A 286,067-nucleotide genomic window follows, 5' to 3' on the forward strand; every position below is an offset into this window, starting at 1 on the left:
TCTACCACACTGAAAGAAATGCATCCCCGAGCTGCCCATGGTGGAGTACACTTATAATCCCAGCACTTAGGAGGAAGTGACTGGCAGATCTCTGAATTCAAAGCCAGCCTAGCCTACAGGGTTCTTGGACATCCAGGGCTACACAGAGAAACCCTGTCTCAAAACAAACAAACAAACAAACAAACAACAACAAAACAAAAAAAAAACAACCACAAGAACAAAAAAAGGCATCCCAAAATGCAGACTGTGAATTCTAATGAATTGCTTTACTGATAGCACCTCATGCCAAACTTATCTCCCGTACATTACATGTAGAGTCTTTGAAACCAAGGTAGGACAAAAAACAATCATTGGGATATTTGAACTAGAGATAAGAACTTGCTGTTGCCGAAGATGTGCTATAAATATAACAGCTGTAAGATTTAGGGGCACTTGATACCACGGCATGGCACGTACAAACCAACAGTCGCTATAAAAGTTTGTTTTCTTGCAATGTAATTAATATAGTGGCACATCCCCACTCCCCTTTTTTATAGTGTTGGGAATTGAGCCAATGCTCAAGATATGCACAGGAAGTTGATCACTAAAGCATAGCCCTAACCATGTCCACTTCTGATTTGTTCCCTTAAGTGATGGTTTTGGGAAAGCAGTCCATTTGAAAGTTTGAACAGTGTCTTTGCACGTCATTGACTTATCAAATAATTGCTTTCTAAGAGCCTACTATTTGCAAACACATAACCCCACTGCCTTATAAAACTACAGTTATAAACCTGTAGGAAAGCCTGAAAGTGAATCAGGTCCTCTTTGACCCATGCTTTCCCCCTTACATGTCTGAGTGACCCCGGTTACTCTGAATAAAGAGCATTATGACGCAAGCTTTGCAGAAACAAGTTCGTGTTGTCAGTTCCTATCTTGGGGCCTGGAAAGGAAACTGAAGGAAGAACACTAAGGACTGGACCTGGGGCTTGAGAAACATGAACGCTCTGACGTTAACATTTTGGGATGGTGGGGGTGTTAGTGCTATTAGGAAAATCCATCACTGACGATAGTAGGAAATGGTCTACCATTAAGCCACATTCTACCACAGATACTCTTTTCTTAATGACTTGGCCTCCTTATGATGCATTGGATAACCTAGAACTCACTGTGTAGACTGGGCTGGACCGGTGCTAAAAGCAAAGCTGTGCACCACAAAGCCATCTTTTGTCAATGTTTCTTTTTTTTATTCAATTTGCCAAGCTGTGACTGTTTATTAACTGACCAGATTATAAAAATACCACGGGCAATACCTTAGTTTATCTGTTTATCTGGTCTTCCCTGTTGCCAGCATTTCCACCTTCCACAAAGTGAGCTGTCTTTTTCTTCATTCCACCTCGTGGGGAAGATAGTTGGAAGGGCCACAGGAAGTTATTTGCTTCCTTGAAGCGTTTCCCAATTGTATAGATCTCATGAATTAGATCCTCCATGCAGATGATGCCAAATTTACCAAGAGATCGAGCAATAAGGAGTTATCTGTCAAGGCAATGCGCTTTTCATTGATTTTGCCATAGCCTTGCTTGTAGATGAGCTCATTTACTGACTTCAGGTTGGGGTATCCCCATGCAATGCACGGTTCCACAGTCTTCAGCGTGCTAACTGAAGCCTTGTTGAGCTTCGCAAAGGTGCCATGGAGGATCTGCCGAGGACGAAGCATCTGCAGCACATTGCGCACCTTTGGGCTTACTCCACTGATACCTCGGAGTCTGGTGACAAAGGCCAAGTCTGGTTCTGCGGGCATAGACGTTCCCAGCTCTCCTAGCCATGCGAATCTCAGTCCGGTACATCTGTCTGTACTCCTTGTGAGAGTGCTTTGCCTTCTCGTGGATGAGCTTCCTCCTTGCCTTTCTCAGTGTCTTCAGGGCAAACTTCTTCCTCAGGCGCTTCACCTTCAACTCTGTGAAATTCCTTCGCTTTTTCTCAAGGGTTTCTGGCTCAGCGGGAACCTTTTTCTTCTTAAGGGTTCCTGGCGCAGCGGCAACCTTCTTTTTCTTCTCTGGTACAGCCTCCATGGTTCCAGCCGGAAAAAGAGAGGTTGTCAATGCTTCTTACTGTCAGATGTCTTCATAGATTACTCCGCTTTGACCCCCACAACAGTTCTATGAAACCTGGTGCTATTTCTGTGTTTAAAACAGAAGAAGCAAGCTTAGATGATCAAGTGACTCGCTCAAATCCACACAGCATCTGGAATTTGAGTCCAGACACCAGCTTTCCTGTTAACGTTTTGAAAAGATTGCAAATGAGTAAAATGCTTGGGGTTCTTCAGTTGGCTCTGACAGGTGAGAACATATACATCTAAGCTCGGTGACACCCCTGAGAATCTCAGGACTGTCACAGGGAAAATAAATGTGGCCGGGTTGAAGTAGGAATGACCTCCATGTTCCCTTCAGTAGCACATTTCTTTATATGGGAAGAAGGCATGCGGGACCATTTCTGGAGCTGGGACATCCATGTAGACCCTCATCCTCCCTGCTCCACTTGAGGAACCAGATGAAGCCACCTGGCTTCCCAGAACCGTGCAGAAGGTGGTTCTTTAATCTCAGAGTCACGGTATGGCAGCACTGGCTGTTGGCTGTTGCTTTCCTGATGATCCAATCCCATCCCCGTGTTGGTGGCCTCAAGCTCCATCACTTGGGCTCGAGGAAAGCAGAGGGAGACAAATGCTTCAGCCTGTCTGAGGTTAGCTACACTCAACACTCCCTTCACACACACACACACACACACACACACACACACACACACACACACACACACAATTTAAAATAAAATACAGTTTTAAAAAAAAATGGTTTCAGAGCTGGGCAGTGGTGCTAATCCTAGCACTTGGAGTCAGAGGAAGGAAGTTCTCTATTTGAGGCCAGCTTTGTCTACAGAGTGAATTCCAGAACAGCCAGGGCTACACAGAGAAACCCTGGGTTTTTGTTTGTTTGTTTGTTTGTTTGTTTTGTTTTGTTGGTTTTTTTTTTTTTTAGCCAGGCATGGTGATATATGTCTTTAATTCCAGCACTCAGAGCGCAGAGGTACGTGGATCTTTTGAGTTCCAGGTTATACAGGTCTACATAGTGAGTTCTAGGCCAGTCAGTGATACACAGTGAGCCCTTGTCACAGGTTTTAAATAAATTATTGAAAAACAGTGGAACTGTTTGTTACGTGAAGAGGTTGGGGTCTTTTTTTGGCTGAGCTTCTTCCTTTTTTTTTTTCTTCCGTTTTTTTATTGGTTATTTTATTTGTTTACATTTCAAATGTTATGCCCCCTTCCCAGTTCCCCCCCCAACAAGCCCCTCCTTCTCCTCCCTGCCTCTCTGAGGGTGCTCCCCAACCTGCCCTGCCTCAGTGTTCTAGCATTCCCATGTCCTGAGTCATAGAGCCTCCATGGGAGGCTCCCCTCCCAGTGATGCCAGATAAGGCAATCTTCATGCTACATATCTAGCTGGAGCCATGGGTTCCCTCTTGTGTACTCTGGTTGGTGGTTTAGTCCCTGGGAGATTTGGGTGGGGGGGGTCTGGTTGGTTAATGGGGTTGCAAACCCCTTCAGCTCCTATAGTTCTTGCCTTAACTTCTCCGCACTCAAGTCAGATGTTTGGCTGCATACATCACTTCTGTATTGGTCAGGGTCTGGCAGAGCCTCTCAGGGGACAGATCTAGCAGGCTCCTGTCAGTAAGCACTTCTTGGTATCAGAAATAGTGTCTGGGTTTGGTGTCTGCAAATGGGATGGATCCTTAGGTGGGGCAGTCTAATTATGCTGTGGTATTGATTTTTTTTTCTGTTTTTCTTAACTGTTTAAGAATAAATGAAGATTTCCACAGCAGATGTTTTCAGAATGCGATATTGTGAAGCAATCGCTGACTCACTGTTTCTGAGTACATTTAAGTAGCGGAGTTGCAGTTTGTAGGTTTCCTTGTGTGCACATGGAAGACCTTGCATGCCACTGTTGCACAGGGGCCATACAAACTCTTAAATCATGAAAATGCTGGTATGTGTGCTGCTCAAGTAAGCACGTATTTTGTTTTCTGAGATGGCATCTCACTTTGTAACCCTGACTGGTCTAGAACTCACTACATAGAGTAGGTGGGCCTTGATCTTCCTCTTGCCTTTGTTTCCCATGTGCTGGGGTTATAGGTTACTATACCTGACTTGCAAAGGTATTTTTAACCAGGTCATGCCTTTCAACCAGGCCATGCCTTTATCCAATGTACGGCTTTACTAATGAGGAATATACAGTGGAGGCTCAGGAAGTAACTGTTTGAAAGGATTACAAAGATTAGGAGATGTGGCTTTATTGGAGGAAGTGTGTTACTGAGGGTGGGCTTTGAGGTTTCAGAAGCCCAATCAGTCAGTCTCTCTCTCTCTCTCTCTCTCTCTCTCTCTCTCTCTCTCTCTCTCTCTCCCTCTCTCCATCCAAAGCCCCTGCACCCCATATCCTGCTTGTGGATCAGGATGTATCTCTGAGGTATATGTCCTTCTCTAGCACCAAACCAGTTGTGCTGCCGTGCTTCCTGCCCTGATGACAATGGGCCAAGTTGAAACTGTGAGCAAGCCCGCAATTAAATGCCTTCTTTTATAAGAGCTGCCATGCCATGGTGTCTCTCCTCAGCAAGAGAACAGTGACTAAGACAGATCTATTTATGAAATTCTCTGTAAGCCTTTCATGTTAGATTTTGAAATAAATACTTCAGAAAATTCTACAAATGTAATTAAGAAGCAGGACAAAGAACATATATAACAATCTCAGTTTTGTTTTAAAAGGCAATATACATATATACATACCATAGGTGGGAGGTAATAAAATGTTAGCAGTAGTGAGTGTCTGTTATTTCCAAACAGAGGGGCAGTGATGGATGGGTTTATTTCATGAAACCATTTCCTATATTTCTGAATTTTTCTGTAACGAAGTTGAAGTACTAGTGCTTGAAGATAGAAGAAAAGTAATATTTTTAAAATCACCCCGTTACCAAGGTCCACAAGGAAACCAAGTCCACAGTGTCTATATTTACTCATTTTCATCTTCACTGTCAAAGGAAAGGAGGCTGCTATTTTTTATTTGTTTTTGTGAGTTCTTTCTAACTGGACTTTGCTTGTTTACATCATCTTCATTTGTTTTCTTCTTTTTGGAGCTTGCTGTTAGGCCCGAACACTTCTCATCTGAGGAACGTTTAACTGGTTTTCGATACATGATTCTTCCGTCAGCTGGAGGTGGTTCTTCATCTGTGACCAAAAAGAGAAATTGAAGCATTTTTTCTCATTATTTTGCTGTTAACAAAGAGTCAAACGGCAAGAGAATCTTATTCTGTACTTAACGATGTCCTTGAATCAATTTAGTCTGGTCTTCTTAGTGCTTTTAGTTATGCCCCACCCAACACATGCAGTCACTCAATAAAATCTCACTAAAGTTTTCCATAATTGTTAGTCCCCATCTGATTACAGTGAAGATAAAGAGGCCTGAATTTAGGGCTCGTGCATGCTAAGAAGGTGCTTTACTACTAAGCTTTATTCCCAGCTCATCAGGTTGTATTCTGAATTGTCTGGAACCACAGTATATCTCCATTAAACAATGTAACAGATGTCCAGGAATAATACAAGTACACTATGTAACACTGAATACTTTAAGCACTAATTAATTAATTACACAGATCACTGTTGACTGGTTGGCCTGTTTTAGTAACAGGACACTTTATACAGTGCACTAAGGTCGGTCTACTTATTGTCTATTGAGACACAGAGGTGAAATCACTTGCTCAAGGTTACACGTCTGGTACAAAAGCCAATGCTTGAACCAAAGGCTTTCTTCAAACAATTTTATTCAATTAAAAAAAAAAATCGGGGTTGGGGATTTAGCTCAGTGGTAGAGCACTTGCCTAGGAAGCGTAAGGCCCTGAGTTCGGTCCCCAGCTCCGAAAAAAAGAACCAAAAAAAAAAAAAAAAAATCAGGTTATTTTAGATCATACCTGCTTTGGCAGCCTTTATTTCTGCTTTAATTTTCATGACTTCTTCAGCTGTGAGGTCTCCCTTTTTTAAAACCACTACTTGAGGCTGTTCATCTTCTTTGTCGCTTTCATTGCCGTCCTCATCTGGAAGCTGAGGCTGGATTTTCTACAGAAAATGTAAATGTAATGTTTAGGTTGCTAATCTTCAACCAAACACCGTCACTGTGAGCAGCTGTGATTATTAAAGTAAAATGGGCTGGGCAGTGGTGGTGCATGCCTTTAATCCCAGCACTTGGGAGATAGAGGCAGGTCTCTGAGTTTGAGGCTAGCCTGGTCTTCAGAGTGAGTTCCAGAACAGCCAAGACTACAAAGAGAAACCCTGTGTTAAAAACAAAACAAACAAAACAAGAACAAAAGGAAAATGGGTAACTATCCTTAAAATGAATAGAAAATAAAATTTTAATTAGCTTCAAAGAATATATTTTCACTACACCAGAAAACAGATCTACTTGCCAATTACCCTGAAAAACTTCTCCAGTGGGATTCATTTCTATCTAGCTTATTCAGGGAGGTGCTAAATCATCTTGCTTCTTTTTTTTTTTTTTTTTTAAAGATTTATTCATTTTATTATATATAAGTACACTGTAGCTGTCTTCAGATACACCAGAAGAGGGCATCAGATCTCCTTACAGATGGTTGTCAGCCACCATGTGGTTGCTGGGAATTGAACTCAGGACCTCTGGAAGAGTAGTCGGGTGCTCTTAACCGCTGAGCCATCTCTCCAGCCCATCATCTTGCTTCTTTATTGGTAATTAATATTTTTCATTTCTGTCTTGTCTGGATTTGATCAAAAAAACAAAAAACAAAACAACAAAAAAAACCCAACAACCCCACCTCACCATCTAAGCCAAAGTAAAGAAGATAACAAGTAAATTACATTTTCCCCTACCTCTGCTCATTTAATAGACTAATGGCTTCAGCTTTGTAGACATCTTTGTTTGTTTTTCAATACAGGGTTTCTCTGTTTAGCTTTGATTGTCCTGCAACTCTATCTGTAGACCAGGCTGGTCTGGAAGTCAGAGATCTCCCTGCTTCTTCATCCTGAGATCTAGGATCCAAAGGCATGTGTCACCACTGCCCTGCAGATACCTTATCAGCTGCTTTTCAGGAACACACAAATAGTTATGTAAAAGGTTTTGTGTATAAACAATACTGTACATGATTGTTTAACTTTTGAAGTTTACCAAACAGAAACCCTGTACTCACTGTACAATTATATTTTATCAGCTAAATATATTTTTCTTAAAAAAAGATTTATTTATTATAGACAAGTACATTGTAGCTATCTTCAGACACACCTAAAGAAGGCATCAGATCTCATTACAGATGGTTGTGAGCCACCATGTGGTTGCTGGGATTTGAAGAGCAGTCACTGCTCTAAACCACCGAGCCATCACTCCAGCCCTAAATCAGAATTTACAAAAGCTAGGCTCCATAAAATTCCCTACTTTTTAACTGAAAAAGAAAAAGGTTTTGCATAAATACTTTGAGATAAATACAGAATTTATTTTTCAAGCTACTGTCTAATATTTAATTTTGGGCAGTCATCTTATGTGGAATACCCTGCATGATTTGGCCTTTGCCCACTACTATCCATATCACTTTCACACCTTCTAGAGTCTAGATGCTTAACTACGTTTGAGTACTTAACAGTCCACTATAAGCACATTCATATCTGCCTTCTTTGTCTCTCAAACTGTGTCTAGGAAGCCCCAGGCCATCTCTTCTTACTCACGTACCTAGCCCTCAAAACTAACGAGTCCCTAAAAGCGCTCCTGAAGATAACTGCATGTCTCTTGTGTGACATATGCATAGGTGGAGGCAGCAAGAACGACATTGTGTTTTCAATGTTATCTTTATTAGACAAACTCCTTTGAGAAGTATTGTTTCATTTTCCTATTTTGAGACGCACAGCCTGGAAAACAGCAGGAATTCTACTAGTCTAGGATGATTGCCCCAAAGACTCCAGATTCGAGAATCATTTAATCAAGTGCCTTCAGTCTCCTTATCGGAAAAAGGAGACGACGCTGTCAATCACCTTGCTCAGGTAAAGTGAGATCCGCAAGCGAGAAAGAAAGGGCAGGAAAGCTGTCTAGACCAGGTACTAAGGGATAGGTAGTTTTCAAGAACAGCAGTCTGCAGGTTAAGAACTCCCTGAGTGAGGGACCAGTCAGTTACACAGGCACCGAGGAGCCGGAAGTGGTTTGTAGACACAGGGTTTGATACCGGCGACTCCCGCGGGCTCACCTTGGTCTCTACGGTGGGCCCTTCCCTGTAGCCGACTCGCTCTTTGAAGCGGGACAGGAAGGCGGGCTCTGCGGGCCGCACATACGACACCTGGTTCCGCTTGCTCATGGTGATTCTGATAAACAGCACTCGCCACTCTTGGCGGGGTCCAAGGTGTCGGTCGCCCGCGCCGACTTCTGACGTGTACCATGTCCGTGACGTCATCCGAACACGCCCAAGAGGCGTGGTTCGTGGGCGGCGCCAAATTCAAATCTGCGGCCATCTTGGCGGGAGGATTCTGGCGGTCCTGGCGTAAGCGAATCTCGGTAGAGGTCGCCATGGCTCCTGGCTGCAAATGTAAGTTGCGAGCCTGCCTGGTGAGCCCATCGCCGCTGGCAGATGCCGGTGCTACGGGGCGTCACCCCTTAGGATGCCCCGCGAGGGCGATGGCGGCGCGCGTGGTGGGAACCTGAGTTCCTCACGGAGCGTGGGCCCACCCCCCCGCCCGCCTGGGCTACAGCCTACACCGGCGCGCTCTTCTCTGTGCTGTGGACCCTGCCTGCTGTTTTGTTTTCCTGCTGGCTTCCAATGTCCTGAGGACGACCCTTGCACTCTGCACTTGCTGCTTGATTACACATTTCTGACCTTCTTGAAGGGAAGGGATTTGTGTTCTCTTCGGTGGCCTAACCTCAGAGGAGGGAACTTTAAAGCGAATGGCAACGATCTCTTTACAGTAGTGTTCCCATTCTTCATCCAAGACTTCATGAATTCCTGAAACCAGAATTGTACCTTAGTACAGAAGCCTATAGATAACTGTGCGCTATAAATTAAGTATACAAAGGTTAGCTAATATACGGCAGTTATAGTAATATACAGTAATAGTTATTTGAAAGTGGTCTATGACATAGTGTCTTATTGCACTCGTCTTTACTTTATCCTATGGGATGCTATGGTGTCTACTTGCTGAGAGAAATGCTGTGGACCGTGGGACAGTTAGTATCCAAAAGTCACTTGAATACAAGCGTTGTAATGTAGCCACTTGGTCTGATAACAAAAGGCTGAGATTGTTCGGAGAGAGTAGTATTTATAGTGTCTATAAGGACCTGGCTAAAGAGAATTGTGTAGCATGAAGCTTCATCATGCCACTGAGAATAGAAGGCTGTTTAAGGCCAGCTTTTATATTGAGAGCTTGTTTCAAAAAAAAAAAAAATAGATTTAGAAATTGTTTCATTCTGAATTTTCTTTTTCTTTCTTTTTTCTTTTTTTCAGAGCTGGGGACCGAACCCAGGGCCTTGCGCTCGCTAGGCAAGCGCTCTACCGCTGAGCTAAATCCCCAACCCCCATTCTGAATTTTCTATTTACTTGTTTTAGACTGTGGTTGATGGCTGAGGAAAAAACATAAAAGAAGTGCAGATTATGAGTAGACTAATATATATATATTCTTAATCTGTTTTCATCCCAGAGACTAATCTCCCCACCTCCACTGTATATAAGTGCCCCCTCTTATATTGCCTAATACTATAAATTATCTTCTTATATTATTTTTAATTATTGTGTGTGTATGTGCATGTGTACGCGCATATGCACATGTATGTGTATATGTGTGTGCGGGTATGAGTGTTGCTTGTATGTAGGTGTACACACACATGGGCGAAGATACCCTTGGAGTGGTTGGATACTCTAGCGCTGGCATTATGGGTGATTATGAGCCTCTGAATATGGGTGCTGGCATCTGTTTTTGTTTGTTTGTTGTTAGGCTGATTATAAGATTTGAGAATAAAATGAGATGCTTGAGAAAATTGTGAAATTACACATTTGAATTTTACAATAGTGTTCATATTTGTACCTCTTTGTTAATTGCAATTTTTCTTGTCGTGGTGACTGTTGTGAAACTTTGTGTCTCTGGGCATCCATGATTAGCTGTATCTATTCTTGAAGCTCGTGTACATGGTACATATATTCTTTTTCTTGTCATGGTGACTGTTGTGAAACTTGGTGCCTGTGGCATCCATGATAGGCAGCAGCAACTGTCAGTGCTGTTTAGTGTTGCAGTAGGTAAGCATGTTACAGTTTGCTTTCCCTGAGATTGCCGTTTAGTTCTCTCTCTTTGAACTTGGGTTTCTAAGTTGAATTATCATGAATAATCGTGAATAGCAATAAACATGTTTTTAGGCAGTCACATAAATGACCTCAAAGTTGAGAAGAATTTACAGTGAATGTATACAGAGGATTTCCTTGCAGTATTACAATTTTATGATAGCCATATAGTAAGACTTTATATGTTAGTCAGCTTTGGGTCAGCAGGTAGTATAATGGAAGTGGCTGATGGTAGGACATATGAATCTAGAAGGCCTGCGTTCAAGTCCTAGAATTTCTCAATACATCTTTTCAGGTTTCAGTTGACCAGAACTTCCTACTTCTCTGAAATTTGTTTGCTTATTTTGTTTGTCTGTTGAGACAAGATCTCTCTGTGTAGTCCCTGACGTCTGGTACTTGGTTTACAAACCAGGCTGGCCTCTAATTCTGAGATCCTCCTTCTTCTGACTCTAAAGTGATGAGTTTTAAGGCATGCGCTGCACACAGCCCTCCTCCCTGAAATTCTTCACTGTTGGGGTGGAGGGCTAAATGTTTTCTTTCGTGTCTCTTTGTAACTCAACAAAACATGTACATATAGGCCTGTTTGTTGGGGTAGCATTTTGTATACTGTGAAGGTGTATCCTGTGTCTCCTTTCCTGCCTCGCTATAGGACATCAGCTCCTTTATTAAAACCAATCAGAGAATGCCTTAGGCAAGTGGGGAGGGACAAAGACACACTTTTACACAGCATACAAAAAGATTATCCCAACATCTTCCCCTTTAATATCTGATCACTTAAGGAGATCTCTGGAGATCCAGAGCTTGTTCTCTTCCTGCTCTTCTCCAGTTTTTGTCCCACAGACTCTAGCTGCATTTACTTTCCCAAACTCTGAACCATTTCTCCTCAACTCAGCCAGATAAGGAAGCTCTCTGTGGACTCTCCTACCTTCACTGTAGCTTGTGATCCAAGGGCTCACTGCCTTTGTTTCCTTCTCTTAGAATCGCTTTACTTTGTTGTCATCTGTTGTCCAGTGTTGAGAACTTGTTGTATATTTTTGGTCCAGTTTCCTAATTTATGACAAGTAAGTGACTGATGATTGAAATCAATTTGAAATTGAAATCAAATAGAAACCAAATTGAAATTGATTGAACTTCTGTTCATAAGGACAAGCCAAAACATGAGCTCAGCTTTTAGCTTTCATAACACAAGACTGTTATATAACACACACACACACACACACACACACACACACACACACACACACACACACACTGTTTTTTTCACCAGCTTGTGAAGAGTGCTGTAGGTGTGGGGTGGGGGTTTGGAGGGTTTGTCTGTTCTCTGCTGCTCAGGCGTTGGTTTAAGGTGAAAGTATAATCTCCAGAAATCAGGTTCTGTGTGACAGACATTTTGTTTTTAATTTTTGTGTAAGCAAAACGGAAACCTTATTATAGTCCTACTCTTGATCATCAGAGAGATTGTGTGCTCACTGTGGACCAGGCACTCCTTTAGGTATGCCTTATAAAGTGGAAGAACAATACTTACTATAATAGAAACAATAATAGGTTCTTTGAAGATGAACAGAGCCAAGACAGGGCACTGAGAAATACAGTGCATGAGGTGGGGTAGCAAAGAGGCTGGCAGTTCGTGTCTGTAGGCTCCACAATCCGCTCATCTGTACACAGGAAACATTTCAGACAAAATATATCCACCTGGGTAGAATATGCACAGAATTGTTTTCTTATCATTCTCTAAATAATAAAACTGCTTACTCGATAACATCTATACCATATTAGGTATTATAAGTAATCTGGAAATCTTTTAACGTATACAAGAGGATGTGTATGGAATGACAACCATTTTATATAAGGGAGTTAAACGTCCGTAGATTTGTTTGGTATCTGGAGACCTGAAGTAAACCTTCTGTTGGTAACAAGGGATTATACATGCTGCTACATAGTGTGGTTATGGAATGCCTTATTTAGAAGATATTCGAGAGCTGGAAAGGTTACTTTATTTGGTTAAGACACCTTCCATCAAGCCTGACTACCTGAGTTCCATGCCCAGGACCCACAAGGTAGAAAGAAAGAACAGACTCCTGTAACCTGTCCTCTGACCCTCTGTATACACACAAAATAAATGATTAGATAGATAAAATTAGAGAAAAATTTAATAGATTAAATTTTAAAAAATTATGTTTTTCCTTCATATATGTATGTGTATCTCTGTGTTGAAATGACTTGCTCCCTTTCTGAATGGATTTTCAGTTTTCTTCAGTAGATGTTTCTTTGTTTGCTCCTTGCCTTTTTAGAAGCATTTTTAGAGGTGTTATTCCCTGATGCCGGGTTCATCAGTTTCCAGACTGCGGTCACACTGCCACTCTAGAAGCTCATCTCTAACCTCTTTATTTTGCCCCTCTTTCTGCCTGCTAGGTTAACATAATTGATGGGGCTAGAGCAGTAAAGAAGGAGACTTGTAATAGCTCCCATAAAAAAATAATTGTTTATTCCATGGTGGTGGCAGTGGATTTTGAACCTAGAATTAAGTATTTACTGAAAGATTATATATGAAGAGTGAGGAAAAATGGAGTTGTGGCGGTGCCAGCCCTGGCGGGTCTTTTTTCTTGTTTGATTCTTCTTGAGACATCGGAGGGCGAGGAGCATAGGCTGGGGTAAGACTTGATATTAGGGTTGCTGTATAATAATAAAATGTTTTCCCATCTTAAATCTAAGTCATTTAGCTGTGGTAGCTAACCTGCCTGTCTGAGTTCTTCTGACAGGAGAAGCTGTTTAGCACTTCATCCTAAAACAGCAGGAGATTAAAAGTAAAGTAGCCTTTGATCCATCTCCACAGGAATTGGGAGGCTCTAACCCTCAGCCTGCTAATGAAGTCTCAGGAAGAAAACGTGACAGAAAAGTAACTTAGCAATTATTTTGAAGTTGTAAAAAATTTCCTATGAAAGTTCTCTAAGAAAAGGGAGAAAGGGGCTTGTACGAAAAAGGGGGATAAGGGCCTAAGAAAAAAGGGGATAAGCGGAATCTAAGAAAAGTGGCATAAGGAGAAAGCAGGAAAAGAGGGCCAAGAAGTGAGAGTGCGCTCTTTGTCCTCAGTACTTATACATCTTTCAGAATACATGATCACATGGTAAAACGTTCATCACAAATTTACACATAAATTCAAGTCATAAATAAGTTTACAACAGAGAATGTTTACATGCATATCCATTAGGAGTAATTATCTGGCTAAACATTCATCACCTGTTACCACTTTGCAAGTGAATGGAGAGTTAAAGTCATAACTTATGTGACCAAGGTATTAGTGAACTTTTGTATAGATAAACCCAATCGATATTTTATCTCTGTTCTAGCACCTGTGGTGAATCGTTAGTTCCCTTTCTATGACCTTTGGTTAATGGTTTTACAACCTCTTGGGATGTTCTCTAAGTTGCAGAATGCCTGCTTACTATCTCAAACCTATATCTCATAACACTGAAGACTGGCAGAGTTTGTAGTTTTGACATCAGAAAGGACTTAATAGTATTATTGAAAGAGCTTAATAATGACTATAAATTTAGGAATTCCTCTAGGGTCATCATTAAGGATTAAGAAATCTATTTATCTACATAACATCACTACAAGACATCTTCGTTGTTCTGCAGAGATCTGCTCAAGTAGACAGGCTAATACCTGGTGATGCTGTATATGTTTAATAATAAAAGGAAAAGCATATTAATAGCAGAAATCTTTCCTAAGATGCATTCTTCCTGGGCCTTGCCTACCAGAGCCAAATCCACCATAGATTATAAGCCAAGGTGGGCCATCTCAGGAAGATCACCTGCTAGCTATTAGCTTCTCCTATGGTGGCTCCTGACAGAGTTGCTTTTAGGACTAGAGCGATGGCTCTGACAGATCTAATGGGCTAGTGTTGGCCACCAGTCTCTAGTGTGCCAACTGAATAGACATGTGATAGTGAAAATCTAAGAAAGGACCTAATTCAATATGACCTTATAGGACCTCAAACAGGTCTGGTGACTCCCAAGTCTCAGTTTGCAGTCCTAACATTAAATTTAGCTTTCACTAGAGAGTAACAGGTACTTATAACCAAGTCAAAGTCTGGTTCCATCCATTGGCCCATCACTGTCTGAGTTCCATCCGGTCCTACAGGCTGTTCTGACCGTAGTTAGAATTCTGGAGTCTCTTTGGAGGCATAGAGCGTCAGATGTTCTTCCCTTTTCCCAGCATGAGACTCTCAGGAACATTTTAAGATTTTAGAGGATGGAGGGAAAGAGGAAGACCATTGTTCCAGTAATCTGATAGTAGAAGTGTCTGTAATTGTAGAGTAAGACTGGATTCTGTGGTTTTAGGCCTGAGAAACAAGAAAGATAGAGTTGTCATTTGCTGAAATGAAGAAGTTTCCGGGCACTTACATCTGTACCCTCTGCCTGTCTTTCTGTCTTCCAAAAGAAATTAAGAGAGTAGAATTTGGTAAAGAATACTAATATAAAAAAAAAAAGAATACTGATATATTTATAATTTGGCCAAGATATGTATTGTAAAGGAGAAGAGCCTAATTTTCTTCCCATTGTGCCTTGGCAGTATTGAGATTTATAGCTATGAGACTCAGAGCACAAGATATGTAGATTTAGCTGTGAGATAGTTTCATGGATCCTTTCCTTGTTGAGTAGATGGGACCTCAGGTTTCTCCCATTGTCTTTATTCCCACTTTCACAGGTTGTCTCCATTTTCACATTGTGAAGAGCACAGGTGTCCAGGATGTAGAACACTTCTGTTCTATAGCTCCAGCCATTCTGTCTCAGCATGGGATCATGGTTATAGTGGCATATTTACAATGGGAGAGAGGACTCGGGAAAAGCATATTAGTAGCAGGAGTCTTTCCAAAAGTGAATTTCTCCTGGGCCTTGCCTACCAGAGCAAAATCCATCGTAGATTATAATCCAAGACGGACCATCTCAGGATGGTCACCTGCTAATATTTAATAATAGTTTTGGATACATTGTTTGAAACATTACCTACCTAAAATCAACGTGGAGATTATTAAGTATGTAGTTTTAGTCCCAGGATTCTGGAGACAGAAGGATGAGTTTCTGTGAGTTTGTGGTCAATCAGAGCTAGTGAGACCCTGTCTAATTAATGAATCAACTTGGAAATCTTCAATATATACCTAGCATTTAAACTCGAGAGACCAAATATTGACACCAATATAATGGGCTGAAAGGATGGGGAGGAGAATTGAGACCAAGGCCTAGGTGTGGATATCAGGGAATTGAGAATGTTGAGAGGCAGTGGAAGCAACTAAAGAAATGGTTTCCATAATGAAGCTTTTTTTCCTTTTTTGGTCACCTAGCCTAGGACTTTGTACTCAGCACATAATGTAGTTATAATTACCTTTAAAGATCTTGTTTAAGAAATGGCACACAGAAGAAAGGTGATACAGATGGTAAAGAATTTACCCAGATCACAAAAGATATGCATAAGAATTCTTCAGATACACTGTAAGAAGTCAGCAGGTTAGCTCCCTAGACAAGTTTCTGAGAGGAGACCAAGGGATCTGAGAATGTTGAGGGGCAGTGGAAGCAACTAAAGAAATGGTTTCCATAATGAAGCTTTTTCCCCTTTGTTGGTCACCCCAGCCTAGGACTACAAGTTTTATAGTAGTTGAGGGGGAAGTGACTTAGTTTTGTGCCGTTTGTTTAGGATCCATATTGGAAGATGTGAGCAGGAATCTCACTGTCTTATCAACTAGTAAAATGTACAATATGAATACATTTTCTTAGGACTGGCCATTTGTTCTTGTACATTGTTAGTCATGAGCTGGCTCTAGATGTCTCTGTAAGATATGGTAAGTTACTGAGGTCAGGCTCCAAAGGCTTGTGGCCTGAGTGCTGTGGTGAGGATTTCTGCATTTATTTTTGTTCTTTTATTCTTTTTTTTTTTTTCTTTTTTTCCGGAGCTGGAGACTGAACCCAGGGCCTTGCGCTTGCTAGGCAAGTGCTCTACCGCTGAGCTAAATCCCCAACCCCTTGTCCTTTTATTCTTATAGATCTCTTATCTTTTTTTTTCTAGCTGAGTTACGGAATGTGACAAATTCTCATTCTAACCAGCCAAGGTAAGAAAGTCTTGCTGATGAGCATGGAAAAATTAGGATATAGTCTGCCTGCCTGCCTGCCTGCCTGTCTTCCTTCCTTCCTTCCTTCCTTCCTTCCTTCCTTCCTTCCTTCCTTCCTTCCTTCCTTCCTTCCTTCCTTCCTTCCTTTCTAAGAGAAACACCAAAAGAGGGCATCAGATCCCATTACAGATGGTTGTGAGTCACCATGTGGTTGCTGGGAATTGAACTTAGGACCTCTGGAAGAGCAGCAGTCAGTGGTCTTAACTGCTGAACCATCTCTAGCCCCCAATATAGTATTTCTAAGATAACTGTTTAGTATGGTCAGAGATGCTTATTTAAAAATTTTAGCTTGTATTCAACCAGCTAGAATTAGAGGAAAATCACATACTTCCCCATACCTTCCCAATTCCCAGTGAAGACATGGAGTGGAGTGGGAATTCTTTGCAGAGACTTGTAGTACTAGGAAGAGGGAAATGACAGAAAGCAGTGTGTGGAGCTCCTTGATTTATTTACAGTATAGGTTTGCGATGATATCTCCTAGGAAGTAAATCTGTACAGGTTGTGAGCTTTGTGACGACTTAAAAGGGGTAAATCAGTGGAGTAGGTCTGGTACTTGGACCCGTTATAGAAATGTCACAGGCGACTTGAAATTCTGGTTATTTTAAAGCTTCTTTCCCCAGGAAACTTACCTGTACTTTGTTTTGATCTTAGTAACGAAGGTGATGCCATCAAAGTTTTTGTGCGGATTCGCCCTGCTGAAGAGGGCGCTAGGTCAGCTGATGGAGAGCAGAACCTCTGCTTGTCTGTGCTCTCCCAGACTGCTCTCCGGCTGCACTCCAACCCAGACCCCAAGACCTTTGTATTCGATTATGTCGCAGGCATGGACACCACTCAGGTACTGGGCACTGAAAACTTGTTCTTCCAATTGAAATATATAATGTAGGGGTTCAATTTGTCACTTTTTAGTTTGGTAGATTTCAGGTAAGAAAGCTAAAACACTCCATGAATATTTTTAATCTAATTTTATTTAGGAATTGTCTTTGTTCTTCAAACTTTGTCCTAGAATCACACAGACCTGCTTTAATGTTTCTTTTTATACACACCAGTGAAGATAAATGAAGACTTCAGAAGCATCTAAACAATCACTAGTAGAGGACTTTGTCGTTTAAGGATTTAAGGAGACTCTGACTATGGGTCAGTGAAGATCGCTCAGTGGGTAAAGTCACCTGATGCATAGGTCTCACTAGCTGAGGTCAAACCCCAGAACCCACATAAAGGTTGGAAGAGAAAACTGACTCCCTACAGTTGTCTTCTGACCTCTGTCTCTGTGCCTGCCTCTATACATTCACAATTTTTAAAAAGATTACTATTATGTAAGTAATTGCTTCCTACTTAAGGCCTGTTTAATTAAGATCTAATACCACTGTCTAACAGAACTCTATGAATTGATGGAAATACTTAGTATTTGGCCTGCTTAAATAACCTCTGACCACTCGGTAATTTAAATTTAAACTAATTAAGACTAATTAAATTTAGGTTTGGTTCCTTGGGTGCATTAGCCATACATGACACTTAACATTTGTAATATGGCTAATATGTTGAATGAACGAAGTTAAAGAGTTGCGTGTTGTTAATGGTTACTGGATCAGACATCATAGGTCTTTATTTTTTTCCTTTGAAATAGGGTCTTATATATCTCAGACTAGCCTGCATTACACCGTGTAGCCGTAGATGATCTCAGACTTCAGATCTGCTTGCTTCTAAAACCAGAGTGCTGAGATGATAGTCATGTACCACAATGCCTGCCTGATATAGATATACCATGCTGGGGATTGAATCCAGGGCTTTGTGTACAAGGCAAGCACTCTGCTGAATGAACTCCATCCCCCAGCCCCTCACAGGCCTTTACTATACACATAAGATTTTTAGATCTTTTTTCTTTTCAGCTAGAAAATTGCTAGTCAATAGAAATATAAAATGAGTTACACTTATCATTTAAAAATATCTTTTTCATTTGTTTGTTTAGTTGGTTAGTTAGTTTTGAGACAGGGTTTTTCTGTGTGTAGTCCTGGCTGTCCTGGAACTTAGAGATCCTCCTGCCTCGGCCTCCCAAGTCCTGGGATTAAAGGTGTGTGTTACTACCACCTGGCTGAAACTGGACTCTTAGGGTTGCTGGAAATGACAATGGCAAATATGCTTCGATCAAGAAGAATCTAGTAATCTGTCCCTTCCTTCCACTCTGTTCTATCAAGACCCCAGTCATATTCAAGGTGGGTCTTCCCCCATTCAGTTGCATACACACATTCCATTCATCTCTGAAAGACAGGCAAAGTAGCCTGTGTCTGTAAGCCCAGCACTTAGAAGCCAAAGGCAGAAGGATTAAGGACAGCTTCAGCTACATAACCAGTTCCAGGAATACAAGTTACCCTATTCCAAAACCTAAAATATCTTAATAGACATGAAAGACCCCCGGAGTGGGGAGACCCTCACTCAAGTCTTGGGATGACGCGACCCCCCAAGAACTCACACAAGACCATCCTTGTTGTAATCACATGAGGTTTATTGATAGCAACCAATGCACTGGGGTCGGGACACGTATCCTACGCAGGAGCAATGGAGTTCGACCCCGAGAGACTGGGAGAAGAGGTATTTAAAGGGAGAAACCACAACCCGAGGGGCCAAGGATGGTGTCATTGGAAAGTGTGTAGAATAACAGTGAAAAATCACAAGGAAAAACTCTCTGTTCCCCAAGATTGTTTCCTAGGAGAAGCTGTCTCCTACTTCTCAGATTGTTTAACTTCATGGTCTGCTAGTTCCTAGGAGAAGTTGCTTCCTGCTTCTCAAGATTGTTCTCTAAGATTTATGGTCAGCTAGTTTCTGGCAGAAAGCTGTTGAGCTGGCCAGTGTAGTTACCCATTCTATAGCCCTAGGAGAGGCTTTTTGGAACATACAATTCTGGGGCCTAACCTGTTTTATCTTTTCTACTGCTCTAAACTTTGTGTCTAGGGGGGCAACTTTAAAACTTTTACCTTTTAGACACAGTGGGGGAGGCGGCGGGGGGGAGAAACCAGTAAAATGAATCATGGTCATACAAATTATTTAACTCCGCGTGTCCAAAATACCACTTTAATATGTAATTAATGTAAACTATTATTAAGATCTTTTTCCTTCTTGACTCTGTCTTCTAAATCTCCCATATAATTTACACTTATACAATATCTCTATTTAGACTAGTAATCTACATTAGGCTCTCAATAGCCACATGTAGCTTATGGACAGTGTAGATTTAAGAATTCTTTTGTTGTTCATAAATTGTGTCTACCTATGAGTGAAAATAAATAAAAATACTTTCAGTACAAGCTGGCGACAAAATAAGTGAAGAAAATAGAGAGCTGTGGAGTTTCTGCTAACATACTGAATATTTGTATATAATATATAAAGTTCTGTCTGAAATTTAGATGAATGCATTTAAATTTTTTTAGTTTGTTTTTTTTTTCCCCTTCGAGACAGGGTTTCTTTGTGTAGCCCTGGCTATCCTGGAACTCTCTTTGTAGACCAGGCTGCCCTTCCAAGTGCTGGGATTAAAGGTGTGTACCATCACACCTGGCTAGATTTATTTTATATGTATTGAGTGTTTTGCCTGCATGTATGTTTGCATGTGCATGTGCATGCCTGGTGTCCTTGGAAGTCAGAAGAGGTGTCAGATGCTCTGGAACTGGAGTTATGGGTGGTTGTGAATCACTGTGTCCGTTCTGGGAATCAAACCCAGGTCCTACACAAGAGCAATGAGTGCTCTTAATCACTGTGCTAACTCTTCAGCCCCACATGCATTACAAAAACCATTGCATTATTTATGTGTATGAGTGTTTTGCCTGCATATATGTTTGTGCACCACATGTGTACCTGGTACCTTATATGTGTACCTGGTACCTTCTAAGGCTAAGAGGGGGTATCAGATCCCTTAGAACTAGAGTTACAAACAGCTTTGAGTCTGCTATATGGGTTCTGAGATTCGAACTCGGGTCTTCTGGAAGAAGAGCAGCCAGCAGTGCTCCTAACCACTGAGCTATCTCCAGTCATCTGCCTGCATTTTTCCCCCCTGAGACAGTTATTATGTAACTCTTGCTATTCAGGAACTTATGATGTAGTCCAGGCTGGCCTTGAACTCCTGCCTGCCTCTGCCTTTCAAGTGCTGTAGTTAAAGGCATTTATCTCCACTTTTCTTTTCTTTTTTTTTTTAAGAGAATTTTTTTACTAAAAAAAAATTAAAATGACTGGGAGATAGCATAGGCATTAAGTATTAAGGACCCTCTCAATCCCTACATCCTATGAGTAAACAAAGCCAGGTTTGGTGGCCTACACTTGTAATCACAGTGGTCAAAAGACAGAGACAGGGATCACTGGGACTCACTAGTCAGCCCACCTAATCTACTTGTTAAGTAGACTTCATCTCAAAATCAAAACAAGTTAAAAAAAAAAAAAACAACAACAACCCTACACTGGATAGCATCTGAACAATAGCCCAGGTGTCATTTGTCATTTGCACCACCCGATACATATGTACACATACATATCTGTTCATATATATATATTCAAGAAATTAAAATACATTTGTAAACAATATCAATACTTTAAAAATAGTAAAGCTGTTACAGAAATTGATAAGGTTAAAACAATGAAGCTGACACTGTTAGGTTTCTCAGATGCTGTCAGGTGATCAGGTTTGTGACCTCTCCCTGGTCATGACGCTCCAAAGCAGCAGAGCCATGCTCTAAATCTGATCATACTGGGTATTAGTGGACCTAGTGATATTTGTAATTTTACCTTTTATCATCTTATATGGTTTAGCCAGTTTCCTGAATTAGATGCAACCTTTAAGTAATCATAGGTCTTAAAGTCTAAGCACTTAGTTTTTATTATATGAGATATAGGTTAGAAGTATTTTTATTTAACATGTTTGGTGCTTATGTTTATAGGAGTCTGTATTTTCAACAGTGGCTAAAAGCATTGTGGAGTCTTGCATGAGTGGTTACAACGGGACCATCTTTGCATAGTAAGTTGTTAACTCTCTTTATAAAAGTATATAGTTCTTGCATTAGTTCCTACTTGTTGCTGGTTTAATAAATCACCCAAACATAGTGGCATAAATAACGGATTTATTTTACAGTTCCCTAAAGGCAGCTTCAACTGAGTCTCACTGGGCTAAGATTAGGCTGTTACTGGAGATACATTCTTTCTGGAAGCTGTTGAGGGAAATACTTCCTTCCTTTCTAGCTCCTAGAGACCATTCGTCTTCCTTGGCTCAGAGCCCCTTTCTCTGTTTTCAAGCCAACAGTGCAGTAATCCAGTGCTATATTTTGTCCCTGCCATGTTCCATCTTTGATCTTTGAGGTTTCTCTGCCACTTTGACATATTCTGTCCTTTGTGTTTTGAGCATTGCCTTGCTTTATTAGGCTACATGACTTGCCAAGCTCTTACATTTTGTGTATCCTAGTTCTAGAATCATTAAACCCTGGATCCTTTTGTTGGGAAATAATAATGAGTAACCAAGGTCTGGTACGTGGATGTATTTATTACTATTGGAGAGCGACTGTTTGAGACTTTCATAGCAGAAAATATATATACGCACCCTTGTTGTATATACAGACCGTTTTGTCTGATGAACGATCTGGAAGTGTTTCTGTATCAGCTATTCATGTAGATATTATGCTAGCCCTGTGTTTATACTAATGTCTAGTATGAATCCAGTAACCACAGGGTTTATTTTAGTCTTTCTTCCTTATTTAGTTATCTTTGCTGTCTGCGATAAACCTTTTACTTTTTTTTTTTTTTTTTTTTTTTTTTTTCTCGGAGCTGGGGACCGAACTCAGGGCCTTGCACTTGCTAGGCAAGTGCTCTACCACTGAGCTAAATCTCCAACCAAACCTTTTACTTTTACTGTCTATTATCCACTTACTAACTTGGTCAACACCAGTATACATGTGAAGCAGTTTCAGAATTAAAATGTATCAGCGTGACAAACATATTAACTGTTAAGTATTTATATACAATTCCTTTTTTATATGTCTTTTAAGTATCATGAAGATTAGTCTGCAAGGATAAAGCTTTCAGACCATTCCAGCTTAGCGGGTTTCTAGACCCTGTTCTGAAGTGCATGGTGTCCTCAGGGGGCAACCAAAGGCAACAGCAATAAGATGTCTATTTTGGGAGTCTCTTGGACAGCACTGGCCAACAGCTCAAAAGAGGGATTCACTTGTCTGTTATTGGGATTTTTGTTGGATAGTCTTTGGCCCAGATGAGAAGTTTATTAAAATGTTATAGGTATGTGTGTGGTGCATATATATATGGCATTATTTGCCCTTTAAAAATAATTAATAGTATGATTCCTTATGCCTTTTCAGACATCCTATTGTTATTTTACTTTGTTCCCTCCTTCCATATTTACTTCCATCCCCCCCCCCACCCCAAGAGCCCATTTTCTTGATCTTTAGCCTGCTATTCCCCTCTCTGGCTCCCTAACTCCCTATCTTGACAGGGCCTGTTTTATTTTCCTGGTTTCTGCAGGGTATGTACTCACATCTAAAGGTTTGGAGCTAGGACCCTTTAAATGGTTCCTAAATGAGATAGAAAACTGTTCTATCATGAGTTCCTAAAGCAGCAAGAATTTTTTCCATAGATTATTTTGTATGATGAAATTCAAAATGATTTTGAAATTGCCACAGGTTATCTGCATGTCTTCAGAGCTATTTATTTATCTGTTTTCTAGTTACCTTTTTTTTTTTTTTTTTTTTTTTGGTCTTTTATTATTTTCTCCCTCCACCTCACCCCATCCCATCCCAGCTGAGGATCAAACCCAGGGCCTTGTGCTTGTTAGGCAAGCACTACTATTGAGCTAAATCCCTAGCCCCATTTATCTGTTTTCTTGTTCATTGATTGATTGATTGATTGATTGATTGGAAGCATCTCACTGTGCATCTCTGGCTATCCTGGAACTTGTCTTATCAACCAGGATAAACTCAGAGAACTCTGCTCGCCTCTGCCTCCCGAGTGCTGGGTTAAAGACATGCACCAGTGCACCACCATGTTCAGCTTTGTGGAGTATTTCATCTAAGGCACACTCATTAATGCATTCAGATTCCTTTTTATGTTTGTGGGTAGAACTCGGAGATAAATGAGTGATTTATTAGTTGGGTGGTCATACAGATCTCAGAGATTTACCTGTTTCTGCCTTATGCTGGGATTAAAGGCGTTTTCTACCCTTAAATCCCTTAAACTTATTTTAAAACAAAGACATTTTAATGTCTTTTCAAGGCAGAAAATTTCAAAATTACTACACTATTTAGCAAAAGTTAGAAACAGACCGAGTCCAGTTGATTCTGGTTGAATAAATTATATTCTAAGGTTTTGTATCCATAAAATACTGTTGTTGCTATTTATAAAAAAATGAGCCCGCCCACAACTTTAACCTCAGCACTCAGGAGGAAGAGGAGGCTAATGGTCTACAAAAAAATGAATTCTAGGACAGCCAGGACACAGAGAAACCCTGTCTCAAAAAACAAGCAAACAAACAAACAAAAAACCAAAAGGGCAGGTACCTGCTTCCTGACTGATATCTGAGGTGCAATTAAGGGAGAAGAAGGTTGCAGAGTACTCTGGAGGGGATCCTCCCGTTACATTCTAGCAGGCCATATTAAATTAGTATGGTAGTCTCAGTTTTATGTGTGAAAATAACACACACTTTTCTTTTTTCAGTGGGCAGACTGGCTCTGGGAAGACATTTACTATGATGGGTAAGTAAAGACCGGTGTCTGCCGTCTAAATGCACTTTCTATGGTGCCCACTTGGAACACGCTTTAGGGGAGGCATTATTTCTTTGTGTGATGTCCTCCTTCTACCAGCTTGTGAGTGCCTACACGGTCTATTTGTTACTCCTTATTATATCTATGTTCCTTGGCGCAATGCTGGCACAGATTCCTGGCTTATGACTTCCACCCTACCCCCCAAGACAGCAGATGATTGTTATCCTTGGGTTTTCTTGCTTGGAATGTCTAGAAGTGAAATTTTACAAAAAAAAAAAAAAAAATCTATCTAAAGTTATTTTCCTAATTGCTCCGCCTGCTTCCTTCCTTTCTTTTTTTGAAGGGGGATCGCGGGGTGTGGGAAGAGACAGGATCTCACTGTGTAGCCCTGGCTGTCCTGGGATTTGCTGTATAGACAGGTTTACCTTGAAGTCGTATTGCCCACCTCTACCTGCTCTGGACTGCTGGGGTTAATGGTGTGCAGCCCTTTGTCTACCTGCTCTGGATAGCTGGGTTAATGGTGTGCAGCCCTTTGTCTGCCTGCTCTGGATAGCTGGGGTTAATGGTGTGCAGCCCTTTGTCTGCCTGCTCTGGATAGCTGGGGTTAATGGTGTGCAGCCCTTTGTCTACCTGCTCTGGATAGCTGGGGTTAATGGTGTGCAGCCCTTTGTCTGCCTGCTCTGGATATCTTGGGTAGCTGGGGTTAATGGTGTGCAGCCCTTTGTCTACCTGCTCTGGATAGCTGGGTTAATGGTGTGCAGCCCTTTGTCTGCCTGCTCTGGATAGCTGGGGTTAATGGTGTGCAGCCCTTTGTCTGCCTGCTCTGGATAGCTGGGGTTAATGGTGTGCAGCCCTTTGTCTACCTGCTCTGGATAGCTGGGGTTAATGGTGTGCAGCCCTTTGTCTGCCTGCTCTGGATAGCTGGGGTTAATGGTGTGCAGCCCTTTGTCTACCTGCTCTGGATAGCTGGGTTAATGGTGCAGCCCTTGTCTGCCTGCTCTGGATAGTTGGGGTTAATGGTGCAGCCCTTGTCTACCTGCTCTGGATAGTTGGTTAATGGTGTGCAGCCCTTTGTCTGCCTGCTCTGGATAGCTTAGGTTAATGGTGTGCAGCCCTTGTTCAGCTGCTCTGGATAGTTGGGGTTAATGGGTGCAGTCCTTTGTCTAGCTGCTCGATAGCTGTTAATGGTGTGCAGCCCTTGTCTACCTGCTCTGGACTGTTGTTAATGGTGCAGCCCTTGTCTGCCTGCTCTGGATAGCTGGGGTTAATGGTGTGCAGCCCTTGTCTGCCTGCTCTGGATAGTTGTTAATGGTGTGCAGCCTTTGTTCTTAGCTGCTCGGATAGCTGGGGTTAATGGTGCAGCCCTTTGTCTACCTGCTCTGGATTTCTGCCATAATGGTGTGCAGCCCTTTGTCTACCTGCTCTGGATAGCTGGGGTTAATGGTGTGCAGCCCTTTGTCTACCTGCTCTGGACTGCTGGGTTAATGGTGTGCAGCCCTTTGTCTGCCTGCCTGGATAGTTGGGGTTAATGGTGTGCAGCCTTGTCTACCTGCTCTGGATAGCTGGGGTTAATGGTGTGCAGCCCTTTGTCTACCTGCTCTGGATTTCTGGGTTAATGGTGTGCAGCCCTTTGTCTACCTGCTCTGGATTTCTGCTAGCTGTCTGCCTGCTCTGGATAGCTGGGGTTAATGGTGTGCAGCCCTTTGTCTACCTGCTCTGGATAGCTGGGTTAATGGTGTGCAGCCCTTTGTCTGCCTGCTCTGGATAGCTGGGGTTAATGGTGTGCAGCCCTTTGTCTGCCTGCTCTGGATTTCTGGGTTAATGGTGTGCAGCCCTTTGTCTAGCTCCTCCTTTCTTTCCTTTCTGGGAGATTCCAAGAACACCACCCACCCCCACCTCCCTTTTCAAGATCTCATGTAGCCCAGGATGATGTCAAACTTGCTTTGTAGCCAAGGGTGAAGTTGAACTTCATCTTCCTGTCTCCAGCTCCCAAGTTCAAGGTTTATAGGTGTGCCCTCTGCACACAGGTGTCATTTTGTTTGTTTGTTTGTTTGTTTGTTTGTTTGAGACAGGGTTTCTCTGTATCTCTGGCTGTCCTAGAACTCCCTCTGTTGACTAGACTGGCTTTGAACTGAGAGATCCTCTGGTCTCTGCCTCCTGAGTGCTGGGATTTAAGGCTTGTGCTACTACAGCCTGGCTTAGCTTTTATCTTTAAAGTACAGTTTACAAGAGTATTCACAAACTTCTAAGTGCCTTGCTACAAAGCCTTTTCAGGATGACTGTAAGGTTTTTATTACTTCCCTATACCTTTCTTGTGTACATCAGTCTTCTGTTAGTTTCTTTGTTCTCTGGGGCATACTTAACTAATGTTTATATACCTTCTATATCACTTTGTTGGTTTATTCGAGAGTGGGTTACAGTGAACCCCAGGCTGACCTTGAACTTGCCGCAGTCCTTTTGCCTTGGTTGCTTGTGTCCAGGAATTACCAGTGCATATCACCACTCAGCTATACCTTATCTTTTCCTTTTTGTAACAGAGTCTTAGTGTGTTGCCCTAACTGGCCTCAAACTTGCAGTGATCCATCTGCCTGTGTCTGCTGAGTGCTGGGATTAAAGTGTTTGCTACCACACCACTTCCCACTTTTCTGTCTCTCTTAAAAACCCCAACAAAAGGAAAATAAAAACAAAAAACAAAAAACAACCCAAACAAAAGAAGTCCACCAAAAAAAAAAAAAAAAAAAAAAACCCATGCAATTCATTTTATATTAGCCAGCTATTCCTGGGCATAGGGCCTTCCCTGAAGTGTGGTGTATAATACCTAATACATTCCATTGGAGAAAACTGATTTTCTCATTGTCGTTATCAGTTGCAAATTGCTTCTTTGTTAAAGATGGGACTCTGTGTCCACTTCTCATTGCCAGGGCTCTGCTTGGCTTGAACCTGCTTTTCTAACTATGGATACCTCTCTAGTTGTCTGTAGGAAAAACAGATGTTAGGTCAGTTTACTCAGAATTCTTGTTAGGCAGGGAGCTTCTCAGAGGGTGCTTGTTGGCAGCTGGTGCAGCCCTTTGCATTTGACACCAGTGAGAATAGCAGCAGGGGGTGTGAAGAGCATTAGGCGGTGCTAACACAGCTGTTGTAGCCACTGGTCGTAGGATCCTTAGTTCTGCAAGTGAACAGCTTCTGTGTAGTCATAGGAAGTTGGGATTCCTTTGTCCTTGGCAAAAGTTGGTGTTGCAGCTTCCAAGTAGGCTTACATACTGGGATTCTTCAGGTCTTCTCAGATAACACACAAGACTTCACAAGGTGTGAGAATTTCTCCCTGTCAACTAGCAAATAATCATCAGCTATATGTTCCCTAATGTAATTCATTTCTCAGATCCTGTAGGTTTAAAGCATAGTGCCTAAGGCAGATTCTCTTCCCAATTGCAGGTACTAATTGTAAGCCTCAGTTTGTGGCCCATGTTGCAAAGCAATCAGCTATAGACTGGGTTCCCACAACCCTGTCCTTAGGTTTGATTAATTTGCTACAAATCAGTGGGGGTCCCGACCTCTTTGGGTCACATATCAGATATTTACAATTTGTAACAACAAAATTACAGTCATGAAGTAGCATCAAAATAATTTAATGGTTGAGGTCGCTACAACATGAGGAATTGAAATAAAGGACTTCAGCATTAGGGAGATTGAGAACCATGCTTCGGAGATTCACAGGACTCAGGGGAACTTGTTTACCATAAGGGCTTCTCCTGAAAGATTACAAATGAATAGCACGTGATAGTATTCTGTGGAACATGAAAAACGCCTGAAAACAGTTTAAAGGGGGAAGGACTTATTTTGGCCCCTGTTTTCAGGCTATGGGTGGCCAGCTCCATTTGGATGGCGAGACAAAAAATTCTGGCAGAGGTGGTAGAATATAGTTAGTGCTGATGGTGGCTAGGAATGGAGGCAGAATGCCTGTGCTGGTGGACCTTCTCCCCTGTTCCTCCATCTTCCGGGCCAAGCCTGTAGGATTATGCTGCCAACATCCAGGGCACCTTCTCTTGTGTATTTACTTGTCCCTGGCAGTGTCCTTGAAGACAAACCTAAAATGTGCTTTGCTTTACTACCTCCTAGGGCTTTTCTCTGTCCAAGCTGCCACAGTTGTCACACAGCCAGATGTGTGGAGTCTGGAAGAGAGGATCTTCTGTCTCTGTCTCATGTCACTCTGTGATGTGAGTGTGTTTGTTCACCATGGAAACACCCATGAGTTATATGTTATATTCAGCTCTCCACAAGTCCCATACCCCAGTCTTTTTTTCTTCTTCTTCTTTTTTTAACATTTATGGGTGTGTGTATGTGTGTGTGTGTGTGCTTACAGGTGCCAGAGGAGGGTACTGGATCCCCCTGGAGTTGAGGTTACAGGCAGTGTGGGCCACCTGATATGGGTGCTAGAAGCTCTGGTCCTCAGGAAAAAGTAATGTCTTAGGGTTACTATTGCTAATATTCATAACCAAAGGCATATTGGGGGTGGAAAGGGTTTAGTTGGCTTATATTTCCACATTACTGTTCATTATCAAAGGCAGGAATCTAGAGGCAGGAGCTGATGCAGAAGCCTGGGAGGAGTGCTGCTTACTGGCGTCCTCAAAGGGCTTTCTTATAGAACACTGGACCACCCACTTAGGGGTGGTTCTACCCACAGTGGGCTGAACCTTTCCAAATTAATCACTAAGAAAATGCCCTACAGGTTTGCTTGATCTTTTGGAGGCATTTTCTCAATTTAGGTTCTCCCTATCAGGTGACCCTAGCTTGTGTCAAGTTGATATAAAATCTAGCTAGCACAAAGAGCACAGGTATTCTTAACTGCTGACCCAATTGTTTTGTTGGGGTGTGTGTGGGGAGTGAAGCTTGTTTTGGGAATGGATGTAAAGCAGACTGTTGGTGATCAAATTTACCCTCAGGGTCTTCTCTCCTCGAGGTTGGACTAAGATCCCTTGAGCATGTGGCTATTTTCCTGGCATCCTCGTTCTGCCATTGTTTATGGACTTTCTAGTCATGGCTTCATTAGCATCATGCAATTTCAAATGGGCTTGTTATAACTAGTCTTCCTTCTTTATTGCTCTGAACTGTTCTAGAGCTGCTTCAGGAATCAGGGGCAGGCAAATTCCCGAGGAAAGGACATTCTTTCTTATCCCTCACTCAGGACATAACAAAGGATGCAGAACCTGTGAGCTAAGAACTGTGAGGATATATCAGTGTGTAATGTCATATCACAGGCCTGAAGTAGTATTCCTAACACTTCTCACATACTTCTCCTTTCCTACTTATAACAACATAGAGAGACCACTCTGCATTGCTGTCTGCTAGGAATCCATGATGCCATTACTCTGTGCTTCTTAATGGCATGGCTTCTGTTGCTGTAAAATTATAATGGATGCCACTCGTCCTGGTTCCTGCTAGTTCCCACTCCTGAGGATCTGCGTGTTCTAGCTATTTCTCTGTTACTGCTTTCACACACTGTCCTCTGGGTGGTTGTTACCATGCCTAAGACTCAGATAGCATTCTGTAGGGCTGTGCTAGCATGGCCCCACACCATGCTAGCCTCAAGCATTCTATAAACTAGCATGGCTTCCTGTCACTGACTCTGTTCACACTCCCAACACCCAGTGAAATCATTACTCAGCAAACTGGAACCCAACAGCCAAATTTATGTGTTAAATGCTCAACGTACAGTACATCCACACAATTAACTTACAACCAATTTATAAGATCTAATTTGCCCACCTAGACACACAAAGCCCTGTACACATCCATCCCTTAAGAATATTCATAACGGGGTTGGGGATTTAGCTCAAGGCCCTGGGTTCGGTCCCCAGCTTAAAAAAAAAAAAAAAAAGAAAAGAAAAGAATATTCATAACAACCTGTAAATGTGCAAAGAGGAATTTTTACATCCATGTTCCTCCATGTTCTCTCAGCGGCTTCTCCTGCTCAGTCTCCTTCTGTTCCAGTCTCCTCCTCTTCTCTCAAACTTTTCTCCTGCTTGTCCTTGTCCAATGACAGGCCTCGTTCTATCTTGTACCTGCCTTTACCTGTACAACATCCTACAGCTTTTACTGTCCAATTAAAAAGTAGTAGCAAATCCTCATTTTTAGCACTTAATGTGTGTTTGATGTATAATTATAGGTGCTTTATTTGCAGACTTTCAATTCTTCCCAACAACTCTCTAGTTATTGACATTGTTATTCCCATTTTGTAGTTGAAAATTCTGAAGCTTACAGCACGCACAGTGTGGATCTGTGGCTTAGAGGACAGACTAGTCTCTGTCTTATTTCTTTTGTTGTGAAGAGACTTGACCAAGGCAATTTATAAAATAAAGAGCTAATCAGGGCTTACAGTTTTAGAGGCTTAGTCCTTGACTGTCATGGCAGGGAGCATGGCAACAGGAGGACAAATATGGTGCTAGAGCAGTAGGCGAGAGCTTACATCTGATCTACAAGCAGGAGGCCTAGAGAGTGAGCAAACTGGGAATGGTGTGGGTTTTTGAAACTTCAAAGGCCATCCACACTACCACACTTCCTCTGACAAGCTCACATCTAATCCTTTCAAACAGTTCCATTAACTGCAGACCAAGCATTCAAACAAACTGGCCTGTGAGGGACCAGTCTCATTCAACCATCACAGTCTATGAAAACAAAAGTACAAAACAGAGCACAGTTATGTCGGTCTCTGACAGTAGAGACATGTTAAGCTTAGCGTGGGGGTGGAGTTATGTTAATTTATGTTAAGCTTAGCATTTTGGCTACCGTGGGCTTTCCCTTCAGTCTCACTGACAGACAGTTTTATTATTGTTCTTTCACAGGTGTAAATGTAACCTGCTTGAAACAACTAGGATGTTGATTATGCCATATATCATTTTATTCCTCTATAAACTGCCTTTTAATATTGCCATTTTGAAGGATTCTCAGAATAAAAGGTTTTTGTTTTATTCTTTTTTTCTCAGGACCATCGGACTCTGATAATTTTTCTCATAATCTAAGAGGAGTAATTCCACGAAGTTTCGAATATTTGTTTTCCTTAATTGATCGTGAAAAAGAAAAGGTAAAATTTACTGTAAAAACAGAATGTCGGGGAGGGGGTGCTGGAGAGATTGCTCAGCTGTAAAGAGCATCGGCTGTTCCTCCAGAGGACCTGCATTCTGTTCCCAGCACTCAAAAGGCAAAAGCAGCTCGCAGTTGTCTGTAACTCCTCCCATGCCAGGGCGTCTGATGTCCTCTTCTAACCTCTCTGGCACCAGGCACACACATGGCACACAGGCATACATGCAGCGTATAGAAGAGAGTGGAAGCATCTTGGACTCTCCAAGTACTTTATGAAAATGTATAGGAAAATCTCAACCAAGAAAAACAGAGTGTGGCGATTTAGATGAGAAATGTCTCAGGCATTTACATTCGTGGTCCCCACTTGGTTGCACTATCAGTGCACCCTTCTTCCTGCTTGTGTTTTGAGATTTGAGCCCTCAATTTCTGGTCTTAGCATCTTGTTCCTTTTCCTTAGCAACTGTTCCTTTCTACTATCATGGCCTCTAACCCTGTGGATTCATAAGCCCAGATAAATCTTTCCTTCTGTAAGTTGTCATGGCTGTGGGTTTTTATCAGCGCAGCAGTAAAGTAATACATAGAGATACACTGCAAGTCCCGTCCTCTCGCTGTGCTCACACTTAAAGGTGTCCGTAGTCCTCCTGATGGACAGTGTCGATGGACCCATCTCTGTTTGTTTGCAGAACTTGCGTGCACCTACCTCATTGTCATCTTGTCCGTGTGGGTTATGACTCCATTATCTAAGAACGCCATCTTTTCCCTCTCATTGGTCCCTAGGTTGGGCTATTCTCAGGATTGTATTTGTCTGGCTTGGCAGATTCTAGAGTTAAGAACCTGTAACTTTAATTTGTTCAAACCCTATTTTTTTTTTCTTTTTTCTATTTTTCGGAGCTGGGGACCGAACCCAGGGCCTTGCGTTTGCTAGGCAAGCGCTCTACCACTGAGCTAAATCCCCAACCTTCAAACCCTATTTTTAATGATGGTTCTTAAACGCTTTAACCTCCCTTGTAGCCCACCACCCACCAGAGGTACTGGAAAATAAGGAATACAGGGGAAGTGGACCTGTTTAGAAAGGTTCTTTGGAGCAACTCCCATCTGTATTGTCTAGAAATCAGTTCAGTTCATAAGTCAGCAGCAGCAGCTTGATCCACTCGCAAACACTTCACAGGTATCAGCAGTTCAGTTTGGTAGAGTTGGGTTTAGCAAACAGAAATCAGCAGCAGTGGCACTACCTAGCAGAGACAGCCAGGCCTCAGACTCAAGGGACGAGGACTAAAAGGAAGGCCAAGAGAAGTTCTGGGCCGTGCCTCCCTCAGCAAAGCAAAGATCTGCAAACACTCAAGACAGCCATTGCACAGCTAGCTCTATAAGCAAGCCTAGCTCAGCCTCCATTACTGTCTATCTGTTGAGTCCTATTTACACCTCCTAATATCATGTCTTCTCCACGGGTCTTGCCTCAGAACGTGGGTCTGTCTCATCTGCCATCACTCTCCCAATCATCCAGAGCCCGGGGAAGTGGCAAGAAACTGCAGCACACCACCACAAGTTTTTTGGTGTGTTTCTTTCTGTAGAGTCTAGAGAAATCAAGCTTAACTACGCAGTGTAAGGCAGACCAGTACATTTGTGTTGTTAGCAAAGAATACTTCATCACAAGTCCTTTCATGTGCTTGCTTTAGCAGAACATCCTCTGTCTGCTTCAGCTAAACATTCCTTCATGAGTCTGTCTTAGTCTTTCACCTGTGTCCACTTCAGGAAAACACTCCTTCATGTGTTTGCTCCAGCAAAACACCATCCAGTACAACTGACTATGCAAAGAACCCTTAAGTTTCCACCTCGAGAAGCCTTGTTCTTATGTGTTTTGTGTACTTGTGTATCGAGGAAATTGGTAAATAGCATCAGCTTAACCATTTACTCCTTTGCAGCAGTGTGCCAAACATTGCAGTTAGACTTAGTGTATGACAGTAAAATAACTTAAGTTAGTTCTATGTATTTCTGTGGCTAAAAGGTCTTTTTTAGAGTGGAACGGTGATGGTGCATGCCTTTAATCCCATGTGGAAGGCAGAGGCAGGAGGATCGATAAGTTCAAGGCCAGCCTGGTCTATAGAGAGAGTTCCAAGACAGCAAGGACTACACAAAAATTTTTTTTGAATATTGGGTTTTTTGTCAGCATATATGTCTGTGTACTATGGGCATATCTGGTACCCAAGGAGGCCAGAAGAGCATGCAAGATCCCCTGGGACTGGAGTTACAGATGTTTATGAGCCTCTATGTGTGCACAGAGACTCTTAGGAGGATCTGCTGAAGAAAAAGCAGTCGAGTGTTCTTAAGTACTAAGCTGCCTCTCCAGCCCGTGAGGTGATGTTTTTTTTTTTTAAAAAGTAAGGTTTTCTTTCGTTTAAATGTATGAGTGTTTTACCTGTACTTACATGCGTCGTCTGTGTGCAGTGCTTGTGGACATCAGAGGAGGGCAGTGAACTTGGCCTAGTGTTGTCAGTTCCTATGTGGGTGCTGAAAACCAAACCAAAGACTTTATAAGAGCTGCATGTGCTTTTACCCTCTGCGCTATCCCTCTAGCCCCAAATTTATAGTTTTTAGGATGAATTATTTTCATTATTTTAAAGAACATGAACCTTACTTCAAGTAAAACCTGTCTGGACCAATGATATGGTTCAGTCTATAAAGATGCTTGCCACCAAGCCTGACGACCTGATTTCGATCCCTCGGACCCAGATGGCAGAAGGTGACAACTGACTCCCAGAAGTTGTCCTCAGCTCTACACAGATATTTCATGTATGAGTATGTCTGTACTTATAGACACAATAGATAAATGTTAAAAGCCAAGACTTTATAAGGAAGTACAGTATGGAGAGCAGTGGAAACTTACTTGGATTGCTCTGTTCCCATTGCCATGAGCAGACTCTTTTGTACTCTCCAAACTGGACTCCTGGGGCTGCAGTGATCATATTAAAAGTTACAGAATGTTTTGGAATTGGTTTCTATATTATTTTCAGTGACTTTTCTATGTTTTACGTTATATTGAAGGACAGTAGGAAAGCACACCTGAAGTAGCTCACAGAAGACGAATGACTAAAAACAGTTGCTTTTCTTTTACAGGCTGGAGCTGGGAAGAGTTTCCTTTGTAAGTGCTCCTTCATTGAGGTCTACAATGAGCAGATATACGACCTGCTGGACTCTGCATCGGTCGGACTGTATTTAAGAGAGCACATAAAGAAGGGCGTCTTCGTGGTTGGTGCAGTGGAGCAGGTGGTGGCCTCAGCTGCTGAAGCCTACCAGGTGCCCGCCATCAAACACATTTGATGTTTAAGCAATAAGCGCGCAAGAAAGTGTCCTCACCTCAAGTCAAGATTGAGATCATAAAAGGTTTCATAAAAGCAAGGACAAACTTCTTGAGAACTAAAGAGAAAAAAATGTGGCAATAGTTTCTACATTTCTCCTTAGTTAATCTCCAATTTGGGGCTAGACTTGAGGGTTACATACCTGTGCTCTCAGCACTTGAGAGGGTGAGGCAGGACGAATTGAGTTTGAGACTAGCCTCGGCTACACAGTAACAGCCTATCTTATAAACAGATGAGTGGGAGGGTAGGGGGGTCTGGGCTGCTGATTTTGCAGTGCTTTATTGTAGCCTGTAGTTTTGTCTACAAGGAACACAAGGCTCTAAAGGCTCTACAAGGCTCTCTGTTCCTGGCTGGTCACACACATGCACCCGCCAGGAACTATCCCATGTCTGCCGATAAAAGACAAGTACACATTAGCTCTTTTTTTTTTTTTTTTTTTTTTTTTTTTTTTTTCGGAGCTGGGGACCAACCCAGGGCCTTGTGCTTGCTGGGCAAGTGCTCTACCACTGAGCTAAATCCCCAACCCTCATTAGCTCATTTTTAAACTGACTTGTTGGCTCAGTGGCTGGGCTCTTCTAAGCCTTCCAAGGCTTGCGTGCCCTTATTTTCACTCCTAGCTCAACGCTTCTAAATCTGCCCTCTACTTAGTTGCCTGGTTACCTTCTGTGAAGCCCATTGGTCTTGCTGCCCAATATGTTTTGGGGCCACTTTCCCTTCCCACCTACATTTGGAAGATCTCCCCTGTAGCTCCAAGTCTGGCCTGTCTCTCTCCCTCGGGTATCTTGATTCTGTTCTTCTCCCCAGCCTGTGGAATCTGGAAGTCCTGCCTCTTTTTTTCCACCCTGCCATTGGCCACTGGCATCTTTATTGATAGATCAAAAATTAATTATGGGCGAGGACCTTCAGCATCAGTAAACACAGATTCCTGATCAAAGCATCAGAACCGCCCCCTTACATTCGATGGTATTTATTGTAGTAACACAATCTGAAAGACATTCTAAGGAAGATAACGCATCAGCATCTGGTGCTCTGTGAGCTCCTTGTACAAGGCCCTCGTGAGAGCACTGATCTTTCTGTGTTTGCTTCCCTGTTGTGAGAGAGCAAATAAACACACTGAAGAAACATCTGAGAACATTCTGCTAGATTTTAGGACTCTGATATGGCCAATTGACATTTCAATTAAGGTCTTTTCCTTATATTCTTTTATGTGTATAGCTTTTTGCTTGCAGGTATATCTGTATGCCATCAGTGTATAGTGCCTCCAGAAACCAGAAGACAGCATTGGATTTTCTGGAACTGGAAATAAAGAAGGTTGTGAGCTGCCAAGTGGGTACTGGAAATTGAACCTAGGTTTTCTGGAAGAGCAGCCTGCTCAGTCATCTCTCTAGAACCTGTCTTAGGTTTTACTGCTGAGAACAGACACTATGACCAAGGCAGTTCTTATAAGGACAACATTTAATTGGGGCTGGCTTACAGATTCAGAGGTTCAGTCCATTATCATCAAGGTGGGATGATAGGGCATCCAGGCAGGCATGGTGCAGGGGCTGCTGAGAGTTCTACATCTTCATCTGAAGGCTGCTAGCAGAAGACTGGCTTCCACATGGTTAGGAGGAGGGTGTCGTTGTTAATCCCCACAGTGACACTTCCTCCAACAAGGCAACACCTACTCCAATGAGGCCACACCTCTTAATGCTACTCTCTGGGTCAAGCATATTCAAACCACCCCAGAACCTTAAATAAGTTTTATAACACAAAATTGAATTCTTAAAAAGTAATTCCATCTGCATATAAGTTGAGACAGGGTCTCTGTGTAGCTCTGGCTGTCCTGGTATTCTCTCTGTGTGTAGAGAGTACCATTCTGACCTGGAACTCATAGAACTCCATGTGCTTTGCCTCCTGAGTGCTAGGATTAAAGACAAAACCACCACAGTTGGCTGTAGTCGAGTCTGTTTATTTTATTTTATTATTTTAAGAGACCCTGTCCCATTAAGAAGTCCAGACTGGCCTAAACTCACTATGTAGCCCAACTAGGCTGGTTCCAAACTTGTATTCCTTTTGCCTCAGCCTCCTAAGTGCAAAAAATTTCAAATAGGTGTCACCACACCCACCCAAAAGCTGATTTTCACGGAATGTTTCTGTCAGATTAGTCACCTACCTTTTAAAATCAATAATGTTAAATTTTGTTAGATGCCATAGGTGGAATATCTCGTCAACACATTAGTTTGATAAAGTACTCAATAGAAGTTTTAGTGTTTTGTTTAATAGGTTTTTGTTTTGTTTTGTTTTGTTCGTTTGTTTTGTTTATTTGGTTTGTTTTGGGATTGGGGTTTTTTGTTGTTGTTGTTGTTGTTTTGTTTTTTGGGTTTTTTTTTTTTTGTTTTTTTTTGCTTTTCATGTCAGATTTTCTCTCTGTAACCCTGGCTGTCCTTGAACTTGCTTTGTTAACCGGGCTGGCTTGGAACTTACAGCAATCTGTCTGCTTCTGAATGGTTGTGTTTAAAGACATGCACCACCAGGCCTAGCTTTTCATGAAGTTCTTAAAGGTTAATAAGGGTCAACCTGTAATTTCCATTTGTCTTGTTCTCCTTGCCCAATTTACCTGCATCTGGGAATGGGTGTTTAGAATGAAATCTACTTAGACATTATGGTAGAACTAATCCTTTGTACTTCGTTGTAGTTTGGGAGATTTATGTGTATGTGCTAGGAATAAAACCCAGGACCTCTTTCACAGTCAGCAACTTTCAAACATCAGCCACTCCCTCTTCCCAAGACTTTTAACCATAAGATTCCTTAATAAAGCTATGCAAGTATTTTATTTCTTATTCAGGTCAATTTTGATAAATTATGTATTCCTAGCAAGTTTTCATTTTCCTTTCTTTTTTTTTTCAAGTATTTTAGCATGTAGTTATTCTTAGATGTCTATAATTTTTAAAGTTAGCATATAAAATGTTAGGTACTATAATGTTTTTTAAGAGTTAAATATTCAGGGTTGGGGATTTAGCTCAGTGGTAGAGCGCTTGCCTAGGAAGTGCAAGGCCCTGGGTTCGGTCCCCAGCTCTGAAAAAAAGAACCAAAAAAAAAAAGAGTTAAATATACAAATTTAATTGTTCAAAAATAAATGTTAGTTAAATGTTCAAAGAGTTAAGTAAGCAAATGTGGTTCCATTGCTTTTGGAATTTGTCCTGAGTTTGAGAAACATTTTTTAAGCTATGTAAATACATAAATGACTTCATATTAAAATATTTATTTTAATGGTATGAAAAGAAAGCATAAAGTACTGTTGAAAAGTATAAATAATTCAAGTAATATCAATTTTAGGGGACATTGATCAGTTGTATAGAGGTTACCTAGTAGTCAAAGGCCCTCTGTTCAATCTTCAATCAACACTGAGAAGTAATTTCAGTTTTATACTGTTTTCTTAGTAGTGTTTTCATACCTAGCATTGTAGCCTTTGAAGTAACTTTACTGGGCTCTCTGTGTTACCCTTACACATATTGTGAGTGTGTTCTCCAAGTTGTGTTTCTCAGGTCATCAGCATCACCTACAGGCCTGTTAGGAATCTTAGCTGAGGCTAAGGGTTGCAGTATACTTCTTTAGTCCCTGCACTGTGAGGAAGAGGCAGGTGGGTCTGTGAGTTGGAGGCCAGACTGGTCTAAACAGAGCTGCCAGCTAGTAGAGCTACATAGAGAGTCCTTGTCACAGCCATTACTACCCTTCCCCCTCTTAAGAAACCCCACAACTTTGCCTAGGACTTGACATTCCCAGCATCTCATGCCTCATTTCAATCCTCACAATGTTGAATCACAATATAAATTTCAGTAACATCCCAAGGTAGGAATATATATATTGAATTTAGATATTCTACCCTGTGAGGTCAGTGCCCACATGCTCTTTTGGTTCCAAGACAGGGGTTTCTCTGTAGCTCTGGGTATCCTAGAACTTACTTTGTAGATCAGGCCTTGTACTCGCAGAGATTTGCCTGCTTCTGCCTCTGCCTTCCAGTGCTGGGATTGAAGGCTTGCACCACTATGCCTTGCTCCCACACCTCTTTCTTAATTATTTATTTATTTACTTATTTACTTATTGTACATGAGTACACCGTAGCTGTCTTCAGACACACCAGAAGAGGGCATCAGATCCCATTACAGATGGTTGTGGGCCACTGTGTTATTGCTGGGGTTTGAACTCAGGATGTCTGGAAGAGCAGCCAGTGCTCTTAACCACTGAGATATCTCTCCAGCCCCATCACATGCTCATTTTTAAACAGAGAAGCAGAACATTTTTTATAGTCACACCTTGTAGATAGTAGAGTCAGAGTTTGAACTGTGGCTTGCCTAACTAAGAGCTTGTGATCTAAACCTTGATACATTTTCTTGTCTTAATGGAAAGGAAAAAAAATCTTTACAGGGAGAAAGTTGTCAAAACATTAGACTAAAGATGACTTGAGATTTCTTTTGGGTTTAGAATTTTATTATCTAAGCCAAAGAATGGGATTCACGTCTATAATCACAGTACTTGGGAGGTGTAAGCAGCAGGATCAAAGCCAGTTTGAATTATGTAGTGAGTTCCAGGCCAGCCTGGCATACTCTTGTCTCTTTTTGTGATGTGAAGAGGAAAAGAAGAACATTTTTTGATATTATTCTTTATAGTTCTACCAACTTTGGTACCTAAATATATACGTCTTAGAACTTGTGATTACAGAACTTCTCACAAAGCCAGATAACAATGGAAAGGCCGCTGTTCTATGTGGAAATTACTCTGTTGCAAAGGTGGATAATTACCTATGTGTTATTATTTTGTATTATTTTATGTTTGGAATTTGCCTTGGGTGCACCTGTCATGGCTTCCTGTAACAGTTTCCTTTTCCCAAAGGTCTTATCTAGAGGCTGGAGGAACAGGCGTGTAGCATCAACATCTATGAACAGAGAATCTTCCAGGTCTCATGCAGTCTTTACAATCACAATAGAATCAATGGAGAAGAGCAGTGAGGCTGTGAACATTCGGACCTCCTTACTCAACCTGGTGGACTTAGCAGGATCTGAGAGGCAAAAAGACACCCATGCAGAAGGGATGAGGTTGAAGGTAGGAATAAAATGATGTCCTTCTACTTAGTGCGAATTGTTACTGAGAAGTAGTGCCACACCAAGTACAGTGAAGACCTTAGAAGAAATGAGAATTGTTCCTACTAAGAAGGAGCAAAGATTTTATGAGATTATGGTAGTAAACATGAATGGGATAGAAGTCTATCCCTGTCAGGAGCAAAAGTGGTTACTTTCAGCCATGAGGGAACAAAGAAAGGATAATATGGAGTGGACTGTTGGGAGGTGTCTGTAGTAGTAGTTGTCTCATAGAAACCAGGGTTTGATTCTGGAGAGAGAAACAGAGAGCACCTGCCCTGCCAAGTGATATCTCAAGGTTTGTTGGGCCTTACCGAGCAGCTATGCTTTGAATATTTCAGTGTGCATCAGTAGATTGATCAGCTATAGAGCAAGAAAGCCCAGGTCAATTAGGACCAGGAGTGCCCGGCCACGTTTGTACTCCGCTTTCTATGCCCTGGAAAACATTGAAAAGTCTGGAGCATCATGTAGAAAGCCTATGTTATAAACACTGAGATCTATCAAGCTGCTGCTGCCAGGATCAGAGGGGAGAAGCTAACAAGAAAGGAGAACAGTCGTGTATAATACCTGAGCTATCAGCCGTGGGAAGGAAGTGCACTGAGATGTGCACTGTCAGTGTGTATCTCAGTGTCGACACTGGAATGTGTACAAGTTATGTAGTTGAGGAATGCGACCTGAGAGAGAAGAATCAGAAGTGGAAGAGAGATTTGAGCTGCTGAACTTACAGCCAGCAAAGGCTCATGTTTCTGCCAAGAAGGGAATGTGCTTATACAGGTTCTCCTTGACTTCTAGTGCTGTTACCTCCAAAGACATCTGGTTAAGCTGAAATATCGTAAATCAGAAGTGCATTCAGTATATCTAGCCTGCTAAATATTCCGGTCAGTAACGTCTCATGCTTTCTAGAGCCCCAGCTTGCTGTTGCTGACCAGTGGTGAGAGAGAGCATTATGCCACATTTGATTCAGATCAGACTTTTACAACACTCTGCAGTTAAAGTGTACATGAAATGGGAAGTGGGATAATTGAGTACGTTGTTGTAGCTTAGAAGTTTTCTTTTATTTTGCCTCTTCTTTGCTTTTCCATCCCAGGTTTTTGCCTTGCAACTTAAATTTAAGCTCAGAACATCAAACATTGACATTGCACCTATTTTTGCTTTCCCCTAATTCCTTAGGAGGCAGGTAACATAAACCGATCACTGAGCTGCCTGGGCCAAGTCATCACTGCCCTTGTTGATGTGGGCAATGGGAAACAGAGGCATGTCTGCTACCGGGACTCCAAACTTACCTTCTTACTTCGGGTAAAGCTGATCCCGGTGCCTGCCACCTTTGCATTGTGGTTATGGGGATAGTGGAAGAGTTTCTGGGTCTTTATTATTTTCTGAAAAAGATCTTAGTATTTACCATGTAAAAACATACACCATTGATGTCATTAAACAGGACTCCCTTGGTGGCAATGCCAAAACAGCCATAATTGCAAATGTTCATCCAGGATCCAGGTGTTTTGGGGAAACACTGTCAACACTTAATTTTGCTCAAAGAGCCAAGCTGATTAAAAACAAGGTAAAATATACTCTAGCATTATTTATTCATCTATTTCTTTGTTTGCTTGCTGTCTGTCTGCCTGTCTGCCTGTATGTCTGCCTGTATGCATGTATGTATGTATGTATGTATGTATGTATGTATGTATGTATGTATGTTAGGGCTATATATCACAGGGTAATCATAAATTTGGCAAACATCCTGCCTCAGCCTCCTGAGTATTGGGACTAAAGGCATGCACCACCATATCCTGTTCATCTTTTTCAACCTTGTGCATGTAATTTGAAACTCTAAGTTTGTCTTGTGGTTGTTATGGTTTTGCTGTTTGTTTTTAAAGCAGTTTTCCTTTTGTTGTTGGATGGGAGAGTAATAAGCTATACAAGCAGAGTTCGTGTGGTTTTTTTTGTGCATGCACATCAGTTTGCATACATGTGCCTGCCCTGAACCCATATGTGATATATATGGTAGCAAAGAATAATGCTGTGAACCTCACTTGATAATAATTAAATTTGCCTTTTCAGTTGTGTACTTCTCCGCATACTCCTCATTTTATTTTACATACAAGTCATCTCTTTAATAGTGGTTACACCTCGAGTCAAGCAGCTTTCCTGTAAAGTAGAAGTTGATAAACTACTCACTGCTTCTCGTCCATATGGTCCTTTTCAACATTCAGGTCTGCCTTTGCAGTAAGAAAGCAGTCCTAGACAGTGCAAACAATAGCATTTGCTGTGCTCACTATTAGCATTTTATCTAAGCTCCGCCCCACAGTTACCAGGCAACAGTCAGGTATGCCCAACTCACTATAAAAGGGGCTGCTTGCCTTCTTGCTTTCACTCTGTCCTCTCACCCCTTCCTCCTTTCTCCCCATTCCCCTCCTCCCTCTCTCCACGTGCTCATAGCCAGCCTCCACTCCTCTATTCTCTCTCTGCCTGTCTCTGTCTCTGCTACCCTTTCAACTCCCATCCCCATGCCCTGAGTAAACTATTCTCTACTATATTTTGCCTATGCACAACACTTACTGTCAAAAGACCAACAAGAGTTGGTTTCAGACAAACCAATTGTGCCATGCATTGGTAGATTAATTCTTGCTTTTCTAAGGGGAAAACTGGGCATCTTATACCCAATTCATCTAGCAGAATGAAGTAGACCATGCTGTTCCTCCTACTGGATAAGTAAGAAGAACATAGGTCTCATCTTTTCCTTATTTTTTTGGGTACCATCCACTGCTTACATGAATGTTAGCAATATGAAGAGGAAACATCAGGAGAGCTTCCTGACTTTGTCTTGACTCACCAGAAGGCTTTCAAGGGTAGAACCATGTTAATGATTGTACTTGTGATGTCACTGATATAATAGTTATATCAGAATGCCTCATAATGAGGCTGGCCATATGAATCAGAAGCAATTGGGAAGTACTTTTAAACATATGAACAACAAAACCAACATCTTTGCACTAGCTGCTCCCAGTGGTAAGTCCTGTTCAGCTTGTCATCCTGTCAGTGGGAAAGTGCTAACGTCTCCAGGCCTTGTTGAAAGATGATCTGTTAATCTTTCTGTCTTAGGGCAGGCTGAACCTAAGACAAGAACATAGAGGACTTGGGTTGTCACACAAGGTTTTTCCTTGCTGAAATAGTTGAGTAATTTACAGCTGGGGCCTCTGGTCTGCCTGGTGCTTAGCTGTTGTCATGTGTTATTACCCTTCAGTTTTATGAGTCTTTTTAAAAATATATAATTAATAAACTTTACCTTTTATTGTTTTGGTTTTTTGCTTGTTGTTGTTGTCGTTGTTTAGACACGATTTCTATGTGTAGCCTTGGTTATCCTTAGAGCTCTCTAGGTAGACCAGGCTGGCCACAAACTCACAGAGATCCACCTGTCTCTGCCTCCTGAGCACTGGGATTAAAGGCAAACATCACCACTACCCGGCAATAAACTACTTTTTTTTTTTTTTTTTTTTTTAAACATTTATTTATTATGTATACATCATACAGCTTTCTGCCTGCATGTACACCTGCAGGCCAGAAGAGGGCACCAGATCTGATTATAGATGGTTGTGAGCCACCACGTGGTTGCTGGGAATTGAAATCAGGACCTCTGGAAGAGCAGTCAGTGCTTAACCACTGAGCCATCTCTCCAGCCCCAATAAACTACTTTTAAAACAGCTTTAGATTTATAGCAAAATTGAACAAAAAGTATGGGATGCTTCCATATCACCCCTTTCCACATGTGCCATCCCTATTATCCAACATCCCACCCTGCAGGAACACATTTGGTGGTGGCTTTCTTTTTAAACTTTTTAGAGGTTGTTTTAAATAGGGCATCTTTAAGAAATGGAAGATACCATTTAGTCACCATGGAGATAGCATTTGTTTGAAACCATTTAAATAATATTACTTTAAGAAAGTGAAAATAACATTTATTATGTGACAGAACAGAAATGGACTCTGAAATCAGAAGCCATCTTGGAAAGGCTATGGCAAGCAAGTGAGTTTCCTGGAGATGGCCCACCATTTTGCATGGCTAGGATGGGTGCACTCTGAGATGCAAGGGCCTCAGAGACTTCATCCCAGGATTGCTTCTCTATGCCTTTCCTGTCACTGTTACATAGGCTAACGACTCCTGGGCATCAGCCCACCCTAGTGGGCAAATTTCCTGCAAAACAACATGAAGATGAACTTTCATGAATTAATGCTAGATTAATTAATTATAGCATTCATGATTTGCTTCATATAATTTTAAGAAGGAAGTTTAAGGAGATGTTCTTAGTTGTTTTTCCAGAATGATGTAATAAAAATCAAGAGTAGACTTTGTCCCCTTCTACAGAATAGCAAGGAAAGGCTGCATAATGAGGACTGAGCTTTCATAATTACACTAAGAAGAAAAATAGGCTTGGGACAGATTTGTGATTGATGAAAACATCCATTCTAGGTCAGGTCCAAGGATGAGGCCACAGGTGTGCACTATGATAAAGCAAGGCCATGTGCAACTGTTGCTTTGAACTTATAATGAGCTTACAGAATGAAACACTGCTTTGTACTCACTGTGGACATCCCCTTTTGTGTAACATTTCATCTACGAGGTAATATTATAAAGGAGTTTTGTCTAAGAAGGCATAAAAATGCCAGAGAGAAGTAAAATGTGGCTTTTGAGGCTCTGCAATGTGTACCAAATGTATATATGTATTTGTCTGTATGTATGTTGTATGTGTGTAGGTTTATGTGTATATAAGTATGCATGAACACTTGTGGAATTGATGAAATAGGTTGGGCCTGGCCAAAGTATGTGTGTGTGTGTGTGTGTGTGTGTGTATGTGTGTGTGTGTGTGTGTGTGTGTGTGTTTGCGTGCACCAGACTTACTTCATTTCTTCCTTTTCTTTTCTCTGTGGCTTACAAAATATTAATAAACTCCTAGCCTCTCACCTGGCCATCAAGGGGCCCTTGAGCCAGAGAGAAAAGGGTGCAGATAACCAAGCTTTTTTTCTTAATCCCCTGCTTCATTCAGAAGGAGTCGAATTGCCAAAAACCAGCAGCTTTTAGCCACAGAATAGCAAAGAGTTAAAGAAAGTAGAAATTGCCAAAGGTAAAGCAGCTTTGGCCACAATTGCCAACTCCATACCTCCTGTCAGCTGCTTTCCTCCGTTCCCGGATGCTGGGGTTGGCCCCGGGCTAGTCATGTTGGGAATTGTGGGGCAAGTGGACCATGCCACCAGACAGAAGAACTAGCAAGGTTGAAGCAGGTTTGGCAGCCTGGGAAATTTCAGAATAGAGAAGGGTAGCCGTGCAACTAGCTCCCTGCTGAGCTCTACCTGTCCTGGAACATGTAACCATGGTTCATCTCTGAGAAGACCATGACAGTTGGTCAGGTAGCATAAAAACCTGGAGTTCTCCATGCTAATGAGTTATCTAGATAGGATCCAAGTATTTAGCCAATGAGCTTCCCTTTTTGGGCATTCTTCCCTTCAAAAGGTATTTAATCCCTGGCTCACCCTGAGTAAGACTTATAGATTCACATCTGCCATAAAATAAAGCAGTTTGGACAAGCAAGGACCATCTCCTTCTTCAAGAATCAACAAGTGGGGAAGGCCTTTGTTGTAAAGAGCCATGCCTATCTTTCCTGGAGAAGGCCTTCTCTTCTTCAGCCCCTCAGTACTCTAGGCACTTAGTCAGAACCAAGCCAGATTCTGACCTGTTCAGGACTCAGCCATCCCCTTTCCTGCTTGGCATCCCAGATCTTGCTATTTCTTGCCCAGAAGTACACAGGCTGGGAACCCATATCATGGACTGTGTTCTGCCTCCCCGAGCAGCTTGCCAGTGGGGCTCTGGCACCTCGGCAATGAGGCAGGTTACATAGCCCGACAGGATCATGTCCTGCCCTGTTAGACCAAAGTTCTAACTTTGCAAGAAATAGCCTTGCAGAGGTATTTGGTTTCTTTGTTTGAAAGATAATGCGTGGTTCTTAAATGTCAGGATGATACACTCAAATCTGAAGGTGACCTGGCTTAAGATGGGGCTGATGGAATGGACAGGGTGAGTGGGAACCTGGTGAGGAGGAGAGTGCAGCTGTGCTGCTTGGGCTCTCACTGTTGTGTAGGCACAGAAGGAGCTCACTGCCCATTCCAGCATACTATATATTAGTGGCCATTTTGCTGATGGTGAGACTGATGTACAGCTTTGTTTTTATAATATGGTTTTCCACATTCCCACTCACTCCTAACCAAAAACAGCATTGTACAACTTGAAAGGTGGACTTTCAGTGCTTTATTAATTCTTATCCAGGCTGTGGTAAATGAAGACACCCAAGGAAATGTCAGCCAGCTACAGGCTGAAGTGAAGAGACTCAGAGAACAACTGTCTCAGTTTACGTCTGGGCAGCTGACACCAGGAAGCTCATTGGCCAGAGGTAGGTTGAGCTCACCACCCTTCCTCCTTGAAAAGACTTCATGGGAATCTTAGATATATGGTCAACATATGGTGCTGTTAGATATATAGTCAACATATGGTGCTGTTAGATATATAGTCAACATATAGTGAGGCTTTCCCAAATGCCTCACACCCTCTCTCCTTACTTCACAACTGTGGAAGAGGATAGTGCTTTGTCTGAATCAGATGGTATGGGAGGTGCATCGAGAAGGAGATTCACAATGATTTTCAGTAATTCATCCCCTAATAAGTGCTAGGAAGAAACATAAATTTCATTAGGTCACACCCAACATTCTACCTTAGCATAAAATCAACATATGTTCATGAGATAGAACAGGAAATGTTTCTTCAAAAATTGCTTGTAGGATTAATTTGAGAGCCATAAAACTTGAAAACAACAATGGAAAGCAAACAAACAAAAACAGAACTGGGGCTGGGAACATGTCTTGGTAGTAGGCATATTGCCTGGCCTATGTGAGACCCTAGGTGTGATTTGCAGTAATGTACAAAACCAAACCAACAAGCAGCAAACAGCAGGATGCATCATACTGAGCACAGTCTGCACACCTGACGCCCAGAACTCAGGAAGCTGGCACAAGACTGAGCATGAGACTAGCCTAGGTTACAAGATGAGTTCTAGGCCAGCCTAGAACTGTTAGACAGCCTAGTCTTTCTGTAGAGTGACTGAATGAGACACTGTCAATAAATAAGTTTTCATTAGATCTCCAGAGGCACACATGTGTCTCCTCCTTGTTCCTTATAGACTCATTTCTAGCTCTGGTGTCTCATGCTTATAAGTCCAGCATTTGGGAGGATTGGTACAGAGTCGCTATGAGTTTAAGGCCAACCTAGACTACACTTTTTAAAATAATGTATATGTTTTTATGTACATTGACGTTTTGACTGCATGTATGTCTGTGTGATGGTGTTGGATCCCCTGGAACAGGAATTACAGACAGTTGCCATGTTGGTGCTGGTAAGTGATCCTGGGTCCTTTGGAAGAGCAGTCAGTGCTCTTAACCACAGAGCCATCTCTCCATCCCCAACTACAGTTTTTAAAAACAAACCATTTCTGTTTCTTTCACCAAATATATTTGTGCTAAATAAATACAGAGAAACATCTTGTTTCAACCAATTTACTAAGTAAGTTAATGTGAAATTGCTAATCATTCATGAGATTCTGTTCCTTAGGATAGTTGGTAACAATAAAGACTTTTAAGTTTTGAAAAATTAACCTATTTCTCCCTTTTCCTTTTTAGATAAAGAGAAGGCTAATTACATGGAATATTTCCTGGAAGCAATGTTATTCTTTAAGAAATCTGAACAGGAAAAGAAGGTAGGAAATTGAATTAGGAAAGGGGATTCAGAACATCTAATATTTAGTGTTGTGGCTGATCTTCATTACCTCAATGAGGTAATGAAGTGTAGTAATAGGAGTATAAGGAAAAGGCTTCAAAAGTCTTGCCTTTGGGTTTAGACTTAGTACTCTCTGATGGGTTTGTGAGAGTTTAGGGAAGCTGAATAATTTTTCATGTTTAACTGAATCCTGAATTTCTTAAGTCTCTAGTAGAAAAAATTACCCAACTAGAAGACCTCACCCTCAAAAAGGAAAAATTTATTCAGTCTAATAAAATGATTGTGAAGTTCCGAGAGGACCAAATCATGCGTCTGGAGAGGCTCCAGAAGGAGGCTCGAGGAAGCTTCCTGCCGGAGGAGCAGGATCGCCTGCTGTCAGAACTGAGGGATGAGATCCAGACGCTTCGAGAGCAAGTGAGTGCTGTGTGCCTCTGTGTTTCTAAGAGGGAGCTTTAAAGTGTGACTAGTGTTCACTAGCTAACGTATGTACAGCGTGTTCACCAGTAACCCCTTCTGTAGTGCAGAGGAAGACGGCACTTTCAGTCAGCGCTGCATGATTTCTTTTCTCGTTCCCAAGTATTAAGCTGAAGACAAAAAGAAAGACCAGCAATTTGTACTCTGCCCGTGGACCTGTGCTCTGTAGCAGCTGTGGTTCTACCAGGCTCAGGGCAATAAAGCATTTGAAGTTCTTGGTTTTTTTTCTTTTTCCTAGAGAGAGTGAGTAGGTAACAGGTACCTAATTTGAAAACAAAAATAATCTTTTTTTTGTGTGTCCAGTATGTTTAATATATACCCAGTCAGTATTATATTATTATCAGGATAAATATTTTTATTTTGTATACTTTTGTGCATTTTGCTAGTTAATGTATTTTAGAGGGCAATTCAGTCTTAGTAGTCAGAAAATTTTCTATTCCCCCCCCCTTTTTAAAGATTTATTTATTTGTATTTAATATGTATAGGCATTTTGCTTATATGTATGTCTGTGCATGCCTGGTGCCCAAGGAAGCCAGTAGAGCGTTGGATCTCCTGGAACTGGAGTTACAGCTTTGTGGGTGCTGGGAGTTAAACCCAGGTTCTCTGAAAAAGCGGTCAGTGATCAGCAACTGCTGAGCCTTCTCTCCATCTCATCCATCTAAGAGTATTTTTGTAAACAAATGGCCACACATACACAGGCGCATACACATACTTTAAAAACCCAAAATGTAATGTTTACAGAGCTATACTCAAACTTGGGAGCAAGGAGATGATCTTCAATAGGTAAATAAACTACAGTGTTTTCATGCAGTGGTATGCTGTACATGTCTGTCTGTTTGTCTGTTCATCTGTCCGTCCATCCGTCCATCTGTCCGTACATCCATCATCCATCCATCCATCTATCTAATCTATTTTTCTGTGCTGAGAAGCAAACTCAGAGCCTTTTTCATGCTAGGTTCTTGCCGTGTCTCTGAGTTACTCCTCAATATGTTAATTTAGCCATTTCCTCGTGTAAAGAGTTACACGTTTCTGACTGACGGGGCTTCTGTCCTGTGTGACTTGGGTGGAAGTTGCAAGCAAGGCAGCGTGAACGTATTTGACCTACCCACCACTCCCAAGTCCCTTCTTATGGAGACTGTAGTAGAGTACAACCAGGACTGCTGTGCTCTAGGACTTCTGAATGCAGTGTGTAATTTCTCAATGTCACAGGTGGAGCACCATCCCAGACTCGCGAAGTATGCTATGGAGAATCATTCCCTCAGGGAAGAGAATAGAAAACTGAAATTATTAGCACCTGTGAAAAGAGCCCATGAACTCGATGCCCAGGCTATTGCTCGACTAGAACAGGCTTTTTCTGAAGTGTCTAGTACAGAGACAAATGACAAAGGTAAGAGATGATTGCTGTGAGAAGGAGCTGGAGCAATCACTTCATGCTTGAAAGCCTGGCTGCTCTTCCCGAGGACCCAAGTTCAATTCCCAGCACCCATGTCAGAGCTCCATTTTGATGAGGGGTCTGATGCTCTTTTCTGGCTTCCATGGGTGACAGGCTTACATGTGGTGCACAGACATACACGCAGAAAAAAATACCCATGCACATAAGACAAAAATAAATCTAAAGAATTAATCTGTAGGACAGGAAAGAGAATGTCAGTAAGGTGCTTGCATATGTAAGCATGAGGCCCTGAGTTTCTAGAACTCTCATTAAAAAGGTGGACTTGAACTTATAATCCCAGCACTGGGGAACTGGGGAGGCTTTGACAGGTTGATCCTGGGGTTCTCTGGCTGACCAGCCCAGTCTATTAGGAAAACTCTTAAGCCAGTCAGGTGGCTCCTAAGGAAAAACCCGAGGCTGGCTGCTGGCCTGCCTGTAACTCACGTACACACACAAATACACAGAGAAAGAGGAAAGAACATTTATATCAGGTGTGTACATGCCACACACCTGAAATCCAAGCACTTCGGAGGCTGAGGGATAGTCATTTTTTTGGGCTAACCTGGTCTATGAAATGAGACCCACTCCTACCTCAGAAAACAAACCAAAAATAAACAGAATCCAAAGCAGGACTAGCTAGGTGGTAAATGCAGCATGCTGTTCTCTCAGAGGACTTGAGTCTGGTTCCCCACACAAGATAGGTGGGCAGCTCACATCTGTTTTAGCTCCAGCTTCAAGGGATCCAACACTGCTGGCCTTTTTGGGCACCTGCACTCACACGCACACACCCATATACAGGCATACAAACATACATATAATTTTTAAAAATTAAAAAATTTCAGAGCCACCAAAACGAAAAAAACAAAAAAATACCAAGGAAGACAAAGAAGCATTTGCAGTGTCTCATAGTTAGCCTTCACCTGGTGGGTCGTTTACTGCAATTGAATGCACTTTTTTAATGAGATAAGTTATTTTTATTTTTTTATTTTATTTATATGAGTACACTGTAACTGTCTTCAATCACACCAGAAGAGGGCATCAGATCCTATTACAGATGGAATTGAACTCAGGACCTCTGGAAGAGCAGTCAGTATTCTTAACCACTGAGCCATCTCTCCATCCCTTTATGTTTTAAAATTAATTTACAAAGATTTTTTTTTCACATCACAAGATAATAAATTGTTCAGCTAATTGCTATACCAAGAAAAGACCTGATATTAATATATCTTTTTTGTTTTAGTGGTATCTTTTTTTTTATAAATGATTTATTCAGATATTTTTATATGTGATCTCAGTTTTTAGCCACATATAAGCTTTCCATTGCTGTGACAAAATCTGAAGAAAGAATCAACTTAGAGGGTGATTTGTTTGGGTTCAGGTTTCAGAGGACTTGGTCCACACTTGGCCAGCTCCATTACATTCATGTCTGTGATGAGCAGAACTTTATGTCAGGGACCACCAGAGCTACTGTGCTCATGGATCAGAAAGTGGGGAGAACAGTATATGGGACACACCCTCAGGGCCCATTCCTATGACTCACTTCTACTTCCCAACAGCCCATGAGCCTATAATTAAGCACAGGTCAGAGTCCTGTCACCTCGTCATCACCCATGCGAACAGTTCCACTACACATGATCCTTAGGGACATTTTAAATCCAAACCATAATGGGAATTTTCATGTTTAAAGTATAGGACATTAAAGCATAGTACGGACACTTAACTACTCAAACATAAATGAATGGCAGAGATGTTTGTCAGTTCAGTTAATGTCTGCAATGTGAGAGATGTCCATGGGTCAAATACAGGGTTCACCAGCGTTGGTTTCTGGTATTGTGGTTAGACTGCACATACTCTGTATCATACATTATTTCCATAATTATTATGTAAAAAGTGCCCTATTGGTACTAAGTCTAATGTTGGGGGTCAGTGTCGCAGTTACTGCTGTGAATTTACTGAGGTTAGGCAACAAGTTCCGTCTGCTCCCTTCCCAAGGCAGTGAGGATTCAGTGGTGTTCATCACACGCAGCCTCTATCTTCATTTCTTCCTCTTTCTTCTCTCTCTCTCTCTCTCTCTCTCTCTCTCTCTCTCTCTCTCTCTCTCTCTCTCTTTCTTTCTTCCTTTCTTCCTTTCTTCCTTTCTTCCTTTCTTCCTTTTCCTGAAGTTATACAAGACAGGGTCTCTGTGTAGCTTTGGCTGCCCTGGAACTCACAGAGATCTGCCTGCCTCTAAGGCCTGCACTACCACTGCCTGGCTCTTTGTTTCCTTTCAGTTAAGAAAATTCTAATGTTTATTCTGAATTGTTTGCTTCTTTGCTTTTTATTTTATTTCTTTTTGTGGTGCTAGGGATCAAACTGAAGGTTGGGTCTCTGATGCTAAGCATCCACTCTGCCACTGAGCTCTCCCCCATCCCTTCTCTTCCCTTTTATTTTTCCTGTCTATCTGTCTATCCCACCCATCTGTCCTTCCATCCATCTTTGCTTTATGATTTTTTTTTTAAAGACAGGATTTCTCTGTGTAGCCCTGGCTGTCCTGGAAGTCATTCTGTAGACCAGACTGGCCTTAGACTCAGAGAGATGCCTGCCTCTGCCTCTGCCTCTGCCTCTGAGTGCGGCTTTCATGTTTGTTTTTTTTTTTTTTTTTTCTGTTTTTTTTTTTGTCTTTCCTTTTACTTTTCCCTTTTTAAGCCTTTTTTACTATTATTCAGTTGTGAATTAGTAAAAAAAGATTCACAGTATTTAGGTGTAGAGAAACTCAAGACTTTATATGCATATCTAGGATTGTCCTCATTAATCAGTTTTTTCTTCAAAATCGTTGTTCACAGTGGCTACTAGCACTAGTTTTCACAAGTTCAGTTGTGCAAGTGTTCTCCATCTAGCACCAAGCATATTGCTTACTAGTCTCTGTTAGCTCTTCATCCTAGGGAACAGCATGTTTCCTTAAGTACAGTTTTCCATCCTGTGGCCTTTCCCTGCCCTCCCGTGTACACTGTCGCACGCCGTGTGGCCTTACATCTCTGGCACTTGCCCTCCAGTCCATTTTGTACTTACCATCATGCCTCAGATGGCACCTGGAGGAGAGCTGGGAAAGCCTCGAAGTTTCTGTCTTTCAAAGACTGCAGTGGTCTCCTTCTTATCAGGTCTGCAAGGACTTTCTCCCAAAGCAATAAAAGAACCAAGTTTCTTCACAAGCACCGAGAAGTTAAAAGTACAACTCCTGCAAATTCAGACAGAGCTGAATAATTCAAAGCAAGAGTATGAAGAGTTCAAAGAGTTAACTCGGTAAAGTACAAACACACATGCTCGCCTGATTCCTTAATATTTTAATGTTAATGATAGATAATGTGGCATGTTATTTTAAATATGAACCTTCCTAGCAACTAACTTCTTTTGTTCTATGGAAACATTTTTTTTTCTTGTTGTTTCACTGCGTATCTAACAGTAGATCATGCAGATGTTTTATCCAGGGCTCACTTGTTGAGTGTCAATTGAATTGCCAATTAAGTTCTCTTATTACCAATTTAAATCACAGTTACAGACTAAATCAAGATTCTTTTTAGAAATTAAGGATTTTTTTCTTTTTCTTTTTTTTTTTTTTTCCGGAGCTGGGGACCGAACCCAGGGCCTTGCGTTTGCTAGGCAAGCGCTCTACCACTGAGCTAAATCCCCAACCCCAGGATTTTTTAATACTCTTATTTGATGCTCCTTGTACTAAAGGATGAACTATATTGGTAGAATAACCAAGGTTATCCTAACCTGATGGCATATTAACTTGAATTTGAGCTCTTCAATTTACTAATTGAATTCCTTAAATCAGTCATCAATCTGTGAGCCCTGATTTATATGCCCAGAAAAATGAAGGTAATGATTTGGGGAGTATTTCTGACTCAAAAGCCAAGTTACCTGAGAACATAAACTGTAATGTACTTACAAATGTTTAATATTACTTACCACCTAAGGTACTAAGTTTTAACAATGTCTATTAGGAAGAAGCAGCTAGAATTAGAATCAGAGCTTCAGTCTTTGCAAAAAGCAAACCTCAATCTTGAAAACCTTTTGGAGGCAACAAAAGTCTGCAAACGCCAGGAAGTTTCTCAGCTGAATAAAATACACGCTGAGACCCTCAAGGTAGGTGTCTGGAGCTTCTGTTTAAATGGAGTAATCTGTTTTATTAATAGAAATTATTTCCAAACACAGATGGCAGAACACCTTAGTATTCTGATAGACCCCAGTGGGAGGAGTGATAAAACATTTGGGATCGAATTCTATTTTGTTATTAACTTTAGACAGTGTTTGCTAGCATCTGAACTTTTTCCTTTTCCTCCCCGTTTATTTTTTCTATTTTCTTTTTTTTCTTCTTTCTTTTCTTTGAGACAGGGTCTCATGATAGCCAAAGCTGTCCTCAAACTCACTCGGTAGCCTAGGCTGGCCTTGAACTCTTGATTTTTCTTGTTTCTACCCCTATGAGTACAAGGTGTGTGCCACTCTGTCTAGATTTGCAGTTCGCTTTTTGTAACATTTAAAGATGAGTCTTAAGCCAAGGATGTTGGACAGTCCTATAGTCAGATCTGTTTGAGTTGGAGGACATCCTCATTTGCAAATCAAGTTCCAGGATAGCCAGGGCTACTCTGAGAAACCCTATTCACAAAACAAAACAAAACAAAAACAAAACAAAAAACAAAAACAAAGCCCACCATACATACATAGATAAATAAACAAAGCCAAAGGTTGGTCCTAGTCTTTGTATATTGACTGGCATCTGAAGTGTTTGTTACTGTAAATCTTGTCACCTTACTTCCTTTGGGCCATGCTGCGATTGTGCCCAGAGCATCATACCTGCTTGGAATGCACTGAGCTGCATCCTCAACCTGGCTTTTATGTTTTGGATGACTTGGTGGCCTTTCATAGTTTCCAGGCTACCACTGCCTGTGAGGGGTTCTGTCGGAGACACTTGATCAAGTCTTGTGTTGGAGTGTCAGCTTTGAGCAAGTTGGGGAGCACTCTTCTGGCACTCTCTCTACTAATGTGCACCTTGAGTTCCTTACAGGTTTGAGCAGGTTTGAGCAAGTTGGGGAGCACTCTTCTGGCACTCTCTCTACTAATGTGCACCCTGAGTTCCTTACAGGTTTCTGTTTGTTTTTTCTTTTGTTTAAATTTGATTTATGTGTAAGTATTTTGTATGCATGTATCCCACATCTATGCAGTGCCCAAGGAGTACAAAAGAGGGCCTTGGAATCCTTGGAACTGGAGTTATAGATGGTTGTGAGTCACCATGTGGGAGCTGGGAGTCAAACCCTGTCCTCTGGAAGGGCAAGTACTCTAACTGCTGAGTTAAATGTTTGCCAGTATGATGAGTGAAAAATGGGATCTTGTTTAGGCCCTGCCATCCACCCTGCTGCTTCAAGTTCCATTTTTAAAAACCATATTAGAACTTTGCATGCAACTATATTGAACCAATAGGTTTATTTGGGCCTACGCTTTAAGAATATATCCTCTTGATAAGTTGATGAATAAAATTTAAATTTTTTCCTATTGATAAAATCCAGCTCTTTTGGGGTTGGGGATTTGGCTCGGGGGGAGAGCCCTTGCCTAGAAAGGGCAAGGCCCTGGGTTCAGTCCCCAACCCCAAAAAAAAAAAAAAAAAAAAAAAAAATCCAGCTCTTTTTTCCTTTGTACTAATGTTTCCTTCCACAATGATTGTTCTGCAGATAATTACTACTCCAACCAAGGCTTATCAGCTTTGTTCTAGACTAGTACCAAAGTCAAGCCCTGAGGTGGGGAGCTTCGGCTTCCTGCGCTCACAGAGTGCTCCAGATAATGATATATTGAATGAGCCAGTGCCACCTGAGATGAGTGAACAAGCTCTGGAGGCCATTTCTGAGGAGCTTCGAACTGTGCAGGTAATGCTTAAATTTTAGGGAAAAGATAATCTAACATTCATTTAAATAAAATTTGTTTACTATCTTAACTCCCTATAATTTTTAAGTTTGTATATATAGAGGTTTCTGACTTGTTTTTTTGTTTTTTTGTTTTTCTTTGTTTTTTTTTGTACAGTTTTTATTCTTGAGCAAATCATTCTTCATTTTCTGTGCTTTTCACTCCGTGTGAGAAATGACCAGTTTTCTACCAGTGTCACCTTTAGAACTGGTTTAAATGGCGTAGCATTGCACTGGCTAATGAAGTGATAACACCCAATAGGATTTTGTTATACAGATCAAATTTCAGGGAGGTTCTGATGTGTTTGAAGTAATCTGAGATTTGATTGTATTGGCATCCTACTAGTTTGTTAATTAAATGTTACCACGTTGTCCGGTATAACTTGGCATGGATATTCCAAGTCTCACTATGTTCTTATTCCAGGCCAGAGAGGCCGCTGTGATAAAATAACCCCATGCAGTGCTGAGGAAGCTTCTAAAGGTCCCTAGAGGGCTCAATGTTTAAATCTAATATTAAAAATTTTAAGGGCTCTGTAATTTCATATATATGTAAAATAATCTTCCCACTCCTATGTCCATCTCTTTCACTTTAATTTTTATTTATTTTTTATATTTTTCGTTTTGTTTCCCTGTATAGACCAAGCTGGGTTAGAACTCAGAGATCTGCCTGTCTCTGCCTCCCTAGTGCTGTTATTAAATGCATGCACCACCACGAGCAGCTCAGACTCTGTGATTTAATTCAGTATTGAATTTTAACTACTTCTCTCTTTGTGTTTGAATTTATCCGCTTCAATCAGACACAGTGTGATTTTGAAATGTAGGAATGATCGCTATAACTGTCTGACGATTCTGGCTCCAACTCCTTTGCTGTGTTTGAGTCTATACGGTTTTGAGTTTGTTTAGTTTGTCTCTTTAATAAAAAAGAAATGGGGCAGGAGAGTTCTCTCAGCAGTTCAGCTGCCTTTCTAGGGGGAACCTAGGTTCATTTCCAGTACCCACCCAGTGGCTTACAACTTTGTGTAACTCCAGTTGCAGGTGGCCTGACCCCTGTCCTGGATCCTGTGGGCACCAGGCATGCAGTTGGTACATGGATATATGTTCAAGCAAAAACACAATACCCATACATAAAATAAAACTGAACGTTGTTTTAAATGTAAAGGCCTTTTTGATGATTGCAATGTGTTTAATGCAGGAACAACTGAGTGTTCTTCAAGTCAAGGTGGATGAAGAAGAACATAAAAACCTGAAACTTCAACAGAATGTTGACAGACTAGAACACCATTCTACACAAATGCAGGAGGTGAGGGACAGAGCACAGCCTCAGAAAGTGTTGAAACCCTCAACATAAAGGCACTGTGAGATGAGGATATTTCTCCCTCAGAAGTCCTCCCACTCTTAAAGTTCTTTTCATTTTTCCTTAATAAATCTATGTGCACTCTGACTTCTTTTGTGCCCCCCCCCAAAAAAAAAAAAACCGTTGCCAGATGAAAATTCCCTTACTAAGCCCTAGTGAACTTTTTTTGTACTTCTCTGATAGTGGCACAGACATTCATTGTCTGAGTTCAGGACCACTAAGTAAGGTGTGCAAGTGGACTGTTTAGAAGTTACCAGAACGGTCTGTCCACACCCTCATACTGATCTCAGATTGTCATCTTCACTACAATTCTTAAACAACCACATTTGTCTTGTAATTGACCTTAAAACTAGACATTAAATACAAACACAAGTTAATGATCTGCATCATGTCTTAGCATACTTCTCTAGTGTGTTCACTTTTCCCAAAGCTGTTCTCATCAGAAAGAAGCGATTGGAGCAAACAACAGCAGGACTACCTCACACAGCTCAGCAACCTTGAGAAGCAGCTCCAGGATTCACAGACTAAGAATGACTGTGAGTTTGGACAATGGGGCACACTGTAGCGCAGTACCATTTGATCGTTTAAATTATTGGGTTTTGTTTGTTTTATTTTAACGGCTTGCTTGTTTTGGTTGTTGTTAGATAATTGGCCTTACATTTTCATGGGTAGTGTATTATAAATTCTTAAAGCAATTATTTTCTTCAAGATTGTTCACAAATAAATGTTATAAGTATTTACTGAAAGTTTATTTAAAAGTTGGGAAGATGGTTCTTTTGCCATACAAGTTTGAAGACCTGAATTCAGACCCTAGAGCCCACACAAAAAGCTGGGTGCGGTGTGACACACATCTGTTATCCCAGTGATATCAAGGTGGAAGACAACAGATCCCAGTTCACTAGACTAATCTAGCCTACTTAGTAAAGCGCTAGGCCAGTGAAAGACCTTGTCTCAAACAAACGTGTAATGCACTTGAGTAATTAGTTAGATCCAAGTTTCTGCTCTGACCTGCAAACACACATACATGAACAAGCATACCTAAACACACACACACACACACACACACACACACACACACACACACACACACAGTTTAAAGTCCTTTTAAAATGAAGTGTCTTTAATTTGAAAGCTGAGTTGCATTAATAGTGACAAAGTAAAGCATAAATTATTTATATACACTTCTGGGTATGGTTATCTTTCCTACTTTTATTTTAATATATTCTTGTCTTCATCAAAGCGTTTTCAGATAACCAGGTAATCCAGCATTCAGTAGGTGAAGCCAGGAGGTCCAACACTTCAAGGTCCTCCTTTGCCTGGGATGCATGAGATCCTATCTCCAAAGTATTTTCAGTAGTTCGTAGTAAAACTTGAAGTTACTTAATCTATTTTTTATTTAGAGTTTTCTTTTGAGACCGCAAGTGTTTAACCCTTTGTTGAAAAGTTCTGGTATATTACTAAAGCACTTCAACAGCTAAGAAAGAGCACACCCCTTCAAATGTGTTAATTTCTCAAGTTTTTCTTATAATAGTTTTGTTGCATATTCCACAGGAAAAAAATATTTTAAAACATCAAGTGACCTAAAGACTAGGAACAAATGTTAACTCTTCCTTTTTCTGCAGAAATGTTGGGACAGCTGCAGCATATGGTAGCACATACCTATAATCCCAGAACTCAGAAAGTAAGAGCAGGAAGGTGAGGAGGTTAGGGTTATCCTTGCTACATGGTAAGAATAAGGCCAGTCTGGGGCAAAAGAAATGTAGTTGCAACCATGACCTAAGGAGATGAAAAAAATAGAGAATTTAGTGTTTAGGTGATGTTTGTCCTTACAGTGGTACGGTTGATATTTATTTGCCTGCTTTATAAATGATACAGTGTCATTTAGTCTCATCTATTTGCTTCCTTTATACAAAGAACTTGTAAAGGGACCTGTTGAGACCTTGATTTCCTCTATTTTCTAGTTTTGAAATGTGAGGTACATGACCTGCGAATTGTTCTTAATTCTGCTGACAAAGAACTTTCTTTGGTGAAACTGGAGTATAGCACATTCAAAGAGAGTCAAGAGAAAGAACTAAGCCAGCTTTCTGAAAGACATGTGCAGGTGCAGCTTCAGCTGGACAATACCAGGTAGAGTTCTCTGTTGGTTCAAGGTGCCTCTTCGTTGTTCATAAACTCTGAAGTATTATAATCCCAACTCACACTGCATAAGCCATCTGTGATTTTATACCATTTGGCTTCACTATAAACGGTGTGTGTGTGTGCTTTTGTTTAGTTGGTTTTGTTTTTGTTTTTCTGAGACGTGTCCTCCTATGTAGCTTTGGCTGACCTGGAACCTGTTCTGCTCCCTGAGTGCTGGTATCTAAGACATGTGCCACCACACCTGATCAAATCCCATTGTGTTTTAATTTTCTTTGTTTGTGAGACTAGAACAGATCAAAAGTATAAGGAATCTACTGAGCTATGTGTTTTAAATGCCATCTTAATAGCAATGATCATCCTAGCCTTTAAAATATATTGGTCGAAATGTAATTATCATTTTTTATTAACAAAATTTAAGTGTCTTCAGTTTTCTGTAAGCTACTTACTGGGCTGCTTACTCTGACACTCGATGGCGGTTGATCCTTCTGAATGGTAGTGCACAGCCCTGTCATTTGTTTCTTACTGGTTTCTGCCTTCTTGACTACACTTTATACCATGAACACATACACATGTCCCCATCTCATCTCTTAGCAGCTGCCGCACTGCCCTCTGAATTGCTGCCTCTGTCCTCCTTCAGGTCGCACAGCATGTGGTTCTGCATCAGTTAGCTGTGTGTAAGCCATGGCTCAGAGCTGAGGTTGTCGGCTGATTCTTTGGATGACCGCTGGGTACCGCACGCGATGCAGTGTGCTGGGGAGAGGAGCAAGAAAGGGTGACTGAACAGGCAACTCGTAGTTCTTGCTGAGACTAAATGCTCTCTTGGTTAGAAAGAAGCCATGTTTTCTGTCTTAAAAAGATTCTCTAGAGCTAGACTTTGTTGTTAACAAAGTTCTTAACAGCTGGGTTTGAACCATTAACAATGCTTGAAAATTACAAGTTTCTATTGCCTAGCTAGAAAACACTACCAATTGTCAGTTAGCTGTTAAATTGCCAGTCAGTTAACTACATGAGCAAGGGTGTGGAAGAGATACTTGAGGCTAACACTTTCTTTTCTTCTGTTTCTTCTGATTTAGTGGTTCTCACATGGGTACCAAGGGCATTCCACACAAGACCATGAGAGCTCTCTGACAAATGTGATAGAAAAACTTGAATTTAAGAAAATCTGACTCAAAAAAGTTTATACTTTCCATTTCAAAATTTCTTCCTGGTAAAGATTAGAAAATGAAAAACTTCTTGAGAGCCAAGCCTGTCTACAGGATTCCTACGATAACTTACAAGAAGTAATGAAATTCGAAGTTGACCAACTTTCAAAAAACCTCCAAAACTGCAAACAAGAGAATGAAACTTTAAAGTCTGATCTGCATGTAAGTGAGGACCAGACAGTGTTGTAACTGGTGTTCCCTGGTATCTGCTTGCTGTCCTGTTCTCTTATTTGCTGTATCAACCATAGTGAACAGTGTTGTGGCTGCTATGTATCCTAAATCCGTGCTTCCTGTCACATCAAACCTAATAAATGGTTGTCTTTTAGAACTTGATGGAGCTTTTTGAGGCAGAAAAAGAGCGCAACAACAAATTGTCACTACAGTTTGAAGAAGATAAAGAAAACAGCTCTAAGTGAGTGCTGTTAGTTCTTCCTGTTCTCTAGAGTATTGTTCAGTACTACATTCTTTATCTTGCTTCGGGGGACTTTAGGGTCTTACTGTCTAGCATAGGCTGGCCTTAAACCCACCTTCCTCCGGTTGGGGTCTCCCATGTGTTAGAAATATAGGCATGAGCCTCTGTGTACAGCTTTTAACTTGTGCTTTTATTAACACCCTAGTTATTTTCATTTAGGGGTATAACTCAGTGATATAGCACTTTCCTAGTATACTTGAGGCCTGGCTTAAATCCCAGCACCACACATTTTTTTTATTTTAAAAAAAGGAATTATTTTCCTTTAAGTATTCTAATGTTGTAGAAGTGGCTGTGAAGAAGGACACTTCAGTTAAGAATATAACTAACTATTCTTTGTTTTTGTTGGTTTGGAGGGGTGTTTGGTTGGTTGGTCGGCTTGGTTTTGGTATAGTTTGGTTTTATTTTGTTTTGTTTTGTTTGGAGAAGTGTCTTAGTATACGATCCTGGCTGACCTAGAACTAACTAGTAGAGATCCACCCGCCTGCCACTGCACCCTGGGGCTAGGATGGGTGCATGCCACCACCCCAGGCCACTGACTGTCCTTTTGACTTTATGTCTGTCTGCTATCAATCCTTTTCTATTCTTTTTCCCCCAGACTCTCATTGTCTCATCCCTGTCTCTCAGTGAGTCTGTCAGTGACCTCATGATCACACTAGGGAGAATAGTTGGGTTTTGGTCACTGTTTATAGCATTCATTTGTGATTGTTTATGGCCCTGGTACACTGTTAAAGGTAGAGCATGCCACTACTTGAGATATAGGAATTCACATGTAGTCATGTCCAGTGAGCCCGGGTCTGTGCTGTGGGTGCTGGAATTCAGAGTGAGGCAGAGAATGAGACGTCCCTGTGGTCATGGGCTTTACAGTCCATCTCAGACAGAGGTAATAATAATGTGTGCTGTGTGCTAGGTTATCAAATACCAGACCCCAGAGAAAACACTTCCTCATTAAATACTTGTGAACATACAAGGTGAATACATTCACCTTTTTGATCTCCATGGGAATATGCTAACCCAAGATTTGCCTAATGGACTTCACTTAAATGACTTTGAGTCTGCATGTTCATTTCATGATTTCATTACTTCTTCTTTTCCAGAGAAATCTTAAAGGCTCTTGAAATTGTACGTCAGGAAAAACAGGAAGAGATGGCCAGATGTGAAAAGCAGGTCAGCTTCCTGTTTTGAATGTAGAGTTTGAAATTTGTAATTTTATTCCTGAAATCCAAACAAGAAAGTGTCACTAATGAAAGGCGTGTTGTTGTTGATATTGTAGTTGTTGTTGTTGTTGTTGTTGTTGTTGTTTTGCTTGTTGTTGTTGTTGCTGCTGCTGCTGCTGCTGCTAGGGTTCAAACTTAGGGTTCCTACCTCTGAGCTCTATCTTAGACCTTGTTTGTTAGTAAATTGTTCAGAAAGGATATCTGTGTAATCCTGGCTCACCTGGAGCTTTCTATGGAGACCAACCTGGTCTCCAGCTCTCAGCGTGCTGGGATTACTCACATGTGCCACTGTACCTGGCTACCCTTGGTTTTTTGAGGCAGGGTCATACTGTAGCTTCCCTGAAATTAACTACTACCCTGAAATTAGCTACTCTGTAGCTTTCCCTGATTTTAAGAGCCTCCAGGCCTTGCCTTCTAGGTGCTAGGATAGCATCTTACTAGTTCTGTTTTGTTTTTGTTTTTTTAAAATTTTTTTTGGTTTTGTTTTGTTTTGCTTGTTTTGGTTTTGTTTTTTTTTTTTTTTTTTTTTTTTTTTTTTTAAACTTGGTTTCTCTGTATAGCTTTGGCTATCCTGGAACTTACTCTGTAGGCCAGGATGGCCTCCAACTCAGAGACCCACCTGCTCTGCCTCCTAAGTGCTGGGATTAAAGTTGGGTGCCACCACTCCCACTCCCTGGCTTAAATTTTTTTTATTGTTCTCACTCACTCCCTCCCTCTCTTCCTCCGTGTGTGTGTGTGTGTGTGTGTGTGTGTGTGTGTGTGTGTGTGCGCGCGCGCGCTGATTCTATTATTTTTGACTATTTTCTAATTCCCGTGTGGCTGTAATGATATGTACTGGTGTTCAGTTGGTCAAGACCTCAGAACCCATTGTCCTTGTGGCGTTGTTATGGACTGGTGTTCAGTGCGGTTGTCAGCTTGGGTTTGTTGATTTAATGATGTGACTGTTTACTTTCCACCGTAGATGGCAAAGGTACAGGAACTAGAAGAAAGCTTGCTTGCTGCTGAAAATGTTGTCAGCTGTCTGGAGAAGTCTAGGGAGTCTGACAAGGTAGGTAGAGTTCCCAGTGTTCTTCTGTATTTGGTTCTTTATTTTTGTTGTGGTGCGTATTTAATATTAGGTCAGTGGTTTCTCTGTGTAGCCTGAGCTGGCTTTGAAATCGCAGTCCTTTTACCCAAGCTCCTGGGACACAGGTGTTTGTCATTGTACCTTCTTTACATCTCCTTGATAATGCCACGCAGGCCTTCCTGTCTTCTGCACCCTCTCCCTCCTGCAGGCTGACTTACAAACTGCCTGGTCCGTGTACATTTACGTCCTTTAAGGGCGCTGGAGAACGGGAATTCAATTAGGTCATTTGTTTCATAACCTCAACCACAAACTACTCTTGTCTCTCTGTTTTTCATTTGTTTGTTTGAGACATGGTCTCACTACATAGCACTGAATGGCTTGGAAATGACTATGTAGACCATGCTGGCCTCATTCAGAATGCCTCTTCGCCCCCCCCCCAGCACTGGGGTGAAAGGCGTGTGCTGCCACATCCACCTTTACTCTGTTCCTTTAGACAGCTTGTGTAACATGTCTTGAGTTTTTCAACTAGACTGCTATTACTCAGACCCCGTTTTACTGACTGTAAGTCGATAGTGTACAGTCTCAAATCCTTACTGTTGACTTTGCCAGGATAATAAAAGTGACTTTTCTGTCCATATATAAAAATAGTCTAACCCTGTCATCACAAGCACCAAGAATACTGAGGCAAGAACCTCAGTAGTTAAGAGGCCAGCCTGGGCTTTATAGAGATATGAAAGCTAGCCTGAGCTACATAGTAAAACCCTATGTCCAAGGGGGAAGAATTGTAAAAGGTGGAATGTCACATAATATTTTGCTAAAGTAAATCGACTTTCTTTGTTACCATTAGGAAACAGAAGTAGTTTGTATGTTAGCTACTTTCCTTCCTGATGTGACCAAATACCCAGAAAAAAAGTCTATAGTAGGAAAGACTTATTCTGACTCATGAAAGGCAAGGCCTGGCTTTATGTTGATAAGGAACTCTATAGCTGTTTATTTCATAACACCTAATAGGAAGCCCAGAGAGCTTTTGTAGAAATTGAAGGTGCCTGTAACCATAGTACCCACTTCCTCCAACTAGGCCTCATCTCCCAAGTGGTCCACAAGCCCCCAAGCACCACCAGCTGCTGGGAATCCGTGTTCAAATGCAAGAGTATAAGGAAAACTTTATTTAAACTGCAACAGTTCATCTGTTAAAATGATCTCCATAATGTCACTGGTTTTGCAGATAAATGTTTTTGTCCCTGTCAGGAACTTGTCACCAACCTCATGAATCAAATCCAGGAGTTAAGAACATCAGCTGGTGAAAAATCAGAAGCCATAGACACCCTGAAACAAGAGCTACAAGACATAAGTGTAAGTCCTGTCACAGATGCTGAACTGAGCTTAGCAGGGCACGGTTCACAGGTTCTTTGGGGGTCTGTTAGCCATCCCAGCAGGTAAGAGGATTGCATGTCGGAGTAGGTTTGACTGTAGAAGTTAACACCCAGAGGACTTCTGAGATGTGCAGTGTGCATGTTTCTGGACACGAGCATTTCTGTGCCAGGTCTTTTTGACCTGGAATAGTGTTCTTTGCACCATTCTGCAACCACTGATTAGAAATACATAAACAATTAAGGCTAAGAAGGCTCCTTATTTGCCTCAAGAAACAAATGCATGTTTTAGTTAAATTTGCAGATATTTATTACATGGAACTGTGTCCCTGATCTGAGACTCAATATCATTTTCTGAAATAGCTGTTGTTATTGATGCTTTGCCCTTTGCCTGGGCCAAGGTAAAGGTTTTTATCTGCATTAGTTCTGCTCCGAAGGGGCTTGCTTCAATCTGTATTTATCTTCACAGGCACACTGATGAGATGACAGAGTGGGATGGTTTTCTCTAACCCTGTGTGACTGCCCTGCTGCTCTTCACCATGTGCACTCGCTTATTCCTTCCCTAGCAAGGGTCTGTTGGGTTGCAGAGGTGGCTTAGTAGTTAGAGCAGTTGCTGTTCTTCCAAGGACCTGATGCATCCCCAACACTAAACATCTTATAACCACGTTTCTCCTGCTTCGTGCGTGTGTGCACACACACACACACACACACACACACACACACACACACAAATTCAAAAACAAGCAAAACAACAGCTGCCACCCTGAGGTGTTAGTGAATTAGCTTGTTAATATGGTGCTTGCCGTGGATCTAAGATCCTCTAAGTTGCTGTGGTGCCGATAAGCAGAACTCTAGCAGAAGCTCTCGTGCTGTGCCTCTGTTTTCTGCAGTGCAAATACACTGCTGCTGTGGCTGACAAAGAAGAGAGCAAGGAGTTGATCAGGAGACAGGAAGTGGATATCCTGGAACTGAAAGAAACTCTTAGGCTGAGAATTCTCTCAGAGGACATCGAGGTAGGTATTAACATGGCACTTTCTTTTTATTTATCTATTTCTCGTTTCATTCCCCCTCCTCCCCCTTTTTCTCTTTGAGACAAGCTCTCACTTCATTACCCAGACTGGTCTTGAACTCAAAGAATTCCTCTGCCTCTGGCTTTTTTTAAAGGAATAATTGACAACAAGAGGCTGACGAGATGATGTTAAGTCCTATTCACAAAAATAAAATGTATCGGAATCTTAAGGAGAAAATTTAGCAAGTATTAGGATATCAGAGAGATTCCAAGTGATATAAAGGAAAACTTGAAAGGGAAAGTACAGAATTACTGTAGACACAAAATCATGTAATTCCTATTCAAATCCAATTCTTAAAAATTGATGAAAGCCGAGTGTGGAGGCCCCTGCCTTTAACCCACTATTTGGGAAGCCAGAGCAAGTCTACCTGGAAGTTTCCTGTCAGCCAGAGTTACCCAGTGAGAACATAGAGAGAGAGGGGCATCCAGGTATAAATAAAAAGTGCATACCTACAAAAAACAAAACAAAACAACCCTATAAGTCAGCTGGGTGTGATGGTGCATGCCTTTAATCCCAGCACTACTTAGGGGGCAGAGACAGGTGGATCTCTGTGAGTTCGAGGCAGCCTGGGAGCTCACTGATTAGGCTGACTATTCAGCTCTTGAACCCAGGCATGCTCCTGTCTCTGCCTCCCCAGTGCTGTGTTTATAGGCACACCAGTATGCCCAGCCTTCATATGAGTGTTAAGAATTGAACTCCAGTCTTCATGTTGCACGAGTTTCCTTTCTGTTGCTGTGACCAAGCACTGATTGAAAACAACTTGGAGGAAGTTTCTATTTGTCTTACACTTCCAGATCACACTCCATTGTTGAGGGAAATCAGGGCAGAATATGAAGGAAGCAGACACCATAGAGGAATACTGCGTGACCCCTCAGTCCCTGGCTAACTAATAGGCTCATGATTAACTCTGCCATGCCTAGCGATGGTGCTACCCACAAACCAATCAAATCAAATCTAGGCAGTTCTTCAATTGAGGCTTTCTTCTTAGGTGACTCTATTTTGTACCAAGTTAACAAGATAACTAGGATACATGGTGGTATTTTATTGACTGAGCTATCTTTCTGGTATCTCGGGCCCTTATGTATGTATGTATGTATGTATGTATGTATGTATGTATCTATCTATCTATCTATCTATCTATCTATCTATCTATCTATCTATGTGGGAGATATATATATACATACACACACACACATATATATATATATTTGTGTAGGGTGGTGTGTATGTAGTACTCTTAAAGACCAGAAAAAGGCTTTGGATCTTCTAGAGCTGGATTTAAGGTAGTTAGGGATGCCCAGTGTGAATGTTGGGAACCAAACTTCAGTCCCCAGCAACAGCACTCTGTCAGTAGCTGATTGTATCTCTAGCCCTTGTATCATCATCTTGAAAATGGTGTCACATGTCCATATGAGATGGGAGGATGACCAGATTCTGCTCTGGCATGGTCACCAAAGTATTCGTATGCTGTGTAAGTAGAAATTGTATGTGCAGCCATTAGGATTTCTCTGCCACTTTGCACCACCTTATTCTCTGAGGTTTTGGTAGCCAGTGTCACGGTGAGCTGCTACTGCTCTTCTCTGAGTGCTGAGGCTAGAGACATCTTTAACGGCTATTTGCCTTCTAGGATATAAAAACCAGAGACAGACTAAGGATATAGTTCTGTAGATAAAGTGCATGCCGCATTAGCATGAAAGCCCATGCTTGGATCCTCATGTAGAAGCTGGGCTCAGCAGCCGAGGTCTAAAACAATGTAGCACTAGAGGGCAGAAGCAGACAGAGCCAGGGTGCTTGCTAGCCAGCCAGTCTAGCCAAAATGGTTTACTTCAGGTTCAGTGAACGATTTTGTCTTACTAAAAATAAGGTGAATGATAATAAAGATTCCTGACGTGACCTCTGACATCTGGACATGTCACATAGGTATGCACACACATACACACATGCATGTGTGCAAAATACCATAGTCATATAAGCTCATGAAACTCAACTATTGAGACAGTAGCTAAGATCTGCTTCTTGAGTGTTCTTCATGAGAAGATCAGCTCTAAAGTCCTGACTGAGAAGAGAGCTCTGCCTAACCTCAAAAGGAAACTGAGCCTGCTGAGTCACACCTGGACCTGCTACATACAAAGGAAAACACTTTAAATATTTAAATATTTCCTTTCCTAACTTTAAAATGTTGTAGTAATGTAGTAATGATTTGTGAATTGAATGACATGGTTAAGAAATATTTCCTCTGGAACATTATTCCCTGACAGAGGGATATGCTGTGTGAAGATCTGGCCCATGCCACTGAGCAGCTGAACATGCTCACAGAGGCCTCCAAAAAGCACTCTGGACTACTGCAGTCTGCCCAGGAAGAGCTGACCAGGAAGGAGGCTCTGATCCAGGAACTTCAGCACAAGGTGAGCAGCACCAGACACTCAGCCCACTCAGTAGCCACTCAGACACCAGCAAAGAATAGCACAATACGTTTCTGCTTTGACAAAGTTCTCCATATAGAAATAGAACAAATAGATCAATTAGGAACTTTGTCCTTCAACTATGGGTTGTGAAATTGGGTTTCCACATGTGAGTTTCACTTAGCCACTTCTCTTCCTGTCCTGACATATGTGTCCCTGACACATGACAGCATTGTCTGCAGTGAGGATATGGCTGAAAACAATAAGATATTAAGATAGAACAATAGCATGCTTCAAAGTAATGAATTGTGCACACATAGATATATAACATTTCAGAAACTTTTTTTTCTGTTGTTTTAGATAGGGTCTCATCATTTATCGTAGGTCAGCTTTGAGCTCATAATTCTCTTGTTTCCACCTCCCAGAGGACTGAGAGTACAGGTACATGTCTTTATATTCAGAATAAAACAATTTTCAATTTTATGAGGTTCATATTGATAGGTTTTGCTGGAATGGGTTGAAACATTCTTGTTATGTAGCCCTTAGCCATGGCTTGCCTGGTACTCAATAGGTAGCCCAGACTAGCTTGATACTCTAGAATTCAGGCTGTCCTCAAACTCATGGTAACCCTCCTACTTCAGCCCCCTGAATTCTGGGATTACAGTCATGGGGCTCCTCATCTGCCATAGTGTGTTGCTACAATATGTGCATATCTGTGTGTGTGTGTGTGTGTGTGTGTGTGTGTGTGTGTGTTTAAAATGATTAAATTAAGTTGGTTAACATATCCATGATCTACTGTATGATTTTGTGCTACAGTTTCAAATCTATTGTCATCATTTTGAACTATACTTTATATATTATTTTTGCGTATGCTCAAAATCTATTATTGCATTAGATCTCAAAACCTTGCTTTTGTTTGAACCCCTGTTCTGTTCTGACATCTCCCATCCAGGGCTCTTCAGCTCCCTAGTGTCTGGTAACCACTATTCTACATCACAACTCTGAGCTAGGCCATTGTGGATTCCACAGAGAAGCAACATCCTTGTCTTTCTTCACTTGGGTTCTATCAACTACATGGCATCTTCTAGGCTCATTCATTTTGTTGCAGATGACAGAGTTTGCTTGTCTCTCAGGCTGGCCAGTGTTCTTTTTACCTCAGCATTCCTCTTTTTGCATTTGCTGGTAGATACTTAGAGTTACTTTGTTCTTTGGCTATTGTGAACAAAGCTGTGGTTAAAATAGCAATGTAGCCCTCTCTTCAAGTGTCCTGTCTCAAACTGGGGAGATGGTTCAGTGTATCAAGCAGTTGCCAGGCAAGTATTTCTGATTTGCAGAACTCACATAATAGCCAGGGAGACATGGTGGCCTACTTATAATCCCAGTATGCAGTAAGCAGAAACGTGACCGCCCTGAGCAAAATGCCTAGCTGGAGCAGTGAACTGAGAAACTGCCTCAGCAGCAGTTGACCTCCACAGATCATATACATACATGGACACTCAGTCTCACACATAAGTAAGCCTACACACATGTGAACACTTATATATGCGCATGCACATACACACACACACACACACACACACACACACACACACACACACACACACACACACACACACACACAAACGTAATTTCATTTCCTTCAGATATAGACCAGAGCTGAAATTGCTGGCCTTATGGGAAGTTCTAGTTTGTTTTGGGGATGACCTCCCCATTTCCCATGAGTTTGCAGTGATTGGCTTACCAGGCACCGTGTAGTCTCTGCATGTCCTGATTAGAACATCTTTTTTATCTTAACAAGGACATAGTACTGTAATTTTGATTTGCTTTTCTCTGATGGTTGGCAATGGTGAAGCTTGTCTTTTCTAATTGGACTGTGTGTTCTGGATTATTTTCTAAACTATAACCTGTTATCTGTTGAATGTGCCCAGTTAAACCAGGAGAAGGAGGAAGTGGAGCAGAAGAAGAGTGAGTACAACTTGAAGATGAAGCAGCTGGAGCACGTGATGGGCTCTGCTCCTGAGTATCCACAGGTACGTGCCCGGACACTGCATTTCAGAATAAGTAGTTTTTCTTTCTTTCTTTCTTTCTTTTTTTTAATTTTTAAAATGTTTTAATTAAAATAGAATTACGTCACTTCCCCTTCTATTTCTTGACCCCAGCTCCTCTCAGTTACCCTCCCTCATACCTCCCATATCTCCCTTTTTTTTTTTTTTTAAACAATTTTTTATTGGACTTTTTTAATTTATATTTCAGCTCTTATCCCCTTTCCCGGTTTTCCATCCACAAACCCCTATCCCACCCCTCCCAACTTCTTTTGTGAGGGTGTTCCCCCACCCATCCACCTACCCCTTCCCCCCTTCCCACCTTCCCACCTCCCCACCCGGACATTCCCCTACACTTGAGGGTCCAGCCTCAGCAAGGTCAAGGGCTTCTCCTATTGGTTCCAAACAAGGCTATCCTCTGCTACATATGCAGCTGGAGCCATGGGTCAGTCCATGTGTACTCTTTGGACAGTGTTTTAGTCTCTGGAAGCTCTGGTTGGTTGCTATTGTTGTTCTCATGGTATTGCAGATCCCTTCAGCTCCTTCAATCCTTTCTCTAACTCCTCCAGTGGGGACCCCATTCTCAGTTCAATGGTTGGCTTCAAGCATCTGCCTCTGTATTTGTAAGGCTCTGGCCAAGCCTCTCAGGAGACAGCTATATCCAGTTCCTATCAGCATGCACTTCTTGGCATCAGCAATATTGTCTGGGTTTGGTGGCTGTATGTATATGGGCTGGATCCCTAGGTAGGGCAGGCTGTGAATGGCCATTCCTTCAGTGGCCATTTGGAATAAGCAGTTTTTCAAAAGAAGAAAAAATTGTAAATAATGGGGGGGGTTGCTTTTTGTTATTTTAAAAGAAAAGCTCTTCATTAGCATGCCCCTTGTCTGCTTTCTACTTAGTAAAGTCTTGCTTTATTTGGATAAGAATTAAAATAATGAGCTAAATGACCTTTGTCAGCATGCACCATACTCAGGGGGTTTGGCATTTATGAAAATGCATATTTTATCTGCTAAGTGTAAAGACAGAAAATGAAATCTTCATAGCATCATGTAGTCAAGTATTTGGATGCCGTGTGCCTTTATTTCAGAGTCCCAAAACACCACCCCATTTTCAAACTCATTTGGCAAAACTCTTGGAAACACAAGAACAAGAGATAGAAGACGGAAGGGCATCTAAGACGTCTTTGCAACAGCTCGTCACAAAGCTAAACGAAGACAGAGAAGTCAAAAACGCTGAAATCCTCAGGATGAAGGTGCATGACTCTCTTTTTCAGCAAACTTTATTAAAAGGCAACAGCTTCTTAACTGCTGCTGATCTGAACTCAAAAGGCCAGACCGTATCATTGGTAGAGAAGTCTTCCTCCCACCCTTGACCCCTTGCAGTCTAGTTTGTTGTCCCTGGGAGCTCCCAGTTTCCTTTCCTTCCCTTTAAAAGATTTTTCAGTGTATGCTGATATACTTTACTGAAGTCTACAACCCTTTCCCTGCCTTGTGGGTGAGGTTTACACATGGTTATATAATTTCCACAAACTGCATGTCATGGGCGAGGAAGAGGAGGCCTGATTCCTTGATTTTCACCTCATAGTATGTCCAATATCTGAATCTTTGCCAGCTTAATAACTACAATTGTCTCAGCACAGGTTTAATGAATGCTTGTGTTAGGTGAATGCATGCATATGCTTGTGGAGGCCAGAGGTCAACATCACATGTATTTATCACTTTCCATCCTACTCTTTAGGGAGGGTCTCAGAGCAGGCACTATATTGACTGAGCTGTCTTCTCAGGCCTTCAGTGCGGTTTGAGATTTAACTTTTTCTTTCTTTTCTCCTCTTCTGCCCTTTCCCTTGTCTTTTGTGATGTATGAGGGTCTGTATATGATGTAGTGTGTGTGTGTGTGTGTGTGTGTGTGTGTTCGTTCATTGTATGAGTGGGGACACATGTATCATAGAATGTGTGTGGAAGTTGAAGGACAACCATAGATGTCAGCCTTCACCTTGTATTTTGTTTGCTGCTGTGTGTGTCAGAGATTGGCTGATCTAAAAACTTATGGGGATTCTATTCCCCACCACCACTATAAAGAGAATAGGAACTATCAACATGTGCCCAGGTTTACGTGGATTCAAGGGATTCAAGCTCGGGTCCTCATGCTTAGTAGGCAAGTGTTTTACCCACTGAGCATCTCCCTAGCTGCCTTTTCCCTTACTGAGACAGGGTCTCACTAGGTAGCTATGTAGACCAGATCGGCTCTGCACTCACCGTCCTCCTTTCCTCGGCCTCCTGAGTGCTGGGTTAACATGGATATGCCACCATTCCTGGCTATAAAGTGAGGATCTAATTTAAGTGCACATTTTGGCATCAGTTTTTAATATGTTTAGCTCAATTGGAATTTATTAAATAGAATCAAATAATTGAAAGCAGTTACCAGAGATTTTCTATCCATTTTTTCTTTTAGAGGAACTTGGCTGAGTTATATTACATTAATAAACTGTTTCAGACACTGAACATGTTTGTGAGTCGCAATTCTACGACTTGTTAGTGCTTGTCACAAACTGTTTGATACAATAACACCTGTCGCTTAAAGAGGGACACAGAAAGGAAGACCTGTCTTGGTCACAGTCTTTTTTGTTGAGTGGTATGGGGCGACACAGGATCTCAGTTCATAGCCCTGGCTGTCCTGGAACTCACTATGTAGTCCAGGTTAGCCTCAAACTTACAGTTTTGCTTGCCTCTGCCTCCTAAGTATGGAATCAAAGGTGTGTGCCATTACACCCAGCTTCAGTCACAACCTTGAGAGGTAAAACAACACCCAGTCTAACCTGCCTTCTTAAAACCATGGTTATTGGGGGTTGGGGATTTGGCTCAGTGGTAAAGCGCTTGCCTAGGAAGTGCAAGGTCCTGGGTTCGGTCCCCAGCCCCGAAAAAAAGAAAGAAAAAACAAAACAAAACAAAACAAACAAACAAACAGAAAAACCCGTGGTTATTTGGTTATTCTCAGGATCAGTTGTGTGAAATGGAAAATCTGCGCCTGGAGTCTCAGCAGTTGAGAGAGAGAAATTGGCTCCTGCAGACTCAGCTGGATGATATGAAGAGGCAGAGGGAGAGCAGGTGAGTAAGAGCAGGGCCTCTGCCTGGACTGCTCTGCCTGCATGGACTTCAGTGAATGTGAAGGACATCCAGACGTAGGGCATCCCCGAGACCTGAGACGTGCAGTCTCATGGGGACGTGGGCTTTTTCTAGCATTGCAAGGTAAGACATTTACCACCTATCAGCTCAGTGACCTAAGCATTTGGAATATATTCAGGTTGTGAAATATTTAAACCAAACTACTTGCATTTTAAAGTTCTTTGTTTTGTTCATTCATTTGTTTGTTTTTGAGACCTCACTAAGTAGCTCTAGTGTTCTAGAACTCACTTTGTAGACCAGGCTGGCCTTGAACTCACAGAGATCCCCTCATGCTGGGACTAAACTGACACACCCCTACACCAGGCTTTTTGTTTTTTTTGTTACAGTTTTCTTGAGACAGGGTTTATAGGTGTAGCTTTGACTGTCCTAGCACTCACTCTGTAGACCAGGCTGGCCTCTAACTCAGGGATCCACCTGCTTCTGCTTCTGCTTCTGCTTCTGCTTCTGCCTCCCAAGTGCTGGGATCAAAGGTGTGCGCCACCACTGCCCAGCTATTTTTGTTTTTTAAGTAGGTAAATAAGATTTATGAAGACCTGCAGAAAAAGGGAGAGTATCCTACCAATATGATTCAGGGAAAGCAGCCTAGGCCGGCCAAGCCATCCTCAGTAAAAGCGAAGCAGACAGTGAGAAGCCCGGGTGCTGGTGTGTGTGTGTCTTTTGTTATCTTGTTAGTGTACAGTGTAGAGTGTTGATGTTATTCACTGACTTTTACAGTAGGATTAACAACAGAAATGACCACTTATAAACTTGGCATAATGATATGTGCCTGCCTGTACCCTACTCAAGTTGTAAAGGAAGATCAGTAGTTCAAAGTCATCTTTGGCTGCGTATCAAATTGAAGCCTAGCCTAGGCTATGTAAGACTGTCTCCAGCAACAAAAAAAAGCAGGCAGATAAATTGGACCAGAAAGAATTCCCTGGGATGGAACTCTTCTTCAATTTCACCACCCCCAGATTGGGTCCATGCTTTTAAAGATAATCTTAGAAGTCTAGAAACTGTCTAGACATACTCAGAAGCTGCCCTGAGACTTAAAGATTTATCTTATTTATATGAGTACACTGTTGTACCAGGAGAGGGCATTGGATCCCATTAAGATGGTTATAAGTTACCATGTGGTTGCTGAGAATTGAACTCAGGACCTCAGGAAGAGCATTCAGTGCTCCTAACCTCACGTGGGATTGTTAAAGGCAGTTCTGCTGACAACATGTTTCTTGTCACATCTTAGTCAAGCCACAGAACTGACTTAGAGGGACTGGAGGAAGTCATTTATAAGAAGCAACTCCCTCTAGGTCAGCGGTTCTCAACCTGTGGATTGTGACCCCTTTGGGGTGGCATATCAGATATCTTGAATATCAGATATTTACATTGTGATTCATAACAGCAAAATTACAGTTATAAAGTAGCAATGAAATAATTTTATGGTTAGGAATCACCACGCAGGGAACTGTGTTAAAGGGTCATAGCATTAGGAAGGTTGAGAAGCACTGTTCTAGGTGATTCTGATATCTGCAAGTCTACTCATCTATTTCCCATGAGCTCCACACCTTGCCAGTCTTATGAAGTTATATAACTTTCCCAAGTCATTTATTAAACCACAATTTAAAGTACTTTATTTTACTTCTTTTCAGGTTTGTGCAAACTATAACTCAATCTAGTTCACAAGCTGTTTTTAAATAACATTGTGTTGGTATATAGTTATTTTTGTTTTTGTTTTGTTTTGTTGTTTGATTTTTCCTTTTGAAACCATCTTACTGTGTAGCCTTGGGTGGCCTCAAACTAGTTATGTAGACCAAGCTGGCCTCAAACTCAGAGATACACATTCCTCTCCCTGCTGAGTACTGGAATCAACACTGTGTGCTACCAAGCCTGGCTTTCAGTCACCATGCTGAATGGTTGTAATGTTATGGCTAACAAGCTCTCAAATCCTTAATGTCTGGATCTTATTTTATGTATACAGGTGCTTTGTCCATATGTATATCCGTAACAGTTTGTGCCTGGTGCCAGTGTGCTGCTGGGGCAGTCATCAGACAGTGTCACATGGTTGTCTGCCACCGTGTAGATGTTGGTGATCAAACTCTTCCGGAGGAGTGGCAGATACTTTGGACTGCTGAGCCATCTTTCCAGCCCTACCGTCTGCATCTTGACGATTTTTTTTTTCCTTTCCCCTAAATGTGGCTCATTGCACACACTGTACTCCTTTTTTGACCCCGGGTGACTTTGACATTGTCAGTTGACCAGGCTACAGTTGTGAAAGAAGAGAGAAGCCCTGCTGTACTGTGCTAATTAAGCCTTATTTAATTGTCTACTGCTCATAGAAGAGATTCCTAGCAAAGCCCACATCACGCAGGCAGGTTCTCCTGTGAAGTCTTGCTGGCCACTGAGCTACATTTACTTTCTCAACCCAGGCAGCCTTGCAGAGATGCAGTGCAGTCCAGACTGTAGTCTCTTAATTTGTTGATAGAGCATTTATTTTCTGTGAAGGGATTTATATTTTCTGTGAAAGGAGTTCATGATGTTTATATACATGTGAAGCCAGAGTAGTCATCAGAAACTCCAAGCTAACAGTCTGGGAAACCCAATATAGGAGGAATCAGGTCCCAGAGAGCAGACTACCAGACTACCCTCTTGTAGCAGCTGACAGTCTGCTCTCCTTTGTTCACTGCTGAACTGCAAGTTGCCACTCTTAGCTAAGTTTCTCCACTAACTTTTCCACCAAGCTTTGGCTAGATTTCTGCACTGTGTTCTTTTTGCTTTTATAATGGTGTAAGTAAGAATCAGTCTGAGTTCTGGGTGGACCCTATTTATTCCATGTGTGGCCACACTGATCATGCACTAATCACCAGTGTTAGCTGCGCTGTAGCTACATATGATAAATGTTAAATTAATTCTTGAATATACTTGACGATGTTTCCCTGTCTACTTACTAATCCATGCAGCAATCAGAGTCATCCAGACAGCCAACAGCTGAAGAATGAATATGAAGAGGAGATTATCAGAGAGAGACTTGCTAAAGTATGGCTTTTTTTTTTTAACACAAATTTCTTCTGTGAGAATTGCTTTTATAAATAACATTCATGGCTGTTTATTATAGAAACTATATATTAACGTGTAATTGAGAAGTAAAAGTGTATCTGTCTGTAATTCCAGTACTTGGAAGACTAGCACAGAACAGTTGCCATGGTCTGTGGCTCTAACCATGGACAGAAGGGAGGATGTGTTTGTGTCTGTGCTGCCATTTCCCACATAAGTTGTCCACTTAGGACTTAGAAGTGGAGTGTCTTCTGTGCACCGTGCTGGAAACTTGTGAACCAGTAGCCTTTTGAATATACATATGGGACTCTGGAAATGGACATTGATTTGGTTTCATTAGCACAAAGGAAAACGGACTTGTTACTGTCATCTTTTTTAAAGTAAAAGTATTAAAGAATCTAACCATCCTTTTTTTTCTTTTTTATTATAGAATAAACTTATTGAAGAAATGCTAAAAATGAAAACAGAGTAAGTGTGCTATTTTATAGTTCAAATCCTTTTAAAAATATTTCCGACTTTACTATGGGGGAGCATATGCATGCCATGCCTAGGGTGTGGAGGTCTGAGGACAGATGTGAGGGCTGGTTCTCTTCCCCACCATGGGTTGCAGGGACCAGGCTCGTACAGCAAGTGCTGTACCCACAGAGCTATCTTGCCTGACCGTTTTTTTTTTTTTTTTAATATTATGTGTATTGGTGTTTTGCTTTGCTTATTTGTACACCATATATGTGCATGGTACCTACAGAGGCCAGAGGAAGTCATCAGATTCCCCTGGAACTGGCGTTACAGAGTTATGAACTCAGTGAAGGTGTAATTCTCCTCTAAAGGGAAAATACATCCATCCATCAGACAACTTTTTTCCTTCTGAGGTATATGGGAGTATAACTGATGTTTATCAAAGTATTTAAGATTTTAAAAGTTTTATTTGTGTGCATGTGTCTATGTATGGGTATGCAGGTATCTGCAGAGGCCAAAAACAGGACATCGGAGCCCTTCTAGCTACTCAGGCAGTTGTCACCTGCCTGCCCTTTATGGACTACTCAGCCATTTCTCTAGCACCAAAATTATTTTTCTTGATGCCACTTTCTCAACAGGGGTTTCCAGTAAAGTCACTCCAACAAACAAACAAAGCACACACACAACCTTCCGTTTATTGAGTTGCTGTGAGGACTTCTCCTCGTGACAATAAGAGCAGTTTAACGCTTCCAGCTAGTAGTGGTTAATCTGACATATAGGTGGCGAACTATCCAGCTAGTTTGTAGAACTATAGCACATTTAGATACATCCTTTGAGACCTGGTAGCTTTCTGTGTGGACGGTGTGTGGTGGCAGAAGTCCTTGGTGATGTGTGGTCCTTGAAGCATGAAGAGCTCACGTTGCACTGTGGGCACAAATACACACATTTTCTTAAATGCTGGGGACTGGATATCAAACTGCAGTAGTATAGGCAGAGAATACTTAACTTTATACGATAGGGGACTTGGTGATACCATCAGGAACTGAGGTGTTCCCCAGTATCTGATTTTTGGCTACATTATGCCCACTACAGTCCAACATCAAGTCTCCATAGGATGAGGGCAGCAGTAGCCAGTGGTGGATGAGGGCAGCTTTACCCCATGCTGCTTTTTTCCTCTTTTCTTTTCAAGGTCTCATTTTGTAGCCTTGGAATCCTGGGTGGCCTAAAGTTATTATGTAGACCAGACATCCTCAGGGCTTAGAAAACCAGTATCTGGGGGTTAGGGATTTAGCTCAGTGGTAGAGCGCTAAATCGACTGAGTTTCATAAACAAGAAGCCAAGTTGCCTTCATTTCTTTCTCTCTGCTTCAATACAGTACTGACAAAAAAAGAAGAAGAAGAAAGGTTTTATGTGGATTTATAGTTCCAGTTGATATATAGCCAATCTTGGTGGGGAAAGGCATGGTTCAAGAGTAGGAAGCTAAGTCTGCTATTGCATTTGTAGTCAGGGATCAGGAAGAAAACGGAAATGTGGCTGGGCAATAAAAATGGGTGGTGCACACCTTCGATCCCAGAGCTCAGGAGGCTGGTCTAAGACAGCGAGGGCTACACAGAGGAAGCCCTGCCTCAGACAGATCATGTGACCTCTGGGCGTGGGCCCAGAGTTATGACTTCCTCCAGGACGCTTCTGCTTCCTAAAGGCTCCACAGCCTCCAAAATGGTGCTAGTTAGCTAGGAGCCAAGTGAAAACACCTGAGCCCGAGGGAACTTTTCATATTCAAGCCACAGCACCTAACCCACAGCAAGGTAGGCAGAGGCGGCACATGAACTTTTTATCTCACCAAAGCAGACGTAGAACACTTGCCTGCATTATCTCCTTGGGTCCTCTGAGCATGCGCTGGAAACACATCCTAGACAGAGTTGGCCTGGGGGCAGGTTTAGATCTGAGCACCACCTCATTTCAGCAGTCGGTATTGCACTCTGTATACATTGTACCAGTGTTTCCAAATGGAAATCTTATAAAACTGAAACAGTTCCAAAACGTGGGTGAGATCCCACATTTTCTCATTGAGTTACATAAAATGGGTAAAGTGCACACCCGAGGAAAGGACTAATGTTCCATTGTTTGAGGACTAGGTTGTTTTTTTATTTTATTTTTTTATTTTTTTTCGGAGAGGACTAGGTTTTTAAAGCAGAAATGATTATTCTGAGGTCAGACACAATAAAGCCTACAGACTCTAATGATACCTTACTTCTATCTCCTCTTGGACAAACTAAGTTTTATACTAAAATTTTATGATGTTAGCCTGGGCTACAGAAGAGTCTGGCTCCAAATAAATAAAATGGTTTGATGAGTTTTTCTCAGGATGAAAGTTTTGACCTAACAAAGCAGTTATGTCTGATAGGCAGCACACTGTCCTCCATGCTGAGTGTGGAGCTCAGGGCCTGGGCCATGTCAGGAAAGCGTTCTGCCACTTCGGTCCACCCAGTTCCAGCCTGTGTTCTTTTGCCAACTATACAGGAGACCTGAAGATCAGTGATACTTTCAGATCAAAATTCTGTACTTAGAAGAAAAAAACCTAGTTAAGTTCTGTTTTATAATTCTATGTCCTTGAAATTCCATAAACTGATGCTTCTTCCAGTCTAGAGGAAGTCCAGAGTGCACTTGACAGCAAGGAGAAGTTCTGCCACAGAATGAGCGAGGAAGTTGAGCGAACCAGAACTTTGGAGTCCAGAGCATTTCAGGAAAAGGAGCAATTGCGGTCAAAGTTGGAAGAAATGTATGAAGAGAGAGAGAGAACTTGCCAGGTGTGTTAGGTTTTCCTTGTTATGTCGAAATCCTTAAGTAGAATAAGCACAAACCAGATCTCTGGTCTGGTGTGCAGACATGCACAGTGTGCAGAGACGCATGGTGCAGACATACATGTGTGGGGATGCATGGTGCAGACATACATGTGTGGAGATGCATGCCCACAGAAGCTTGACCACCACTTGATTGGTGCTTTTGAAAAGACATACATAATGTGGCCTTCCCATCCTTGGATTGACAGGAAATGGAAATGCTGAGAAAACAACTAGAGTTTCTTGCTGAGGAAAATGGGAAATTGATAGGTCATCAAAACCTACATCAGAAGATTCAATATGTAGTGCGACTGAAGAAGGAAAATATCAGGCTTGCTGAGGTAAAACTGAAACTGTTTAAATAGATGGTGGTTTTAAAGAGTTATTTTAGTAAACTGGTCACTGCTATTTCACTTTGGGTTTTATGAGACAGGGTTACACTCTGAAATCCAGTCTGAAACAGAACTCTCACAGCTGTCCTCTTGTCTCAGCCTTCCCAGTGGGTAGGATTCTAAGTGTGTGTGAGCTACCCAGTAATACTGTTAAAACGGGTTAAGTTCTCATAGACGCCAGATGTTTATTTAATATCAACCTATAAATAGAACATGTAGCTTTAATTTGAATACTTAATGAATTTAGTCAAGAAAATAACTATAACAATTAGATACTTAATTTCCTGTTGTTTTGTTGTTTTTTTTTTAATTACAGGAGACAGAAAAGTTGCGTGCTGAAAATGTATTTTTGAAAGAAAGGAAAAAAGAATGAATCCTAAGGATGCCCGCTGTCTTCCTACACATCACTTTGTTTAGATTGATTCTTTAAAGTGATACTGTGTTTGCTCACATGGTAGAACTGAACTAAGACCTCCATGATGAGTCATGGTGGGCAATGCTGAGCATTCCGATGGGCATTCTGCATGCAGACTCAGCAGGCTGTTACGTGGGCTAACAGTGCATTTCAGGTCATGTGTAAGTTCTGGAAGACCCTTAAAAGCCTATAGCTGAGGTCTCTCTGGTGAATTCTGGTCAGATCGTTTTCTCCTTAGATTCACCTTAGATAAAATCACTGTGAACCCAATGGCTCTTTCGTATTGAACTTGTTCATATGCGTTTGTTTGTTTGTTTGTTTGTTTGTTCTGTAACATGTTATCATGGCCATTTTCTACATGTCCAGTTTTTCCAATAAAATATTTTTTAAAGAAAGCGTGTATAAATATTTTGCCTTTGTGTGTGTACATGTAACACATGTGTGCCTAGTATTCTTTTGTCAGAAGAGGGTGTCAGATCTCCTAGAATTAGTTACTGATGGTTGTGATTCGCTATGCAGGTACTGAGAACCAAACCCAGGCCCTCTGCAAGAACAAGGGCTCTTAATCTCTTAGCTAACTCTCCAGCCCTAGTTTTGAGGTTTTTGAGCAGGAGCATAATAATCAAAGCCAAAGGAGAAGCGGGGTCTCATGTAATCCAGGTGTGCTTTTAAACAGACTGGGAAGGCAAAAATGCCCTTTAATATCTGATTCTCCTGCCTCTACCTCCACATCCTAGGATTTTATCTGTACACCATCACACCCAGGTTAGTCAGGTTTTGACATGGATACACAAATAATAACCTAGGTCAACCCCTAGCTTTCCTTGGTCTTAGTTTAGTTTAGAATCCCTAATTTTGGAAGTCACATAGCTAGACAATACACTGTTTCCCACTATTTCTCTACAGAGCATGCGTAAGATGTGTGAATAGTTGTCTACCTTACTCTGCCAGAACATAATTAAGGCCACTTCTGCTACTAGCACTGTATTACCTTTCTAGTCCCTGGAATGAAGTCTCTGACAGATGCAGCTTAGATTTGTCTTGGCTTCTCCCATCTGTTGTTGCCACACTCCATTATTAAGTGGAACAGCACAATGAATCCCCTTGAGTGTCAGTTTCCTTGTCTGGAAAGTGGGGTGGTTTATACCATATAGGACTAATTGGGATAATGTGTGCTTTCTATGTAAAATTTAATTTCGTGTATTATGTGCATCTGATAATGTGCAACATGATGTACATGTTATATGTGTGTAACATGTTTATGCATATATACATACGAGGGCAGGTCCTGTGAAGGCCAGAAAAGAATATCGGCTCCCCTGGAAGTATAAGGTTGGGAGGAGCTGTGGGAAGGTTGTGAGCTGCCTAACCATTAAGCAGTCTCTCTAGCCCCTGTAATCCATCCCTTTATTTCAGCCACAAAACCACCTGCATGTCAAGCAAGGTGGCATGTAAGAATGTCCATGAAAAAGTTCTCTAACGGAATAAAATGTTTCATCCAAGTCCCAAACATATCAATATAATTTGTATTTTATATATCTACAGAACAAGTTTTGCTTTGTAGCCCTGGCTATGTAGAGCTATGCAGATCAGGCTGTTTTCGAACTCGCAGAGATCCACTTGCCTCTGCTTTCCGAGGTGCCCTAACCAACACACCTGGCCCACTTTATACAGCACTGCTCTTCCCCCACCACAGCCCCCCCACCCCCAGCTGAGGACCGAACCCAGGGCCTTGCGTTTGCTAGGCAAGTGCTCTACCACTGAGCTAAATCCCCAACCCTACAGCACTGCTCTTTAAGGAAAAATTTTCCCCAACACATATCTATACACACTACTATTGACTGAATTCAGGATTTTTTTTTTTTTTTTTTTTTTAATGTATTGCGGAAGCACTGAGCTATATCCCCAACCCACATCTTTTTGAGATAGTCTCAAAAAGTCTGGCAGCTGGCCTCAAACTCAGTAATTCTGCCTCGGCCTCAGAAGTACTAACATTACAGGCGTGTGCCACCATGCCTGGCTGCTCAGCCCTCTTAAGTGAGTATCTCCCTAAGTTGCTGAGGATGACCATTAACTTGCAATCTTACTGCCTCAGCATCCTGAGTATCTGGAAAGACCGACAGTAGATGACACTTTATGGGTTGTTTGTTTGTTTTAGGGGTTTATTTGGGTTTTGTTGTTGTTGTTGTTGATTACTTTACATGAACTTAGAAGTGGTTCTGATGGTCCAGGCAGAATGAGTAATAAGCGTTATTCTCTTAGCAGTTTTCCCAAGCTATGTCCTGTCTAAGCGGCCGGTCTCCAGACCCATCCTCCTCCGTCCGCATCCACGAGGGAGCAGAGGTGCCTTGAACGTGCAGATTGGCTTCAGGATCAGCATTTTAGGTGCGCATCCATGTAAAGTGGCAGATATGGAGCTACAGACTGCCCCGCCTTCTCAGTCGCAGGTTTCCCCTGAATGCAGGGTTCTTCCTGGCAGGTTCGCCTCAGAGAAAATTCCCCTCCTCCCCAAGTTCACGTCACCAGCAGATTCCTCTCTTGGAGTAGGTGCCTCTCGGTTGCACGTCCCTTCAGTGGCGCAAGGTCCTCGCTAACAGATTCCCATCCCCCAAGGTTCGCCTGAGCCGCAGGCTCTCCTTAGTCTCCGGTTTGCATCAGCTGCAGGGTCTCGGCTCCAGATTCCCTTTATTCGTAGGCTCGCTTCGGTTCCGGATTCCCTGCTACGGCAGATTCGCCTCACCCGCCAGGCTCCGCCCTCGCCGGGCTCACGTCGGGTGGCGGTGTGCGTAGCAGTCGGCTGTGGCGGGCGCAGAGGACCTCATGGCGGCCCGGCCTCAGTCCTCGGGGGCCGCAGTGTCTGCGGCCGCTTACCCTGACTCACCCGTGGAGTTACCCGCCCGCCTACAGAAGGGCGCGATGCGGCGCCGCTTCTGGGGCGTGTTCAACTGTATGTGCGCCGGTGCGTTCGGGGCCCTGGCCGCCGCCGCCGCCAAGCTGGCCTTCGGGAGCCAGGTGCGGCCTGGGGCGCCACAAGGGGGCGGGGCCGGGAGGAGGGCGGGGCCGGGAGGAGGCCGCTCAACCTCGGTTTCCGCCTGCGCCCTTGCGGGACCACCTGGTTCTAGGTCCTGCCTACCCGGGGAAGGACCTCCAAGCCCACCTCTCAGTTTAAGCCCCCATGCCCTAGCCTTTTCCAGCATGTAACACCTAAGGTGAGATAACCGGTTGCCATCTCTTCCTGACCTTGGCAAGAGTTCTGACTGAGCGCCTGCTGGGGTGGGCCGGTGGTCGAGCCAGCTTCTGCAACGGAGAATTCGATCCTGACCTGGACAGGGTACTGCTTGATTAATAGATTTCTGGCGGGTTGGGGATTTAGCTCAGTGGTAGAGCGCTTGCCAAGCAAACGCAAGGCCCTGGGTTCGGTCCCCAGCTCCAAAAAAAAAAAAAAAAAAAAAAAGAAAACAGAAAAAAAATAGATTTCTGGCGACTTGCAGTCCTTTTGTGAAGTCATCCCTTCCCAGATGACTACTCAGCTACAAGACATTTGAGGACTTCGTAGAAGATAACCCTCTCCCCTGTCTGCAGGCAAATTCCACATTCTGTCAATCGGGGTCTGCATATGCTTTGTAGGAGACTTCTAAAGATCCCCCGGTCTTTCAAGGGTATGCCCATGGTGGTTGTAGCTGCAGCGACATTCTCTCCTGCAGGTGAATATTGGCTTATGTGTCTTAGGCATTATTGCCATGGCCAGCACCAATTCCCTGATGTGGACCTTCTTTAGCCGCGGGCTCAGTTTCTCTATGTCTTCGGCCATTGCGTCTGTCACAGTGACTTTTTCGAACATACTTTGCTCGGTGAGTAGCCTGGTAGGTGGGCTTGTTCTCAGGGTCCTGGGTGAGTTGTCCTTGGGAAACCCCTGCTTTTCCAGGCACTAGAAAGGACAGGAAGTAAAACAGGTTGGACTGGCTCCAGGCAAGAGACAGTTAAACATGGACAACTTAGGAATGAGACTTGTGTCACTCTGGGATAGCATCAGCTATCTGAAGTTCCTTGGCAAGAACTGGAACATTAGCTGTGGGGTTTAAGGGTCTGGTCTAGGGGTTGGGGATTTAGCTCAGTGGTAGAGCGCTTGCCTAGCAAGTGAAAGGCCCTGGGTTCGGTCCTCAGCTCCGGAAAAAAAAAAAAAAAAAAAAAGTCTGGTCAAGGGAACCCAGTTTTGAACTGGAAGACAGCCTAGCTTGGGTTTATGATAACTGGGGACTATGTCCTGGCCATAGCTGCTGGCCTCTTGAGCCTCAGTGCTCAATTGGAGTAACCTCTGACTTCCACAGAGGAGACAGAAATACATGGATTGATCATGGAGGTGGTTGCTGGATGTGAAGCACCAGACTGTTTTCTACTCCCCCTCAGGAAGAAGTCAGCCAAGGAATGGTGGACCCTACCAGGGTAGGCCAGGCCCCTTACAGCTGTCTCTCCCACAGGCCATCTTAGGCTACGTGCTGTATGGAGAGTGCCAGGAGATCTTGTGGTGGGGAGGGGTGTTCCTCATCCTCTGTGGGCTCACCCTGATCCACAGGAAGTTCCCACCGGACTGGAAGGAGAGCAAGCAGCAGTGATGACAGTAAATCCACTGTAAAGATAACCATGATACCCAGCCATGGGTCCGCAAGTAGGACTGCTTCCAGGGCAGCCTGGGAGTGCAGCCCTGTCAGCCACAGGGAGGTGCCAGACCAGACCCTGGCCTCTGACCACCTCACAGCTTGAAGGCTAAAGCATTAGCTCCTGTAAGGGGAAGATGACTACCACAGCATGAGGCCCAAGTCCTTCAGTATTGGTATAGGGCCTTGATTCTTATGCACCGGGGAGTCCTGGAAGACTTTGTGATCTTGGGTTGCACAGCAACTTGGCAGGTACCTGAAAAAAAAAAAAAAAAACAAACAAAACACGTGGTTAGAATCCTGCCACCTGACCAGGGTCCTTCATGTAGCCCAGCACTGACAGCTGGCAGGGCCTCCTGACAAAACAACAAACATGTATTGTGTCATGCCTTAGGTCATCTGTGATGCCTATGAATCCAAAGCAAAAGAAGGCAACTCGGGCTAATAAACACTTCCTTGTAAGTTAAAGCTGCTGGGTATGGAATTTGAATTCTTTCCCACTTGGAGGTAAGGGCCTGCAGCCAGGTAGCAGTGGAGTAATGCACACATATGGAGACTGTGTGCCCCCTGCTGATACCACCACCTTTGCTCTGATCCCCCCTGAGCCAGGACCTGCAAATGGAGATTTTCTCCATTCTCATGCTGAGGAAGCAGGATGCAGGTCTGCTGCTTCTGCTAACTGCCACCTAACCTCTCACACTCCCACCGTAGTTTCCCTCTTCACCTTGCCTCTGTTCCTACATACTGCAGTCACCACCAGACAGATGGTATGAGGAGGTTTGCAGCTCCGCAAGGTCTGGTTCCTCTGTGTGCTTTTGTGTTTGTTTTCTCTTCTACCCTGGACTCCTTTTTTTGCCCCACTTCCAGCAACAACCTCTGCTCCTAGTTCTGAATTCCTTTAATCTCTCTCGGGAGCAAGGGCAAAACTGTGATTCACAGCATCACAGTTGCTCAGCCCTCTTTGACATATTGAAACGTCTAGATCACTCCACGAGGAAGACGTTCTCAGGTGAAACCAAGTCTCAGGGGCTGGTGGAGCTAACACACAGCTAACGAGTTCTAGAACGACAGTCAGCCCAATCTGTCTTTCTCTAAGCCTCTTTCTTAGTCCTCATCACTCTCTCAACTCTCACATCAGCGAATCCAGGCCAAAAAGACTCAGTGGTAATGAAACTGTTTCAAATGGTAACAAGTCTCAAACCCCTCTTGCCCACTTCCTTGTCTGTGAGGGCTTCCTGTGCTCACATGGGCCAGGCACCAATCAAGACCAAGCATGAGAAGCTGGAGAGATGGCCCAGCAGTTAAAAACACTTGCTGTTTTTGCAGAGGACCTGGGTTCAATTTCTCACACCCACATGGTGGCTCCCAACCATCTGTAACTCACATTCTATCATGTCTGACGCCCTCTTCTGACCTCTCCTAGTACCAGGCACAAACATGGCACTCAACATATGTGCAGACAGATACACACATAAAATAAAACAAGACAAAACAAACAAAAAAGTGAATAAGAATTGAAGGTTGCTGAGAGGCACCGGTGGGGTCAGTCTGGACAAGCCATCATGCAGGTCAGAGGTCCATCTTGACCCAGGCACTGTTCTTGGGGGCCTCTGCCTATTCCTGGACCTGCAGAGTGCATAGAGGTGCTCGATATTGACTCCACAGATACGGAAAACCACAGGATCAAAACATTTTCCTACAGAGGATGAATCCTTTTTCGGAAAGCAGCATGGTATGCCTCTGGAATCACCGGAGAAGACTGGGAGAGAGCCTGCTTTTGTTGCAGAGAGCGGTTCTTTTGCAAAAAGAATAAGCTACAAGACAATGTTTGGCCTTCTGGTGTGCGTTCCAGATTATTACTTGAGTTTTTCTGTGTTTGCTTCAGAGCTGGAGATTGGACGTCAGGTTCCATAGCTTGTGGCCTTGATCAGGTGGTTACCACTTTATGTTCTTGTTTTTTTTATTTATTTTTATTATTTATTTATTTATTTATAATTTAAAGGGTGCAACCCGGTTTTTTGTTTGTTTGTTTTGGGTTTTTTTTTTTAGTATATCCACAACTATTCAATATTATATATTTCAACTATTATCATTAATTCCAGAACATTTTTTACTACTGGAAGAACATCATACACATGAGTGGTTACTCTCTGTGCCCCCACTCCAGTCCCTGAGACCACAGATGCTTCTGTTTGTATGAATTTGCTTAGTCTAGATATTTTATATAATTTTTTCACTTAAAATCCTGTTTCTAAGTTTTGGGGTTTTTTTATTTTAAGATTTATTTTATGGGAGCACACTGTAGCTGTCTTCAGACACACCAGAAGGGGGCATCAGACCCCATTACAGATGGTTGCGAGCCACCATGTGGTTGCTGACAATTGAACTCAGGACCTTTGGAAGAGAGTCAGTGCTCTCAACCACTGAGCCATCTCCCCAGCCCCATATTAACCTATTTTAACTTGGTCCCTTTTTTCTTATTTTTAAGACAGAGTATATTGTCCTTGCTAGCTTGGAACTTGCTGTATAGACATGCGTGACCCCAAACTCTTCACAGAGATCTGCCTGCACCCACCTCCTGAGGGCTAGGACTCCTGTTTAACTCTTTGAGGAACAACCATACTGTGCTGTAGCAGCCACACCATGTAATAGTCCAGCCATGCACATATGAGGGTCCCCTTCACTCATTTGGCAGACTGTTATGATCTACCCTTCTCAGCTTTTGTGTCAATCGTACACTAATTATGACATTATCATACATATAAAATACTTAGAACATTTGTTGCGTCCCCCCCCGCCTTTGTTCATCTTTTTATTATAGCCATTTTTTAGTTTCTTATCCAGTAGATGAAATACTCTGACAAAGTCAACCTGAGAAAGACCTGATTCTGGCTCACAGGTCAAGGACAAGGCCTGTCCATCACTCGGGAGTGGAAGCAGTTCGCCACATTGTATCCACAGCTAGAGAGAGAGCGATGGATGCTCAGCTCCCTTTCCTGAGGATTCCAGCCAGGGAATGGAGCCAACAAGTGATATCAGTCCCCAGCAGGCATTTGCAGAGACTTATGTCCCTGCTGACTCAAGAGGCTGTGGGGTTATTAACACTATCGCCGCCATCCTAGTGGTGTCTTCTGTGACTTTATTTACATTTCTATGGGGGAGAGACCACGTCAAACATCTTTTCTAGGCTCATCAGTCACTTGTGGTCTCACTATGTAGCTCAGCCAATCTCCCTGCCTTAGCCTGCCAAGGGCTGTACTTACGGGAACGAGCACTGTACCCGGCTGGGTTTGAGGGTCTGCATTAAACAGTGCTTTAGTGTCAGTCTCTTCAAGGTACTGGGGTGAGAGATGACTCCTACACAGGCCCTGTTTTCCTAGATGCTGACTTAGAAGAAACGCTGACAGCTTGGAATACTAGGCAGCCCTGAAGTGGGATTAGATTAGTAGAGGGCAGCAGAACTGAGATCCTCAAACCCAAACGCCCCTCCCACCACTCCCACACTCTGTATCTAAGCAGCCAAAAGCTGTGTGTGTGTGTGTGTGTGTGTGTGTGAGAGAGAGAGAGAGAGAGAGAGAGAGAGAGAGAGAGAGAGTCTGTGTGTCTGTGTGTATGTCCTGTCCAGAGTGTCCCACACCTAACCCTAACCCTTTCACTGCCCAGAGCTATTTGTGACCTCTACTCGCACACTATCCATTACCACCACCCAGTCCACACTTAGACCCATCCTGTACTGGCTTTTTTATGTCAACTTGACACAAGCTAGAGTCAGCCGAGAGGATGGAGCCTCAATTAAGAGTCTCCTTAAGAACAGGCTGTAAATCCTGGGGATGGCATAAACCTTTAATCCCAGCACTCGGGGGCGGGGAGGGGGTGGGTGGGCAGGTGGATCTCTGTGAGTTCCAGGACAGCCTAGTCGATATAATGAATCCCAGGACTTAAGCCTAACTAAAGACAAAGCCTTTAGTTCTAGATTCAAAAAGGAGAGCGGCCCATCTGGACCTAGGATCCCTGCCTGAGGACCTTCTAGGGGCCTCTCTTCTATTGAAAGCCTTTGACCGTCCCTAGAGAGTAAGGGAGGATAATCTCAGTGTCTACCCACTTCTCTTCACCAGCCCCTACCCCCTGCCACTCCCACACACTGTATCTAAGCAGCCAAAAGCTTAGAGACAGAGACAGAGACAGAGACAGGCAGAGAGAGTGAGTCTGTCTGTCTGTCTGTGTCTGCCTGTCTTGGCCTCCCCTCACTGAAGGAGCACTAGGATTTTTGCCGTGCTCAGATTTACATTTATGGGTTCTGGAACCTGAAGCTGGGTACTCACACCTGCCCAAGAAGCTACTCCCTCACAGCCTCCGCAAGATTGAAAACGACCTGAACAGTGAACTAAACCTCTCCTCCTGTGCACCAGGCTTTCAGTCTCAGCACCAAGAATGCTGTGTTCCCATAAAATTAATGCTCAAGTCTCAAAACACAAGGTTGGCTGTATTTAGAGACAGGATTTGCGGAGGTCAGGTTGCTGAGATCACAGGCAAGTGTTGTGCCCCGGAAGGTGTTTGGAGCCTCTAATTACAGCTCTTATTTGCATTTTCCTTACTGATAATTGTATCTGCTGTGGCTCTTCTAATCTCCTCTCCTGGGAATTGGCAAATCAATGAGGTTCCCCATTCCCTTTCAGGTTTTATTTTAATTGGTGCGGGTTTTATTTTAATTAGTGCCAGCTGTCCCTGGAGCTGGAGTTAAAGGTGGTTGTGAACTGCCTTGTGGGTACCAGGAATTAAACCTGGGTCCTTTGCAAGCACAGTACACGCTCTTAAATGCTGAACCATTTCTCCAATGCTTTATTAATTTTTTTATGTGCTTTGCCTTTCTAAAGGACGTATTTATTTACTATATATAAGTACACTGCAGCTGTCCTCAGACACACCAGAAGAAGGCATCAGATCTCATTATAGATGGTTGTGAGCCACTATGTGGGTGCTGGGAATTGAACTCAGGACCTCTGGAAGAGCAGTCAGTGCTCTTAACCACTGAGCCATCTTCACCAGCCTGTGGCTTGCCTTTTTCTTAGCAGTTTACATAACAGAAACAGGTCAAGATTGCTTGCAGCAGAGAATCATGGCTTCTTTAGCCGATGGGTCTGTCCTATTTCTTGGTTTTGTTTCAACAGTGCCAAGACTAAAATTCTACACTTGAAGTAGGTAGATTTTATTGGCTGTAAGGTATAGCTTTAACGAAAGCAGGGGTGGGCTCCATTAGAAGCTGTTTCATCTAAGATAGGCAGAGTCACATCTCTCAACACTCTCAAGTGAGATCAGCTCTGAAGAACAAGCCCTGAGAACTCCCTTGTGCCACTGGTCTGTGTGCAGAGTAGGGTGATCTTTTGGAAGCATTTTATTTATTTATTTATTTATTTATTTATTTATTTATTTATTTATTCATTCATTCATTCATTCATTCATTTACTCATTTATTTCTTTACTTTAAATATATGAGTGTTCCATCTGCATGTACACCTGCGTGTCAGAAGAGGGCATCGGATCTCATTACAGATGGTTGTGAGCCACCATGTGATTGATAGGAATTGAACCCAGGACCTCTGGAAGAGCAGCCAGTGCTCTTAACCACTGAGCTGTCTCTCCAGCTCAGAAACATTTTGTTTTGAAGCAGGGTTTGGCTATATTGTCTAGGCTGGCTTTGAACTTGTAGTCTTCCTGTCTTGTTTGCCTGAGTGTTGGAATTACAGGCAAACCGCAACAACATGCTTGAGTAAACCAATTCTGTAATGTGCTGTGTTCCTTTGTTTTGTTTATCCGTGAGGCAGATCAAACCTAGTCTTAATCATTCTAGGCAAGAACTCAGCAGTTGAGTTATATCCTATTTGGGAACATAATCTGGCAAAGCAAACTTGAGCCAGCAATTTCAGTCCTGGAAACGTTCACACGTAACAACAGTGTTTATTGCCACTGTTAACCATTAGAAAATTTTGAGATGATAGTAACAATAGAAGAAGAATAAGGAGAGATAGACTGGACACTAGATAGCAGTGAAAACGGAATGGGTTTGTGGATGAACAAATCTCAAAACTGTAATGTAGGGAGGGCTCCACGAGTAGTGTACTTGTTTCACAGATATGAGGACCTGAGTTCAGATCCCCAGAACCCACATAAAAGCCAGGCATGCTAGTTCAAGAATCCTTGGAAGTCTATAGGCCAGCTGCCCTATCATGTGCATCACAGTGCCAAAGAAACTCTACTTCAAATGTGGAAGATGAGGATGCAAGGCTGTTCTCTGACTACACACACACACACACACACACACACACACACACACACACACACACACACACATACACTGACATGAGCATGCCCACATACCTTATACACACACATATTATACACACACTATATCATACACACACATACACACATACACATATACTGACATGAGCATGCCCACATACCTTATACACACACACATTATACACACACTGTATCATACAAACACACACTATATCGCACACACACATTATACACACTGTATCATACAAACACACACTATATCACACACACACTGTATCCTACAAACACACTATATCGCACACACATTATACACACGCTGTATCATACACACACACTACATCACACACACTGTATCATACACACTATATCACACACATACTATATCACACACACACACATACACACACACTGACATGAGCATGCCCACATACATTATACACACACACATTATACACACTGTATCACACAAATACACACTATATCACACACACACATTATACACACTGTATCATACAAACACACACTATATCACACACATTATACACACGCTGTATCATACAAACACACACTATATCACACACACACACACTGACATGAGCATGCCCACATACATTATACACACATACATTATACACACACTGTGTCATACACACACTATATCCCACACACATTATACACACTGTATCACACAAACACACACTATATCCCACACACATTATACACACTGTATCACACAAACACACACTATATCCCACACACATTATACATACACACACACACAATACACACACTATAATGTCGAGTGAATAAATTGAGGACACTCTCAGTATACTACCCCTTACAAAGCATGAAAGACACAAGCAATGCTACTTATTTTAAAATACTCATGTGGATGCTGTTTTTAAATAAGCAAAGGAACTAGGAATATAGTTCACCCATAGAATGCTGACTAGCTGGCCCAAGGCTCTGCACTTAATCTCTAGTTCTTAGACAAAGGTAGATGAGATAGACAGACAGACGGTCAGACAGACAAACAGATACATGATAATCAGGCAGGCAAAGAAAGCCCTAAACTCAGAGCAGTGTTTACATTTTGACAAAGTGAGAGACGAGGAAGGGGACACAGACTGGGGCTTCAGTGTAGCCATAATGTTTTAGTTCCTGACCTTGAGAAGATAGGAATTTTATTCCGTGGGGGGGGGGGGTTATGAGCTTTTAAAGACAATGGCTTGCTGAAAAATTGGAATGGTGATTTTTAATATTATGAAACATGAAATTACCATTGCTGTTGTGGTTCAGATAGCAAACACACATTTTTTTTTTTTTTTTTTGCTAGCCCAGCTGTGCTCTGCCACAACCAAGAAGTATGGCAAATGAGACAAGTTTCGGTGATACATATACACTGCACAATGGGCTCCAGAGCTGAGCTAATCAGAATGGTTTACCTCAGAATTCTCTTCTTATGTTAGTGACTTTTAAAGACAGAGTCTCATGTAGCCTAGGGTGGCCCACTATATAGCGGAGGGTAACTCATGTAGTCCAGGCTGGCCACAGTCTCACTATATAGCTGAGGATGACCCCTGATCTTGCTGCCCCTACTTTCTAATTTCTGGGGTTGTAAGTGTGCTCCACTGTAACCATCCAGATGCTGCGTCCTGGGAAACCAGGCTCAGGGAGCTCACATTTCCCGATGTTCACCACCTGGCCACAGAAGGGAGAGAACTGTCCAGCTGCACTTCCTTGTCCCCTGGCCGGCCTCCAACAGCATCCTAAAAGGTCTTTGTACTCCAGACCCTTTTCCTTCAGCCCAGATCACCCTGCTGTACAGTCTCTCCCAGGTCAAGAAGTCAAGCCTCAGACCCACAGAAGGTACAGCAGGGGAAACCCCAGAGGAAAGCGGTTCCTCAGTGCACGGCTGTGACCCCCAGCATGGCCGATGGCGGAGAAATACCTAAGCAAACGTAAGGACTATCCTGGGCATGGAGCAGGGGCTGACTCTGAGATTACCATGTCCCAGCAGCTCTGCCACAATCGACTTGTCTGATTTTGTGGTTTATTAGAATCTTTTGTTTTCTCTTGTAACGTTGTCTATATACATACGAGCTGACTAGAGATAAGCAGAGGTTCAGATGTAAGAAGAGAAGATGTTGTTCATTGAGGTCCGCAGTACTGTTTACCAACTCCTCCCTGTCTCCACAGACATGGAGGTCAGAAGTCCTTCTTTATGATCCAGGGACAACATGTGGCGCCAGGGCAGCTCCTGTGGCTCTGGGACGGTAGCCAGGCCATGGCTGCTCCTTCGTCAGAACTGGGAGGTGGGGGCTGAGGTCTGGTAGGAGAACAGACATGGGTCCCCGAAGCAGCCCCTCCAGGCCTTCCTCCCAGGAGGACAGAACCTTGTGTTACGCAGCTCTAAGAGAAAAACCTGCCTTAGAAACTCTTACTCAGGTGTCCTCGGGCTCCTGCTCCTGTGTCCTTCCTGTGGGCCAGCTGAGCTCTGTACCCAGCCCTGGCCAGGCATACAACTGCCAGGGTCCTGTGAGCCAGGTCCTCAAACATCATCTTATGAACTCAGTCCCCTCTTCACATACTCAGTCCTGAGCAAGAACTCTGAACATAAGCCCAGCCGTGGGGTAAAGTCCAGTCCTGGCTGGCGGTCTCCTGTCAAAGTACATCTATTTTCCATCGCCCACGGCTCACCCGCAAGTTTCCAGCCCTTCCCTGCCAGCCCTTGCCTCTCTCCTCCAAGACCCCGCCTGGGTTGAGAAGGTCAGGCACCCACTTCCTAGGAAGCTGCGTTTAGAACCTTCTGTCTCTGGGGGGACCCATGCCTCACCACTTCCCTGAGAAGGACAAAGGGTGCGAAGATGGGCTGACAACCGCGCTTTGCCACCAGACCCTGGTACAGCGGGAACAGCAGTTGTGGAAGGTGAGAGCTTCTGCGACCTGTAACCAGCTGCTGCTGTTTTGTGACACTAAGCACGATGAGATGCCACATAGACAACGTCAGAGCCAGCTCAATGGGGGCAGAAGGAGGGGAGGATCCTGGCTGGATTCCTCAGATGACACCACACGTAGGGCTGACCCCAAGTCCGTTCTCTATGGATACATCTGCTCTCACCCTGGTACCCTGGGTTTCTGGCCCAAGAGATACTGGAGAAAGCGTGTGCTGTTCAGGCCCCTCTTTTGTGAAAGGAACTGCATACGCCAGTGGAGCACAGACCCTATGTTCCCTGGGTCAGGACCCTTTCCTTTCTGTTTCAAATGTTGAACAGCTTAGCTTTAGGTAATTCGTGCACATGGCACCTCATTCTGATGATTCGAGAAGAAATAGGAAAGTAAGTCTCTTGCTAATATCCTTGTCTTGGAATCAGGGTGTAAAACCTGCAGAGAGAACCTGCGTGGGCCGTTCCTTTGTCAGTGCGAGAGCAGTTAATGATGCGTCTCCACAGTTAAGATCTGCAGATGCGGCTCCTCCGTCTGTCGGTGCCAGAAAGATCTCTGATGCCCAGGGAGACAAGGGCCAGTGAGGACAAGTGCTGGTCTGTGGACTCTGTGACCCAGAAGGGAACTCAGTCCCTCAGACAACTTTGTAAGGACACAGCAGCAGTTACTAAAAGCTGGAGCGCAGGAGGTCTCAGGTCTTACTCCTGCTCTGGGGCTTTTTGCTGCTGTGCCAAAATAGCTTTTCACTAGAGTTAACATTGTTTAACAAGTTAACAGGTCTGAGGCCGGGGAGATCGCTCAGTGGGGAGAACGCATAGCTAACGTGAGGACCTAACTTCAGATCTCAAGAAACCACATAAGGCTGGGCACGGTGGCGCATATCTGTACCCTCAGAGTTGGAGAGGATGGAGACAGCACGCTCCCCAGAGTTTGCTGGCCAGCTAGTCTCAGTAAATGGTGGGCCCCAAGTTCAGTGAGAAACCTTGTCTCCAAATAATAATATAGTCAGGTTGGAGAGATGCTTGGCAGTTAATAACGCGTGCCCTTTGTTCTTGCAGAGGATCTGAATTTGGTTCCTACCACCCACACTCAGAGGCTCACGACCACCTATTACTCTAGTTCCAGGGAACCCTTTTATGGCATCCATGGTCGTCTACACATACATGTGTGCACGCGTGCACACACACACACACCCCAACAATAATAATACGTTTAAAAGGTGCATAATTTTAGAAAGCAACACCTGGCGTCAACTTCCAGCCCCCAGGTATATGTGCACAAGCAAGTCTAACATGTGCACACACATGCACACTTAAATGCACACATAAATACACACCAAGTGAACAAAAGACCTTACAGGTACCCCTAGGGAAGGCAAAAAATGGAAGTCCATGAGACAGATGACATGCCTGGGCCACATCTCCACAAGAAGGCCCATGGTTCTTCCTGCAGACACACTGTAAGGGATGAACTGCCTTTCCCTGCAGACTGAAAGGGAGGAACTGCTGCTCAACTGTGGGGAGAATGGCTGACTGCCTCATGAGGATACCAAAGCCTCCTGCACCTACATCCTCACTGCAGACCCAGAACACGTTGATGTGTGCCACTGGTGTAACGCTTACACACGCTCTCAGTGGACACGGCACATCTGCCGAAGTCGAAAGAGTGGTGATTGGTATTTGGGCACACTGGAAAAATCCTGGATCATGTGTGTGCATTATACGTTCAAAATATGAACAAAAATTAAAACATTAGCCGTCCTTTGTTTTAAAAAGTAATAATAAAACTGATAAAGTAAAGATCTTCCCAGCTTCTCTGGGGGGGGTCACAGGATCCTGGCTTTCGGCGACTTGTTCCTGGGGGTCACAGAAGATATATGGCGCCATTCTCTGTGTTCCTTCCTTGAAGTAGGCTCATCTTGTCTCCAGTATTTCCTCCTAGGGCTGATATGAAAGATGATTAAGGTTTTGTGTCTGATCGATATGGTCCCCAAGCCTCGCCCCTTGGCAGCCACTGCAGGGATACACCTAACCCAGGAGCATATAAAAAAGGGTCCACGTCCTGCTCTGAGAGTGACTCTGGCAGCGCCGCTGGCATCAGACTGGAGACTTGACAGGGCTGGAGAGAGGCAGCAGGACCATGGACTCCAGGAACAGTAAGTGGGTAGAACTTGCACAGTGGCCTCTCGGCCTCCTGGGTACCGGCTGTTCTCCAGCCCTCTGCTCCAGCTACTTGCCTCAAGGCATGGTGCCTGGGCCATTGTCCTCCTACCTAATCCATGGCTTATTCATTGGAGAAAACCAAACTTTCAGACACACAGGAATTTTGAAGTTCCCCCAAACACTTGAGAGAATAAGAAGAATGCCTGTCCATCCGCTTTTCCCTTGCACTCCCCCACGCTGGTCCCGTTTGGTTTTCCTGTGGGCCAGTTACTGCTCTCTGCAGTGCTGCACCGCACACCATGCAGCCTTGTTCTGGATGCAGAGCCAGGGGTCAGGCGAGGAATGACTGCTTTGGATTCTGCAAAGGGGTGCGGTCTGAGCGTCACTGAATGAAAAACATGACTTTCGTAGCTCCTAGGCCTCAGAGACTCTTCAGATGGTTGAGTGTTTGTCCTCATTCAAAGAAAGAATACAGCAGGGCCTGGGGCCTGGTAAAGGCTGTGTGTCTTTGGGGTTTCAGAGCCATAATAAAAAGACAAGTGTATGACAGTGCTTTGCAAGTGACTAAGGACAACTGTGCTGGCTTGTTTTACGTCAACCTGACACAGGCTGGATTCATCTGAAAGGAGGAAACCACAAGTGAGAAAATGTCCCTATCAGATCAGGCAGTAGGCAAGACCGTAGGGCATTTTCTTAATTAGTGATTAATGGGGAGAGCCCAGCCCGTTGTGGGTGGGGCTCTCCATCATCAGGCAGTCCTGGGGTCTATAAGAAATCAGGCTGAGCAAGCCTTGAGGAACAAGCCAGTAAATAGCAATCCTCCACAGCCTCTGCACCAGCTCCTGCCTCCAGGTTCCTGCTGGGTTTGAGTTCCTGCCTTGGTTTCCCTTAATAGATTATGACTGGGGATATGTAAACCAAATAAACCCTTTCCTCTGAAAGCTGCTTTGGTCATGGTGTTTCGTCACAGCAGTAGGAACCGTAACTAAGGGACGGGAGAGATAGCTCAGCGGTTAAGAGCACTGACTGCTCTTTCAGGGGACCCCAGCAACCACATGGTGGCTCACCACTGCCTGTGACTCCAGCTCCAGGGGATCAGACAACCCTCACAGATATATGTACAGGCAAAACACAAATACACACGAAATAAAAGAAATAAGTAAATCATGAAAGAGAAACCTTAACTGAAACAACTGGGGGAAAAGGTGGGGTTTCCTGGTCTAGCCAGCACGTTGAGGGGGAGAAACCCTCAGGAAAATGGCAAAAGACTACGAGCTCAGTGATGGCGCATTGTGAGGAGGGCCTAACACACTTGACATGTCCTCTCTGATGACTGGGGACTTTCAGAGTGGCGGGAGAATGAGTCATTTCCCTCGGGAGCAGCAACAACGAAATCATTAACAGTAACAAGTAATAACTGATCACTGCAAAAAAGAGCGCTCTCCCACCCCTGGCTCCGATCCCTTCTCCGTTGGCAGGCAGTAGAGGGTCTCAGCAGTTGTGTCTGCCATGGACAAACGCTTGCTTGTCACAGTAAGAGGAGGCTTCTCCTCCGGTTCTCTCAATCCTCTTTCTAGAGCTTTCCAGACACTTCTCTTCTCGGCACCCCAGTAGATTTTGTCCTCTAGGTGCTGCTGTCTTTGCGGATGGCGGCGTGTGCGAACTGCGGCTGCGTCTCTTCCAGAGCTCCTGCTCTTCCCGCGCGTTGGACCCTTTCACCCACCCTCTAACTCACTTCCGTGTTGACTCGCATTCCTGGAGATTGAGTTACATTTTCTGGATGACTATTCTCTTCCATCGTGTTCGCTGGGTTTTTAAGAGAGAGAGAAAGAGAGGGGGTGAGGGGGAGAGGGAGAGGGATGGGGAGAGGATTATTACGCACGTGTGGAAGTCAGGCAACTTATAGGAGTCTGTTCTCTCTGTCCACCGTGGGGGTCCAATGGGCCCTCAGGTTGAACTTCAGGTCATCAGCCTTGGCAGCAAGGCCCTTTACCCACTGAGCCATCTTGCCAGCTCTTCACTCTTTTTTGTTTTGTTTTGTTTTGTTTTTGACATTTTTATTTCTTTTATTTTCGTGTGTGCCTGGTGCCCATAGAAGGCAAAAGAGTACGTTGGATTCCCTGGAACTGGAGTTATAGACAGTTGTGAGTTGCCATGTGGGTGTAGGGAGTTAAACCCTGGTCTACAAGAGTAGTCAGAGCTCTTAACTGAGCTGTCTCTTCATCTCTCTTCACTGTATATTTAATTGCAAGAACTACTTTTGTTTTTAGAATTTATCTTAAATATGTCTGGTAAATATTCTTTAAGTTATTTTTGTTGTCGTTGTTGTTTTAAAACTTTTTATTTTATATGTATGGGTGTTTTCCCTGAATGTATGTCTCGGTATACCTGGTGCCCCAGGAGGCCAGAAGAGGGCATCTGATCCCCTAGGACTGGAATTACAGGTGGTTGTGAACGTCCATGTTGGTGTTGGGAATCGAACTGGAGTCCTTGGAAGAGTAAGAAGTGCTCTGAACCACTGAGCCATGTCTGTGACTCCTCCTTCCACAGCCTTTTTAAATTCCTTATGTTCCTAGTGGGTCTTGACTTAGATATGTCATAGTCCAAAGCCTCTAACATACTTTCTTTTGGAGTGGATATGGGGGTGGGACAATTTGAGAATCTATAGCCCTGGTCTGGAACTCACTTTGGTGACCCTCCTGAGGTTGGGGGTAGGGGGTGGGGATTACTACGTGAACTGCTATGCCTGCTTTAATCTTTGATTTCTTTGGAGAGAATAATTTGACCCTTTCTGTGGAAATCCTGTAAAACCCTGGCTGAAAATGAGTTCCTTTGATGAAGATTGACATTTTTTGCTCTAAATCAGTGACAACTCTTTGGCCTATGTGCCCAGGACAACAGTTTACACTCCCGATTTGAAGAGGTCCCAGCCCTCTCTCTGCAAGAAGAGGTAAGACTCGGAGAGCTTAAAAAATGTCTCTATTCCATGGAACTTCTGCGCCCACAGCAGAATTCTAGGTATGCCCGGTGGCAACAGCTGGCAGTGGAGCCTCAGAGGGTCCCTGAGCGTGGTGTCTTAGTTGGGACTTCTGTCTCTGTGACAAAATACCACGACTGAAAGCAGCTTAGGAAGAAAGGTGTTTATTTCAGCCTACAGCTCTCAGGACACACTCAGAGAAGTCAGTGCAGGGTCCTGGAGACAGGAGCTGATGCAGAGGCCATGGAGGGGTTCTACTTACCAGCCTGCTCCTTGTGGCTTATTCCTACTGCCTTCTAGCACCTAAGACCAGAAGCCCAGGGGAATCACTGCCCATGGTTAGTGGGGATCTCCCACATCAGCCTTGATCAGGAGAGCAACGTATGTAGGATTTGCTCACGCCCCTCTGAGCTTCAAAGGACTTGACAAATCTGCTTCTCTGTCTACCACCCATAGCATGCATGGTTTGTTCTAGGCTCAGGCCAGTTCCACTCCACAGCCACTGCTGTTTTGGGTGGCTCTCCCATGTGCTGACATCTCCAAAATGCTCTGGTGTCCAGTGCAACTGAGATGAACTTTCACCAATAGCCTCTCCTGGGCTCTCTTCATGGAGTCTAACTCTGCCAGCATGAGATGCAGCTTTCACCCCCTCTGGGCCACAGACCCTGTGTACTGACCCTGAGGAAATATCCCCAGGTTTGTTGACCTCAGTGATGCTGGCCTCTTCTTAATCTCTGATAGTCTCTTACCTCCAGCTAACCAACATCGATTATCCCAGTAAAACAAAAGTTTTACTTCACTGCTTCTGATCTCTGGTTAATCTTCAGCCCCAGGTGACCGGAACCATAGATTCTTAATTCTGAATATCAAATGGCCTCCACAGTATCTCTACTGCCTTCTAAAACTTTACAAGCCAGGCCTCCATCATCTGCAATTCTCTTGGCATTATCCCGCAAGTTCTTACAACAGCTCCTCAAGCTGTTTGGACACTCAACTGCTTTTCTAGCCCAAACCTCCAGTGTCCCCCCACAATGATTCCAGAAGCATGCTAATTAATCTCTGTTCCAGCAATGCCAAACTCCTGGTACCAATTTCTGTCTTTGTTATGGATTCTATGGCTGTGATAAAACACCATGACCACGAGCAATGTGTGGGGAGGAGGCTGCTTATTTTAGCTTACAACCCTCAGGTCACAGTCCTATCACACAGGGACGTCAGGGGCCATGGAGGAGTGCTGTTTAATTGACTTGCTTCCCATGGCATGCCCAGCCTGCCTTCTTATAAAACCTAGGACCACCAACCCAGGGACGTTACTATTCCCAGTGAGCTGAGACCTTTCGCATCAATTGTCAAAGAAAATTCAGGTTTCCCCATAAGCCAACATAGGGGGGGACATTTCTCAATTGAGGTTCAATCTTCCGAAAATGACTCTAATGTGTGTCAAATAGACATAAATAGCACACAGGATGTCAAATAGCTATACTCATGTCTGTTACTTCTTGTCACCAAAGGGAGAAAAGGCATGTGGTAATACCAGAAATTTGGTCAGTGGGGTCATACAATCTCTGTCCCATTATTCCCATGATCACAGTTACCTGTTAGAAAGCTCACTAGGGACCCAATGCCTTGAGCTTTTACTGGGGTTAGTCATGTAGCCACCACAGAGCATGTGGTAGATCTTAGACTTCTAGAAAGAAATCGTATATGTTTGTGCAAACTAGGTAATGTGCACCCTGGGGTTCTCTAGGAACAGAACCAATGTAATGAATGGATTCTAAAAGGGTATTTATCACATTGGCTTGCATAGTTCCACCACAGCTATCTTCACATTGGAGAGGTTGGAAACCCAATAGCCGCTCAGTTCAGGAGTCTAGATGCCTCATCATTCCAGGCTAGCACTTGACGTCTGGAGGATTCCCAGATGGCTGTTGGTTCTGTTGCCAGCCTAGAATGGTGGTGGCGGCAGCATAGATGAGTTTGTCAGCATGGCCTGAAAGTAAGCAGTTTTCCCTGGGGCCTGCTTCTATCTGGCTGCCATTGAAAGGTGCCGTCCACATTTAGAGTGGGTTTTCTCATCTCAAATAATACAATTTAAAAACCAACTTTACAGGTATGTAACATTATGACCAGCACATTATCTCTTAGTTGATTCCAGATCCAGTCAAGTTGACAATTAAGATTAACCTCATGACATCCAAGTCCCCAGAGGCCAACCTTACATGCAGGCCTTACCAAGGAACACAACTCCAGCCTGCTGGAGTGACTCTTTTTTATGGCCCATCTCCTGGGATCTTGGCCATGAATTCCACATAGCAAAATTGTCATCGGGAGGATCCTCAAGGATCCTCACCTGTACGACATACAGGGTTATCTGCTGTGCCTGCAGTGAGTCCCAAGTCCAGGAAGCAAACTTTATCAGCCATAGGAGTCTGTCTTGGAATGCCTCTCTCAGCTTACACAGGAACTTGAGGGATCAAAAGCAGCACAGCTCAACTCTGGCCAGTGAATGGAAACCTACCTGAGAGCCACCAGGGAGGACCCATCTTGACAGGGAGAAGGTACATGCTGAAGACAGCCCAGGGTCAAGTTCCTCTCTGGGCACAGAAACTGGGCAGTTCAAGTGTGTAGGGTTTTGTTTAGCATGTGGTTCCAGAGTGACTGCCAGAGTAGCCAGTCACAAAGTTCAGCACCACCTCGATGCAGACAACATTGAGGTCCAGTGAGCTACCAAGAGAACCTGGATGTTGTGGGTATAGTCTGCATCCCCTTTCCACAGAGCCCTGTCTCTAGGTTGCTTCTGCAAAGGAGCTCAACTGATTGAGGAAATGACAAGCCCTTTCTCTGTGTAGTCTCACCCTCAGAAGGCTGACCCCATGCATCAGCCCAAACAGAACCACTTGTGCATGGAGGGCTTCTGCCAACTGAGCCTGCCTCTCCTGGGAAATGTGCCATTGAAGACCAGATAGCTAGCTTTGTCTCATCTGTCTTCAAAAGCGTCCTTGTAAGACCCCATTTCCCTAGCAGCTAGAACAGTCAGCTGTGAGAGCCACGACCTTTTGCAGTGGAAGAAATTCAGCTCCCAGCTGTACCTCTGAAGGCTGCAGAACATTCATCCCATATGCTGGAAGCCCTTTGGAGCTGGAAAACCCCCGTACCTTGGGTCATTTCATCTCACCAGGCAACTGCAGTTTAACCCAGTACTTCCCAAGGGGTTCTGGATCCACAGAAGCAATGATTCTAGAGAGGCCACTTCTCATCACCTGGGTGGCTTAGTAATCCAGGCTCTCTTAGACATCTAGGACACTGCTGTCTTCCTTTAACAGTCACTGGGAGGCAGCCATTCTCCCACTTAACCTCAGGTCCATGTGATCCACCTGGTTCCCTCACATCAATTTGGAAGTGCATCTCAATAGGTTTGATAACTCAACTCTGCTTCTAAAATGTGTCATGGCAGCATGGCACATTGAAACTGAGAACTAAGCCTCCATCTAGTCCCAGCTGATACACGACAGCACAACTCCCACACCTAAGACTGGGGGATCACTGAGGGAGAGGGATTGTTAAGATTCTAAGAGCCAGAGGAGCAAAAGTTAGCTGTGAGGTTGGGTTTCCTAGACCCGTGAAGTCTCAGCAGTGTGACTGCCTAAACATGGCTTGAACAAGAATCCCATGAAGAGCCATGTCCATGTGGACAGAGAGAAGCTCACAAGGCCTCAACGACGTATGAAGAACTGCAGGCAACTAAGGAATGCTGGAGTGCAGGAGAAATAGTCTTCCCCAGGGAAGAGCACAGCTATTGTACCAACTGTTCAGCCCTGAAAATATAAACACATGAGTGACACACAGACAGACACACACACACAGATACACACACACACGCAGACACACACACAGACACACACATATAGGCACACACAGACACACAGAGACACACAGAGATACACAGACACACATCGACACACACACACACACAGACACACAAAAACACACACACAGACACACAGAGACACACACAAATACACAGACACACACAGACAGACAGACACACACAACACACACACACACACACACACACACACACACACACACACACACACACACAGACACACACAGACACACACACACACACACACACACACACACACACACACACACACACACACACACACACACACACTCACACACACAGACACACTCACACACACAGACACACCCACACACACAGACACACACACACACACACACACACACACACACACACACACACACACACACAGACACACACACACACACACACACACACACACACAGACACACACGCATACACTTACACACAGACACACAGACACAGACACACACTCACACACACAGACACACACTCACACACACAGACACACACTCACACACAGACACACACTCACACACACAGACTCACAGACACAGAGAGAGAGAGAGAGGGAGAGAGAGAGAGAAGAGAAGAGAAGAGAAGAGAGGAATCTATTTCCCTCATCAGTTGAGCTCCTTCGCAGAAGCAAACTAGAAAAGGGACTCAATGGAAAGAAGATGCTGATCCCCTCCACACTGCCCTGGGCATCCTCTTTACTGGACCATGGGAGCTCTTGAAGCTGTGTGGGTAAAAAGGCTGAGTCTGGCAACTTTATAGTCCACCATTCTCTTCGGGGTGTGAGCTCCCACCTCATGGCATTGGTCTCATTTGCAGCAGACCAACAGCTGGGCTGACAGAGATGGAGAATGAGCAAATGACCTCCACTTCCCGCTAGCATCCAGGAACCAGGCTACAGGCCTGGGAGGGTGAGCAGTAGGAACTCGACCTAACAACGACTGGTAGAAGTGCTTGGCAGGGCTCTGACTGCCATCTGTCAGCTTGGTCCTCCATGATCCTGTGAGGACAGTATGCGCACAGCCAATTTAAAGATAGGAGACTGTCTTAGAGTTTCTGCTGCCGTGAAGAGACGTTATGACCATGGCAACTCTTATGAATGAAAACATTTCGTTGGGGCTGGCTTATGGTTTCAGAGGTTTAGTTCATTATCGTCATGGTGGCATGTGGGCACACATGGTACTGGAGACAGAGCTGAGAGTTCTTTATCTTCATCCATGGGCAGCAGAAGCGACTGTGTGCAACACTGGGTATAGCTTGAGTATATGAGACTTCAAAGCCCACCGTCATAGTGACACACTTCCTTCAACAAGATTACACCTTCCAATCATGCGTGCCACTCCCTGTGGGCCAATCATTCAAACATATAATCCATTCCTATTCAAATCACCACAGACACCAAATCTCACATTATCATGGCCCCCGGGGATAGGCCAAAGATACCCCACTTCCCCTCCCTGAACTGTCTGAGTTAGGAGTCAACTTTGTGTCTTCCCGCTGTGTGCTAACAGTGCTTGTCGTTTACTCTGTGAACTTGGAGAAAAAGCTGAACGCTGCTGCCCACCACACGATTGAGTACCAAACTCAGAAGCTCGTGCTCAGGCGTGGACAGATATTCACCCTGAAGGTGATGCTAAACAGACCGCTCCAATCTCATGATGAACTGAAGCTGATATTCAATACTGGTGAGGCCCCAGACCCAGGAGCAGAATGGAGGGTGGGACCAAAGGTTTATAAGTGTGCAACAGCCAAGAGTGACTTCGATTCCTAAGCCTTAGCTTCCGCGTGCTGAGAATGGTCTGAGATCTGCATTAATCACTGTTGCTGAAGTTGGTAAAATCCTTGGCCAAGCAGTGGAGACAGCCAGGGAAAAGTTAGAGCAGACAGGCCAGTCAGTGAGGGAGCCGTGCTCGAGGGCTCTGGAACATGTCGTAGAGATGAACTGTGGGACCGTTTGCTGACACTGTAGCTCTGTGGGCTTGAGGTAAAGCATAATAAACCTGAGGGGTAAGGAGATCGCCTAGTCAGTGATGTGCCTGTTGCACACATATAAGGACCTGAGTGTGGGTCCCCAGAACCCATGTGAAAACCAAGAAGTACAGTGCGTATATGATGGATCTGTAGATAGGCTGATCCCTAGAACTCACTGACCAGCCAGCTTAGGGTAACCAGTGAGCTCCAAATTGACTGTGAGGGCTTGTTTCAAATAAAAAATATGGGGAATGACTAGGAAAACCCTCAATGTTGACCTCTGGCATACACACACACACACACACACACACACACACACACACATGTACACATACCCACACACTGCGTTTTGGCAGGAAAATCATTAGTTTAATGCATGTTGTAGTGACTATACTGGGTAGGGCCAAACAGTTTAACACAACAGATAGAGACATGCAAAGGGCCCTAGGGTTATAGGCAAGGAGATAGATGGGGTAACCTTGCCTAATTTGAGCAAACGTTGCAACCCAGATAGCCAAGGTGGAGGAAGACTACGGACCCTGTAAAGCAGAGGACAAACTATCAGTCAAGGGCTGCACAGCAGGAGCTAGGAAGGGGTGGCAGGCAAAGATGGCCGTCCTGGGGTTGGTGTCGAGACTCACTTTCCCATTGGTGTTTCCAGGACAGGACATGCCATTCTACACCGTGGAGCTTGATCCAATGGCATCCCACCGTTCCAACGGCTGGCAGGTGAAGATTGCTAAACAGTCCGGCGTAGAGGTGAGGACCGTAGTATCGGGGTACTATCTGGCGATTTTGAATAGTTCTCTGACTCAACTGAGAATCCATGCCTCTTGCTTACCCATAAGCACATGGTAACTCTGACTACCAGGTGGCTTACATAGCTTGTTCTCGTTTATATTCACTGGAGGAACTAAACAGAGGAAAATAAATATGAATAACTCATCAGAGCCAGCGTGGTCCATACCTTTATTTCTGGCACTCTCTGAATACAGAAGCAGGCAGATCTCTGTGAGTTGGTCAGCTCCGTTGATCTCAGCTCCGTTGGTCTGCAGAGTTCCAGGATAAACAGGGTTGTACAGACAGAACCAGACTCAAAGAGAGAGGGTAGAGGGAGGGAAGAGGGGAGACAGAGTCAGAGAGATAGACACGGGAGAGAGGGAAGGTGAGGAGAGATGGAGGGGAGGGAACCAAATGAGCCATCTCTCCAACCTGCTGCTTTTTTTTTTTTTTTCAAAAAACCAAATATGTGAACATCTATGTAGGGTCCTGTGCAGGTCAGGAAGCCTGACATTACCTATGGCGTGGAAGGTTGAACTTACTGTGTTGCTTGGTAATGAGTGATGTTGAGGGACACACGGGAAAGCTCTCACTAGCCCAGAGCTCTGCCACCTGAGTACTGGGGAGGGACTTTGTCCCAGCGTTCCTGTTGGTGCTCAGGAGCACTTTCTCATGCATGGATCGGACCCTAATCAAGACAGCCACATGTCACTATGGGTTGGGGGTGGAGGCTTAATCTCCTTGAGTATGTGTTGCTCATTTAATTCACACAACCACTGTGGACTGGCAAGGGAGTCAGCAAGTTTTTAAGCGAGGTAACCAGTGCACACAAGAAATAAAGAAAGTCACGCCATTCAGCTGTTAGAAGACAGAGCTGGTGTTGGAACTGGCGGCCATTGCTCCTAAAAGACATCTTCTAATAACAAGTATCCTGTAGATTTGGAAGGCCCTGGATTGTGTGTCAATGGTGGGAAAAAAAAATCCTTAGTGCTGCTGCTGTAGCACTGCGTATGTCTTACTTTCCTATCCAGCCACTGCTTACCCTAAAGCCCTGGACAGCAGTCTGGATGCCTTTGAAGACGCTTGGTGCTGCTGCAGGCGTAAACAGATCTAGGGCAGATCTAGGGCTTCCAGCCCGTAGGCAGGCGCTGTACTGCAAGTGGCACAAAGGCTCTATCGAGAACAGGGGCGGGTACCAGGCTCTTTTCATCACGGCCGGAGGATCTACCCTATGACCTGGGAGGCGGTACCGTCTGCATGCAGACAAAGCCTGGGAAGAACCTATGAGCTGTAGACCCAAGTTTATCTGTCACTTTGGGGGACTTGCTAGGCCTCCCTGCCTTGTGGGTTGCATCTGTCCACACTAGGGTAGCCCTGGTTGCTGGGCTGACCCTAGAGAGGATGACTTGTTGGGAGGCTTCAAAGGATTCAGAGCTGAGTCAGGGGAAAGGCGTCTACCATGTCTTGTGCCTCATGCAGGTTGTGCTGAATGTCATCAGTGCTGCCGACGCCGTGGTGGGGAGGTACACGATGAACGTGAACAAATTTGACGCTGGAGTGTTCTTCCTTCTCTTCAATCCGTGGTGCTCAGGTAACTCGGAGTGCAGCTCTGCCTTGGAACGTGTCCCCTTCACGTGCAGGTCCTGTGTGACTCCGAGAGACGTACCCATCTGTGCTTGCCTCCAGTTTGCGGTGCAGAGGGTCCTTGAGCCGTTCTTTTCTCTCTCGATGCTCTCCAACTAGCTGAAGGACATGACCAGGGAGTTAGGGCACTCGTTATTTCACTCAAGGATGCCTTTTATTTCAAATTTTTATTTTTTTAATTCTAAATTAATTTTTCTCAGTTCTTGTTAGTCCTCTGAGAGCTTTGTACAATCTGGTTTGATGATATTAACTTTCCTCCCCCAGCTTCCTCCAGATCCACACACACTCCTTCCCTACCCACTCAAATGTGTCCTCCCTTTTCTAAAAAAAATACACCCTCCTTGTTCCAGAAACCTTGGACCAGAGCACATGTCAAGCGGGTTCTACTCTGATCATTCTTCATACTTGCTCCACAGCCTTGTTTGTTTAACATCTAATACTTAAATTAGTCTGTGTCTGTGTGTGTGCATGTTTGCATGTGCCTGCATATGTGTGTGTGTGTGTGTGTGTGTGTGTGTGTGTGTGTGTGTGTGTGTGTGTGTGATGCTGGGAATGGAACTTGGGACCTCTCCAAGAACAAGTGCTCTTAACTGTGGTGCCATCTCTCCGGCCCCTGGCATCTTTCTTTATTAATGGTTTATGATTTATACTTAATGATCATTTTGCTCAGGTTCACGTTTCTCCACATTTTTCCAGTGAACGAGCCTTACACCTTGTTCACAGCCTGCCTCTGCCTCCCAAGTGCTGGGGTCACGGTATGACCCACTGCATCTGGGTCTTTGCATTTTCCATGTACAATGTATTGTTGTGACCCTTCCTGCTTCCTGTACCCATGCTCCCTACTTGTGTTGTTCCAACCCCATGGTATACCTGCCTCTATCTCAGGGGTGGCCAGTAACCCACATGTGTGTGTGGTCTTGCTCCAGATGACAGCGTCTTCATGGCTAGTGAGGAAGAACGAGCAGAGTACGTCCTTAACGATACCGGTTACATGTACATGGGTTTTGCCAAACAGATTAAAGAGAAGCCCTGGACCTTTGGTCAGGTAACATAGACTGTCTTCTTGTGCTGCACCAGGCATACCAGGAACAAACAAATACCAAGTAGAGGGGGAGGAACCACAGAATATAAACTGGAGGGGCAGGTTCCCTTAGTGACAACTCTGCAGTTAAGAATGTTCTGTTTTACATTATTGTGTGTGAGTGCACTGTTAGAGCTCTGAAGGGTAAAGTATTCGGGCAGTCTACAGCCAAGGAATACCACAAAATCACACCGCACAACAAACCTTCACACAAAAGATTACTGGGAGAGACAAGAGAGTGGCTGCCTCTGCTCTGGTAAGAAGCAACAGGGAACTGAGCAGGAGGACGGCTTTACACAGTTTCTTGGAAGCAAGTTTTTCAGGGTGGATATTTCCAGAGTAGAGATTGGTGGGATTTCAAGCAGAGCCCAGGGATTGGTGGAATTTTGAGCTCAGGGTTTGGTGGGTCTTCAAACTCAGAGACTGGTGGTTTTGGTAGGTTTCAGACCCTGCATTGGCCTCAGAACTTCTACCCCACACCCACGCATGCCACCGCATGTGTGTTGAGGTCAGGCCACTTTCAAGAGTCAATTCCCTCTCTCTGTGGGGTGGAGCCTGAGGATTGGATTCAGGGACCTTTGCCACTAAACTAACCTGCCTTCTCTACTTTTTGTTTTTAGTATTTTATGTGTATTTTTTTTTCTGTGTGTATGTCTGTGCACTATGTGCTTGCCTGGTCCCTGTGGAGGCCAGAAGAGGGCATTGGATCTCCTGGGACTGGCTGTGAGCCACTGTGTGGGTGCTGGGAATTGAACTCAGGTCTTTTGCCAGAGTAACAAGTGCTCTTAGCCACTGAGCCACTTCTCCAGCACCCTCCCCATTCATTTTTTATTACCAATACTAACCAGGTTGAGATAGTATTTCTTGTACACGGCTTGACAGCTTGCTTCATTTATCTAACTTAATTTACAAGGAGTTTCTCCCATGCATTAAAACCTCTTTGTATATTTTGTACATTTTATCAATGAGCCATCTCCCCAGTCCCTTGTTGGTCGTTTCAGTGTTTGTGCTCTGTGAGCCTTTAGGTGTCCTTAGCTGTTGTCTTGTGTCTGGTTGTTTAAATAGCTTCTACTGTGGAATGTGGAGGATCTTTGGGAGACTGTGAGCAGGTTCCTTTACTTGGTAGATGAGATACCCCTAAAAGGCAATGCAAACTAGTTGGGGTAGCTTCTTGTCTGACACCGAAGACTCTTGATATTTCTTTCTTTATCTCCATGACAGTTTGAGAAGTACATCTTGAACTGCTGCTTCCGATTGTTGACCCATTTGGAGCCCAAGGATATGCAGAGCCCAGTGCTTGTGTCCAGGGCCATTTGTACTATGGTATGTGTAGAGGCCGGGCTCTACATCCAGACTCCTGGAAGTCTATACTACTACTGTGGTCCATCAACAGCTGCTCAGCTAATTTAGCTTTCCCTGCTAATTCCATGGAGCACACAGGGAGTTATGGTTGAGCAGTCAGTCAAAACTATCAAGGAAGGTATGTCTGCCATTATCCTTCTGAGCACAGGTTTTCAAACTTGAGCTCAGAAGGCCAACTTTGGCACTTCTAAGTTGACCTTAGGAAAATGGCTTTTTCGATCTACGAGATCATGTAAATATTCGAGGTCTTCTCCCTCCTCCAAGTCTGGCCACAGCTGGGATGAACACTGTCGTGAGTGCACTGTGATAGAGACACACAGGACATGCTTGTCTCTCCACAGTGTCAGAACTTATTAAATAATAAATTCACAATCTATGTCAGCTACCTTAGCCCAACATACCAAGAAGTCCTGATTTGCCAGCAAGGCAAACATACATTCTTTTATTTCAGTCTTACTAATATTATTTCTTGGATTATACGTCACACAGCTAACATATCTACATGTATGGGTGTGTGTTTGTATGTTCGGATGGTTATCGAGTGATCACGAAAGGGTCAAAGAAGCTGCAGCAGAATCCGAGGCATTTGAAGAGACCTGAGAGGCAAAGGAAGCTGCCGAGAGATCTCTGCTCTGTGTGTGTGTGTGTGTGTGTTATAGAGAGACTGAGTCTGGCTATGTAGGCAGGCCTAGTCTTAAACTTGCTCTTTGGCCCTCTGGGTATCCTGCCTGCCATGGATGAACTCTAGGTTTGGGAAGGGTACAAATGCTAACACTGTTCTCTCCTGTGTCAGATGTGTGCTGCAAACAATTTTGGAGTGCTGGTGGGGAACTGGACAGGAGACTATAGCAATGGCACTGCCCCGTATGTGTGGGCCAGCAGTGTACCCATTCTCCAGCAGCACTACATCACCAGTATGCCTGTACGCTTTGGCCAGTGCTGGGTTTTCTCTGGAGTCCTGACCACAGGTAGGCTGCAGTTGGGGCCGGGGCTACTCAGTTCCCACAGAAGCTAACCATCATGCCCGGGGTCATTTCAGCACTGAGAGCAGTGGGCATCCCAGCTCGCAGCGTGACTAACTTTGAGTCAGCCCACGATACAGAAAAGAACCTCAGAGTAGACATCTACCTGGATGAATCGGGCAAGACAATTCCACATCTGACCAAAGACTCTGTCTGGTAGGCTCCCTCCAGCTGGTCTCTTCTGTTCCTCTGTTCTCCTATGGGCCTTGCAGCCTCTGTAGACTGGTTCAAGTTGTGAGCAGTATCAATTCCAGAAACCCACTTTGTATAGCTAGCCTCATAGTGTGACCCAGAAGTCCTGAGAAGTCTTGTTAAACATAAATATCCCTGGAGGCAAAGGCCAAGAATTGGTATTTACTTCTGGCCCCCAGCCCTAGGGACTGAGACAGGTCGTTGTGCCATCCTCTGAAGTAACTGGTATCCTCAGCTAGCAAGAGGCACTGTTGCACTCTCTGGCCCAGTGCACAAGCACCTCGCAGGCTGAAAAAGCAGGTATTGTGTGAGTCTATGTGTGTACGGAGGTAGGGGGCTGTTGGAGGTTGGGGAGGGTTGTGGCTTCTACCACTGTTCTTCAAACACTGTTGTGAAGGTCCAGTTCACATGCCAAGACTTTCACGTTGGCATTATATGTGGAAGACACCAAAGCCTGTTAACCAACATGGTAAACTGTCTTAAAACAAACAGCAAAATAACTGGGGGATGGCACATGTCTTTAAGCCCAGACTCGGGAGGCAGAGGCAGGAGGATCCCTGTGAGCTTGAGGCCAGCCTGGTCTACAAAGTGATTTCTAGGACACCCAGGACTACACAGAGAAACCCTGTCTTGAAAAACAAAACAAAACCAAGCAAACAAAAGCAAGAATATGGAATATTGTCCAGATACAAAATTATTCATCAATTAAGTCAGAATCCTGTTGAGTGGGGAAAAGAATTTACAGTTGTTTGCTTGCTTGCTCATTCATTCATTCAATCATTCATTCACGCATTCATCTGACAGAGGCTTAAAAAGTATCCTCTTGACTCTTTGGGTCTGAGGAGTTTCTCCCTACCGCCCACCTGCTCTAAGCTCTGCTTTCTACAAGGTACTCAGAATTGTCTTTGCCTCCATTGACAATGGTTCCCAACTCCTCAGAACAACCTTAGAGGGCTATGATGACAAGTTCTCTAATTACATGGCTGGCTCTGGTGGGGCTGTTTCCCCTACCACAGGAATTTCCATGTGTGGACAGATGCCTGGATGAAAAGACAGGATCTACCCCAGGGCCATGATGGTTGGCAGGTCCTGGATTCTACACCACAGGAAATCAGCGAAGGTGAGTTTGTATGGATTACAGGAGGAGCAGGGGACAGAGGCCATGTCTGGTCTGCTCTTCTGACTAGTCTGTACAGGTTCAAGTTGATGCTTACCCTCTCACTGAGCGCAGCCTTGTGAAGAGGGCACACGTGACAGTGAGCACAGGTGCTGATGGGAGGTACAGCTCACCTTCTCAAAGGCTTTAAAATTATATTTATTTATTTATTGGCTTGTGTGTATACACATGGGTCATGGTGTAGAGGTGGAGGTCAGAGGACAACCTGTGAGAGTCAGGCCTCTCCTGTCACATGGGTACCAGTGAGTGAATTAAGGATTCCAGGCTTAGCAGGTATCACCTGCCACTTGGCTGTTTTGATGGGCCACAGCTAATCTTTCAAAGCCTTGTTTGTGTATATCTGTGTTTTGCAAATCCAGGCTCAGGGAGGTGAAGTGAAATGGGGTTAGCAGCTGAAGGTTCCTGGGGCAGTTGAGCCCACGTTGGATGGAGTGGGAGTATCCCACCTTACTGTTTAACCTACTATCTTGTACTGGGTTGGTTGCAAGGAGCTGCTAAGACCTGGAGAGTTTCTGTGTAGATGAGGGATGGTCCGAGGCTGCCTGAAAAATCTGTGGAATTATTATAGAGTTAACATGCCTTACCAGTGAGAAACCGCCCTGCACACATAAAAGATTGACAAAGGGAAAAGCTCTTTAAGAATGTGTGATGGTTTCTGGGTGGTGGGGCACACACCTTTAATCACGGCACTCTGGAAGTAGAGGCAAGCAGGTCGCTTGTGAGTTCAAGCTTGGTCTACAGAATGAATTCCAGGAGAGCCAGGACTACATGGAGAAACTCTGAATCAAAGAATAAAACAACAAAAACAAAGAAACAAATGTGTGTGTGTGTGTGTGTGTGTGTGTGTGTATGTGTGAGACAGTGTCCACTAATGCACAGGAGGGAATCCGCCTCGAACAGACCATTTTTACAGCTTATGTAGGCCTTAAGCTTATACATACTCTGCCATCCTTAAATCTCTTTCTGGTCCCTGCCCTGGGTTACACTTTGAACAGCTGAAACTGAGACAGGAGACGTCAAGTTTGGCTACTTGGGCAGTTGGGAGATTTATATAGCATAGATATTGCCAGAATCATTTTTTTCGTACACCAGTGTTGTTCTTTTTTGAATAGTTGTTACCCAAGTTTATCTTGCCCACCTGCTAGAATTATGATCTTCCTAATAAGAGCACAGGGGACTTACAGGCAGGCCTAGACTTAATGATGGTTGTGACCCTGATCTGCCTCCTACAGGGGCCGTATTAGAGGATTGTTCCTTTATATGAGGATGGGCCTCATGGTCAGTTTTAAGTTAGGTTTTGATATCAGAAATGAGCCTAATCTGAGGTCAATGTTGGTGAACGAACATTAGCAGAAACCTAGTAACCCAAACTTCAATTTGGGTACAGAATTTTGGTTCCTACAGTTTCTAACAAGCCTTGTATGTTAACCTTCAGAGGCAGCACTTCTTCAGCTAAATTCTACTTTGTGTAATTTAATATTTCTTAAGCAACTTTATTAGTAAATCCTTCACAGCATCAACTTACTTTCTTTGTTTTAAAATTATTTATTTATTGTATATGAATATACCATAGCTGTCTTCAGACTCACTAGAAGATGGCATCAGATCCCATTACAGATGGTTGTGAGCCACCATGTGGTTGCCGGGAATTGAACTCAGGACCTTTGGAAGAGTGGTCAGTGCTCTTAACTGCTGAGCCATCTCTCCAGCCCAGCATTAACATTCTTACTTCAAGCTTCTCCTACATCAGAATCAAATCACCTTCATTAATTCATATTATTTATCTAAGGTTCTTCAAACAATCAATGACAACGAGGCCATGATTTTGAGAGAGAGCAAGGAGGTAGGGATGTAGGAACGTTTGTGGGAGAAAAGAGAAGGGAGAGATGTAATTATAATAATAATTATAATAAATATAATAATCTCAAACTCATTTTAAAAAGATTTTTGTTTTAGAGACAGTCTTGCTGTGTAAGACTCAGACTGGCCTGGAGCTCCCATTTGTCAGCTCTGCACCCTCAGTACTGGGGTCATGGGTCTGTCCTACCAGGCTCAACCAAGTTAGTCTGAATATTAAAAAACAAGCTACCTCATTGTGGTGGCATTTGTCTATAATCCCATCACTCAAGAGGGAAAAAAGGATCAGGAGTTCAGAGCCATTCTCAGCTAAATAGTGAGTTTGTCTCAAAAGCAAAACAAAATGAAACAAAACAATCCACAAAAATAAACTCAAACAAACAAGTTGCCCAGTGAATGGGAAGGCTTGAGATGATATCAAGTATTCAACCTTTTTGTGAACCTACATTTCATAAAAGAACTTCTCTACCCAGGCTGCCCCAGGCTCTCTACAATTCGGCTCCTCCATTCTTGCATCCCTATGGGACCTTGGCCTGTGCAGGACACAGGCAACCTTACAGTGGCCTCTGTCAGCCTTTCAAGGAGCAAAGTCATCATCTGGACCATCAGCTCCCAGATGATGGGAACCATGTGAATTGAGGATGGGTACCCAGATGCAGGAGGCACAGGTCCCCCAAAGACATCTAAATTACAACTTAAAATATTTTGGTGCCTGTATTCTTCCAGCCAGTATGTCCCAAAGGCTCCCCAAGACAAAATCACAGTGTCCTAAGTTCCCACTGGAGGCAGATAGGAACCTCCAGAGATCTGCTGTTCCTTATCTCCCCATGAGGAGGCAAGCTCACCACATCTTTTGCTGACAGATGCTCAGCAAGAGGCCTCACAGTCTCTTCTGGGGTCTCAGTAGTATTTGCCAAGGTGGAGACAGTAGACTTGGCAACTGGGCTGTACACAGCCTAGGGTTACTATCTCCCTGAGAGGCAGAAGCTCTATGTACAGGTGGAAAGGGCTTTAAAAGCCCACCACCAACTCACTTTGTAGCCAAGGTGACAGCAGAGAGTAGGGAGCCCTCTGTCACGTTAGAAACAGTAATTTTAGATTAGAAGCCCTGTTCTGCATCTTATCCTTCCCCCAATACACTGAATCACAGGGCTGGCTGCTGTTAAGAGGCCAGGGACTATTGAAGGTTAAATAGACAAAGGGCATGGCAAGGCCAGAGTACAAGAATATGGGAAATTAAACCGATCTGTAAAATGGAGAGCTGAAGGGTTTATGCTTACTAAGTTGTTAATGACAGCCAAGGAGACCTCTCTATTGTCAACACTTTAGAAGGCAGCTCCACTAGTTTAGATCAATAGCAATGGCTAGTAATGGTTCCCAGACAGTTATAGTGCTAAGTACTGTTGTGTACTACTTTGATGCTCATTGGATGCTTGATGATCAATGAGGTCAGTACCGCCTTTATCCCCAATATCCAGGAAGCAGAGGTATAGGCCATACAGTAGGCAGTGTGCTGGGATGAATGGAAACAGGGGCATGGCTCTGGGCCTGAGATTTCCTGAACATTTTAGTTCTAAGCTGGGATGTGTCCTTAATGGTTGTAAAGCAGTTCAGGCTGCCTGGGAAGTGCCAGTTGCCTCCATACTTGAGTGGAATTTCTTACTGTTACTGTGATGAATTTAGGGGTTGGGAGGCAGGTGGTCAAGGAGACCCTGGCAGTAATCCTCTCTTACTTCCCCACTCAGGACAGTTCCGCATTGGACCTTCACCGTTGTCTGCTATCCGCCAGGGAGCGGTCCAAACCATGTATGACACCACATTTGTGTTCACGGAGGTGAACGGTGACAAGTACATCTGGCTGGTGAAGCAGAACCAGGAAAGGGAGAAGAACGTCCTCATCGCCGTGGAGACTGCTAGCATCGGCAAGAACATCAGCACCAAGATGGTGGGCGAGAACAGGCGTCAAGATATTACCTTGCATTACAAGTTCCCAGAAGGTAGCTGTGTCATTACAGGCCAGTTCCAAGACCAGGACAGTCCTTGGTGGATGGCAGATCTGAGACCCAAAAGGAGCTGATGGCAGAAATCTGGGGCATCAACAGCCAAAGGTTCCTGTCACAACAACCCAACCACATGGTTTTTAGCAAGACTGTGACAGTACCAAAGGCAGTGTTAGATGAGGGTGACCATGTCCTGTGGGATGAGGGTGACCATGTCCTGTACGATGACTCAGTATGTTCACTCCAGGACGAGATGAGGTAGCCAGACATGGTGGTGCACACCTGGAAGTTAGGGGAAGAACATTGTGTTAAGTTTGAAGCCAGCCTTGTCTACACTATGATGCCCTATTTGAAACAAAAGCTGATCTCAGGTTGCCTGGGCAATCAACACACACCAGGCTGCAAACACATGGCACTTTCAGCTCCTGTGCACTTGCAGAGTCCTACAATGCTTCAGACACTATAGGCAGCAGACTCAGAGCTAGGGCTAGGGGTGTTCTTACTGGATTAATGTCACCCAGCTTAGAAGTGGCTGAGTTAGGAGGGTTTTGTTTTGTTTTGTTTTGTCTTTTTTTGAGACTAATCTCACTACGTAGTTCTGGCTGGCCTCAAACCTACTATATAAACTAAGCTGGCCTGGACTTAACAGAGAACTGCCTGCCTCTGCCTCCTGAGTGCTTGGATCAAAGGTGTTTGCACCATCCCTGGCCTAGGTTTTTTTTTTTTTTGTTGTTGTTGTTTTTAAGTTTTCTTTTAAAGTACTAGAGCAGAGTTTTATGAATGCTAGGCAAACGCTTTGCCAGCACCTGAGGGAGAGAGGAAAGGGGCCAGTATACTGTTGCTTTTTCCTTGTACTTTCCCCTTCTGCCCTTAAGACTAAGTAATTTCAATTAACCTATGTAAAAGTTAGCTCCAGTTCTTTCTCCCTCCCAGCCCCATGCTCCCAGAAGTAAGATTCAGACTCAAAATATATTTACAATACCTCTTCTTTGACTAGCTCATAACGTAAAATAACCCACTTACTCTAATCTGCATTTTGCCACGTGGCTGACTGCTTGTGCGCAGGTACCACATGCGTCTGTCACACTTTCTCAAACAAATCTCCTACCTGACACCATCCCAGAAGCCTTTCTGCCTCCCGGGTGTCCCACCTCCTATTTCCTGCCTAAGCTGTAGGCCATCACATTTTTTATGGACAAGTGCCACATCCATACAAACATAAGATATTCTCTCTACAAACCTAAGCTCACATTTTCTGATGGTTTCTTGTGCAGTCTCTAAGCTATTACTGACTTTAAAACTATTGCAAGTTCTTTATTGATAGTATCTACTTGGTAAGCTACTGTTTCTGTTCGTTCAGCTCTTTGAATATATTTACAATGGTTTTTGCACTTGTTTAATTTTGTGTGTGCACATATGTGTGGGTGAGCACATAGTGTACATGTGGAGGTCAGAGGACAACTTGTGGGACTCAGACCTTTCCTTCCACCATACGGGTCCTGGGGATTTAACTCAGGTCGCCAAACTTGTAGTAAGTGCCTTGACTGGCTGAGCCACATCCATAGTCCCTCTGATTATATTTTAAATAGATCGTGTAAAGTTTTTCTCTAGTAGGTTCCGAATCAGGCTTCCACAGGGGCTGATTTTCCTTGAAAGCTACAGGCTTGCTGGATACACTGTGACAGTCTGGAGACCAGACTGTGTTTGCTGTCTCTGCTGTGTGCTTGTACGTTGGTTCCCTGCAGCACCTCTGTGCAGCCCGTATTCATCATTCATAACCTCTGAACTTTTCTCCCATTTGCCTCATCATAAGCAGGGGACCGTCTGGGATAAAAAGTATACTTGCCTTGACCTAGGAGCTGTGTCCAGACGGAGGACACAGTGCTCTGCTTCATTCTCATTTGTACAGAGCCTCGAGATGACAGCTTACAACTTGGCTTTGTCTTTGTTCTTCCCTGGTTTTCTCTTTGGGGTTTTAAAACAGTTTTTTTTTTTAAATACACAAGGAAAGATAATGTTTGTTGTATGCTGAGTCTGGTCAAGTAAAGGTGAGCTCTGCAAATGGACATTTCCAGGGATCTGTCATCAAAGCCAAAGGACAATAAAGCCATTGTGGTGAGGTTGTGGGTCTGCTCCAAACCCACATACCACCAGGCAGGGAGGCTTCTGACTTCACTGTGACTAATCCTTCCTGTTTTCAGGGTGACTGAAGGTCTGGAAGGAGGGGAGAGAATGGGACTACCTCATGCCTTCTGAGTTCCTCCTGCCTCTCTTCCAGTTTTTTGAGATAAGGTCTCACTTTGTAGATGGATTGAAACTCATTATGTAGTCCAGGTTGGCTTAGAAGTCATGGCAATACTCCCGACTCAGGTTTCCCAAGTACTGGGATTAGAGGTCTGAGTCCCCATGCCTGGCTCAGTGGGCTTTTGTGATTAAATGGTCCTTCGGGTGATTTCAATAGTCCTGGGCAGGTTGAAGGAGAAATCACTCTTTCTAGTATTCCCACAGCTTTTAAGGATGAGCAAAGGTGTTCTGGTCTGTTTTGTTTTGTTCTGCCATTTCCACTTATTACAGGTTCCCAGCATGGGGCCTTGGGTGCTTGTAGTGTGAAACCTCAGCTCCTGGAGGCCTCCACAGTGCTAGCCAATGGGTGTCTTGGTTTTGCTTCTATTGCTGTGATAGAGACCATGATGAAAAGCAACTTGGGAAGGAAAGGGTTTGTTTGGCTCACGTATTCTGCCTCACAGTCCACTGACAGAAGCCAGGGCGGGAACTTAAGGCAGGAACTGAAGCAGAAGTCATGGAGGAACACTGCTGACTGGCTTGTTCCTCGTGTCTTACTCAAATTTTCTTATACAACACAGGTCCATCTTCCCAGGGGTGTTAGACCTACAGTGGGTTAGATCTTTCTAAATCAGTTATTAATTAAGAAAATGCCTCAGACTTGTCTTTGTACCAATCAAATGGCAGCATTTTAGCATTTTCTCAGTTGATGCCCCTTCTTCCCAGGTGACCATGGCTTGTGCTGTTGACCAAAAGAGAAAAAAAAAAAGAAAGAAAGAAAAAAGAAAATCTAACCAGAATGGGAAGGCTCTCTCAGACCCCAAGCATGTCTTCAGAAAATATTCTGTCTCTACAGGCAGCCCAGAGGAGAGGAAGGCCATGGAGAAGGCCTCTGGGAAACGTCCTGATGACAACTCTCGGACACTGAGCAACAGCCTTCACATATCTGTCCTCCAGAACTCTGTGGAGCTAGGGCATCCTATCAATTTGACCATCGTGTTGAAGAGGAAAACGGCCACACCACAGAATGTCAACATTTCATGCTCCCTTGACCTACAGACATACACAGGCAACAAGAAGACAAACCTGGGAGTCATCCAGAAGACCGTGCAGATTCAAGGCCAAGGTACAAGGATCAGGGGCAATGAGGCCTCAAGCCCCAGGGAGACTAGGATCCCACCACCTGATGTCTCTTTCTTCTCTGTGGGTCATTTGCATGCCTTAACTCTTTATGTGAGAACATAGCAATCATTGAGCACTTACATTTTGGTGGTGACAAGAAATCTAGGAACAGAAGAAAAACAGGCCAGGGATCTGGGGTCTAGCACATGATCACAAGTGAGGGTGCTAATGGTGTCATGAAATGCCTTGATGTGTCCCTTCTCATCAGTGGGCTGTGGCTCTTGTCAACGTGAGCAGGTCACCCTGAGAGTGGGGTCCCAGAATAGGCCTGGAGATCTCAGTTAATGACTAAATCCATTTGGTCCCTGAGTGCAGGCTTTCTAAAGAGAGGACAGGACTCCTCTGTGGTCAAGCAGCTCTAACCCCAGAGCTAATCTTGGCCAAGAACTCACCTCTCTTTCCTTCCCATTTTTTCACAGAATCAGAGGTGTCTCTCAGCATGGATTCCAGTCTCTACATCTATAAACTGGGCATGGTTGATGATGAGATGGTCATTAAAGGGTTCATCATTGCAGAAATTGTTGATTCTGGTGAACGGGTAGCCACTGATACGACCCTGTGTTTCCTGTACTCTGCCTTCTCTGTAGAGGTGAGCTGCCTGCAGTCCAGAAAGGGATCCTATCTGAAATCTGACCTTGGAGAGGGGCAGAGCTCAGGGCTTTTGTGGTCTCCTGGTTGACTGATCTTTGGGCCAATTGTATTCCTAAGGAAAATGGCACATCAGTTTTTTACATACAGGTATTTCTGAGAAGTGATGTGTCAAACAGTTTCTCTTTTCTCAACTTTTGGCTAAATGGGTTTAAACTTTTAAAAACAAGGAATACCTGTGCACAGTACAAAACTACAAAGATGCAGTTGACACAGTGAATAGTCTCTTCCCATCCTCCTCCTCAGATGCTCAGTTCCTCTTGCCAAAAGAGATCCATGCAATCGGCTTCTTGTGTATCAAAGAGTTTTGGATACACGTCCATGAAGTGCAAGGCTTGCCATGGGCCTACCCCGTGTGGAGTGAGATGATGAAGTGGGTGCCAGATTCGCTTGGGCTCTCTGATCAGTTTTCTCCCATGCATGCGGGAGTCAAAGGCAGCTTGCATAAGAGACTTTCATTATGTTTCTGATGACCTGTCAAATACAGTCATCCCAGAGCCCTCCCCTGGCGAGGGCTATTGTAGGGTTTGTCAAAGATGTCTACATCTCAGCAGGCGTACGTCCCATAGGAATGTCTCAGGCTGAGGACACAGCCCCCTTTTGGAGACCATGTTTTAACATTTCTGTAGCAGTGTGGTTGAGGGCTCAAGGCACTGAGTTATCTTTAGACATGGCTGGGTACTGACCTGGTCCCCACTCAGGGAAGCAGAGTGTGCATACTTCACAGAATTCACTCTACTTGGAAGCAGTTCCAGTGTACCCACCATGGCTTGATCATCAAGAATTTCTTTTGAGGGACTGGAGGTTAAGAGTACTTCTTCTTACAGAGGAACCAGATTCAGTTCCTAGTACCCACATCATGACTCACAGCCACTTGTAACTCCAGTTTGAGTGGATCTGATGCCTTCTTCTGACTTTGGTGGACACTAGGCATGCAACCAACCATTCAAGTAAATGAAATACCTCTGAAAAAAATAAGTTAAAAAGTTTCTCCTGGGAGGTCTCCCTCCCAGGTAATATCACAGATATTTGTGGGTGTCAGAGAACACGTGTCCCTGAGGCCACACAAGTTTAGTTGGTGTTTCAGATGTCCTGGAGGCAGACACTCCAGCTTTCTCAGGACACACTCAGTTGCCTGTGTTTCAGACCCTAGGTACCCTGAGGAGAATTACAGGAGACAAAACCTGAAACATGCAGGCAAAGACATGAGCCCTGGGGTGCCCTGGGCAGGGAAGGTGGGGCTCTGGGGAAGAGGGTATATCCAGGGGAGGCAGGGCAGGGCAGAGGCATGTAGGACTTTCAAATGTCTGGAACATGGCTTGTTTTGGGATGTGTTTCTCTTGGCTGTCCTGTGAGGCAATTTGGTATTTGGGGTCACTGGTGAGGTGGGATGAGTGTCAGTATAGCTTGGGAGCCCTAACAACTATTTATCGCTCAAGCTTTGGAAAAGGGGGAGTCCTGACTCGATGGATACTATCAGGATGTAGTTCACACGAGGACTTCTGGCTACCGTGAGATTACATACTTTGAATTTCTTAAAAAATATGTCTGGCAAAACTAGAGAGCTAAGCATGTGCAAAGCTGTGGAACCTAAGAGAGTGGCACAGGCTGGCCAGAGTCCCCACTTGAGCCTCCCAAATGAGCACAGACTTACTGACAGTCGAGGCTTTGAGAGAGGACCAAGAATTACTTTTCTTGGTGGAGCTCTGATCTCTCGTCTTCAGTCTGTCACACTGGTCTCTCTCCACTCTAACAGATGCCGAGCACAAGCAAGGTCAACCAGCCTCTGACCATCACCTGCAACTTCAAGAACACCCTGCCCATCCCTTTGACTAACATCAAGTTCTCAGTGGAAAGCCTGGGCCTCAATAACATGAAGTCCTGGGAGCAAGAGTGAGTACTCGTACTAGTGATAGATTTTTGCACAGGGGTCTCATACACCTGCGCCACACTTTTGAGATATAAACTCCTAGGATGTTATAGTAAAGATGTAGACACATATTGCTGGTGTCAGGTTGCAGAAAAAGTTATACTAATTACTACTCTACCAGCAATAGACCTTTTGCTTCTTGTCAGGTTGGTTGTTCTTCAGAATTGCCAAAGCGTCCCTGTCTTTATGTTTCTATTTACAGCTCAGGTTTTCTTGTTGGCTCTCTCCTGTTATTTATTTGTACTTCCCTTTGCCTGGTTTTCCCCGCTAGGGAGTCATTTTTCTTATTAACCTGAGTGCAGCCTTAAGTCAGTGAGGAATGTCGTTTTGTAAGTTGCTTGTAGGGGTTGGATTATTTGAGACTCTACAGCCTTAGCTAGCTTAAAACTTGTTACATAGACCAGGCTGGCCTTGAGCTTAGACAGGTCCACCTGCCTCTTCCTCCTGGGTGCGGAGATCAAGGATGTGTGCTCCCACATGTGGCACTACAGTTTGTTTGGTTTGAGGCACCGCCCTGGAAATGGAGCCTCGGGTCTTGTACATGAAAGGCAAGTGCCCTCCTATGGAACTATACCCCAGGCTAGACCATTTAAAACCCTAAGATGCCTTCACCACTGGAACTCACATTAAAACTTTAATCTTCTCTGTGGATACTGAAGTTAACATCATTATAAGAATATAGAAATAGTCTACACTTTCCCTGGAAATTTCTTTGCATAATTACTTGTGAACTTTAGTTTTGGGGTACCATAGTTCAGAGCCCCAACTTTGTCAAATAACCTATCATTTACCTAGTATTCTGAAACATCACCTATAATACAGGTAACCCTCAAATATACCTCAGTCTCTGGACTAATAGGCTGTTTCATGTGTCTCTGTAGGTGATCTTGTATCATTTAAATGTTCAGAGTAAAGCACGGTGCTAGTTCTCAGCCTGCAGGAACAGGGGATGAGTTCCTATGCATCCACATGTCTTCCTGGTAAAGGGCATATTCCTAGTTGGAGTCTTTGCTGCCTTTGTGCAGGGGTGTTTCTCACAGTTTTCTGTCTGACAGACACTATTGATTTTGGTATGTCAGCATATCCAGTAAAGGATTTTACTCAAATGCTCTGTTCCGCAGGCCTATTTCTTACCAGGTGTCTGGACTTTCCGAGTAAATCCAGCAGGCTCCTGTTACTCTGGGACTAGTTTCTTAAACTTCCACAGATGCCTGACTCCCCATGACCACTGTTAAAGAACAGATTCTGGCAAGGTGGTGATGGTGGTGCACACTTTTAATCTCAGCACTTTGGAGGCAGAGGCAGGTGAATCTCTGTGAGTTCGAGGCCAGCCTGGTCAACGGAGTGATTTCTAGGACAGCCAGGGCTACCCAGAGAGACCTTGTCTTGATAAAACCACCCCCGCGTCCCCCTCCCCCCAAAACCAAACGAAGCAAACAAAATACACAACAAATAACAACGAAACTACGTTCAGTTCAGTAGTATTGGGGCAGGGCCTCGGAGCCTAATATACTCTCATGTATCTGCCATCTTGAATACCTAGGGTTAGACAACACTTTTTTGTAAAGTAATCACGAACTTGCTCCTGAGGGCTCTCAGGAGGGTTTGTGACTGGCGTAGCTGGAAAGCAGCCATTCCAGCCAGCCATCTTGTCTTACAGCTGAGGACTGTTTCACTGGTTCTGCAGCTCAGGGATTTCCCAGATGCCTGCCTGGTTCCTCATGCAGTTTTTCTTGCTGTGGCACCTTTGGCTGACCGTACGCCTTTGAATTTTCTAGGACGGTGCCGCCCGGAAAGACCATCAATTTCCAGATAGAATGCACCCCAGTGAAAACTGGACCCAGGAAGTTCATTGTCAAGTTTATTTCCAGACAAGTGAAAGAGGTTCACGCCGAGAAGGTCGTTCTCATCACAAAGTAGCCCATCTGATACCACTGAGATGGAGGCAGGAGCCCTGATTGGCTCTGAGCCTTGGTTAAGCATGTTAGCATTTCCTAAATTGCATTTAGCTCTCAGGTCAGGAATGATTAAATTTTGATTACTCGTATGAAGGCAGATTCAAGAGCTGGCCCAGCAAAAGACAGAGCTCAAAGGCCAATGTAACCACCGGCAGTAGCTCCAGGGAGCCAGGTTACCTAAGCACATGTCATACATAGGCAGACATCTCAAATACATATTTAGGAACTGTGGCCTCAGAAGACAGTGCCACTGTCATCTGGATTCAGAACCATATCCAGAGCCCAGATAGAGAAGTGCCTGAGGCATCTTCCATCTACACCATGGATTCTATCAAGTCCAGGGGTGCCTGGAGGCTGTGCTGGAAGTCCTGTAGAAAGCACGTGGAGCTGGTCCTGGACCAGGCGCTGCATGCTCTTATCCTCGGGCTCTGTCCTCTCAGAGCAGGCCCCACGCTGGCGTGAGGCCCTCTTGCTCTAGATGGGCCATGGGAGGGAGGCCCTTTCCTTAAGTAAGAGTCTATGGCCAGTGACAACATCTGAAGAAGCAGTGTATCCTTCCCTGTTCCCTGGAGTCTGTGCTCTACTCTGCTGTAAAGGGATCTGCTCACGTATCACTGTGCTTTGAATTAAACTCTGGCAACTTTAAGATGGCTAAGTGGTCCCGAGTTAATTTTTCTTTTACACCAGCATGCTGCTTAACTTAATCTGGAGAGAGTCATTGTCTCTGAATCCAGGCGCTCTCTCCAGTGGGTTGGCCTCCTTGGTCTGGGCCGTCTTCGTGATGGTCAGCCTCTCTCAAGGGCTGTAGTTCTGAGTGGACATGAATTCCAGAGATACGGAGTACAGATTGAATAAGGAGTGTTTGGTGTATTCAAAGGCCATTCTTGTCTTAGGGTTTCTGTTGCTGTGAAAAAACACGATGACCAAAAGCAATCTGGGGAGGAGAGGGTTGATTGGATCTTACAAGTAACAGTCCATCTCTGAGGGAAGTTAGGGCGGGACCCTGGAGGCATGGGCTAATGCAGAGGTCACAGAGAAGTGCTGCTTACTGGCTTGCTCCTCAAAGCCTGCCCATCATGTTTTCTTACACCAGCCAGAACCACCAGCCCGGGTGTGGCACACTGGACCTGGTCCTCCTACATCAACGAAGAGAATGCGCTGCACTTTTGTGTAAAGGCCAACCTTAGAGGCATTTTCTCAACTGAGATCCCTCTTCCCAAATACCTTTAGATTGTGTTAAGTTAATATAAAACTTGTCATCACTCCTTCATTCACCCGAAACCAGAAAACCTCAAGTCCTCAGTCCTTTTGCCCGGATGCCCACCTCTGGGCCATGCAGATGTCTGGTATGTGCTTGTGGCATGACCTCTGTGTATGTTGGGGCCAAGAAGGGTTATTAGTAACCCCATGAAACCACTGTTAGAGTCTGTGTGACACTTGTCTTACACACTAGACCTGAGAGGAAGGATGCTGTCCAGTGCTTTGGGCTAGGATCTCCTGCTAAGAAAACAGGCACCTCTAGCCACAGAGGTAGACCAAAGAACTTTCATTCAAACCGAGAGGCAGGTGTGCAAGCAGCCTCTGGCCTAGAAACACTGGGCCTCTTCTTATCAGCTGCAGTGCTGAATAGAATCTCATGAGTCACCCTGGAGAGAAGGTCATTGTGTTCTGGTGTGAAGGCACAAGATCCGGCGCTGGACAGACTACTACCTACATGATCCTGGCTGTCCCTATCTCCTGGACATGGGAGCAATATGGCTGAGGCCTGACATGGTAATGGGCTTGCTGAGGAGTGTGGAAGATCTAAACCTGTAAGAGCAAAATGCACCCTTCAACCTTTCCAGGAAAAGCACTTTGGAAACAAATGGCTGCGCGGGCTGGGAGGTACCTCTGCTGCAGGCCAAGTTGTCCCCAAGGAAGACTAGTTTCCGCCTCAGTGTGGGAGGACATTCAGTTAACAAATCCAGACGCTGAAGCTCCTCCTTCTTTTAACTGCTGCTCCTTGGGGACCCAGTCACTAGCCCTGCTTTCTCCCTGGTGTGGAATCTCTGGTTATGATCCAGCACATAGGCTATCCAGCTGTTTGGGGTTGGGGTCCCTGCACCAGAGGACAGTTCTCTGCACACAGTGCCAGCAACGTTAGCGCCAACTTGGGTTCCTCACGTTATTGCTAATAGACGTTAGAGCAGACCTGCTTGGAGGAAGTGCACTCGCAGTGGGGTGAAGTAGGCCATAGCTGCTAATGCTGAAGTCTGAGGGACGACCTAGGATGCTGCCCAAGAACTGGACCACTTGGCTCCTCACAGCCATCCTTTCTCAGGGTCCTGGGACAGTACCTCGACTGACTCATGTCACTGAGGCCATGGGTTCTGTTGGCCCAGGAACACTGGGGAATGGTTCAAGGAGTGGGTTGGGGAGTTGGGTGTGTTTCTTGAGACTAACTGGTTAGACTGCAGAAGCTGCTGCTTTGGCAACCACTGCAATAATAGATGGGGCGTGCAGGAGGTTGCCCAGACTGTCAGTAAAGCCAGGTACCTCAAGCTCCAGTGAGCAGACTAGGTCCAAGCTCATCCTGGGAGAGCAGTGTCTGGGGTCTTCCTGGTTTAAGCAGTCTGCGTGTCTTGACCACCACACAGTTCTTCTTTGGTTGTTTTTAAGACAGGGTTTCACTATGTTGCTGGAACCATGTGGACAGCTTCGCCAGACAGAGACTGGCTGCCTGCTCTAAATGTTGGGGATGAGGCATGTGTCACTAGGTCTAGGAATGCAGTTTTCTGTGGGGCACCATCTTAGGAGCTGCTCTAAAATGCAAAGGTCGCCATTTCTGGTTGCACCTGTCCCCATATCTTACTAGACTTTTTTTCCAGGAGTTTAATATATGTCTTCACTTAGCTCTTCTGGTAATGCATGCTTGTGTCACAGAAAGGCTGGCTGCACTGTTGTGTCAGGGAAGTGTCTAGTATCTATAGGATGATGGTACTGTCATAACTCAGGCTCGTTTCCATTTGGGTAGGCTCTGCACATGTGTATGCATGCACACAGATGTGTGGGGTGCTCTGTCAACCAAGCCTAAGTCCTGAAGACAGGCTCAGCAGCCCCTCCTTTGTTCTGATTCCCAGCCAGCCAGCCAGCCAGCCAGCCAGCCAGCCAGCCAGTCAGCCAGCCAGCCAAGGAATCCCTTTCCTGGAAATGGCTGGAGTCTCTCTAGCATTCCAGGCTGGTCTTCCTTGATGTTAGTATCCCTTCCCCAAGATCTTCAGCCTCCCCAAGAGAGCCCTCAAGAAGCAGAAGTGGATCCCCTACCCTGACATCCTGGTCACCATTTCCCTTGCTGGACAGAGAATAGGCCTGGAGAAGTGTTAATGACCATCCCTTCTGGGACATCCTGCTAAGAGGAACTCAAAGTCCCTTCTCTCCTGTACCCTCTCCTGCCCTCCCACCACCCCCTACCCCAATCCTAGCAGAGAAAAAGGTGGGGGTGACAGTTGGTAACACTCATCAGGGTAGCAGGCACTGCTGGCGTCTTACTCTCAGTGACCTCTATTCACCCAGTACCTCCACAGGGTCCCTGTCTTTTGTCTCTTCCAATTGGCCCTCAGCTGTTTCCACGTTGTCCATGTCTGACAGAGATGACACTTGCCGTACCAAGCCCTTGTCGATGGGTATCTCTGGTTGACAAGGTCTGGTGAAAGGGTTGAACCAATTCAGGGAAAATTCCCCACCAAAAGCCTCCTGGACCGACTTCCAGCTGCCCGACAGCTCCCTGGGTTGTTTTGATCGTTGGAGGCGTTCAATGCCCTGAAGGGGAATGGGGCAGAAGGTCAGCGTGCTGCGTGAACACACCCTTTGCCCTGGCAGAGCAGGGGATGGAAAGTCTAATACAGCTTGCTGTGGCCCTGAACCCTTAGGACTGCAGGGCAGAGCAGACTGTGAAGCACAATGGGCAGACCTGGCATTGGACTTGCCTGTCACCTGCAGACCATCAGACCCTTTCCTAGAAAGGCAGGGACCTGCTACTGGCCAGGGACCAGATACCCAAAGGCCAAGGATATCTTGGCTTCTGCAGGCATGAGCTAGACTATCACCTATGAAACCACTAAGAAAGGGGCCCCTTGCCCACAGTGGGATCAGCAAGCTTGGCATGGCTGAGGGGGAGGACACAGCACAGGACACAGACATGCAAAGAGAAGCAACAGAAGGTGCCCAGGCCACTGTGGGCGATGAAGTTGGTGTCAGACCTGTTCATGCGGTGTACATTCCCCCATGGCCTCTCCCAAGATGACCACTCACCTGCTGTGGGCGCTGGCTGTGACTCGGTCCCCCGGCCACAGAAAGAGGGTGATAGGTAGGAAAAAGGCCCGAATGGTTACAGATACAGACAGATCAGATCTCCAGATTCACATCATCCTTACAAAGGCTCTGAGCCCCCAGTCTGGCCTCTGCTCTCTCTACCTCTTCTGGAAGCTAAGGGAGTTTTATGAGTCTCTCACACAGATGCTGATATACTCAATCATGACTCAAGACCCTCTCCCCCAAGGAAGACTTCTGTGGTCCTAATTCTTCTCCTCCATGCAGTTTTCTCCTGTAACTGGAATATGGCATATCCCTTTTGTAATGCGGGCACACAGACTGATCTGACCATATCCTGTACCAATACTCCTGCACACTTCCCATGACATCTCAGGGCCTTAAGTTTCTTGACTTCTGTAAAAGCTATCAGTTAAAGAATCTGACCTTAGCTGAGTGTAGAGGCAGAGTAAGGTGGATCTCTGTGAGTTCCAGGACAGCCAGGGACTTTAAGTCAGTCTTAAAACAAACAAATAAACAAAACCAAAAAACAACAAAAAATAGCCTGATCTCATGCTCTCTCTTCATATGAGAAATTAAACACTGAAGGAGCCCGTGGCCACTGTACAGCAGGGAGACGTTCCAGGAATGAACTTAACACAACCACCAAGGTCAGACCTGCCAGGACTCGAGTGGACCAGCAGCAAGTGCTCCCAATTACAGTGAAGCGCAAATGTAACACGCCAGTGTCCCTCCTGCCCCAAACCACAGCCTAACCCCACACGAGAGCAGCTGACAGAGTAACCGACCTACAGTTCTCACCAGGGCCAAGGTCTGTGCTTGAACTATTTTGGAACTAGACAAAAGTTGTTTATTCTAAATTTGATAAGTGTCTTAGAACCAACTATACATTTAAATGATTTGTATTACATTATATAAATTTATCTCCAGTTAAAAAAAAATCTAGGCCGTGATAAATTTAAGACCCAGGAACTGATAGAAATGGGGAAAAAGAGACAAGTAGTAGAATGTGGAGTCCCTGAAGACAAAAGGCGAGCAGTGGAACCTCTCCCGAGGTGGAGGACAGTGAGTTTCAAGAGTTTTGTTCTTAAAGAGAAAATGGGTTTTAGTCTGCTGCATAGTTCAAGCTGGCCTCAAACTCCGAGGCTCACGTGATCTCCCATACTAGTTTCTTGAACAGCTAGGACTACAGGTGTGTACTACCATGCGGACTGCACGCTTCCCTCCACCCCCTCCTCTTTTTTTCCTTTTCAAATTACTTTCTTAAAAGAGAAAGGAATTTGTTGTTGTTGTTGTTTTAAGATGTTTATCTTTGGTAACACTGAATGTCATACAGAAGATATACAATTTTGCTGGTTTTTATAAGTCTGAAATTATTTCACAATGAGAAGTTCAAACATCAAAAGAACCCAAGACAGAATTGACACTAAGTTATAGTGAAAAGTTGTGAACTGGAATGAGCAGCATCGGCAGACAAAGTAACTAGTTCTATAAATTGCAACAGTGTGGCAACGAGAAACCATGGTGACAGTTTTGCATGACCCTGGGCCATCCTGCGACCTGTGTCCTACCATAGGGAGAAGCATTTTGCATAGGACACTCCCACGGAGCTCTTACCATTGCAGACGGTGTATATTTCTGTGTTTCATGTTTTCACCTTGGAGTGAGCATTAGTTGTTCTTCTTTTTTTTTTTTTAATGAGAACAAGAATCAGGTAAGACCTGAGTTTTAGCCCCTGCAAGTCATGCACACAGGCACACGATGCCCTCTGCAGCCCCTGGCCATACCTTATAGCAGCAATGACAACAGAGGTAACTAACTTGCAGGGATCCTGCATCTCCTGTTTGGTTATCATCTGCAGTCAGTCAACAAGGGCTGGGGCATTACAGTGGGACAGACTGGGTATGCCATACTTCCTTGGATTTCTTCAAAGCCAGGAACACAGATCCTGACACACACACATACACACCTTGTAAAGAAGGTTTCAGTACTGAGGTCCCGAGAGGCCGAGCCAGCAGCCCAAGCTCGGTTGGGAGGTTATGCAGAAATGAAACAAGCGCTTTTTCTCTCTCTACCAGGTGTTTTCCTCATTCTCTGACGAAGCTTCACTCTGTGGGTCTCAAAGTCAGGTGCAGGGGCAGTGCAAGCCCAGGATTAGCGCTGTAAAGTGGTGAGTTAGGATCAACTGGCCTGTGTGCTGACACTCCTTAGCAGCTACATACATAGACATCAGGAGTATCAGCTTTGAGCATGGAAAGAAAATATTCTAAGTAAACTGTTTCATAAAACAGACCCAGGGGCTTCTTTTTCTAAGAGTTGTAGACTTAAAGGTGTCCGGAAGGCAACTCTGCAGCCTGAGGTCCACAGGTGCGAGCGAGCCATGTCTCAGTGAGCAGGCCTTGGCCTCACCCGAATGTACAGTGGAGTCTGACTTGTGACTTCACCAACACCCCAGCATGAATGAGTGAGGCCTAAGACTCACGAGGGCAGCAGAGTCCCCACGAGTGAGCTCAGGGCTTGTGAGAGTCCTGGAATAGAACCCCAATGCCAGCAGCTCACCCTTCTACTGCAGCCCACAGCATCAAACATCTTCCTGTTGCAACCCAGAACATACATGTACTCACAACCAAAATACTTGGGAGTATTCAGCAGGTAATGTATTTTTAGAAAAGGTTTTTTTGCTGGGCATGGTGGTACATGTGCTTAACCCCAGCACTCGGGGCAGAGGCGGAGGCGAAGGCAGAGGCACTGGTGACTCAGGCTGGAAAACTGCATCTCCTGTGCAGCGGTTACACACAAAAACCAAAGCCCGCACCACTCTACCTTCCATTTTTATCCAGTGCTTACAGAAACCATGAGAGTGGGTGATCATATGTTTTACAGACACCAGCTAAAGCTTAGGGAGCCTGTCCAAGGTCATACTTTGGCAGTTAAATAGACAAGCAGGGGTTGGAACACACACTGAGGTTCATCTCAGCTGAAGAATTCCAGAAATTCTTTACTCCACAGGAGAGCTGGTTGGTGGCACCTTTCCCCCAGAGGGTTTCTAGCAAGTCATCCTTGAAGTACCGGTCATCATTCCTCTGTTTTCCTTTGTCCATGAGAGAGCAGTGGAGGGAGAAAGCAGACGAAGGCTCAGATTTGAGAGAACGTGCTGTCCAGTGGCTTCTTTCCTTTTCTCTTTTTGAAATAAGGTCTTCACTGTGCTGCCTAGCTGGTCTTGAACTCCTGGACTCAAGCCATATTCTAGCCCTAACTCCCTGAGTATTGGGGCTACAGACACACTTACCTGGCTCTTTATGGAGTCTTCGTTTTTTGAGATAGGGTCGCTTGTACCACGGGTTAACTCTGAGCTCTCCATATGGCAATGGATGACCTTGACCTGACCCTTTTGCCTCTACTTCTGAACTCACTGGGTCTGTAACATGTGCACCTCCACGCTTGGCTTCAGATAAAGAACCAGCACCGTGAGTGAAGCTACAGTGGAAAATGAATACCAGAACACTGCCTGTGGTTGAGTTGCTCAAACACTGGATCTGGAGAACTCACTGGATGCTCCTCGCAGGAAGGTTGGTTCTCCATTCTACCCTTGTCTTGCTGGCTCATCAGTAAAGGTGCCATTGGTCAAGACAAGTTCAAATGACATGTTTAAAGGTCATTAGAGGCTGTTTAATATATTTCAGGTGGGAGAGGCACAGATAACTGAGTAGAAGGGGTTAACAGCTCATGCTCATGTTAGGAGCATGCTGGCCTCAGATACTACCTTCCAGCAACTAGGCTGCTAGACTCACCACCACCTGCAACAGGTCTAAGCTGCAGCCCCATCCCTGTAGATTGAGGCCCTGAGCTTGATCCTTAGCACATCCTATGCAGAAAAGCATTGGCTATGCAGAAAAGCATTGGCTCTCCTTTCTTGCTGGAACTACCTTGGTTAGTTCGCCCTTTGGAACAGGTGCACTTCGTTTTGAAAGAAGACAAGTTGAGAGCTTCTTAGTCATGTTCAAGCCCATCCTCCTGGAGTGGGGTGTCTGTGATGCCAGTCTTGCATGGGTATTCCTTAATAAGCACTTAGTTGTTTGCCTTATTTGGAAGATTGCTCTCATCAGGATGCAAAGTGGTTGAGCCAGAATGAGCAAGGACTAGCTACCCTTTAACCCTGGAAGTCTTGTAAGGTCCAAGTGAGGAGAGGCTGGGCACACATTTCTGTGTACATGTCACTGAGCTCATGCCAATGTGGATATGACATGATGAAATGGACAAGTACGTGGGATTACCCAGCCCCCTGGCCATGTCTTCTTCACTCCTATTATCTAGTCACCATTCTGGAAGATGGGCTACAAAGGCTCACTTTTCAGTAAGGCTACAGAGAAAAACCTTTCACTCCATCTTAACAGATGGAAAGACTCAGGGCAGAGTAACTTGTTGACACACAGCCTTGGTCACTGTGCTCTCAGAAAAGCACTCCAGGCTTCAGAGAAATTGAAATGGGACACACAGGCCACTCTGGGGGTAGTCCTGTCTTCGGTCCCTTTTGAAGTAGTGTGGGCATTAAGGACATTCACTTTGTGGCCTTTGTCTTGTAATAATGCAGACGGAGACTCACATGGGACCTGGGCAGTAAGCTGGGCGCATGCCTGTTTAGAGTGTGAACTTTAATCTCAGGGTTCAGATTCCCGCAGTGTCATCTACTGCATTCCTTAGAAACTCCAAGGGTAAAGCTATGAGTCATTCACAAAATGCCCTTAAAGGCTATTCCTGAGTTCCAGTCTTGAGGGGGGGAAGAGTGTGTGTGTGCGTGCGTGTGTAAGAGAGAATGACAACAGAACCTATAGCTCCAGTGTAGCTGCCCATTGACACAGAAGGTCTATCCTGAGTATTCAAGCAAGGCCAGACCCTTCTGACCTGCTGAACCTGGAACAGGTCACACCTCTTTCATATATGCCAAGAGATCTATAAATAAAGTTTCAAAGGCACCTGGAGAACAAATGCTATGATCTTGATCTAAAATAACCTACATATGTCAATATATAGAGTTATGTGTAGGGCTGGAGAGATGGCTCAGTGGTTAAGAGCACTGACTGCTCTTCCAGAGGTCCTGAGTTCAAATCCCAGCAACCACATGGTGGCTCACGACCATCTGTAATGGGATCTGATGCCCTCTTCTGGTGTGTCTGAAGACAGCTACAGTTTACTTACATATAATAAATAAAAATCTTTTAAAAAAAGGTTATGTGTACATGCACACACCCAGAATCTCAGCCTAAACAGCACACAGAGACAAGTCAGAGCCTACTGAGGTAGGGGAGGTGACCAATTCCTCAGGGTTGCCTCAACTGTCATCACTAGATACCATCAACAAGAACCCCAAGAGTAGCACCCAGCACTGTGGGTATGGACGCTAGGCACTTTCTGTTGGCACAGCTTCTGCTTGCTGCTGGGCAGGCTCTGGGCCTAGACTCCAGAAAGATTGACCTCTTGGAGCCATAGAGCATCCTCCCCCCAACACATGCAGAGCACTGTGCCTGCAGAAAGGCCATCCTTGGCCTTAAGAATAAAACTAAACTCCCTCACCCTGCAGCCTGCCACCACCTGCCCTTCTGCACAGGCCATGGGGAGAGAGCAGAGCAGAGGCAGGTTTGGAAAAGGTTTATTGCATTGTTCCCATGTGGAAGCACTGACAGAGTTGGGAAGAGGCAGAGTGTCCCACCGACTTCTGAAAAAAAACCACAGGGCTACATTAACTTTCTTCCTGCCCACAACTAGAGTGAAAACCTCATCCCCACTCCCACCCCAAGCAAAAGCTAAAAAGGAGTTTTGTGGTGATTGCTTTTAAACCCACTGGTGTGGGGGACTTCATGGTGCTCAGGTTCCACATGGCTGTAGGGTTCAAGAATGGTCTTCTCTCAGCATCTCCTACACCCTCTGGTCCTTCCCCAGCTCGAGACCAGCTCTTCCCTGTGTGACTTTGCTTAGGCAGTGCCTACTGATGGGAAAGCTCATCTGTGTGGCAGGCTGAGAAGCAGGTGAGTAGGGGCTACCTGGCAACTCTAAGAGTGTTACCTAACATCTACAACCACTTCCCGGGCTAAACAAATGTAAGACAGGTCTGTGCACATCTAGAGGACTTAACTCTAGAAAGTATATGCCCATGACATAGTTAAGAATGAGATGATCCTGACAGGTGGCAAGTCTGTTTCCCTCCCAATGACTGAAATCTTGCTGGGAAAGGGCAGAAACTGGGGTAGGAAGTAGTTGTAGCTTGCCTGAAATTGTTTTTCCTCTTGTGATTGTATAAGGCATTTTGAACTGGGAAACATCTCTTTCGTATCTTCCCAAAAAGCCAGAGTGACATAATTGCTGATTCAGAATACAAAGGCCCCTTTACCTCTCCCCTCCCCCACACCATTCTTTACACCCATGCCCATCAACTACAAGGCTGACAACTGATTTCTGAGACTGAGGCAAACTGTCCACTAGTGCAGGAGACCACTGCGCCAAGGACCCTTATGACGGCTTCAGCCCCAATCTTTCCATCCTTAGGCCTCAAGGGGTTAGCATCATCTTCATGAGGTTCTGAGTCCTGTGGACGCCAGTGCTGCCCTGTGGGCAGGAGGAGGTCAGGGCCCTCTTGGCTTTCCTACTGGGCCAGTTCATCCACGCACAGCATCAGGGGGCATTCAATTAGTAGAAGGGGCAAGGCCTGGGCAGCACCCTCGACGTTAGTCATGCTGACAGACAGCAGAGAGGAAACAGAGGCCAGAGAAGTGATTTTAAAAGGAAAAAGAGCAGCTTCAGTCATCAAAAAATTGAAAGAATGATTTTTTTTTCTTAAAAAATAAAACATGAGGACTTTTTTTTTCTCTGCAATGCTCAGCCATTTTTCTGAAGACATAAAAAAGTTTTAAGAGTTTTGGCCTAAACATTCCCGAGAGCGGATGGGAGTGCTGTGATGTGGTCTGAGTGGCAATGCTGGTCAAGGTCCTTCAGACCACATACTGGTACGGGTCTGCCTTCCCTTGGTCTGGTGTGGCAAAGGGGCTGGCCCAGCCTAAAGAGAAAGGGTGGCCAAAAACGGCTTTCATGTTCATCCACTTTGTTTTTTTAGCCCATCTTCTCTCTTCCTTTTTCAATTGTTCTATTCCCTGAAAACAAGAACAATCACACTTTCAGTCAAGCATTCCACCTCTGTAGTTTTCAGAGGGATGTCCACATGCCTCAGGTAACCAGAGTGAACACTTCCTTTTCAAAGCAGTAAAGCTATCTACACAATGAAGCTTTCTTTAGTCTCTCATAACAAGTGTCACTAAAAGTGGTTTCTGGTGGCATGCATTTACAAGGCCCTGAGGAAGAAGGGACAGTGAGCTCTCAGCAGGCACCTGGGCCACTGTTCTGAGTCTTTGCTGAGTCAGGAAGTGCTCCAAGGCACCCATGCATGATAAGGCTTTGATGCATGAGATTGAAATTCCGACAACTAATGGTGGCTATTGGTGTGGTAAAGATGCATAGGAGAGCTGAAGCTATAATGACCACTTTGCAGACAAAAAAAAAACAAACCCAAAACCAAAAAACAAACAAACAAAAGACCCCCCAAAACAAAAAACCCAACAACAAAAAAACAAGCAGCAGGTGAATTGACTGCTCTGATACTGTCTCACCAGCCCAGAGGTCAAGGAGCAGCCACTGGGCAGGCTGAGGAGACACAAAGGGAAAGGGTGAGACAGCAAGAGGCAGTTGATAAGGAGAGGAATCACAAGAGGAAGAGCGAATTAGTGCAGGTTAGAGAAAGGGCGGCTTGCAGCCTCAGTCATGGTGTGGAGGTGAGGAGGGGCTCCCCAGAGCTCCTTCCCAGAGGAGCTTGAAGTACAAGGCAGTTCTCCCAACTTGTGCCACTTTCCCTGTCAAGTCTCAGGAAAAACAAAAACAAAAATAAAAATGGGGCTAGGAAGAGTGTGTGTTTTCCTTCCTCCTTCAAATAGAGCCACTGAGCTGCCAGAGAAGCAGAAAGCAGGGGCTGCCTGTCTGTTCGGAGTCTTGGCCAAGAATGGGGTGGGGACAGCCTATGCTTTTCTCAGTGGGACCCGGGAGGACATCAGTTAAGGACGATGATGCTCTCCCCACGAGCCACAGGCAACACAATTCTGTTTAGGACAATCTATCAATCTATTTGTCAGTTTATCTATTGCCCCCAGAACACTCTGGGGGACCTAAAAGTGCTCCCCAAATGGTCGGGGCCTGACAGTCACATTTGGGCTTCCTATAAGTCTTCTGTGGAGGAGCTGGTCCCATTTACCGATTTGATATATGGCTAAATATACACCAAACCTCTTGCAATGACATGAATTCTTATAAGTGAAAGACAGTGGTTAAAAGACGTCGAAAGCACTGGGAAACACCTAGAACTCACAATGCACTCTGCCAGTGGGCAGCATTGCTCCCTCTCTGCTTCTAGGCCCACAGAGCTGAAGCACCTGAAGCCATGGAAGACGCTGTCCTGCATCTAAAAGCATGGACCACAGGTGAAAGCTCTTATCTGGGAAGGTGAGTGGGCAGCACTCATAAAGCCAGGGGCAAGCAAGAGGTTGAATCTGGGTCCCCATGATTTCTTTTTTTTTCACATTCAAGGCAAAGTGCTGCCCACTCCATCTTCTAGAACCCAAAGCACAAAAGTCAAGAAATGTCACATCACAACCACTTCAAGACTTCTGGGTATCTTTGGAAGGCCAGAAATTGGCTGTAGGACATGAGGTGAGCGGGCAAGGACCAAAATGTGCTGTCTTGGAGGCTCAAAGCAGATCTGTCTCCTGGATCCAGTCATGACATCAGTTCTAGAAGCTCATGTCTAGAAGCCTTGCCGGGAAGGACAAGAGTCTGGCAAAATGCCTGGCAGGGTCCAGTGTGTAATAAAGAGGGACATGTGTTAAAGGCAACCTCTGGCTAAGGCTGCAGGCAGGGCCATTCCTGTACAACTAGCTGATCTGCATAAACATGACCAGGTCACTAGAACAGAAGGCACTGTGCCCTGCACCCTGACAGAGCCCTCAGGACTCACAGGTGACTGGGTCCCCAAAGCCAAGGTTAGAGGCTCTGCTTACCGTCTCATCTGTGCAGATGGAGTGCACTTGGGTCCCAAACATCACTGATGTGAAAATGAGGAAGAGCAGGGCCTCAAAACACAGCAGGATGAGCAGGATAACAGTGGTGGGCGGTGAGAAGGAGCTGCACTCTGCAAGGAAAGCAGCACAGGATTGTACCAGCTGCATGGCTCCCTGCCTCACCCCACCAAGCTCCCTCTTCTCTAACTAGTGCAACTCAGATCATTACCCTAAGGCCACACAATGACCAGCCTGGAATAAGTCTATTAGACCTCATGATACCTCGGGAGATCCTGCCTTTCCCTAGAGAACACAGGATGCAGGTTCAGAAGTCCAAAGTCCTGGCCTGGTCAGATCTTTCCTGGAGAGGTATTCCCCACCCCCAAACTGACTCCAGCTCAGCCACCCCAGGCTTCCTTTGGGTCCCAGGTGAGAGACAAGGGTAGGTCCAGGAGTGCCTGGTGGTTGGGGACTTGATAGGGGACTATTTGCCAAGAAGTGGCCTGCCTAGTGAATGGAAATGCTCCTTCTTGCCAGGGACATCTATGTAACTGAGACTGTCAGTCTCTCATTGGAGCTTTTACTATTCACGTTCATGGCTGGGCTGGCTCTAGGCATCTGCTTACCCTTCCACTGTAAAGCAGTGATGTGTGACTACGAATATGGTTTCTGAGCAGTGAACAAAGCCTAACTCAAACACACAGCACTCTAAGGCTCTGAGGGAGACAGTGTTTGAACAGGGAAGAAAAACTGGGCCACGCATGTGACATGCTTGGCCTAGCATCAGCTCTGGTGATGTGGTAAAGGCCTCTCAGTTTGGCTTGTAGGGGTCGGTATGCTTCCTCTGCTGGGGAGGCTGCATGTGCTTGACTGTCTAGGGAGGGGTGTGGGAAAGAGCAGGAATGAGCCCAATCACTGTGTGTGTTAGGGAGGCTGGCAAGGAGCACCTCATCTACATGCCCTCCTCTTTATCTGCTTCTCTGGACTTAGACCTCCACATGAATTTTCTTTTTCTTTTATTTTTATGTGTATGGGATTCTGCTTCCGTGTGAATATCTACCACTTGTAAGCCTGATGCCTGTGTCATAGCCACTGGAACTAGTAAATTCTCCTCTTGATGCCTAGCTGGGCAAAACTTGGTCTTAGCAGTCCACCAACCAGAGGAGCTTGGCAGTGAATGATGACAGGCAAGGTTACCTGGTTGGCCCTGGTGGTGAAGAGTGCTGGGAAGAAGCAGGGCTCTAAGTCTGACAGACATGAGTAAGGGATAAGAGCCTGACCATAAGCTCCAACTATGATCGCCCTCATATTCCGCCATAGCCTGCCTTTGCCATCCCTTCCATGTGGAATTGGGCTTACCCCTGTCTCTCCCACTAAATCTACTTTAGGTTGCAGGGAGCCATTCAACCAATCTTGGAATGGTACCTGGCTGCAGATCTCTGGGCAAGAGGCTTGGTTATCCTGAGACTTACTTCCCCTTCAGTACAGGGATATGGCTAAGAAGTGATACTAGAGCATCTATATACCTCGTGTCAGCTGTGTGTTACGTGATGTGCAGTGTGTTTTGTGTGTGTGTTCACTTACAAGAGGGAGGTCATATCCTTGTCAGTTGCCCTGTTGCTAGGGGCAGAGCCCAAGAGGCTCTCATATTTCCCAGCTCCTAGTGAGCTCTAACAGCCCTGTCAGCACTACCACGAAACAGAGACAGTCAGTCACTTCTGTGGCAGTATGCTATCATTGTCCACAGTTAACCTGACACAGGACGGAGGTTTGTGATGATAAAATTACCTCATTGGACATTCTATATCAAGTTGCCAAGGCCACACCAGAATTGACCTGGATTGCCAGGCCCTAGCCAAATACATGTATGTACTTAAGAAACTGGTTGTACTTCTGCAGATGGTATCCTGCTTGTCCCTGCCTTGCCCTCCTCTCAGAACTGGAAAGGGGTTCCCTGCTCAGGACATCTGTCTCACAGACTCTGAGTGTGAAAGTTCTAGCCCTGCATGTGGCTGCTTATTATTTTTTGCTTTCCCGCCTGTTTTTCTCTGTTTTAAATCTTCACATTTAAATGTAATACTTGTGAATCAGGGAGGCATGGTCTATGATCTTAATCTAAGTTAGTATTAACAAGACAAGCAATCTGAAAAAAAAAAAAAAAAACTACTACCTAGGCAGAAAGTTAGAAATGGATCTCTGGGAGGTTGGGTTGAATGACATTACAGTGCCCTGTTTAGAGCTGGGGTGTTGCTTGGGGGAGGAGAGCTTGCCTAGTGAAGCCTGGGTTCCACCCCTAGCGGTGAAGAGTAAAACAAGTGCTTTACAGACCAAGACTCAAAGATCTCTCTTGCTGCCCTCAGGATCCTGGCCTCTGCTGACTTGGGGCCTGTTCTCTCTAGGGACATACTTAGTTTGATCCTGTCCAACTCAGTAAGTTGCCTGTCTAAACTGAAGGGTCTATTTCTTGTTATTTAAAAAAAAAAAAAGAAAAAGATTAGTGCCTCTTAGGGCCTGATCAGTCTGTAGGTTTTCAGAAGATGAAGTAAAATGAGTCTGGGCCTAGTACTGCAAAGGGAACAGGCCCTCCAGGCCACTCAGGTCCTATACCATCTCTACAGCAGGAAGAGAAACCCAGGCAATACTTACTTGTCCAGTCTTCTTCAAAGCAATGCAGGAAGTGGAATCCCACCATGATGAGGGCGTGCAAGGAAATGAGAGCTATGTACATCTGAAACGGGAAAGCAGTGCTGAGCCATTGTTGGGAGAGTCTCCTAACTATGCAGCCTCCTTGAGCAGCTACTCAGAACATGTTCTACATGAATATTCTGCTAGGCAGAGGCCAGAAAGGTACCCGTGACTCCTTCAGTCCACAGACCCTCCATTTCTTGTTTTGAGTAGGATGACATCAGCTGTTCTCTGGCAACCAGAACAGATGCACAGCCTAAACACAGGCATGACTCAGGCTGTCTGGGGCACATAAATTCTGCTGCTGCTTTAACTTAAAAGGCCAGAGTGCCAACTATTCTCCATCTACCTGAAGCTCAGAGTTTGAGGCCACCAGCAACACTGCCTTCTTTAGTTATATGGGCCTAGTGCTTGAGTGGTACCCAGAACATAGCACTTGCCTCCAGCTAGTCAAATCAAATCAGCTTTCTACACGCACAGAAAGTGAAGGACATCTGTTGACCCAGAGAGATCCTGAGTGAGAAGGCAGAGAGTCATACAGAAGGCAGTATTCTCAACAGCAATGAAAACTGCTAAGAGTGCTGAGATTTTCCAAAGAACTAATGAGTCCCCCTGCCTCATGGAGGCAGAGTTCAGTTGCTGACTTACTGTGAACAGGACAAAGTACTTCTGGTTGTTCTCGCCGACACAGTTGTTGACCCAAGGACAGTGATGGTCCATCTTGCGAATGCACCGCTTACAAACACTGAAATGACCCATAATTCAGAACTTCAGCAGGGGTAATCATCATACAGTTTGAAAACAACCACTACACAAGTAAGAAAGCAGCAGGTGCTGGATGACCCAGAGGGAAACACTAGAATTGTGGCTTCAGCTCTACACCTCTGGGCACCAGTAATAGCTGTCCTGAGTTTATGCTGCAAGAAGACTGGAATGCAGAGTCAGGACCTCCAGGGTCAAGTCATTCCCCATGAGGAGTCAGAAGCATTTGCTTCCAAGACATCTGCACACATTAACAGGCCAGAACTGACCCAGGTAAGAGGCTATTCGGAAGCCTCATTAAGCTTAGAAATTGGGTTTCCTGAGAAGGCCACGTGAGAGGAGTTTGGGAAATGTTGCTGTGGGACAGGATATGGGAAAGAGCCGGCAGAAGTTCCAGGATTTCTACCAAACACTAGCAGAACTGGAATATACTTTTTCAAGCTGTAGGAACTGTAATAGCTTGGAACAGCAGACTTGGGTCTGCTGGGCTACCTTACTCAAGCTGGTGGGTTCCTGTCAGTTTGACTCAGACGAGCAGAGGCTTCATACTGCTCTGCACCCTTTCTCTTCCCTATCACTCCAAAGGCCTCATCTCATGACACAGACATGCTACCAAGAGGCACTGCTCGGAAGTGCTAGCCTGGTTCCATCATCTTCAGGAGCAGGAGGGCAAGGCAAGAAAAGGAGGTCCAACATGGATGCAGAAGGAAACAGTCAGGCCCAGCAACTATATACCATTGGTCGCCTGCTCTGTCTCTTCGGCTACCAGCTCTAAAAATATACACGAACACGTGTGAATTATGTACATGATAAATTGATTAACACTTTGTTTTTTCAAGAAAAGGTTTCTCTGTGTAACCTGGTTGTCTTAGAACTTGCTCTGTAGACCAGGCTGGCCTAGAACTCAGAGATCCACCTGCCTTTGTCTCCTAAGTGCTGAGATTAAAGGTGTGCGTCATCATGCCTGACTCTCCCACACACAATTTTAAAGTGGGCAAGTAGTACCGAGTGGTCAGTTCACTGTGTACCATGCCTCTGCTCCTCATGGACGGAATCATCACATCCTATTTATCTTATGGGCATGCAACCCAATGCAGTGAGCTCTAGGGTCCTTCATCCCTACTCGATTGAGGCAGTGAGCTCTAGGGTCCTTCATCCCTTCACTTGAGTAGCCACTCCTTGCCTAGGCTCCTAAGTAGGTCCTCTTCCACCCTACCTATTTCTAGGGTGGCTTTCAAGTACATGCTCGAGTCAGTGAGAGGTCCATTGTAGAGAAACACCAAGTGTTGTCTGGCTCTGTGGGCAATGGAGATTTTAAACAAGCTCTCATAGCAAAGCCATCTTTCACACTCTGAAAAAAAACAGGTATGGAAGAGCAGGAAGCTGGGTTTCACAAGAAGCTAAGGTATGCTGGGCAACCAGGTTAGACAAATACATGCTTGAGGGAGCAGGGAAAGTGATTATAGCTCTTGAGGGTGGCATAGGTGGGTGTTTTCCTGTTTTCAAGGACATGAAGTGCCAAAGCCGTAGTTCTCTTCTCCTTGGGCCAGACAGCTTCATGCAGGGCAGGCAGGGTTCTAGGGCACAAGGCTATAAGGACTGAGGGAGAAGCAACAGTCACTGGACACAGCAGATGTTCTATATGGAGGTCTTTTCTGGTGCTGGGTCTTCTAGATTTCTCTCATTCCTCCTATCTTTTATAACACTGATTTAAAAACTGATACTTCTCCCTTCTACCACTTCCTTGACACATTTCAGGCCCCAGATCTCAGGAGACAGTGACAATCTCTTTGGCTTATATACATGAACAGGCCCACTCTTGGGTTGTGCTCCGTCTCCAGGAGGCATAAAGAACAATCTTTGGTGTGTAGCCTTTAAGCATATAGCAAAAGTTCTCTTAACCACCTGGGTGCTGGGTCAGCATTAGACACATAACCATGTCCCACAGGAGCATTTACCTCATTGTCCTGCTGCACAAATATTCCTGTTCTGACTCTGTGGAGGGACTCTGGGCTTAGCCTGGCTGGGTCTGAGTGGGAAGGCTAGAGCTCACACAGTAAGGAACAGCCAAAGAAAATGGGTGGCACCCCAAGAGAGCAGAGGAGAGACAGAGGGAGCCATGCTTTCACACACAGGACTTCATTACACACCTCATTGACAAAACTGTAGGCAAGGTAACGAAATCCATACTCTAGCTTAAACCAGGTCTGAAGAGACAGTGCAGCAAGGAAAGAATGGAACAGGGATCCAAGGGCAGATCTCCATTTTGTGTCTGGATGAAGAAACAGGCCCTTCAAATCAGCCTACACCATCATCCTGTTATTCAGGTGAATACCAGGTCACATGACGATGTATTTGGTGACTGTGAGGACTGGAAAACTAAGCAACTAGAGTCTGTCAGGGTTCTAGGAAGCTGATGAGGGCTCAGCTTCTGTGTGTGTGTGTGTGTGTGTGTGTGTGTGTGTGTGTGTGTGTAGTTATAGGGAGCATTCGATGTTCAGTCCAGTCAAGGCCAGGCTTTGTCTCCCCTGGGAACTTATATAAGTCCAAGGCCTTAGCTCTACAACAGCATAAACCTGTAAGGGATTCCACATGGTCTCTGGTCCTCACAAATGGGAGGACTCCAACAGAATGAAAGCAGGAGGCTGGGTCTCTCAAGGGGCTAAGGTGTGCTGGGCGACCAGATTAGACAAATATATGCTTGAGGGGACAGGGAACGTGACCAGCCTGGGGTTCTAGGGCTTCTGCTAGAGGGGAAAGGCCTGCCTACAGAGGGGCTGGAAGGCATACTCTAGATCAGTGGGTCTCAACCCTTTGAAGGATTATAGTTATGAAGTAGCAATAAAAATAATTTTATGGGCTGGAGAGATGGCTCAGTGGTTAAGAGCACCCGACTACACTTCCAGAGGTCCTGAGTTCAATTCCCAGCAACCACATGATGGCTCACAACCATCTGTAAAGAGATCCGATGCCCTCTTCTGGTGTATCTGAAGACAGCTACAGTGTACTTATATATAATAAATGAATAAATCTTTAAAAAAAAAATAATTTTATGTGTGGGGTCACCACAACATGAGGAACTGTATTAATAAAGAGTCACAGCATTACCAAAGTTGAGAACCACTGCTCTGGATGGAATGTTTTATGTTTGGCTATAATCCCCACCAGAGCAGATAAGAATGGAGACAATATCAACCTCTATAGGCTCTACCAGAAGCAGGGGAATACAGAAAGAGGGACAGGTATGAACCTCTATCTGAGAATAAGTCTAACACACACCCACACCCACACCCACACCCACACACACACACACACACACACACACACACCTCTAACCAGAAGCATGTAGTAGTCTCTGAGCTTTAATAGACAATCAACACCCCCAATATGTGTTATACTCTGAATAGCCTGGGCCACCATACACCACCACAAAACAGCAGCTGTCAGTGCACATTTTCTCAGGCAGACATGGGCAATTCAGTACCCTTACAAGGTTATTCTGAATCAGTAGTTCTCGCCTTGCTCAAACTGTTTACTGGCACTTGGATGCCCACTTTGAATCCCTTTGGAGAGGAGATGAAGAGCTGATGGTAGCTGTAGTAAAGAAAATACCATGTGCTGGGAATAGGATAGGGAAAGAGAAAAGCACCACTGTGGTAGCGTGCAAGCTGTTTCTACAAAGTTAACTCTCTGGTTCCTGGCCTAGCCTTTGTATTTCTAACCACCTCTGCATGGTTTCGGTTGCTCGCTGCTGGTCATTCATAGCTATTTACATTCAGTCCTCACAACGAGGAAGGGACTTGGCCTGAGAACTGCACTGGATTTTAAAACACTAACTGCTTCAGCTTCAAGTCAGGCCTCCAGGGCGGCAGATGAGTAACAAATGCCATCTCAGAGCATCACCCATCCAACAGTCTCTTATTTCTAGGAGTGGCCATGAAGATAGAAATGCTGTGAAGGGGGTTGGGGATTTAGCTCAGTTGTAGAGCGCTTGCCTAGGAAGAACAAGGCCCTGGGTTCGGTCCCCAGCTCCGGAAAAAAAAAAAAAAAAAAAAAAAAAAAAAGACAAATGTTAGAAATGCTGTGAAGGTAACAAAGGGCACTCTAGGTCATTCACAGACCCCTTGTAAGGAGAAAATGCAATTTCCAGCTCCAAGTCTTCTCATCAAAGAGACCCAAAGAACCTTGATGATATGAAGGGAACTCCCAGCACAGTTCCGAGGGAAAACGGGCTTCTCCTTAAGAGCTGTGCTGTCACAAGCTCTGCAAGTGTTGCTTCAAGGAAGGTCTGAGCGGTACTCTGTCTCAAGTACTACACACTCACAGATTGGCCAAAGCGTCGAGATATCAGGAGATTGGGAGTCTCTCAATCTCACAGATGCTGAAAAAGGTGTCATCAGGCATCCCCTGCCCACTCAGATGCCTGGTCCATCCTAGTGGCCACTCCTTGCCTGGGTGGGACACTCGGAAGTCCCAGTGCTGGCCTGGTGCTGTGGAAAGTCCACGGTACCTGCAGTGGTGTGCCCGGTCGGGCTTGATGCTGCAGCACTTGGGACACTTGTACACCACCTGCCCAGGCTTCAGCTGAAGGCTCTCGATGAACTCTTTAGTGGCGTTTCCTTTGGGCACTGCCCCCTAAGAGAATAGGAAAGGCATCAGGGTCAGTGGTCACTCGACAGTGGAGACAATTATGTCAAAGCCCCACACACACGGGCTCTGTGTTCCAGATCACACAGGCCACACTGACCTTGGGATTGATGTTTTGCTTTCATTTGTCAGCACTGTTTTTGTTGATCTGATCTTCCCCCCCTGGGAGCATCATGGTAGCAGTTGGGCTCATTGACTCTTCAGAGAACTGCCTTTGGGAAGGACCACTGCTGAGAGGCATATCCCACAGCTCACCTCTTCCATGCCAAAACACGCTTCCTGGCATTCAGTGGGTTCTGCTGTGCTTTACTTTTTACCTGAGGATGGGTACTCTGTATTCAGTAACAGGTGCCTTTGGTGTCTGACATGTTACTCACCCTGGAAATACAACACTTGGTAGTCTGGGTGTAGAGTCTGTTTGGACTCTGTATACATCAGAAGGACACAGACAGAACACCAACTTGTGCAGGGTCTCAATAGCCAGTGCCACCAAGTACCTACCTGAAGCTAAGCCCTGTGCTCACCATTTGTCACTATGGACTTGGTCTCCAGGATTTGTGTTGTTTCCTCCCATGTGTCTACCTTGCCTCCCCGACAGGTGCTGCGGTATGTATGCTGTGGAAATTACTGGATTAAGAGACCAGAGTAAGTAGCAGCCAATAACTAATGACCAGGGGACAGAAGTTTTAAGACACTGGTATCTAAGGCACTGAGAAATGGAGGGCATGCTCCAGGTAGAGCTGTGGGACAAAAGTGACTGCAGAGCTCATGCCAGGCCACAGACTGTGGGGTGTGGGGGAAGCTTAGGCCCCTGTGCTTTGTGAGCCAGAAAAGAAGATGGACAGAGTGACTACTGGTACCTCACTATGGACACAGCAGAAGTAGAAGGGACACTCAGGTATGGTTTCTACAAAGCATGTAGAGCAGAACTGAGACTGTGGTGAGGTGGTGAGAGGAGAGAAGGAGGTGAACGTTCATCTTGCCTACCACAGCAGAGTAAAAGAGAGGCAGCTGACCCCAGAAAAGGTGTCCATCAGGATGGCTTGAAACACAGATCAGGAAAAGGAGCAATTAGTGGCACAGCACAGGGACACTAACTAGGTCTCCTTTAAGTCTAAATCCCACCCTTGACAGTGGTGTGGCTATAACAGGTGCCATCACTGTGCCTTTGCTTCCTAATAAGTGACCCACTTATCCAATGCTGGGATTTACAGCACACAGGAAGCTTATGGGAGGTGCTTGGATGGTGTTTTCCCCAGTTGAGTACTCAGGATACGATCATCCAGAGCAGGAGTCCAGCAGTGCACCAACACTGAAGTCAGGAGGCTCTACATACACCACTCTAAGTAGCACCGCTGTGCAAAGCCAGCAGGGAGCAAAGCCTGTTGTGCACCTGTGCTGCAACAACAACTATAATAGGATCCAGAGAGAGTGTGTGGGGACTGGGGGCTTCACACAGAGCACCACCTCCCCCACCCTGACGAAGTCTGACAAACTGGAACAGGCCAGCGAGGCGGAAGGCATGAGAGCTGGTTGTTAGGGTCTATCCTATGGAAGAATTTTAGGAAGGGAAGAACTTAAGAAATGCAAAGATGCATGCAAGTTGCGGTTTGCTTTTGCAACTGAGAAGATGCCTCACAGGGAACAGACTCCAGCTAAAGTGACTGCAAACACTGGCCAAATAACAGTTCTCCTGCACTGGAGAGAGGTGATGATGGAGCTGTGGCGCGCACAGACGCAGATGCAGTGAGGCAGGCCAGGAAAGTACCTGAAGTACCAGTCCCCAGAATTTCCTTTAGACCTTAGAGAGCCCACACAGGGCTGTCCCCTTTATACAGGTGGCCAGAGTCTCACATACTATTCTCATTATCTTAGCCAGCTGGTGACTGGAGCCTTCCTCAAAGTGTGCCTCCAACTGCACTAACCTCCCACAAGACCAGTTCCTCTCAGACCAAGGTCCCAGCTGTCCAGCCACCTGAGCCTGTGATCACGGTGCCTTGAGGCTTCCAGCTGGGGCCCTCCCCACCCCCACAGGCTTGGCTCTTCCACACCTGTCTGCTTTAATCTCAGGACCGTGAAAAGTGTTACTGCCTCATGCAGAGCATTTCTGGTTTTTCACTGAATGCAGTCCTCCACTGGTGCAGGGCATGGGTGGGAAGGTCTGCTGAGACCTGCCCTCAGCCCTCTTTATCCACGGCATGGGAAGGTCCTGAAGCCTGCAGACTGCTGAGGCCTACGTATCCAAACACACTGAGTTGTCCTCTCATTTACAAACCTATAAGTACTTGTTTATAGTTTTTAGGAAAAGAAAATATAGAGATAAGAAAAGGGAAAAGGAAAAACCTGGTTTGATCACCCAAGAGAAGTATTATTACCTACATTGTGAAGCGCTTTACAAGTCTTTTCTCTTGATACACGGTAGGCTGTAAACACTTAAAACCATATTAGCCCCACCACAAAGCAAGATAAAACATGGCTAACTCAGTCCACAAAAGCATGGAGAAGCTGCTGGAGGTTTCCTGTGCTGGGCATGGCATAGTACTCTACCCTCCTGGCTGCCACATTATCCAGGCTAGAAGTCTAGTGGCAACCTTCAGGTCTTCTCAGTCTGCTACACCACACCCTTTATCTCCTCTGCTAAGGCTACTTCCACCTAAAGCTGCCCTCAGCCATCCCACAATCTTCTTCACACCAGTGTCACAGGCTTTCCCGGCCCTACTAGCCGCCGATTATGTCTAGGGTAAACACTCTAAATTGCGAATGCCCATATGATTTTTGTCAAAAAGCCCTCACTAGCTCCCTGGTGACTATGGACCAGAATCTAAACTCCTGGACCAGGTTCAAAAGCCACACCTGACCCTGGCTCCAATCTAGTTCTGGGTTTCTCCCAACACAATGCTGTGGGATATGTGTGTGTGTATGTATGTACATATATGCTGGGGCTTTTGAAAAGGCACCACACACATCTCAAACTTCTCTTTTGTCTCCAGAACAACATGTAAGCACCATCTAAAGCTCTGTAGGAGGTTTGGCAGGAAGCATTCCAAGTCCTCTGTACACATTTCAAAACCACTGTCTTCTTCCTAAGAGCCTGAACTTGGGGAACTGCCCACAGCAGGACCCTACAAGCAACTTTGACTCCCACAGTATACACTGGCATTCTCAGACACAGTGTAAAATTATATACCGCATCTCCAACATGACTGTAAATTCTTGAGAAGACAGAGTTGTCTTTCAACCTATAGCCTAGCAAATTGCTCAGAGCCTGGCATTAGGCCTGCATTCAATACACCTGAGCCAAGTAATAATAATGCTACAGCAGACATTTATTAAGTGCTTATAAAGTACAGGCACAGTTCCAAATGTTTTGTGACTGAAAGCACAATAAATCTATGGGTGGGCAGAGACTATGTGATCCCTCGTTTTATAGCAGAAGTGAGTAGAGCAAAGTCAGACAACTCCCAGGACAGTGTACCAAGGAGAGGCAGATTGAAGATCCAGATCCAGGCGACAGACAAGGCACAGACATGTTTATCATGTAGTTTTACTAAGAGATTTAGACTGATAAAAGCATTTGTTTATTGTTTTGATGCTATCTATCACACTCTACTGCCAATGACTGTATTAACAGGACATAAGAAAATTAAAAATAAGGCTTGTTTCAATCATGTCTAGAATAGAGCATACAAGAAACTCCCAACAAGACACTGAATTTAAAAAAGGAAAAGCAGCAGCAGCACCAGGAGGAGGAGGAAAAGCGGAAGAGAAAGATGAGGAAGAGGAAGAAGAGGAGAAGGGTGTGGTGGGTCTCTGAATTCAAAGCCAGCCTGATCTACACAGCCAGTTTCAGGCCTGCCAGGGCTACATGTTGAGATCATATTACAAGAAAAAAAGAAAAAAAAAAAAAGAAATGGAGCTGGAAGGATGGCTCAGTGGTTAAAAACACTTGCTGCTTTTGCAGAAGACCTGAGTTCAGTACCCACATGAGGTGGCTCACACATCTATGTCCAGGGGGAATCCAGTATCTCTGGCCTCCACATGCACCAGCAAAAATGTGTACATACATACTCCACTTACACATACATACATATATACATACACATAATTGAAAATAATAAATACATCTGAAAAGAAAGAATATTCACCACTGATTCTTTCAAATGATATCAAGGACTTGGCATCGCTGTCCACTTGCAGCAAGAGAAAGAGAGGCACTGTTATCTCAAGGCTGGCGTCAACATTGTGAACCTGTCCCTCTCACAGCTAGCACCCCCAGGAGATGGTGGCCACTGTCTGTATAAAAAGGTTGGAGGTAGGTGACCCTCTCTAGAGCATGGGAGGGAGGCTCATTCAGAGGCAGGCGTGAAGAGCTCCTAGACATAGAGCCTGTAAACCTCACACTGACCCTGGATGACCCTAGCCAGCTAAGGGAACACATCAGGATAACTTCTCCATAAAGAAACACCAGGTAAATTAAATTGAGCCCCAGTGTTTCCATTGATGATGTGCAGTGAAGACTACAGTGTTCTCAGACAGTCACAGAAACTCGTGTTCTCTAGAGGGTTCACAGGGACTTGAAGTGGGGCACTGGCAGGCAGATTAATCCTTTCTTAGCACTGTGGTCACACTGAGCAGATTCATACCACTCCTTTCTTCAGTTCTCAGATTTGAAATAACTTATGGGGTTAATAAATACCAGGCCTAAGGAAAGGAGAGGCAGCAGTGAGCTGACCACACAGAGTCAGTCATGCAATCGTGGCAAATGTGCAATGTGTGGCTTTAAACTTCCTGGCAGTAGGGACTGTGCCTCAGTTTTCTGGGAAAGCACTGCCAAAGCATGCAGAACCAGAATGTATCTGTAGCTAGGAAGGGAGAGATGGAGAAAGCAAAGCGGTGAGGGGCGAGGGGCAGGAAGGGCTCCAAGACAGGACGAGTTCTCAAGTCCAGGCTATCTTCAAGGGTGCCTCCTCTAGAAACCAGAGGCACTTGGGCAGCCTCTTCATGTAATTGCTTGTACCCAGGACCTGCTTGGGCCTGGTCACACACACACCACTTCCGTCTGAGAGAGGATGCTGCTGTGCACATTCTACTTTGTAACTCGCTGGGTCTGATAACACCCAGCTCAGGATAGACACTTCAGGCTCCATAGTAACTTGGTGGTCCACTGCAAATGTTTAGTTTCCATTATGGCAGGCCAAGAGCTGATTCTCAAAGGGAGAATACGTTGTCTGTATATGATGGTAGAGCCTTGCTCCCCAAATCTCAAAGATTTCTTCTGTGACTCACCTATAGGGGCCTGCTAAAGGTTCCAGACAACATTCCTATCTGTTATTGCCATTTCAATTACCATTGGCTCTGCTAGATCACATGGCCCGAGTGCTGGAGCAGCTTGCGCAGTAGCCTGACTCAGTTGAAGAGCCTTTTCCTAGTCCAGGCCCCACTCAAAGTTAGCAGCTTTCCAAGTCACTTGGTATATGGGCCTGAGTAACACACCCAAGTGTGCTGTCTCCAGAATCAAATAGACCCACCAAGTGCTGTGCTTCTTTCTTGCTGGTGGGAGGAACCAGATACAATAGATTACCCTTTACCCTAGGATAAATATCTCTATGTGCCCCAAACCACTGGATTCCAAAAGAGAAGGCCTAGAAGGCCCCTGAATTTTGGCTGGATTTACTTCCTATCCTCTGATGTTCTTATGTGTTACTAACAAGTTCAAAGTAGTTCTCATGTGGTCCAATCAGCATGTAGGCAATATTTTGAACCAGTGTGCTCTGTCCTGTGGAAGAGACAGATGATCAAGCCCACTTGAGCTAAGTTGTAACACAGGGATGGAGACTTAAGGCTGTAAGCACAGACTAGACTGCTGCACCGCTGGTCTTGCCAACTGAAAGCAAATTGCTTCTGGTGGTCCCTACAGACAAGTACTGAGAAGAAGGAGTGTGCTAAATCAAGAGCTGCAGACCAATATCAGATGTACTAATTGGCTCAAGTAAGGGCACCACAGCCACTGCAACGGACTCACTGCTTGATTAAGTTCGTGACAGTCCACTGTCATTCTCCATAATCTATCGATTGCACAGGCAAAACAGGAGAGTTAAAGGAAATGTGGTGGGAACTACCACTCCTGTATGTTTCATGTCCTTGATGGTGGCACTAATTTCTGCACTTCCTCCAGGGATTCAGTATTGGCTTTGGTTTACTATTTTCCCTGGTTGAGACAACTCCAATGGCTTCCATTTGTCCTTTTCAATCATAATAGCCTTCATCCTACAAGTTAGAGAAACAATGTGGGAATTCCACCAACTTTAGTATATCTATCCCAATGATGCATTCTGCAGCTGGGGAAATAACCACAGGATGAGTTCCTGTGGCATCATTCCAGATTTCCAGAACATAGGAAAGTGCTGTGGGTGAGAGTACAAAGTCAGAGTAGGTAAGAACAGCTCCCACTGAGACTAACCCTCAGCAGAGCCTGTTCTCACCACAGACGGCCAGCCCAGAGGCTGAGTGAGGTGTTCGTGTGCCTCTTGGTCCAGCTGACCCCTCTCTGTCTCTCTCTCACTCTCTTGTTGATAGACCTTCCTCATCTCCAATTTCGAATGGCACCATTTCTGTGTTCCTCACACTTGGGAGTAAGTTCTCTCTTCCCCTTGCTGTATAACTCAACTATGGCTGTGCTAGAGTCCACAACTAACTGCTGATGGCTCAGAAAGCCATCACAGCTGAACTGTTCTTGTGTTCCATCTGGAATGACAAGATCCAGCTGAAAGTGGTATGGTAACTGTCTATTGGGAGACCATGATACCTTTTCTCCTCTTTCCCTTTCTCTTTTCTCCCTGCCTTTCTCAGTGCTAACCAAAAAGACATATAATGCAAATATTATTTATAACCTCAAGGTGTAAGCTGTTCTCCCAAAATTATAGACAGTAAGAATTCCTGATATATAAGACTCTCTTATCCACTGGGAATTTCCCCAGAACACACAGTGATTCCAAGCTAGAAACAGATTCCACTTGCGGAAGAACCAGGAGCCTCTAGTTGATCTGTGTTTGGCCTGAGATCTGGACTCCTGGCTCTGTGGCACCTTGCTGGCGACCGCCTTGTATAGCTTCACTTCACTCTTTTACATACAAGTCTGCATATGTCATCATGTGCTTCTGGCAGAGGCATGAAGGTTCTATAATGGGGCTTATCCACAGGACATGCTTTGCCATGTTTCCCTCATTAATGGTAGTTATTTGACAGAGTCTTTGTTTACATCTATGGGTAGTTACTTGGTGATCAGGACTGTGGCTCTCACCTACTGTGGTGGTTAATTTAAGTGCCACCGTCTAGAATTACCTGGAAGAGAGTCTCAATGTGGTCTATATCTGGCTGACCTTTGAGCATGTCTCAGGGGTAGGGGGAGATGACTGTTTCAGTTACATTAACTGATGTGGGAAGACCTAGCACAAAGAAGGCAGCATCACTACTTGGGTTTGGGTCTTGCACTGTATAAGAGAGAAAGTAAGCTCAACAAGCACAAGCAAGCATGCATTCATTTATTGCTTCTGATTTTGACTATGCATGGATACTTCAAGAATCTACTGCATTCTTCCCTGCATGATAGACTGTAACCTGAACTGTGAGCTGAAAGAAAATTCCCCAAGTTGCTTTGGTTAGAGAATTTTATTACAACAACAGGAAAGAAACCTAAAATTGCTACCTAGGATTGGAAGCTGAGCAAGGTGAAATCCAGGTTCTGCTGCAAGGGCTCCTGCAGAAGTCCCTACAGTAAGCAGGAGAGCACAGTTTGTAAGAACAGTGCCAAGTGCCAGCAGACTCTTCTGGTAGTGCCCAGCCCCCATCTCACATGCCTTCTACACAATGAGTCCATCTTCCACCATCCAATCCTGACTGGCTTAGCTCACCTAACACCTCTGCTTGCACCTAATATACAGCAGTTTGACCACAGAGAAGCTTGGTTTGGTCTCCTAAATCTACTCCTTTACTAGCCTTTCTCATGCAACAAGTGGCACCAGCATCCACAACTGTTCCTGGTCAGACTCAAGGTTTTCTTTGTGACCAATCTCCATTTGTCAGTTTTTCTCAGACCTGGTTGAATTTGAGGGCTCCAGGAGCATTTTCAAGTGTATTAATACCTAGAGCCTGGCCCCTCCAATGACTAGAATAGAACCTCTAAGGGCAAGGGGCAAGCACCTCCAAGGATTATTTTTACTGTGTAGCCAGACTTAAGAATTGGTGGCTTAGTCAGGAGTGGTGGTGAATGCCTTTAATCCCAGCACTCAGGAGGCAGAGACAGGCAGATCTCTATGAGGTCTACAAAGAGTTCCAGGACTTATACAGAGAAATCCTGTCAGTCCTGTCTTGAAACAACAACAAAACCAGGAGCTTAAAATAAGCTCCAAATTCATCAGCTTCTGTCCTCTCAGCTTGATCCAAGCTAGTGCCATGTCGTCTCTAAACAGCTGGCTATGCCTTTAGTCTCTCATCCTTCTGCAAGTCCCACCTGAACCTCACTGCCAGCACAATGTCCTTATACTTGTCTCCCCAAGGTTCTGAGAAGCCTACAAGGTCTGGTTCGATCTTGCCTCTGTGGTCCATTTCACCATGTTTTAGTCTCACACACCAAGCTCAGGCCTTTGAACCTTCTTTCTCTTCTGCCTGAATCTGTCTGGAAATCTATCCATGCCCTGGCCTGCAGCTTCAGGCCATTCAGGTCAGCTCCAATGGCATGACTATGGAGAGGCCTTCTTGGATCACCCTGAGCCAGCATGGTGACTTTAAAGCCTGCTACACCCTCCCAGTGCTCTTACAGCACTTAGCAGTTCTAACATTATCAACTCATTAATCATTGGAATGTGAGGTTCCAAAGGGCAGAGGTTCCATCCACCTTATTCTCAGCTTTCCCTGCCACTTGGGAAAGAACTACTTGCCGGGCTGGCATCCAGTCAACACAGCTGTTCATCTACCTAGCAGTGCCCAGCAGGGCCTTGCACTGTTGCTATAGACATCCTTGTCCGGTGATACTCTGGCCTTGTCACTCTTTAGTTAAAAATTCTTACAGCCGGACTTAGTGGCAACACCTTTAATCCCAGAGCTTTTAGGAGGCAGAGGCAGGCAGACCTCGGAGTATGAGGCCAACCTGCTCTGCACAATGAGTTTCAGAGCTACATACTGAGACCCTGTCTCAAAAAGAAAAAAAAAAAGAAATTGGGGCTCTAGACTCTTTCCTCTCTTATGTTTGTTCTTCTATAACCACAGACACTCCAAAGGTCTCCTGGCCTTCCCACCCCAACAATGAGCTGTAGGAAGGAGCTACTGCCTGTTTTCTGAGGGGAAGGGTGGTGTTTGCTCCTCAGCTCTCTACCTCTCAGCACCAACCCTGGACTGACACTTCCTCTGCTTGTCCACAGCAAACTACACTTCCTCTGCCAGGGCTGTCCTCACCTGTCTTTCCAACAGAGGCATCTTGATGGGAGAGCCAGTACTGAATTGTGAGCTGAAGAGAAGAATATAATTTCCTTCACTGTCTCTAATAGCAAGGGTATCACACAAATTCCTGAATAGACCTTTAGTTTGTTTTAACTCCTTTATACCCTTATGTATGAGGCACTTTCAAGAATGTGCAAGCTCTTCCCTTCCTTAGGTGGTGACTGTTCCACTCTCTAGGAGGTAACATCAACACTGGGCCACAGGCTCCAAGCAATTCTATCCGGCCAGGCATTATGTAGCCAGGAAACTTTGGGGATTAACATTTCATCTTCAAGCTGGCCCCTGGGTGCTCTAATTTTCTGAGGCTCAAGAAAGTTTGGGCCACCCCACCCAATGGCTATCTTAAAAAACAGATTCTTGTTACCTGCATGGGTATTTCCTACACAGTACAATGAAAAGTCAGGAGGGCTTGAGATCAGGATATAAGGAATATTCAGTGGCCCTTGCCTTAGTTGATATATTTATCTAAGTCATTCCCTGAATAGAATAATACTTTTACCCACAGATACTTGGATGTGTCTGTTGCAGTGCCAAACAAGCCTGGTCAGCTTTTCAGGAAAAGAGAAATCTTCCCCCCTGATAACAAGGTGTCTCATTATGTAGCCTTGGCTGGCATCTGCCTCCCTGGGGCAAAAGATGTGTGCCACCCCCACCCAACCTTAAAAAAGGATTCTTGTGTAAGCTAAGTGGAGACTAAACCCATCCATGTCCTGAAACTGGATGTCGCATGCTGCAGCATCAAACCCGCCCAGGTCTTCACTATCCTCTGGCTTGCTTTCTGCTCTGAACATCTGGCCCAGTCTCTGAGGTTATCTGATAACATCTTCCAAACAGAGGCTGGGTTTCCCCTTGACACAGCAGGCTTATCACACACTTACAGCAGTGTGTAGACAGTGCCATTCAACCTGCTCCCATTAACTCTGATGTAGGTACTGACCCTTCGTTCCTAAAGCTCCAATGAGACGCAGCTTACTTTTCCACCCAAGCCCTGGTCATCTTTTTTTCACATTCCCAAGTTCAATGGGGAGCATGGTGGCTATGGCCGTACCACGGCCTGAGGGAGAGAATGTGGGTTGGTCAAAATGAGCCCAGACATACTCACGGGGTCCGTCAGCATGGCCCGGCAGTGGGAGGCCAGAGCCAAGAAGGCCAGCAGGTTGAACACAATTCCGTTGATGATACTGTATGCGTAGTCTCGGGATGGAATCAGCATGACAAAGAGGACTACAAACTCTGCATAGAGGACCAGAAACCAGGTGACAATGGCACAGGCGATGCCACAGCCATCGCGGATAAACCACATGGTTCCCGCGGGGCCAGGGAAGGGAGGTGGGGCACACTTCTCTGGCTGGAGGTATTCTGGTTTCCGTTCAATGTCTCGGAAGTGATGAGTGGGGATAAGCATCATAAGCTATTCCGTCCATGCTGGCATCTGAAAGGAGAGAGCAGAAATACGGTGCTATCTTAGCAATAAGGACACTTGACAGTGAACCCTCCCAAAGTGAACCAGGGCGTCTGTGCAATCCCCTCACACAGACACGGCCTTAGCATCTCTTCACTTAAGGCTGCCCTCTCTGTCTTCACCATTCTAAAGCAAGTGTGCCTTCCCTAAATCTCTACATGAAGGTGAGAATGAAGAGACCAGACAGGACTTGCCCAAAAGCAGGCAAGTCAGACATCAGTGCAGCAGCTGGAGGGGGGCCTAGAGTCTAAGTCTCCCTGACTGGGAGACCACTGGGCAAATAGTCCATTAAGTTAAATCTGGGAGAACTGAACTGAAATGGCTTGCTTTCTAGGTCAAGAGGCTCTGAGTTCTGCTCTCTTTGTGAGTGATGGGGCAAAGAGGTATTGGACAGTGTGTTCAAAAGTATTTCCTACCCAAGCCACTATGTCCTCACCTGTGAAGCACTGCCCCTGCCAGGGTTATAGGTACCAGAGCGAGAGGGTTTTGGGGCGGGGCTCATGTTGAACATCCTGCATAGCTCACTGGCTGTGCACAAGTATTCTCTTGGAAAGCATTCATTCTAGTGGAAAAGTGATGGGTAACCAACTTTCTTCCTAACAGTTACAACACTGACCTCTGGAGATACAATAACTATGAACTGGGAATGAATCAGAATAAAGTATAGTGAAATAAGCATGACAATGCCATCAGGAAACCATTACTTTGTATATTAACTTTAATAACAATAAATAATAATTCCAAAAAAAATTGGGTTTTGAGACAAGGTTTCTCTGTGTAGCCCTGACTGTCTTGGAACTCACTTTGTAGACCAGGTTGTTCTTAAACTCACAGAGATCCACCTGGGAACTGAAGGTGTGGGACCACCATGCTTGGTTAAAAATAAAATAAAAATAAAAAGCTTTAAACAAATAAACAACAAAAAGGAGAGAAGTAACTAAGAACCAGTATTGCGCATACATCCACAACAGGCTAAAGGACAGAGACAGACCTCCTCTGTTCATCTTCAGCTGCTAACTTGTTGTGACTCCAACCAGAATTCTCACTGAGAATTTGATGGCTCAGCTCATTCCCAGATATAGAAACCACGGGAAGGCACGTGTAGCACAGTGACTTAGCATTTGGAGAGCAAGTCACTCTACATTTGAAGAAATGGCCATGGGCAACCCCAGCCCATGGTCTTTTGAAAGCTCTGGGTTTTCAATGGCTTTGTTACAATAACCTAAACTCTAATCCTCCTTCTTCCCCATTAGAAGGAAGATATGGTTGGAACAGAGCAGTCATGAAAGTGGGAAGGCTAAACATAGAGTGAAATGTTGCTTAGGCTGATCATGCACAGTCCAAATTAGCATAAGATTCAAGACAGACAGGTAGCTAAGAATGTGCCACAGCCTATCTAACGGAACAGAGTAACAAATTAGAGCACTGTCCTACAGCAGGTACACAGTGCTGGGGAACAAAGTTGCAACAAACACAGAGTAAGTAACTTTCTCTGCTGTGACCCAATGGCTCTTGGTCATCAACCAAAATTTTCTAGCTGAGCAATGCTGTGCTTGCTCTCCAGAGGAAAGTGACAGTTCATTGCTGCCTGAACAACATAAAGGCATTAAAAGATGTAGGTTCACTTTCAGAAGCACTAAGCAGGACAGTGGGAATGTCTGGGAACTGACCTGTGTCTAGCAGATTCTAGAACCTTAAATTCTATTCAACTACAAATCAAATCCAATAAATAGCTAATATCCCACAACAGAAGAGCAACATACTCCAGGGGCGGGCTTTCTCCCATTGAGTAGGTTTGTATGTTTATCACCTGTGCTCCAGCAGTTACACTGAAGCTCACCTCTACAGACTGCCTCTGGTGGTTCTGCCTGCTCAAAGAAAAATGCCCAGCTAAGGTGAGGGCTGTATCAACATGCAAGCCTCCAGTACCTACTCTGAATTGTTACAGAAAAGTTGCTGAACCCAATCACCACCCACTAAGAAACAGATCATCGTGACTCAGCTTCCTCTGTGGTGTAGCTGGTCAGTGACAAACACCCCACTGCCCTGACTGCGCATCCCCCACTCATCTCCTCCATGCCAGTGCTCCAATTATCATATGGGCTATAGTTGTCATAAACGGGAGACCACTAAAAATAAACGCCCAGTGACACAGGTAGTTAACTTCTTCTGCCCTTCAGCAGCTGCTACTCTCAGTTGTATATGTAGCAATGGTGTCAAGGACACTTAACATTTTTTGCACACTGTTTTACTGAGGTATAAGCCCTTCTACACAAGCAAAGTTTCCCAGGCAACTGGGATTTCTTTCTCCCCCTGTCCCCTTTTTTGAAGAGGTTGGGGAATTGAGACACTGTCTTGCTATGTAGCCTTAGCTAGCCTGAAACTCATAGCGATCCAACTGCCTCTGGTTAAAAAGCACTTACCACTATTCCTGGTTAACTGAGACTTATTTCAAAGCAGAAACACCTGTCAACCATTTGGATGATTAAATGGAAATGTCAAAATAAAATTTAAGAGAAAAGAAACAGAGAGATTGAGTGCATACTAGATGGGACTCCTTCTGACTTAGCTCAGTAACCATTAATTTCTTCCAGAACAATTTAGTGAACCCTGGGAACATCAATGCCTTAGGGCTTCAAAGTCGCCACCAACAACCTGAGCAGGCCATTATAATTCCAGCATCTCTTTTGTATGGCTGTCTTCTCTTCTGTAACCAAGGCCACCTCTGGGGTCTACACAGTGCTCTCTGCGTACACTGCAAGCTGGCAAGGATAGTAAAGATCTTATTAGAGGCCTCGGTAAAGGAAGGGTACTCATTAGGGATATAGGGTTTCTTCAGGTAACATGTAGCCCTGTCTCTCACTTGGCAACAAGCAGCCCCTCTCAATGCATGTGCTCACTAGTAAGCAGTGAGCTTTGTAATCCCAGAGCCACCTCTGAGAGGCCTGGTCTGCTTCTTTTCAAGTGAGAAAGCTTAGACCAAGTAGGACCATGAAGTAGGTGGACTAATATTTACTCAAGAAACCGGAATGTTCTATCTGGGACCAAACAGTGTACAGAAGGAGCTATTTTCCAGCCCTTTGCGGGGGCGGACAAGAGCCTGCTTGATGTGGGAAGATCAGGAAAAGACCCACCTGGCAAAACCAGAGGCCAGTGCCATGCTACGGGTAGCTTTCCCACCCATACCCAAGTTTCACGATTATCCCAAGAGTGCAAGCAAGGTTCCCTGGCCTTTCCAGAGTGATGGAAGTAGCTCTCTCTAATAAAGGCTCTCCCTTGAACCAACAATCTGAACTGTGGCAATCCTCCTACTTCTGCCTCAAAGGGACCCTGTAGGCTGGTCTTAGCTACGTTGTGGGTTCTTTTTCCCACTCTTTATCCCTTTCCTCCCCTCCCCTCCCCTCCCTGGTTTTACCCCATCATTAGCAAAGAGAGAAGGAGGGATAGAGGGAATCTCTGAATCTAACTTCTTGTTTCTTCTTTGAGCACAATTTCTAACTGAATCCAACCTTCCTAACAACCAACCACTGACCTATCTCTCCTTGGGCCCTAGCATTTATATACCCTCTGAAAAGTTCCCAAAGTTCCAAATGTCACACAACCACAGAAACTATCTGCAGCTGGCAAAACCATGCCTCTGCAAGAGCATGAGGCAAATCATAGTCAGCTGCTACAGTCCAAAGCAGCCCCATACCCCTGCACATAGGAATTAAAATGAAAACATAACATTTCTGTGTTTTTAAAGAAACCAGAATTCCAGAATTCTCACCAAAGGATCCAATGTGAAAAAAGGTGTCTATGTTCTCTTCAGACTTCCAACAACAAAGGCAGATGAAGACCTTTCTTATTTGGACTGATCTTATAACTCAACAGCAACTCTGCCAAACTCCACCTCCTCTCACTTGTCCTTGCTTCCCCAGAGCCTTGTAGAGCTGAATGCTCAAGCTAAGGGAGGCCCAGGATTATCCCTTTCCCAACACCACACCTTACAGGCCAGCCATGTCTTCAGAGGAGTAGTCTCCTCTAGGGTCCTCTCCTAGCCCCTTTACCCTTCTCCTTGTCTCTCTCTATTCAACTCAACTCATCATGATCTTGAAGGAGCAGGCACTGTGTGCAAAGAACTGTACAGCACCCCTCCCTGCCAACTCCCTTGGGATGTGAGGGCAGGAATGTGGGTACCACCCTGCCTCCTCTCCCATCGGGGAAGACTGGGCTCATTTGTTTTCCTAGGCTGACTTAGAAGCCCCATTTTGTTGAGCTCTGAGACCCAGCTGCATTCGTTATGTGCTCAAATCCAAAGTTTCTGAGTGAAGGAAGGTGTCAAACAGGTGACTAACAAGTAGTGCCACACAGGGTAAGCAGGATGAAAACAGCAACAAAACAAAAATCACAAAACCACATGAGCACAGAGCAAAATGAGCAGATTTGTCCATCCCAGGGTAAGGACTCATGAAGAGTGGAATGTGAGAAGTACAGACAGAGGTGAGGAGGGCCTGGACACTTGGCAGGGGGAGACTAGGCATCTAGGCTATGCACACACAAGACTGTGTTGGGTGGAGAAGGAGGAGTTGTGAGGGACCATGCAATCTTATGGCAATGCCACCTGGGCTGTTGAGAGATAAAGCAGATGAAATCGAGAAGTCCAGAAGCCAAGGAGCTCAGGAGGGCACTTAAAAAGACAACGGACTCTAGCCCTATTTTGTTGATACTAGGTTTTCTGTTTCTCTAAGTGGCTACCAATTCTTCATTGAAGGACTGAGAAAAATGATCTTTTATCTAACCTTAATTATAGCAAACTATACTTTGGGGCTGTTTTATAGCATCAAAAGGAGCTCTCCCACCATATGTTTAGTAATCACTAGGTGAAGCTAATGACTCTCACCTGATGGAAGATACTCAAGGCCCAGAGAGGCTCAGGAACAAAGCCTTTGGCAAGAAGACAGATAGAGGCTTAAAGTGGAGGAAGGCATTTGGGAGCTGCAGCTCCCAGTCTTTAATTGTATGTGTCTGAGTCTGTGTGTAGGTATATGCATGGACATGGACATACCTGAAGAGGTCAGAGGAGGGCATCAGATCTCCTGGAATTGGCATTATAGGAGACGACTGTGAGACTCCTGAAATGGATGCTGGGAAACAAAGTCAGGATCTTTGGAAGAACAGCAAGCACTCTTAATGCTCCAAGCTTGCAAGAGAGAGAAGAGAAGAGAAGAGAAGAGAAGAGAAGAGAAGAGAAGAGAAGAGAAGAGAAGAGAAGAGAAGAGAAGAGACGAGACGAGAGACTGACTGTAAGGAATTAGGTGAAAATGTCCTTAAAGACTTATAAGCCAAAGCCAAAATATTTGAAATTGGTACTTAAGAAACTCAAACTAAACCACCTTCTTCTGGTAGAGACCCATGTATACAGCACAGGATTCACTGTACCTGACAGCAAGCATGTCCTTCTATCACAGGCAGGCAGGCAGGCAGGCAGGCAGGCACAAAGGAACTGAATCAAGTGGAGCCTGCTGCCCAGAGCTCCTGGGGCTTGACTGCTAGCTGCTTCTTGAGGTGTGTTACTCATCTGTTCACAGATGGGAAGCTCCAGGGCTCAGAACAGCTATGTGAAGGAAGGCTCCCCACTGTGACCCACTACTTAGGCTTTGCTTGATTTATGGGCAGAGTCCAGCTACCACGGTTATGGTTGAAGATCACTGGCTGTGTAAGGGGTAAATTCCTATCAGTCTACTTCCTGCCCTAAGAAAAATCTGGTTGCAGTCCTTGCAACCAAAGGCATGACCATCACATAAACGCACAAATTCTCAAAATACACTGTAAGTATGTATGAAATTCTCAATGTATTAATAAAAATTCAATATTTAAGTGAAAAGAACAAAGACCCACATGCTACTATCTTCATCCCAGCCAGTACCCCTGGTCCTTTTCTACTTCATCTGTTCTCAAAGGGCAAGATCCCCTCCCAAAGTCATGAAATACTTCAGATAGGTCTGATTCCGAATCCTTAGAATCCCTTTTAAATCACTGTGTGAAGATTTTGTTTCTAAAACATTACACCCACTCTAGTTCTCCCACTCACAAGTGCATTCCTTAACAGCATGAAAATGGATTTGAGGCAGTCTAAAGTTAACAGTACTAAAAGACAACGATCGTCTAAATATACATGCAATAACAGCTATCATGATTAAACCTTTTAGGTCCCTACAAGTAGAAACTATATAGATGAATCTGTTTCATCCATTTCTGCACATCAGCAAGCTTCAGGAACTCCTAAATGGGAGGCTCTAGGTCAGTCCCAGCAAATCTAGCATCAGGATGGATGCTGTAAGGAGAGGGCCTGGCTGCTATACCCTTTAAACTCACCCTAAACATTTAATTCCTGTTTAAACTAGTTTTTGTCAGAGTTAAGTGACTCTCAGTCCCCGAAGTCACTTAAAATGTCATCTCAAACAGTCTGGCATCTTTACAAAACTTTCTTGAAATATACCTTGAGAATTAACATTAATCTCCACAGTTTAATGAGACTGTTTTTGGTATTCAACTCTTTTAGGCCATTTTAGAATCAATCATCAAAAGCATTTATTCACAAGCTGACTTCGTAGGCGAATGGCCCAGGTCCTAGGAGCTTTAGAAATGAATGGGGCTTGGAGGAAAGTAAGTGGGAGAGGTGCTCAGGGTTAGGTGTTTACCTCTTGCAGAGGCACTGGACTCAGTCCTTAGCACCCATATCAGGCACAGATACATACTTATGCATAAATATAAGCCCATTTCCTGATAAGACTTCAAAATCCAGTAATCAACAATGAATTACTATGTTTGAAACATTTCACTAAAGTAACAGAATGAATCACTACTTTTCCACAAAGGTAAGGGTGTGGCCAGAGCCTGACAGAGCAAATTGGGCAGACAGACCTAGCTATCTTGCCTAATGGGAACTCCACAGTCAGAATCGCTTTCCCCTCTGCCTACCATTGAATAAATAATAAAATAAAAGGAAAAAAGTAAACATCGCATCTGTACCCCAAACCTTGTCTACATTAAAGTTCATCAAAACCCAGAAAATGGTAAGGCACACTTCTTACCCCTGCTTCACACTGACCGTCTTTCCTCTGTCCCTGCCCCTGCCTCTCCTCTGCCCCTGCCCCTCCTCTGCCCCTGCCCCTGCCTCTCCTCTGCCCCTGCCCCTGCCTCTCCTCTGCCTCTGCCCCCTGCCCCCTGCCTCCCTCTGCCCCTGCCTCTCCTTTTGCCCCCTGCCCCTCCTCTGCCCCTGCCTGCCCCTGCCCCCCTCCTCCCCTGCCCCTGCCCCTGCCCCCCCCTGCCCCCTGCCTCCTCCTCTGCATGTTAAAATCAAAGATATGCCACACTACACCCTGCCAAATGTTTCTTTCTAATGAGCTGACCATTACATTTCCAATTTTTGGAAATGGTCAACAGAGCATCATAGAAAGACGTTTCTTTATAACCAGGCCTTCCTGGGCCTCAACACCTGCCTTCACCCAACAACAAAAAGCAAAGCAAAAAAGCAAAATGAAAAACCAATAAAGGATCCCTTCTCCAGAAGCAATTTACACGCCCTCTGAAGCAAAGCCTTTGGAAGCCCACTGTGAGACTAGCTGGCTTCTTTCAAACGTGGGTCAGACTGCTCAGAGCTCAGAGATAGAGCTCAAGGAGTTGTTGGGGTGTCTATGAAATGACCTGAAATGACCAGAGAGAAGGGTAATTCATTCTCTGAGACTGGCCAACAGTACCTGTTGTAATCTGGATTGGCTGCTAGGGCCACTGCCCTGAAGTAACCCTTTATAGACAGTCTGCAATGCAGGGAAAATTTTTTCTATTAACAACAATAATAAGTCACTGATTTAGTTACATAAGAATAGATACCAGTGGGTGAGATAACCTCAGACTAAAAAGCCCTTTGTAAACAAGTATACAATCTCACTTGACAATGAACGTCTTCTGCCTCTCAGGGTACCTTCCAAAAACCTTAATTCATGCTACATGGGAGGTCCAATGAAGGTAAGATCAGGGTAGGACTCTTCCTGATTGTTGTTTACTAACTGGCAGGCACCATGCTGCCTGCCTCATCCTCAAACCTATTCCATCTTGTAGCCACTAAGCTCTCTTTCCTTGAGAGATGAGGAAATGGACACAGAATTCTGGCTAAGTTCACACCTCCAGGGAGCGACAAAGACAGGATCCACTTCCAAAGTTGGTCTTTAACTGATCACCACAACCAGTGACTAAAACAAAAACAGGGGAGGGGCATCAATATTGGCACCAAGGTCCTAGATTACTTACAGTTTGGCCACCTTACCTCACATGGTTATGAAGAGCAGGCTGTATTGAGGGGACTGGTCCCATGTAGCAGTGTTCAAACGTATGGGTTTGAACAAAAGCAGGACCCTGGAGGAACACTGAGCCAACAGCTAGAGCAGCTAGATCCTGCTCTAACTGAGGAGGTGGGCAGGCCATGACACTTTAGCCTAAGACTGAATCCCTATAATCTTCCTGTAGGGCCAGTGTCTGAACACGGCTTGTTTTGAGAAAGCCCACCCATGTTAGGTAAAGCCAAACCAAGCAGAGGTCCCACTTGAGGGTGCTGAGGATGGCACCTGGCCTCACACTGTGCCGTGTGCAGGCATGAAGCTACTGTGACATCACCCAAGTAAAGGCCTGATTTTTGTAAGGACTAAAAGCAGAAGCCAGCAAGAACCAAAAAGAATAAATTTTCAACTGCACTAGCCTTCAAGAGGAGAGTTTGGCTCTCAAGACTCTACTGCTCCTAGCTGGTGTTTGCTGCTCTGTAGGGTCTTCTTTTTTCTACCCTTCTCCACACTTTTTCTACCCTTCCAACCCCTCAACACTAGACAGGAGAGAGATAACGACAGAAAGGAAAGGAGGCAGCGACATTACAGCATTAGACTACTTCCTGCTGATTAGGAGCATCAAGTTCCTCGGGGGCAAGTTTGAGCCTCACTGTCAAGAAGTCTAATTTCTTCTTCTTTCTTCTTTGCATATAACTACTTAACAAACCTGAATCAACAACGACCACCAAAAAAGAAAAATAGCAATCAACCAACAACTTCCCCCACACATAAACACGACGGTCCTGGCATTTGTATACCATCTGAAAAGTGCCAATGTCATACAATCCCAGAAAATATCTGTGGCTGGCAAAACCATATGGCTGCGAGAGCACGAGGCAAATCATGGTCAGGGGCTGTGAACAATCTTAAACAGTTCCATATCCCAAACCTGGGATTAAAACCAAAGCATATAATATTTCTGTGTTTTTTAAAGAAACCAAAATTCCAAAATTTCACTATAGTTCCCTTTATGCCAAGGATGTGCAAGAGAACATAAGAGAACATCTGGGCTTGTTTCAAACTCCTGTAATTCTCCTGCTTCAGCCTCCCCAGTGCTTGGGTTATAAAGAGTGACAAATACGAAGCTAACTGCAAAGGCCCTTACTTTAGGTACTGAAACCCTCTGTTGTCAGGGCCAAATCCAATCTTTCCTTTCTCTTTCTCTCTTTCTGTCTCTGTCTCTCTTTTTCTTCCTTTCTTTTATAACTACAAGCTTAATTCCCCTTCCCATCTGTGATGGTTTGTATATGCTTGGCTCATGGAGTGATACTATCAGGAGGTGTGGCCTTGTTGGAGTAGGTGTGTCACTGTGGGTGTGGGCTTTAAGACCCTCATCTTAGCCTTCAGATGAATACGTAGAACTCTCAACCCTGCCATGCCTGCCTGGATGCTGCCATGTTCCTGCCTTGAGGATAATGGACTGAACCTCTGAATCTATAACGCAGCCCCAATTAAATGATGTCATTTATAAGACTGCCTTGGTCTCGGTGTCTCTTCACGGCAGTAAAAACCTAAGGCACCACCCTTCACTAATAATCAAAAGATACCCACTAGCAATTGTGTCAGATTTTCTCAAGCATTTTTAGTTTTTACAAGTGTAAATAGTGTTATCAAAGTACATCAAATAGGGTTTGAGGTGTAGCTCAGTTGCTAGTGTTTGCTCAGAACTGAAAAGCCCTGGGTTCAGTCCCCAGCACCCAGCATCTGAGAGATTAGGCAGCAGGTTCAGAAGGTCAAGAACATCCTAGGTTACAGAGTGAGTTCCAGGACAGCCTGGGGTACATAAGCCTGCCTCAAACAGGTTGGCAAACAACAACCAAAAACCTGTTAAATATTACAAAATCACAAATGTAAGAAGTCTTTAAAAAAACCAAAGTTAGACTGAATGGAGTGGTGCACTCCTTTAATCTCAGCATCCGGTAGGCAGAAGCAGGTGGATCTCTGTGTTTCAGGCCAACCTGGTCCATAGAGTTCCAGGATAGCCAGGGCTACATGGCTCAAAAAACAAACACTCCAAGTTAAACTGCATTTTAAGCCCCCTTTTTTTTTCAATATACATACATATATATATATATATATGGATTTTTTAAGATAGGGTCTCACTCCTGCCTGACCTGTGAGAGTGAGAGAGAGAGAGACAGAGAGAAAAAGAGAGTGAGTATATGTGTTTACGTACTTACCATGCATGATATGTGTAAAAGTCAAAGGACAACTTGTGGGAGTCATTTTTTTTTCCTACGTGAGTTCTGGAGGTCAAACTCAAAGTTGTCAGATTTGGTTGGAACTTTTACCCACTGAGCTGTCTAGACAATATTTAAATCTTTTGTACGTCCAGAATTGGTATGAGTTTTACAAATTAGCAAGAAAGAAGTGTGGAATAAAGTGGGGCTAAAATGTTCTGGACACAAAGCAAGCGACAACGGGCAGGGCACACTGAAGCCCAGGAGTCTGCACAGATCCTTATCTACCTAACCAACCCGTCTTTCTGGATTCCCTGCTACTGACTTGGCCTGGAAATAAGATCAAATTTGCCAAGGTTTACTACAGCAGGACTGTGGCTAGGGCACTAAACTGTTGTAAGGTAAGAGACTAAACTAACCCAGGGTATTCCCACACCCCTGATCCTGAATGGGAGACAATCAATGTCCTTAGTCATCGAAAAAAATCCAAAGACTTCAAGTATTTGTGAATTCTGAAGGCCACGGGTCTCAGGAGACTACAAAAATATGATTTCCTAACTTCCCTGCAAAGGGCTGGGATGATGAAAGCATCAACATTTGCCTCCAGCTCTCTTGCCTTCGCATCTGACCGCCAGGAGTAACTTGGCTAAGTGACTCAGGAAATTTCCCAAGAGGAAAGCAAACGATTTTCAAAAGTGTAACTAGAGGCTGCATGGTGTCAACCTCCTTTCCCTTCTAGGTCAATACTGAAATATTATCCTCAGTTTAGACTCAGTCTTTGAGCACAGCTCTTAGGGTGGTGTATTGTATACCTGGAAATTGGGATGTGTGACTCATTTTCTCACACAGGACCTCAAACTCAGACTGGCCAGCCTCTTAACATGAAACATGGAGGGGCCTTCCTCTAGTAGGAAATAAGTGTGGCTCATGTATTGCTATAATTTTTCCATCACTATAGTTCCAAGCCACAAGATCTGGGACAAGACATGCAGACCCATGGTTAGATTAGGAAAGGTTATCTAGTATTCATAAATAAGGCCCAGGCAGGACAAATGCAAAGTGTGCAAAGGAAGCAGATCCTCAGCAAACACCCCCTTGCTGAGTTTCTAAGAGTTCATGGCACTGCCCCAGGCTCTTCTGCTAAATAGCTTTTATAGCTTTAATGAACTCTGGTGGGTGGGACATATTTACTTCTACTTTACATGTTATTGCTGTTAGCAGCTGCTCTTTTCCCTCTTGTACTTGGTGCTTAACCTGAACAATTAGCACCTTATTACAGCCCTAATTACCAACCAGCTCAATTGAGTACTTCATTTTACTATCTGGTTCATGTACTAGCTCAAGGGCCTGGACTCCTCAGCTATATATGGTAAATCCTAAACTTTTAAGCAAGTGCCTAATTCTTCATGCTTTTTGGTCCATGAGAACTTCAGGTACTCAAAGGCATTAGGATATTTCCTAAATGTTTGGCTCTCTAAGCACGCAAATTATACATTCAACCCTTCCCTTCATTCCAAATATACCAGATTCTGCTCTGGAAGGCTCTCTTCTTAGCTATTTGGAGTTTAGCTTGTACATAACTTTGTCCTTTATCTGATAAAGTGAATTAAACAGGGACAGGACTTAATCACATTCTGTGTTCTTCTCTAGAAAGAGGATTCAAGAGAAGTAAATTCATGCTAGAACATCCATCCTTGCTTTTGGAACTAAATCTGTGGCCTAGGGATATAACTCAATGACAGTACATTTTCCCAGGACTCATGAGCCTCCAGCACCACCATCAAAAATTGATTAATTGAAATTGAGCAGTATTTTACAGGATAGGGGGCAGGATAGTACCAGCCCTGTAACAAACATGAGCGTTCTGCATTAAGTCCCCTGGTAGATGACATGGAGTTTGTGAGAGGCTACAGAAGGTGACATTTGGGAGCCACAAAGCCTCCACTCAAATCCTGCCTCTGCTACATATTAGTTATGTGCTCTGTGACTTTGTTCAAATACCTATGCTTTCTGTGCCTCCGTTTCCCAAACTGTAAAATTGCCCTCATAAGGTTATTCTTAGAACTGAATCTTTGTAAAGTTCTTGGCATACCGTAAGCACTACACAGTATCAAAGAAAGTTAATAGAGCACAGGGCTTTAGAAAAGACATAGCAACAAAACAGCATGAAACAAACAAATAAACAAACCCCAACAGAAATGGGGAAGCAACCTGGAATAACACAATATAATGTGCCATCCGTGGCTGGTTCATTCTTCTGGTTCTAATACATTCTTTGAATTGCTTCAATCAATAAGAACTATGAGGCTTAAAGACATCTAATGTACTTAATCAATATGATGAAAATGCTCTGGTAACACGTAGGAAAAATAACTAGTGACAGAAGCGATGTTCTAGCAGAGAATACAAACCCCACTGTTTATGTTTCTTGAGGTCTTCTGAAACTAACACCATATATTACTCATAAAATTAGTCACCAGATAAATAACGCTGACTCCTCTTCACAAAGCACCTGTTGTCAGTTGTCAGGAGGTAGGATATGCCCGTGTGGTGCTGGGGAGGGAACCTAGGGCCTTTGCACATGCTACTGTTCTACCACTAATGTACTTTTAAAGATATGCGGAAACTCTTTTTCCCAGGAAAATGACTCATGGTAGCTAAACTCAAGTCAAACTTTCTTCCAGTATCTTTTCTGACTTTCCAATCTTCACCCCCACCCCCGCTCCACTATATACTATTAAAATGGCCTCTTTTCCCAGTAATCTCTAGCACGAGATACCCTAATAGCAGGAGTCCCTTGCTATTTCACCAGTTCCTCACACAGAATCTAGTTTTCCAACCAAACATAGATGGTGTCTAGGTGCTATATCAAGTGTGACACCTATTCCTCCACAAAAGAAAACCCTCTGGCTCCACCTTTCCCTTACCCTAGAGGGCAGAGTCCAACCCTACAGGAAGGATTCTTAGGAACACCTGTAGTATTATATATGGACGCAGGAAATTCATGTCCAGTCTATCAAGAAACAACTATCATTTGAGGGCTCAGCAGTTAACAGTTCAGTATCTAGGAATATAGTCAGGTACTTCCTGTTACCTTTGCAATCTCAGTATCGTCTGTAATCCACCATGACAACTCTAATCACCATGCTCAGTGGCTACGCTTACAAGAGCCTTCCCTTCTGCCCTGGAAGACTCTCATCAGAAGTTCTGTTTACTTGTTTAATTAGCTGTGAAGCCATAAGAGAAGAAAGGCCTTTTTTTGGGGGGCGGGGGTGTCTTTGAGACAGAATCTCACTATGTATCTCAGGCTGTCCTTGAACTCACTATGTAGAGCAGGCTAACCTAGAACTCAGAGCCTAGCTCTGCCTCCCAAACGCTGGGGTTAAAGGCATAGGGTGGTCAGCATCTGTCATATCTTGATGATTAAGCTGAAGGGTCACTTTTGCCAAAAATAGAACACCAGGTAAGTTAAGTCTCTACCAACTCTCCCCCGTTTTCCCCATAGAGACCCTTTAAAACTTGGTTCATATTCTCTCTCTTCCTTAAAGGGCCCCTCACTATAGCCCCAGCTTCACCTTGCAGGCATCCTTTCTGGATAACCTAAGTCCTATATCCTCCCACAGTCGGTTTTCTTTCATGCAGCTGTCCGTCTTCCCCGGCGATCCCTTCCATCCAAGCATCCCGAAGCGCGCGAGACACTCTCCCTACTCTCTTTGGGACAATACTCCAGCAACCGCAAGGAGCAAAGGTAACTTGCAATCCTCTGGGTCATTATTTGATGATGGGCAGTAGTGGAGGAAGGGATAAGGGAAGACAGGACAGAGAAAGATTGATCCCTGGAGTGAAAGGAGGGGTGAGAAAAATTGAGAAGCTGGCGCCCTACTCCTGATCCAGACCCTTCCCGACCAGTGACCTAACGAGGGATCCGTGGTCTCTTTTCTTCAGCCATCCTAAGGACCAACTAGGAGGGGATTGAGGAGATGGTCCCTCATGGGCAACACGACTTCCGCCTTCCAGAGGTGTCTCACGTGCGCGCGCTCAGCTACTTAGACTCCGGCCCGAGCGCGCGGGTTGCGCGCTTCTCATCGAGTCCCGGCTGGGGCCCCGCGCCCCCCTCCTTCTGTGGCTTCCCCACCGCACTGACCGTCAATCTGGAGGCAGCTCGTAGTCCCGCGCCGCCTGCTGTTGCCCCGGGGCCCAGCCTCCAGCGTCCGCGATGGCTCGGGCACCGGGCGCCACGGCTTGCCGGACTCGGCCTCACACGGGGCGGCGCGAAGGAGAGGCCCATGGAGCTCCAGGCAGTGGCGGCAGCCGCGGCTGCGGGAGCGGCCACCGCGCGGGCTGATGACGCGCAGGCGCGGTGGGGAGAGGCGCAAGCTGATGACACGCCAGCGCGCGCGGTGAACTGAGCAGCATGGCGTCGGTGTCGCTAAGCGAGGCTGAGAAGGTCTACATCGTTCATGGAGTGCAGGTATCGGTGGCGGCCGTGAGTGCAGGCTATATTGCGCAGGGAGGAGGTGCGGGGCGACCACGTGGTCAGGACGGACGTCCCGAAGGTTAGCGTTGCGGCGAACGTGCGTCCAGTATGCCTAGATTTCCACAGCTCTCGAGCTGAAGAAGTCTTAGCTCATCAGGGAGCGGCGAGCGGCTCCTGAGGCTGCAGTTTAATGAAGGAATGTCCTTGTGGCCTCTGCACACGCTGAGAGTGCTGTGCCCGAGATCCTGTAATCGAAATCGCGGCGCGTGGATGGACTCTGGTGACTTTGCACACAGAGAGGCCATGTACCGAGGGGGGGGGAAAGGACTTCAAAATACATACTAAAAGCAAACACCGCACGTCACACACACACCCCCCCAAAAAAAGAGGAAAAAAGGAAATGCAGATCCATAGTAGAGTGCTTGCCTAGAATCGCAAGGCCTTGGTGGCTGGCACCTGTAATCCCAGCAGTTGGGAAGTGGAGACAAGAGAATCAGGAGTTTAAGGCAGATTGAGCTATAAAGACCAGTCTCAAGAAAAATCACCCCCACACATATGTTGCTTACAAATAGAGAAGACTAGGGAGTGTTTTTCTTTAGGCGGTGCTGGGGATTGAACCTCATACTCTTGTGCGTGCTAGGCAGGCATTCTACCACGGAGGCTCATTTCCAGCTCTTTTGTTTTGTTTTGGTGGTGGTGGTGATGGCAGGGGTGGGATGCTGGTTTTGCTTTTTGAGTGGGGAGCTTTGTATCCCAAGCTGGTGTGTAACTCATATCAGGCCTGGCTTGGCAGAAGCCATGCCTCATCACCAGCTGGCTAAGAAGAATTTTTCAATGCAGACTGGTAGTCTATGGTTATTGATTTACCTGTTTTACTCATGGGGCACTTAGACCTTTGGATAGCTACAATGAATACCATGATCTGGGCTCAGTCCTACTTTTGAACGAACAGAAGTGAGGAATGCTTATCTGGCAACCGTCCTCTGGTATCCTGCAAGCCTTCTCTCTACAGTTGATCTTGTGGTAGCCATCACAGTAAGGCAACCTGTTACCATTTAAACTACTTAATGCAAGTGAAGGCATTCGAGTTCTTTTTAAAATCATACGATATACTGTTATCTCCTGTACTTTGAATAGAGTAAGAAATGCCAAAATTTAGTCAATAGGTTGCAAATTAAACTTGAGTGATAAAAATCCAAACCCACAGCTCCTTAGTTTTTCAGTTCATGATTAGGTTTAGGAATGGTGGGGATATATGCAGAATGGGTCACATGGGAATGTTAAAGTAGTCAGCCTTTTAATTTTTAGTTTTTCTGTCAGAAGTGTGGCTTTGTCCTGAATCATTCCATATCCCTTGTCTTCATGGTGACACATTAAGAGGTGTTAGGATTTAAATTCTACAGATTCAGGCAATCTAACATAATCTGAAAAAAAAAAAAAGTGGGTTTGTTGCAAAAATTAGGAATCTTCCATCCAAAGCTTTATAGTGCCTTATAAGAACTGTAATGATTGGTGACTATCTCTGATGATTCATCCTCTTTTCTTCACCAAACTGTATCCTTCTCGTGGTCTCCTGCTGTCCGGCTTCCCTTCCATCTTGGTGAAATCTGTCCCATCCTCTCCCCCAAACCCCATACCTTTAATTTTGCATGGCTTCTCCATTACATCATGGCCTATCAACATTTTGGTTTTTTGAGACAGGGATTTACCTTTAGCTTCATGAAACTCATAGATATCTACTTTCCTCTGCCTCCTGAGTGCTGGGAACAAGGTGCGTACCACCATGTTGCACTAGTCTAACAACTTTTAATTAGATCAGAGATCCAATTCCACTGAGAGAATTGGTCTGAGCTGCGAGTGGTTCGTTACAAATAGAGCTGGTCAGCCCCTGTGTGGCATGCCTTGGATCTCACACCTACCTCTGGGCCTGTTAAGGGTGGATGGTAACTCAGGTGTCCACTCCAGAGCTATAAGCCCAGCAGGCTGGTCTGTCCTGGTGGATGTTAAAGCTGTAAACTCATAGCCGACCAGGCCAGGGCTATTGATTAGGCTTTCAAAAAGGCTTTCTTCTTGGGGTCTATCAAAGCTGTTTCATTGCTTTGTTCTTGGCTGTTGGAGGAAGGCATAGCTCAGCTGCTGTTTTCTGTATTTCTGCTTTTTTTTCTAGCCCTTTTAGCTTAATTTTTACCAGAGTCTGGTCCTTCGGTGATGAGATTGAGAAGTCAGCGTGACCATTCAGAACTGGAACTAGTCCCCATCATGTTTCCTGCTTAACCTTTGCCCTTTCCATTTCAAACCCATGACACAGAAAGCCTGTACCCATGTCTGTGGCCTTACCGAGCCACAGCCTTCCAAAGAGACCAGAGCTGCTCAGGGGGCTTGGAAAGTGAAAAAACAGTTGCTGTCTAGTTCACCTGCCATCTCTTGTGCTCGGGCCTGCAAAGCTAGGTCAGATGAAGTTATTTTCTAGTGTCTCCTGAAAGAAATGCTGAGGTATTCAACATGTCAAAGCAATGTAACAGAAGGGTCACCTTTGAGAGCTATTTCTAGTCTAGAACCCTCCCGAGTAGGTTGAAGTAGTAGCACCAATTATCATATACCATTTCCAAGTAGCAGAGTTGTAATCATGTGGGTAACTGCTCTGCAAGTCATCAGGAACTAGCCCAGCATCCAGAAGCCCTCAGTCTGAGGTGCTCCAGTCTCTGCTGAAAGGGCAGGGTCCATGCCATCATGATGCCAGAAATTGTTTCCTTCCTTGTTGACTTTCAAACTGGATCCCTCAGTCTTGGATGGCAGTAGTCTTTCTTTATTTTCCCCTTCTCCTTTGGAGAACATCCACCCCCTTTGGGAAACCTGCTGAAGTTCATTATTATTTTTAATTACATCTTTTGTTATATGTACAAGTGAGTACAGGTGCCAGCAGAGGCCAGAAGCATTGACTCTCTTGGAGCTGAAGTAGCTGGGAACCCAACTGAAGTCCAGTTAGTTCTTAATCACTGGGACATCTCTCCAGCCCCTTGTTTGTTTGTTTGTTTATTTAAGGAAGGAAGGAAGGAAGGAAGGAAGGAAGGAAGGAAGGAAAAGTGGGTCGGAGAGATGTCTCAGTGATTAAGGGTACCTGTCGCTGTTGTTGTATAAATATAAAAATAAAAAAGTAACGGTTGTCTTTTTCCCCACTAGGTCCGCACCTCGGTGCCCCAGACATCTGCTAGATATCTTGGCGGAAACACATCCCAGTTGCACACTTTCCTACACTCAAACCCTCACATAAAAGAACACACAACACAATAATCTTTGGCCCAATTGGTAAGATATAATTGTCCACTTAAACACACAAAGCCCGGTACCATCCATCCCTTAGGAACATTGATAACCTGTAAATACACAGAGCAGAATCTTAACATCACCTGTCATGGCTTCTCCCCTCTCTCCTCCTGTCTCCTGTCTCTTCTTCTCTGTCCCAGTCTCCTCCTCTTCCTTCAAACTTCTCTCCTGCCCATCCTTCCTTCTCCTCCAATGATAGGCCTCCTTCTATCCTGTACCTGCCCCTCACCTGTACCTTACAAATTCTATGGGGAAAAGGTTCTGGTGAAGTCACCTGATTCCTGAGTATGTGACTAGGCAGCTGTCCTTGGGGCAGTGGAATTAGCATCAAAATACAGATAACTCCAGGGCAAACCACAACTTGTCGCTCTTGCAGAGCTGTTTCCAACACTGGCTTGGCGGCTCACAACCATCCATTACTCCAGTTCCAGGAGATCTGATGCCTGTTTCTGACCTCCTCTAGCATCAAACACACACACACGGTGCACAAACATGCATAAAATAAAATGAATAAATCTAATTTTAAAAAATGCTTTCAGGGGTTATTTATGAAGAATGAGGAAGATCTTAGCGAGATGGCTTGGGGTGTTTTATTGTATGCATTGTGTATCAGCTTGCTAAGTGTTTGAAGAAAGAAAAGTGTAAAACTGAATGTGTAAGGGGCTAGAAAGATGACAAGGTACTTCCTCCTCTTTCAGTGAACTCAGGTTAAGTTCCCAGCACCCACAGCTGCTCACAACCATATGTAGCTCCACTTCCAATAATCCAATGCTGCCTCTGACATACATGGGTACCCAGGCGTACATGAGATACACATACTTACAGGCAGGCAAAACACTCATACATAAAGTAAATGTAAAATGATATGCCACCCTTCATGTAAGTACAGAGGACTATTACCCCCTCTCCCTAAAACTAGATCATTATCACAAGAAATCTAAGTTGTTTAAATAGAGGCATCCAAATGCCAGGTTTAGACAAATGTGTGCTTCTTATAATAATGCTTAATTTAAAAGGGGAGAGTGTAAAAAAAATCTGCTCATTTGAACAGAGAAAATACAAGATAAACTGGATTTCAATAAGAGACCCATTGTTGGCCAAGGGTAGATGGGAAAGAAGTCGGGGTAAGGGGTTGGGGGTGTGGAAAGAACATAGTTAGGTAAAGGGAAAGGTTGTTACTCAGAGCTGTTTGACTGGTAGAACCACAGCGATATTCCATTAAACCTGGAAAAGTAAATAAGTAAGAAATTAAAAGTAACCAGGATTTGGTGAAACTGGAATATAAAGAGTTGCAAGTGAGTCTAGGTTACAAATGAATACTGTGGAAGGGTGAGAAGAAAACTGAGAACATTGTATCCAACTGTACTCTACTGCAAAGTTTATTTCTCTGGGGAGAATGGTTAGCCCTGAAACAATGTATATACTGAGGGAAAAGATATATGGAATTATGGGATAGATAACGACAGGTTTCTCCCTACCTCTGCCTCTAGAGATTTGGTACTGAGATTCAGAGAAAAAAAGTTACAAATTAAAAAAAAAAAAAAGGCCGGAATGAACCATGAACATGAAGTGGGAAGTGAGCTATTAGTATGAACTCCTGGCTTCTTGATAGATGGGGAACTAAATGAGGACCTGATGTTAGTATATATTCTTTCTAGTTCTGTTGCTGAGATGGTCTAGAATTCTACAGCAAATTTAGCACCCATATCCTGGTTTTTGAATACTATATGCCAGTAAGAGGAACCAGGGCTCCTTGGGGAAGGGCAGGGAAAACTAACCAATGGCCTGGGTGAAACAAATATCAGATTATAGCACAACATAAAAGAGATATCTATGAGTTGTGCTGTTATAAAAAAAACAGTGGGACAGAAGGGACAGGCAGCATGTAGCTATCCTGGAAACTATCTCATACAACACTGTTCTGTAAAGGGCCAGGTGGGAGCATGTGTATTTCCCTTCAGCAAATGTGGGGAAAGTATTCATAGTACTTACAGGAACAGGCATGGCTGTGTTACCGCCTAATTACAGAAACAAGTAGCTCACGTGCATTAGTTTGTGGACTGTTTTAGAAGGGTAAATATTTTAGATTGTATGTAACAGGTCTGGTAGATTGAAATTGGGGTAAACAGGGCTTGGGTTAAGACAGTTGTGTCTGTAGCTCTAGCAGAGCATAGCCGTGTGTGTGTGTGTGTCTGTCTGTCTGTCTGTCTGTGCCTCCATTTTGCTTGCTTTAGTGTGTGTATTCTGTACATCCAAACATGCCGGGCCTTTGTAGTCAGGCACATCTGACATGAAATCATGGTTTTCTCATCATTAGGATAAGTCACTTCTGAGTCTCTTCCTTATATTAGGCTGGTAGTATTGTTAGTAGTGTGAGAACAAAACTTGGTGAACCACTGAGAGAAAAGAAGGTTGTGTATTTCTGGAAGGGAGTCTGTGAATTTGGGATCACAACCTGAACCTTGTTTCTTTAGGAAGACCTTCGGGTGGATGGCCGTGGCTGTGAGGACTACCGATGTGTTGAAGTAGAGACTGATGTGGTGTCTAACACCAGTGGGTCTGCCAGAGTCAAGCTGGTGAGTTCTGTTGTCACTGTTCATACCCAGATGGAGAAATGGGTCAGTTACAGGCCCTGCTGTCTTGGGGGAGGGAGTGCACATTGGTCCTGAGGAGACCAAAGTCCCTAAGCCATAATGGGAGAATATATCTCTCCAGACCCAAAGCACTCCTCATCTTAGAATACCATATTCTAAGCTGAAACAACAGAGCTGTCTTGAAGAGGAATGTGGTTGTTCCTGAGCAAGGACTCTTGGATGTGTCTGCAGGGTCATACAGACATCTTGGTGGGAGTGAAAGCAGAGATGGGGACACCGAAGCTGGAGAGACCAAACGAAGGCTACCTGGAGTTCTTTGTTGACTGGTCAGTACTGTGCAGGTTGTTTGAAAGGAAAAGGAATCCTTGGGATGTCACTCGGGGGTAGAGAGAATGTTTGCATAGCATGTAGGAGGCAGTGGATTCAGTCTCTGCTTCCCACCCACACATACATCCCCTAAAAAAGATTCAGAAAGGGAGCCCTGTCATGGTCGTTTAGTCACTCATTTTTCTTTTTTTTTTTTTTTTTTTTTTTTTTTTTTTTGGAGCTGGGGACCCAACTCAGGGTTTTTCAGGGGCCCCCTTTTTTGCTAGGCAGCGCTTACCATTGAGCTAAATCCCCAACCCTTAGTCACCATTTATCCAGGAAATATTGACGCACTTGCAAAGTACCAGGCAGGAGGAGGACTTAACCTTGTTTTAATCACCTGATACTTGCTAGCTTTTCCTTCTCTATATGAAAAAGGTCTTCAGGTTGGGGATTTAGCTCAGTGGTAGAGCACTTGCCTAGCAAGCGCAAGGCCCTGGGTTCGGTCCCCAGCTCCGAAAAAAAAAAAGAAAAAGGTCTTCAGCTTGGAAGGCCAACATACGGTCATTATGTGGGCTGAGTGAAATTGCAAATGGTAAGGTGCTTTTACAAACACCGAGCACAGGTCTCTGTCTTCTGGTCCACAGTACCCTGTTTCTCTTCTGTCTTGCTCTGCAGAGAACGCGTTTTCCTTGACAGGTGGATCAGAGTCAGCAAACAGCCTGGCATGCTGGGCAGGTGGCAAGAACCAGGGCTCTGCAGTATCTCATCCAGTTCTTGGCCAGATTGTGGCCTCAGTCTAGTCCTGAATCTTTTCCTCTAAAAAGGGGGGAATGGTAATGTGGTTATGAGGAAGAGTGAAAACAGAGCAGATCCTAGACAGCAGCTATCTCCCATGGGATTCAGAAACTCCATTTCTATTCCCCCTGTTTAATTATTTTATTTTATGTGTATGGGTGTTTTGCCTTCATGTATATATCTGTGCACAACATGTGTGCCTGCTACCGTTGGAGACCAGAAGAGGGTATTAGACCCCTGGAGCTGAAGGGACAAACAGGTGCTGGGAATTTAACTTGGGTCCTCTGCAACAGCAGCAAGTCTTCTTAGTCACTGAGCCAGCTCTCCAGCCCCAGGTAGAGACTTTGTACTGTAAGTCTGTTGAAAGGCTTTCTCGGCCTCAGCATTGCTTCTCAGAGCCACTAGTGCTGACAGCAGTGGGCCTTCATCAGAACACAGTTCAGGAATGGAGTCATGTGAAGGAAACTGAGTGCTTGGGAGAAAACTTCCAGAAACACAAGAATCTTGTGACTTCAGTATCTTCAAAGACACCGAATTGTTCTTGGAATGTGCTTTCATGCCTCCCAGGTATAGCAGATAGTAGTGAGTCTACTTCAGATCATTCTTTACAACTGACCATTGTTATTTGATTTATGCCTCTATGGAAAAAATAAAAACTCCATGTTTTGCCTCGTGCAGCTCGTCCTTATGATTACACACAGTTTGAACTTGTGAGAACTTTACTCAGAGGACCTTCCTTAGCCCTCTGGGTATAAATTAAGTAAAGTTGGTGATCACACGAGACGTTAGTTCACCTCATTGTTAGGCTCCGTTCTCCCAGATTCCACTGCCTCCAGAGCAGTAAACATTTTACTGGGTTAGATCCCCTCCTGGTTCCTGCTAGGTCTAGGTGTGTATCCTGTAGCCCTAAGACCTCCTCCATGTTTAGAGGGTGTGGTCACATAAGCACCCTCTGCAGTTCCACAGCTCAAACTCCTAGAAGGAAAGCATAGAACCAGTTAGCAAAGTCTAGGCACAGTGGCCACTGTGTCAGCCCTGTCCATACAGGAGGGCCGTGTTTATATGGTAGTTATTCTTCCTCTCTTCATTTTCAAGCACCAAAACTGATCCACCCTGGACTCCTGTGAGAAGAAGACAAATGAAGTTTATAGAGAGGAGGAGACTTCCCAGGGTCAAGTGGCCAGAAATGCAGATCTGACTCTTATCTCGCTCCTTCTATTCGTGTACCATGCAGAGGCCAGTTTAAGAAGGATGTTGAGCTTGGGAGAAACAATGTGCATTCACCTTTCTGGCCAGTTTTCTCTCCGACTCATCCTCCACCCCCGTCTCCAGCAGCCTCCTGTTTGGCTGTTCTCACCAGTTTGGTTGTCTTGGAGTTGACTCATCCTGCAGGTTAGGTATGCAGTAGTGCTATCCCTTCCTTTGCTGCTGAGGGAAGCACAACACCTTCCCTGGCCTCATGTGCAAACTCCATTATTTACAGACAGAAGAGCTGTAGTTGTTTTCCTTTTCCTCCTTTTTTATTGTCGGCCTCACTCATCCTGGGCAGACCATAGGCATGCTGGCTACATTATAAGAAGTGTCGTACTCAGATGCTGGGGTGCAGAAAAGGAAGGATTTTACTGTGACTTTTTCCAGGAGATATAAAATTAATATCTGTTCCTTCTCGCCTGGGATTCACAGCAGCAGCCCAGAGAACAGCTTGTTCATATTCATCCTAGTGAGTAAACTTGAGTTTAACAGGGCTTGTTCAGAGCATGGAAGATGATTGTGGATGGCTGCATTTTCCTCAAGTCACTGTTCTTGCCAAGGTCCTGTTTTATCTTTGTCTAAGTCTTTGACAAAACTGATACAAGTCTGGGTCCAGAGAGGTAGCTAGTGTTGAGGTGGCCATGGACTCACACAGCCCGAGTACAAGTGAAACTCAACTCTGGCACAGTTACGTTTGAGTGTGTGCTGTCTTATACTTACTCTGCTGGTCGCAGGAGACACCATCTGACAGGGGAAGTACAATGTTTTTCCTGCAGCACCACATGCAGAAATACCATGGCTTGCTGTAGGATGGAGTTCTTCTGTCCAGGATTCAGAGAAGTAACCTCACTGTATGCTGTGTGTCTGAACATGAGCATGTGACTGGTTAGCCTGCTGTGCTTGGCCCGATCTTATCCAACTTGTCAAGGAAGGGTGGCTCCCATGTAACAAGATTCTTTGAACTGCTTCCTTTCAAAATTTAGCTTATAAAGCAGCCTCACTGGCCTGGCTGAGAATGGCTGTCTGCTGGTCTATTTTCCTCCTAAATCTCTGAGGACGTCACTGTGAGCTCCAGTTTCCAGGGAGTTCTGAAGCCTGTCAAGATGCATAGTCTCAAGGTGGTGAATTCTAGCTTCATTAGAAGGTCTAGCTGGTGTGGTTTGCCCTGGAGGCAGAGTCACACCCATACTCTTGGGTGTGTCTTACTTTCTTCTTAGCAATCTTATCCTAATCTTCACAATTGAGTCTATATTAAAATACCTTTAATAAAACTTTCGATTCTGCTTTACTATAAATAAAAAATAAAATTAAAAGAGGTCTGGGGATGTGTCTCAGTATAAGAGTGCCTGCCTAGAATCCACAGTGAGGAGCTGAGGTGTGGAGGTCAGTCAGTAGCAGAATGATTGCCTCATATGTAGGAGGCACTGGGTTCCTTCCCTAGCTGCTTAAAAAAAAAATCTCCAGAGGAAGCAGAAGCAGAGAAGGGTCCATAACACAAGTAAACGCCTCCCTCATCAGTGCTTCTGGAGCTCCATGAGAGTCACAAAACCTTGTTTGATGCAGAAGAGAAAGGTTGGTAGGCCCTGCAGGCTGCCATCTGTACTCGAACCTCACTTGAGACTTGAAGGAGACCAATCCTTTCTTGCTGCCTAGAACACAGAAATGGCTCTTGGGTGCCTCTGAATGTGCCCAGCAATATGTATGCCACATGTTACAGAGCTCTGCTGGAGATCCCCTATCTGCAGGCTGAAACAGTTCCTCCCCGGTCGGAGGGCGTGCGGTTCCTCCTGCTACTCTGAGCCCAGCTTGATCAGCAACTTCCAGGTTCTTATTATCTCAACTCTCAGTGGTACTGGTCTCTCAGAGCTAACTGCTTTTCTGCTAACTCGTTCTCTTGAGGCTTGTCTCTTTGGAATGACCATACAGACCCAGGTAGGTAGCGCTCTTCACTGCCTCGGTTTGGCCTGCCTCTTATGAGTGGTGAGAGAGACATCTTTATATGTCTCGGCCATTTGGAAAGGTTGCTAGCTACCTGACCCCGCCCAACTCCAGCAACACCAGGCAGCCCTTACCCTAATCTGGAGTCAAAGTGGACCTTAAACCTTTTCATGGGTCTTTGCCTTAATTGTAGTAGCTGAGAAAAGTCCATTTTAAATGAGAACTTTGATGAAACTTTAAGAAGAGTTGGCTCCATCTAAAGCTAGGATGATAGAATTCAATTAGTTGTATGTTGCCCTGAGTGCCACTAGATGGCAGCCCACTGAGTCCCCACTCAGCTTGGACTTTGATCAGAGCTTTTGGACCTGGGAAAGGCTTGGTTTTAATTGGAGAATCCAGGACAATGTTGTCACCCCTGGGTTCCAGTGTGCCAAGTATCCGTTACTTCCCTCTGGTATCTTAACTGGTTTTTAGTATCACATGTATTTTTCCCTAGCACAGAACCAGTCTTTGAAACCTGGTGGGTAGAACTGTGTATCTGTTCTTTACCTGTCAGGAGAACACCATTCTAGGCTGAGATGGTGATAAAGCAGAGAGGTGCCACCCAGGTTCTGCAGTCTCAGAAACGAGAGCTTGCACACAAAGGAGTCAGCCAAGGTCAGCCATTCTCTGCAGCAGCCTGTCCTGTCCCCAGGCTGAATAGATTTTCAGGCTGTAGTGGCTGCAAAGGGAGCAACGATGGGTTCCAAGTCTGGAGTCCCACTCTAGGTAGATGTCATCTTGATCTCACTCTACTCCAGTTAGACCAGAGATATGCAGGAACAGGGTGGAGGGAATGAGTCAGGAGGGTGGAGAGCTGGGAGGACCCATGTTCTTCCAACTGGTGAGCTGTTTTTCTTGCTCTGGGAGAGGGACTGGAGCATGCTTTATGGAGAATCTGAGTTAGTTTGGTAAGAGCGTTTGGTTTTATGATCTACTATGACGGTACACACTAAGCAGAGGCCTGGATTGCAGCCCTTGTATCTTCTGATTCATATTCATTCATTCATCTATCTCTCTCCCTCTCTCTCTCTCTCTCTCTCTCTCTCTCTCTCTCTCTCCCTCTCTCTCTCTCCTCCCTCTCTCTCTCTCTCCTCTCTCTCTCTCTCCCCCACCCCACCCCCCAACAGAGAAGGCTTTACTAGGACTGCTTTCTTTGACCATATCTGTGCTCTGGTGATGTATCCCGTGATCAGAACACCCATTCATTATCAGAGACAAAATATAAGCCCAAGGCAAGGCGTACATGAGATTGTGCCATGGGCGTGGACTGTGAACTACAGTGCACAGCAAGGGGGCTACTGTCAGGCCTGAGTGCCTGAGTTAGACCCTTAGCTCCGTGCTGCTCAGGCCTGAGTGCCTGAGTTAGACCCTTAGCTGCTTAGACACTGTTCATCTACAGCAAGTTCATAACTCCTCATCTGAATTGTGTCAGAGGGTAAGGGTGTGGCTCAGTGGTAAAGAACTTTCCTGGCATTTGTGAACCCCAGTTTTATTTCCCAGTGCCAATACAATAAAGATAGATAAGACAGCTGGCACTGCCTAGAGCTGCTATGTGAACAAAATGGCCCGGTACATCTGAAGTGCATGTAGCACATAGTAAACATTTGTTAGTTTGTATTTGCTACCCTGTAAAATAAGAATGCTTCCTTTGGGCCTTATAGGTCACAGGGCACCTGTAAGATGCTAGTTTCTCTTATGTGGTACTTTATTTTTCCAGACAGTATTTCTTGTTAAAGACACTGTCTTGCTGGGAAGTGGTGACACACACCTTTAATCCTAGCACTTGGGAGGCAGTAGCAGGCAGATCTCTGAGTTCCAGACCAGCTCGGTCTACAGTTCCAGGATAGCCAGGGCTACACAGAGAAACCTGTCACAGTAAAATCAAAAGAAAAAGAAGGAGAAGGAAAGAAGAGAGGGGGGAGGGAGGGAAGAAAGGAAAGGAAAGGAAAGTCGGTCGGTCTTATGGTCTTACTGTCTATCCCTGGCTTGTCTGGAACCCACTATGTAGAGTAGGCTAGCCACAGACCCACCTGCCTCTGCCTTCTTTCTAAAATGCTGGAATTAAAGGTGTATGCCACCACACCCTGCTACCAAAGGAATTAAAATGCCTCTAATCAGACCTGGGAAATGCCAGTGACTCCCCTATTGAATGTGTCGCTCACTGTTGTGTGGAGCCTTTGTTTAGGTGTGTGCTATTACCTGGCCAGTACCTGGGAGGGCATTCGGTTTTCATCCCCTAGAGATGGTCTCTGTGGCCCTTTCCTCTGCTCACTCAGTTGCAAAAGGTCCCTGTGTTAGTCCCGGTGATAGGGCAGAGCCTTCATTTCTCTATCTTGCCAGAATATAGGCCCTCTGGCCGTTCCCTCCCTTTATTTTTATTTTTTATTTTATGTGTATGGGTGTCCCCTGGAGGCCAGAAGAGGTTGTCAGATTCCCCTGAGACTGCAGTCACAAGTGGTTGTAAACAGCCACGTGGGTGCTGGGAATTAAACCTGGGTCCTCTGGAAGAGCAGACAGTGCTCTTAGCCACTGAGTCATCTCCCCAGCACCTCTCTGTTCCCCATGCTAAACACTTACCTACTCTCTCCTTGGCCTCCTCTGTAGTCACCCTACAACTAGGGACCATGCAGAAGAATGGTGTGTTCAAAAATAAAAGGCTATTTTTAAATGGATAAAATTTACTTTAAATTTGCTTAGTCCCAAGGAAGTAATGGGGTCTGGCTTTGTGGGCAGGTGAGTATAGACAGGAGACAGTGTAGAAGATTGGTGGTTCACCCTGGGACAGGGGAGTTGAAAATGTGTCTGCTATGGTGTTTAGTGAATGGAAGAGCCAAGGGCAAGCATCCATGATTGGTTCCTCTGTGTGTGTGTGTATGTGTATGTGTGTGTGTGTGTGTGTGTGTGTGTGTGTGTGTGTGTGTGTGTGTGTGTGACTGGTTTCCTCTGTGTGTGTGTGTGTGTGTTGTTGTTGTTGTTGTTGTTGTTGTTAGGCACATCATAACCACATAAGACTTAATGCTGCCTGCTTGGTGTTGAAGTTAGAAAGAGGCTGTATGTTACTATCTGTGGAAAGGTTGGGTCCATGGTCTTGACTCTTCCTCCATAACAGAGCTTTTCACTGCTGTAGCTGAGGCTGACAAAGGAGTTTGGGAATTGCCACATTGTTGTGGCAGCAGTGAAGCTTCCAGTGCTCCTTAATTTGGGTTCTGCTTGCTAATGGTGTAAGGAAAGAGTAGGTAATTAGAGAATCAAAATTATACAATAAATGCTGCCCTGTGATTTATTCTTAGATTATACCACTAAGTAAGATTCCTTTCACCATTAAATAGATATGTGGCCCAGCTGGTGTAATGAACTCTTCAGAGTAAAAAGAACACTTTTCTCTGGCTGGCCTGCAGAGCTCGGAAGCCTCAAGACTGAAGTATGGCTTGTAAGAGAGGTCTCTCACTCTACACAGCAGTGCATGTTTTCCTTGGAGCCTCTCTCTTCCTGCGTTGATTCCTGCTTCTCTGAAGTTTGTAGCTTCTTTACCCTTCAGGAATAAGACATATACACCCACATATACACCATATACACCCACATATATCCCCACCACCCCATCCAACTTTCCCCGTCTCCAGCTGATACCTTCCAGGTTTTCAGGAGCCAGAAACATGACTTTAGAGTCTGAGCTGATGCTGGCCCTCACCTGTCCTGACTACATGGATGAGTGATGTGCACTTACCTCAAGACTTAATAGGCTGTTTTGAGTCAGTACAGAACTCTCAGAATAGTCCTGTAAAGCCTTTGAGTCATATTAGAGTAGCTGGTGTGAACTCTTGTTAATTCTTGTGAAGGTAATTGGGCATAAGTAACAAGAGTCCAAAAAAGAATTTTTTCTCTCACTTTTAAGTGACTGCAAATATGAATACTTAACAGGCCAGCATATTGTCGTGTTTCTATTCATTTCCTTCTCTCAGTACAGTGATAACCTCGTTTCTGGAGTCTGTTCTATCATATAGATTTTATCATATATTCCCCCCACCCCCCAAATCATTCTCGAGGGTATGACACTGACTCTGACTTTGCAGGCCAGCCAGAGAAAAGTGTTCATTTCACTCTGAAGAGTTCATTATACCAGCTGAGGTTTACATTGCCACCGATCTGTTCTTCCTCTGCTGCTTGAAGGCCTATCATGTCCACTGACGGGTGCAGGGCACAGTGCTGGTCTCAACCATTGCATATGCCTGTAGGACGCAAGGCCATCCAGTGCCATCCATGTCTCATTTCGCTCTTTGCCCCTTTTGCCTCATGCAAGCTAGGACAGCTCTCTGCCTTTTGGCCTTGGTGACATTCCTGATACTAGCTCGCCAGCATTCCACAGAAAACAAGGTCTTTGTACTGATAGGGACTCACTCACTTTTTCTGTTGCCATCTTGTGTAGTTCAGCCAATGCTACCCCAGAATTCGAAGGGCGAGGAGGTGATGACCTGGGCACAGAGATTGCGAATACCCTCTACCGGATATTTAACAATAAGAGCAGCGTCGACCTGAGGTCCCTCTGCATCAGTCCTCGGGAGCACTGCTGGGTGCTGTATGTGGACGTGCTGGTGAGTCACTTTGCACTGTCCCTGTCACTTCACGCTTGTTGAAGATCTATTGGTCTCTTTCCTCCCTCTACCCTTCCTCCTCATGAAAAAGTGTTTTGTGTCCATGGTTAGATTATTTGGGAGGAGATGGTCTCCTGTAATACTTGTATTCACAAGACAAATACACAGCATTAGTAAGTAGTCCATGTAACACTGTTCTATACTAAAACTGTGATCACGGCAGAGTTGAACCTAAAATTACCCATTGGAGTTATCAGGGAATTAAAAACAAGGACCCTCTGGGTAGCACCAAACAGATGTAGTGTTTGAGTTTGGCAGGTTGGCATTTTGTACGGAACAAGCTCTTTTCACTGATTTTTTTTTTTCCTAAGCCTTCTAAACCTTCTCTGAGTACACACTAGAGACCTAGAGAAAGAAGGAACTACTCATTTCTGATCAGTGGGGAACAGAGACCTACAGAAGTAAAGAAGTCAGCCAATGTCAGGCCAGTGTCTGTACTTGGCCTCCTCTAGGAGGGAGGATCTGGGCTCTAGGCCTCACCTAAAAAAGGAGGATTTTTTTCCAAGGGAAGCTGGCACATACAATAGGATTCGAGGACACTGTTTCCTGTGTTTCTGATTAGGACGTAGATAATTACCTGAATCACTGCTGCTGGGTATTTTTAGACTCCATATAGACAGAAGATTACAGCAGGAAAGTGGTAAATAACAAGGCCTCTCTGGGGATTAGAGGCTGCTGTTCTGCATTGTTAGGAAGAACTAAGTTCACCTTCAGTGGAGCTTCCTAGAGCTCACCCAGGCCTGTGTGTAAAAGCAAACCCTTGGGAATGTGTATGCAGTGTTTTTCTCGAAAACCTGAGAAAAGGATCTAATTTTTAATTCCAGAGTTTTCATTTGGGTCTTAAGTATATGGTCAGCATTCCTATGTAGCTGGGTGTTGTTAAGGTCTTTCTCAGGAGGAATGATGGATGCATAAATGCATAAACATGGTATGCCCATCAAAACCAGAAAGAGAGATTCTTCTTCTCAACGTGTAGTTAAAGCCATTTGTAACACCCATGCACTCTGTTCCCAGAAATAACCACTCTGAGCCTTAATAATTCATGAATAAATGCCTAGGCCAAAATCTTGGCTTGTTCCCTGGCTAGCTTATAGCTTAATTACCTGTGCATTCTATTCTAGGTCGTAAGACCTGCCGGGTTACCTGGTCCTCACTTTCATGTAACCATCAACTTCTGAGTCTAGGGCTAATAGCCCATGTCTATTTCCCAGACTGATCTCTCTCTCTCTCTCTCTGTCTCCCTCTGCCAAATATCCCACCTGTCTGTCTCAGGTCATTGGCTATAGCTTTTTTATTGACAAATGATGCCTCTGTAGAGTATGTAAAGATTCTCTCTACAATGTAACTTCTCCATCTCCCTGAGGAGTCAGGCTGTTGCCTTTCCCCCAGAACCTCAGGGAGGGTAGATTTACTACTTCCAAGTGATGTACGCTCTGTCCTCGTCAGTGAGAGTTGACCAGTGATGAACTTGGGCTTTTATAGTTAATGCACAGTGTATACTGCTAAGGTCTGAGCAGTGGGTGTGTGCCTTGTTAATCACATACCAGAAGTGTCCCTGGCTCCATAGCAATATCCTATCAATCATCTGATAGCCAAGGCTAGAGTGAGGCTTGCAGTGCAGTTGGCAACCATCTGGGGCAGAATTAAATCAGCCACTGCTTAGGTATTGCCCCAGCAGCTTGTGAGAACCTTATCACTTCAGCAGGGCAGTGGGGCCTTGCATGTGTGCCTGTGCAACCGCAGCCATGGACGAGCAGCGCTACAGTTAGGGAATATGTGGCTCTCTTCATGGCTCACCTAGTCAAGGAGGGCAGCCCACCTTCTGATCTTTATTCTAATTTATTTGTTTATATTTTGGCTGGTCGATTAATTGGTTTAATTTGTTCTTTGAGACAGAGTCTCACTATGTAGCTCTGGCTGTTGTGGAACTCACTATGTAGACCAGGCTGGCCTTGAACTCACAGAGATCCACTGCCTCTGCCTTTGAAGTACTGGAATTAAAGGCATAATCACTGTGCTTAGTTTTGCTTGTGTTTTGGTTGTTTTTGGTTTTTGTGTGTTTAGTTGACTTTTTGGTTTGAGGCAGGGTTTTACTTTATCATCCCAGGCTGGCCTGAATTCTTCACTGTGTGGCCCTGACTGGCCTTACCTCTCTGATGGGATCCCTTCCTCTGCCCCTGGGTCCTGGGATTGTAGAAGTGAACCACACCTGCTTTTATGTCTTTATTTTTTAAATACACACCCAGCGTGGCTTGGGAATCTGTTTCTTAGCTGGGCTGATGCTTGGTGATAAGTAATAACTGACTTTTTCTTTCCTCTCTGTGCCTTTCTCTCTCAGCTGCTGGAATGTGGTGGGAATTTGTTCGATGCTATTTCCATTGCTGTGAAAGCTGCTCTCTTCAACACAAGGTGGGTCTTCCTAAGCAGCAGTCCAGTGAGCCTGTGTAGAGCTTATCGTGGAGCATGGACAAGGAGCTGTACTGTCTGAAGTGGTGTAGTGTTGAACAAGGTGATAGCTGGTGCTGCTACGCTCCAGGAAAGGGATTGGTAAACCAACACTAAGTAAAATACATGTATTTTTAAGTTTATTTTTGTATTGTTTTCATTGGTAAACATGTGCCGTGTAAATGTGTAAAGAGAAGCAAAAAAGGAAAATACCCTGGCCTCAGGCTGTCTGCCTGTTACAGAGTGGGCTCTGGAAAGTGCCTTTCACTTCCCTGTATCCTGTTGCTACCCACAGCACCTAGCACACGGTAGGCGCTCACGCTTTCCTTGGTTATATGCATGGATGTTCTAGGAGGGGAGCAGCTTGGTTTTGGTTAAGAACAAAGGTTTCCCCTCTGTGGTTTCCCTTCATGGATAGGCTGTAAGCATAGCCTATGAACATACAGGGAGCTAAGATTACTGTTCACATATATCTGATTATATACCTGTAAAGAGAGTCTAGCATTTGAGTAAAAGTTTGGGTGGATGTGTGTTCATTTCTTGAGGTATCATGGGGTAATAGGAGATTTTAAAACTTTTAATTAGCCAGGCAGTGGTAGCACACATTGTTAATCCTAGCACTCAAGAAAGAGGCAGAGCCAGGTGGATCTCTGAGAGTTCAAGGCTAGCCTGGTCTACAAAGCAAGTTCCAGGACAGCCATGGCTATTACAGAGAGAAACCCTGTCTCAAAAAAAAAACAAAAAAACAAAAAAACAAACAAACAAAAAACAAAAAACCTTTTACTTGAGGCTGCTGGCTAACTTGTCTAGCTGAGTCAGCAAGGTTCCACCGAGATACTGTCAGAAAAATAAGATGGAGATCAAGGAAGATACCTGAGGCCTTCAGAGCTTGACACATTTGTAAACTTGCACACTTATAAACAAGCCACTAGGAAAAGAGTAAGTGGGCAGATATGTCTGTGTACGTGTTGTCCTGTCTCATGGTGGAAAGGTGAACAGCCCGAGGTTTATAACACTGGAGGTTAAAGTGCACACAGCAGCCTCTTCAGAGGCTTGTTAACAAGGAAACACTCCCTAAATGTAGCTCTCTCGTCCTGTTAGATGACTGTCTTACTCCACTGGGGTAATTGTGTTTAGTGTATCTGGAAATGTTGCAAACGGTCACTCTCATGTTATGGACCGTGTAACACAGAGGGATTTTAGACCCTTTCTTTTATCAATGTTGACTACAGAACAGATAAAAACAAAGCTAAACTTACATGAGAACTTGCAAGATGGAGTATTGTGAGATTAGGAACTGGACAGCCCTCCACACAGCTCTTCCGCTGGACTCTGCTTATATCTTCTGAGCGTGGCCCTGGCATTTCATCATGAAGAAAGCACACGTGCTAGATTGCAGCAGCCAGCACCGGGGCTTTGTTGACAATGAAAAGGAAGTTGCTATCAAAAGTGTCCTAAACCTCTTAGATGAGTCTCCTTAGCTACTTGGTTCCTGTGGGTGCTGGAGAGTTGGCAGCTGCTATTTTGCTGTGAGAGAAGTCCTGGGACAGTGGATATCAGCTTGCGAAACCTAGCTACCCAGATGATGGGCAGCTGTCAGGCTTACTCCCAAGTGACAAGGAGCAGGGACCCCATGATGCCCTTATAGGATAGAAAGACCTTTGCACACTGGAATTCTCCAGAGGAATTGATGGCACCCAACTGTCTTCCCCAACTCTGCTTAACTCTGTTTGGAGCAAAGGATTAGGAAATTAAATTCTCTCTCCCTCTCTCCTCTCTCCTCTCTCCTCTCTCCTCTCTCCTCTCTCCTCTCTCCTCTCTCTCTCAATCTCTTTGGGTGTGTGTGCATGTGTGTTTTACAGACTTTTTTGACACACCAATTCAATTTCAAACTGCTTACTGCCCACTTAAATTGAGTATTTCTTAGTACTCTGGCCCCTGGCATGGATGGTCTAGCCTCGACTTTTGACAGTCGATGATGAGAACAAGTTAGAATTCATGACCTGCCTGCTTGTGAGACAGGAACTTCAACTCTTGTTCTCAATCTCTGAAAAGGTTATGTTTCCTTCTTCCAGTAGTTGAAAATTTAACTATGCCTGTTTCCAGGATACCAAGGGTTCGTGTTCTAGAGGATGAAGAAGGGGCGAAGGACATTGAGCTGTCTGATGATCCTTATGACTGCATCCGACTGAGTGTGGAGAATGTCCCCTGCATTGTCACCCTATGCAAGGTATGTGCCTGTGTCTTAGTGATGCCGCTTTCCCTGAGAAGGTGGGTCTCCTCCAATCCCAGCCTACGAGATTACTTCATAGGTTGAGAGGTTGTAGTTGTACACACTGTATAGAAGCAGCTTTAACCCAAATCTAGTAATTTTTTTTACATTAAAAACCATCCTGTAATGTTCTTTGCCTTCAACTCAGATGATGTGATGAGTCCTGAGAGAGAGAGCCGCTTTGTTAGGAGTGGGGCTGTCTCCCTCTGCAGGCCTGCACTGCCCTGTGCTCATTTTCATCAATTCCCTTTACCCCAGAGTCCAAGGTAGCTGGACACTGGCAGGGTCTCAAACAGCATTCCTCTGTGGACACTGGTACCCACATCTCAGAACTGAGGTCTTTGGTGTTGCATGTCAGGTACAATTTGCACAGAGCCCAGAAATTTTCAGAGCCTGACATTTAGCATAGCCTCAGAACTGTGTTGGCTGGGATTGTGACTAATTATACCAGAAACTTGTTGATAGAAGAATAAACCTGAGCCGGGGTGGTGGCTCATGTCTACAATTCCAGAACTCAGTAGGTTGGGGCAGGAGGACCATTGCAAACTTGAGACCTGCTTATATCAAGTACTTGAACAGCAAGACCTTGTCTCAGAATGGGGGAAAATGTGTCAAGTTTAATTCCACTGAAAGTCCTTTGAGAACTGGGAATATAAGGACATGTCCACAGAGTGTTGGGACTGAACAGAGCTCTGGAAGATGGGATCATCTTGTCCCTTAGCTTGGCTTTCAAGATTCACTGTTGGAGTGAACAAGATGGCACATGGCCTCATGTGCATTTCATGCCTGTGTCCCCTCTTGGAAAGCCCAGTGGCCTTTGTCCTGATGAGCTGTCTGTGCTCCCGTGCCCCTTGTTTCTCTTTTGTCCTTTTATTATTTGTACGGTGACCCATGAAAACAGTGTTGATCATTCCTTCCAGCATATTCCAGATGAGCAGAATTTAAAATGAGATCTGGGATGGGCCTTTCGTGTACATCTTTGTCGGCTTTGTGTCAGGGGCATCTGGGGTCTCTGGTGTATTGTTTACATGTGTGTTATTGTTCACATGTGTGTTCTTGTTCACATGTGTGTTATTGTTCACATGTGTGTTAAGCAGCCTTGATCTTGCAGATTGGCTGCCGGCATGTGGTGGATGCCACACTTCAAGAGGAGGCCTGTTCCCTGGCCAGCTTGCTGGTGTCGGTGACCAGCAAAGGAGTCGTGACATGCATGAGGAAAGTGGGGAAAGGAAGCCTGGATCCTGAGAGTATCTTCGAGATGATGGAGGTAAATCCACAGTGCTGGGGCAAGCCTGGTTTGGGGAGTTCACTCTTTCCTAACTCTTCATCATCCAGGTGTCTTCCCCGGCATACCCAGGACCTCAAGTTGTGTGTGGAGAGCAGTGCATTGATTAGATGGTGGGTAGAGCTTTGGGCTTGGTGTCAGACCCTGCTAGTGACTGATTATCTTCACCAAGTCTCCCCTCCACTAATCCCCAGTGGCTGCATTTTGGTCTGAGAATATCTGAGGGTGTTATCGTTGACTGTACAAAGACTCACTTAACTCTATCATGGAATGAGGAATTGAATTCCTGTCCCTTTCAAAGAGAGTGTAGGTAAGACCAGCACTGAAAGAGTAAGTGACCTATGCCAGGTCTTTATGACCTGGAAGTATTTGGGGGAAGGCTAGCAAAGGTGGTGAGAACAAGGCTCAGTAGGTAGAGTCATGGCTTCACAAACATGAGGACCTGATTCAGGTTCCCAGGACCCTCATAAAACACTGGGCGGGATGGTGCATGCCTAATAATAATACAGTGAATATCACGGCACATGCCTGTGACCCTAATACGAGAGGGCAGAGATAAGTGATCCTGGGGCCTCATTGGACAGCCAGTCTAACCAGTAGGTGAGCTTCACATTCAGTGAGACCCTGTCTCAGAAATTAAGGTGAAGAGTGATAGAGGAAGGCTAATACTAACCTATGGCCTCCACAAGCATATAACAGAACATGGTGGCAGTGTGCCTGGCTGGACCCAGGTGACCCTGTCCTGTGGCCAATAAGGCTAAGTCTCAGATACAAGCACAGAGAGGGACTTTACCTGATGTGAGGTCCTATCACCTTTGGTCATGAGCAAGAGCTAAGAATATTCTTTCCAGGTCTTTGTCTTTCCCACAGAGATGATGTGGACATGTCAGAACATCCCCTTCATGCCTTTCCTGTTAAATGCCCTCATTTATTACAGTTCATGAAGTTTTTATAGAAGGCCATCTTGTGGGAAGAACATTCTGTACTCTGCCCCATCCATAGTTCATAACTTTCTCACATAAGCTTCCACACCAAGGTGGGTTGTGAAGACCCGTCTCCCAGGCTGTGCATTCCAGCCTGGGCCTAGAGGCCCCTCCTGCAGAGAGGGAAGGATGGCTGCTTTGAGAGTGTGAGGGGCAGAAGTGCTGGTGTGTCTCTTGTTCTCTGTACCCTTCTAAGCAACCTGGGTTTGGGTTTCTCTACAAGTATTAGAGTGCAGGAGGAACCCTACCAAAGACCTCTTCAGACAGGAGGAGGTCAAACCTTCCCTTGGAGAGGACTCCCCCAGAGAACTTAATGGAAGATCTGTAAACGTATTCTTTACTTGCCTGAACTATTGTTGTCTCTGAGGCTTGCTGCCTTGGTCTGCTAACCTAGGCCTCATCCTGGGAAAATTCTAGCCTCTGACAATCTTACCTAGGCCCGGAATGTTTTCAGCCTCCGAGACTTGAATGAGTTCACCGTTCCTAGCTCTTTCTGAACTCTGGCTGGCTAGTTCAACTCAGACATTCTGGCTCAAACTTTTTTCCAACCTGATTGATTCAAAATGGTTTCTCTCAATTTTTCCGAAGTGCTCTGCTTGGCCTCAGTCTAACTCTGTTCTAATCTTCTGACTCGTTCTCATTCTCCAGCTCATTCTGTCTTCATCTGTGTCTAGCTTGTTCCTCCTTTGCAACCTGTCTCTGGTACACCTGTCCTGGTAAAGCCGCTTCCTTCCTCTCTTTACACTGCCCCTCAAGTAGCTTCCCTTTCCGCTCTCTCCTTCTGAGAGTTGCACACATCCTATTTTATCAGATCTTTCTCTGATTCATTACTTTGTCTGCCACTCTATTAGACATCACTTTTAAACATGGCTGCTCCCTTCTACAAACTAACTTTACCTTCATTGTTTGGGACTAAAGGTGTGTGCCGAGGATGTGTCTGTATTGTACCCAGAGGGATTAAAGGTGTGTGCTAAGGGCGGAGCCACACCACAACTAGAAACAGGTTTTTTGGTTTTTTGTTTGTTTGTTTGTTTTTGTTTTCAGTAAATAACATAATCTCAGGGTTCACAGAGCAAACAAATAATCCTGCAAAAGAAATATAGGAGTTTTAAACAATAGCAAAGGGCTGGAGATATGGCTCAGTGGTTAAGAGCACTGACTGCTCTTTGAGAGGTCCTGAGTTCAATTCCCAGCAACCACATGGTGGCTCCCATCTATAATGGGATCTGATGCCCTCTTTTGGTGTATCTGAAGACAGCTACAGTGTACTTATATATTAAATAAATAATATTTTTAAAAATAGCAAAGATTTATTGTGTACTACATGCCAGGAATGGTTCTTAGTGTTTTTCCCAGTCTGTCATCCCCCATAGTTATTCACATTTTTTGAGATGAAGAACCTGAGGCATGTAAAAGATAAGCAGGTCTCTCTGGAGTGTTGTAGCTGAGCCTCCAGGACTGTCAGCCTGTATTTGCCAAGAGCTTAGGGCTGCAGTGACTGGGAAATTAGCTCCATCAGTGAGCTGAGCCTGGGCCTCCCTGACTTGGGAGTGGGGTCTGCAAACTTGGCTCAAAGAGCTACAGGGCCGTGACTGTTCATATGGACACAGTGGCTGTGAATGGTGAGGTGAGACCCTCTGGGTAGCTCTGCAGGCTGTGGCCTCTGCTCTCGCTCATGTTGTCCTTGCTCTCACCTCTTCTCATCTTTCTCCCACTTTCATTTGCATGGGTAGTTAGACTTGGACATCTTTCTGTAGTGTAGGGGGTGTGTGTGTGTGTGTGTGTGCATGTTTGCATATGTGTGAGTGCATGTGGGGAGGTGCGTGTTTATGTAACTATGTGTGCATGTGGAGACTGGAGGTTGGCACTGGGAGTCTTCCTTAGTCATTCTCCACCGTATGTATTGAGGCAGGATCTCTCCCTTGAAACCAGAGCTCATAAATCCAAGTAGTCCAGCCAGTCAGCTTGTTCTAAGGATCCCTGCTTCTGACTCCCTGTGACCTAAAATCACAGGTGTGCTACCACATCTGCCCACGTTTACTGGGAGTCTGAACTCTAATCCACAGAGATCTTTTCCTAACCCGAGGCTCGTCTCACATGACAGTTGGCAGCAGGATAGACACAAAGGTGATGACTGGCCTGGGGCTGGATATATAGGCTTGGTTGGTGTCTTTGTCTCTGACACTGAGATCCAATCTAGTACCAAAATCACAGCCATAGGCTGTGGGAACACTCACGAGTTTGATGGAGACTTGAGGTTGGTACTCTGTAATCTTTGAATGACCATCAGCCTGGAGTCAGGATAGCATAAAGATTTCATTTGGGGGCTTTGGGACATTCTGCACTTGCACATTCATTTAGGTTTTTTCCTAGCCTGTCTGCTATTTGGATGTCTAAAGTAGCAGGTAGTCTGACCTATTCTGTGTCGCTGTTCTAATGTGGCTCGGCAGTTGGCCAACGACCCCGTCCAGGGGCTGGCTTTGGCACCTGAGTACTTGTACCTGGGAGACTGCTGCCAGGTGAGTTAGGAGTGGCTATTGAGACGGCCTGGCCTGGTGGTCTGCTCTTGAGCAGGAGGGTTTTCTGTGGTCTCTGACGCCTTATTATAAAACAGTGCCTCGGCCAGGTTTGGTTGGCAGTGTGGCTGTTTGTCGTGGCCACAGGAGCACTGATGGTTGGGCATCCTTTCCTGACCCTTTCTGCTTTCTTTGTGTGTGTAGAGGATCTCCAAGGTGTAACTATGATGCCGTTGGAGTTTATAGTTCACGTTGTATTAATTAGAAGTCTAGAATGTAGCTCTGTGGAATGTGCACTTAATTTGTAGGGCAAATGAAGAGCTGCTTTAGAAGTTCTGTGGTGCAGGCAGATGTGTAGGTGTTGGGCAGACCAGAAAGCAGGTGGGGGCTTCTGATCAATTTGTACTTCACTAGCAGGTGACCTCTCCTTTCCCTGTCCTCCCACAGAGCAGCAAGCGAGTGGGCAAAGTGCTACACATGTCCTTGCAGAGTCTCCTGCACAAGGAAGAAAGTCTGGGGCCCAAGAGGCCAAAAGTCGGGTTCCTGGGGTGATTGTCTTCACTGTCCTGGATGGACATTGGTTGCTGCATTTTTCCATTGAGACTGGTTTGTATATATTTTTCTTAACTGTTAAATTTAAGTCAACATTTGTAAATGTAAAAATAAAGTCTATTTTTTGGTCTGGTTTGGTGTTGCTAACATCTCCAGTTTTATACCAAGACACCATCCTGTCTAGCAGTCTGCTGCCAGGAGTTGGAGAGGGTCACTGTCCTCCAGGGAGCTGCCTGCTTTAAGGTACACAAGGATGATGGCGAACACTGATGTCAAGACCCTGCAGAAGCTAGGCATGGCGGCACAGACTTGTAGTACTCACACTGGGGAGGATTTCAAGCTTGAGACAATTTAACAAGTCCCAGTCCCCAAACAAATTCCTTGCAGGAAGCGGTTTAAAGAAATAGCCTATGATAAGTATTTTGTGATTTTTTTTTTCTTCATAAAGCTTTAGCACTAAGAATCACAATGCCACGTATGATGACACACACTTTTAATCAGAACACATGGAAGGCAAAGGTAGGTAGATTTCTGTGAGTGTGGGGCCAGCCTAGTCTGTATAGTGAGTTCCAGGCCAGCCAAGTGAGACCTACGTAGTGAAACCGTGTCGCAAGCATGCATCAATGGATGGATGGATGGATGAAAATAAACAAATTCAACACCCCCCCACACACACACACACACCCCATGTACTTAGTGCTTCTGCGGGTCAGGAATAAGGAGGCCATGACTACAGAGGAGGGCCCAGGCCTCCGGCCTGTGCCCGCCAGGTAACCTTACCAGGTTTTACCAGCCAAGAAATCCAGAAGACCCTCCCTTGGGTCCCTACCCAGCCTTTCTGACCATTCTTACATTTTTCTGCTTTTGTCTTGAGTCAGTCTTACGTAGCCCAGTGATGCCTTTGAACTCCCAGTCTTCCTGCTAGGGATTAGGTGGCAGGCATGTTCTAGCACATCGGACTCCAACTCTTGTTTTCAGATTCCTTTGTTTCATAACCCCTCCCTGATGTTTCCTAAGAGCCGTGTTGTATCAGCACTCTAAAGACTGCTTAAGGAATGTTGTCATTTGACTTACCAGCCAGCTTTAACTGTCTGGGGACCACAGGAAAGATAGTCTACTCACAGTGCGCATGGTGGAATTAAGGCTTCATGGATAGAGGAGTGTTTCCTTTTTTTTCCAGGAGAACTAAAGCTCCTAAATCAGTCTCATGGGGCCTTTGGGAGGGAGCTGACTCATGGAGAACATTTGCATTCTGTACTGAGTCAGCCAAATAGGGTGAGGTGTTAGGAAATTATCATCTAACAGCAAGAGCATAGTGTGAGCTGCAGCCCTCATGCATCACCTCAGAGGCCTCCCTCGTGTGACCAGGTCCATCCATCTCTGTGCAAAGAAGTAGCTGGATCTGTGTGTCGCAGGGAAGCTGCTTACCATAGCCTGGGCTGATGTGTTTTCCCAGTGCATGCCACAACAGATGCCATGATCCAGGTTCCCAACAAGGCAAGAGACAGGCTTCATCCTCTGCCCGGTGCCTTCTGTGTAGCAGTGGTGGTGCAGACATGAACCTCAAATGTGAACAAGGCACACATAAACCCTCCAGTTCCAAGGACTGCTCCCACTCAGTCATTTGGGGGTGTGTAGGACAATGACCATTAGTGCTTTTGTGTGTGCCATGGGTAATAAAAGTGAACATTCAGGTTGGGCACAGCAGTACCATGGGCACAAGCCTGTCACACATACCTCTCACCCTCCTCTGGCTCCTTGGGAAAATTGATGAGAAAGGAAAACCCCTGTTTGAAGGTAAGTTGGTTCTGTACATTAGGACAGCAGTGAGGGAGCCAGGGTCCCAGAACACTTGGTGGTTTGTTTTTCCTGGAGGGAGAAAGGTGCCTAGCTGGTGGAAACTTGATTGGGTCACTATCCAAAGGTCTCCAAAGAGAAGGGTGTGATCAGAGAGAAGGGGTGTGGTCTGAAAGCAAAGAGTATGGCTTGCCCTAAAATCCTGCAGAAGAGGGCTTGTGGCTCAGGCCCCAGCAACGCCTTTGATGCCAGCGTGATGGTTCTCAATCCACATTATCCCCAAACAGTGCTGGGTTCACACCTGCCGAGATCCAAGACAATGTGTGGGACAGGAGTTTGATTTTAGACGTCCTAGAATCAGAAAGCAACTGGAGCACTAATCTTGTGGGCAGAGAACTAAGTTCAACACACCCGTCTGCTTTTCTGGAAGACGTGGGCATACAGGAGTCAGAGAAGACACCTTGCTTCCCAGCAATGCCCTCATTCACTTAACTTTGGCAGGCTGTCTGCCAAGCTATTTCCCACAAGTGACTCCTGTGTGTCCCTAGAGAAGATCACACATGGAACTGATGATGATTTTACGGAAGAGGGAATCCTGGTTCACTTTCTATCCTCAAGTATTGTGAGCCCTTGAGACTAGGTTGGGTAGGCCACATCTGGCCTCCCACGGCCTAGCCAACACAGGCACCAGGACACAGGGGCAGAGCCACATACTTGAACAGATGGCCAGGGTCAAAGGTTGTTTGTGTTTGATTTTTAGTAAGGAATAGGACCACCCTTGTTTTCATGTTGGAAATCTGTATTCTGAATGCCCTGACCTTTGAAGGGTGTGGGAAGTCAGCCTCAGGCTAGGCCACACTGCTGCTGACACAGGTCCAGCAGGGCTAGGGCTGAAGGGAAACATCTGTGAGGGATTGTGTGAGGGCCAGCTGCATGCTGGGCCAGATTTCTCGTGTTTAAGCAGATATGGGTGGGGTGCCCAGATCTTGTTTTGTTCAGTTTTGACTTGAAAAAGTTTTCAAAGTGGGGAGACAAACCAACAAACAAAAAAACAAAACCCAGTGCTGGAAAACTGCATTGTGCCTTGATCCTCCCCTCAGTTTTCTGCCTCTGTGCATCTACACTTAGCACAGTAAGACAGCCTTGAGGGTGGAGAACTTAGCACACATTTCCTTGGGGAAATATTAATCTTGCATGTCTGCCCTGGCTGAAACTCAGCCCCGCCCACTCTCCTCTGACACGTGATGGGGACAGTTCCACAGATCTGTAGTTGGAGGGGGATGAAGATGATAGGGCTCCAGATGGCTGGTCAGAATCCACTGTCAGAATCCACTGCAGCTGGCAGTACTAGTGCTGCTCACCTGGTTAGAGAGAAACGGGACAAGAGAATATGAATGCTTTACAGATCCAAGGTCAGCATGGACAACAGACGAACTAGAATTGCTGTTATGCACCCAGGGCTTTGTGCAGGAAGTACAGACTGCCCACAAGGGCCCCATGCATAGGCTGAGAACTGCACCACAAAAGATTTAAAAAACAAAAAAATCCAGGAAATGGAGCTGGGGTGTAGCATACTTGACTACCCAGTATGTAGAAGGCCCTGGACATATGCCCAGGACTATGATAGACAATGGGATAGGACTTGGGGCAGGAAACTTAGAGGAATAACAGGAAGGAAAGAGAGGGAGGAACCTGGAGGAGGGACAAAGGACATGGTGTCCAGTCACTAGCCTCCTGAGTGAATGACTGCTCCAGGGGCTAAGCCCAGGGCCCACTGGGTAATATTTTGGAAGCCAACCTCAATCCTATAGGAATATCATATACTGAGAGACAGCAGGATAGATGATCTCTGGTCTGTAAAGATGCTGACAGCCAACAACTGGTCAGAAGAGACAGCCGGGTTTAGAATTCCTGGGCTAGAGGTCAGAGGAGAGGAGAGGAGGGAGAAGGAAGCTGCCGTGAGGGAGAGAGACCATGAACACATGGCCAAGAGAAACAGCAAGTGTCTGGAGTATACTGCTGGGGAGGTAGCCAGGCCAACACATAGAAGAGTAGATTAGGGGTAATTGTCTAAGCCAAATAACTACAGCCTGAGCTCCTTTATTTATAAGCTTGTCAAGGATAAGTTTCGATTGGCTGTACTACAGGGTGTTGTTGTTTGTTTGTTTGTTTGTTTTTAAGACAGGATTTCTCTATGTGTAACCCTGGCTATCCTGGAACTCACTCCGTAGACCAGGCTGCCTCCCAAGTGCTAGGATTAGTGTACAGCACCACTACTCCACTCCCAACCTGTTCTTTAAGGCAGATGTGAGAAACAGTGGGCCACTTTATCTGTGAAATCCACTGAAACAATTAAAAAAAAAAATGACAAAATGCTAAATGGGGCTGTCTTAGTTAGGGTTCATGACCATGGCCACTCTTATAAAGAAAAATATTTAATTGGGGGCTGCCTTAGAGTTTCAGAGGTTTAGACATAGTCCCAGAGAGGTAAGGGGGGAGGGAGGGAGGGAGGAAGGAGGGAGGAGAGAGAGAGAGAGAGAGAGAGAGAGAGAGAGAGAGAGAGAGTTTTCTACATCTGAATCTAAAGGCAGCAGTAGGAAGAGAGTAACACTGGGCCTGGCTTGAGCATCTGAAACCCCAGTTTCACACTTACTCTAACAGGCCACACCACCTAATAGTGCTCCTCCCTACAGTCTTATGGGGCCATTTTCATTCAAACCACCACATTCCACACCCTGGCCTCCATAGGCTTGTAGCCTATCATAGTCTACTTTTTAACAGTCTCAACCCTGCCTAAAACGTCCAAAGTCTCTTCAGAGACTCGTTGGAATCTCTTAACTGTGACCCCTGTAAAGTCAAAACAAAGCAGATCACATACTCCCAACAAAGAATGGCATAAGATACACGTGACTGTTCCGAAGGGGATGGGGGTGGGGCATAATGAGGAAGTACTGGACCAAGGCAAGAGTGAAAACCAACAGGGCTATAACTAAATGCTTAGGCCACAGACTTTTTCTCATTCCCGCTAGCACAAAACTTATTTCTCCTGTTTAAACTATTCTGTCTTCCACACGGTTAATTACCTCTCCTCAGTTTCGTATGTCCATCTCTATCAGATTTCAGGGTACATCTCTCTCCCATGCCTGACTCTATCCCAGAGTTCCCTTTCCCTGCTGGAACTCCCACCTCTTATTTCCTGCCTAAGCTAATAGGCCAACAGCATTTTATCAACAGGTGATGCTCCCACACATTGCACAGGAGATTCTCCACACTGGGCAGACTCCAGACTCATTTTATACCCGTGTCTAATGTCAGTGTGCTCTTCAAATCTCCAACGCCTTTCAGCTTATTGACTGCACCACACTTCTTGCTCTTGATCTGTTTCCACTCTGGTAGCAGCTTCACTCGGCATGTATCCCACAGCTCTGGCATCTCCGGTAATTTGGGGTCTCCAATCCATGCTTCACCTTCACAGCTTTACGCAGTAACCACTCTAGGCTGCCTCCAGGCAGGAACACCTCTGACACATGCCTGGCCTCAGTGCCTTTCCTTAGTTGTGGAGAGAGATTCCAGAACCCCGACTCTAAAGCTGAAACCATGGGACTAGAACATGGCCCCCTTGTTCAAATACATTTTACCAGCTTTCTGTTTTCAGTAGTTCCCTTCACTGCCTAAGCTTGGCTATCCTGGAACCTGCTCTATAGATGAGCCTGGCCTTGAACTCAGAGATCTGCCAGCCTCTACCTTCCATGGGCTGGGATTAATTGTGTGCACCACCATGCCTGGCCCTGAGCTTTTCTTTAATTCCTCTCATTTTAAATTCTTTTTCACAAGTTGCAAGCCTAGCTGGGTGACTCCTTTTATTCTATTTAGCACCAGGCTTTTCTTTAATCTGTTTACACTTATTTTTTTTTTTTAAGACAAGGGCAGAAAACAACTACGTTCTTTACCAAAATATTGCAAGAATCGTCTCTAGACCGCATGTTCAATGTTCTCCTCCGAAATCTCATGTTCAATATTCTCCTCTGAAACCTCTTGAGCTGGACCCCGCAGGTCAGATCATCCTCACCGCCACTGTCCTCCATGCTCCTACTAATATGGCCCATTAAGTTCCACTTAAAGGATTCAACTGCTTTCCTAATCCAAAGTCCCATTGTATTCCATATTCCTCCAAACAAAACCATGGTCTAGCCTACTCTTGGTACCAGTTCTGTCTTAGGGTTTCTATTGGTGTCAAGAGACACCATGACTATGGCAACTCTTATGAAGGAAAACATTTGACTGGGGGCTTGTTGGGCCCTGCTAATTAAGTTAGAGTCTACCATTGTCCAGGCAACTCCCTTGAGCTCTGCAAAATGGGGTATTCCTTTACGAGCTTGTCTGGGAAGCTCAACACCCCACCCCACCCCCAGCCACCTACCTGTGGAATGTCAAGTAGCTTTGGTGAGATTCAGCATTCAGCTTCCTTTTCCCTAATAACCTGTCCAGCAAGCACCTGGAATGCCTCTCCATGCAAATAAATATGCAAAATTGTAGCCAATGATACGTACCTACCCTAGAAATCCACAACCCCTTACCCCCAAACTGTATAGTCCATGATTCACCCTGATTAAAGTTAAAATGCCTCTCCGAGGCTGATCTCAATAGTCATTTCTGTTATACTTGTGGGCCTTCCAAATCCTGTTTGTCAACTCTGCTCCCTTTGTCCTTTTGGCTGGTGACCAACAGCTCTCCAGAGAATTGCTCTCACAGGGGCTGGCTTACAGTTCAGAAGGAAAACATTTAATTTGGGGGCTAGTATACAGTTCGTAGGTTTAGTTCATTATTGTCAGTCACAGGTAGCATGGTGGCATGCAGGCATAATGTAGTTGAGAGACAGTGACACTGGGCCTGTCTTGAGCATCTGAAACCTCAAAGACCATTCCCAGTGACACACTTCCTGCAACAAGGACAAACCACCTAATAGTGCCATCCCCTATGATGGGGGCCATTATCACTCAAATCACCACATTCCAACCCCCGACGGCCCATAGGCTTGTAACCATATCATATAGTCCAACTTTAAAAGTCCCCAACCTCAACCCGGTTTAAAAGTCTTTAGAGACTCAGGGATCTCTTAACCGGAACACCTGTTAAAATAAAAATAAAAAAGCAGATCTCAGGCTGAAGAATTGGTTCAGTGGTGAAGAGTACTTGCTGTTCTTGGAAAGGACCCAGGTTCGATTCCCAGCACCAGTAGCATAGAGGCTCACCACTTCCTCAGGCATGTGTAGGCAAAGCACTCACGTGAATGAAATAAATCTAAAAAGATGTTTTAAAATAAATAGAATTTAAAGAGCAGATGGCATACTTCCAACATACAATAAACATATAGGATAAACATTACTATTCCAAAAGGGAGGAAAGGAATAGGGACACACTTCTTCCAACAAGGCCATACCTCCTAATAGCATCGTTCCCTATGAGCCTATGGGAGCCATTTTCATTAAAATCCCCAGAGGGGCTACATAAACAGTGATATATGCTTTCATTGAACAGAGTACCATTTTTACACAATACACAAGGCAATGAGCTTTTCACGGCATCGATTTAAAAAAAATGATTTAGAGCTGTTCCCACTCTTCCAGAGGACCTGAGTTCAGTTCCCAGCATCTATCCCAGACAGCTCGCAACTGTCTGCAACTCCAGCTCTTGGAGATACAGTGCCCTCTTCTGGCCTCCAAGAGCACATGTACAAACACTCATACATCTAATGCGTATATTAAAATAAGAATAAATGGATGAGCATTCGTATATGTACGTGGGCATTATTCATGGTGTGTGTGTAAGTCAGAGAAGCACCCACAGAAGTTGGTCCTCTCCACCTTTTGGGCTCTGAGAGTCATACTCAGGTCATTAGATTTAGAGGCAATGGCCTTTACCTGCAGAGTCTTGCTTTACTGAAGTATTGTACTTGTAAAGCATTCTTATGTCGAGACAGTGTCTCTGTAGTCCAGGCTAGCCTCAAACTGGTGGCAGTCCTTCTGCCTCAGCATCCAGACAGAGCATTTGGATTACAGGCATGAGCCACCACTCCTGGCTTTGAAACATTCCGCGGTTGCCACGCTTGCCACTGATGGGCACACGGTTAAAGCTGGGTGGCAAATTGTCTTCCCTCAAAACTGCTGGAGCATCTCCAGCTGTGCAAACTTTTCTGTGGAGACACAGCGGGTCCAAGTCTGGGGAAGCCCCAAGCCAAGACACCATGCCCTTCTGACTATCCTAGTTCTAGCAAAGACATTGGTAGCAGCACAAGTGGAGTTCCTTGTGCTTGTGTGGAACTCCGTGCAATGTGTGCACACCTATCCCTTTCAAAGTCCTGCAAGTGAAACAACCCAGGATGTTGCCTGCTACTTACTATAACCCCCACAAGCTGACCTTTAAGGTTCAGGCTTTACTTGCGAGATTAAGTGGAAAGAGTCGCTCCTGAAGGTCAAGTGGAACCTGCTTGGGATTGATTTTAGACAGCTAGTTCCCAGCGTGCCTGCCTCCCTGAGAGGGACACATACCTTTTCCAAAGTACGTTCTGACCACAGCATCCCGTGTGGCTTACTCCTGGACTCCAATCTTTTCATACGGCTTGGTATCTCCATCTGCATGTCTAGCTATCTTGTCAGCCCCCTTCCTGTCCCTGTCCCCACAGATGCTGAGGATCCAGGATATGTCACTCTGTCACTCAGCTACAAGTTATTTCTTCTTTTTCCTTGAGCCCCATGTGGGCCACCATCCCTATTCTTCCTCTGCCCTGGCCAAGTCTTCCCTCCTTGCCAGCTCTGACAGTTAAGAGCCTAGTGATGCCTGACTGCAAACTCTAGGCACAACATGGGTCCTTGCTATGCATCTCCAGGACCTGTTATGACCGCGAGGAACATGGGCTTACACCGCTCTCAATATATGCTCGCCTCTAAGGTTCTCCCCTGGTTTGTAAGCCTGGAATAACCTCCCCAGCAACTAGGGCAGGGTCTCCACAGTCAGGCCCATTTTGGGAAACAGGCCTTAGACTAACATACTTAGGTTCTTGCTATTTCTTTTCTTTTCTTTTTTTCGGAGCTGGGGACCGAACCCAGGGCCTTGCGCTTGCTAGGCAAGCGCTCTACCACTGAGCTAAATCCCCAACCCCTGCTATTTCTTTATGTTGACTGTAATGGAGTCAGGCCGTGGTGAGGAGTTGGGAAAGCAAAGGAGTTTTTGTTTGTTTTCAAAAAGAACTCTTAACTTCTCCCTGCATTTTCTACCCACCCAGTTTTCCTGGAAGCGAGACAACTTGTTAAGTTATGCAATCGCCAGTCCCCAGATTATCCCACTTGAGGTTACAGCTGTGAGTATGAACCCTCTCCTGCTTACAAAATGGTGGGCGGAGCTCTTTCCATTGGATAAGGGGCTCTGCAGATGTTCTGCTTCCTGCTGGTCACTGGCTAACCATCTAAGTTCCTTCTCCTGGGCCTGGACAACAAACCCCTCCCCAGCCAGATGGATCAAGGCTGGCTCAGAGATCAGAGAAAAGCTGAATGACATGGTACTGCATTTTTTTTTTTTTTTTTTTTTTTTTTTTGGCTTTGAACTCCTGAATTTCCTGCCTCAGACCCTCAAGTGCTGTGATTACAGATGTGTGCAATACCCTGTTTATTACATGCTAAGGATCAAACCCAAGGCTCTTGTTTTGTTATTTGATTTTTGGTCTTTGAAACAGGGTCTCTCTGTGTAGTCCCGGCTGGCCTGACACTCACTCTGTAGAGTGGTCCACCTGCCCCTTCTTCCTGAGGGCTGACATTAAAGGTACGAGCCACCGTGCTCAGCTCAAACCCAGGGCTTCTTGCACACTAGGCGAGCACTCTACCAACTGAGCCACACCCCCACCCCTGCATTTTGTTTTATAAAAGATTGTATTCACAGATAATTCAACTACTCTACGAAGGCCCTTATGTCCAGAAGCCATTTTTGAATAAGCAGTCCATCTGGGCCGCCTTGCTGTCTAAAGGTGAAAACATGGCCACACATTGTAGCATCCCCACTGGAGCTGGGACAGGACATAGCTCTGCCCTGTGTGCCTTACATCCCATCAATTGCCCCAAGGGTCCTTTCCGGAATTATATGTGGAACTGAACTGTGTGTTCACCTCTTCCAGCCTGATGCTGATGCTAGTGTGATGTAGTTCCCACCCTGCATCATCTCCAAACACCAGTGGGCTCACACCATAGGCAGCTCCTTCAGGCTGGCCATACCCACTGATGGGTCCCCAGCAGTCTTTAAGCTTGATTTCTAGCATACATTTGGGTTTATCTCCTGTCCCAGCCTTGGACCCAGCATCTCTGCCATGCTCTGAACCCTTGAGTAGTATGTTGCATTCTGTGCTTACATACCAGGAGGACTCAAGGCCTTGCAGGGCTTGTAGCCATAAGGTCCTTCTAGGGACAGCAGGGAATCAGATGAATCTGCGTTCTTATGTCAGTTACACATACACATGTCTCTGAATGTGCTCACAGTCACAGGGGCCCACCGATAACCCTGCTTTTAACCCTACACTATGAACACCTACGGGGGTCATTGCAGTTTCCTCTTTCTGCGTGTTCATAAATTCCTTCTCTGAAACAAAACCTGCTTCCCACTGTTTTACTAGGGTCTGCTTAGGCCATCCGTGTTCCTGTGGTCTCTGCCACCACTCCCTGGCTTGCATGGTTCCTCCCCATGCTTGGAGTCCAGCACTGTAGCAGGACCTCCACCTTCCCGGCTATGCCTCCCTCTGTCCTGCAAAGCTGTGATACCCTGGGATGCACATCCAGGAGACATGACCCTGGCTCCCTCTCTGACACCTCTGCTCTAAGGCCTTTTGGGTCCCTTCTCTGCTGTGGTCCCCTCTTTTGCTCTGTCTCTCTAATGGCTTCAGGACAGATTTCTGAGGGAAATAAAAATTGTGAGGAAGGACCCACAGTTGCTTCAACAAAATGGGAAAGAACAACTCTGTGGATGCAGAGATTCATTAAGCCAATGCCAGGGCCAACCTGGCTCCTGCCAGAGATAATCACTGGATGGATTGAACGTTGACAGCTATTGGCTATCAGCATCCTTTGAAATGCTGACTTTCTGGGAGGCCGGCCAGGCTGCTGGGTGTTTGTCCACAGCAGTGTAGCTATGTCTCCCAAGTCTCTCCTTTGGCAGGCTTGCTTCACTTTTTTTTTTCTTTCTCTCTTTTTTCTATGTCTTCAGCCAAGTTTTGGGAGGGCTTCCCAGACAGAGGTCCTGTGTGCACAGCCTTAAGACGTGCAGCCCAGGCTGCAGTGGCCACTGCTTTCTGACCCAGGCACTGCAGCCAGCAGCAGCAGTATGGGATTTTGGGGTACCTACCTGCTCTTCTGCCTCTTCTCCTTCCTGTCCCAGGCCACTACAGAGTCACCCACCCCCAAGACCAAGAAGGCTGCAACTGCCAAGAAAGGTAAGCAGTGGGCAGCTGCCCCTCCCAATGCCCTAGAGGAAGCTTTTCCTTTATCTTCTAAGGAGCCTTCACCCTTCCCCACACTCTGGGGACAGCTGCCCTCCTAGTTACCTCAAGATCCTCCCTTCATGTCTGATCTTGATGAATCCTCCTAGGGCCCTGAGTGAAAGACCCTCTGGTGCTTGGGGAGTTCTCACAGGAAGAGTGGTTGTCAGAGGTTCAAGAGTCCCTGACTCTTAGAATGGAGAATAACCTTATTAGGTTTCTAAACTAGTATCTGCTCCCTCTCTGGCACCCAATGTGTTAGAGAAATCAAACCTCTGGCTTGGAGGCGGCAAGTTCCCACAGGGAGCATCATCCTGGGTTTCCTCAACCTTGAGCCCAGGAGGGTGGGATTTGCTCAAAGACTTGCAGTTAACATTTATTAATATAAAATATATAAAATCCCCCACGGACCAACTTTTGCTTTGCACCAAGAGGGGAAATGGGGAGAGATGGACTCTTACTTCCATGGGGTGTCAGCCTTGTCACCTCAGATTGAGCTCAGAACATCTCTGTTCTCTTTTGAAACGTTGAGGGTTTGAGACCTACCTCCACAGTCCTGTTAGCAGTGAGGTCATCCTGGGATGGGTGGAGATGAAAAAGCAGAATGTTCTGGAAATGGCTGAGGCTGTCACCCCTACAAAACTTGGAGGATGGCAGGAAAATTCAGAGAAGTGGGGGCCCTAGAATCCAGCCAAAGAGAGGGGAGGGTGTGAAGAAGTCTACAGGCCTTCTGAATCTCCACAATGAATTACACAGATCAGCATCTTTGGGGCACAAGGCTACAGCAAAGAACAGGCAGAATTCAGTGGCAGGGTGCTTGCCTACTGTCTGCAAGAAACTGGGTTTGATCCTCAACATCACATGAAATCCAGAGTGAGGGAACACGCTTTAACCACAGCGCTCTGGAAGTGGAAGCAGGAGAATTCTAATTTAAGGGTATCTTCAACTGTATAGCAAATCTGAGGCCAGCCAAGGCTGCAGAACCCATCTCAAAAAAAGTGTAACAAAACAAACTTCCAGGGTTAGAACTAAGCAGCTTCCCGTTGTGCTCTGGTGTGACTGCTGACGAGACTGTGTGACTTCCTGGTTCCATCTTAGAGCTTCAAGCAAACAAGACAAAGCTGGGTGTGGTGTGCATGCCTTTGCTCTCAGTGCTCTGGGGACCCACAAGTGGATCTCTGTGAGTTTGAGGACAGCCTAGTCTACATAGTGGGTTCCAGTCCAACCAAGGCTACATAAGGAGACCCTGTTTCAAAAACAGGCAAAATCGAAATACTGAAGACGGAGGTTATAATGTGAATGAAATTCAAAACAGAATGTATACTATATTGACTTCCCTTTAACAAAGGGATTTATCATAGCCAGACGTGTATGGAGATGAACCCTGTTGGCCTGAGCAACTAACATATGTCAATGACTATTTAGAAAATTTGGCTAAAAGTAAATATCTGTTGCATATGTAGAGAACTATTCCAGAAAGATCCCCAATGTAGCAGAGATGACTTCTACGGGGATCAGTCTGGATTGGAAAGGAGGTTTTGGGGTGGTTTTGATTTCTTTCTTTTTTTTTTTTTTAAGATTTATTTATTATATGTGAGTACACTGTAGCTGTCTTCAGACACACCAGAGGAGAGCATCAGATCTCATTACAGATGGTTGTGAGCCACCATGTGGTTGCTGGGAATTAAACTCGGGACCTCTGGAAGAGCAGTCAGTGCTCTCAACCACTGAGCCATCTCTCCAGCCCCTGTATGGTTCCTATCTCAGCGTTGCCAACTTTGACACCAGGGCATACTGTGTGACAGATGCACATCCAAAGCAAACAATTTCTGAACATGGAAAACGGTTGCCAGTGTCTCAAATTCTTACCAGTCTTGTAAATCATGTCGTGTGGGGAAGGAGAGGGTCGGAGCTGGGGTCAGTCTTCAGTAATGGCCACACTCAAGCTCTGGTCTCGGGTGGCTCCCATGGGAGATTGAGCTAACATTATCCCAATGACTCACAGCATCTACATTACCCTGTGCTGGGTGCTACATTTGGATGTATACAGACGTCTGCAAACCCAGGGGCTGAAGCTCAGAGTGACCTGGTTGCTGGCTCCAGCCCTGTCTGCTTTGCTCTTGTCCTCTGGGTGTTATTCTCCCCACACTTGATGATCACTGGACATCATTGGTTTTTGTACATGCAAGTCTGTCTTGGCCATAATTCCTTGGCAAGGCTTCTAGTGGGTGGACAAAGACTCTGACCTCATCAACGTGGACTTCACATGAAGTGTCCTTGGAGGTCCCTACCCTTTGCCTCAAGCCAAGGGGTTCTGGGAACCCCTGGGACTTCAGAAAGACAGGGGTTCACCCAGCTTTCAGCACACACACACACACACACACACACACACACACACACACACACTCACACACACACTCATAGTCCCTTCCCTACACAGGCAGTCCCTATTAGAGATGCCATGTATCATGAAGCAGATGGGAAAAGTGTGGTTCTGTGGCTACTTGGATCAGAGCTTTGGGCAAGCTGCTCTACCATCCTGGGCCGGTCATTTGAATCTGGTGGAGATTCAGGATGGTGCTTGCTCATGGCATAGGGCTGGCTGCAGTGGCTGCTCTGTCGGAAGTGGCTTCCCTGCTCTCCCCCAGTGCAGCCAGGGCATACACGCCCTGTGCTGTGTCATTTCTCCTGGGCTTCCTCAGAGTCACTTCAGAGCACCGTTGTCCTCTCACTGTATATAAGAGAAGGTGGAGTTGTGCTGGTGAGCACGTGTCTCCACACCCTCAACTCAGTCTAGGGCTTGCTGTCTACATTATTCCCCATACCCAGCCCTGTGTTCCCCTCTATCCCGCAGTCCCAGGGGTATTGACCTCTGATTTCTTAGCCCATGGTCCTACTGGAGCTGTTTCCTCAAGTCCTGCTAAGCCCAGCCCACCATGACAAAGGCAGGATAGAGAAGCCTGAGAAGAACCAGGAACAGCCCAAAAGGTCCCACTGGAGGGTCGGTTCCTTAGACAGAGGGCAGAGGAAGGGATCCTGAGAGACCTAGGCTGGGAGAAGGAATTTCCTCTTGCCTCTTTGGGGCTGGCATACAGGGAAGGGAGCATCTGCCTACCTTCATTTCATTTTCATTGCCTCGTGCCTCTGTCCTAGATTTGGTGAGCCCAAAGATGTTTGAGGAGCTCAAGAACAGGTTGGATGTCCTGGCCCAGGAGGTGGCCCTGCTGAAGGAGAAGCAAGCCTTACAGACCGGTAAGTGCAGGATAGCTGTTTGAAGGAACACACTTAAGAAGGGGCCAGGTTGGTAACCGGCAGCATCGAGGAAGAAGGCTGTTTCCCGCCAGTGCCAAGCTCAAGAGAGTCCTCACCGGCTTCCTCAGGGGAGGTTGCCTAACTTACATCTGTAAGACCCATCCATTCAGGCATGATTGGGTCTGGTCATAGCTAGAGGATATGGAGGTGTGGTGCTCCAGAGGCCAGAGGGCATGCTAACAGGAGCCCTGTTCGGTGGAAGTGAGAGTTCTAGAGCAGGGCCAGTCACTGGGGAACTGTACTTAGTCTCACAGCCCTGGGGCACATTGCTGCACACCCTCTTCCAGTCCACCCCTCTGCCTCTCCGTAGCATTACAGATGGTCTCTGAATCACAGCAACCAGGCCAGCGTTCATCAGTCCCAATGTAAAGATTTGCCAGCTGATGGGGGCTGGAGAGATGGCACGACAATCGAGAATGCTTGCTGCTCTCACAGAGGACCAGCGTTTGAGTCTCATCACCATGTCTGGTGGCTCACAACTGCCTGTAACTCCAGTTCCAAAGGACCTGACACTTTCTGTTCTCCGTGGGCACTGCACTTCGTGTGCATTAACTCCCCCAACCCCCAATACACACACTTTAAAAATAAAAATTAGGCACCTTAGCGCATGCCTTTAACCCCACCGCTCAGGAGTCAGAGGTAGGCGGATCTCTATGAACTCAGGGCTACAAAATGAGTTCCAGGCTACTCAAGAGTCATACAGCAAGACTCTATCTCAAAAACAAAACAAATAATAATAAGATAAAAAAATCTCGGGGAAGGAGAGATGGCTTAGTCCTTAAGAGGACTGGCTGCTCCTCCAGAGAACCTGGGTTCAGTCCCCAGCACCCACACAGTGACTCACAACCATCTATAATTCTAGCTCCAAGGGATTTAATGCCCTCTGCCCTGAGGGCAACCCCACACAGACATGGTATACTCTCACAGGTATAAGCATATACACACGAAAAACTTTTTAAAATAAAATATTTTTTAAAAAAAGTGCTGTCCCCATGGGGAAGCTTGCTGGCCCTCAGGCAGGAGTGGTAGGTCCTAAGTACTTAGAGTGTGGACTCTAGTTCAAGTAGGTAAATGCCTGGCCGTGTGAGCTGGTGGCTCCATACTAGGAGGCTCTGGTTGGTTGGGAAAGCTGCCTTTTAGATGTGGTAGGTTGAGGTCCCATGCCTGGTGCCAACCTCTGTAGCCCAGGAAACTATCCTGCCCCTGGCAGAGACCAGGTGACTTTTTCACTCTCTTTACCTCTGGAAGTCGGTGACCCCTGGCTAAGTGGCCCTTTGCAGCAGAGGGGTGTCCATTCCAGGAAGAGGGCACCATGTCCTCTCGTACTGGGCTCTTCAGTGTCGGTCACAGCAGGGTCCTGAAGTGGGAGCAAGCAGGCTTCAGGAGATGGGTGGGATGAAATGAAGGGTGGGGGTCAGCCTGGAAGAGGTCTCTTTGCTTCAGAGCATCCAAACCTTCTGTGACAGCCATCTCTCCCTTCAGTGTGCCTGAAGGGCACCAAGGTGAACTTGAAGTGTCTCCTGGCCTTCACCCAACCGAAGACCTTCCATGAGGCGAGCGAGGACTGCATCTCACAAGGGGGCACGCTGGGCACGCCGCTGTCTGAGCTAGAGAATGAGGCGCTGTTCGAGTATGCGCGCCAGAGCGTGGGCAGCGAGGCGGAGCTCTGGCTGGGTCTCAACGACATGGCTGCGGAAGGCGCCTGGGTGGACATGACCGGCGGCCGCCTGGCCTACAAGAACTGGGAGACGGAGATTACGACGCAACCCGATGGCGGCAAAGCCGAGAACTGCGCTGCCCTGTCCGGCGCAGCCAACGGCAAGTGGTTCGACAAGCGATGTCGCGATCAGTTGCCCTACATCTGCCAGTTTGCCATTGTGTAGCCCAGCCTTTTCTATCTCGGCCCTCCGGGGCTGGGCCTGGGCCAGGGAGGGGTGTGAACCGCAAAGAGCAGACCGCTGCTCATGGGTGGGGCTTTGTAGGCTTGCTATGTGGGCGGGGTGTCGGTGGGCTGAGCTGAGTGGGGCGGGCCTGGTGCTTCTCAGGGAGAGACAAGTTGTTGCAGAGCCCAGAGGGGCGCGGAGACTTTTCTGTCCCTCTCTCTGCTTGTTTTTTTGCAAATAAAGTTGGTGCAGAATTCCTGAACTTGGGCTGATCTGCAGGTCATGGTAAGAAGAAGATTCCAGGAGCCTGGCGCCAAACCCAGAAGAGCCTTAGTCACGTTCCCAGTCTACTTTCTGTGGACACTACTTCCCTCTGTTGGAATACAACACACTCCGATTCTGGCAGGCGTGTTTGGGATCTGGGCTGGGGCTATCCCTTCTCTTGACATTCAGGGGGCTGCTGTGAGGTAAAGGATGGGTGCGGTATCAAGGCTTCCCAAGGAGATTCCTATCTGCCTCTATCACCCCAAGGAGGCTGGTCCGGGATCCATATATGACGGTTGCCAGCACTGCCTGGCTAGTGTGTTCCTTTCCCTCACACTCCTTACAGTCAGTCGATGATCCAGCCCGCCAGCCAGCAGCCAGGGGATCCATACTGGTTCTTACCAGCACGAGTATCACTGAGTCAAACATATTGCAGAACTTATATGTGTTCTGGTTTAGTTTTCTCCCACCCAGGACAGTATGCGTTACTATAACTGGGCTGATTCTACAGGCCTGGGCCCTCCCACCACCGTGAATACTTGTCTCACAAGACAAGAACTCTCCAAAAGTGAAACACAGTAGCCTCATGCCTCCCCTTCCTCGAGTGGCTTCTAGTGTGACCTGGCCTAGGCCACCTCTGTGGATCCAGTTCTGGTGCTCTCTCCATCAGGATCACACTGGTGATGGTGTGATTGACTGACTGGGACGGGAGAGTCACCATCAGACTGCCTAGCTGGTGATGGTGTGATTGATTGGCAGGGGAGAGTCACCATCAGACTGCCTAGCTTTGGGACATCATTGTATGGAATTCAAGTCACAGGCAGGGTGATGAGACACAGCCGTTAGTGTGGGAACGTTAAGAGTGAGGCCTGTGCTAAGGTTGGTCAGCCAGGTAAGAGCTCAGATTCCAAGTAGATTTCCCTAATTACTGTTACAGAAATCTTGCTGTTCCCAAGAAATTGTGGGTCCTGGTAGAAAGGCAATCTGGGAAGGCAATAAACACTGCCTTCTTCCATCAGAAGAGGGCAGTGTGGGAAAGAGAATGATCTCCTGTTCATCAGCCTGGAGTGTTTCAGGGTTAGAACACCTGTCCTCACAGCTGTGTTTATTTTTTAAAGAAACATTGTATTGTCCAGATTGACTCTGGGCTTGAGCTCTGGGTTTCATTCACCAAATCCTCCCTCCTCAAAGGTCAACTCCTGATCTTCCCGGTTGTGGGTTGCTCTAGAGTATAAACAGCTGTGGGATGGCATCAGGGAAGTCAGGTTAATAAGACTCACTAAGAATCATTTTGCTAGTTTAGTACTTTTCAGTCCTTTTGCAAAGAGCCTGAGTTGTCAGCTGATCACTGGCCAAGATACTTTCTAATGATGAAACCCATGTGACCTGTACCTTAAAAGTCCACGCATGAGGTCTCAACACTGTCACTAAACTCTTTCAGTCCCACCAATTTAGTCATCCCAACAGTTTCATTCTACGAGTCCATTTTTATTTTGTTTTTGTCCATGGAGACCAGAGGCATCAGATCTCCCTGCAGCAGGATAGGTAATTCTGAGCCACCTGATTTGGGTGCTGGGAATTGAGCTACAAGAGCAGTGTGCGCTCTTAATCGCTGAGCCATCTCTCCAATCCCGTCTCCCACTTTAAAACCCTAACAGTGAACAATAGAAATAGTACTGTTGCTAAATTTTGCTTCTTTCTAACCATTAAAACAAAGACATTTATCTGAGTCAGTAAGATGTTTTAACAGTGGTTGCCATAGAAGCCTGAGGACCTGAGTCTGATGCATGTGTCTCGTGGTGGAAGGAGAAAGCTAACTCCTCAGTGCTGTCCTCTGCCCTCCACACCTGTTCTCGTGATACTCAAATGGGAAAAGATTCATCCAAGTCAAGCGTTGGGGCTCATGCCTTTGATCCCAGTAATTTGAGTCTGAGGAAGAGGGAATGTTGGACATTCAAGGTTAGCTTCTGCTGAGATGTAAAACCTATCTCAACAAACAAACAAACAAACAAACAAACAAACTTCTGGGCATGGTGGCACACATCTTCAATCCCAGCACTTGTGAAGCAGGGCCAGGCAGTTCTCTTTGAGTTCCAGTTCAGCCAGGGCTGCAGAGGGAGAGTGTCTCAACAAACAAATACAACAATAAGATAAAAAAACAAAACCAAAATCTTACCAAGGATCCCCAACTCCTTTATTTGGTTAAGAATATCTCATTTTTCTGGAGATGTAGCTCAGTGGTATAATGGTTGCTTAGCATGCCCAATACTTTGGGTTTAAGCTCTAGCAAAACACATGCACACAGAATAAACCAACAAATTTAAAAGGGGGGACTGCACTTGGTGTTGGTGTGTTTGTGATTGGAAGTACAGAACTGTATAAAAATACAACTCCATTTGGAGTTTTAGGGTTATTTCTGAGGCCTGATGCCAGTTTCTTCCTTGCTTTTCTTGAGCGTGGTTTATAAAGTTAAAGAAACCCACCCTCAGAACAACTCCCTCCTTCTCCACCAGGGGGCGCTGTTGTTTCATGCACTGTGAATACAGCTGCGCTAATACAATCTTAAAATTAAATTGCCACAGGGGAGGTTAAGTTAAAGTCTCAGAGCTGGCTGAAGAGGAACTCTGAGAGTTTCTGTCCTCTGTAGAAAGCACCTGGGTACAAAGCACTCCTCCAAACATTCTGCTAGCCTAGACATGGGCCTAAAATGGCCAAGTACCAGCCTTGCCCACTCTACCCAACCCAGCCAACTCTTATGGTGGGATTCTTGGGTTTTGAAGTTCAGGGACCATGGGACGAGGTTGGTCTTGGTCCTGAGAGTTGCTCTTCTATTGTTTGTGTTGAGTTAAGCTGGGCTTGGGGGCTGGAGAGATGGCTTAGTGTTTAAGGCCACTGGCTGCTTTTCCAGAGCTCCTGAGTTCAATTCCCAGCACACACATGGCTACTTACAACCATCAATAGCTGTAGGTGCATGGAATCCAATGCCCTCTTCTGGTGTGCAGATGTACATACAGACAAAATAGTCATGTACATACATAAATAATCCGAAAGAAGGAGAGCTCAGTAATGTAGTAGGGAAGTGGTTTTGGATGAAGATAAACCTAGATTTTCAGTTCTTCTGCAGCAGTGGCTCTGGGTTAGGAAGAGATCGATGCAGAGTCCAACTCTGTAGATTTCTAGTCCTTTGGCCTTGGGGGAGACACAGCTACCAAACTCTGGTTTCTTCTGCACCATTTGCAATAGATCATTGGGCTGCTAGAGCTAAGCTCAAAGGCAGGGCCAGCCAAAGTGAAAATGTAGTCGTCTGACCTCTACAGAAGCAAGGAGTGGCAGGGGTCGGGGGGTGGGTAGAGGGGGCGGCAGAAAGACCTGGTTGTGGTTGTGGAGTGGGTCCACAGATGTGTCTCAGTGAAGGGCACAGCCACCACAGAGTACACCAGCTAGAGTGCAGAAATGAGGAGGAACTATTCCTCCCTCCCTCCACCCTCACGTGCTTCCCACAGGTAACCGAACCCCTGACATCACAGGAGATCCAGGCAATGCTGTCTCTCTGCCTGGGCAGAGCCTTTTGCGGGTCAGATGCCATCCGAGAACAAAGTGTACCGAGTCGGAATCCAGGCTTCTTCTAGTCCGTGCAGCGCTCTGTCATCCACAGTGTCCCACGGTTCCCTGAGAGCTGTGGCTTATATGAACTGGGAGACACAGAACCTAAGCGTTAGAGGTGTTCTCCAAGTGCTTTATAGTTTAAACATCAATCATACTTTTTAAATGTCCCCAGGTCATGCTTTCTAGGTAGGATGCCTCTGGGATGTCAATACTCAGACTTCTAGAGTCTTCTCTCAATGTTTCTATCCAGTATTTATGAGGAGATTTTTCCACTGAGAGTTGACTAAACTCAGAAGATTCTAGAAAATTCAAATTCCAAAACTCCACTGACAGGATGGCAGGACAGGCGTGAACATGTCTGCTTTGGATGTTGCTGTGTGCAAAGTATTTTTCTTGGCATCAGGGCTTAAAGTACAAGCCTTTGGCAATTGTTTCTGTAGCTTCCGCAAGGTAGGTATGTGGTGGGGTGCTTGTCATTTAAATCAGAAAGAGGTTGAGAATCCGCAGGCACCTAGTGAGACTTCTGGGTTTTCGACAAAACTCTGAAGTTATTCTTCAGGCAGCCTGACTTCAGCTGCTCTGTGTTAGGTCAGGGCTATCTGCTCTATTGGATTGGCTCAGTGAGCTTCTCCATGAGAAAGCTCACATTGTAGATGTCTACTCAACAGGTCTATGTAGAATGTCCCTCACTTTCCTTGATGCCTGCTCAAGATGCATATACCACTGGCTCCCTAACCTCAGCACTGTTGTTGGCTGAGTGGACACTTAGGTATGGGGCATTCTGTGTGTTGAAGGCTGTTAGCCGTGTCCTTGACATGTCCCACCCAAATCATCCGTACCTGCTCCAGTTGGGACAACTATATTGTCTGAAAACATGGCCAGTGTGACCTGTGGTCCCAAATCACCCCTGATGAAGGAAGCCACTGAAGTTGAACGACCCATGAAGCACTAGCTAAGGCAGTTTATGATTAAGATTTCAATTACGTCTCTTAATGTGAGTTATCAGGAAAGCACATTCCCACTTTAAAACTCGGGATGTACGATGAAGGCTCTTAAAAACCTCTCAGAAGCAGGCAGACTTCTGAGTCCTGAGTTTGAGGCCGGTCTGGTCTAGTGAGTGAGTTTCAGGACAGCCAGGGCTACACAGAGAAATCCTGTCTTGAAAAACAAAAAACAAACATCGTCATCATCAACAACAACAACAAAAATCTCTTATTGAGTCAGACCTGGTGGCATACACCTTTAATCCCAGAGCTAGGAAGGCCGACACAGATCTCTGAGTTGGAGGCCAGTCTGGACAGTGAGTTCCAGGACAGCCAGGGCTACACAGAGAAAACCTGTCTTGTAAAGCCAAGCCAAGCCAAACCAAACCAAACCAAACCAAACCAAAACAAATCACAGCCACAAGGCAGTCACCCTTGAATCCCATCCCTTGGGAAGCAGATATAGGAAGACAAGTTTAATTCTTCCCTGGATGACATAAAGACACTTGTCTCAAACATAAATAAATATAGAAACAGCCCCACTTCCCATGAGTTCCTTTGTTTCTCATACTACAGGTTTTCCCCTCCCTTCACACTTCTTTTCAGAAATCTTCTTCACACACGACCCCCGTCTCCACATCTGCCTCTAGCAGGTCCTTCTCAGATTCAGTGATTAAGAAACCTGTGCCTCTTCCCCTAGAAGTGTTGCAGTGCATGGCTCCTGTGTTGCATGTGCATCAGTAGGTGGCAGGGAGGAGAGAGGCTATGTCTATGCTCAGTGTTCTGACCTATGGACATCTGAATGATTAGTAGCCTGAAACAAAGAAGCCTGAGATGACCCCCGCCTGGTGTCATAATGCACAAGTCAGGCATAGCACTCCTGAGGCCGCTCCTGAGATGACTTCAGATGCTCAGAGACCCCACGCACCACGAAGAGGAGGAAGAAAGTGGTGGAGAGGGGGCTGGAGAGATGGCTTAGTGGTTAAGAGCACTGACTGCTCTTCCAGAGGTCCTGAGTTCATATCCCAGCAACCACATGGTGGCTCACAACCATTTGTAATGAGATCTGCTGCCCTCTTCTGATGTGTGTCTGAAGACAGCTACTATATATATAATAAAATCTTTAAAAAAAAAAAAAAAGAAAGTGGTGGAGAAATGGGAGAAAAGGAGAGACAGAAGTTCGTGGGCACACTGGAGAGGCAGAACTGGAGACTCAAAGATAATGAGGAACAGCTTGATGTATCCAGCAATGCCACCAGGGACCATGGTGGTAGGGTCCTGGCCTGTGCTGCCACTGGGGTCCATGTCTGTGGCCCTGGAACAGCAGGGGTCTGTTACCACCAAAGGCCAGGCAGAGGTCCCTGAGCTGGACTGCCTGGAAACATGTTGATATCTGAGGGCTGTGCAGAACTGGCCCCATCCCTTACCTAGGCATCATGGGAGAGCTGGCCCTGGGGTCATAAGATCAAGAGAGCTGGCCCTGCCCCTAGCCAGTTGCTGTACTACACATTTCTGGAGCTTTGAGTGAGCCAGCCCCTGAGGATAAGAGTGTATGAGACCTGGGCCCATCACTCATCTCCAGTGTGGTGGGGTGAATGAGGAAGAGATACCCTCCTCTCCCACCTCACCCTCCACCATCTTTGATAGGAGATGTGGTCCTGGGGTTGTGAGAGCAGGAGAGCTGTCCCTGCCTCTAGCCAGTTGTAGCACCTGGGAGAGCGGGGCCCTGTGTGTGGTGGTGACTTGGGCATGGGAAAGATGACCACCCTCCTCACCCCTTGCCACCTATGGCAGACAGGAGAGCTGGCTCCAAAGAGAACTAGCCTTGACCCTCATGTGCTGCAGTACATGGAAGAGCAGCCCCCCCACCCCCGCAACTTGCTTGGATAGCACAGTAGAGCTGACCCTGGATGTATGGGTTGTAGGTGAACCAACTTGGAGTGAGTGTTTCGTTCTCAGGGAGTGGCACTACTTGGAAGGATTTGGAGGTGTGGCCTTGTTGTGAGAAGGTGTGGCTTTGTTGGAGGAATTGTGTCACTGGGGTAGGCTTTGAGATTTCAAGAGCCCAAGCCAGGTCCAGTGTCTCTCTCTTCCTGTTGTCTGCAGATCCAGATGTAGAACGTTCAGCTACTTCTCCAGCACAATGTCTGACCACAAGTCACCATGTTTCCCTGCCACGATGACAATGGACTAAACCTCTGGAACTATAGTCAAGCCCCAGTTAAATGCTTTCTTTTATGAGAGTTGCCATGGTCAGAGCACTGACTAAGGTTGTGACCTTCTGAATTAGCCACATTGGTCCCAGCTGGTAAGGTATGGTGTTACCGTATGACTCTAACGCTGCATTGACCTGTTAAACTGGGGGTAGTTGGTAGTGCTCACATGTATTTATAAGGCTCTGGGTTCTACTCCCAGCCCTGCAAAAACAGAACAAACTATATGTGAGTGTGTGCCCATATGTAGTTTGCTTCTTGTTTCTTACCAGCTTTATTGGAAGTAGCTCATGGGATGGAGTCAGCCTTACCTTTGGGCCATTCTGGGCAAATGAATGAGCACTGTCACTACCTTGAGTGTACAGTTCCCCTCCTGGCCACCCTGAGCCTATACACCCCCTCCCCAGCACTTTATGTGGCAACTTCTCTGTCATCAGCATGTAGCTTGGGAGTTAGCACACAATGGGTATTAAGTAAGAGTGACTGGAAATAACTGAATCGAATCAAATGCCCAGAAAGATAAATGCCCCTTGGTTTAATGCTGCCAGCAATAATATTATTCATGCAAACCGAAGCAGAGGTGATGTCATGTTCAATTACTGCTCAGGTCTTGGCAAAAATCTGAAGGTAAATTTTGTTCAAGAAATCAAGGCTGACAGAGTGCAATTTTTCATTTTAAAAATCAATGTCGCTGACTAGGAGGATGCAAATGAAACTTTCTTCTTTTAAACATCCAAAAACACAGGCTTTATTATCTTAGAGGGACCTTGCTATCAATCCATACATAGGTTACTTAAAGTAATCTAGTTGAACACTAGAAGTGTATGACAAACTTATCATCATTGTTGGGAATTTCTGTTTGTCTGCTTTTGTCAAAGAGGCTGTATTTACAGGAGGGTCACAGGGTTGCAGAAGTGAGGAGAGATCACATCCTAGCTATTGAAGAATCATCTCTACAGCACACACTTCCCAAGTCTTCCTCCTTCAGCTGGGCCTGAGAGTCCATTATCAGTAAAACGTGCAGTTTGGTCACAAAATAAATCTTTAACATTCTTTCTGACTTTAGATGCTTATGATTTGGTTTTGGTTTTGTTTGAATTTTCAAATAGGGTTTCTTGGTGTAGTCCTGGTTGTGCTGGAAGCTCTGTAGACCAGGCTGGCCTCAAGCTCACAGAGATCCACCTGCATCTGCCTCCCAAGGGCTTGTCACCACCACCCAGTTGCTTATGGTTTTTCTAACCATGTAAAACGAAGGGCAATGGTTAGCTAATAGCAATTTTTGTGTCTCGTTTCCTTTTTAAAAAAGTCTTACTTTTACTTTAAATTATGTGTGTATGTGTCTGTCTTTGCATGGCTGTATGCATGTGACTGCAGGAGCTTATGGAGGGGCCAGGAGAGGGCGACAGATCCCCTGAAGTTCAAGGCTACCTAACCAGGTTCTTCAAAAACAAGCTCTGGTTCTCTTCATGTGCTCTTAACCACTGAGCCATCTTTCTGGCCCTTTGTTTTTTTAACCAGGGATTTGATACAGAGCTTGGCGCACACAAGGCAGGTGCCTCACCACTGAGCTGTGAGCTATGCCCTGAGCCACGCTTCTGCTTTTACTTTCTGATCCTCCTGCCTCGGCTTCCACTCGAGTAGCTGGAATGAAAGGGCTGTACCAATAGGCCTAGTTCCTGTCGGTATGTTTGTTATTGTTCATTTGATTTTCGGTTGTTCTGGATTGGCCTGGTATGTTCTCCGTAGCCCAAGACGGTTTTGAAGTTGCAACGATCCTTTCTCCTTAGCCTCTCAGGAGCTGGTTTTACGGGTGTGAGCCACCACACTCTGCACTTGCTGCTTTTTGTTTTTTCTGTCTTCTGTATAGTCACGCTTATTCTTTTGTCAATTTTTGACTTGGATTATGATATTCATTTATTTATTACAAGAACCAGGGACTTCCTGTGTAACCCGAGCTGGCCTGAAACTTACACTCTTTTTTTTGCGTCAGCGTCTAGAACGCTAGATTACGGGTGTGGCCCAGGCTTTGCTAGGGTGCTGAGGCCAGCCCTCCTGCGCTGATGTCTTTCTCTCTCCCACTGCAGTTTCTCCAACCCTGCCTCGCTGTTCTTGGCTTTCAGTATCGCGGTTTCCTAGGGAACGGGATGTCACACAGGTTTATTTGATTATCATTCCTCAGAGCGATTTCCCCAACTTTTCTGTCATCCCGGATTCTGCTTTGTAGCACTTACATAATACAATGCATTACCTATCAATTTGCCTTTTGTTATTGCTTCTTCCAATTCTCAACTCCACCAGAAGCCTGAAGCAAGCTTACTGCTTTACCCCCAGGGCCTAGCTAGCACTCAGTAAATAATTCACTGCTTGACAAGATGAAGGGATGAATAACTGTAAGCCAAAAGGACAAATTTACTTCTTGGTCGGGTGTTCATTCCGTCTTTGAGTGACACCTCTGGGGAAACCAAGTTTGCTCAGGAATAAAGGTCATGAATCAGAACCTTACGATGGGGAAAAATGGTGGCCGTGAAGAGCCTGAGGAAACCAGTGCAGGTAGCTAAACACTGGACAGCTCCTCCCTAGAACAAGAGCTTCTTGTCATGTATGTAAGTATGAGGGAAGGGAAATGATTTTGTCCCCTTTCCTCTCCTCCTCTCCTAAAATTGAGTCTTATGTAACTTAGGCTGGACTTGAACTCCTGCCTTAACTTCCCAAGTCTTGGGATTATAGGCATTTACAACCTTACCTGGCTTCCTCATGAGGTTTTAAATATCTGCACGCCATAGCACTCACCCCCAATAAGGTTTGGTCATGAATCTGGGTACCTTACAGCTCGGTAAAGTTAAGACAAAATTAACCATCTTAACAACCCAGCAATTGTCTTCAGATGAACATCCAGCCACGGGCCCAAGCAGAAAGCCAGATATATGTCAGGAATGCCTTTCCAGCTCTACGGTGTCTGGAGAGGAAACGAGTTCCCACCTCTTTGACAACTTTAAAGTTTGCTTTAAACTCAGCAGTAACTTTACTTATACTAAGCCATGTGAACAAAACAAGGGCAATGGGTCAGCTCGCGGTTTCGAGACCCTTATTTAGCTGTTTACTCTAAAGCTCTAAGAACTGAGACCTTCAGGGCGTCTGAGCTACTGGGCTGAGAGTTGCAGGAGTGACATGTGGTGTCACCGAGCAGCAGGGTTGGTGGCTCCCACCAGCCTCACACTTCCTGGTTGCAAGGATTGGTCCTGAGATCACCCCTCCTGTTCTCCAGCTTTCTAAGTTCCAGAAATAACTAACAAAATAACTCACAAAAGCCAGCATGTCCGGCGATTCACTGGAGTCCTCTAAATCTGTGGTGCATCTCTGATTCTAGCTCTGCACCAGATAACACAAACAATCACATTGCTAAGAGGTTGAATATGCAGAAAAATACCGAGAAGTCAAGGTTCATTGGAATGTTCCAGCCAGAAGTGAGGGAAATATGCTGACAAAGATTCGAGTAATGTGGTCTTCCTGCCCATCACTCCCACGCTTCTTTCTGTCTCAATAAAAAGGTCTTTGTGTCCCTGACTTCCTGAAGATGACCTTCATGTGGATGATAGCCCCCCCGTGTCTGTCCCCACCCCCGAGTTCTTTCAGTGTCTACTGTTGACTATACTGGATTTCCTGCCCATCAACACTTGTCCTGAGGGTATTGCCTTTCAGGTGGTAAGTAGATGTACACAGGTCTGACAATTTTGGGCAACATTCTTTAGATTTCCTTATACTGTACAGAAGGAAGGAGATTGGAAGGTGAGAGGGAGGAGATAAATCTAGCTGGTTGTACTCCCCTGAGTGGCAAGTGGTTCTAAGAACTTATGCAATTCAGAGTTAGTTGCATTTGTATGTGCTCAGGGCTGAGTGTGAGGTGAAATGAATGTTAGTGAATATACTTTGCAAACTAAAAGTATCAAACCTATCCTACAATCAAACAGTTGGTCTGGTTGAGAGCAACTTATACTCAGAACTATTCTTTTCCCGAAACACCAACTGCTTGGTTGCCTGCTATCCACACAGCCCTGCCTGAGCTGATCCATAGGCTACTTAACAGCAGGATCTTCTAATGTCTCTGGGCTAATACCCTTTACCCACCGCACCTCAAGGACTGTCCCACTGCATATTTCAATCAAGGCTGGCCCTCCTCACCTGTCCCCTCTCAGCCACCACACACACACACACACACACACACACACCACCACCACCACCACCACCACCACCACCACCACCCACCACATACTCCTGGGACTTCAGAGTTGGCACACACACACACCCCACATACATACATATACCCATACCCCACACATATACACCCCCCCCACACACCACCACCACTACCACACATACATACACATACACACACACTCCTGGTACTTCAGAATTGGCACACACACACACACACACACACACACACACACACACTCCTGGGACTTACAAGTTGCCCCCCACCACACACACACAGTGCTGGGACTTGACAGTTGTGTCTCATCAAAACTGAGGTCCTGCAACCCAAATATGAGGCTGGGTTGGGATAACTGAATAAACTTGTCTTAGTCTTGTTGCTTTTAACAGAATGGCTGACACTGGTTATTTTGTAAAGAAGGGTTTGTTTGACTTGTGGTTCTGAAGGCTGGGGAGCACCAGGGCATGGCATTAGCATTTGCTTAGCTTCTGGGGTGTGTACATGTGTGTACGTGCATATGCTCGTATATGTGTGTGTGGAGGTTCAGGTGGCTTTCCTCAGATGCCCTTTGTCTTCTGAGACAGGGTCCTCCCCTGGCCTGGAGCTTTTCAAGTATGCTAGGTAGGTTGGCTTTGCCAGTGAGTTACAGGTGTCCATACGTCTCCACTTTCTCAGTGCTGGGATTATAGACTTGTGCCACTATGCCCAGCTTAAAAACTTTCTTTTGGTAAACACTAGCTTGGGGGCTGGGAAGATGGCTCAGTTGGCAGAATGCTTGCTGTGTGTTTTAAGGATCTGAGTTTGGATCCCTATTCCCTGAAGAGAACTGGAGAGATGGCTCAGTGAATTAAAGCACTTACTGATCTTGAAGAGGACCCCGGTTCAGTTGTCAGCATTCACGTGACTACTGACCACCATCTGTAACGCATACACATAAACACTCACACACATAAAATAACAATCTTAAAAAAAAAAGGTAAGCATGTAGGTATACCTATTATCCCAGCCCTGGGGAGACTGGAGTGTAAAAGTAACTTTTATTCACCTTGTGTAATTGTCATCTCCAAGACTTACTGCCTCAGTCTGCTAACCAAGGCCTAGTACTAGAAGCTTCAAGCCTCCATACAATCTTCTCTAGGCCTAGAATGTTTTCAGCCTCTGAGAACAAGCTCATCCTTTTGAATTCTTTCTGAGCTCCAGCTGGCTGGTTCAACTCAACCAGCCTGGCTCAAACTGCTCTTCAAGCTGACTGATTAAATCTGGCTTCTCTCTCTAGGCATCTCCTGAATTGCTGTTTGTCCTCATACTAGTTTTGCCAATCTGTTCTAATCATCTGGCTCTTTCTCATTCTCTGACTCATTCTGTCTTCACCTGTGGCTAGCTTGTTTTCTCCTCAACCCGCCTCTGTACAACTGTCGGTCGTAGTTAGAACTGCCTCTCAGGTTGGGGATTTAGCTCAGTGGTAGAGTGCTTGCATAGCAAGCGCAAGGCCCCGGGTTCAGTCCTCAGCCCTGAAAAAAATAACAACAACAACAACAACAAGCAACAACAACAACAACAACAAAAAAACAAAAAACAAAAAAAACCCAACAACAACAACAACAACAAAAACTGCCTCTCAACTGTCTGCCACTCAATTAGACATCACTTTCAAACATGGGTGCTTCCTTTACCCATGAAGGTAACTAATTTACCTCCATTGTTTGGGATTAAAGGTGTGTACTAAGGGCAAATCTGTACTCCAGCCAGAGGGATCAGAGGTGTGTGCTAGGACTGAGCCACACCACAACTAGAAAAGTTTTTTTTTTTCCAGTAAATAACACAATCTCAGGGTTCACACTATGATTAGATACCCTGCAACACTGGAGAATCCCTGAAGCTTACTGCCCAGTTAGTTTAGCCAGATTGGGAGTTCCACATTCAGCGGGAGATCCTGTTAGCAACCAGGCATTTCCAACATCCGCCCCAGGGACCCAGTGACATCAGGATACATCATCACTAGCTGCCAAGATGTGACACATTTCCAGTCACCATGTGGCCAGTGTGGGACCTGTGAAAAGAAATGGTTTTTGAACATGGGGCCTCTACATGAACGGCACAGACAGCAGCGTTAAACAAATGGACACACATTTATTTATAAATGTTTATTTATAAAAGTAAATGGATAAGATGTTATCTGTCATTAAATAAATAATTTTCATATGCGCTTTGCAGATCCGCGGACTGGTCCTCCAACCTGTACTGCGGTTACAGCTGATGGCCTTTGGCTTGTCCCCATGGAAGAGTCAACCTTTCCCTTCCATATACAGCCACACGCCGTCAGCAGAGCCAAGGTAGAAGGGTACTGAGCTGACACACAGTAAGAACCAACACGTGAGACCGACTGTCTCCTCAAGGGACGCTTGAAGGGAGAAGGCATTGGAGATGGTGATTCCAGGTGATGGAAGGAGCCACAGTTGTCCCTGGCCCTTCATGGAGGGTTATCAGCACCTTGGATAGCTGGGTAAGAGACAACCTTCTTTCCTGGAAAGGAGTTAGACGAAAGTGAACCCTCTCCTTGTTGGAGAGAGCTCAAGAGGGCCAGGAGCTCTGTCTCAGAGGCTGCATGAGCAAGATGTAGCCTTTCCAAGGTCAATTCCCTGAGCATTGTGAATCAGACTTACTTCTTGGAGAAGGCTTGTCCTGAACTCTGTGTGTAGTCTACACTACTGTGGTTTCCCCTCTACATCACAGCAAGAGGAACTTTCGCTGTCTCCTCACTCTGTAAGTGATGGAAACTCCTCCTTTGCGTTTTGTACAACTCCGTGTCAACGCACAAGCACATAGCCTCAGAGTAAAGGCAACCAGGCAAGATGGGGACTAAGTTATCCTGGATGTCCTATTTGAGGGGCAGAGTCACCTGTGAGTGACTTTAGCTGGGCATCTCTGGTCAAGGATATTCGTCCAGCATGAACAAGTCCTTTGGGCTGGGATTTTAGGAAAAATAAATTTAAAACTTAAAAAAAAATATATATATCAACAGGCTCAACCAAACACTTTTTATGCTGGGTCATTTTGTATGGTCTCCTTCCGGTACCAGTGGCAGGAGGGTGGGAGAAGCAGGTGTCCTCCTCTTACTTTTAGAGACGCTCACACCTCCCAGCCAGTGGATGTTGTACCTGACACACAGTAAAGGGACTGCCCCCTGGTGATTAAGTTAAGGCTGCTGACATGGGAACTACATTGGATCTGCAAGTGAAAGTGTCAAGTAGTTCAATTAGTGACCAGCCATACCAAGAGGGACTCACCCAGCCACGGATGCTTATAGATGCTGGGAAAGGCAAGGGGATTCTGAGAGCCTTGGAAGCACAGCTTTACTGACACCCTGATTTTAGTTCAGGCAAGCTAGTTTGGGAATTCTCTAGAACTGTATTGATGCTGTTTTTAAGCCATCAAAGACGTGCTGTAGTAATACCATGAAATTGATACAGACAGTCACTGGTGTGTGTGTGTGTGTGTGTGTGTGTGTGTGTGTTACAGTATTTCATTTTTCTTTTTGTTTTTTGTTTTGTTTTGTTTTGTTTTATCAAGAAAGGGTTTCTCTGTGTAACTGGGTTTCTAGAACCCTGGCTGTCCTAGGACTCACTATATAGTCCAGGGTGGCCTCAAACTCACCGAGATATGCCTGCCTCTCTCTCCTGAGTTCTGGGATTAAAGGTACAACCACCATCCATATTTATATATTTTCAAACGATCAAGTTACTCTCAAATTTTCTGTTTACATGTCAAAGTATTGCTGCAGTTGGGAGAGTCACACACCACACAGGGCAGCTCAAGGAAATTTCTCTTATTTCTCGGAGTAAGGAACGAGGGGATCTGTGATCAATTCTGCAGTGGGGCAGCTGTATGCAGTCAGGGAGGATTGGGAAATCTCTTAGTGCATAAGAGATACATACATGCAGATACTCTTCTGGCTGGGTAGATTGTCAATCTCCCTGACAGGTGCACATTTACCAAGTGGTTTGCAAAAACCAAAGCACGGCTGTCCAGACCAGTTAGCACGAGCTATTACTACAGCAGTCAAAAAAAGCTGTGCGTGTTCTCAAGAGGATCTTATACAGACCAGGAGGGCCTCCAACTCAGTTCATGCTTGATGATGACTTGAAGTTCTGATCCGCCTGAGATTACAGGTGTGTACCATCCTGCCTGCTTTTATGCTGTGCTGAGCACGGAGGCCAGAACTTTGTGCGTGTTAGGCAAGCACTCTACCAACTGAGCCACACCCCCAGCTCCACATCCAACTTTTTAAAAGCACACAGTAGGACTGCCAAATAAATACGACTACTACAATAAAAAATAAGGCACATTGTCATTTTCATCCATAGGACTCCAGTGAGAGCGGAAACCTCAAGTGGAGAGCCTGGGAGTCAGTCTGCTTGTCATCGGGAATCTAGGCATTCAGGGCTCACTGTAGTCCTGTCTGGGTGGATCGTGTCTCTCTTCTGTCCCTGTGGCCAGCCCCAACACAACCTGAGTTCAGGAAGGCCTGAGCTTTAGGATGGTGTCCCCATCAGAAGCCATGATTTGCTCATCACTGGAAGCAGTCCACCAGAAAACCAGGAGTTGATGGCACCTTGCAAAATTCCTTCTAGCTGATCGCACTTCCCTCTGACTTCTGGATGGGACAGTTCTTCATTTCTCAATGCCTGGTGCTATTGTCTCAGCAAAGTCTTTGGAAAGGGGCTGAATTACTCTTCAGTCTCCATTGGTCCTTGGATGTTAAGTAAGGGGATGCCGGTCTCCCTGACACCTACTTCCCGCTTGTTGGGGTGCGAGAAAGTGTAGGGTTCACTCTCAGACTCAGGAGGGCTACTAGGAGGCAGCTTGTCTGCAGTGAACTTTGCAGTTGGGGTCCTGGAGAATATAGGGGGTGGCGTGGGGGGGCAGTCTCCCATGGGGCCCTGGAAGGGCCGATAGGTGTCCACCTCTGCTTGGATGAAGGATCCACCTGAGTCCTGCAGCAGGTGCCCATACACCATGGTGTCTTCGATGACAGCATACACATGGGAGTCATTGTCCTTTCGCCTTTTCTGAAACTTTTGAGTCTGGGGCATTTGGGTATTGGCATTGCCATTATAGATACCCACAGCAGGACCCTTGTCCACCTTCTTCCTGTTTGTAAAGAGTGACACAACAGAATGAGGACACAGATAAATGACACATAGGAGTCCTTGGGGTTCTAAGCCTAATTCTAAGCCTAGCTCACCTTGCCCTTTCAGGCTGTTAGCATCTGAAAATGAAACTATACTAGGGGCTATCCTTAAGCAAATAGCTCTTGTCTCAGGTTTCCAAGGTGGAAACTAAAGGATCGGAAGTGGAAGGGGTGGTTTAAGTGAATTTGTTTTTGCCTCTGATAGACTTAGGGAAACCAACTATGGAGATACCCGGTAATTTCTCCCCCCTTTTCTTTCCAGTAATCGGGATGCACAAGCCTTTCTAAACCACATCAGCTCAGCATGCCCAGGCTGGCCTTCTAGAACATTCAGTGCTTCCCGGTACTAATACTGCTGCCTCTCTTGCACAGAGCAAAGCTGATTAACTAATTCTGAACAGTTGATGTCCATGACTCAGGAGGAGAGAAGGGTACAAGCTAGCTAATTTTCTGCTAGAGTTGAAGACAGAACAGCTCATCATTAGCTGAGTGACCCTGTCCCATCCTATCAACAGCAGCCACCAGGGAAAAATGCTAAAGTGCAGACAAAACCAAAACCCAGGATTTGGTGAGGCCATTAGCTTTGGGTGTGTGGTGTTCTCTGGTACTCAGATGTGGACAGTTGTTGGCATGTCTGCCTTAGGCACACAGCTTTGCCTTCCATGAACAAAGCAGCAGGGGACTTGGACAATAGCTGACTCAAAAGGAGGCTGTCAGTCCAATTAGCATAATGGGCTGTAGAATGCCAAGTCTGGCAGCTCACTAATCCAGGACTCTGCTTTTGAGAGGTAAAATTCCATCTGGTGTTGACCAGCTCCCCAGACTCTTGCATGAGGCCCTCAGCAGACATCCTCCCTCACGTCCTCACAGTGCCTGGTTTTTCCCCTCTACTGATGGATTATGGGAAAGACTGTCTTGCCCCTGATTTATTGCCCCAGTACATTACATAGTCCTAGTGCCAAGGAGACCCTCAATACCTACAGCAGAAAGAAGTTAAGTGTCAGTATTTCCCCTAGTCCTTACAGAACCTTCCCCCTACACACACACACACACACACACACACACATACACACCCACACACACACGCACACACACACAGGCTTCACGCAAGCATGTCAGCCAGCAGCCTTATGTAGTTGGAGACCACAGAGAGACTGCCTGTGCTGCTAAGTCTCAGGTCAATCTGGAACAGTTTGGGGAAGGAGGCATAATAGCTGGACTTTTCCTCGCAACCAAATCCAAATCTGCCAGGGGCTCAGTGTTAAAAGCATGCGTCTCAGCTAGTGGCACATGCTGTATACCCCAGACAAGGAAGCTTGCTTTCTTATGTAATAACATGCAGTTCATTGGAAAAGTCTTCCAGGACCAGGAAGAAGCCAGACATTCCTCAACAGTTGGATGTTTTAAGATAGTCTCATTGCACAGCAGGAATTTGCCCAGGGCCATAGTGAATTAAAAACATAAAATAAAAAGTTTGGGGACTAAGGAGATAGTTTGGTAATGCGGCTGCTGTGCAAGCATGAGATCCGGGTCAGAGCCCAGTATCCATGTAAAAAGCTGGGGTGGTTGCGTGTGTTTGTAATCCCAGTATGGGGGAGGAGACGGGCATACTGTGGGGGCTCACTGCTAAGCAAGCCTGTTGAGTTATTTGAGTTTGATCCACATGGTGAAAAGAGAGATCCAATTCTCACAGATTGTTCTCTGACCACCAAACATGGGCTGTAGCGTGTATCCATGAGTGTGTGTGTGTGTGTGTATGTGTGCACACACACAATAAAAAAATTATGAAATTTAAAAAAAACTGAGGAATGACATCTGATGTTCTCTGGCTTCCACAACAAGACCAGAACACACGTGTGTACCACACACACCTGCACACTCACAGAATTTTTTTTCTTTCAAGAAGGTGCAAATCATGATAAAGTAAATAGAGATCTCTCTCATTCTAATCAGACATAGGAGAATTGGTGAAGTCTGGTGTCAAAGTAGATGTTATTTAAAGACTCATTTACCTTTTAAGTAGATGAAGCTGTTGTTAATCAGGCCCCGTGTCCTCTTAGCTCTGGGGCCACCTTTTGGTTTGCAGTCCCACAGATACGCACAAAATAGTTTGTTTAAGAAACCAGAGAGCAAGTCAGGGCAAAAGGCTTGTTTACTCTCCAGGTAGCAGTGGGAGTGGCTCCTACTAAAATCACTCTGGCTACCAACAGCTTCAAAAGCAAACACAGGAGACTTGTGCTGGAGCCAGGATGTCACTGTGTGAGCATGTGTGTGGGCCGGTGTGTGTGTGTGTGTGTGTGTGTGTTCTCCCAGGCGTGCCTCCCCACCCCATGAAACTGTAATTTACCCGTGGTAAGAATATTTAACATTGATCTTTGTGGGGAACTGGGAAGCAAAAACCCCAAACATCATTGACATAAATAAGCTAGATGTAGAGACATGTCTGTAGTCTTAGCACTCAAGGAGGTAGAAAAGGATAAGAAGATAGGAAATTCAAGGCCAGCTGGGGATATATGAGACCCTGTCTAAATCCACTTATCCATCCATCCACCATCCATCCACCATCCATTCATCTATCCATTCATCTGCCATCCATTCATCCATCTATCCATCCATCCACCATCCATCTACCCATCCATCTGCCATCCATTCATCCTTCTATTCATCTATTCATCCATCCACCATCCATCCATCTATCTATCCATCCATTCACCATCCATCTATCCACCCACCCACCATTCATCCATCCATCCACATCCATTCATCTATCCATCTCTCAACCGTCCATCCACCATCCATTCATCCGCCATCCATTCATCCATCTATCCATCCATCTGCCATCCATTCATCCTTCTATCCATCTATCTATCCATCCATCCACCCACCATCCATCTATCCATCCATTCACCATCCATCTATCCATCCACCATCCATTCATACATCCATCCATTGACCATCTACCCATTCATCTACCCATCCATCCATCCATCCCATCCATTGAGTATGAGCCAAGGAGGTGTCAAATCATCAGATAGCTGGAGAGATTCCACTTACTTCTTTTTCACAAGGCAGATGATGAGCCCCAGGGCAAACAGCAGCAGAGCTCCGCCTCCTGCTGCACCAATGATGACAGTCAAATCTGTGACCAGAGACCAGAAGGCAAAGGAAGAGATGAGAGAGTTAGCATAAGGAAGAACTTGATAAGTCTACAGTCCCTGGCTTCTTCCCTTCTGAATAGAGGGGCTATGAAACTGAAGGTGACTGGGTCAGTTCTGAGTCTCATCTTTAAAGGAACTGTCAGCTTGTACTTTTATGTAGAGGCCACTCATGTTAGTCACGCAGAGTCTCTCTGGGTATAAAACTCAGCTGGGTTAAGAGGGAAAACCAAGGTCCCAGGTTCATGTCTCCAGTTGAACTATTAGTATATGCATATGAACCACTGTGTTGTCTGAATTTCTGAACCATAGTTATGAGCAAACAAAACAGTTGCTATCTAAGTCAAGTGATTCTCCAGCTTCCTAATGCTGTGACCTTTAACACAGTTCCTCGTACTGTTGTGACCTACCCCCACCATAAATTATTTTGTTGCTACTTAATAACTGTAATTTTGCTATTGGTTATGATTCATAATGTAAATATCTGATATGCAGGATATCTGATAGGCCACCCTTGTGGGGTTTGTGACCCACAGGTTGAGAACCACTGGTCTAGCCAATACAATTTGGAATAGTTTGTATGTAGCACTTAGATCCATGAAACAGATGGGGGTGGGGCACCAACCATCCACCTAATGGCTGCTCCTGGCTTCCACTGGGTGTGTTCCCTGGTCACCAGGCTGTCTTAGAGAAGGAAGAACAGAGGAGCAGAGGGGAGAGCAGAGACTCAAACATCAGAAGGAGGGAAGGACCAGGTCATTTCACCTGGGTTGTCTTCTCCCATACTGAACAATGGGAAAGGAGCACAGATCTGAGAGGGGACACCACCCTAGACAGGGAATTAGGATTCCTTGCTTGCTCAAGAAGAAACAAAGGGTGAGATTCAGAGGACACACAAATAAGTGACTGAAATGGAGAGTAGGAAAGGAATAAGGCCCAAGAGGTAACCTCAGAGGTGGGAGTTCTTAGTGGTGGCTTTTCTTCTTCTCCCTCCCCTACTCCTCCTTCCCTCCTTACCCCCTCCCTCCCTCTCCAGGTCCTTATATTTTAATTCTTATTGCTGAATTCTTATGATCTTTCATCCTTCATTCTACATATGAAGATCCCAGGAGTGAAGAGAATTCCTACATAGATCATGGCGTTCAAGAGTGAAGAATTATGGCAGAAGGGTCCAGATGAGTCAAGAGAATGTGGCAGAAGATGTGTTGTGCTTGTTCCTTCTATGCTTCCTTTGGTGTCTTGTGCTTTTTTCAACAGGGCCATTGTCTCAGATCACTTTGGCTGGGACCTTTGTGAATGTCAGTATATAGTCAAGAGCAGCAAAGTCTTATAATCAACCTGTGCAGCCTGCAGATGAATAATAAGTGAGCCCGATAAGCCTAGCTCAGAACAGACTCACCCAGACAACGTGTGAACAATAATAAATGCTGTACAATAGCTGACTGATATGTGGATAGATATGGCTCACTCTGATTCCTGACTTGCCTCAAAAGCTTGTTCCCTACCCCTCAAATGCCAATTTTTTTTCCTTCACCATCTCCAGGAGATTCCAAGAGTGCTTACCCACAGTCCTTGGGGTAAGAGTCACCCAGAAGAGCAAATCTAGCTGCTTGCCATTCATGGGGCTGCAATTGGAGATGTTAACCCAGAAACTGTGATGGTGGAAACTTGGCTTAGGCAGCACTTCCTCCTCCAGGCTGAAGATCTCCTCTGCCCGGGTCTGCTGCTCCTGGATGATCATGAATGCTCGCCCTGACTGACAGGCTAAGCCAGAACGCTCTCTGAAGAAGGTCAGACAAGCCACTTGGTTGCTTGGCACGCTGATGTTCCAAGACACTGAGGAGAGGGCAGGCAGGCCACGGTCCCAGTTGGGTGATCTCAGGTAGACCTTGTTTTTTGAGTCTGGGGTCACAGTGAAGATGCCTTCCTCTGCAGGAAAGGGAAGAGATCCAGACAAATGTTGTCTCACGCAATAGAATGGAGAGAAAAGGGAGTGTAAGGGATGCTGAACAGTCGACACCAGCGCCATCCAGCAGAACTTTCTGCCATGATGGGCATGTTCTCTGTTACGACTGTTCAGTAGGTAGCCATTACTCATGTGCACCGGTGGAGCACTTACTACGTGCTCATGGCGCCAAGTATGTAGTTAGCATCTAAGCTGCAGTTGGAGATGTTAACCCAGAAGCTGTGATGGTGGGAACTTGGCTTAGGCAGCATTTCATTTTAAACAATCCACTGAAGGCCGTGTGGTACAGGCCCAGTCACCAACCGGTCCATAGTACTACCGGGAAGAGATAGGACCAATCCAGATAGAGGTCAAGTAGAAGGAAATGGGTTATTGGGAACCTGTCCCTTACTCTCTTTTTGCTTTCTGAAGACCATGAGGTGAGCAGCCTCTCCCATTACACATTTCTACTATGATGTATTGTTTCAACACGGACCCCCAACAGTGACTGGATCTACCAAGGATGGCGTTCAGTCTGAAACCATGAGTGAAAGTAAACTTTTCCTGCATGTAAGTTCCTTATCTCAGCAATGGAAAGCCAACACAACAGAAGCTCATATTTTTTTCATTCGTTCAACATTGATTTTGGTTCATATGATTGATTATACATGGTTATTGTATCGGTTAGTGAAGGATAGCTCTCTATTAGAATAGGTACCCAGGTTCATTTCAGACAAACATCAGAAGAGTTTGCCAAAAGAGGGTTCTCAGAAATGTTCCCAACATGGCAATCCTCCTGCCCCACTCTGCTGTGGGAGTGGAATAGATCTATGTCTGCCCCACAGAGCAAAAAGGAAAAAAATGCTGCAGGTTTGGACAGAAATCTAGAATCGAAACATTGAAAGGGCTTCCAACATGCCCGCAGGTCCACTGTGTGCTCCAGATAAGGTAAGAACTAACATTCTGACCTAAGGAGAATAACTCTGATTTTCAAAGGCTTCCTAAAGGGGATTCCCTGGTAATCTTGGAGATAGCAATCAGGTCAATCTGGATTGACCTTAATCTATCACCAAAGATCTATTTTTTCCCACTTTGGCACTGAAAAGTCAGCCTCAAATAAAGGTCTCAGCCAAATTCAAATGACCTCTAATGTAACACAACCAACCCTCACCTCTAATGTGACACAACCAACCTTGACCTCTTATGTAACACAACCAATCCTGATCTCTAATGGAACACAACCAACCTTGACCTCTAATGTAACACAACCAACCCTGACCTCTAATGGAACACAACCAACCCTGACCTCTAATGGAACACAACCAACCCTGACCTCTAATGGAACACAACCAACCCTGACCTCTAATGGAACACAACCAACCCTGACCTCTAATGGAACACAACCAACCCTGACCTCTAATGGAACACAACCAACCCTGACCTCTAATGGAACACAACCAACCCTGACCTCTAATGACACACAACCAACCCTGACCTCTAATGGAACACAACCAACCCTGATCTCTAATGGAACACAACTATTCCTGACCTCTAATGTAACCTTTGCCCCTGATATTTCTTCCCCAGTAATCACCTCCTCCTCCGCTATGCTCTCCATGGCATACTGAACTGTCAAAGCAGAATCATATAAACAACCCAGGGCTGGGGATGATTTGTAATTTCTCATTTTTCCCCTGTCAGCTTCTAAAACACTAGAACCTGATTCTTTGTCTTGTTATCTACCAGCCATACCTCTCACTGCCAGAAACATTGATTTCAAGTTTATAAGATCTGGAAATTTCCATGGAAGGTTGATGAAAAATGTCAGGATTAGGACCCAATGTCCTACACGTCTGATGAGGAACAAACTCAGGCAACAATCCCTTCTCTCTAAAGTATGATTTTTTTTTTTCATTATGATGGACTGTGCCTGCAAACTGTGAGCTAAAATAAACCCTTCCTTAAGCTCCTCCTCCTTGTGTATTTGATCACATGACAGGAAAGTAACGAATACAGGTTTATACAAGATGCAATGAATGTCTAACAAGAACGGCTTAGAGGGGTTAGTGGTGGATGGGCAAGGGAATATGTACCTTTGAAGTATGGTATTAAGGACACTGTCAGGACTTGCTTGGAGACTTCTTGTTGAAAGCCAGGGGCATAGGTTCGCAGTGTCACCGAGCTATTTTGCTTCACCTGGATCTTCTCGATGGAACCTCCTGGGCAGAAGGAACCAAAGTACAGGTCCTGGCCAGGGGTGGTGCTGGCCACCTGGTAACCAAAGCTGGTGTTACAAGGCCTCTCTCGTGTATGCTGCTGTAGCTTCTGGCCTGGCACCAGCATAAGGCCGAGCCTGTCCTTGGGCACCAGTAGCTTCCAGGAGAAGTCATGCAGCTGAACAGGCAGCTGGAGGATGTCCTTAGGCACCTGCAGGTTGAAGGACTTCCCGTAGTAGTAGCGGTGGTCCAGATAGCCTGGAAGAGAAAGTTGGTAGTACCTGTGTGCAAGGGGGTGGGGGGTGGAGTGCACCATCCTTGGCATGCAGCTTGGCCTAAGGACAGCATCAGGGGCTGCCTGCTTTTCCTTTCTGTTCCTGGCTTTTCACTAGCTTTCCTGTCTACTCTCTATCCTTCCAGCCAAGCTCCTGTGAGTACTCGGGACAGAAAAACTCTTCTTGTTAGTGTCTTCCTTTGTCTGGGATGCTAAGACACAAGTCTCTACCCCAACATGTCCCCCACATTTCCGTGTCATGTTAGAGCGGTGAGTGACATCATGGCCATCTCAACTTGCATTGTACCCCACCACTTCTTAACTGGGTGGCTTCCTGCTGCTCTAGCTCCAGGATCCTCAGCCTCCTGTCAGGATCATGGTGTCTCAGCTGGAGGTGACTGAGTTTTCTTTTCTTCTTTTCTTTCAGATAGGTTCTCTTTATCCCACTCGGGCTGTCCTGGATCTCTCTGTGTAGACCAGGCTGGCCTTGAACTCATATCTACCTACCTTTGCCTCCCTAGAGCTGGGATTAAAGCATGCACTAGTACATCTGGCTTAGATTTTTTTTTTTTTTTTTTTGACAAGACAAGATTTCATGTAGCCCAGGCTGGCCTGAAACTGTGTAGCCAGAGATGACCCTGAACTTCTGATCCTCCTGTGTTCCCTTCTCAAGTACTAAGATTTCAGGGGTGCATGCATGGTTTGTGCATTGCTGGAGATAGCCTGGGGTGTTGTGAGTGCTAGGAAATGACTGTACCAACTGAACCTCTTGTCCAGTCCTGTGTATGAGTTTTGCTGCACTGGTTAAGACTCACACAAGCCACAGAAGGAGCCAGGCTAAGTCCATTTTGTTTGTTTCGTCAGGTTTTCATTTTTTTTATCAGGCTGGGCTTGAGCTTGCATAGCCAAGTCAGGACTTAATACATGCTAGAAAAGCATTCTACCAACTAAATTATATCTCTGTCTCCCAGGAGTTTAAATCCTTGACAGACAAGGAGTCAGGAAGTAGGTAAGTGGAGACAGGGACGGTGCAGTTGAGCAAAGGAGGAGAGGACTTCCCCGGGGAGGCTTGCAGGTTGGGCGGAGACAAACAGGGATGCAGAGCCTGCTGTGATGAATGTTCTGCAGACTCCTGTCCTAACTAGGTGTGTCAGCACTTGCAGATTCTCTCTCTTGATCCTGTTCACCTTTCCTCAGTGATCATTTCAGACTATACCCTTTACAACCCGCCTACTAAGCTCCACTAAGGGCAAGATGGTGCAGTGGGTAAAGGCACATGCCACCAAACTGGACAACCGAAGTTTGATCCCTGGAACCTACATGTCAGAAGGAGAAAACGTATTCCCATATGTTATCCTCTGACCGCTTGCACGTGTGGCGTGTGTGTGTGTGTGTGTGTGTGTGTGTGTGTCTCTGTGTGTGTGTGCGTGAGCGTGTGCACTCGCACACATCTGAGACAAGGGATGGGGAGAACCTATGCTGTCTGGGCTTCTGGGTAATGATACAGTCAGGGTTTTTAGTAAGGGCATACTTAGGGTTTTCTCCACATTCATCCACAGGCGAGCTAAGTCATCACACAGGAAGGAAATCTTGTGTTTGGAGCCAGCCGTCAGGGTGACATTGGTACTACAAGTCCGAGAGTCTAGACACACGAAACACCCAGGAACAAACTTGCGGCCATGTTTGACTGGCCGTGGCTCGATGGTGAGCGACATGGCTCGCTCTTGACTCAGGTCCACCACGTAGGTTATATCTGAAACCACAAAGACAAGGTGTGAGTCATGGAGAGGCAGCTACCATGTGAAGTGACCAAAGTGACACGTCACCTGTTGCGTAATGAGCATATTCAGAGATGCACAACACACACATACACATATATACACACCCTACTCCTACAGACACACACACACACACACCCCACCCCCCACATCACATACACACATACATATACACCATATATTCACGTACCCCACACATTTCTCAGTACTTCCTATGCCATTCTCTTCCTCTGAGAAGCTCTGGATTCTGAGCTTGCTCTACTGTTATTGAGCCATAAGGCTCAAGACAGAGTCAAGACTAGTTCCACACACCTCTGAATTGTCTGGTTTCATTAGAATTAGCTAGGAGTATGTAATGTTTGGTATGTTTAGCACAGGGTTTAAAATGAGTTTGTCTAAGGTGGTGGTGGTGGTGGTGATGGTGGTGGTGGAGGTGATGATGGTGGTGGTGGTGGTGGTGGTGGTGATGATGGTGGTGGTGGTGGTGGTGGTGGTGGTGGTGGGTCAAGAATTATGACAGATACTTCTCCACTGTTATGGATGATGTTGACTTGACATTCTGGTTCCCACTACAGGGTCAATGCAAGAGAGGTCTTACGAGGCTACTTTTCATAGCCTTTTCAATGTCACTGAAAACAGACTAGCTGGGACGAGAGGGATGGCTGAGAAGTAAGGGCACTTATTCTAAAAGAGGATCTGAGCTCAGTTCTCAGCACCTACATACATCAGGTGACTCAGAATGCTATAGTGGCACCTACACATACAATGTACACACACACACACACACACACACACACACACACACACACACAGTGGTTAAAAGCACTGTTTGCTCTTCCAGAGGTCCCGAGTTCAAATCCCAGCAACCACGTGGCAGCTCACAACCATCCGTAATGAGATCTGGATGCCCTCTTCTGGTGTGTCTAAGGACAGCTACGGTGTACTTAAATATAATAAATAAATAAATAAATAAATAAATAAATAAATAAATAAATAAATCTTTAAAAATTAAAAGAGCAGAAGCCAAATTCAAACCAGCTATGACCTTGAATGCAGGACCGCCTGCTTCTTACTGTGCTAAAGCGAAAACTTCTGCTCAGTGTCTACTCGTGAGTCTGTCACCACGTGTAACACTCACTTCCTGAAACTCCTGCAGTGTCCAGAGTCCAGAGTCTGCTATATATGCAGAAGGGGTAGCTACCTCACCTAAGCAACACAGGTACGGGGGGAGGGAGGGCATGGATTACTCACTGCTTTCATTCTGTGGACGTTGGACCAGGACCTGAAACTGGAGTCGAAGGATTCCTGGGCTCTGGGCATCCTGGTCACAGCCTTGCAGGGAGAGGTTGAAGTTCCCAGCCATGTTTCCTGGCTGCTGGTCCTCCAGCCTGAACACCTCCGGGTTGGTGGTGGATCCTGGGATATAGTACTCAACACGCTCCTCCTTCCTCTCACAGTTGGAGACGTTGAAGTTAAGGAAGGAGACGCTGGCCCTTAGGTGTGCAGGGACAACAAACTGCCAGGTCATAAGCTCATCTTCAGGGAAGCCTCCTGGGTAGTTGGCTGACATCAGGGTTGCTGAGCCTTCACCCTCAAATACTGACTCAATGATGCACAGGCCTGTTGAGACAGATCCAAAACAGAAAAAGAGATGCTGTTACCTGTCTATGGCTGAGGGCAGGAGTACTGGGGAAACACAGGCTTCGAAAGTAAGGCTGCACATATTTATACTGAGGGTGGTGGTTAGGAACGAAGATCCATTAGCAGTGTGTGAGCAAATGTTTAATAACTGACTGGGTTGGGGGGAAGCCAGTTTGTTCAATGTATTCTCATCTCCTTGGGGTTAACATAGTCCCCAGCCCTTAGTTAAAGCTGCTAACAGATCTGAATGTGAAACTGAGCAGTGTCTGACACGCGTACACACACACACACACACACACACACACACACACAGGCTCACACACACCACTGAGAGCATTAGGCCATAGCAGAAGCAGAAGGAAGTGATTAGCTTTGAGTATTACCTTTGCTTCTAAGATGATTTACCTGGCTTCTACAATGTTTCTACAAGAAACTCTACAAGTTTCTACAATGTTACTTTTTGTAATGCTGAGCTGTTGATCACTGCCTCCTTCAAGACTGATTCTCCTGAGGCAGCATGAGTGAGGAAAACCAGCACAGCAGTTGACTCACTGACAGGCGTAAAGAAGACAGCAGGGTGACGAAGCAGTGCTCCGTGAAAGTGGGGCTGTATAACCAAACCCATGTCTTTCCCCTGACCCCATTGAAAAGGTTTCTCTGTGTAACAGCCCTGGTTGTCCTGGAACTCTCTTTATAGACCAGGCTGGTCTCGAACTCACAGAGATCTGACTGTGTTTGATTCCTCAGTGCTAGGATCAAAGCTGTCATACCCTGCTCCTCCCGTGTCATTTTTCGAAACATTGTGTGCAAAAGGGACAAAAAGAGTTGGACCTGGTAGTACCTTGTAATACCAGTAGTGGAGAGATGGAGGCAAGAAGTTCAGGAGTTTAAGGTCAGTCTTGGTTACATAGTAAACTTGTAGCCAGCCTGAGATGTCTTAAAAAAAAAAAAAAAAAAAAAAGCTATTGGGCAGTAGCGGCACACACTTTAATCCTAGCACTCAGGAGGCAGATGAAGGTGGATTTCAAGATCAGCTTGGTCTATAGAGTGAGTTTCAGGACAGTCAAAGGGATACAGAGAAACCCTGTGTCAAGCAAGCAAGCAAACAAATTGCTGACACTTCATGTTGAATACCCTGAAATACGTCCATCTGATCATACAGTGGGGATGGGGGGGGGTGCATGCTCACGTTTGATAGACGATCGATTTGCAATACTGAAGCCTGAGATGTTCCTGGGGTGGAACCAGGGCAGGTGTAAGGCCATCTTGACACCCTCTTGCATCTTGATCCGGGACACGGTACCGTTACTGCAGAAGGTCCCAATCCTGACCTCGGTGGCATCTATGTGGCCACTGATGGAGTGGGTTACCCCATCTGCACAGCTCTCTCCTGGCCCAATCTGCCTCAGTCGAGGGGTTGCAAATTGCAGCTCCAGGCCAATGCTCTTATGAGCTCTGACGTCCCAGATGTAGGTTCTGTTGAGGATGGGCAGTTCTGATTTGGATGGCTGAAGACGAACCTCCCCAAAAGGACACGGGCCTGACATGCAGTCTGTAACATAGTTAAAAAACAAAACAACAAAACAATTTTTGATCAGTTATACTTTAAGGCCCATGCTGCTCTTCCTCCTCAGCCCCTAAAGTAGGCTCTTTGGGATTGTGCACAGGTGCTTTTACCACCCCTAACTGCTCACTGGTGGTCTTTAGTTAGTGCCTTGGTTGAGAAGTTATTTTGGATCAGAGAAGCCTAAGGCTTGGCTATGGTCTCATTCTGGGTTGCAGGACTGAGAAGGTCTGGCTCCACTGCCTTAGGTGGTACAACCTGGGGTTGACAGTGTGTCACTTCAGCCCTGGGACATTCTGTTTCACAAAGGAGAGGCTGGACTTTAGCAGAAATGGTTACCCCATGCTCAGTTTCCTCTGCTCCGTCTTTTACGTTCCTCTGGCTGGGCTGCTGCTTCTGGGGCAGAGGGTGAGGGCGGGAGGTGCATCCCCTTGTGGTAGTTAATCTAGACTGTCAACCTGGCAGAGTCTGGTATCAACAAATCTCTGGGCACGCCTAGGAGAGTTTTTTCTAGATTAGATTAGTTAAGGGGGGAAGACCCGTCTCCAGTGTGGGCAGAACCCTCACCTGGGATGGGGTCTTAAACTGAATAAAAAGCAGAAAATAAGCTGAACACCAGCATTTATCTTTCTCTGTTTCTTTCTTACTCTGTTTCATTGTATCTAGAGATACAATGTAAGTAGCTGCCTCCTGCTCCTGGTGTCTCTCTACTGCAATGGGCAGGATCCCTTGGAACTCTGATTCAAATGAAAATCCCTCCTTCCTTAAGTTGCTTTTGTAGGGCATTTTGTCACAGCAATGAGATAAGTAATAATATGAATACACACACACACACACACACACACACACACACACACACACACACACACACACACACACACACACACACACACACACACACAAATCCACCTGTGTACTGAAGAAGACACCGAACACTGTTTCCCAGACTCAGTGTGCTTGGTATCTGGTTAATTGTCCCTAGCTGGCCTTCTAAAGGAGCTACAGGGAGCCTGCACCTTGGGGTAACGTCCTTCCTGTATTTGCAAATTAATTTCATGGTTTCAAGGGCACGCTGCCAGGCTCCACCTTTTAAGCTTCTTTTTTCCTTCTACATCTCATTAACATACGGGGGCATAACCACCCGATTCCCAAAGTAGTGAGCTTCCTGCTCTGAGGCTCTCTGGACTCCATTAGCACTGCAGAGGAACCGTCTTAAAGCTAATAGCTAATTACATCCTTTGATACATTGTGTTTCCTAAGCCTTTTAAAACCACAGGACTGTTACTATCAAGGAGTATTCAGGGAAGACTGAAATAAAAGAAAGCAGGCAAAGCCACTTCGGGTTTTTTGTGCCGTATGTAGAGGATGTGGAGGTATAGTGGCCTTTGGTTGTGTAATAAGAACCTGTAGGTTCTTACTTGGGTGTTAGAAAGTGTTACTGATAGGGTTCAGGAAAATGCTTGTTTTATGAACATGAGGACCTGAATTCAAATCACCAGTACCCCATAAAAAGGTGAACATGGCATTTGGATAGTGGTGGCACATGCCTTTAATCCCAGCACTTGAGAGGCAGAGGCAGATGCATCTCTGAGTTCTTTCTGCAGAGTGAGTTCCAGGACAGCCAGGGCTACACAGAGAAACTCTGTCTCAAAAAGCCAAAAGGAAAAAAAGTAAATAAATAAAACTAGGCATGCCAGTGCATTCCTGTGACTGCAGCATTGAGAGGCCAAGAGACAAATGGACCCAAGCTTCTAAAAGCCAGTGAGAGATCTTGTCTCAAGGCAAGAGTAATAACGGGAGATGCCAAGTGTTTAGTTCTGGCCTCTGCATGTGCATGCATGGGTCTGTGTATGTGCACATTAATATATATATATATTAATATTATATCTTACACACACTCAAGATCTGGGTGGGGCGATACATGCCTGTAGTTACGGAGCTGACTTGATGGCCAGTCAACCTAGCTAATTAGTAAGTTTCAGATTCAATGAGAGACCCCGTCTCAAAAAATACAGTGGATAACAGGAGAGGAAGACAGACACTGAACATCAATCCCATCACATGCATGCGCATGGATGTGCCTGTATACACACACACACACACACACACACACACACACACACACACACACACAGAGCTCCAAATAGAATTAGGAGAAATCAAGAGCGGTCTGAGACCTCTGAGGTCATCCACATCAAACCTTTCATTATTGCAAAGCAACCCTAGAGTTCGCTGGGCCACTTGCAGATGCAGCTGACTCAGCGCTCGAGCCAAGCTGTGGTCAGCTTGCATTCATGTCAGGGCACTGCACAGCCAAACCAATAAAATAGAATCAGATAAAGTAGTGATTAATGTGGCTTAAATTAGACTTGTGTGTCAATAAAGACCATAGCTATTTTAGGACCTCATAGAAACGTCATTGTGTGTATGGAGCAGCTCTTAGCTTTCCACTCATGTTTTTGTGTGTGTTGCTGGGCATGCGGAAGCCCAGAGGATAACTCATAGGAATTGATTCTATCTTTCACCATGTGGGTTCCAGGAATCAAAGCAGTCATCAGTCTTGGCAGTGCCTTTACCCTCTGAGCCAGCTCACTGGTCATCCACTCATTTTCCACAGTTCACTGTGGGATCTTAGTCCCTACCAAGGCAGAGCTCCTGAGATCCGGCGCCCTAGACTTATCCATAGCTTGGACTACTCAACGGTTTCTGGTTTGATTCTATACCAAGAACTCAGTCAAGAACCTAGTCTCAACTTTGTCACTACACTCAACACTGGGAGAATTGCAGGGGAATGCAACTGTCCTTTGTCACTAAAAGCTTTACTTTTTAGGATGAATGCAGAAATGGAAGTGGTTCACTGACAGACATGGCTAGAAATCTCCTGCATTCTGCCCTGTGCAAAACACTCAAGTATGTCAGACACTTCCCTTCCAGAGAGGGACGTGTCGCTCAGAAGTGATTCATAGCTCATTTTACCCAGCAGAACTCTTTCATACATTTCATGGAACTGCTGCAGAATGAGAACCAAGATGTCAAACTGCATTCAAAGTTTCCAGATGTCTGTTGGGAAAGGCAACAGGGGGGCAGGCTCACCACTGGATCCAACCCCAGGTCTGTATCTATTATTTTTAGAACTGATACTTTCTTATCACCTTGGCAAGGTGGGAAACCTACATTTTTCCCTACCCATCAAGGGATTCAGGCCTCCTAGTGCTGAAGGACCAAATGTGTTGAACTGCTTCACTTATGAGATGGCTCCTTGGTGACCTCTTTCAAAATTAAAGTCATTTTTTTTGCTTATTTGGTTACAAAGTAACACATGCTTTATTAAAATGTCAATAACAAAAAGGGCAGAGATGAACAAGAGGAGAGCCCAGGGCACTACACTTACCTCCTCGACCTCCTTCTAATTCTCTGACTTCCATTCTGCTGTGGTCTGAACATTTGTGTCCTTTCTAAGATCCACTAGGTGAAAACCTAATTCCCATCGTGGCAATATTAAGAGAGGGTACATCTTGAGGTAATTAAGTCACGAGGAGCATGGCACTGGTGCTTTACAGAAAGATTCAAGTTGAAGGGATATCACCTCTTATGCCTTTACCCTGAGCTCCTAGCCTTAAGACTGTGAGAAGAATAGACATCTGGTCTTTGTAAATTACCTAGCTTCAGGGACTGTGTTATAGCAGCAAAAAAATGTTCTATGGTGAGACCCTTGTTTTTTAGATCTTTTGAGCACATGAACCAGAGCCTCATAGACCCACAGACTTGTAGTTTATGGGTGTCTCCTGGGCTTTGTGAAGAGACTTGTGTGGCCAAATGGATAAGAACAAAAGACTAACATTGAGTGTCCTGATGCACACCTTTAAACCCAGCACTTGGGAGGCAAAGGCAGGTGGATCTCTTTGATTCCAGGCCAGTCTAGTCTATATAGTGAACTCTAGGACAGATAAGTGTATGTAGAAAGAGAGAGAGAGAGAGAGAGAGAGAGAGAGAGAGAGAGAGGAGAGAGAGGAGAGAGAGAGGGGAGAGAGAGAGAGAGAACTACAGCCAGAGCTCCTGTCTGGTCTGCCTGGGTTCTCTTGAAGATTAACTATGAGTCCACAGGAAGCACATGGGCCTATGGCTGGCCATGTAAGAGCCAACTTAGGAAGCTGAGACTTTAAAATGGACCTCTCTCCAGCACCAGAGCCTGGTACAGCCTGTGAAAGAGCAACAGGGACTGGGACTCACACAGGAGCCCATGAGGGCTGACTCACCAATATTCTTCTCAATCTTCAGGACATAGTGCTTCTCTGGATTGTTGCAGCTAAAGGTAAAAGACTTTCTTTCTCCAGGTCTGATAGTCAACTCAGTCACATGCTGTCTAGACACGACGATGTAGCAGAATTTCACTGGAAGGGCTGGGCTCACCAGCTTGATGTGCACTGTAATGTCACTTCCACGGGGCAGAGCAATCTCAGATGCTTCTGAAGGAAAGACAAGATTATATGAGCAAGAGATAAGAGCAGGAAACATGCTGTGGTCCCCTGGCCTGGAAAGGGGGACAATATGAGGGTAGGGATACCACCTCTTGTTTGGGCTGTCAACTTTAATTAAAAAAAAAAAAAAGCTACTCTTACCACATTGCTGATCTCTTGGGCAGCGTGACAAGCAGAAGCATTGTCCTCACTGTCCTCTCTCTCTTCTTTGTGATGGGGGTGGGGGTATCAGACATGACACACATGACACCACACAGATGCCACGTGTCTACAGAAACACTTATTCACAAAGAACCGCTGTGCCTCTTGTCACAAATGCTTCACAAGCATCCATTTGTACCACGGGGGACAAGAGGACATTTGCTAAAATTAGAGGTAAAGCCTACTGGCCCAGGCTAGGGATTCAGGATTATCATCTCAACCCCTAAGGAGGCTGAGGCAGGAGGATCAATGTAACCAGCTACTTTATGCTGTAGCTGTTGTGCCTGCCGCCGTGGGCTATATATCGCTTCTTCAACCATAATCTCAGAAAAACTCTTCCTTTCTCAAGATACTTCCTGTCAGGTATTTGGTCACAGCTATGAGAAATGTAACCAACAGAGTTCCACTCATATACAGCAGCTTTCTCTGGCCAACCTTCTACCTGAGGCACCCTGCCATCTGCCCAAGTTGCCTCCTCTTGCAACCAGCAGGCAAGCTCCCACAGGAGGACAGCAGAAATCACCATCTTGCTCAGCCTACATAGCCTCAGGACCCAGATGGCACCAGGTGCCCATGGAACACATTAAACTTCCAGCCCCCAAATACATTCTATATAAAGGTATAGTCCCCATGGCCTCATCTTTTTCTGCATATATGGCCACTCCCCCTTACTTTGGTGCTGGCTAATAAATCTTCTCTAGGGGTAACCAGGAGGGTACCAGTGTGCACACGCACACACACACATACACACACATGTGCACATGCACATGCACACACACATACACACACACACACACATACAGAGAGAGAGAGAGAGAGAGAGAGAGAGAGAGAGAGAGAGAGAGAGAGAGAGAGATGGCTTTCCTCAAATGCTTTGTCCTGAAGTAGTGTGTGACATTTGAACCTTCCAAGACAGACTCAAAGTCTGAGGGACTTTTTATGACATCAGATGGAGCCGAGATCCACGCTATGAATTGTGGTGGTCAGTTTTGTATCTGAGCTGTGTGTACAACCTTTGTGCTGTTTCTATGATTGTAAAAATGTCTTCCATAGTGACTGTAAAAAGCCTGCAATACCTCCTCTCTCTAGGCTTGCCCCACCCTTCACAATAGCCTCCAACCCTGGGTAGCCAAGCCAAGCTAATTCAACATCAAGGGCAAGTGGCTTGCGAGAGTACCAATTTCCTTCATTAATACTTCTGTTTTCTCACCTTTTAGCCAAACCATAATTGAAAATTACCATTACCTCTAGTTAGTATTGTTTTAATTGTTAGATACAAGGCAGCTAGACTGACAGTTGTGGAGCTGGAGTAGAAAAGGAGGCTCTGAAGGATGCAGAAGCTACTGGGAGCCTTGACTCTGGTGGTGATGGCCTGTATTGTACACATACCAATACCTATCACTCTGTACTCCAGATGTGATGGCATTTTATATTACATCTTAATACATTAAAAAAAAAAGTGTGATAGTTTGTATATGCTCGGCCCAGGGAGTGGCACTATTAAAAGGTGTGGCCCTGCTGGAGTAGGTGTGTCACTGTGGGTGTGGGCTTTGAGACCCTCATCCTAGCTGCCTGGAAGTCAGTCTTCTGCCAGCAGCCTTCAGATGAAGATGTAGAACTCTCAGCTCCTCCTGCACTGTGCCTGCCTGGATGCTGCCATGTTCCTGCCTTGATGATAATGGACTGACCCTCTGAACCTGTGAGCCAGCCCCAATTAAATGTTGTCCTTGTAAGAGCTGCCTTGGTCATGGTGTCTGTTCACAGCAGTAAAACCCTAAGATAAAAAGTATTCATAAAAAGTCATAAATACATCTTAAAATACACTTTAATGTTTTATGGGGGCTACCTTCTCTCAAGGTGTATGTAAACATCTCCGATCTCTTTAGATTCAGAGAAAATCAAGACGGAGCTCACTAAAATCTCCCTCTCAGGTAACTCCTATCTGCAAGCAAGTCAGAACTCAAAGTGATATTGGCAAATTGCCTTTTAGAAATTCAGGCTTTGTAGAATTTTTGAAATCATATCTACTCAACAGACATTTTCTGGGTTTGTAACATATTCCAAGGACCACACTTGGTGCAAATAATTTAGCAACAAGCCAGTCATGGTGACACGTGTCTATAATCCCAGTACTTGGGAGGCAGAAGCAAGATGGTCTCTGTGAGCTCAAGGCCAGCCTGGCCTGCATAGCAAGTTCAGCCAACCAAGGCTATACAGTGAGACCTTGTCTTAAAGAATTAATTAATTAACTAATTAACCAACTAATTAATTAACAGAGTCCCTGTCCCAAGGGAGCTAAACGTCTAATTTGTCAATTTTAAAGGGAGCTAATAGTTCAATTTTAAAAATAACAACACTCCCAGCCCCAGGGAGTCTGACATTAAGATCTGTTCATCTGTACCAGAAGATGGGTATTTTGCCTGTTTGTATGTCTATACACGTGTGTGTGCCAGCACCATGTGCATGCCAGGAGAAGCCACAAGAGGGCATCATATCTACTCTGGACCTTGAGTTAGAGACAGGTGAGAGTTGCCATGCAGGTGTTGGGAATTGAACCTGGGTCCTCAAGAACAACCAGTGAATGCTCTTAACTACTGAACCTCTGCACTGCCCCTGGAAGTTTGTTTGTTTGTCTGTTTGTATTTGAGCACTTTGGGATTACTTTTATTTATTTATTTAGTTTTCCATGTGAAGAACTGATTACTCCCATCTAACTAGTGAGCATAGCTGTCCTTCCTTCACAAAGTATAGCTACTATCACTGTTGTGGACATACGCTCTAGTTTGGGTGTAAACAACCCAGATTTTCACCTGAATTCATTATGACCTGATTCCAACAGACTACCGCCCAACAGAGTTCCACTCTGGTGTGTTCTACTGCTCAGACACTGTGTCTTTGTTACAATTTGAGTATGAAATATTCCCAAAGGCACCTGTGGCTTGGCCCCTGATGGATACTATTTTGAAAGGTTTTAGAAACCTTAGGGAGTAGAACATACCTGGAGGAAGTGGGAGTATCTCATCCCTGGCCCCTTTCTATCCACCATGAAATGAAGAAGCCCCTCAACCCATCCTCCTGCTGCTGTGATGTTTTGTCCAAATATACAAGCCAAGCAACCATCGACTGAGCCCTCTGGGATTGTGAGTCAAGTAAATATTTCTTCCCTTAAATCGTTTCCCTTGGTGTTTAAGTGGTCCTACTCAGCAGCCAAAGGAAATACTGAGCTTCAAACTTGTGTTCAGTATGGCCAATTCTCAGCCACATTTGTAGAAGGAGGGAGTTTAATTCACAGGCCGTTTTCCAGAGGCACAATCAAGGACTCACATGGCTGCCATATGAGTCTGCTCCCTTCATCCTGAATGCTCTATAAGCCAACAGGAATGGCAGAGAGGCAATGAGGAGGTCAGGATTCTACCTGGGGGACGCTATCCCACTCCAGTGCTCTGGAGGCCATTACTTCACCACAGTGAAGGATCATGGTCCAGAAGGCCATAACTTTGCCATAGTAAGGCATCATGGGAGCAGTATTGCTTGCATACAATCAGAAGCTCATTCAATCACAGATACTTGGTATCTGAGAACATCTTGTTCACACTGTTTCTCCTTATACCCACTCAAGCATTTATCATATGGAAATTGGAAAAACCAACACTTGGAAGTAAAACCTCAGCCTTCCCCACCCACTCCTCTGTTGGGCCTGGCACGCTAGAACCCTTCATGAAGGCGCCAAAGTTTGGAAGAAAGAGACTTTTCTTCTCCTGCATTTCTTTTATCTCTGCGGAAATTTTATACTTCATTGGAGGAAAGTTCAAAACGTTTGGGACCTCAGTCCAGAGAAATGCAGAAAACACTCCCAATAGTGATGTGATATTGAAGTCTTCTGGGCTGAAAGAAAGCCAAGCCAATCTTCTTGGGAACGGTGATGGATGCCCAGGTGTGAGGCCCCCGGGGAAAGCTTCCGAGGTCTCAGCTCAGCTCCTGAGTCACAGTTCTCCTTAGCTCCCACTGCTCTACTTCTCCTTATTAGGGAATCCTCACTCATCCCATCTATGCCTCTCAGGTGGGAATTTCCGATGTTTCTAACCATCACTCATTCTCATTAACCCTTCCATTATTCATGTGTCACAGAATACTTCACAGTGGCCCCTGTTGTTCCTTCTCACCACCATCCTGTTTTATAGCAATTCTCCACAACTTATCCCCCACACCACCCTCCACACACCCAGCACCAAGGAATGAATGATACAGTGTAGCCTTAGCTATTAGACCCCATTAGAGTCACCCGAAGCCACCAAACAAGTTCGAAGTACTACAGGGCGGGGGGGGGAGCTATCAGTTGTCTGGGGGTGCATGGGCTTCACTTGTTGGGACCAGAAAGTCTTCATAGCTATGTTTTGAGGTGACTAGAGTACATTTAGAATTGGGTTGCTCTATTGCTGGCTGCATTTGCTTGGGCAAACTGCTTAGGGATAAAAATGGGATCCTGTTGAGGCCTGAATGAGTTAAGTATCCACACAGCACTTACTTAGGAGGATTTGGGGATTCAGATCAACATTCGCCCTGTATTAACATTGGAACTTCACACTGCCAGTGTTAGTGATGGGCATTAGAGCGTGGTGTCTAGTACAGTTCCAGAGTCACCAGCTTGCCTGAGCCCAGAGCCCAGAATCCTGACTGTCGGGGCAGGGCCTGGTTGAGGCCCAGATAGCACCTTCAGGACAAACTCCTAGCATACCGTCAGTCTGCGGCCGCACAAGTGCACATGAAGCCTCACATTATGTCAGCCTCTCAGCTCTGTTCACTGACTATAAAGGCTTTCCCATACCCATCGACTCATGTGACCCAGAGTCACTTCTCTGCTTATGTTGAGCTTGGGAGTCAGTTGGACAGACCTGCCTACCTTCCCTACTCAGGGACCACAAACGAAATGTCCTCTCCATGCTGCCAAGCCTACCCACAGAAGGGGTACGGCTGCCATTCTTAGGAAGTGAATAGAATTATTAGCTGCTGCCAAGAGGCTGGGGTTATCACCAACATGACCCGTTCTAACAGGACCTGCTCCGGGAGGGAGTGGCTCTCCTAACAGTCTCCAGCCTACAGACAAGGACTGAGGTTCAGACAAGTTAAGGAAGTCACCCAGGTTTCTATGACTAAGAAGAGGCAAGGCCAGGCTAACACCAGAGGTATGATACTGGAGCCCAGGGCACACTGAACGAGTAATCACAGATCTAATTCTTCCCTGGGAATTTCATACACATCCAGGAACTTTCTGATGAGAATGGTTTGTTCCCACTGATATGGTAAACCAAGGCAGAATGAAACATTTCTGAGAATAGGAGAATTCCCCAGCCAACACCCATAAACACTCATATTCATTCATTCATTCATTCTCTCTCTCTCTCTCCCTCCCCCACTCTTTCCCTCCCCTCCCTCCCCCCTCCTTGTATTTAAAATGGGGTGATAAACATTCAGTCAGGCCTCTGGTGTGGTCTGGCAGGAAATGCTTCTTCCCAGATTAGAGACCCCTATCTATCCTGAGTATCTGAACCATGAAACCCCTTGTTCATTGGGTGGGGGAGGGGGTCAAACTGGACCTGACAGGCCATACTAGTCACCCTGCCTTGATCACTCCCACATTATTCCCAGGGGTAGTTTGGAGACAGCAGGTCAAACCTCTCAAGTCTCCTCAAAACTCCAGATGGACTCAAACCACAGCAGGTGAAGAAGAGAGATCAGAGGGGATAACCGAAGTTAAAAAGCTTTGACAGTAGGACCAGGAACATGGGGCTGGAGATTAAACAATAAACACCTCTGACCTCTGTACATAATTGGTGATGACAGGCTACATTGCTACAGGACTGCTTCAAGTCATCTCGACAGTGCATGACATGTTAGAAAGATTCCCTCTGTCACACCTTGAGTGTGGGTCACGAAAGTCAATGGAAACCACAGTGTCAAGCAGGAAGAGTCAGAAGGTGGCTCTAACAGTTACTTTATTAGTTGTTTGACACAGGGGACAGGGGCTTGATGTGCCCCTTCTCACCTGCTTAGGTGTGTAGAGGCTCCTGGGTTTTTTTGTTCCGTGTTTTCTTCCTCTCTCCTTCCTGTTTTCCTGAAACATGGTCTTGTGATCAGCTCAAGCTGACCCTGAACTTGGTCTACTTATATGAGGCTGGACTTAGGGCCACCAGTCCTGGCAGAACATTTTAGGACTCCTGGTTATTAATAACAGAACTATCAACGGTTAGTCTCAGGGTTTATTAATAGTTTCCTGTGGGCCCCAGGGCGTGCTCTACCACTGAGCTAAATCCACAACCCCCTTATCTGCCTTTTTAAAAGAAAATTTAATTTGACTTTTAAAAAAAAAATGTATATGTGCATGTGTGCAAGTGTGTGTATGTGTGTGTGCACATGTGCATGTGATGTGTGTGCATGTGTGTGTGTGTGTGTGTGTGTATGTGTGTGTATGTGTGTGTATGTGAGTGTACAAGCGTCTGCATATGAGTGCAGGTGCTTCAGTTCAGGAGATGGCATCGTGTCCTCTGGAGACGGTTTTGGGCAGTTGTAAGCGCCTGATGTGGATGCTAGGAATTGAATTCAGGTCATCTACATGAGTGCTGCGTGCTCTTAACCACTGAGCTATCTCTCTGCCTGATTACTGCTACTCTTCAACACGTTATCTTTTGCTGTACTCACAACACTGGACACTTGCAACACCATACTGGGCTCCATACCTACATTTTAACTAATTTATTTATTGATTAATTGATTGATTGATTGATTGATTTTTGAGACAAGGTCTCTCTATGTAGCCTTGCTGACCTGGAACTCAGTGGGTGGACCAAGCTGGCTTTGAAGTCACAGAGATCTACCTGCCTCCTCTTTGCCTCTACACCTGTCCACTACAAACACATTCTTGCAGAAAGGAATCTCAGACTTTTCTAAAGATAAGGCTGTACTTGAGAAATTCATTTTAATGTAACAAAGCTACCAGCTGCTAGCTTTGATTTTTTTTTTTTTTATTTAAGAATATCCCAGCACATGAAAGGTGGAGGCAGGAGTTCAAGGCCAGCCTTGGCTATAGGAGTTTGATAGTAGCCTAGGTTACTTGGATACTTGTTTTATTAAAGGCAAAACTCTGGTAATAGAAGACGCCAGACAGGAATTGATTGTAAAGGGGTCAGGAAGAACTTTCTAGGGACTTTTTCAATGTAACTCACACTCAGTAGTACTTGGACAATTAAACCATTGAGATGGGTGAATTTTATGCCTCATGCTTCAGTATAGCTTTTCAAAAAGCACCTTAGATAAATAAAACATAAGGTATAAAGTTAAGTGGAAGGCTTGACCAGCCAAACATCTCTTATTCTTATATCTGCCCCAGAGGCGGTCAGGCAGGCGTGGTCTCCCTGGGCCAATCTCCGGCTGTGTGTACACCTATACCACTTACATTTACTTTTTGTTGCCAGAGGTTGCATGGTGTAGCTATTGTTTGGGACCTGTGTTTCCTGCCTGGGCATCACTCCACAGTAGTTTATACAGTGTCACCTCATTCTTTCAAAGGCTACCTGGTACTGTACCGGATATAGCAAAGCAGAATCCAACTACTTACCTTCTAATAATGGACCTCTAGGCTGTTTCTTTTTCTTTTTTAGATTTATTTATTTATGTATATGAATGCTTTCTTTGTACATATTCCTTCATGACAGAAGAGGGCATCAGATGCAATTACAGATGGTTGGGAGCCACCACGTGGTGCTGGGAATTGAACTCCGGACCTCCGGAAGAGCAATCAGTGCTCTTAACCACTGAGCCATCCCTCCAGCCCCCTGTAGGCTGTTTCTAATCTCCAGACACTAGCCAAGGATAAGATGCTTACTTAGAGTTGGAAGGTTCCATTGGGATACACTTCCCCCAGCTCCCCTGCTCATTGCTGGAAGAAGGAGCTGGAACAGGGCACAGGCCTCAGTCTAGAAGATACTAATTCAAGGCCCAGCTTAAGGAGGTGGGGATTTAGCATGAAGCCAAAAGTTCAATGTTCACACTGTCTGTGATCTTAGCATTTGAGAGGTAGAGGCAGGAAGATCAGAAGTTCAGGGTCATTTTCAGCTACAGAGAGATTCTGAGACCATCCTCGACTACACGAGACCTTACCCTGTCTAAAACCTCCCTGCTCAGTTGCATCCTACAGGAAGGCACCACAAAAACCAAAGGCCGGAACCCAGGCCTTCATGTGTGCTAGGCAAGAGGCTCTGCCACTGAGCTACATTGCTAGTCCTGTAGTCTGCAAGATGACCCAAGTACTGTTTACTATATAAATCATGTTTTCTTGCTCTGACAAGATAAGAGCTTGCTCCTGAAATTTAACCCAGAGGTTGAAGTGTCTGATAAGACTGTCAGCATTCCAGGCCTGTCCTGGACTAACACCTCATCTCTCACCAGGGAGGGATTAAAGGCCAGGGCCCCAAGGGACAGCCAGCTCTGGTTTCACATGCAGCTTGCAAGCCCTGGGTCTGTAGCACTTGGTCATAGGGAAAGCTGCAGTCCTGGGAGATTTGTGGGGTATTCCAACTGAGTGTGCTGACTGAGGTATTCAGAACCTGCCTGGTCAGTCAGCTGGCTAACAGGAAATTCATGTGTGAATAGACACTTGCTTAAACAGTGTTTAAGAATGTGTTCTGTGTGTCATGCGAAACAACTTAGGGCATCTAATTCAGCAAGTTCACTTCGAGGAATTTCCCCTGGGAGCCCTCATGCATGCCAGAGTGAGCCCCAGTGGGCTGAAGCACGTGTATAGCGTTGACTCTCCCATGGTGAACTAGTTAAGATGACCTGAGCTCTCACAGTTCTGAGCAATGGAGGGAGCTGCTCTAGGTCAGCAGGGGAGTGACTTACACACACCCTCCCAATGGGACCTTGGCCAGCTACCAGCTACAGCTATTTCTATGTAGTACCTCAGGTCAGTCCTAGGTTAGGTAACCTGCCCAGCTGACCGAGTTAATAAGCAGTAGTGTCATGATTTAAATCCAGTGTTGCTCAAATACTGTGTAGATGAGACCTGGAGTGACGAATCCTGGAGTCCTGGAGTGAAGACCCAGCAATCTTACGAGGCGCCACAAACTCTGAAAGGGTACAACTTCCACCAGTTCCCACCCCAAGGTTACAATGCAGTAATCAGTGCTGAGAGAAACTCTCCAGTTTTCCTGTAACTTGTACAGGGAGCTCCAGAGACGCAGCTTTCATGAGCCATTTCCTGTGCTGGAGTGAGCTTCCCAGTGATGCACCTGCCTGAGTCACTCGGGTTCCTGTAAGTAACCCCGATAAACTCACTGGTCCACTAAACTAGACTCGAGTGGATCAAGTCTTTATCGCTGATGTGCTCTCTGGGGTGGAGACATTTGTTTACATCTCCAACTCCAACTGCTGAGTGAGATGGTTTCCAGACAGAAACCTTTGCCACCACGTGGGATATTATCTAACACATGGGGACTGTTGCAGTGAGCAAGACCCAGGAGCAAATACCACAGTGACCAAGGAAGGCTGGACATAAGTATCCTCTATGATGAAAAACTAGGCTTGTCATCTGGACCATGGAGAGCAGATGACCTATTGCCTCAGATAGAACTCTTCCCAAGATCATCTTTATGACTATTTCTATCATCTTGGAGTCTCCAACATGGCAGACTCCCAGCATGCACAGAGGCTGTCAGACTACTAAAGAGCAGTTCCCCATTTCAGGCCAGTTTGCCTAAGAGTCCAGGGCTTGCCTGTTTCATATGGACAAAGTCCTTCCAATGTGGGGCTCCATCTCCTGGCCCATGCGTATCATGGAGCTACATGTGCAATAGGCTGATATTTGCGTCTCCAGATGGAAAGAGTCCAAGGGTCTGTTTAGATGAATGCAGCTCATGCCTAGAATTATCCTACCCTGTTCACAACCCCCAACCCAAGCACATGGTGCCAAGAACCAGAGTCTCACACAGTCCCAGGATTTATGATGTAGAGAGCTGGGCGGTGGAGAGATGTTTTCTGACGCTTGAAGCAGATGAATAGAGCCATATGCTGAAGATGGGAGGGTCAGAAAGTATAAGCGCCCTGGGTTTCCTTATCCCTGCCTAGAGGGCAGCCTCTGTTTTGTATTTTCTGTAAACAAGATATGTCTTGGGAAATGTTTGCTTTGTATATTAGTGTGCCAGGAGAAGGGACATAAGCATGGGTGTTAGTGTACCAGAAGGGACATAGGCCATGGGTGTTAGTGTACCAGGAAAAGCGAATTAGAAAGCGAATAGCCAGATGTTGGGGTGAAAGAATGTGATGTTATGAATGAGGAATGTCCCTCACAGGCTCATGTATTTGAGGAAGTATATCACCTGGGGGTGGGCTTTGAGGATTTATAACCTGGACCCACTACCTGTTCTCTCTCTCTCTCTCTCTCTCTCTCTCTCTCTCTCTCTCTCTCTCTCTCTCTCTCTCTGTTCTTCGTGGTGCAAATGAAAATGTGCTCAGCCACCATCCCTCCCCTATCTACTGCCATGCCTTCCCTGCTACAATGAGGTCGAGCTCTCTATCCCCTATTTTGCCCTGTGGTCATATATCATTTGGTGGGATACATTCTGGTAAATGCAACCTTGACCGTTTCACTGTGGCGAGAATGTCACTGAATGTATCAAAACAAACCTAGAAGGTACAGAGCCATTGCTGGACCTGGTTTTTGATGATGTCAAGGGACAGAGCAACAGGAGTAACGGACAGTATAACATGGAACACTGATGTACAAGAAAAGGAACACTCTAAAGTAGCAACAATATATATAATCTAAAGTAGCAACATATGTATAATAAACGCACAAGTTCCTGCCTCATTGTTTACCACTGTATCCATCTTCCAAGCTACTAACACTATATATTTAATCAATAGTATGTAACTAAATTTTACCAAGTTAGCTCAAATATGAGTGACTGTAACAACTTCATCTCCAAAGTGACCTCAGGGGCTGGCTACTGGCTTGTTGTTGAAATAACCTTTTTACTAAACAGTTCCTCCCCTCCCCTCGAAGCTGAGGACTGAACCCAGGGCCTTGCGCTTGCTAGGCAAGTGCTCTACCATTGAGCTAAATCCCCAACCCCTCTAAACAGTTTTAAAACTGATTATGAATAACAACAACAAAAAGAACCTAACACCACAACCAGGTATAGTGGTACACATCTGTAATCCTACTACTCAGGAGGAAAAATCTGAAAGATCATTACAAGCTTGAGGACAGCCTGTGCCACACAGGATCCAAACCAGGCAGAAATATATAGTGATTCATCTCAACAAACCATCACCAATAACCCAACGCACACAAGTATACCCATGGGCAGGTGGCCAGAGGCTGTGAACTGGGAGAGATGGGGAAGTTGAAGATTTGCACCATGGTGACTTGTTTCAGGTTAGCCCTTCAGCCTGGTGTTTCTAAAGTACCAATAGTAACATGGCTTACCACAGATCTTAAAGCAATGGAATAAATAGCATGCTGTTTCAAGAAAACACTTGGAAATGTTCCTGCTTTTCTACCATGATTAGGAGACTCTCTGGGATATAGAAAAGGAGTTCTACTGGGAAAGGTAAGTCAAGAATAACTTACAAACCACTTTACCTCATAGAGCACACCTATAATTCTACACTTGGGAGATAATGGCACACACCTTTAATCTCAGCACCCAGGAGGTAGAGATAAGTAGATCTCTGTGTTTGAGGCCAGCCTGGTCTACATAGTAAGTTCTAGGACAGCAATGGCTATATAGAGAGATCCTGTCTCAAAAAACCAACAAGATTAAATTAAATTAAAATAAAAGAAATCTTAACGAGAGAGAGACAGAGACAAAGAGAGAGACAGAGAGATAGAAAGAGAACATGTTCCTAGAATAAATGAAAACATAGTACTAAGTCCTGTGGGTTTTTCATTTTTGTTGTTGTATTTGTTTGTTTGTTTGTTTTTAAATCAAAAGCAGTTTCTGGTATGCAGACAATGCTTCAAAGCTGACCAAAAGTCATAGGCACATTTCAGTGTCCCTGTAGCCCAGCTGGGGTATCTCAGGCAAGTTACTTCACCTCTCTGCACTTTCTGCCTCTTAGGGAACAGAGGCACCAGGATACAAAGACCCATTCATGCCTCCCCAAGTCTGTATTTTCTCAGGAGGAAAAAAATCCCTAATTTTTAATTGTTCAAACATTATGACTTCTATTTCACCATCAAAATTACTCTGACCAATGTCTATTTTAGAAACATATGTTTATAGCTCTAAACAACACTTTAAAAAAAGATGTGCAAGAGTCTGCTTGTGTTCCATGTACCATGGGACTGAGAAGGTCAGGAGCCAGTAGAGACCCCTGAGTGTCCACAGAGGGAGATGAAGTGGGTTACCCTATGCCAAGAGGCCATCTGTGATAAACTGCATATATGGCCTGGCAGTCTCCAGTCAATGCTTTACATACTTCACCCTTACGTTAGTTGTTAATTACATGTGAGTATCTTTCTGTGTTTCACTGCATGTTCAGAGTCTGTTGGGGGTTCTGCATGGCCTAATGACAGATTTATAAGTGCTGCTACCATGAAGTAATCAGGCTTAGGGCATCAGCATTTTCATTATTACTGTCGTTAAGTAGAGATAGAAAAACAGAGTAGTAAAGTGGCTCTCACAGAAAATGCATCCGAATGCCTTGGCTGCAGAGAAGAGCAGCAGTAGCCAATAATTCTAGAAACTGCAAATAATGGCTCTGGCTCACATGTTGTAAGACAGGGCCTCAGAGCAATACTGATAATTAAAGTTTATCAAAAACAGAAACAAGACTATTGACCCAAATATAAAGAAAGGTTGTGAAGGGATGAGACTGAGTTCTCCTTGTCAGGTTGTCGAGAGTGTTTTAGGAAGGCGATGGGCTAATAACAAGGTTGTGGTGAGTGACTTGACACAATTTGATTGCGGGGATAATTTTAACAGTTTGGAGTTACAATTAAAGGGTGTGAACTTTTCTTAATTAACAAAGCCAAGGACCTCAGCCACAAGTCCCCACATCAGGGGTCTGGCTACTCTCCACTGCCTCAAAATGACCTCATCCTTCCTTCTCATCCTCATTAGCACTGCAGGTCAAAAATGAGTTGAGGTTTGTGCTATAAGTGAATGTGTGTGCATGTGCATGTGCCTGCATGATTGCCTCTGTATATGAATGTGTGTGTGCGAGTACCTGTGTGTGTGTACATATGCCTGTATATGTGCCTGTGTGTGTGCCTCTGTATGTGTGTGTGCATGTACCTCTGTGTGTGCCTGCATGTGCCTGTGTGTGTGCATGTGCCTGTGTGTGTGTATGCATGTGCCTGCGTGTGTGTGAGCATGTGCCTGTGTTTGTGCCTCTGTGTGAGTCTGTGTGTGTGTGTGTGTGTGTGTGTGTGGTGTGTGTGTGTGTCTCAGAAAATAACTTGGGGAGTAGCCTCTTTTCTACTATGTGAGTTCTGTACTACTCAAGTACTCAGTCTTGGTGACAAATGGCTTATTATCCCATTGAGCCATTTTTTCTTAATGCCTGTCTGATGGGCCTATCAGAACAAAAATTGTAGTGTGTGTGTTTGTTCATATAACTCAGTGTAACCTGGGATTTGTTATGCAGGAAAACCTCTGACATCTGATCCTCCTGCCTTCATCGTCCAAGTGCTGGGATTACACTCGTGCAACGCTATGCCTCACTTATGCAGTGCTAGGGACTAAGCCCAGGTGAGAGCTCTCCCAACTGAGCTACGTTCCCCTACTCTGAAAAATAAAGGTTTTAAGTATCATAGTTATTCTAGAAAAGTTTGACATTTATAACCAAAGTGAAACAAAACATTATCCGTGAGCAAAGGTGAACTCTGAGGAGAGCCTGTGGGTGACATGTAGCCCTGACTGTCTCCTGTGACTCACCTAGGGAAATTTGTGGGGTGTGGCAGAGGGCTGTGGGATCCCACCTCCTGCTAGTAACACATTCTAGGGTCCTCATTTGCATTTGTGTCAGTTACAGTTTTGGGAGAACAAAGGCACCAAGACATGGGCTCTGGTACCTGGTGGCTCTTGAAAGCAGTCAGCGCGGCGTTTTAAAAGGTTATCATTCTAATCCATTCTCCCTGGCCAGGAGGGGCTGGTGGGAATACCACGTCTGCCTCTTCCAATCTCACACTTTCCCTTTGCTACACCATGCTCCTTTCCCCTCCGTTAATGCACTCACTGTGCAGGGCTCTCTGGTAGAAATAACTCAGAGGCCTCACCAGTTCCATGGAGCCTGAGTTCAGGAAAACTAGGACACTCCTCAGTCAACCTGTTATGTGACCTCATGGAGCCCTGCTTCCCAGGTCAGAGATGAAGAAAGTGAGTTGGTTACGTTCCTGTTATTTACACAACTCAGCTAGCTCAGAGTTTCCTGGAGGACAGACTGGAGGACTAAATGACAGCCTCCTGTGTCTGGGGGAGTAAGACGTGGGATACGTGAGGTGAAGCTCTTTGAAAACCCACATCTGTGCTGAAAATCCTGCAGACTGACAGGCTGTTTTGAACTTCCTGATTGTGGAGAGTTGGAATGTTGCAGATTGAAAGTTAAAAATACCTTGGACAACCTTTTAGTTCCCTTAATATCCATTTATCACCCAGCTCTGTATCTGACCTAACATCTTTCTTACTGTCAGGTAAAAACTCTTTGATTATATTAACTTAGGATATCATTAGCTTCTGTGAACCCAAAATCCAGGCCTGTCATCAGATAGTATCTGAGACCTTATCCAGAACTTCAGCCCTGGCTATAACCCATCTACTTGATGTCCCCACCAATACACATAGTAAATGTCTTGATTTATAATTTTCTTTTGTTCTATGACTATGAAAGTTCATGGAACCACTATTAGAATACATACATATTTCCAGACTAAGTTCCCTCCTAGTGGTCTAAGAATAAACTCTACTTCTGTGGTGTAGACAGGCAGCAGCCAGTTCAGAGCAGACTGCACGTCTTGTCTTCATCGATTACTGGACTTACACCATTTTTCCACTGGAGAAGTTTTTGACCATTACCATGGAAAGTCAGAAACACCTCAAAACAATCCCTAGAGTGTCACCTGCCTCCAAGAGGGCTGGTGCACCCTCCCCACTCCTCTCAAATGCACATATATTCCTTCCCTGTTTTTTTACTCTTAAAATGTTTCTAAGACAAAATTTCATATATCCCAGGTCTGTAAAGAACTCAATATGAGGCTGAGAATGACCTTGAATTCCTGACTCTCCTGCCTCCACTCCAGAATGCTAGGATCACAAGTATGAACCACGATTCCCAGTTTATAAAGTGCTGGGAATCGAACCCAGGGCTTTGTACATGCTAGGCAGGCACTCTACAAACAGGACTACGTACTCTGCCCCTTAAATGGATTGAAAACTCACTCCTAAAAAAGCGGTGGCCCACATCTGTAATGAATTCCAGGAGTATGGAATGGGGGTATGAGACTCAGTGGGTTCAAGGCCACCTTGGGAGACACCAGGAGACCCTGCCTCAGAAAACAGAAACCAAACTCTAGCAACAACGAAATACACACCACAGTGTGTCTGTGTGTGTAGTTTCAAAGGAGGTCTTAAGTTTTCCTATTTACTATGCAGTTATATGTCACCTAATGTTGGAAAAAGAAACCAGGAAGTTTCCCTGCGGCTTCCGCCCATGTCGAACGGCACCATTTCAACTTTATTCGTTAATTTATATTAATTTATCTACCTATCGAACACAAACACGCCCTTAGGTATTGAAATTACTGACCCCAATTAAGTTTTGGACAATACTATTTTTAGAACATAAAAACCTGTGCGAGTCCGAGAAAGAGCCTCACATCAAGAACTTACTGGAAGAAGGATAGTTTTATTCGCGGTAGTCTACTCCTAGGGCCCACAGTTCCGGTTCTTTCCCGAGCAGATCTCTGGGTTCCGGGCAGCCTCTGTTCCCAACCCAAACTACTCGAAATTCACAGGCTCCAAGGAACTACACTCCGACCTTCCACCAGGGAAGAGCTGGGGCGCCTGTGGGTCTCTGCAGCTAGATGCCCGCTGCTGTCCACTCGGCCGGTAATTGTCCACTTGAAGCTGTCCTTTCGAGTTAATAATGCTCCTAGGCCTCAGGATACGGGGGTGCTTGGACAAGTAAAGAGGTACCCCAGTAAGAAATCAAACCACCCTCTTCTTGCACTCATCTCTCTGGCCCAGGTGTGGAGTAGGCCCGAAGAGGAAAGCTCTCCCACACCCTAATCGAGTGTTCCTAAGAGTCACAGCAAAGTCCCCACAGCACAATGCGCTACCTGGAGAACATCCTCCTAAGGCTTGTTCCGCGCGCTTATTTGTTCCTGGGCCAGGAGAGCTCACTCAGGCCCAGGACTCTCCCACGTGCCGCTGCCTGAGCGCAGGGCGAGTCGTCCCGGGGACCTTGCTCCACCATCTACCGACCGTGCTACCAGGTCAGGATCGCACAACCCCAGATCACGCGCCACCTCCAGGCACCTCCCTGGCCACAGGTTGCTCTTACCTGTCCCGCGCAGCAGGCACGCGGTGCCCAGCAGCAGGGCCCCCAGCAGAGCGACTGGGAACCCGCAGGCCGAGCGGGCCATGACTCGGGGGTCGCCGCAGTCTCCCTAGGGCACGGTTGTGGCCTGTGTCTGCGAGTGGCCTCAGCGGCGCCCGGGCACCGAAACGAAGCTGCGCCCCGCCCTGCCCCGCCGCTCACCTGCGCGCAGGACCCCGCCCCGCCCGCTCAGCAAGAGCGAGGGTGACCCATGCTTCCTCTGTGGCCTCCTCCTCTTCCTGCCTCAGCTCAGGTACTATCCTCCCTTGCCCGGCGGCCTTGAGGCAAATTCGTCCCCGCCTTCCCAGGCTCCGCTCCTTTCTCAAAGTCCAAAAGACTTTGTTGACAGCCAGTTCCCCCTCCTTCTGCTGTCCAGGTGTGCTGGTTGAGGAGGGAAGTCTCCCTGTTGGTTGCTGATCCCCAACCTTTTGGCTTTTCTGTTGCCGAACAGGGCCTAAGCCCACTCCAGCTTCTCCCTTGCAGTGTCCAGAGCTCATCAGCCTTTCCCAGTGTCAGACAAGACAGGCTTTCCTATTTGGGCAACGAGCCCAAAGTTGCCAAAGCAGGACAAAGTTAGGACAGATGTGATGGTAGAGCGTGGGTTCTGCCAAGTTGCTGGGTTGTTCTAAAATGACGTAAGGGTTTCACAGATTCTAGGCAAGGGTGCTAGTACTAAGATACTTCGGAAACCCTACGTTGAATGCAGGAAGATTGATTTGAGTGAGTGCATGAGACCGGAAAGGCTCAAGAGAAGAAACCCAAGCAGGTCCACAAGGCCCCTTAGTTGGCTGTGAGTAGGGGAATGTGCACAGTGCCGGGGAGCTAGGCAGTAGGTGTGTGTGTGAAGGATTCTGAGCAGAAGCTGGTCTGTCCTACCAGTGTTGCTGGCAGCCAATCCCTTCTCAGATACAGCCGGGCTTCCTACCTGGTTTCAGAGGTCCTGTGGGATCTCCTTCCATCCTCTAGGCCAGTGGTTCTCAACCTTTCTAACGATGCAACCCTTAAATGCAGTTCCTCGTGTTGTGATGACCCCCTACCATGAAATTATTCATTGCTACTTCGTAACTACAATTTTGCTTCTGTTATGAATAGTAATGCAAATATCTTTGTTTTCTGATGGTTTTAGGCAATCCCTATGAAAAGGTCATTTGACCCTCCAAAGAGGTCCCAACCCACAGGTTGAAGACTACTGCCACAGGCTGTACCATGTCCTGAATCAAATCACAGGATGTTGTTGTTTAAATATCGGCTGGCACCCACTGGGATAAAGCACACAAAACCAACATGGTTCCATGTGAAGAGATTTAATGGGAGAAGGAGACAAGGGGAAGAGGCAAGAGAAAGAAGAGAAAGAGGAGAAAGAAAGAGAGGGCAGAAGCTGTCTGCCTTTTATTTGGAATATGACGTAACTGCTTCCAGGTGGAGTTGGAAATTGAACCAAAGGAATACTGGGAATGTATGGCCGTTGCCATGGCAACGGTGACCAAATGGTGTCAGAGGTGAAGGCAATTCCTGATACCAACACAGGGAGTGATGGTAGATGGTCCATGACCTCAGATTTCAGCCCAAAGGATTCTGTGGCCCTATGGGTTTACTGTGCCCATGGGCCAAGGCTACTCAGATCTCTCCAGGAACCTAGGCCGGGAACAGAAGCCCATGCCCCAGTATCGGTCAAAGTGTGACCTTCAACTTCTCTTCTGCTTCTGGAAGAGCTGAGCTTGTCATACCTCCCCAACCCCAATAGTCAACAGAGATGAGAAGTTGCTTCTCCAGATCTTCATCTCTTCCTCAGTTTCCACTGAAGAAAGAAACAAGCACTCTCCAGTTCTGAGCAGCCGAGGCAAGACCTTAACACAGCTCCATCTACAGAAGGGTCTATAAACTGGACGTTGGATCTCAGACTCCAGGCTCTAAATTCACTTACCTCACTGGCAATTCTTGGTTCTCTGCTGAATTATTATTGTGTTTTGTTTTGTTTTGTTTTGTTTTGAGTCAGTGTTTCTCAGTTAAGCCCTAGCTGGTTAGGAACTCACTGTGTAGACCAGGCTGGTCTCAACTCAACAGAGGTTTGCCTGTCTCTACCTTCTAAGTGCTAGGATTAAAGGTGTGTACTACTATGTCCAGCAAGAAAAAGGAATCTTGATGAAAAAGTTAAACTTTTTAAAAATGTTTATGGCTGAGCATGAGGGGCTCATTCATGCCTTTAATTCTACCACTGGGGTGTGTGTGTGTGTGTGTGTGTGTGTGTGTGTGTGTGTGTGTGTGTGTAGAAACAGGCAGATCTCTTGAGTTCGAGGCAAATCTGATCTACAGAGCAAGTTCCAGGACAGCCAGTGCTACACAGAGAAACCCTGTCTTGAAAAAACTAACTAACTAACTAACTAACTAAATAAATAAATAAATATTTACTGTGACCAAACTATGAAACATCTTTTCCTTATTGTTAAGGCCTAACCCTTCAGTTCCTCATGTTGTGGTGACCCCCTACCATGAAATTATTCATTGCTACTTCGTAACTATAATTTTGCTTCTGTTATGAATAATAATGCAAATATCTTTGTTTTCTGGTGGTTTTAGGCAATCCCTAGGCCTAGGTAAAATGTTAAGGCCTCGATGGAATGTTAAGGTCTAGGTAGCTGTTACTCGCCTAGCCTGCCATTTTGTGCTGTTATAATATTATAAAGAATTTTTTCTCATATGTTGTTTCTGCTGTTACTAGGAAATTTTCTCATGTCCAAGCTGATTACATATTCTGTTATGTTCTGTGCCCTCGGAAACCAAATATGACAGAAGTCAGTAGAACTGCTTTGTGTAGTTACCCACAATGAACTTGGAGTCAAACCAACCACCCAGTAGCACTTTTGGCACCTGTGTGTATAAGCTTTTACGGTATTTGCTTTTATAAGCTGCCCCTGGGATGGACCCCAACGTAAGAGAGACACCTGCTCCAATACAAGAAATTATTTGGAATAAGTCTTCTGTTTTGAATAGGGGTTGAGTAAAGTTCAAGTTCCCAAGACCTCCCTGTGAACTGATATCCTACTTGGTAACTGACATCCTGGTTGGCCAGTTAAGACATGAATATGAGACAAGTTCCATTCTGGTTGACAAGTTAAGACATGAATGTTAGACAAGGCAAGTCCCCTGCCACAGTTGAATACCCCAATCACTGGGAGTATACAATAAAGGCACGTTCCTAAGGAAATCTCCTATCCCTGAATCCTGATTGGCAGAATAACTTGGCACAGGTGTTTGTGGATCTCAAGCTTAAAAAAGCCCTATGGGATCTTAATTCAATGTCACAGTCAGCTCCCAAGTCTGACCTATAGCCATAATCGATCAGTCTTAGGGTGTGGAGTTCAATAAGCCGTCCTTATTTGACCGAGGTTGGTAATTAAGTGGTTTGCATTGTTAGGCAGATTTGTGTATCACTAAATAAACATATTGTTTCCCAGAGAAAATAACAGGAGGGAGAGAACTATCAAAAATGCTTCTTGACAAGTTTATCCTAAAGAAAAATTATTTTATTTACAACTCATTTCTCCAACATTTGCTTAACTGACTTCCATGGTTGAGACAGTTGACACCTGACTTTCTGAAAAATGGGTCTTTCCCAGATGTAAAGATTTTTCTTTTTTAAGATTTATTTTTACTTTATGCATGTGCATACACTGATGCTGTCTTCAGACACACCAGAAGAGGGCATCAGATCACATTACAGATGGTGGTGAGCCATCATGTAGTTGCTGGGAATCGAACTCAGGACCTCTGGAAGAGCAATCAGTGCCCTTAACCGCTGAGCCATCTCTCCAGCCCCAGATGTGAAGATTAATGATGGTCCAGAGAACAGCAGCAAAGTTGAGGAGAGGAAAGCAAGGAGTCATGTGTTTGGTGACCAACCTGTACCACTAGTCAAGATCTCCTGAGGTGACATTCTCATTCTTGGAAAAAAGTACCAGCCAGCTATGAGCAAGCTCTCCCGTCTTCACATGGAGGAATGGGAAAAGTCGTGAAACTGTAGGCAGCTAGACCTGCTTGCTGCAGGAGAGAAATGGCAAACTGAGATGTGAGCTTTAAAATAGATCCTGTGGGTCTGGCAAGATGGCTCAGTAGGTAAAGGCACTTGCCACCAGTTCTGATGCTGAGTTTGATCCCCAGGCCCAACATGGTGGAAAGAGAGAACCAATTCCTCTTTCTCAGGAACAGTTGTCCTCTGACCGCCACATGTGTGCTGTAACATGTACGCCACACAAAATAAATAGATATATGTGCAATTTTTTAAAATTTAAAATAGGCCCTGTGAATGGCTGGATCATGCTGAGGGTGATGCAGAAGGATCACAGGTTTGAGGGCAGTCTGGATCATACGTAGTGAGACTCTATCTCAAATAAGAAAACAAAGTCATAGAACAGAATAGACTATCTCACCTCATTTTGACTTCTTCTGAAACTCTTCTAGAAAGGCTAAAAGAACAGAGATTTTAAAATCACAGAAGTTTACAAAGGCTGAGAAGAAAGACAGCAGTAAAACTGATCCGAGGCTGGAAAGAGAATGAACAGGCTCTAAATCAGCCTTGGGAGCAGAGAGAAAGTAGACCCCCCAATCTAGCGAGGGGCGAGGTTGATAATAGGACTTACACTGTGAAATCCTCAAAAGAAAAGGGAAACAAAATTCCACTCAGGAAATGGCAGCTCCAATTCCGGAACTGGGGTTGAGAAAGTGTTTTTAGCTATTGCTGCTAAAATAAGGGAGGCTGGCAGAGAGCTGCAGAGAAGTCCTATAGTTAGCTGCTAGAGCCGTTTCCTGCCTTCTTCCTGGCTGAGCAACGGCTTCTGGAGACACGGAGATCTCGAGATCTGTGCTCAGAGCTGCTGGCATAGCTGAGGGCCTGGAAGTGTTCTAAAGATAGATTTAGAAAATGTCTGCATCTAAAATGCTGGGAGTCCAGGGGCTGCCAACTGCTCATCCTTCCTACTGGATCTCAGCAGGCCACTGACTGGACCCTCACCGGCAGCGGTGAGCTGGCCAGCACCTCCCATGAAGCTCCTAGCTCATTCATCTACCCACAATGCAGGTCTCACTTCTAAACTCTGACCACATCTGCCATCTGAGGAAAACTTTGAAAATTGACTCACTAAACAAGAAAAAGTAGCATGATGGGGAAAGGCTGTACAGGAGAAAAGGAAAGAGCAAAGTCAGACAAAAAACGACTACTGACGGGGTTGGGGATTTAGCTCAGTGGTAGAGCGCTTGCCTAGCAAGCGCAAGGCCCTGGCTTCAGTCCCCAGCTCCGAAAAAAGAGAAAGAAAGAAAAACAAAACAAAACAAACAAACAAACAAACAAAAAAACCGACTACTAACTCCCTAAGCAAGATATGGGCAACATTGTAGCTATAAAACAGAAACAGGTTGTAATAAAACAGTTTAGGGAAATTTGTTCAATTTTGTTTTGTTCTTGTGTTTGTTTTTCAAGAAAGGGTTTCTCAGTGTAGCCCTGGCTTTTCTAGCACTCAATCTGTAGACCAAGTTAGCTTTAAACTCAGAAATCTACCTGCCTCTGCCTCTCGAGTGTTAAGATTAAGGGCATGTGCCACCACCACCACCCAGCTAAACTTTTCTTTTTTTCTATTTAGGGGAATTTAAAGAATTTTGGAAAATAATTCAACAATAGTACATGTTTTTAAAATAAGCAGAGATGCTGAATGTGTAGCTCAGTGGTAGAGGGCTTGCTCAACACACAAAAGACTGGAGGGAAGAATATTAAGCTGGAACTCATGAACTCTAGTAGGTTCCCTGGAAAAGAGCAGATAAAACAAGAGGTTACCAACAACGACACAAGAGTGACACAAGTTTCCAGATTTGACATCCTATGGAGTGTCTTGAACAACAAATATTGTGGACTCTCATTAAGACACACCGTGGTGAGATTTCAGAAACCTCGAACGAACAGATTCTACAACTCCCAGGGGCAAGAAATGGGCCTTTCCAAAAAGAACAAGCATGAAGGTAGCTTGGATTTGAATCTGGAAGACAGTACTTTCAAAAACCTGGAAGGTCTTAACATTATAAGCCCAGCAAAACTACCGGAAGTGGTAAAATAGAAAAAGAATAGATGGGGTAGGGGTGTGTGCCTCATACGCCTTTTCATAGGAAAATACTAAGAAACACAGTCCATTAAAATAAGAATACGTAAGGGCTGGCAAGATAGCATAGTGAGTAAGGTGCTTGTTGCCAAGCCAGACAAGCTGAGTTAGCTCTCTAAAATCCACGTGGCGGAGGAAGAGAACCAATTCCCCAAAGTTGTCTTCCTACTACCACATGTGCACCATGGTCTAATTGTGCCTGCACACACATACAAATAACGAAATGGGATACAGTTTCTTAAAAAAACAAACAAACGGGTTGGGGATTTAGCTCAGTGGTAGAGCACTTGCCTAGCAAGCGCAAGGCCCTGGGTTCGGTCCCCAGTTCCAAAAAAAAAAAAAAAAAACAAAAAAAACAAAAAACAAAAACAAACAAACCATGAAGCACAGGCAGGATGCACACAAGTTTCTACAAGTTAAACTGATCAGTTTAAGAAAAAAAAATTATAAAGTTACAAATTTTAAAGTCAGATATAAAAAGTGCTTATTTAGAATAAGGAAAGAAGTCACAATAAACTACAAACTTGGAAACAATTTTATTTATTTTTTTTCTTTTCTTTTTTTTCGGAGCTGGGGACCGAACTCAGGGCCTTGCACTTGCTAGGCAAGCGCTCTACCACTGAGCTAAATCCCCAACCCCGGAAACAATTTTAAAAGATCACAAATGTCTCCAAATCCAGAAAAATGACATAGTGTTTTTTTTTTTTTTTTTTTTACCAGCAATTGCTTTTTTGTTTCAGGTCATTTTGAGAGGCACCTCTTATTTATTTATTTATTTATTTATTTATTTATTTATTTATTTAATTCGTATATGAATTTGCCTGTGACATAGTTTGCATGTGCAGGTCAGAGAATAATTGGTCTTCTTTTTCTACCACATGGGCCCTAGAAATTGAACTCAGGTTGCCTGGCTTTTGTTTGTTTGTTGTTTTGGTTTGGTTTGGCTTTTGTTTTGTTTGGAGACACAGTTTTTGAGTGCCCTGGCTGTCCTGGAAGCAGCTCTGTAGACCAGACTGGCCTTGAACTTACGGAGATCCACCTGTCTCTGCCCCCGAGTGCTGGGATTCAAGGCAAGCACTGTCGTCATGCCTGATTCAGGTTGTCAGGTCTTTTTCCCATTGAACCACCTCACTGACTCTTTTACATTTCTTTTCCCTAGACAAGTTTTGCTATGCAGCCTTGGCTGACCTGGAGCTTGCTGTGTGGATCAGATTGGCCTCAAACACACAGAGATCTGCCTGCCTCTGTCTCTTAAAAAACTCATTGACTGACTGTTTCTGGCTCTGCCCACTTTGAGCTGCGTTCATCTTCCTGAATTACCCACAGACTTCTGATGTTGACCAGGTTTGGGCAAGTCATAAGGGATACCTTCTGGGCTTGTTCTTGTGACTCATCACAGTGGGTAGAGGGAGGACTCATTGAAGTCATTGCTACAGTAGTAGGTCAAATGACAATTGAACTATAATGTGGCTGTGAATTAGGTAAATATCTCTTGCCAAATCTCAGTGAAATGTATCTTCAGGAATTTAACACTTAGTCAGGTCCCAGAGCTCCTGAAGTCATTCAATGATACTGTATTCTATAGGAAACAGTGTTACTGTATTCTATAGGAAACAGTGTTACTGTATTCTATAGGAAACAGTGTTACTGTATTCTATAGGAAACAGTGTTACTGTATTCTATAGGAAACAGTGTGTGTGATGGTGTGGAGGAAAGGAGAAGAGAAGAGAAGAAGAAGAAGAAGAAGAAGAAGAAGAAGAAGAAGAAGAAGAAGAAGAAGAGAGAAAGAGAGAGAGAGAGAGAGAGAAAATATATGGAATTCAGAAGACAACCTTGGGTGCCATTCCTTAGGTGTCTGCCTTTCCTTTCCTTGATTTTTCTTTCTTTTTCCCTACTTCCTTCCCTTCTTTTCTCCCCTTCTCTTCCTCCTCCTCCTCTTCTTCCTCCTCTCTCTCCTCTCCCTCTTCCATTAGATAGAGTCTTTCACTGGCTCCAAGTAGGTTAGGTTGGCTGGCAGTGAACCCCAGGGATCTGCTTGTCTTAGCCTCTCCAGCACTGGGATTACAAATGGACAGCACCATGCCTGGTTTTTATTTAGATTTGCCTGGGTTCTGAGGCTGCAGCTTTCTGCTTGCAAGGTACGTTCTTTACTGACTAAGATATCTCCTTTAAAGCCTTGGGTCTCTCTCTTTTTTAAAAAATATACTCCTTTTTATTTAATTTTATATGTGCCTGAGTGCATGTCTGCGTGCCACGTATGTACAGGAGACTGCTATCAGAAGACCCCTCTGATCCCTCAGAGTTGGAGGTACAGATGCTTGTGAGCCACCGTGTGGATGCTCGGGACTGAACCCTGGTCCACTGCAAGAGCAGTAAGTGGCCTCAAAAGCTGAACCATGTTAGCCCCACCTCCACCTCTTTTAAAACTTAGTTATTTGGAATTAAACCTTAACAGACTCTAGTCACGATATTGGGAAAGACTTTTGATGAAAATGACTGAGATGGGATGACTCTGCAGCTGCTAACATGAACGTGCCACACCCCTCTGGGTTTTTGTTGTTGTTGTTGTTGTTGTTGTTGTTTTTGTTGTTGTTGTTGTGGTTGCTGTTGAGACATTATAGCTAAGACTGCCCTGGGATTCACTTTGCCTCAAACCAGTACAGTACTCCTACCTCAGCCTCCTCCCATGTACTGGGCTTAGAGGTGAGTGCTAGGTTGGAAAGAGAACCCTGGAGACAAACTTCTTTCATTTGCACCTGGAAGTCTCAGCTCTCAGACAGGAAGTTGTCTTCCTCTTATTCATCTTTATGTTCCTGCTTGGTAAGTAGTGCTTAACAAACAGAATATCCATGAACCGATCTGGCCAAGAATGTGTGTACTGTCCTGCTACCCCACCACTGCCCTCAAGAGCTGTTTGAACTCTGAGTAAGCACAGCTGTCATTTTTAGAAGAGGATAGGGGCCGGAGCCATCGATGGCTCAGGGATAAGAATACTTGCTGTTCCTTTAGAGGACTGAAGTTCAGTTCCCAACACTCATCTTGGGCAGCTCACAACTATTTGTAGCTCCAGAACCAGGGGATCTGATACCATGTATGCCCTCCCCCAATATGCAGAGGGGCACACACACACACACACACACACACACACACACACACACACACACACACACACACATACACACATACATACACACATACACACACATACACACACATACACACACACACACACACATACACACACACACATACACACACATACACACATGCACACACACACACACATACACACATACACACATACACACACATACATACACACACACACACATACACACATACACACATACATACACACATACACACACACACACATACACACACACACACACACACACACACACACACACACACACACAATCTGGATTTATTCAATAGGAGATTCCTTGTCTATAAGACACTTTATTTACTCACTGCATCCCCTCCTCCCAAGAAAAGAAAAGGAGGGTAATAGTGCCTTCAGCTTCCAAAACAAGGCCATGGTGGTCCACTCTGGACCCAGACCTGTTGAACTGGTTGGAAACAGTTGGGCCAGGGCTTAATTCACTTGGAACAAAGGGGGTGGCGTGGGGGGGGGGATCAGTCTGAGTCCGGAGGAAGCTTCTTTGAACAAAGTGGCTTAATCTGGTTAGCAGAGGGGGATTCCTTTAGGGCACAACTAGTGCTTAATGTTGAACAAATAGTTCAAAATGCCCAGTGCAGTTTGAGAGGAATAGGCCACAGTTTGGATGAAGACCCCTTTGTGAACCCGACACAGAGGAGTTTGTTGCCTCTCAGGCCTTAATTTTGCAGATAATTTGCCCCAGGGGAACCACCTGGTGCACTTTTAGTCTTAGGATGAGTAACACAGGTTAAGAAAAATCTTCCTTGAGCCTTGAATGCACTGTCACAGGCTAGGGGCTGAGTGAACTCATTCATGTGACTCAGGAACTTGACAGGAGGCGGGGAGTACCTCTGTGGTCACCCCAGAGTGACCCAAAGCCCAGACAGGCACACTACTCTATGAATTGCACCATGCAAGAGGTCAGTGTACCAAACCAGGGGCAGAACAGGGAGCACAGAGCTAGAGACAGCTCCCTCCTAAGCTTGTGCAACCGGCTCTCTCAGTCACCTGCCTGTGGGGGAAAGAGGGTCAGGCCTGTTAGTGCTGGAGACCACACCGCCCTCGGATATGAGCCAGAGCCTCGTCAGGCCCCAGCTTGCCAGACTTACTTCTTCCTTCCATGCTGTTCCTTTGTGTGTGGAAGGAAGATAACTGTTGAGTGAGTGTGAGGTTTTCAAGGATTGCCCTCCTGGTAGAGAGGGCGTTAAGTAGTTTAAACACAGGGCTTGGTTCTCATCCTGCTGTCATTTTCCTGATGGACATAGCTCTGGAGAAGTGTATGGCAAAGTTGGGTCACAGAGCAGGTGACCTTCTGAGTAGAACCCAGGTGTTCCTCCAGTAGTCCACAAGCTTGCTTTCCTAAAACAGATCGGAACCAACTGGACTGGCACATCTGGCTGGCACATCTGGCTGGCCGGCATCCTGTGCCTACCCCACCCTCTCATCGTTTGCAGCCTCCAGTGACAGCACCGCACAGCCAGGCTTCTAAACCAGCTCTGCTATGACTTTTCTCCCCAGATTGGCCAGAGACCCTCATTGCCTTAGTCACCTCAGTGGAGAGGCTGGTGACAGGAAGGCACCTGACAGCAGAGTGATCAGGGATAGGAGAAGATGGTAAGCTGAGATGGTGGGACTTCCTCCTGCGGACTGGGAAGGGTGGGGCTGAGGGCAGTGGGGATAGACACAGACAAGGCTGCCTTAGTCGGAAATGCCCTCCTCTCCGGCAGAATTAGTGAACCACAGTCTATGTCTTTGGATGGCTTGGATGCATTTCTCTGAGAAGCCTCTGTGCTGTCTCATGCACACTGGCTTTGTGTCCTGCCGTGGAGCTAACAGTGTGGTGACCCCACTCTTTGCAGCACTGACAATTCTGGGCAATACAACCTAGGCCTAGGTCTTACTTTCTTTCCCCTCTGTCCCTTAAATATTTTTTCTCAACAAAAACTATAAATAGGTCTATTTTTATGTTTTATACCCTGTTTGTTTTAAAGCTTATCGGTCGTGTGACTTTCAGGGAAGCTTGGCTATAAGTATAGTTTGGGTGTTGGGCATAGCTTAGCAAAATTTGTCAGGGGGCAGGTGTGGTGATAGCTAGCCTAGCTGCCTCTAGCAAGGGTTCAACTGTTATCTCTTCAAAAGCTTCCTAGGGCTGGGGCAGTATTTCAAACTTAGTTTTTGCTTTTTTGTTGTTGTTGTTGGTGGTGGTGGTGGTTTTTTATTTGTTTATTTCTGTTTTTTTGTTTTTGTTTTGTTTTGTTGAGACAGTTTATCTGTATTATAGCACTGGCTATCCTGGAACTCTCTTTGTAGACCAGGTTGGCCTTGAGATTGCAGAGATCCAGTAGCCTCTGCCTCCCAAGTGCTGGGGTTAAAAGTCAGGTTGTCAGACTCAGCAGCAGGCAGTTTTGCCTACCAAACCATCACACTTACATAAGCAAACACCATTCTGTCTTGCCCATATTCTTCTCTCTTGTCCATCTTCCCAGGTTCTTCCTGGTTCCTTTACCCTAAAACAGTCTTGTCAATGCCCACACTGACGAGGTATCGAAAGCCGGGTGTAAGCCTGCAGGTTTAAGAAAAAAAAAAACAAAGCAAAAAACAAAACAAAACAAAACAAAACAAAACGCATACTCGGGTCATTCATGTCATGAGAATGCCAAATCTTTTGCTTTATTCACCGAATATATACCCCAAGTACACCAGGTGGAAAATTCAGGAAGCACAGTGGGAAAACCAGCTTAAGCCCTCAGGAACCAAGGAAAGAGGAACAAAAGACAGGAACCGATTATCACCCAGGTGTACCACCCAGGTGTGTGGCTTCAGGGCCAGGGCGTTCCTTTGTTAGGAACCAAAGGCTTCTACATGCATCTGCAGGGCTTCAGCAGGGGTCAAACACTGTAGGGGACCCAGGAGGACTGCTTTCATGTCAAACACATACTGCAGTGAGAAAAAACATTCCCCCACTATCCTCTTTTTTCTCCCCACCCTCCCCTTGGATTTCCCTCTCCGTTCTGCATGTATATGTGTATATGTATATGTATGTGTATGTGTATGTATATATGTATGTGTATGTGTATGTGTATGTGTTTGTGTATGTGTATGTTTGTGTGTATGTGTATGTATATGTATATGTGTATGTGTCTGTGTATGTGTATAAGTATATGTATATTTAGGTTCCACAAATGAGAAAAAACTATAAATGAAGATGGGAGGGGGAGTAGCTTCTCATTAACTCAGTAAGAAGCCGATGATTGGTGGAAGTAGAAGCTGTGCTGTGATTGGTCCAAATTCAAGCCTTTATTTGCATGTCACCTCACCTTCCCAGGTGTTCAACTCACTTTCTGAAACAACTGTACCATTACTGAACTAGCCTGCCTCTATCTTGGGCTTAAAGTCATCTTATAATAACGACAGACTAGGTTCATTCCTGTTTAATGATCAAACTTCTGTTTCTCAAGGATTGGGCTATGCCTCAACTTTAAGCTTATCTACAAATGGTCTGTACTGCCCGTTCCAGGAAATGACAGCAATGGCTTGTTTTTTTTTTTTTTTTTTTTTTTTGGGGTTCTTTTTTTCCGGAGCTGGGGACCGAACCCAGGGCCTTGCGCTTCCTAGGCAAGCGCTCTACCGCTGAGCTAAATCCCCAACCCCAATGGCTTGGTTTTAAAAAGCTAATATAACCATCTTGCAACCCTTTGCTTCAAAAGTTTGTCATGACTACTTCATTATGTTCTACTTCTGTAACCCTGCCTATTCTGCCCCCAAGTCCCCCATTTGGAAACCCCCTATTCTGAGCTATAAAACCCCATCTCCCTCACACCCAATGCTAACCTCTTGAACCCTGCCTTAGGGAGAGACAGTCCATGTGCATGAATAAAGAGCTATCTTTAATTAATTTCTTGGTTTAATTAACCTGGCCACAGTGATTTGGGTTGGTTGTCTTATTCCTTGAGTCTTTGGGATTAACCCACCCCTTGCCTCTGAATAGCTGAAGCCAATAAGAGGCTTCTCCTGAATGGTCTTTTCTTGCCTGCTCGAGATCTTTATCACAGGTAGAGCTGGCTGAGCTGCTAACACAAAGGAGACAGCGGTGGTAGAGGTGAAAGGGTTCTGAGGTGTTCTCGAAAGTGACTGGAGGCAGAAACAGGTAGGGTGAGGGTGGGAGAGGCTGCTGAGATAAGGAAGACCAGCAGAAGCAGCCAAGAGGAAGTGGGGAGCTATGACAGAAATGTGGAAGGCTGTGAGGAACCAAAGGTCATTGTGGGGGAGCTGAGGAAGCCCAGAGTGAATGTGTGTGGCTAACATAGGCACAGCCACGTCAAGGGTCCCAGCCTCAGACCCATTGGAAATTAGCAAAGCCTTCTCAAGGGTTCTTGTGTAAATGTTAATAGTGTGGGCAAAAACAAAAAGAAACCCCAAGACTGTCCACTATAGCTTTCTACCCCCAGATATTTATGGCCTAAAGATAGGACTTCCCTACAGGGACTGTTCCTACTGAGATTAGCTGTCTTCTTGATCTAGTGGTATGCCCCAAACTCTGACACTTTGTTTATCTGTATTTAATAACCCCACCTCCTTATTCTGCTGTATGCAATTATCCCACCTCCCTCTTCAACCGTATATAAAAAGCATGCTTAGCTTCCCAGGCCCTGTGGTTTCTCTATCCGAGAGCTTGGGCCACTCAACCGTAGCTGTTTCTGTGTTCGTGTGCCTTTGTCCTCTTGCTACCCCTTAAGAGCTGACAGTCCTGATACCCAAGAACCAAGCACTGTTAACTCTAGCTGCTGTCGGAAGATAGGATCTCCACACCCAGTTTTGTAAGAACTGAAATGCTGGCCACCACCTGTCACCACCAAGGCCAGCTGCTGTCACAAGTCCTGGCTGCTGTGTGTGGGGCCTCTGAGTCTGTTAGTTTAGCCTGTGGGTCCTCAGCACTCAAAGGCCTTGAGCTGTCAATCAAGGAAGCTGCCTATTTCAGGCCCTGGAGACTGACTGGCCTTCCGAGCCTATGCTTCCTTCTATCCCCGGCATAGTGACTGAGTAGGAGTTTATGTCCACTGGTGGTGTCTCCATGGTGCTCTCGCTTCATCTTTCTTCTGAGAGTTCTGGTGAGTATAAAGGTTCTGTCACTGAAGATGAATCCTGACAGATAAGGTGACATCTGTGTTTGGTTTCAGGGTATTTTATATACCACAGCAAGACCTGGCCTCCAGGTTCTCCCAGCATCCCTCAGTCCTTACTGGCATACTCTGCCCCAACCCTGAATTTTCCAGCCCAGGGGCTGATGGCTGCCCTTCCCTCTTAGACACTTTTTTATATGATTCAGACATTTTGGTCTCCTTGTGCATGCTGTCTCCCTCTCCCCTCTCCTCTCCCTCTCCCTCCTCTCCCTCCCTCTCCCTCTCCCTCTCCCTCTCCCTCTCCCTCTCCCTCTCCTCTCCCTCCCCTCCCTCTCCCTCTCCCTCTCCCTCTCCCTCTCCCTCTCCCTCTCCCTCTCCCTCTCTCTCCCTCCTCCTTCCCTCGCTCTCTCTTCTCCCTCCTCCCTTCTCTTCCCCTCTCTCTCCTCCTTCACTCTCTGTGCACCTACTCTTTCTTTCTCTCTTCCCTTCCTGATGTCTCTCCCTTCCCTGGACTCCTCCTTTGGGGCCAGTGAACTCACTTATCCTAGGGCAGCTTCCCAATAAACCTGCATTTAATATAATCTAATCTGGTTTGAATTGGCTCATTTCTCTGGCTGAGAAATAATTTATCAATCTAGAAACTATGAACTGCCACTTTGAATTTTCCCTGAAAGACTGGATGGCTCTGCTAGGGCCTGGCCAGGAGTTGGAGGCCCTGTACCCCTGGGGGTGAGGTAAGGAGGCTCTTGTGCAGAGCTCCAGTTCCAGCCTTGGGGTCTCAGGTCCTAGCCTCAAGCGAGCCCAGTCTCAGTGTTAACTGCCTGGCTGCAGTGGGAAGCCAGACCATACCTGACAAGGCCAAAAGAAAGCCCTGAAAAGAAGACTATGTAAAGTGAAAGGTCAAGATGGAGTGTTCCGAAGACACCCGATGTGTCCCTCTCTACTCATTCTGTTCCCATCCTGTCCCTTTCCCCCACTCTTCCCAGACCACTTTTTTCATATCAAGCTATGAGCTATGCGTTTCAGGAAGGCTATGGGGGCAGCTGGCTTTCCTCCTCCTACCTTTAGAACACTGGCCTGCTGTTTAAGACCTTGGTCACTATTAAAAGGCATTATCCCACAGTGAAGAGGTCAGGCCACACTTTCTACAGCTCTATCTTTCTGTCTCTGTCTCTCTCTATATATAGTTCTCTGTCTCTCTGTCTCTCTGTTTCTCTCTCTCTAGGACAGTTAGGAAGCAGTCTTATATTGCCTGACTTTTCCGTGTTCTTCGTTTTGCAGGCTATGTTGAACTAAATCACATAATGTGAAACATGTAGCCCCTGCCTCCCTCCCTGCCCCCTGCCCTGCCCCCAACCTCCCAGGTCCACAAAGGTCAAATATTTCCTTTGTTCTTGGGATTTTACTCTTGGATTTTCTCTGAAGAGGCTCTTCTGGCCTCATCCCCATCCCTCTCAAGACCATCTCTCTGTCTTCCTATCTCTTATTCCAATAAAGTTCCTCTCTAGATTTTAAAAACAAGCCTTGCCTTTCCTTTAAAGTTTCTGTCAGGTCTGACCTGTGTGTGTGTGTGTGTGTGTGTGTGTGTGTGTGTGTGTGTGTGTGTGTGTGTGTGTGTGTGCGCGGGTGTGTGTACGCTCTGGCACCTTGAGGCCTGATGATGGTTTTGAAATCCTTTCTCCTAATAACCCTTATTTCTAAAGAAATAGTAACAGCTTTCCTTTCCTGGACTGAAGGATGCTGCTCTTCTGTTGCTGCTACGACCCCCACACCAGCATCATTCATCCTCTGACTTCAGTGAGTAAAGGAGTCATGCAGAAGTCAGCACTCGCTCTGTGACTGCCCACAGTGGCCTCTAACTGCTTTTCCCAAGCCTGGAGTTTGGTTGATTGCTTTAATTATTATTGTTATTTAAAATCCATCCCTCATTTAGCCATCCTTCTTTCTTTTTCTTCTAATATTTGTCCTTTTGGCTTTCTGCCTCCCTGCCCCCCACCACAGGGTATTTTGGTTGTCTGTTTGGTGGTCATTTTGCTTCTCAGCATAGGAAGCTGTTCTTCCTTTCCCTCTCCACACATAGGAAGCAGCACCGCCTGTTTCGATGGGCTCCTTTGGGGAAGCACCCCAACCCTGCTCTGCACACCCCAGCTGCCTCAGGAAGAACTTGTGAGTCCAGGTGGGGCAGCGATTTAAGAGAGATTAGTGGAGTGTATTGGGAAATCTGTTTACAGGGTGCAGGCAGGTGTAAGGAAATAGCCAGGAGGCCTGTTGTATCAGGGCCTACAACGTGTAATTTGAGACTTGTGATGGCCTTTTACCAAGGTCCTATTAAATTGTTTACATGTTAACGAGATGGATGTATTTGTTTCTCTCACAAAATACAACCAAAGGATATATTAATCTGATACTTACATGCTGAGGGATGATGGCAGGAAAATATTAAGTCTTTGTTTTCCATAATCAAAACCATTATACTTTAAAAGGAGAAAACTTTGTGTGCTCAGCCAAACAGTGCAATCCTAGCATAGGATGACCTCACGACGGAGCAGAGCTGCTTCTGGCAGCCTTCACTGGCCCTGTCTGGGATGACAGCCTGCTCCCTGCAAAGTGTGCATGCTGTGTGTCCAGAACCAAGGCTGCAGAGTTGACCGTGGGAGGTGCCCCCAGAACCCCTTGACTCATACACTTTATAATTATTTTTTGTCTATTTTATGTTAGAAATCTTTTAGTGTTGCCATTCCCCACTCCCCGTCCCCCCCCTCAACACACTGCTGTCCTATGTGAGTATGGGTCACAACCTGCAGTTTAAGAAGCTTTGATCTAGGCTGTGTGACTTGCCTGGAGTCACACAGTGCAGATCAAAGCTTTCTCAAGGAGTGAGCCAGTTGCCAGGTCTCCTGGCTCAGACTCTGTTTCTGGGTTTCTTCTCGTGTCCAAAAATTCAAGCAACCAACCAGAGGTGGTGGCGCACACCTTTCATCTCAGCACTAGGGAGGTAGAGGCAGGGTGCATCTCTGGATTCGGGGCCAGCCTGGTCCACTACAGATCAGCCTCCAGGACAGCCATCGATACGTGGAGAAACCCTGTCTCCAAAAACTAAAAAAAGAGTTTTTATTTCTGTTTATTCAAAGCACAAATTGTGTTTTACGCTGTGACTTTCCATTTTGTTCCTGGCAACACTTTTTAAAAGCAAAAGTTTGGAGTCTGTTTAAGTGTCTTCAAAAAAGATAATGGGAAACAGACAGACACTGTGTCTACTCAAAGGAAATTAAGTTCTTCTTGATCCAGTATTTATGAAATGGAAAACACTTAGTTGCTACATGCAAAGAAAAGACGATCTCTAATTTATTTAGAGTATCATCAAAATTGCTTTGATTCACACGTGTACTAAAACTAACAGACAAAAACCTTCCATTACTTACTCAAATTAAAACTGAGTGGAAAGGAAATAAAATGCACGCATTGCTGACCACCTTTAAATGGGTGAAATGTGCGTGATTTTTACTTCCTTTTTTAAGGATTATTTATTTATTTACTTATTTATTTATTTTATGTATAAGTACACTGTAGCTGTCTTCAGACACACCAGATGAGGGCATCAGTCCTCATCACAGATGGTTGTGAGCCACCATGTGGTTGCTGGGATTTGAACTCAGGACCTCTGGAAGAGCAGCCAGTGCTCTTAGCCACTGAGCTATCTCTCCATTCCCTTTTACTTCCTTCTTATAACATTCCTAAAATCTAATGCTTCCATGACAATAACAGCATTTTCTCCAACAATCAATGACAATTCACAGTTAAAATTTACTGTATGAATTAGAGAGATTCAATGGTTAAGAGCACTGGCTGCTTTTCCAGAGGATCTCGGTTCAATTCCCGGCACCCACACGGTAGCTCATAGCTGTTTAACTCCAGTCCGTGGGGATCCGACACCTTCACATAAACAAACATGCAGGCAAAACATCAATGCACATTGGATAAAAATAAACAAAACATTGAAAAAGAAGTCACTGATAATTTCTTGAAGGACTCCTCTTTAGAGCCCTTCCTATATACATTGCTTCAGATGTTCCCATTATTTCCCTTAGGAATCTGTCCCCCCAAAAGTAATCTATTCTCAGAAAAACCTGCAGGCAGGAAGGTGTTTCCTGCAGAGAAAAACGCCTCAATCTTTAACAGTACAATGATTCGACAGTCAGGTGGTCCAGTGCTTGCCTAAATGCAGGAACCCCTGGGTTCCATTTCTAAGGTTACTGGGCACGTAATCCAGCACTTAAGAGGAGGAGACAGAGGATCAGAAGTTCAGAGTCATCCTTTCCTACTTAATGAGTTTGCAGACCAACTTGGGTTACCAGAGACCCTGTCTCAATAAAAAGATTAAATGAGAAGTATTTCAGCAAGTCAGTGCTACCGAGGTAATTCGGAAAGAAAACTTCAACCAAATGTATGTGCTGAATGAAAAACTCATTTGTCCACAACTGACTACAAAGTACTACTTAAATTGGGTTTCAAAACCTGTGACAGGATTTTTTTTTTTAAGATTTATTTAAACATAGTACACTGTAGCTGTCTTCAGACACACCAGACAGGGCCATCGGATCTCATTACAGATGGTTGTGAGCCACCATGTGGTTGCTGGGATTTGAACTCAGGACCTCTGGAAGAACAGTCAGTGCTTTTAACCACTGAGCCATCTCTCCAGCCCCTGTGATGGGTTTTTGTTGAGGGAAATGATGAATGTAATAATTATCACTGGCAAGGTGGGAGAGTACGTTTTTTTCTTGATTTTTGAAAAACAGTCTCTTAATAGACTTATCCTCCATCTGTGGTTTTGTTTTGCCTGATTTTGTCTTGAGAGAGTATCATTTTGCAGCCCATGGTGACCACTCACGCCTTAGCCTCCTTAGTACCGAGTTGATAGGATTCTATCACTATGCCTGATCTTCATCTATTAATTTTATTTATTTTTTATTATTATATGTGGCTAGCCTGGTGCTCACACACTTAGCCGAAGCTGTTCTTGGACTTGCAGTAATCCTTCTGCCTCAGCCTTGCTATTATAATTTGGAAAACGGCAATTACTTACAGGGAAGTTGCCTCGAGGACACAGAGCAGCAGGAAAGGCTGATGTTAGCAGCAGAACAAGGAGGAAGGTTTGTGTCTTGTTGTGGCAAAAGCAGCTCAAGAAATGAAGTGGGGGGATTGGAGAGATGGTTAAGAGCACTGTCTGCTCTTCCAGAGGACCTGGGTTCAATTCCCAGATCCCACACAGCCTCCTGTAACTCCAGGGTCTGACCCCTCACACAGATAAACCTGCGGGCAAAACACCAATGCGGATAAGTAAATGAACTATAAAAAAGAAACGAGGTGGTTATTTTGGCTCAAGCTGGAGGGGGTGTGTTCCACCGTGGCAGGGAAGGGCGGGGAAGGAGTATGAGGCAACTGGTCAGGTTGCATCTGTGGTGGGGAAGCAGAGAAAGGGTGGTGCTCAGCTTGCTTTCTCATTTTATTCAGTCCAAGACCCCATGGTGTGGTGTGTGGTATGACTGCCCACATTTAAGGCGAGTCTTCCCATCTCAAGCAAGCTCATTAATACCATCCCTCACAGGGTCAGCCAGAGACTAACCTAATCTACATCATTTCTCATGGGTCTATCCAAAGCCTTGTCTCCTAGGTGATTTTTAGATCCTGTCAAATTGATCGATATCACTGGCTATGCGCATACTGACAGTTGTCATTTTTCATTTATTCGTCCAGAGCCCTTTACTTTGTGCTGCACTCTGGGTAGCTGTGATTTCTGTGAGGTGAAACACGACCAGGGCCCAGGTGCTAAGGACACGCAGCTTCGCATGGACGCCTAACAGAAACCCGGAGGTCGAGAGATCTTTGGGACAAGCCTTCTATCTATTATAGGCTGGAGTCATGAAAAATTTAATATCTTCCCAAAGCTACCTGAAGCTGAGAAGGGGCTGAGATGGGCTGGTGGCTGGGGAGACAAGCAGCTCTGGGTGACAATATTGACACTGCCACCTATGAAGCATGCTTCTCCTTGGCAGGTTACCAGGCCTCTGGGCTGCAGCTCTCTTATGGGAAAACAAGACAGGGTTCTTTAACGGAAGAGAACCAAGTGTGTGTGTGTGTGTGTGTGTGTGTGTGTGTGTGTGTGTGTGTGTTATAAAAGGACTTTTCTTGAATTGGCTCACATGATAAGAACTGGATAGTCCAACAGTGGCTATCTGCATGCTAGAATGATAGAGAACCAGGTTCCTACCCAGGAAATTGGCCATTTTGAACAGACTTAACCCAGTGCCCCAAAGCCTACAATCTCCCTGGAGCACTGCTGGTGCTGAGTGTGGGAGGAGAAGGACAACTTGCAGGGCCTTGTTCTCTCTTCCCACCACGTGGACTCTGGAACTCAAACTCTGATCATTATGCCTGGTAGTGAGTTCTTTATCTGCTGAGTCATTTCACAGTTGGGACCCCCATTCTACTTCATCCAGGCGGCTGGCCTGTTTTAAGGTATTGATTCCATTCAAGGTCCTTTCTGCCTACTCGCCATCCCACGTGTCAGTTGTCCTTGGAAACGATCTCATAGGTCCTCTTCTTTCTCCAGTCCTAGGCATCTCTCAATCAAGCTGATGTTTGAGACCAACAACGTGTGTAAGGACACCCAGACCAGTCAAAGCTGCCACACAGCACACCAGGGGCCTGGCACGGTGTAAACCACATACAGCTTTTCCTTGAATGGTGCTTATGTAACTCTTCCTTCCGTCCTCCCAGAATCCCTTTCCTTGGGCTACATGGAGATCAGCTTGCTATAAGATCCATCAGGACTTCCTGCTCATGGGGAAGTCCCCGCTGCTGCACACAACCCTTCCTCTGGCTTGTAGACACTTGAAATCCACCCTTAGAAAGCTAGTCCTTTGCTTCTTCTCGTCTCCTGTTTGGCCCTTACGTCCTGATGCAGATGTAAGACAGCATTTGCTCTGCCGTCTGAAGCCCTTTTGGTCTTTCTAGACATCTTCCCTAAAAACCACTCAGCTGGGGAGGGAGGAACGGTGAATAAACCTGTCGTCTTCTGTGAGGAAGCTCTTGGCTTGAATCAGCTGGAGCCTCTAACTCCAGGCACTGCGGTGCTGCCTTTCAAACATTTTGCTGTCTCAGATGTGATGCAGTTACTTAATCTGCATCTGTGTACATCAAGCGGGAAGACCCTGCCTGTGTCCCAAGGACCCTGGCTATGTTAGGCTATCCCAGAGTCTCCACACCCCAGAAGGGTGCCTGGGTCACAGGATTTTACAGCCGGGGAAGAGAGATATTGTGGGTTTTAGTTCCACAGCTTGGTATGACCGTACCATCTTCACCCTTGACAGCCCCCAACTGAGTACCCTGATCAGTTTCCCCACGTGGTTTCCAAGCATACTGTAAATGAAAAAAAAAAATAAACAAAAACCATGAAGTGGACAAGGAACTTAACAATCCAGTCTCTGGTGACATTGGTACCAGCAAGGTGCCTGACATCCTCCATATTCTTCTAAGAGAAATCAGGTCTACTTCAGCTTGGATAAAGTCACTTTTGCCTCAGGTACTTTATAGGACTTGATTAATTGGTCTCGCCTTCCAGGACCATACTTCAAACACCAAATTCTTAATAAATTGTACTTGGCATCACTGAGTCTGTCTGTCTATCTGTCTGTCTGACTGACTGGACTGACTAACTGACTCTCTTTGCTCTCATCAGTCCTTATGATGTAATTATCACAGACTAAGACCTGGTTGTTTTAGATGGTTACACACACACACACACACACACACACACACACACACACACACACACGTAGTTGGTGGATGGAGAGATGATAGATGGGTGAATAGATTAGGAGGTAGGTAGATAGGTGATAGATAGATAGATGGACAGGTAGGAGAGTAAGCAGACAGATGCTAGATGATGCATGAATATATGGCTGGTAGGTATGTAGGTAGATAGGTAGATGATAGGCCACTGTCTATTATTTTCAGACCCCTCTGCTAAGTGCTTGCCATGCTATTTAATTCGGTCCTTACCATAACCTTCTGAGGAGTCTGTGGCTCCATTTTACATATAAGAGCACCAAGGGAAGCTGATTAACTTGACCATGTTTACAAACTTGTTTAATAGTAGAGTTGGGGCTTGAGATACTGGGCTCCAGATGTCAGCACCTTGCTGCCCTGCCCTCCATATAAACAATGGTTGAGAAACTATTACACAAGAAAGGAAGGGCAGGGCAT

At 45.2% G+C, this 286,067-nt stretch overlaps 8 protein-coding genes, 1 long non-coding RNA gene, 1 other non-coding gene and 1 pseudogene across 14 annotated transcripts; 7 read left to right on the forward strand and 4 right to left on the reverse strand.

Moving 5' to 3' along the window:
* Positions 1–1,295: 1,295 nt before the first annotated feature.
* Positions 1,296–2,327, reverse strand: LOC116907287 (annotated as a pseudogene).
* Positions 2,328–4,674: 2,347 nt separating this feature from the next.
* Kiaa1143 (KIAA1143 ortholog) lies at positions 4,675–8,455 on the reverse strand. Its single transcript, XM_032911270.1, has 3 exons — positions 8,269–8,455; positions 5,983–6,127; positions 4,675–5,242 (listed from the first exon to the last, which is right to left on the reverse strand). Exons 1-3 carry the CDS (start codon positions 8,374–8,376, stop codon positions 5,028–5,030), a joined length of 468 nt encoding a protein of 155 aa, XP_032767161.1. The 5' UTR covers positions 8,377–8,455; the 3' UTR covers positions 4,675–5,027.
* A 67-nt stretch (positions 8,456–8,522) lies between these two features.
* On the forward strand, positions 8,523–80,493 carry Kif15 (kinesin family member 15). Its single transcript, XM_032911271.1, has 35 exons — positions 8,523–8,604; positions 16,408–16,450; positions 17,162–17,345; positions 21,427–21,503; positions 24,203–24,240; positions 31,230–31,327; positions 34,441–34,620; positions 39,555–39,764; positions 40,970–41,095; positions 41,235–41,357; positions 46,113–46,236; positions 47,516–47,592; positions 47,817–48,026; positions 49,296–49,473; positions 52,656–52,797; positions 53,502–53,643; positions 55,224–55,415; positions 56,644–56,751; positions 57,236–57,341; positions 58,767–58,932; positions 60,158–60,308; positions 60,473–60,558; positions 61,713–61,782; positions 62,794–62,880; positions 64,147–64,251; positions 65,159–65,281; positions 67,597–67,743; positions 69,669–69,770; positions 70,871–71,035; positions 72,778–72,887; positions 75,902–75,977; positions 76,426–76,463; positions 79,093–79,258; positions 79,501–79,632; positions 80,000–80,493. Exons 1-35 carry the CDS (start codon positions 8,586–8,588, stop codon positions 80,054–80,056), a joined length of 4,158 nt encoding a protein of 1,385 aa, XP_032767162.1. The 5' UTR covers positions 8,523–8,585; the 3' UTR covers positions 80,057–80,493.
* A 1,759-nt stretch (positions 80,494–82,252) lies between these two features.
* On the forward strand, positions 82,253–85,221 carry Tmem42 (transmembrane protein 42). The gene is made up of 3 exons (XM_032911273.1): positions 82,253–83,110; positions 83,803–83,949; positions 84,577–85,221. Exons 1-3 carry the CDS (start codon positions 82,919–82,921, stop codon positions 84,709–84,711), a joined length of 474 nt encoding a protein of 157 aa, XP_032767164.1. The 5' UTR covers positions 82,253–82,918; the 3' UTR covers positions 84,712–85,221.
* Positions 85,222–96,132: 10,911 nt separating this feature from the next.
* Positions 96,133–124,204, forward strand: Tgm4 (transglutaminase 4). Its single transcript, XM_032911274.1, has 14 exons — positions 96,133–96,154; positions 104,551–104,724; positions 105,672–105,769; positions 107,270–107,381; positions 108,361–108,479; positions 109,737–109,838; positions 110,671–110,845; positions 110,917–111,055; positions 112,108–112,211; positions 115,871–116,122; positions 119,265–119,534; positions 120,010–120,179; positions 121,995–122,131; positions 123,947–124,204. The coding sequence occupies exons 1-14, from the start codon at positions 96,139–96,141 to the stop codon at positions 124,086–124,088; spliced, it is 2,010 nt and encodes a 669-aa protein (XP_032767165.1). The 5' UTR covers positions 96,133–96,138; the 3' UTR covers positions 124,089–124,204.
* A 3,067-nt stretch (positions 124,205–127,271) lies between these two features.
* Positions 127,272–171,381, reverse strand: Zdhhc3 (zinc finger DHHC-type palmitoyltransferase 3). Of its 4 annotated transcripts, none has more exons than XM_032911275.1 (7): positions 171,262–171,375; positions 156,218–156,547; positions 145,484–145,608; positions 140,860–140,956; positions 140,173–140,254; positions 137,527–137,657; positions 127,272–127,924 (listed from the first exon to the last, which is right to left on the reverse strand). In XM_032911275.1, the coding sequence occupies exons 2-7, from the start codon at positions 156,521–156,523 to the stop codon at positions 127,667–127,669; spliced, it is 999 nt and encodes a 332-aa protein (XP_032767166.1). In that variant the 5' UTR covers positions 156,524–156,547; positions 171,262–171,375; the 3' UTR covers positions 127,272–127,666. The 4 variants fall into 4 exon arrangements, with proteins under 4 accessions (XP_032767166.1, XP_032767168.1, XP_032767169.1 ...); XM_032911276.1 differs by lacking the exon at positions 127,272–127,924 and adding an exon at positions 134,066–135,576 and having other exon boundaries at positions 171,262–171,381; XM_032911277.1 differs by lacking the exons at positions 145,484–145,608; positions 171,262–171,375 and having other exon boundaries at positions 156,218–156,329.
* Positions 171,382–171,480: 99 nt separating this feature from the next.
* On the forward strand, positions 171,481–196,683 carry Exosc7 (exosome component 7). Its single transcript, XM_032911279.1, has 8 exons — positions 171,481–171,588; positions 177,393–177,494; positions 177,744–177,838; positions 186,271–186,436; positions 188,835–188,905; positions 191,048–191,171; positions 192,325–192,480; positions 196,445–196,683. The coding sequence occupies exons 1-8, from the start codon at positions 171,532–171,534 to the stop codon at positions 196,547–196,549; spliced, it is 876 nt and encodes a 291-aa protein (XP_032767170.1). The 5' UTR covers positions 171,481–171,531; the 3' UTR covers positions 196,550–196,683.
* LOC116908018 lies at positions 178,128–179,290 on the forward strand. The gene is made up of 2 exons (XR_004388868.1): positions 178,128–178,256; positions 178,355–179,290. It is a non-coding gene; the product is annotated as an uncharacterized LOC116908018 (long non-coding RNA).
* A 10,927-nt stretch (positions 196,684–207,610) lies between the features above and the next one.
* Clec3b (C-type lectin domain family 3 member B) lies at positions 207,611–213,354 on the forward strand. Its single transcript, XM_032909964.1, has 3 exons — positions 207,611–207,815; positions 211,014–211,112; positions 212,655–213,354. The coding sequence occupies exons 1-3, from the start codon at positions 207,707–207,709 to the stop codon at positions 213,053–213,055; spliced, it is 609 nt and encodes a 202-aa protein (XP_032765855.1). The 5' UTR covers positions 207,611–207,706; the 3' UTR covers positions 213,056–213,354.
* A 5,243-nt stretch (positions 213,355–218,597) lies between these two features.
* On the forward strand, positions 218,598–218,730 carry LOC116908396. Its single transcript, XR_004388940.1, has one exon. It is a non-coding gene; the product is annotated as a small nucleolar RNA SNORA17 (small nucleolar RNA).
* Positions 218,731–226,444: 7,714 nt separating this feature from the next.
* Cdcp1 (CUB domain containing protein 1) lies at positions 226,445–263,540 on the reverse strand. Of its 2 annotated transcripts, none has more exons than XM_032911282.1 (9): positions 263,338–263,540; positions 246,355–246,564; positions 241,724–242,086; positions 240,145–240,513; positions 238,647–238,868; positions 236,719–237,099; positions 234,244–234,609; positions 232,580–232,664; positions 226,445–229,485 (listed from the first exon to the last, which is right to left on the reverse strand). In XM_032911282.1, the coding sequence occupies exons 1-9, from the start codon at positions 263,417–263,419 to the stop codon at positions 229,062–229,064; spliced, it is 2,502 nt and encodes an 833-aa protein (XP_032767173.1). In that variant the 5' UTR covers positions 263,420–263,540; the 3' UTR covers positions 226,445–229,061. The 2 variants fall into 2 exon arrangements, with proteins under 2 accessions (XP_032767173.1, XP_032767174.1); XM_032911283.1 differs by having other exon boundaries at positions 246,355–246,561; positions 263,338–263,524.
* Between the last annotated feature and the right edge of the window lie 22,527 nt (positions 263,541–286,067).

The sequence above is a fragment of the Rattus rattus genome, chromosome 8, assembly GCF_011064425.1.
Source record: "Rattus rattus isolate New Zealand chromosome 8, Rrattus_CSIRO_v1, whole genome shotgun sequence".
Taxonomy (NCBI): domain Eukaryota; kingdom Metazoa; phylum Chordata; class Mammalia; order Rodentia; family Muridae; genus Rattus; species Rattus rattus.

Coding starts and splice junctions, on each gene's coding strand:
- Tgm4 (XM_032911274.1), top strand. Junction 110,846..110,916: donor CTCTGGAGTCCTGACCACAG/GTAGGCTGCAGT, acceptor GGGTCATTTCAG/CACTGAGAGCAGTGGGCATC. Junction 111,056..112,107: donor CTGACCAAAGACTCTGTCTG/GTAGGCTCCCTC, acceptor CCCCTACCACAG/GAATTTCCATGTGTGGACAG.
- Kif15 (XM_032911271.1), top strand. Junction 31,328..34,440: donor TTGATCGTGAAAAAGAAAAG/GTAAAATTTACT, acceptor TTTCTTTTACAG/GCTGGAGCTGGGAAGAGTTT. Junction 75,978..76,425: donor TCAGAGAGAGACTTGCTAAA/GTATGGCTTTTT, acceptor TTTTTATTATAG/AATAAACTTATTGAAGAAAT.
- Cdcp1 (XM_032911282.1), bottom strand. CDS start 263,419: ATGGCCCGCTCGGCCTGCGGGTTCCCAGTCGCTCTGCTGGGGGCCCTG. Junction 242,087..246,354: donor GAAGATTGAGAAGAATATTG/GTGAGTCAGCCC, acceptor ACTATGTTACAG/ACTGCATGTCAGGCCCGTGT. Junction 232,665..234,243: donor TCTTACCCCAAGGACTGTGG/GTAAGCACTCTT, acceptor CTCTGGTCACAG/ATTTGACTGTCATCATTGGT.
- Clec3b (XM_032909964.1), top strand. CDS start 207,707: ATGGGATTTTGGGGTACCTACCTGCTCTTCTGCCTCTTCTCCTTCCTG. Junction 207,816..211,013: donor GGCTGCAACTGCCAAGAAAG/GTAAGCAGTGGG, acceptor CCTCTGTCCTAG/ATTTGGTGAGCCCAAAGATG. Junction 211,113..212,654: donor GAAGCAAGCCTTACAGACCG/GTAAGTGCAGGA, acceptor CTCTCCCTTCAG/TGTGCCTGAAGGGCACCAAG.
- Tmem42 (XM_032911273.1), top strand. CDS start 82,919: ATGGCGGCCCGGCCTCAGTCCTCGGGGGCCGCAGTGTCTGCGGCCGCT. Junction 83,111..83,802: donor AGCTGGCCTTCGGGAGCCAG/GTGCGGCCTGGG, acceptor TCTCTCCTGCAG/GTGAATATTGGCTTATGTGT. Junction 83,950..84,576: donor TTTCGAACATACTTTGCTCG/GTGAGTAGCCTG, acceptor TCTCTCCCACAG/GCCATCTTAGGCTACGTGCT.
- Kiaa1143 (XM_032911270.1), bottom strand. CDS start 8,376: ATGAGCAAGCGGAACCAGGTGTCGTATGTGCGGCCCGCAGAGCCCGCC. Junction 6,128..8,268: donor GGCCCACCGTAGAGACCAAG/GTGAGCCCGCGG, acceptor CATTTTCTGTAG/AAAATCCAGCCTCAGCTTCC. Junction 5,243..5,982: donor AATAAAGGCTGCCAAAGCAG/GTATGATCTAAA, acceptor TTTTGGTCACAG/ATGAAGAACCACCTCCAGCT.
- Zdhhc3 (XM_032911275.1), bottom strand. CDS start 156,523: ATGATGCTTATCCCCACTCATCACTTCCGAGACATTGAACGGAAACCA. Junction 145,609..156,217: donor GGGCCATGCTGACGGACCCC/GTGAGTATGTCT, acceptor CTATTCTCTTAG/GGGGCAGTGCCCAAAGGAAA. Junction 137,658..140,172: donor CTTTGAAGAAGACTGGACAA/GTAAGTATTGCC, acceptor CTTTCCTTGCAG/AGTGCAGCTCCTTCTCACCG.
- Exosc7 (XM_032911279.1), top strand. CDS start 171,532: ATGGCGTCGGTGTCGCTAAGCGAGGCTGAGAAGGTCTACATCGTTCAT. Junction 188,906..191,047: donor GCTGCTCTCTTCAACACAAG/GTGGGTCTTCCT, acceptor GCCTGTTTCCAG/GATACCAAGGGTTCGTGTTC. Junction 191,172..192,324: donor GCATTGTCACCCTATGCAAG/GTATGTGCCTGT, acceptor TTGATCTTGCAG/ATTGGCTGCCGGCATGTGGT.